Source organism: Sarcophilus harrisii, chromosome 4 (genome assembly GCF_902635505.1).
Source record: "Sarcophilus harrisii chromosome 4, mSarHar1.11, whole genome shotgun sequence".
In the NCBI taxonomy this organism is placed as follows: Eukaryota; Metazoa; Chordata; class Mammalia; order Dasyuromorphia; family Dasyuridae; genus Sarcophilus; species Sarcophilus harrisii.
Window position 1 is genome coordinate 98,105,941 of NC_045429.1, and position 260,220 is coordinate 98,366,160.

At 38.9% G+C, this 260,220-nt stretch overlaps 3 protein-coding genes, 1 long non-coding RNA gene, 2 other non-coding genes and 1 pseudogene across 11 annotated transcripts; 4 read left to right on the top strand and 3 right to left on the bottom strand.

Annotated features, from left to right (window-relative positions):
• Nucleotides 1–14,309: 14,309 nt before the first annotated feature.
• PPP1R15B (protein phosphatase 1 regulatory subunit 15B) lies at nucleotides 14,310–22,704 on the bottom strand. The gene is made up of 2 exons (XM_012547806.3): nucleotides 20,163–22,704; nucleotides 14,310–17,119 (listed from the first exon to the last, which is right to left on the bottom strand). The coding sequence occupies exons 1-2, from the start codon at nucleotides 22,620–22,622 to the stop codon at nucleotides 16,907–16,909; spliced, it is 2,673 nt and encodes an 890-aa protein (XP_012403260.3). The 5' UTR covers nucleotides 22,623–22,704; the 3' UTR covers nucleotides 14,310–16,906.
• A 4,265-nt stretch (nucleotides 22,705–26,969) lies between these two features.
• PIK3C2B (phosphatidylinositol-4-phosphate 3-kinase catalytic subunit type 2 beta) lies at nucleotides 26,970–103,334 on the bottom strand. 2 transcript variants are annotated; one of them, XM_023501915.2, is made up of 34 exons: nucleotides 102,754–103,334; nucleotides 99,387–99,499; nucleotides 77,259–78,281; nucleotides 73,343–73,443; nucleotides 72,040–72,194; nucleotides 69,941–70,061; nucleotides 65,358–65,469; nucleotides 65,132–65,211; nucleotides 64,496–64,559; nucleotides 61,182–61,328; nucleotides 60,760–60,793; nucleotides 59,928–60,123; nucleotides 57,956–58,078; nucleotides 54,866–55,033; nucleotides 54,301–54,412; nucleotides 52,971–53,113; nucleotides 51,243–51,431; nucleotides 49,136–49,229; nucleotides 48,468–48,562; nucleotides 47,096–47,276; nucleotides 45,259–45,366; nucleotides 43,804–43,896; nucleotides 42,383–42,512; nucleotides 41,847–41,983; nucleotides 38,967–39,136; nucleotides 36,696–36,852; nucleotides 36,164–36,273; nucleotides 35,126–35,327; nucleotides 34,580–34,704; nucleotides 32,422–32,539; nucleotides 31,704–31,785; nucleotides 31,058–31,164; nucleotides 29,269–29,397; nucleotides 26,970–29,104 (listed from the first exon to the last, which is right to left on the bottom strand). In XM_023501915.2, the coding sequence occupies exons 3-34, from the start codon at nucleotides 78,192–78,194 to the stop codon at nucleotides 28,916–28,918; spliced, it is 4,908 nt and encodes a 1,635-aa protein (XP_023357683.1). In that variant the 5' UTR covers nucleotides 78,195–78,281; nucleotides 99,387–99,499; nucleotides 102,754–103,334; the 3' UTR covers nucleotides 26,970–28,915. The 2 variants fall into 2 exon arrangements, with proteins under 2 accessions (XP_023357683.1, XP_023357684.1); XM_023501916.2 differs by lacking the exon at nucleotides 99,387–99,499 and having other exon boundaries at nucleotides 28,916–29,104.
• An 18,121-nt stretch (nucleotides 103,335–121,455) lies between these two features.
• On the top strand, nucleotides 121,456–121,528 carry TRNAK-UUU. The gene has a single exon. It is a non-coding gene; the product is annotated as a tRNA-Lys (tRNA).
• Nucleotides 121,529–121,796: 268 nt separating this feature from the next.
• Nucleotides 121,797–121,869, bottom strand: TRNAK-UUU. The gene has a single exon. It is a non-coding gene; the product is annotated as a tRNA-Lys (tRNA).
• Nucleotides 121,870–129,807: 7,938 nt separating this feature from the next.
• Nucleotides 129,808–130,650, top strand: LOC111720420 (annotated as a pseudogene).
• Nucleotides 130,651–144,938: 14,288 nt separating this feature from the next.
• On the top strand, nucleotides 144,939–191,226 carry MDM4 (MDM4 regulator of p53). 5 transcript variants are annotated; one of them, XM_023501936.2, is made up of 12 exons: nucleotides 144,939–145,103; nucleotides 150,030–150,219; nucleotides 155,803–155,907; nucleotides 157,531–157,605; nucleotides 164,380–164,513; nucleotides 164,950–164,999; nucleotides 168,863–168,930; nucleotides 169,665–169,764; nucleotides 173,507–173,667; nucleotides 174,579–174,725; nucleotides 180,307–180,387; nucleotides 182,955–191,226. In XM_023501936.2, the coding sequence occupies exons 3-12, from the start codon at nucleotides 155,830–155,832 to the stop codon at nucleotides 183,525–183,527; spliced, it is 1,467 nt and encodes a 488-aa protein (XP_023357704.1). In that variant the 5' UTR covers nucleotides 144,939–145,103; nucleotides 150,030–150,219; nucleotides 155,803–155,829; the 3' UTR covers nucleotides 183,528–191,226. The 5 variants fall into 5 exon arrangements, 4 of the variants coding, with proteins under 4 accessions (XP_023357704.1, XP_012403281.1, XP_003767658.2 ...); XM_012547827.3 differs by lacking the exon at nucleotides 150,030–150,219; XM_003767610.4 differs by lacking the exons at nucleotides 144,939–145,103; nucleotides 150,030–150,219 and adding an exon at nucleotides 145,305–145,755.
• Nucleotides 191,227–202,531: 11,305 nt separating this feature from the next.
• On the top strand, nucleotides 202,532–206,403 carry LOC116419092. Its single transcript, XR_004229349.1, has 2 exons — nucleotides 202,532–204,134; nucleotides 205,252–206,403. It is a non-coding gene; the product is annotated as an uncharacterized LOC116419092 (long non-coding RNA).
• The last annotated feature ends 53,817 nt before the right edge of the window (nucleotides 206,404–260,220 follow it).

Consider the following 260,220-nt stretch of genomic DNA (forward strand, 5'->3'; position numbering starts at 1 on the left):
CTCTTCTTTAAAATATAAGGTTTTCTCTGAGCAGGTTTCTTGGGTAGGTTTTCTGGAGGCAGCCTTAGTTTCAGTTCAGAGTAATAATTACTCCAAATACAGCCAGCTGATAAAATCCAAACATTTATTTTCTCCTTCCTCGATTCCAAGAGGTCTTGCAGCTTGTCTTTTGCTTCTGCCTCTGCCTCCACTCCAACTTATGGCTTTCAATCTTCCGAAGTGACTTCCTTAGTGGGTTTTTCTGAACTGACCCTGGCTGGTTCACTGAAGCTCTTTTTATGCTTGGTGTAAAAGGTTGACTCCTCCGACAGTGGGATTGTGGGCTTCTGTATCTCCCAGAATGCTCTGTGGCCCTAAGAGCTTCTTGCTCATATGAGCTCTCTAAAGGTGTGAACACAAGCATTGTTTCTATCAGTTTCACTTAGTACCTTGTTTCAAGTTCTGGCCCATAACATCTCCTTGTAAGATCAGATCAATCATACTGAACCATGCTAAATTAGATAATTATTGTCTCTATCAACTCTAATGAGTTAACACTTTGTAAGGATTCCAACAGTCCAACACACAAAAAAAGAGACTGAGGCGGAGTTCTGAGCCAATGGTACTCTTTATTAAAGAGTACATGGTCCTCTCTAATGAAGTGGATCTCCTTCCTCATGATCTAAGATGCTCCCATCTTTCAGGGCCTTATTTTTATATGATACCATATTAGATACTTGAACATCCTGAAGAAGCAATACAAAGTACAGAATTACATTGGTTAATAGATCTTGTTTCAAGGGCCAAAAAAATGATGCATCAGTTAGAAATGGTGCAGCAACAGAGGTGTCTCTAGTTGGGCTAATCACTGGAGATCTTCACTGACTAAGCAATCATAAGATGATCACCTCCTCATGCTGGATAAGAGAGAATGATCTGGAGGTACAAAAATAAGTTGGGGACTTTCCATGTAATTGAGTCTCCTCTGCCCACACTGAACTTGGTCACCAAACAAGGAAAAATAAGGGTGGAGGGCCTCTAGTTAGCTTCCTGTGATTAAGCAAGTGAATTTAGAATGTACAGCTCACTGCTCTGGGGCCTAATATATAGAACTTAAAATCACTATCCCTATGAAATCATATCAATTGATAAATACTGATTGAAATAGAGTAAGGTCCAATGAATTATTTCTTACAGGGGGTAAGAATTCTATAGCTGCCATGATTTGGATTGGGTAGAAAGTTTTAAGTCAACTTCAAAAAAGAAAAGGTTGATGAGTAATGGAGTTGATTAACTTCAAGGTAAGGACTCGTTGACTTACCTCCATCCCCCATCCCTACCCAAAACCGGTGAGAATAAAGGAAAAGAGAGAAGGTATAGACTTATTTACTATATGCAAAGCCCTGTATTAAGACCGAGGGAGTTACAAAGATGGTGAAAGAGAGAAGATTGTCTTTGCACTTTTAAAACCCACAGTCTAGTAGAAAATAAGAGGATTAGACTATAAGGTCCTTTCCCTCCTTTCACATGAAGAACTGAAAAATCAGTCGACTAAAATGAGAAAGATAGGAAACTTTCATACACTATTTGCTGCTAAGTAATTTGGAGAATGGAAGCAAAAGGGAGTAAATGAAGAAATCTGAGGCTATATGCATGTAGGCTACCCTCTAAGGAAAATCTACTTGAGGTAAAGGGATCCAGGAGGCTAATTTGTAGTAACGCCTCTTTAGGATTTCATTTGATGTCATTGTCAGCTTGTATAGTACAAAGGAGATTGAATTTGGAATCAGAGAATTCAAATTTTAACTTTATTACTTAACTTGTGTCCTTAGACGTATCACTTAACATTTCTGGAAAATAGTCTCCCCTTCTGTAAAATGAGAGGGATAGCTTTATGGTCTCTAAGGCCCCTCCCAGCTATCAAAAACCTATTGGAACCAGTTGGAACTAGGAATGGCTACTCTTAAGCCTGCTTCATAGGTTAGCCCCTGTAGGCCAATTCAACCTCACTACACTAAAATCTTCTTAACTTGGGAAATTAACTTCATAATCTGCACCTGCTTCCATTCTGATAGTTCTATAGAAGAGCCCTTCTTCATGTAATTCAATCTTTCTTTAGGGATAAAACTACCCTCCTCCCAGGCAATTTGAGCTATTAACTTTACTACCTCAGCTCCTGGATTATAAACTAGCCTGGGAACAGGGAGGGGTCCTGTTCTCACTTGGAGATTCAGAAAGCATAATCATAATTATGAATTATCCAACCCTGGAGAAACTAAAAGGAAGGATCACCATTTTCTACTCTGATCATCAAAGCAGGTCCAGGACCATTCAAATATCATGTAAATCATATACAAATGTACTATTTTGCTCACTAGACCCTTGGGAGACCCCTTACTCATAATTATTTATTTCATTTCATTTCACTTGAAGCCAATACTTCTATCTCTGAGGATTCGCCAAGAAATGTAAACACCCACTCTACGTGCCATCTCTATGTTTATGATGCAAGGAAGAGGCAAACATCAGATTAAAACTGCAATGCACAAGAATGCAATAAAAAGAAAAGGATGGAAAATCACAAAGTTAACCAACCAAGATAAGGATCTAATTGAAAAGACCATAGAGCAGAAACTAGGGCAGGGGAAAAAAAAACAAACATTGCTGGCAACTTTTAGATTTCACCCAGGGACCCTTATATCAAAATCCTTGGTCTCTAAGGTCCCTTCTGCTTTATCTCAAGAGAAATCTCTTCCTTTGTGCTCAAATAAAACCCTAGTTTTTCCATGGAGAACATGCTGCCCTAGGTGAGTGATATAAGAAGTAGTCATTAAGGGTGGGGCAGCTTCCTAAACTTGCTGATTCTCAGTGATAACCTCTGGGGAATTGATTGTACAGAATACCTTCAGAGTTGTAAACACCTGACTATTGTTACCAAGCATCCATTATAGTCCAAGGGCTGTAAATAGCACCACCCGGTGGAAACAAGCAAAATGATACTACTCAAAATAAGGCATCCATGGTGTAGGACTTGAAATCAGGAGACCTAAATTGGAATTCCACCTCTGATAATTTTCTGGCTTATAACTATGGGCCACAACATGGCAAATATGGAAATATATTTAAAGGGATTGCACATATTAAACCTATCTCAGATCGCTTGCTGTCTTGGGGAGAGGGCAGGTAAGGAAGACAAGGAGAAAAAAATTTGGAATTCAAAATCTTATAAAAATGAATATTGAAAACTATCTATAGACATATTAGGAAAAATAAAATACCATTGAAAAGAAAAGGGGAAAAAAGAATACTAAAACCTCTCAGTTTCTAATATGGTAAATACCAATAAGTATAACTCATATACAAAAATTCTTCAAAGCTTCTCAGTAATTCTTCAGATTGTATATAGGGTTCACTATGAAGTGAGAGGAAGCATTAAAGTTTAGGACTCTTCAACATCTCCTTGACAGAGTGTACCAGATTGAATTATGATTAGGAAAGCTAAGAAAACACAATGAATCATTTTTCTAATCTAGAGCAGCCAAGGGAGACAGAAGAATCTTCAGATTCTGGGGAGGGGAATTGGCGAAAAGTGCACAGCAGACTGTGGTTGGGAGAATTACAACTTCCAGGAATTGAGAGAAGGCACAGACAGGGCTCTAGAATGAAATCTAAAAAGATCCCTGAATAGATATCATCTGGCAGATTTGTCACCCACCTTCTCCCAGTGAGCCAGTGCTTAAAAAACCGCTGAAACGTTTAACTAGAAATAAGCCAATAGATTTAAACCTGCATGAGGAACTCGCAGAATTCAGGCCAGAAGAGCAGTGAATAGATTCCCTCCTCCCTCCCACTCAGATCACACCACTTTGGAAACACTGAAAGAGCTATGAAAGCATCAGGATTTAAAGGAACAGAAGATGAGGTGTGAGACACCTCAACCTACCCTCAAGAAGCACACAGAGTCCATCACTAACCCAAAGTCAAGAAAAAGACTAGAAAAATGAACAAAACCAAAAAAAAAACCCAAACATAAAGAGTTATTATGGTAATAGGGAAGCTCAAAGGAGAAAAACAACTTGAAAACATCTACCGGCAAAGCCTCAAAACATAAAAAAATACACACATACACACACACAACTAGATACAAGTCCAGCAAGACCTAGAAAAGCTAAAGCAAGAGTTAAAGAAAGAGTTAAAAAAATTTTTTTAAATTAAATAAAAGCAATAGTGGAAATAAATTATACAGTAGCGGCAGTGTTGTAAACGTCTAAAGACTTACTATAATCCTGAACAACACAGTAACCAAATCCATAGGACTCACAATGAAACATACTATCCCAGAAAGAAAAAATTATAGACTCAGAGTACAAATTGAAGTATATTTTCTTCTTTCTTGGTTTTTATTTTGGACATTGCTAATGTGGGAATTTGTTTTGCACAATCATATACATATGTAATAGATTTTGTTTTTCTAGCCTTCTTAATGGATGGGGGCATAGAAAGGGAAGGGAGAGAATTGGAAACAGAAAACAAAATAAAATTGAACTTAAAAAATAAAAGAATTTTAAAGAGGAAAAAAAAATAGCATAAAGAGACCCTGAGACCAAAAAAGTTTAAGAATCACTATTACGGGGAAAAAAAGTTGCTATCATCTCTCTCTTGCCAGAACTAGTCCAAGATTAACCTCTAGCCTAAAAATGAGGATTAGATTAAATTAGATTAAGCATTTATTAAATCCTTACTACAAGCCCGGCAAGGCAAGCTAAGTGCTGGGGATGAAGTAAATTCTAAAGAAGATGTTTCTTACTCTCAAGGACTTTATAAAGCAAGCCATACCACTCTTCAACAGTTCTAATCATTTGAAGGGTCTTTGATATAAAAATAAACCACAGTTCTCTGTAACTTCCATCTACTCTGTAACTTCACAGAATGTCAACTCCTTCAACATGACAATCCTTTTTTTTTTTTTTTTTTTTTTTTAATTTAATAGCCTTTTATTTACAGGATATATTTACATGGGTAACTTTACAGGATTAACAATTGCCAAACCTCTTGTTCCAATTTTTCACCTCTTACCCCCCCCCACCCCCTCCCCTAGATGGCAGGATGACCAGTAGATGTTAAATATATTAAAATATAACTTAGATACACAATAAGTATACATGACCAAAACATTATTTTGCTGTACAAAAAGAATCAGACTCTGAATTATTGTACAATTAGCTTGTGAAGGAAATCAAAAATCCATGTGTGCATAAATATAGGGATTGGGAATTCAATGTAATGGTTTTTAGTCATCTCCCAGAGTTCTTTTTCTGGGTATAGCTAGTTCAGTTCATTACTGCTCCATTAGAAATGATTTGGTTGATCTCGTTGCTGAGGATGGCCTGATCCATCAGAACTGGTCATCATCTAGTATTGTTGTTGAAGTATATAATGATCTCCTGGTCCTGCTCATTTCACTCAGCATCAGTTCGTGTAAGTCTCTTCAGACCTTTCTGAAATCATTCTGTTGGTCATTTCTTACAGAACAGTAATATTCCATAATTTTCATATACCACAATTTATTCAGCCATTCTCCAACTGATGGACATCCATTCAGTTTCCAGTTTCTAGCCACTACAAAAAGGGCTGCCACAAACATTTGTGCACATACAGGTCCCTTCCCCTTCTTTATAATCTCTTTGGGATATAATCCCAGTAGTAACACTGCTGGATCAAAGGGTATGCACAGTTTGATAACTTTTTGAGCATAGTTCCAAACTACTCTCCAAAATGGTTGGATTTGTTTACAACTCCACCAACAATGCATCAATGTCCCAGTTTTCCCGCATCCCCTCCAACAATCATCATTATTTTTTCCTGTCATCTTAGCCAATCTGACAGGTGTGTAGTGGTATCTTAGAGTTGTCTTAATTTGCATTTCTCTGATTAATAATGACTTGGAGCATCTTTTCATATGACTAGAAATAGTTTCAATTTCTTCATCTGAGAATTGTCAACATGACAATCCTTAAAATATTTGAGGACAATTATAGTGTTCCCTACACACACACACACACACACACACACACACACACACCCCTCCTTTAACTACTCCATCTATAAAATCTTAAGACTTTTTCACTGGATCTCTTGGGTATCATTCTCCATAGACTTTACAAACCTGGCTTCCCCTTCCCATCCCATGTGAGATTAAGAGTCAGTTGGTGGTAAAACAGTGATGTAACTCCAACAATTTAGTTGGTAATCCCTAATCCCCTCTGGGTACCTCCAATTTATTGTTATCAAAGGATTTTTTTTTTCAACTCAATATTTTTCAACTCACTTTCCTGCCATAGAAATTATAAAAATGACATCATTTGGTCTAACTAGAGGAATCTTCAAAGTATTTACATAAAAAAAAGAGCAGAGAGAAAAAATATTACTAGGTTCAATAGTATCAAGCTGCCCTTGTGTTTCAATCCCCTTGGATCAAATCCATGGAGAAAAATGTTGTCTGATCTCTGTTTTGTACTGACCACAAAGCAGTAAGCTAAATTCGTAATAGCAGAATTGTAATTACTAGGGATGATGTAGGAGGAAGAAAGATTCCAGACAGCTGATGAGGCAATGAAGCATTAGTAGGCAGAAGGGAAAAGAACATTATGACAATGTATTTAATTTTTCAAATACAGAAGAAAAAATAAATTCAGAATAGAATACATATGACTATTTTGTTAATACCTTTCCAAAATAAATATAAACATATCTACATAGCTCATTTTCATATATAATTCTCTTTTTGTTCTTTGTTTAGCAAAATGTTTGCTAGTTGATGAGAGTGAATAATTAAAGAAATGTTTAATTATTCACTGTATAAAGAAAAATATCTTTTAAAAAAAATAGTGGATAAAAAAAATAGTGTCTTAAGGTCACCCTTAATGCTAATAAGGACCTAATAAAGACCTGCTTCTTTATATTAGGAATGCATACAAAATTTTAGATCTATATGATTTGACTCAAATAAGTAAGACCCAAAGAATTAAGCAAAGAACTAGAAAGAATTTTAGAAGGCACTGAATGCAACTCCCATACCTAATCTACATCCACACAATTAACAGGGAGGAAATTGAGATCTAGAAAATATAACTTTCCTCCAAGGTCACAGAGTAGCCAGTGCTTTGGTTTATATTTAAGGCTTCAAGGATATTATTCCTGTTTGAAAGAATGTTAGCTTCTTGAGTATCATTTTTATCTGTGTCCCCAACTCCCAGCATAAGACACACAGTCCTTAAATAATACATGCATATTAATCAGTTTATGGATCTCACATATAAGAAAAGTGTGGCTCAGAAAACTTGCCCAAGATTATAAAGTAATAACAGTGTCCAGACTAGAACCCCCCAGGTGTTCTAACTGCACATCCAATTAACTTTCCACTACATGATATCAACTGAGTGGCTAATATGTCTGGAACTGTGGAAGATCCAAGAGATGAGAAGGTGTACAGAATAACTAAAAATCAGGAGAAACTAACCTAGAACTCAAATATGACATGATCCATGGGAACAAACACCTAGAAATGTCTAAATTGACCACCAGATAGAAATGAATATTGGAGTATTCCAGACATTCTAGAACTACTACATGAATGTCTATAGATTCACCATGTTGTTGTTCAGTCTTTCAGTCATGTCTGCTTTGTAACCCCAATTGGGGTTTTCTTGGCAGAGGTACTGTGGATTGGTTCTCCATTTCCTTTTCCAGCTTATTTTACAAATAAGAAGACTGAGAGTTAAGTGACTTGCCCAGAGTCACATAGCTAGTAAGTGTCTCAGGCCAGATTTGAAATCCAGACCTTCTGACTCAGACTCAGGAATCTACTCACTGCACCACCTTACTGCCCACTGCTTCACCATGACAATCCTTAAAAATATTTGAAGATGGGGCAATTAGTTGGTGTAGTGGATAGAGCACCAGCCCTGAAATCAGGAGGACCTGAGTTCAAATCCAGCCTCACACACTTAACACTTCCTGGCTGTGTGACCCTGGGCAAATCACTTAACCCCAATTGCCTCAGGAAAAAAAGAAAAAAATATTTGAAGATAATATCAGTGATATCTACACAAATATCCCTAGTTCCTTCAGCTATTCAACCAGGAACATCTAAATCTCTTCAGTGGCAGATTGCCCTCAATCCTTCAATTGTCAGCCTACCTCTTAAAATATGGTGCTCAAAGTCAGGTTGTTCACAGCTGGGAGATGTTGAGGTTTCCCATGTAGGGCCACCAAAATGAGGTTATTGAAGTACAGTCGGATTCTTCCTGTAGCAGGCCACCATAATGATGGGATTGACCACCAAATGATGTGGTAATAGTGTCTCCCAAAGGAATTTGTAGGCATAGACCTCCAAATCAAGAAGCAAAGATTTTATTACATTGCTAAGAGTGAGCTAAATTCCAAGAGAAGTTAGCAAGACAAGGGGTTTTAGCAATTAACCAGGAAGATGCTGGTAGAGAGAACACAGTACAAGGTGGGAGTATGCCATTGATTGGCAGGCTGAACTCAAAAGTTAGCAAAGATCTTGGTGGGAGGGAGGTTGACATCATAACCTGGTTTTCTGATTGGATACAGTAAGATAGAGTTACTCGAGGCTTCCACCTGAGATGGGACTATAATCCAAAATCCACTTGAACAAAAGGCCTAAACAAAAGGGTCCATTTATAATCCAGCTTTTCTCTGGGAGTAACAAGGCTTCCAGGTAGTTCACCGAGATTCAGAGATTCAGGCTTTCTCTGTCAAACCCATCTGAATACACAGGACACTTCGTCACTAGCATTATTTTGTAGCATTATTTTATCCTTCATAGAAGAGAAAAAACAAGGGTAAAAATTATTCTGGATCTGACTTTAATAAGAAGGAACTGCCTATTGGGGTAGAAACAGTGGGAACTTTGAAGGTGTTAATTCCCTCTAGAAGTCTGTGATAGAAGAGAAAAAAACCAGGCAGAACTTTAGGGTATGAAGGAATGATTGATAGGACCAAAATTCAATAGATAAAGTCAGCCCTGATAAGTTGGAAATTCTGAAGAATGAATTTCTGAAGACACAAAGGGAAATAATTTCAATAAAGAGAAATGGGACTTGTCTGGGACCCAATACATATGGGTATTCAGAGATTTCTTCAGCCATTTTAGATTTTTTTTTTAATGTTATTTACCAAAAAATGGAAATAAAGGCAAATAATATCTAACAAGCATGTCATTCTACTATAAACATAGAATCAAGAATCTTGAACCTTAAAATGAAGGGGAAAACTAAACCCTAAAGGGTGATATATAACCAGTGTGGTGCTGGTATAAAAGGCTAGAGCACAGTAATAGTTAACTATCATTCATATAAAACCTTATATATATATAATGTCAGTCATGGTGCTAAGAGCTTTTACAATTTTTATCTCATTTGATCCTCTCACAACAATCCTGAAAGGTAGGTATTCCCATTTTACAGATATGAAAACTGAGGCTCAACATCACAAAGCTAATAATTGTCTAAGACTGAATTTCATGACTAGCAGGATGAATACAGAGAGGCTTGGAGAGCCTGACATGAACTGATGCTGAGTGAAATGAGCAGAACCAAGAGATCATTATATACTTCAACAACAATACTGTATGAGGATGTATTCTGATGTAAGTGGATATCTTTGACAAAGAGAAGATCTAACTCAGTTCCAATTGATCAACGAGGGACAGAAGCAGCTACACTCAGAGAAGGAACACTGGGAAATGAATGTGGATTACTTGCATTTTTGTTTTTCTTCCCAGGTTATTTTTACCTTTTGAATCCAATTCTTCCTGTGCAACAAGAGAACTGTACACATCCGCACACATATATTGTATCTAGGATATACTATAACATGTTTAACATGTATGAGATTGTCTGCCATATAGGGGGAGGGAAGGGAAAAGCTGGAACAGAAGTGAGTGCAAGGGACAATATTGTAAAAATTACCCATGCATATGTTCTGTCGATAAAAAGCTATAATAAAAGAAAAAAAAAAAAAAAGATTATTTCAGATCTTCAGAACCACTATACCACCTCACCCAGGGAGAAAACTACAACTGGGGGGAAAAGGTATAGGAGGTATTCTTGGAGCTGGATCTTGAAGGGAGTAAGGGATTCCAAAAAGCAGAGATGGAATAAAACATTCTAGTCATGGGACGCAGCCTGTGCAAAGGCATAGAGATAAAGGATTTTAAAAATAATTCATTTTTACTTATAATCCATATTCTTTTTTTCTTTTAACTTCTCCAGTTTTTTTGTTAATTGAAGCTTTTTATTTTCAAAACATATGCAAGGATAATTTTTCACCATTGACCCTTGCAAAACCTTGTTTTCCAATTTCCCCGCTTCTTCCCCCCACCCCCTCCTCTCTCCTAGATGGTAAATAATCCAATATATGTTAAACATGGTAAAAATATATGTAAAACCAATATAGGCATACGGATTTATACAATTATCTTGCTGCACAAGAAGAATCAGATCAAAAAGGAAAAAAAATAAGAAAATAAAAAATTCAAACAAACAACAAAAGAAGTGAAAATGTTATGTTGTTATCCATACTTAGTCTCCACAGTCCTTTCTCTCTGGATGTAAATGGCTCTCACCATCACAAGATTATTGGAACTGGTCTGGACCATATCATTGCTGAGAAGAACCACGCCTATCAGAATTAATCATCATATAATCTTGCATTGTGTGTAAATGAAATCCTGGTTCTGTTTACTTCCCTTAGCATCAATTCATGTAACTCTCTCTAGGCCTCTCTGAAATCATCCTACCGATCATTTCTTATAGAACAATAATATTCCATAGCATTCATATACCATAATTTATTATCAATAATGATTTCTAGTTCTTCTTTGGTCATAAATTCCTTCCTCTTCCACAGGTCTGAGAGGTAAACTATCCTATGCTCTTCCAATTTATTTATAATCTCATTCTTTATGCCTAGGTCATGAACCCATTTTGACCTTATCTTGGTGTATGGTGTTGTGTGGGTCAATGCTTAGTTTCTGCCATACTAATTTCCAATTTTCCCTATTGCTTGCCTTTTCAATGGGTGAGGAAGAGACTGAGGAAAGGAAAAATTTGGAAATTTAAAAAAAAATAAATATTTTATTTAAAAGAATGTCATATACAAAAAACAGCAAGTTGGTGGATTTAACTGTCTAGAATACTCTTAAAAAGGTAAATTGTTCAGTCATGTCCAACTCTTCATGCTCCCATTTGGGGTTTTCTTGGCAAAGATAATGGAGTGTTTTACCATTTCCTTCTCCAGCTTATTTTGCAAATGAGGAAACTGAGGCAGACAGGTTTTAATGACTTGCCCAGGGTTACACAGCTCAGAAGTGTCTAAGGCTGGATTTTAATTCACATCCTCCTGATTCAAGATACAATACTCTTCTTCACCACCTAGCTATTTTTTAAAGGCATAAGTATGCACAGCTGATTTCGAACACAGGAATGCCAGATTAGCCTCATTTCTTTGTTCAGTAATTACTTAACTGGTATAGGGAATAACTATGAATAGAGCAAAGTATGTATGCCTAATAAATGCTCATTGTTTGCTTAGATTTTAGCAAAATACTCGTTTGGGGACATTCTGGAAAAGGTGGAGTAATAAGCTAGATAGACTAGATGTACTATTGTACAATTAGATGGACTAAGAACTGATTCTAGGGCCCAGTTCAAAGAGTAAGATTTAATGGTTTGGTGTCCATTTGGCAGTTCTCTAGGGAATAGTCCCACTGGGTTTAGCCTTGCTCTATTAAACATTTTTATCAATGAACTGGATAAAGCATTGATGGGAGGCTTATCAAATCTGTGCAAGTCAGATCTGAGAGGGATAGCACTGGACGACAGGATCCCAAAAGATCTTGACAGGATACAGCACTAAGTTGAATATAAGAAAATATAATAGGGACAAAAATGTAAAGAGTTATCCTTGAGTTTAAAACAATAACTTTGAGAGTAACCCAATTAAATGGCAGATTGTCTGAAAAAGATATGGGGGTTTTAGCAGATTTCAGGCTCAATGAGTGCTAACAGCAGAGACCAAAAAAGGAAAGATCTTGGGTTGTCATAAGAAAAGCTTAGTTTCCAGAGTAAGGAATAAATTGTTTGTCCTCCATTTTTGAAGAGGCCCATGAATTAAATTTGAAGCAAGGCAAAGTTGCACAAAGTCACCAGTCACCTTCATGGCCATTGGAACAAATTATTCCCATCCACCCATTCTGGGAAAGCCTTCACACATCCCCCTCATTCACCAACAGGTTTGAGACTTGCTGATTAATCTCATCCAGAGTTAGCCCATCTGCTGAGTTTATACCTTGGTGTAGCTGTTGTACATGATACAGCTTCCTGGAGCTAGAAACTGGATGACAGATGGACATCCAAGGTGGATGAGTAGCCCTGAAAAGGGTTGAGCAAGCCCTCACACCAGAGGTACTAGTCCTCCCTGAACACATCAGACAGCTGTCTACTATCAAACTACAACTTTTGCACTGGGTTCAATTCTGGTAAGAGTTGGGTGATCAGAATTGTTTGGGGCCTTTGAGTCCCTATCTTCCAAGGAGTACAAATGAACTTCACGTGTACCCCAAGAAGGCCCACTGATAAGAAGACACTCACCCCTTTGCAGAATGGGCGGTGCACATGTTTGCATGTTTTCAGACCTCTTCAATTTATTGACTAAGTATGCCAACATTTTTACTTTTAAAAATACTATTTTTTATATGGGATGCTCTTTGGGAGAGAGGGATACTGGGGAAAACCATGGTGATATAAAAACATCAAATATTTTAAAACATTGCAATGATTACCGCATTTGGTGAATATTTTTTTTTTTTTTTTTTTAACATCAGATACAACGTAGGTCCATTTCAACCCTTAGGTTCTGTGATGTGGTATTCTCTTTTTTATATAATATGATCGTTCTCTCTGGGAACAGGCTTCTTGGGGAGGTTTTCTGGAGGTAGCCTTAGTTTCCGTTAAAGGTAATAATCACCCCAAATGCAGCCAGATGTTAAAAGTTCAGATCTTTTATTGCTTCCTCCAAAATAGCCCGATTAGTTTTCTTGGTGGCCTATCTCTGTGCTTGGTTCCAAGAGCTCTTGTAGATTATGTCTTGCTTCTGCCTTTGCTTAGCCTCCAGCCAGCACAAAGATGGAAGATGGAATGAATCTGACTCCACCTTCCAGTGGGCTTATGGGCTTCCTCCCAGAGCGTTCTCTCACTCTTTGTCAACCTTCCAAAGTGACTTCTGGCTCTAGCTCAACTTCAAATCGTGGCTTCTTCTGAACTAACTGGGACTGATTCACTGAAGCTCTATTTATACTTGGTGTAAAAGGTTGACTCCTCTTCCAAGAGTGGGATTATGGGTTTCTGATTTGTGAACCTCCCAAAAGTGTGAACTCCAATGAGTACTTAAATACACTAGTGAGCTAGAGGATTTGCCAAGTACCATACTAAATTAAGCAACTGACTTGTCATTTTGTAAGTATTTGTTCTAAGGTGTGAACCAATAAGCATTGTATCAATTCCATTGAGTCAACATTAGGATTCTAACACGGTGATATACAACCTTGGAACTATTCACAAATTTCTAAGAGATTTCGATGGAAAAAAATAATGCTTGACATAGTATATACTTCCTTACTCCACCAATTCAAGTCTAAACAGAAGTTACTATTACCATTACTATGTCTTGACCCCAAACAGATTTTTTTAAAACTACATTCTATTTATTTAACAATTTGAATATGAAATCTCTTAAGTTGAATGCTTATGAAAGTATGGAAGACCTTTGTTGCTAAACTTATACAATAAAGAACAAATTCTGCCATGAAGATACCTGAGGTAGAGACGAAAAAGCATGAAATCGGAAGTTACCTGAGAATTCTCTGACTTCCAGGCAACATTTCTATTTTCTCTTCTCTCTTTCTCTTGGTCAGAAAAACTTTTGAGTTTGTAACATATATGCTAGAAAACATATTAAATAAAAGAATTCCAGATGACAGTTATCAAATTTAAAACAGCGTATGACCTTCAATATCTCCATGTTTAATTGTTCATTCCAAAAGGAGTAACAAATTTTATACAGACCAAAGAATCCACCTGCTAAGCAACTTCTTGGTAATTTGAGATTGACAGGAATTTGGACTCTATGGCAGAATCTTGGATAATTCAAACAAACTTCACGATACCATAAGAATATGAAAACATTAAGACTTAGTAAGTGGAGATGCAACAAGCTTAAGAAATTATTACAAAACATTTTATCGATGCAAATATTTTTATTACAATTTTTACAAGATTAGTTTTGAACAGTTTATACACTGAAATATAATTTTAGTTATAAAACCCCAACAAACAAGTTACATTTACATCAGCCTGGGTTTGTAAAAGCCAATCTAGAGGTTTGCCAAGTCTCCTAACTTTTACTTTGCAAAATTATATAAAAATAAAATCTGATAATTAGTTACAGTTTTGATTTAAAGATGAAAATGAAGAGGTGCTCTTTATATTTCAACACTCAGAAACAAGCACATTTCTGTACAAAGTCTCCCACATGCTACACTGCCATTTAAAGCACCATTACAATTATAAAAGTTTTTACAGCTAGAACAGTTACCACCAAGTTTACACTATGGCTAGAAAAAGTGACAGGTTTCTTATTTTCTTCAAACTAACTTGGGGTTCCCCTCTCCTCACAACCCTCAAGCCCAATACTCAAAAAATAGGTTTGGGGGAGGTTTGTTGGTTTTTTTGGGGGGAGGAGGGAGATAAGGAGGGAATCCTTAACAAAAAAGTTTATTCACAGTTGTAGTGGTCTATTTCCCTGCCTATCACCCCAACCCAAGGGCAGAGGGGTTGAATATAAAAAGGGCCCAAATGAATAGTGTTCTGAAGTCCAATCAAAATAGATGTTCCATAGCTTTTATATATGCAAGAATTATACAAGGATTTTATCTGCACCAACTAATCCTGTGAACAAAGACAATTCAAAAAGAATTTCTATAGATCAAAAAATTGCAAATGATGCATGCTTTTTTCTAAGTTGTAAAATGCTATTTAAATTTAAAATAGCTTAAGGTATTCTTTAGAAGATCATACAAAAAATGTTGGGTCAGTACCTTAGTAAAAGCAATCATCTCTGTGGTACACAAAATTTACTCTGGCACTTTCCAAATTTTAAGGGAGGTCTTTTTGGGAAAAAAAAAAAAAAAAAAATTAAGAACTTTGTCCAATATTAAAATTTGAAGTATCTTTATGGTAACATACTTGGTGTGGATTTTAGAGCAAACTAGACATAAATGGAATAGTGGCCAGATAGAGGATAAGTTGAGGTAGTAAACCTTCAAGGCCTTGTCTAATCCACTAGGTTCCTGATCTAAAACTTCTCTCCCACATGTAATCAAGTTAGACCTGGAGATCGTTTCTCCTACCCATGTCTTCCATTACCTATAAGAGAAGGATAAGCAAAAATATGAGACTGTCCTTTAAATATTCAGTTAATGTTCCTCAACAAAGCAAATGCACAGGCCCGAAGAACTAACAGAATAAGCTCAAACAATAAGTGCACAAGCATAGAAACATAGGTAACCTTTGGGCTAAGTCGTTGCTAACATTGTCTAGCTGTTAGTCTACAGTACTATCCTTTCCAAAAGGAATTGGGCTTTACCAATTTATTCGCCACTTCTTTGACACTAACTTGGAATGACTGAAGTCTATATTCCAATATTTCAAATTGGAAAATTCAAAACTGCCAGTTTCCAAGTTCACAGTGTTACCCTGACAATTTCAAAGTGACAGTGCTGAGGGGCATGATATTAATAACACTGTTTTTTTAGTTTTAGTTAGTTTGTTTGTTTTAAAGAAGATAAGCAATCAAATTTGCTCCATGAACTTTTACCCTCTGCCCAGCAAAATTCAGCCAGGCTTAAAATTTAAAAATAAAGTAAGCTTGTGCGATAGAAGTAATTTGGGATGTTAAAAGTTTTATGCCAATGAAGTTCTGCCTTTAAAAAAAAAAAAAAGTTATCGTGAGGAAACATGAAAAATGTAAAGAACCTTTCTCAAAAGAGACTAAGAGTTTGTATTACTGTGTATAATCTTAATGTGTAAAAAATTATAACTTTTGGGTAAAAGATAAAGGTTTCCAAAAATAGGTTAAAAGTATTTTTTACAATCACTCTTGGCCACTCTGATCACCGAGGCTTAAATTTTGTTTGAAATTAAAATTTACCACTAATATTTCCTTTAACAAAATTCAAAGTATAAGATAAATTTTAATTTAGTAGTAGTATAAGCAAGACTGATTTCATAGCCTTAAGGCAAGAGGGCAATTATTTAAGTAGGTGGGAAAAAAACACAACAGAAAATATAAGATTTTATCTTCTGTTTGTTGGAGTGAAAAAGAAAAGTATAAAGAGCACAAAGACTTTAAGTCAGGCATACATACTTTAAATTAGAATTCAAAGTGGGCTCTGAACCCTATAAATATTGTTTCCCTTCAAAGTTTAAAAAGTGCAAAATTAAAACTTAATAGGTCCCCATCTTCTTCACCAAAGCAAAAAACATACTCAAAACACATTCAACTTACACAACAGGATTAATTTCAAGAAAATAAGAATAAAAAAAAGCCACACAACCCCACACTCTTAGGCTTCATTAAGAGGTCTTATTTCAACAATAAAACCAGACACACACTTCAAAGTAGGTTTGTTGCACACAGGTAACATTAAGCTGGGGGCACTGCATCCAAATTTCATTCCCTCTCAGAAACTAAAGGGCAGCTGCCAACTTCAGCTCTTAAAGGATGACACCTCTTAAGAGGTAGTATGTATCAGTGGGGCAAGAGGGCTATCATCTTCCAATCACTAGAAAACATTAAATCTTTTGTAGTATGTTTCCTGGAGTTCGTTAAAAATTTTCTGTCTGTGCTCAAATGTCAAGCAGTATCCAATAGCATCTTCCGTTTCTTGAATTCGTTTCTGGAACCGACATCCATCCCTTGCTAATTCTTCCCAGGGTCCTTTGCGATCTTCATCACTGCTTATGTAATACTCGGTAACTTCTTCAAGAAAGGTTACCTACACAGACAAAATTTTAAAAATCAAACTAAATACATAAGCACTTTTTGATACTTTATACTCAATGAACAGTTATCAGAGCAATACTGCAAGTTATTCCTCCTTATCCATTCTATATTACTACCAATCATCATATTCAAATTGACTTTCATAAAAAGTGTATTAAGATATAAAGGAATAGGGGGTAAGGACTCAACTTAGTGGCATAAGATATTCTCTCTACTAATGCAGGCTGTAAAATTACTTTTTTAAAAATCTTGGCAACTTACTCAGGATCACAAAAGGCTTTATGTCACAAGTGGTACTTAAACATCTTGACATTGAGGCCCTGTACCACATGGGCTTCCTGGCTGAATATTTAGATGAGGACTGTATTTTTTTTTTTTAAATATTTTGTTTAGCTTTTATAGATAAAAGGATATTAGTCCAAGTGGGATATTTTCATTTTTAAATTTTCAAATTTAATGTCTTCTACCAACGGCAGGCAAGTATTGTCTCAAGCAAGTATTTATCTAGAACATTAGGGGTTTTAAGCTGACAAAGTTTATGTGTAATATTTTTTCATAATTTAATGATTAAAACTTTTTTTATTATAGCTTTTTTTGTTCCAATTTTTCCCCTCCTTCCCTCCACCCCTTCCCACAGATGCCAGGTAGACCAATACATGTTAAATGTTAAAACTTTTTTTTTTAAGCATATATATAAAAGAAAGCTCAGAATAAAGTTTGGGGCAGTATGTTTAAATAATCATTAAGTTTCGTTTTTCCCTATTAAGTTGCTTAAGTTCATAATTTAATTGACAGGTTTCTAAAATTATCCCATTAGTTCAAAATTCTACTCATAATATAGACAAATGAAGTTTTCAATAAAATCTTATTACTTAATGTGCTCAAAAATAGATTTATGGGAGAGTCTGCAATTGTAAACACATGCCATAAAATGTAATTTTTTTTTTTACATTTCCTTTAACTTGGTATATCCAAAATTACTTGTAATTTAAAAATTTTTATTAAAGGTAAAATATAACAGGGTAAGCAATGGAATCCTTAGTCCTCTTAAACTCTTGCTTAATTGATAAGCTAGCACTCTACACCTAAGAGACCAAACTCTAAATATGTAAATATCTGCCTTAAAGCATGTTCAATAGTTACATCAGCCAATCCCATTGTGGCTCACTGCTTTCATTCCTTTTACATCAGGCCAAGAAATGCCCCTGAGTATAATTACCAGAAATTGTAATATAATACTAGATATTGCATTCAGGTCATTAATCACTTCTTGGTTCACTAGGAAAAATGTCACAAAATGCTTCCAACTACTCAATCTCTACTTTTCTACCTGTGCAACTGTGGGCCAATCACTAAACACCTCTTGCTTCAATCCTTTCATCAGTAAAAAGTGGGAGACTTGAACTAATAGATATCATGAAGGTATCTTTCCAATCCTCCCCTATGTGGTAACCAACATAAGCTAGTTGAGCATACCAACTGAATATAACTTAACCACAACATAGTAAAATTGAAATCAGAATATAAATACAAAGAAAATCCAACTTATCAGCAAAAGTCAAAGTTCACTATTTTTTCTACATGACCAACAGGGAAAGGCCTCAAGATAACCCGTAGGTAACAACATCCCCAAGAGAAATGATTCAAACTTTTCTCACTCTACCATAACTCCCAAAGAGTTACAGTGACAAAAAGCAACATGGAATTCATTGACAAGTTTACAACTTTTTAAAACTAAAAAACTGTCTTTCTATCAAGGAATTCTAGAGTAGTAAGGAGCTTTCTTCCAATCACTTCAATTTAGGAAGAAACTTGACACCTATAATTTAATTTAAGAAATTGAACCAGAATTCTAATCTAATGAGTGAATCAGCTGGACAAAAGCAATTTCTTGGAGATTAAAGTAAATATTTAACTTTTTAGTATTAGCAATTACTTAAGTATCTTAAGGGAATGAAAGATCTGCCTGATGATAGAAGTTAAATGTCCTGAACCAAGAAATTACAGTACACTATTGAAACTCCATGGTGGAATAGAATGAGACAAAAAACCTTATATGGTCAAAAGGAAGTCTTTGAAGAGCCCCAGCCCCAGTTCTTTCTCTTCCTGGAAAAAGGGTGGAGAAATACTGGTTTTAGTCATTAAAGCCATAAGAAAACAAGCTCACAAAAAGAGCGTTAAATATCTTTAGAGATAACAATCAAAGAAGGAAATCCATAAAAAGACCCACCAGCTGGTGGGTTTTCCGATGAGGTGATAAAATATTTTCTAAGAACTACTAATTTGGCAGTTTCACCACAGATCCAGGAATTTTATCACAGGTTCACAAATAAAACAACTCAAGATATTAAAAAAAAACTAAAATTTGACTTATATGCTTTGGCTATTTTGGTACACCAAACGATTTTTAAAATTTCTTAAAGTAATTTAGCCATAGCCAAGCTTTTACAAATTAGCAATTGTGGGGGAAACGGAATTTTGCTTTTATATTGAAAAAAAAGCAAATATAAACATATAGGTCCTTCAGCCTTATACTTTACTCCCACCATCCTTGAACTATGAAATCTGAAAATGAAAGTTCCAACAGTCTCATACAGTGATAACGAAAATATCCGTCTCATTAAAACAGCATCTTTACAAATGTGTTGGCTGGATCCCATAATGAGAAAGAAACTCACAATGCCCGGAAAGATGAGACTTGTGTAAACAATGACTTATAACGCTCTTGTTATCCCAAAAGAAAACGTTCTCATGAATCAAGACACTTCCACTCTGTCGGCATTAACACGACCCTTTTGACACTGGACCGTGAATTCTGTGTGCAATTATGCTTTAGCTGTAATAATGGACACGCCACGCTAAAAATGCGGTTTGCTATCAACGTACCCGTCACGTGAGGATCTTTACTTTGGAATAAAAACCAACAAACCTGGGGAAAAATGCCAACGGACCTCTCCCCAGTTCTTAACCCAAACTTTGGAGGGGGCCTTGCCCAACGTTCACTCCTCCCCACCCCCACACTAAAGAGCCGCTACCTTTTTCCTGCGGGCGGGCGGGTGCCTCTCCCCGGAGAGAATCCCGTACGGGACCCCGTCGGAGACGCCGGTCTCCGGGCTCCCCCGCAGCTGCGGCCCCTTACAGCTCCGCGCGGCGTCGCTCCGAGGGGCGGCTGCCGCCGGCTCCGCGCGTTTGCCGGAGCCGCCCGGCTCTCCCCGGTTTTTCCCCGCGGTCTGAAAAGGTGCTTTAAAGTTCAAAGGGTTGTAGGGGTCATCGGAGTTGCTGAAGGAGTTCCAGAGCCGTAGGCTCTCTGCTTCATCTGCACTAGACTCCCACTCGTCCTCCCCGGAGCTGTGGTCAGGGGAAGCAGGAGGGCTTTCGGTCCAGGAAGAGCCGGACTTCTCCGAGGAGTCCTCGCCGGAGTCGCTCCGCTCCGCGGCCCTCGTGCTAGCAGCAGTTTGAATGGTGGCTGTGAAGTTCTGAGGGTTATACGGGTCTACGCTGTAGAAAGAGTTCCAAAGGGGAAGGCCTTCCGCACGCGGCGGGCCGGGCTCCGAGTCCCAGAGAGAGCCGTCGCTGTCAAAGCCGTCATCCTCCCCCTCCTCGTCCCAGGCCTCGCCCTCGGACTCGCTACAGCTGTCGGGGTCGCTGGATGCGCCTCCCAAAATGTAATCTATCAGTTTGTTACTACAGGCCGGCCTGGCACAAACGGCCAAGTCGCCGTCGGGGCCGTCGGCCGGGCCCGGGCTCGGGCCCGTCTCCGCGGCGGCCCCCTCCGCAGGCGGGGCGCAAGCCGACCGGCTGCCGCGGGAGCCCGGGCTTCCCGGGAGGGACGCCGGCCGCTCTCGGGTCGGCGGCCCCGGGGCGTCCCCGGGAGGGTCCCGCGGGGGGGACGCGGGCCGTGCGGCGCTCTCTCCGCAGCACCCAGGCTTCGGGGCTTGGCTCGGGTCGATGCGGAGCAGGCTGTGCTCCTCCTCCAGACTGTGATAGCCGTGGTCCTGGTCGGGGGTGGGGAGCGCCGGGCCTCGGCTAGCCTGCTGCAGGAACTCCAGGCGTTTCGTCCGCAGATGCTGGATCTCGGGCAGCCCCTCCCGAGAGAGCGGGGCCTTGTGCGGGCAGCCCCGCGCGGCGGCCGCGGGGTCCTCGGCGTCCCGGGGCTGGGGCCGCCGCGGCGGCTCCGCGGCCGCAAAGCCGCCCTCCTGGCAGCGCAGCTCCACGCGCGATACGCGGTCCAGCCCCGCGGGGTGCAGCACGTAGGAGACCACGTTGAAGTTGTCGAAGTGCTGAACGTTCAGGGCCCCGTGGGGGGAGGAGCCCAGCTCCCCGTCCGAGAAGAGATGGGCCCGGAGGCCGCCGCGCACCAGCTCGGCGCCCCACAGCTGCCGCTGCAGCAGCAGCGAGGGCGGGCTCGCCTCCAAGGGCCGGCCCTTGCCCTCCAGCTGCAGCCCCAGGTCCGGGGCGCCGCAGGGCCAGGGCAGGCCTTCCTCCAGCCATTGCAGCGGGGCGGCGGCAGCCTCGTCCGGGGGGCAATCGAAGCTCGCGGCCTTCGGGGCGGGGGCTCTCGGGGCCCGCTCCAGCCAGCGGCTGGGGATCACGGCCCCCAGAAGCTGGCCCCACAGCAGCAGCTTCTGCAGCAGGCTGGGCAGCGGCGCCAGGAGCTGCGCCAGCAGGGCCAGCCAGGCCCGGGCCCGAGCTTCAGGCGGAGGGTCTCGGGGGGGCCTGAGCCCCGGCTCCGCGTGTTTTTCGCTGGCGGGGGAGATGGGTGCCTGGCGGGGAAGCGGGAAGAAGGGCAGCCGGAGCCACGAGGCCCCTTCTCGGGGCGCGCCGACTCCGGACTCCATGGGCGTCTCGGGGAGGTCACTCGAGCTCGCGGGTCGGGGGCCGACGCTTAGACGCCCTCGGCCCGGCCGCACGGCGGGGCCGGGGCTCCAGGCCGGTGGTAATCCGCGGCACGGCAGGGGCGCCACCGGGGGAAGCGGCGGTGACGGTGGCGGTCGGAGAGCCAGAGTCCGGAAAGCAGAGCGCAGGCGGCGGCCGGGGAGGCGGCGTCCATGGCGAGGGAGCCGGGGAGCCCGGGAGGGGCCGGGAAGCAGCTGCCTCAGGCAGGCGGGAGCCCCGTCACCATAGAGAGGACCCCTCGGGCAGCGACTCGGAGCGGGTGAGCGGGGAGGCGGCCCCTCAGGAGCGGCAGGCGGGGGGCCCGGAAGCCGGCGGACGCCCAGGCGGAGGCAGACCCAAAATGGCCGCAGTGCCGGCGTCCGGACCGGATAGCCCGCACCGAGCAGGGGCGGAACTCGACAGGGCGCGCCGGCCGCACGACGTCGCCTCTTGGCCGCGCGCCGACCGACGTCAGCCGCAAGCACTAGGGGAGGAGGGGCTTTTCTCGCCCTCATCCGGGCCTCCTCGTGTCGGTCACGCCCTCCCCCTCCCCCACTCCTTCTCGTCTCTCTTTCTACCCGCCCCCCCGCGTCGTTCTGGCTGGTGCGCTGGAGTTGCATCAGCCGCTCTGGGAGCGTGCGCGCGTGCGCAGTAGGGTCGTTCTGGTCTCCTAGGACACCAGCCCTCTCCCCCGCCCCAGGCTGCTGATGACAGGCGGCAGGAGGGAGTGAAATTCCAAGAGTAGCCGGAGCTCTCGTTGCCCCGAGCTGCTGGGTCAGTGCACGGGCTGCACCTACCCGCCGGCCTGCAGGGCTTCAGCATGGGGGGCGGAGGGGGAGTCTCGCGGCCTTCGCCCGGGGGGGGTGAGGCATCCGCTAGGCATGCCAGCGCTTAGATGAGTAAGTCTCTTCTCGTGACAGAGGAAAAAATTCTGAACCCAAGCATGAATCACATGCTCTCTCAGCTTCGGGGATACCGAAATGATGCCCGCTGGCCCGGTTACCCCTCCCTAGTGGGCGCCCCTTTTCGCAAAGGGGGAAACTGAGGTCACAGAGGAGAGGAAGGTCACAGAGGGCGCGGGGCGCCGAGCCTCAGCCCCGGGGGTCCCCTGCGCCCTCCTCCTCCCGCTGCCAGCACCGATCAATTCCTGTTTGATCATCTTCCACGCCAGGTGTTCCAAGCGCCCAGACTGGTCCCCAGCCCTAAAATAGCCCCCAGGCGGGGGAAAGAAAGCCCTTGCTCTGGCCGGGCTGTGGGAGGGTTTCAGCGGCAGGAACTACAAAGGTAAATACCTTTGCCAACAGGTTTGTTTTTCCCCTGAAGAGGGAAGAAAAGGTGTTTATTGGAATACAGGGCAGCAAGGAGGAGGTGCCGGCTCCCTCTGGCAAATAAGAGTGATTGAAAAAGTCATGATTGGTTACTTGAGAAGACTAAAGGATGAGGGATTCTCCTAACTCGTAGCAGGACCGAAGCAGAGCAAAACATGCCCACGTGGTCAGGCACGACCCATGTGTTGATTTGTTTTGCTCGTTTCTGCTTGTCACAAGGAAGGGTTGTTAGGAGGGAGGAGTCATAGGGAAATGACGACTGATAGAAGAAGAATGCTAATTAAAATATTTTGAAGTAAGTAAACTTTAAAAAAAATGATTTGTTTCCGAGCTGGAAAGGCAATAGAATTAGAAGTGAATTCCTATTTTAATTCTCATTGCAAGGGAAGAAGGGGGAGCTAACAAAGGTAAGTGACTTGGTCAAGATCACACAAACAGGTAGGCAGGACTCCTTATGTAGGCGGAAATCTACTCACCATTGGCACTTCTGGAAGCATCTCACTTATCCCTTGATGCTGATGCCTCAGGACAGGGATATTATTAAATAGAACAAAATAATAATTTGTTGAGATCATAGCACCTCCTTTCCAGTGACTAGAAATCTTAGACTGTCGTTTATAACATAACCCTGAGCAAAGTCCTTTTCCATTCATATAATACTGTCACATGCCTCTGTCTCCCAAGCCATTCACTGGAGATAGTCCCCACCTCTCAGGATCATTCTGAGATATGATGAGATTATGAATTACTCAGAGACCAGAAGCCACCTACCTCGGGTATAACCAAAGACAAATCACTTAACTGCTGTGTGCCTATCTGTTAAACTGTAAATTGAGAGGGTTGGACTAGTGTGTCTCAAAATTCCTTTCCAAGTCTTTTAATTTTCTGATCCCACAATTTATGATCTAAATCAGAAAGGTGGAATTTAGTGATCTCTAAGGTCCCTTTCAATTTAAGAATCCTTTCATTCTATTAAGCAAGTACCTTTCTTACAACAAACATGAAAAATGAAATGTCAACACACTGATAACATGCCTCTTTAAACTTATCAATTGTAGGGTGGGAACAGAGGAGCTCTGTACACATTGATAAGAAGGTTACCATGGACCTGGAAGTATTTTCAGAAGAGAAGACCAGCTGCCCTTAGCTGATCTAAATGAGGCACTCAGTCAGAAAGTTGTTAAAAAACCTTGAATTATGACTATTATAGGGAGTAATTTTGCTGAGGTTCTGTGTAAGGTCTTGGAAGAAGGGATAAAGTAGGCAACAGATTCTTGCTGTCTAAAGATTCAATTGCCTTTTCTGTTTATATTCCCAGCATTTAGCATAGTTTGCATTTAGGATGTGCTAAATGCTTTATTCTTTTAACTAAGGTCACACTGTGGTAGAGCTGGACTTGTAATCCGCCCCTCTAATTTCAAATCTAGTGCTCTTTCTACTGAATCATCCTTCCTTTGTTTTTGTTGTTCAGCTCTTTGTATCAGACTCATCATGACTTCATTTGAGGGTTTTTGTGGTTTTTTTTTTTTTGGCAATGATTGGTTTTCCATTTCCTCCAATTTACAGATTAGGAAACTGAGGTTAACAAGGTAAAGTGACTTGCCCCAATTCCCACAGTTAGTGAGCATCTGAAACTGGATTTGAACTCAAGAAAATCCAGGTCTGGTACTCTGTGCACTATGACACCATCTGTCTTTCTTTGTCATACCTCTATCATACTCCTCCACACCTTCATCCTCTTCCAGTCCTAAAGATACTCATTTGTTGATCTATATTTGTAAAATTCTATAAGGAGAAATGTTCTACAAATTGACTTTACTTGGACTAACACATTCAAGTTCCCTGGTTCCAGAAACATTGGGTTGTTTTTGATTTTTTTTCCGCCCCCAACTCTCTTGAAGTTCCAAAATACAGAGCAGTGGCGACACCTTAAGGCCAATAACGCATCTTGCAACTAGTTAATTTTCATCATTCACTAAACAGAAAAACCCCAAGGAATCCCCTTCAAATACCCTCTTCCCTCAGTTTCTGTTTGACTCACTACTGGAAAATTTATAAAATGTCTGAGTAGATTCCCCCATCCTCTGTTTCCATTATCATTATCATCATTATCACCATCATCACCACCACAATCTGAGGAAAAAAGAATTCTCTTTTCCTCTGTACAGCTTTAGTAAAAGATCTACCACTACCTCCTGCCCTGTTTCACTCCTTATTACATATATTAACTTTGATTATACTATGTATTTCTTTACGTGTATGAGTGGTATCTCCCTCCAGCCAACCATTAAGATCCCTAAGATCAAATTCTGCTACAGTTTCATCACTCTTTTGTAGCTACATTTCGTATCATTCACACTAGGAACCATAATAAATGTTGCTGAGCTGAATTTAAAATAAACTCGATTTGGAATTTGAAGACCTAGGATTGAATTGCAGTTCTACTAACTACTACCTAAATGATTTTTGATAAGTAACTTATGGCATTCTTCCATTTTCTCCTTGGAGTCATTGTATGATCTTTTCCAGCTGTAAGTCATATCAAGTGCTCAGTTCCAGTGGGACAGGACAGCGTTCCCCTTCTCTACTAGCAGGGGAAGTTTAAGGCAGAAATATGCCAAATTGGGATCTATTGAAGGAAATGCGAATATTTATCCTGGAGAAGAGACATCTCAGAAACCTTAAATGGAAAAGAGGGCAGAATTAGGGAGAAAATGGGAATTGATACAGAGGAAAAGTTCAGTCTTTCCTAAAAAGATTTCCTAAGGATTAGATCCGCCAGTGAGGTGCCTTGGGTGCAAATTCCTTATCACTAAAGATCTTTAAGCAGAGGGTAGTTACCATTTGTGCAGGGTGTGATAATAGGAGATGCCAGAGGAAGTCCAGATTGGAATAGATGACCTTGGAGATTCTTTGTATGTATGTAAGACAAGGTTTGTATGTAAAGACAAGGTTTTATCACTGGAAATTAGCCCAACATTTCATATTACCTTTTACTTAATGCTTCAATATAGCAACTGCTATCTGGGAACCACCCAAGCTAAGAACAGGAGGGTTTAATCACCAGGTGGTTGACCTTATGATGGGGAATTCTTTGGCCATGATGACTCAAAAACATGATAAAAAGGGTTGTAAAAGATTCAATAAGAGTTTAGGGAAATTTGTGGATAATGGGGGGGAGGGGTGTTGAAAACTGACTATTCTGGGATTTGTAGTTCAGAAAGATAATCTCTCAGAACTACAAATCCCAGAATGCCAATTCTTTCTCAAAATGTATGAGTTGGATTCACAATGGATTATGGGAAACCAGTTGCCTCTCAAAACATCCTGACATTTTCCAGTTGCCTTCATAAAGGACAAATGTACCTTCCCACACATCCCATGGTACTAGTACCATGAATAGAATCCTGAGCTGAATATCCCATGGTTCTGATCCAGCAAAATAATTTCCATGTGTACAGTTGAAAGCACTTGAGCTATAGGCATTTCTTTTTATCAGGCTAGCCTTTACCTAAATAACAAATGGAAACATCCCAAGTGGAAGTGGATTTTCTTGGAAGTCTAATGAGATGTTTGATTTACAATAGATGTTTTGAACCCAAACCTCTCAGCCTTGAAAACTATCCAGTCTGTTCCTTGAATGTTATTTATTAAAAAATACAATTCCAGAGAAAGTGAGAAACACATGGGGCCATGGGGAAGTGGGTACAGTACGGAAGCCTCTTTTGACCAAGGCTGCTAGGGTATACAAAATAAAATAAGCTCTAAGCAATGGCCTTAAAACACTCGTGGTCCATTCATCTGGAAGGCCCCACATGCAAGTTTAATGGGGTAACAACAAGAGCCCAGCTTCCTTCTCTGCTCTTTTTAATATAAAAGAAAAATAGAGACTTTGGGACTAATGTTGTTTCATCCAACTGAAGCTATATTCTCCAATCCTTGAAAGAATACATACACAAAGCATTATGGATCAGGGGGTTTCTGATCCTAGAAGACAGAGTGGTGAATGTCCTGGTGAGGAAAACTGAAACAACTGGAGAAGTGGTTTCTGACCTCATTTCTTTCCACTTAATATTACAGGACTTAAGGAAGAAGCAGTTTAACTACTCTAATACACAGTTTTTAATATAATGTTCAAAGTCTCTTCTTTGCTCCAGAAGATCCTGAAAAATGAAACCCCAAAGGTAGCATTCAACATTCAGAGGTGGGAAGACTAAAGGTCTATAAGGGAGGTGATCATAACTTCCACTCCAATTCCTTGTCAGTCAAACCAAGAAAAGAAAAGTAAAAGACAAAAAGCAGCAGTTCAGGCTTTTTTCTAACAGTTCCATCTCATTTCACTCCAGTCACAGACATCCCTTGAGCTCCAGACTGGATAGATGAATAGGATTGTGGAAAGGAAGAAACCATAAAAAGAAGACAGTCAAATAAGAAAAGAAAATTAGTCCGAGAATAAGAAGGAAAAAGAGAAATGAAAAGTGGTGAGGAAGGAATGCTTATCAGAAATGACCTGAAAGGCAGACCAGATGATTTATTTTCTCTCTACCCCAGCCTCTGTCTGGCTCAAAATCCAGACCACCCAGGTGAGGGCTGCTTATTTTGAGATCCAATATGATATTTTGTCCCATCAGAGGAAATACAGAGGGAAAGATGAAAGCAAATCCCTGGTAATGTCCTGAAGAGGACCCAGTGGGTAGTAAGGGGAAGGAATGGAACACTGGGAAGGGGTGGAAGACAAGGGTGATCAGATCAGATCCTACTGAAGTGAGGGAGTGAGGTGAATCAGTCCCCCAGAAGAGCATGGTCCCCTGAGCATCAGTCACCCCTGGTAGGACCTCAGAAATGGAAGGCCCTTCCTTACACATGTACAAATTATACAGCTCTCCTTTGGAAGCAAAATCTCTTAATAGGCACAGAGGAGCAGACATTTCTCCTAGTATATGCTCCCCTACCTTTCCCTCTCTCTCCCAGCCTTCCCCCTAGAGAGGAGGAGGACTCTAGGAGGGATCATAATAATGGACTCCCCTCCTTGTCCTCCACACAAAAAAATAATTCCTATGGATAGAAGAAAAAAACCCTAGGGAAAAGTCCAATAAGAACCTTATCAATAGTACAAAAGAATAGCAAACATTCTTCCCACCCCTACCCCCCCACTAAGGCATATGCCAATTTTCATAATGCCTCCCTGTCCAGTTAGGACAAAATTACTATTTCATTTTTTAAAAATAAAAATTAAGATATCCACCCCTCCCATCTTAAAAAAAAAAAAAAAAAGTTTCCCCAATGTCCCCACCCTGTCCCCATCCCAATCCCAACCAGTCATTGCTCCCTTGACACAAGGTAAACTTAAAACTCTGTTGCACCCTTGCAGCCATGATGGAATTGCCCATCACAACTCGAGTTCAATCTGAGGATAGAGGGATAAGGAAAGATTGTTCTCTTCCCCCTCCCATCATTGGAGGCTAGATCCACCTGGATAGGTGATAAAATGCTCCTAGGGCCATGACTTTGCCCATTTTCAAGAAAAGGAAGTGACTCAGGTTCTGCCATCATCCTGATGGTCCTGGGCCATGGCTCTGCTGGGCTCACACAATCCCATGGCTTCGGGATCCTAGTTCAAACCAGCCCATCTTCTCCTGCGTCAAGTCCAGTTCCCGAAGACGTATGTGAACCTCCCCAAGGAGGACGTTTTCCCAGAATCCTTGCTCACTTAGTACACTCAATTGCAAGTCCCGTTGCTGGAGGTCTCCTTTAGGGATTCCATCATACACCAGCTGTAAAGGCAGGAAAATGAAGAGAAAAAAAGTGTGAAAGAGTGAAAGTCCCTAGGGAGAGGGGGAGAAGGAAGGAGGGGGGGAATTATAGCCTCACAGGTATACAGAGATACAAATTTACCACCTATTCCCTGCCTCTGATTCTACTAGATTTCTCCACGCACCATCTCATTGTAGGTTGGGTTGCAGGTTTTCCGGGCCACTTTAGTTTTCCTCTTGGTGGTTTTCTGAGGGTCAGGGAGGAGGTAAATCTTCACATAGGGATCAGGATCATTCCCATCCTGGAGCAGCTGCTGCAGATAAGATGCAAAATGTGACAAATAAACTCCTCCTTCTAAAACTTTTTCTTTCATATACTCACTATCTCTTTTAGCTAGACCACCAGTCCTAGGTTCTCATCAGGAATATATCTTCCTACAAATCTTCCCTTATTAAAATCCTATTTTGATGACTCAATGTAGTCCTGGAATTCAAAACTTAGATTCTGGCAGATTCTACCAAGCTGAAAGGGCTTGGTATATAGGTCTTCTCTGCTGTCTAAGAACCAACCTAGTAAAGCTTAGAGAAGACTGGCTACCAGGTGATTAATTTTTTGATGACCATGGACTAGATCAGTGATCTCCAAACATTTTGATATCACATCCCTTTCAGTAAAATTTTTGAGCATTTGTATTTTCAATATATGTAGATTTATTTAGTTGTAAAATTTGTGCATGTTCTATTGTACTAATATATAATTACACAGAAAATTTTAAAAGGATAATATAAAGATGAATAAAAATTTGATTATAATAGTCGATATGAAGCCAGTGGAATTTATTAAGGGAATGATATTGTCAAATCTGCAAAATCACTTTGGCAGCCATGTGGAGGGTAGATTGGAAAGAAGAAAAACAGGAGATAGGAAGACCAATTAAGAACCAATTTTAAGAATCTAGGTGAGAGATGATGAAAAGGGGAAAGATCTGAGAGAGATGGAAGCAAAACTGACAAGATTTATCAACTGATTAGATATAAGGGGTGTGGAAGAATGTGGAGCTGAAGACTGATACCAAGGCTTTGAAAACATAGGTGAATAGAAAGATGGGACTTTTGACAAGAGAAAGAAAGTTTGAAAGATGAGTAGCAATGGCTAATCAACAAGCCATTGTGAGTCCTGCTTCTCCTGCATGACACATCTCTCCCAAATTGAAAAAAGAAGTAGGGCTCTTACTGATCACTGGCCTTCAAGTACAAAGCTCACTTTCTGCAATAGTCACAGGTGATCTGCAGGATGGGTGGGACAGAATTTGTCCAATAGCACCAGCTCAGCCACAATGAGTAACGGCATTACAGACTGGGAGAGAGGGGTAAATAGGAGCTTTCATAGGAGAGGGAAGGGACTGAAGTGATAGGGGATAAAAGGAGATATGGCTGATTTGTAAATTTTTATTAATTGGGTAGCTTAAGCAAGCTATCTAATTCATGAAGGAGTATGTAATTAAATATTAAATTATGTAATAGGAACTCAAAGAAAGTAGAAATCAATGGGAACTTGCTGGAAAGATTTATATAGGAACCAGCACTTGCATTAGATCTTGAAGGATGGGTAAAATAAAATCAATCATGTCCAACATTCCTGATCCCATTTGGGATTTTCTTGACAGAAAAACTGTTATTTCGACATTTCCCTTCCTAACTCATTTTACAGATGAGAGAACGGGGTTAAGTGACTTGCCTAGGGTCACACAATTAGTGTTTAAGATCAGATTTAAACCCAGAAGATAAATCTTTCTGACTTTAGGCCTGGCATTCTGTCCACTAGGTCACCTGGATGCTTTACTGAGTCATACAGGATTTGATATGGAAGTCACTCAGGACAAGAGGAAGGAAAAGGAAAGGGTTAAGCCATTCAGTATAAATAGAGGGAAAACAAAGATAGTTGACCCAGATTTCCCTGGGCTTAGCACTTACCAGGCCCCGGATATGCATCACCATGATGAACAATTTATTGTTTTTGTAGGAGATGGATAACTTCACTTCTCCCCCTACCTTCCCCACTGGACGGGCCCATGTGCCATCTATAGAAATCAAAAGGAAAATTAAAAACAGAATGATTTTAATCATTTCCCTGCAATTTGGTTAATTAATTCTGCCTCCTGCTCTGCCTTCACCAGTTTTTCATTCACCCAATCAGGGAATGAGAATGTTCACCCTGACTACATTAGGAATCTCCTAGGTGATCTCAGTCTGAGTGGTGCTGTCGAAAGCAGCACAGTCTAATTAATGGGAAGTACACTGGATTGAAAGTTTTCAATCTTATTGTGTTACTTAGTGCTTACATCTCTGCACCTCAGTTTCATCCTCTGTTACTAGGTGATCTAGGAACAGAATGGATATAAAAATGAGGACAGAGAAGTATAATTGTATTAATCATCCCCTGGATAGGACCCTGAAGAAGGATCTATATAAAAAACATGCTGCAGCATAAGAAAATAGAGGGAGCAGGTCTAAGAATAGGAGATTAGGGGTAAGGTCAGCTGATCAGAGACAGAAAAGGCCCTCAAAGACCAGAAGGAAAGACTTTGGAGAAGGGGCTAGTCCTGGAGCAGACTCGTACCTGAGGATTTGGGAGCTGGGCTGATGCCAGCAGCCTTGTCATCCCTGGGCAAGGGGTGGAAGAAGGTGTACACCAAATCACACTAGAAGAAAAGCACAATCCATTAAAATTCAAGGACAGTTCTTCCCGGCTCTGATTTCCCTCCTAAAATCCTGAAGCCCTGGATCAGGTTCTTCCCACCAACTGCTACCTACCTAATTCTGGTTTTGTGCCCCAACCAGGGAAACCTCTCACCTTGCCCTGTTCTCTCTGCCCTGTCCATATACCCTAGCCCACTCATGTGCAGGTCATCCGCTCTGTAATTTGCTAAATCTTGCTCTCTCCTTCTTTAACAAACAGCCCCAAACTTCCCTCTTTTCCAGGAAACTTTCTATGACTAACTGCCTCTGACTCTGATCCCCCTAATTCTTCCATGATCCCTACCAATGCATGTTGATTCCCATAGTTAATATGACTTATGTTTCTCTCATTTGTATGGCCTCTATTGGACCAGGAGCTTCCCAAAGGGCAGTAAAGGCCAGGTTCTATACGGAGAGGGTACTGATTGCAGACTACTAATAATTACAAGGAAATGGCCAAAGAATTATCGAGACTTTCAGAATTTTTGACAGAGATCTCTCAGGGTCTCTCTGCACCTTCTTCCCCCTCCACCATATTCTAATTTCTTCTTTTCCAATCACTTCAACACTACTCCTAGCCTATGAATAAGGATGCCCACCTCTGCCACCTCTGGGGATGAGTGGATCAGGTGCCAGATATAACCATTCAGCAGTTCCTTCCTCCGTTCCGCCACAGCCTCACCTCTAGATCGACCAATCACAAATCTGCTGGGAAAGCTGGGGTGGGAATGAGGAATACCATAGGAGGAGTGGGAAGAGAGGATGACAAACAAAAGAGTTACTCTTCAACTTTTGAAAGCTGGCAATATTGCCATTGATCAGATCCAAATTTCTTCAGGGTTTCCCCTTAACCTGGGACCCTTTTCTTTTTCACAAAATCTAAGAACTAGAAGGGACCTAAGTCTAAGTCCTTCATCCCATAAAGTGTCCCATTTGTCTAAGTTCAGAGGACATAAGCATATCTTAGTCTAACTCCTTAATGCCCCAAGATATCATCAAACCAGATGCTGCCTTGGAATGAGCCTGGCAAAGAATGGAAAAACTCATCATCGACAGACTGAATTGCTCCTGGAAAAATGATCATAAAGGCATATTATTACCTCCTGAAGAGGTAATTTTAACAACTTAAATTAAGTAACTTTAATAACAAGTTTTTATAACTTAAACCTGCAATGACTTTTAGGATATCTTGTCTTTACTAGTACATTGGATAGTAGCAAAAAAAAAAGTGCAAACAAAACAGATGCCCCTTGAACGGGGAAATAGCTAAACAAATTTGGTGCATGACAGTAATCGACTCTCACAATACATAAAGAAATGATGACTAGGGGGCAGCTAGTGGATAGAGCCCTGAAATCAGAAGGACCTGACTTCAAATGTAGCCACAAACACTTAACACTGCCTAGCTGTGTAACCCTGAGCAAGGCATTTAATCCCAATTGCATCAGAAAAAAAAAAAAAAAAAAAGAAATGATGACTATGATGGATATAAGAACCTCAGGAAAGCATACAAACCACTGCAAGGTGATACAAACAGATACAGAAAAGCAATATATCCAATGACCACAAGAATATAAATAAAAAAGCATAATAATAAATTTAAATGATTAGAAGATAATGTTGGGAAATTATAATGATCAACTGAGATCAAAAGTATAATGATCAAATGAGATGAAGCATCTCTTTTTTTTTTTTTAAATGAATAGGATATTGGAAGACAGTTGGAAAAAGGCACATATTGTTAGGACAACTTTGAAAGCAACAGGTTGATCTTATTCTATATACTTAAAAACAAAAGCAGGTGATACATAATAGAAAATTTTAGTTTTGTGTATAATCCTCATTTTTTTTGTTCTACTATGTACATACAAAAAACCCCAGCCCATTTGGTGATTCAGAATAAAAAATTACAATGAATTTTTTAGGTTTTTTTTTTCTTTCTTTTGTGAGGCAATTGGTGTTAAGTGACTTGTCCAGGGTCATATAGCTAGGAAGTGTTAAGTGTCTAAGGCTGGATTTGAACTCCTCCTGGCTCCAGGGCTGGTGCTCTATCTACTGTGCTATGTAGTTATCCCTGAGTTTTTTAAAAGGTAAAAAAAGAAAAATTTGCCTAGGATAAATGCAAGACAGGGGTATTAGAAAGGAAAACTATAATGCCTAAGTGCAGCTCCAAAGAAGAAATATGAAGGGAGGAAATTATTATTAAGGTATTTATATAGTGCCTACTATATGAACAGGCACTAAGCTCTTTTAGAAATATTATCTAATCTGATCCTTACAACCCCCAGAAGGCAGGTGCTATTATGATTCTCCATATTATAGATAAAGAAAATGATACAGCTAGATTTGCTCAGGATGACACAGCTAGTATCTGGGGCCAGATTTGAATTCAGATTTTCTACCTAGATGCATGATATGTGGTTTAACTTTGCTAAATTGCTTCTCCTCCTTTATTCTCCTCCCCCTTCTTTATTCTGTTATGAGGACTGACTTATGGAAGGAGAAAGTCTGAGGGATGTAGGTGATATAAGACCAGGGCCTGTTTGCCTTTCTTTGTATCCCTAGGACTTAGCATAGCTCCCAGTACACAGTAACCACTTCTTAAATGTTTATTGACTGACAAAATTTAGATTAAAAAGAAATCTAAAGCCCTTCTTTCAAGAAGAGGTCTGCTTCTGCCCTGAGCCTCGCTCCGCCATCACCAAAGCATTGCCCCATTGTGCATTAACAAAGAGCTACCAGGCAGTGGCTAGATACCTGGGCAGATGGAAAGTAGGGAAGAGAAGGCGCAGCTTGTTGTGTAGTTCCTGGAACTCCTCAAAGGTCCGCTGGATGTAAACGGCTTCGTGGGCGTTCTCACGCATCACCTTCACCACGTAGATCTGCAAAGGACCAGAGTCTGTTCTGTGCCCTCCCTGCCCACTTTCCCCAGAGGATTTCTATTTGTTTGAGGAGGTAGGGCTAAGAACAGAAAGGAAGGTGAGAAAGGAACCTGAGTTTCTGAGAAAGTTTTAGTGATCCTCTTTAAACAGAGACCCAGAATCTACTGGACTCTCCAAATGGCGAGAAAATATCGGTGACAAATAATAAGCAATGCTTTCCTTGACCCACTTCACAAAATAGATATTCCAGCTGAAAGGAAAGGTCATCTGGCCCATTTCTCGTACCAGGCAACTAAGTCATGTGGCTATAAAAGGAAAGGATGCTGACATCCTTCTAACACATTTGGGTCCTTCTCAGATCAAGGGGAGGATTGTTCCCCTAAGCTGCAGTCCATGGGGAATGAAACAGGAGGACACGTACATAGCCTTTGTGGGGGTGGAAGACCTTCTCATGACGACAAAGGAAGACATCACTGATGCGTCCAGAGCTCTTAAGGGTGTAAGTACGAGGGGCAAAAGAGAGCGTCAGCCGGTCGTCAGAGCCCGTGAACTTCATCTGCGCCAAGTTGTGGATGAAGAAATTGAGCTTTGTGGCTACACTGCCCAGGCTGGACTCTATTAACCTATTGTAGGACAGTAAGGAAATAGAGGAGATAAAGCCATTGGATCCTTCTAGGTCTCCTCTGCATTAAGATAGCTTTCCTTCCCTGGACTTCACGGCAGACTACTTGTTGCCAATTCTCACATATTTACAAATAATTTTGATTTTTGGACCTGTGGTTTCATTTGTATGAGGAACTCTTGGTGAGGAAATCTATTCTACTAATTTAGATCATCAACTTCTTTGCAACTTAAGAGATGTTTGGGCCATTGAGAAGGGCCCAGGCTCATGTTTTCACTGTGTATAAGTCAAGGACTTAAACCCAGCCTTCAATCTACCATGCTACAATTATTTTGTATTGTAGTTATTAGTGAGTAGCTTCCCTAAATTTAAGAAAGTGTCTTCACCCACCCTAGCATCTCATTCTGGTAAGCCCTTGTGGAATTGAATCATCAAGATGAAAACATGGATTAGTGCAAAGTACAGAATCACTGACTTAGCACCAGAAGGGATCTTAGAAATCATCTGGTTCATTATTCCTTCCCCTCCCCTATTTTACATATAAAAGAAACTGAGGTCAACAGAGGTAAATCCATCCCTTCTGATCTCATTGGAAAAAATGCTTCACTGATGGTTCATATCTTCATATTTAAAGGGCAATGTCTCCCAAATTCAGACAGACAGAGACCCAGAAATGAAGTTGTTTGACCATCAAAATTCACAAACTACAACTCATAGTTGCATAGCTAAAAATAGCATCTCCCTCTACCTCAGCAACCCAACTGTGCCATCTCAAGTCCCCAACTCCAGCTCTGCCCTTTCTCAAAGGGAGCACAGCTGTAGCACTCGGGACATTACCGAGTGAAGTAGGTAGTAGCATTGGCTTCTGTGTCCTGCGGTCTCAAGGCATCATACACATACTTGAGGTCCTCAAGGTCTGAAAGCTCTGGGATTCCACAAGACAACATCTGGGGAAGAGGTAAAGAGAGGAAGCTGTAGATGTGACTTCTACATCAACCCGCACCATGGGGACTCCCTTTACCACCGCGGGAGTTAATAGTGGGGGGAATTAGCCAAGAGGGCCTGAGAGGCTGAACAAAAATGAGGCACCCAGAGAAATGATAACTCAATTCTAGAAGCATTTATGAGCAGCCTGCTGAGTGCCGAAGCACTGGGCTAAGGGCTTGCAATACAGACAAAAAGCAATGTCCCTGTCCTTAACTGAGGAATAGTAACAATAAAAACTGACATTTATATAGCAATTTAAGGCACATTATTAATTTGATCAGACACCCCACAGCAAGGCAAGGGTAATGGAAGTGGGGGTTAAAATATCAGGCTATATCAGGCTTCAGGGAGGAAGCAATTAGAGGAGGATGAGTTCTCTCACCAGGCCCAGAAGGTTGAGGAAGAGGTGGGTATGCTTTCTAATGAGATTGTAGGCCTGGCAGCAAAGGTCCACAAAGTCATGGAAGCGGCTGGATGGTTTATCACCCCCATTGATGACGTACGCCATGTCGGAGGTAAAAACAAAGGGGGCACGGTCCCTGAGCCAAGAGAAACATACAGGTAGAGGTGTGAGGTTAAAATGAAAGACAAATCCTATACATCAATACATATTAACTCATCTATCCATCTCCCTGCAGGAAGAACTGAATTTATCTCAACCAAGACAAGTAGAACTATCTAAATTGTTTTTTTGGGGTGTTTTTTGGTCCTGTGGTATTATCAGTATAGGGAACCAATAGGTAGAAACTTCCTCTACCAATTTATAGTCCCAGAAATTATTTGCCATACTGAAAGAACAAGTGAATCTCTAATTATCATCATCATTATTATTATTATTATTTTAAAGACTAGATTGTGCTCAGGCTAGACATATAATAATATATGACAACAGACCAGATCCCAGTACTTATTGACATAGGAGTTTTGACCTCCATTTCTGACTCCTCTCTAGTTGTCCTCTCCTGAAGTAATTGAATAACCTTCTTTTTATCTTTTACATGCTTTTTATTTATTTATTTTTCTCAATAATATTTTATTTTTCCAAATCCACATAAAGATAGTTTTCAACATTCATTTTTTTTTTAAGACTTGGTGTTCCACTATGCTCAAAAAGTTATCAAACTGTGCATACCCTTTGATCCAGCAGTGTTACTACTGGGCTTATATCCCAAAGAGATTATAAAGAAGGGAAAGGGACCTGTATGTGCACGAATGTTTGTGGCAGCCCTTTTTGTAGTGGCCAGAAACTGGAAACTGAATGGATGTCCATCAGTTGGAGAATGGCTGAATAAATTGTGGTATATGAATATTATGGAATATTACTGTTCTGTAAGAAATGACCAACAGGATGATTTCAGAAAGGCCTGGAGAGACTTACACGAACTGATGCTGAGTGAAATGAGCAGGACCAGGAGATCATTATATACTTCAACAACAATACTATATGATGACCAGTTCTGATGGACCTGGCATCCTCAGCAACGAGATCAACCAAATCATTTCTAATGGAGCAGTAATGAACTGAACTAGCTATACCCAGAAAAAGAACTCTGGGAGATGACTAAAAACCATTACATTGAATTCCCAATCCCTATATTTATGCACACCTGCATTTTTGATTTCCTTCACAAGCTAATTGTACAATATTTCAGAATCTGATTCTTTTTGTACAGCAAAATAATGTTTTGGTCATGTATACTTATTGTGTATCTAATTTATATTTTAATGTATTTAACATCTACCGGTCATCCTGCCATCTGGGGGAGGGGGTGGGGGGGTAAGAGGTGAAAAATTGGAACAAGAGGTTTGGCAATTGTTAATGCTGTAAAGTTACCCATGCATATATCCTGTAAATAAAAGGCTATTAAATAAATTTAAAAAAAAATACTTGGTGTTCCAAATTTTTCTCTCTTATCTCCCTCCCCAAGACAGCAAGCAATCTGATATAAGTTAAATATGTACAATCCTTTTAAATATATGTCTATGTTTGTCATATTGTGCAAAACAAAAAATCAGTGGGTAACCTTCTTGCTGAGGGATCACCATACTGGTGCGGGACTTGATGAGGACATTATATTGACTTTAGCCCACTGCAGCTCAGCACTCCTAAGCTAAGGTAATTTACCAATCTCAGCTTCCTCAATAACAAATATAGGTGTGTATTGTCACACCTGGTTAATTAAAATTCTTTTTTTTTTCTTTTGACTGAGGAAATGGGGTTAAGTAACTCATCCAGGGTCTAGTCTGAGATCAGATTTGAACTCGGATCCTCCTGACTTCAGGGCTGATGCTCTATCCACTGCCACCTAGCTGCCCAAATACAAATTCTCAAGAGATCTCAAAGGGAAAAGACTCCATGACCTTCCCAAATCAAAAACATCCATACAGTCAGTTTTCATATAATTAGACTCAGTCCTTCTAGCTGGAATCTAAGGTCAATTCTTAATATGTGTTGAAAATAGCTTATTTTTTAAAATAGCTTATTTTCACTTTCCTTCATTAACTTTTTATGTTACAAGGAACATTATTAAACTGATCCCGAGTCTTCTCTTCCCTAGGCTAACAAACTCTACAGTCCTGTCACCCATTTCCCAGCAATGAAACATTTCAATTGACCTCACACATACATCATTTTCTCTAGAGTCCCTCTCACCTCTTGATGTTGCCAAACATCTGAGCATGGCCCAAGAAGCGACCAAAATCAATGTGGAACATGTGGCCCGTGGTCTTGAGCATGATGTTGTCATTGTGCCGGTCACAGATGCCCAGGACGTAGGTGGCCACGCAGCAGCCAGCACAGGAGTAGATGAAATTCTCCACAGCCTAGAGGAAAGAGAGCATGGTACTGGCCAAGGGACAACGGGGCCCTAGGTCTGTCTTGCCTGAATGGATTTACATGAGAGCCCACTGGAGAGGGACAAGCATTAAAGCCTTCTGTTTTGATGCTTGATCATCTACTATCCTGCCCTCCATTTCCGTATCATATTTGTCTGCATGACAAATCCTCAGTATTAAGAGAATGGTTCATTTCTTGGCCTTTTATAGTTAGTAATGAAATGAATATATTGGATATATTTGAGTTTATTCAGGATTTTACATAGTTTGCATTTTAATTCTTTGGTTCTTTGCTATTAATCCATAACATTGTTTTAATAAATGTAATAATGCCTTTTTTTTTTTTTTTTTTTTTTTTTTTTTTTGCTGAGGCAATTGGGGTTAAGTGACTTGCCCAGGGTCACAGAGGCAGTGTTAAGTGTCTGAAGCCAGACTTGTACTCAAATCCTCCTGACTTCAGGGCTCTATTCACTACACCAACTAGTTGCCTCCTACAATGCCTATTTTTTTTAAAAAGAGAGAAAATGGCTCATGAATACTCTAGGCAAATGAAAATACATTCATAATAGATTTATGGTCTAAATGACAAAAGTCAGAGATCTTGTTTATTGGGGTCCTGGAAATATCTATGGCCATATAAGAATGTGAGTAACCCAAAAAGTTATCAAACTGTGCATACCCTTTGATCCAGCAGTGTTACTACTGGGATTATATCCCAAAGAGATTATAAAGAAGGGAAAGGGACCTGTATGTGCACGAATGTTTGTGGCAGCCCTTTTCGTGGTGGCTAAAAACTGGAAACTGAATGGATGTCCATCAGTTGGAGAATGGCTGAATAAATTGTGGTATATGAAAATTATGGAATATTACTGTTCTGTAAGAAATGACCAACAGGATGATTTCAGAAAGGCCTGGAGAGACTTACACGAACTGATGCTGAGTGAAATGAGCAGGACCAGGAGATCATTATATACTTCAACAACAATACTATATGATGACCAGTTCTGATGGACCAGGCCATCCTCAGCAACGAGATCAACCAAATCATTTCTAATGGAGCAGTAATGAACTGAACTAGCTATACCCAGAAAAAGAACTCTGGGAGATGACTAAAAACCATTACATTGAATTCCCAATCCCTATATTTATGCACACCTGCATTTTTGATTTCCTTCACAAGCTAATTGTACAATATTTCAGAGTCTGATTCTTTTTGTACAGCAAAATAACGTTTTGGTCATGTATACTTATTGTGTATCTAATTTATATTTTAATACATTTAACATCTACTGGTCATCCTGCCATCTAGGGGAGGGGGTGGGGGGGTAAGAGGTGAAAAATTGGAACAAGAGGTTTGGCAATTGTCAATGCTGTAAAGTTACCCATGTATATATCCTGTAAATAAAAGGCTATTAAATAAAAAAAAAAAAAAATCAAGCTAAGTTCCAAAAGAAGTTAGCAAAGAACCGAGGGCAAGAAGATAAAAAAAATGAAGTGAAAAATAAAAAAAATTATACTGTTAAAAAAAAAAAAAAAAAGAATGTGAGTAACCAGAAATCAGGAAGGTCAAAACATCCTTAAATACCTCCCAGTGCTTAAAAGGATGGCTCGCACATCAGTACATACTTGTTGAATTAAAATGAACAGAATTAAATGCTCATTTGGCATTTAGCTAAATCCTGAGCTGATTAAAATAATTTAACTAAGGTATGAACTTGTGGAGTTAACACAAATCTCTGATGAAATTTTCTCCAACTGGAACATGGAAGGGGGAAATATTTTGAGCAGGAAGCTTTTAAATAATTTTGTCTATTCTGATTAACCCCCTTGACCTCTTTTGTCCAAACCCTTTTTTCCCAAGGAATAAAATATATGTAACTAGCCCTGCAGCTACTACACCCCCACTATTCCCTCCCATCCTCATTTTTGTAAGTTCTGTACCCTGTGTGGCTTGGGTACAAGCTGTTTGGTTTTGTGTCATTTTTTCTTGGATCAGCAGTTGTCACAATAAACCAGGAATGTGAAAAAAACCATTTTTCTAGTTCTCTAAGCACAGCCTTCAACAACGCGTTTCCTCATGCTTTGGTCTCAGTTCCTTCATCAATAAAATGAGTAGATTGAGGCAAATGTTTGATATCATTGGGTCTTTTCCAACTAGACAATACATATGGTGGGAAAGGAATGAGAATTGGGTTTACTTCCCGAGTCTGCGATCAATTACTATGTGACTCTGGACAAATCACTTCTCCAAAACTGATCATTTGTTTCCTTATTTGTCAAACAAAGCCATAGAACTAAATGACTAAAAGAACCCTTTCCATTGGAAAATCCTATGACAAAGAATAAAACCATGAACTCAAACCATTGCTACTCCTTATCTGATAAAGGACAGGTTACCCCACAGGGAGTCATGGAAACATAATTCCAACCAGGGCTCAATCAAAATATTAATTATACAAGTTAACCACACCCCCAAATGAGGAGGGAAATCCCTCCCAGAAGAAAGAAGTCATTAGATAGAGCTTCTTCACTTATAAAATGAGGAAGCTTAAACCACAAAGAGTTAAGGTGAGTCACCTTAACTCTCCAAAAGGTCACACAGGTAACTAATGGTGGAAGTGGGATTTGATCCCAGGCCTTTGGACTTTACATGCAGTGCTCTTTCCACTGTACCACACTTCCTCTCCCAAGTTCCTACCTTCTCATATTCATCTTCCCCGGGGTTGTGCTTCTGCAGCCAGTCAGCCAAGGGTCGGTCCTTGAAGGAGCCTGTCACTCCATGTTCCACTTGGATCTTGCGCAGAGTTTCAGCATTGGGGATCATCTCCACCATCCCTGGGAGAGAAGGGATCTAGGTCATTCAAAGGGACAGGGCTCCATGGCTAGTAAGCAAAGACCCAGCCTGACACCCTTTGTGGCTTGTCCATCAAAATCCTTTCCTAACTCAAGGAATAAATAAGGAGAGGGCCAAATAAGGAGAGGGCCAGTTAGGATATTTCAGGGAACTAGAGCCAACAATAATCTTGGAAAGGCAGCTTGATCTCCACGCTTCCACCATATGCTATCTTTCTGTGTAGCTCTGAAGGCTCTCCCGAGTAGATAAATAGCCTTAAAATGGGATGCAATCACCCTCCTGATACTCTGGTTGTTGGAGAGGAGCAGAAGAAGGTGAATAGAGGGGAGGGGTCCTCACTTCTAGCTCTGGGCCCACCTGTGCCAAGGAACCAGACTGACCTCGGCCCCGACCAGTGGAGAAACAGCGAAAGATGACCATACGCATATCCAATCCCTCTTGGATCCAGATCTTGTTCATGATTCGAATCATTTGCAAGGTTAGCATGTCCTGGCGCAGATCATCCCCACACTGTGAGAAAGGGAGGAGCAGGGGCCCCATATAGTCAGAGCAGGACACTGTGATTCCTTCATGATCAACCCTGGTATCCTCCCTCCACCCGCTATACAAATCTTCAAGATGTGTTCCCCTGCCTCTCATCTGACACCTCTTACTTTGCGTCATTCATCAGACACCATCTCAGGGAGCTAAACATCATTTTTTTCTCTGTTAGAAACAAGATGAGATTCCTTTTCCACCCTCATTTTCTGAATCTTACCCCCTAATTTTTTTCTTTGGAGGGGGTAGAACTGAACCTGTGATTTCTTTAAAAGAAAGGGAACTCACAGTGAGGAAATCACCCTCTGGCAACATGGATCAGTCTCTGTTTTACAACCTAAGTGGTTTTCAGATTTTACAATCTAAGAACTCAGGTCTTCCTAATTCAGGGCCAGCTCTCCAAACATTATACCCCACTGCTCCTCAATCCTATTCATTCATAAATTCACTTCCTGCCCCAGGTCAATCTATAGTGAATGCCTTTTCTTCTGAAATCCTATAACTGGAGGCAACTAAGTGACTCAGTGAATAGATCCCTGGACTTAAATTCAGGACAAACTGAGTTCAATTCCAGCTTGAGACTGGATTCTTGATGTTGTGATGCTGGGTGAGTCCTTCAGTCTCTGAATGCCTCAACTTCCATAACTATAATATGGGGATAATAATAACATCCACCTCACAGAGTTGGGAGGCTAGCTGAGTAAAGTGCTTAGCATACTAGCTTGTTCCCTTTCCTCCTCTCCCCAGGATGCTTGTTGGTCTCACTCATTTGACATTTAGGATACTTGCTCTTGCTTAAATTGTTAATTATGTTTTCATGTACTTGTATTCTGTCTCTCCAACTGGACTATAAGTTTCTTGAAGACAAAAGCTGTTTCTCATATTCCTCCTCAGAAATAAGGTGATCAGGAAGTATCTTAATACATCCTGGTGTCCCCCCTTTTCCCTAATGATCCTCTTATATTCAGGGGAAATTAGATGTAAAGAAAAGGAAGTGGATTGAGGCTGACAGGTGTATACCTTAGTTAGGGGAGCAAGGGGATTGTGGATTTATAAGAGGAAGTTTCCCAGTATCCCCATTCCATAAAATCAGGTATAGGTCTGGATTCTTGAAAAGCCCCTAGGACTTAAGACTGGTTTCTGGGACTGCTTATCAGAGACTTTGGTGTGTCTTACCAAGGTTAGTGCTTGTAAGCACTAATCTTGTCTCCTTAGCCCCAGTGGTCTCTTTTTACCTGAGCCAACTGTAGGATGCTACTCTCACCTTGAAAATGACACGGATGTTCTCACCCAATGGATCCACATTCTGGAAAGAGAGCTTGAGGGGAACTGCATTAGAGTTGAAATAGGAACAATCCTGCCACAGGGAAGAAGATAAGCCAGATTTAGGATTATTTTACAAGAGAGAATAATTACCTCTTTCTTACTCTAACTCTCCTTCCTGAACTCCTACACCAGCCAAGTCCTCCTAATCACTTTTGCTTTCAAACTCTCTCTCAAATTTATCCTTTCTTTCCATCCAACTGTCACCTTCCTGATTTGAGCTTCACATTTGGGCTATTGCCTTAGCTTCCTTATGGGCCTCCTTGACTCCAATATCCATCTCTAACCAATCCCACAAGCCATCATCTGATTCATTTTTCTAATATACAATTTTGACCTTCTTAGCTTTTTGCTCAAAACCTTTCAATGGCACCCCATATTTCTTCCAAATAAAATTCAAACTCCTTAGCTTGTTATTTAAGGCCAACAACAATCTGCCCTATGATATCTGCTTTTCTGGCTTTATCTAACACTAGTCCCCTGAATTAATCCTTTTAATCTGCTGACTTTGAGGCAAGCGAGGTGATACAATGAATAAAGTCATAACTGGACTTCCAGAACAGGACCACAAGTTAGGAAAATGTGGGTTCAAATAATCCTGACTCTGATTTTAGTAGCTATATAGCCACAACCAAAGTCATAACCTCTTGGAGCCTCAATTTCCTCATCTGTTAAAATAAGGATAAGAATAACACTGACTTTCACAGGGTTGTTGTGAGGTTAAAATGAGATTACAAAAATAAAGTACTTTGCAAACCTTAAAGAGGTATATAACTGCAATTATCATCATTATTATTCCTCATTCATACCAAAACATCTTCTACTTTCCCAGTTCCATAACTTTGATCATCCCATTCCCTTCTCCAAGGATATATTTTCCCTTTACTGAAATTTTATGCCATCTTTCAAAAGTCACCTCTTTGATAAAGTCTTCCTTGCTTTCTCTAGACTCCTATATCCTTTTGTTTTATTCCTATGGCAATGAATTCTAATAACCAATGCAGTATGCCTTCCATCTCCCCTCTAGTATATAAGCTACTTAAGGGCAGGTACCACAAATATATATATTTGTAACAGAAACAGCACCCTGGACATAGTTAGCACTCACCATTTGTCACTGGCCCAACCCTCACCCCTAACACCTGCCTACTTGCTTTGACTCTGATCTATCCTAAGCTCTGGCTTAGGATTCTAAGTTCTTAGATATTCTGGGATGCTCACAGAACTAGGTTCCCAGTCTGAGACATTTTTCAGGCAGAGACCAGAACATGTGTCTGAGGTTGTAAAAGTATAGGAAAAACCATCATTATCAGTTTCTTCTCATTTCTTCTAAGAACTAAGTAAATGAGAAGCCCCACACTCCTGAAATCCACTAGTCCCATGTAGCCCCACTCACCCGTGGCACGATGCCCTTAACCAGAAGGCTGGGACTCAGGGGCAGCCGACAAGAACCATTGAGCTTAAAAAACTTCTTTACTTCCTCCAGCCCCGTTCGAAGGATCCCCTGTTAGAAAGAAAAGGAGTGTGAAAGGGTAGAGGGGAAAATCCATCAATTTCCACAAGGTAGGGTCCAGTTTAGGATGATTAGGGTGCTAGACATCCAGAAGTGCCAGAGAAAACTGGGCTGGATAGAATGCCAATCCAGGGTTCAAATCATAACTCTGAAAGTCAACTATGTGGTATGAATAACCACAGACAAGTAGTCTCAATTTTCTCATCTGTAAAATGGAGAAGCAATAGTTGTCTATCTCACAGGGTGATTGAAAGGCTCAAGTGAAATAATGTGTATAAAGTCCATGCAAACCTTAAAATGTTTTATCTGTCAGTTATTGTTATTACTGTTTTCTTCTAAGGAACCTTTAAGAACAACGGAAGGGCTGGGTATCATGGTACATGCTTGTAATCCCTGCTACCAAGGAGGGGGTAGTGGAGGCTCTTTTGGACTTGGGGTGCTAAGCTGAAGGACAGCCAAAGCCTCACTAAGTCTAATACTAATATGGTGAGCCTTTAAGAATTCTGTGTGCCAGTGGAGGAGAAGGAGGAGGAAAAAGGAAAAGGAGAAGGAGGTATAAGAGGAAAGGGCTGAGGAAGAAGAGAAGATTTTCCCCAGTTCTCCAGGGATAGTTTATTAGACAGAGCACTGGACAATAAGATCCTAGGGAAAATTCAAATGGAACATCCCCCTGAGAAAATCTATAAATAGAAAATACCTCCTCCGGAAAGATTTATAAGAACTGATTTTGAGCTAAACAAATAGAATCAAGAATACATTGTACACAATAACAGCAAGAATGTGCAATGATCTCAGAGATTCAGTGATCTAAAGCAATCCCAATTGATTTTGGACAGAAATTACCATCTGCATTAAAAAAAAAAAAAAATGAAAAACTAAGGAGAGACTGAATATAAATCAACACATGCTATGTTCACTTTTTTTGTTTTGTTTTGTTCTTTTAATCTCTCCCATGGTTTTTCTTTTTTGCTCTGATTTTTTTCTCCCAAGATGATTCATAAAATAATGTATATTAAAAATAAATAAATTTACTAGGAAAAAAGGGGGGGGAAGGGAAATAAGTTCAGCCTATTACTTTAAAAAAAAAAAAAAAGAAAAGAAAGAAAATACTTTCCTTCTCACCCCATCCACCAAATCTGAAAGCCCTAATATATAGTGACTAGTCAAAAGAACTGGAGATGTTTAGCCCAGAGAACAGAAGACTGAAGGCAGGAGTAGGGGTGGGAAGTGGGGCAGTGACAAAAAGCATTATCTTTCAGTAATTAAAAGGTTTTTGAGAGATTTGAGAGAGAAATGAGACCTATTTTGTTTGGAGGGACAAAGAGGGACTAGGAGTAGTGGGAAGAATTTGTAAATTTGGGTTTAATAAAAGGAAATAATTACAATTGTCCAAAAGTGGAATGAATTGTCTTCTAAGAGAGAATATTCTTCAACTATGGAGGACTTCAGTAAAAGCCAAGAAATCACCCGCTGGGGTTAGAGATGGTAAGAATGGACTCCCAATCTGATATAGGCTGGACCACATAGTCTCTGAGATTCTTGTCAATCCTTCCATAAGATTCTATGAGACTAGGAAATGTGGTCCTGTCCTGAAGTAAGGGTCTAGAGAGACCTAAAGAATTCTATGATGAAAACTGGCATTCCGGGCCTTGGACACCAGTCTTGGTGGCTGAGTTGTGACAAGGGTGGAAGACTAGAGAGGAAGCCTTTATCCACATACCTGCCGTGCTGATGGAGCTGCTTCTCGGACCTGCTGGGCCAGTTTAGCCAGGGTGTTGACAAGCCAGCACTGCCTATTGAATTCCTCCCGAAGCCCCTTCCCACAGCAGCACAACAGAGCTGCCAGCAGGTACTGGTATCGGATGCTGAATTGGGAATCCTTCAAGCCATCTTTCAGCAACCTGTAGGAAAAAATAGTAGCATGTGGGGAATTCATCCCCAGAGCCCAGAAGCACCCGCCCTTCTCCTTCCCCTCACCCTGTCATTCATAACCTAACTCAATCCAATAAACACTTATCAAGTACCCACTATATATTAGGCACTGTGCTAAATGCTGGGAAGACAACTAATAAAAAGAAAGATAGTGCCTGCCCTAGAGGAGCTCACAGTCTAAAAGAAAAGATATATTATACCTTTAAAGGGAAAGATAAGTTACCTCTACCCTCAATGTATACATACCTTATTTTCAGGATATTTGAAGAGGGTAGGGCAGACCCTGGTTTCAGGGAATTCTGACAGGGAAAATCCTTCTATTGATATAGATTATCATATCACCTGTAACTTATCATCTTAGAATGGCTTAGAATGGCCATGCTGACCATGGCACCAAGAACTTAAATGACCTGTCCCTGCTGACACAGCTAGTATGGGTCAGAGAGAGGACTTGAATTTGACTCTAAGGTTGGCCCTCCCTCCAGGCCATTTCTCAATACTCTACCTAGAGGTAGATACCCAAGGAAGCCCAAGCCCAAGCTAAGCTTCATGCTTGCCTCATATTTATACAGAACTCAAAACACTCTCACATTCATTCTCTCTTCTCTCACCCCACCATCTCTGGATAATTTTTTTCTTGTATTACTAGAAGGGAAAATTGATGGCAAGTGTCAAGACTGCTAGTCCAGTCAAAAACAAAACTGGGGACCAGGAAGTAGTTCTTCTGATTCTCAGATTATGTGAGTTTGGAACTACAAATAGAATGAGAATCATAAAATTTTTTTTAATATTATAACTTTTTATTGACAGTACATATGCCTGGGTAATTTTCTTTTACAACATTATCCTTTGCACTCACTTCTGTTGCAACTTTTCCCTTCCCTTCCTCCACCCCCTCCCCTAGATGGCAAGCAGTCCTATACATGTTAAATATGTTACAGTATATCCTAGATACAATATATGTGTGGAGAACCAAACAGTTCTCTTGTTGCACAGGGAGAATTGGAATCATAAATTCTTAACACTGGAAGGGATCCTGGAGATTATATATGCCCGATCCCCCTCAGTTTCCTAGGAGAAAATTGAGACCTAACGAGGTCCTATGTGAGCCCATCCAGAGAGACACATCTGCTTTCCACCCATCTGCATTGTGCTTTTACCAGAAGAAATAGTGAGTGACTCTCAGATCACAGACGGCTCGTTTCAGGAGGAAGCGCACCAGAGGGCTATCAAGATAACACTCATACTTAAGGGCCTGTTCCAAGGAAAGAAAAAGAGTAAGAAAGGGAGCATTTGAATGAGGTTTTGTTAGCTTCCCACCACTGTCTATACCAAATACCCTACTCCCAATTTCTCCCTTACTCAAGGAGGATCTAAACCACAAGGAAAATATATCATTATGTCTAGCATATGGAGAAACACAATTTGGTTTGTCTTGATTGCACTTCATGAAGCACCTCCTTTACATTGGGATCAATAATTCAGATCTACAAGGGACCTCACAGGTCCAATCTCCTCATTTTACAGTTGAAGAAACTGAGACCCCAGCTGGTTATGTATTTGCTCAAGTTTACACAATAAGGGGAAGAGCTAGAATCCAACCCCAGGTTTTCTCACTCTAAATCTAAAATACCATTGTGCTTTACAATAAGTGGGGCTTACAATAAGTGGAGTACAGGTGCTAGTCAGCATCACTTTACCTATTTTTGGGGTCTCAGAAGAGACACCATGTATCCAACATGAGTAGGGATTAGGGTTGAGTCTGATTAAAAAAGGAGAAAGGGCAGAGAGACCCACTTCAGCCACCCAAACACTTTCTTCTACTCACTTGCACCAGCTGAGGCAGGTAATCCAGGAGTTCTGCATCAGAGATTGAATCAATCCATTGCACAGCCATACGGCGCACTTCTTGGTCTGGGAAGCTACAAAACAGAGCCCCAATATTTACCTAAGATCGCTCAGTCCTCTGCAGACCAGCCATGCCCCTGCCCATGCCCATCCCTGGTTGTACTGTGATAGGGGAGATCTCAGGTATCTACTTGGGATAAACCATTGGCAGAGGAATTTGAATAACTCCTCCAAGACACTGAAAGTGGGAAAATGATGCAGACACCTGCAACCTGTCATCTTACTTTAGAATTAGAGCTGGGAGAACCCTTAGAGGTCACCTCGTCCTTTATAGAGAAAGAAACTGAGGGCTAGAAAAATAAAGTGACTTGCCTAATGTCACATGGTAGTTAAGTAAACTGGGACTAGAAATCAGGTTTTTTGACTCTTTACCCAGCCTTCATTCTTATTATACCATGCTACCCCATAATTAAAGAATATTTGGGGTATAGGAGGAACAGGCAGTCACATTCTTGGAAAAGTTTGCTAAATATGGAAAGGCTCTCTTTCCTTACTTTGTCTGAAAATACTGTGCATGAAAAGTACTGTGCACTACTTAGGTAGTCATTAATCTCAGATATTCTTTTCTTTAAGTCAGAATTATAACTAGGTTAGGACCACTAGAGATCAGGTTCTCTCTCCAGTAGACAGTTGTCTCCATGATTTCAGATTCTCCATCAGCCTGCATACCACCCAACTCCCTTGCTGGGTTTGGTTTTATCACTATAATATTTTTTCCAATTCTTTTGCCCCTCATGGGACTTAAGCATGTGTCTCTGAGGGACAAGACACCCTCCCTCAACCTTCTGCCCTCACCAATGCACCCCTAATGAGACTGTCCTCTGCAGCCTATGGGATTATCTTCTATTTCCAACCTCCAAATCCCATTCCCTCTGTATACCCTCCCCAGATAGGGATAACTAGGAATTCTATGACTAATTTGAATTGTCATTGCTGTTTCCTAGAATTATCTTTGAAAATATAAATAACAATGTAAAAAGCAATGGATATGAATAATTAAGAGAAACATGCGAATTTGTACTAAGAAACAATCTACACAATGATTACAACAATGTAAATGAAAGAACAAAATAAAAACAAAACTGAACACTGAGTAAGTATTGTTACACCAAGCTCAACCCTAAAGATGAGATGAGAAAGTACACCTTGCCTTCCTCCTTCTTTATAGAATGGAGGAACATTTATGTCAAATATTGAATATATTCTCAGACTCAGTTAATGTGATGGTTAATTTTGCTTAAATGTCATTTTTCCCCTTTTTTTATTCTTTATTATTTTTAAAAAATGGTTTGATAGAGAAAGGAGTAGAGATACATCTGGAAATGACAGGGATATCAAAACATTTTATCAATAAAAACATTTCCAGATATAAATATCCCTGGGGGGAACCCTAATTATACAAATCATTTCATCTGTCTGGAGCAAGTTTCTTATCATGAGATTCCAAGGATTCTGTGACCTCTAAGGTCCCTTTCAGATAAATAACCAGCTTATCCCGCATCTTAGTCTTATGGAGATGAAGAAATACAAGAGAATATAAGCTCTTTGAGGACAGAGACTGGTTCATTTACGCAGTTCCTGGTACCTCATAGATATTTAATAAATGCTTGTTGTATGAATGAATAAGGGCACAGATGGCATGCTCATCAAAACTGCAGCTGACACACAGCTGAGAGGGATAGCTAACATCCAGGATTGCAGGCAGATTGCAACCAGATCTGAACAGGCTAGAACACTGAGCTAAACAATGAAATTTAATAAGGATAGACATAATATCTCCCCCTTGGGTTCAAAAAGTTAACTTCAAGATGGGGGAAGGCAAGGTGAGGAAGCAGCCGGGCTCACAAAGATGAGGGTTTTGATAAACTTAGGACTGATAGGAGCTGAGAGTCCTGGAATAAGGAAAATGCAAACTTCAGAATCGTTCCCAGAACTAGCCCTGTCCCCGGTTACCCCAGGAGTCAGCATCAGGGGCCTGGGATCTGGAAGGAGATCCAGATGGAGAGAGCCGCACGAGTCAGACTCACGTGGCATGCAGGAGTCCCAGGGCATCCTGGTGGTTCATGTGCGTCCATTGCTTCAGAAGGGCATAGATGTCGGGCAGGCAGGCCCACTCCCAGCTGGGGGCACTGGCGAGCACCAGGGGCAGGGCGCTCACCTCCGAGTGGCAATAGTAGCGCTTCTCCCACACCCTCTTCCGGTCAGCATCTGTGAGCCTGTGGGAGGTAGGGAAGGGCCACAAGAGGACTGAGTCCCACACAGGAATGAAGATTTAGACAAGAAGTTTTGCTTCTTTTTTTTTTCTTAATATGATTTCAAGACAAAATGACTTTAGTCTTATTCTCATTCAAGTCAGGGAAATTTAAGATTTAGCCAAAGGAACCAAGAGCCACGTTCCTGGTTGGGGGGAGGGGAGGGAAGGAGGGAGGTGAGGAGGGGGAGAACGCCTTCCCTGGAAAACATCCCTTCTCATTAAGGGATATTTAAGGAGTATACAGCCACCAGAGGGCAGCAGTCACCCCCAGGCTGTGTATATGTCTCTGGCTGTATGAAGCTTTTTAATAGGATGGACACTTCCTGAACCATCTCTCCCTCTCCCTCTGAATGGGTTGACATCAGGTGTCTAATGGGGGAAGTGAAAACTGCCTGAGGTAATGGAGTAAGAAGTCAGCTGCTTCAGAGCTGAAGGAGAGGGGCATCCAGTCTGTCAGGCTGAACTGAGAAGCCAGGGAGACCGGGCTAGAACAAACATCCCCCAGTGCTGCTGGAAAGAAGCATCTTTCTGGGAGAGAAATAAAAGATCAGCGGAGTTTAAATTCTATTAGTTCCCACAGCTCAGTCTCTTCCCCTCTTCTCCAAGCCCCATCCCTCCCTATGGTGAGAAAACATACCCCATGACTGAAACTAGCCCCAATTCTTAGGTTCTAGCACCAGATCCTTTACAGTGATATAATCCACAAAATGCAAGAATGGTAACGTCTCTGTGTTTGGAGGAGAAGGAAGGAGAGTGGAGAGTAACTGAGGATAACCCAGTTTGTAAAGCAGGTGGATATAGTAATGTGATTCCTGGGATGGGAGCCCACCTTGCATAGTCTCCTAATTTACTAGGTTCCCTGGGGTAAGTAAACCTATTCTGAAAACTCTGGGCCAATGACTAAGGTTGGGAATGGAGAATCTTTCCCTCTAACTTTCTATCCCAGTCTTCTCTGCTCTTTATAGAGTTGTGTTGTTATTATTTAGTTTCTCAGTCATGTCCAACTCTTCATGAACCCATTTGGGATTTTCTGAGCAAACATACTGGAGTGGTTTGCCATTTCCTTTCAAGCTCATTTTACACATGAGAAAACTGAGGTAAACAAGATAATGTGACTTGCCCAGAGTCACACAGCTGATAAGTATCTGGGGACAGATTTGAACTCAGGAAAAATAGTTCCAGGTCCAGTGCTCCATCCATAGCACCACTCAGCTGTCCTCAAAGATAAAGTACTGGGAAGCCTGTTTTCTAGTTGAAACCCTCTCCCACTCAAAGTAATCCTGCCTAGCCCCCAATCACTAAATTCAGTTCAAAAGATGTTTAAGGTTTAAGGTCCGAGGAGGTCCTCAGTCCTCTTGGTCATACATAAGCAGGAACCTTCCTGCTTTAGGACCTATGTAGCTGGCTTGCCATATGGGAGGAGACTAAGGTTACTAATGTAGACAGGGCTCAGTGCCTGGCTGGGCAGTGGCAGATGGGGTCAGATGTCATGGGCCCTCACCAGAATAAGGACTCCTTCTGCATGATGTCCTTCAGCCTTTGCTGGTCTTCCCCTCCAAGGCTTCTAAACTCGTACTGAGGGCTGAACTCTGCTCCAGGAGGGCTGGTGAATTTAATGTCGAAGGCTGAGGTGGGGAAGTCAATCTGAAGGATGGGTGCGAGGGAGGGCAGGAAGGGAACAGAGAGATAATAATCAAGATGAGTGTGAACTAGGAGACAGTGATTCATCTAGACTCCTCCCCACTATCTTACCTGGCTTCCTCCAAGTCCCAGCTAAGATTCCACCTCCTATATGAAGCCTTTCCTGATCCCCCTTAAGTCTAGTGCCTTTTCTCTATTGAATATCTCCAGTTCAGCCTGTATAGAGCTTGTCTCTACATAATTAACTGCATGTTGTTTCCCTATTAGATTGTGAGTTCCACAAGAACAGGGACTGTCTTTTATCTTTCTTTGTAACAGTAATAATTAGCAGTGTCTGGTACATAGGAGGTACTTAACCAATATTTACTATCACAAGGCCAGTAGATAATATTTAATAAATGAATAACTGAATCATTTTAGGCTTCAGGGTATAAAGATATTTTAGCCAACCAGGTCTTCGTGATATGTACAATCCTCCTTCCCCCAAAGAATATCTCAATCCAACTAAATCACTTGAGTGAATAGAGAACAGAAAACTGGAGATGCTCCCCAGGTGTAGAATTTAGTTTTAGAAGCTCTTGAGGTCAGTCAGCCAGGCAGCCAGTAAGCATTTATTTATTATGGGCTTACTCTGTGTCAGAGACTGCATTAAGTACTGGGAATACAAGAAAGGCAAAAACATTTTTCCTGCTCTCCAGAAGCATACATTGTCATGGGAGAAACAACTGTAAATAACTACAGATAGACAAAATATATACAGTGTAAATGCAAGGAAATTTATAAGGAAAGGCCCTGGGGAGAGTAGGGAGGGAGATGATAGGAAAGACTCAATACAAAGAACCTTAAGAGACTTAGAAGGAATCAGATTGTTTCTAAAGAGTCTCAGACCCCAGCTTCTGAAGGCCTTGGAATCAAAACTGACCTTCAAGAGGACAGGACTGACCCTAACTATCTACTTCTGTCCCCAATAACATTTTCCTAACTACTTTCATCACAATGCTACCTACTGCCCCACCCTGCCCCCACATCCATCCCTGCTGTTCTGCTTTTCCCACAACCTCCATCTCCACTGTTTTGCTTTTCCCACAGTATAAAGTCCAGAGGAATCCCCATATAGGAATCCCAATGAGAACTGCCTCTGGAAGGTCCAGGATGAATGGAGAGGGTAAGAATTGGGGACCAAGGCGCACCTGAAGGATGACACTGTCAGGTTGGTGGAAGTTAGGTGCACTCCAGCGAGCACTGGGATTGTCTTGAGTAGCTGGCCACAAACCCAGAAGCTTTCGGCCACAGGTCAGCACCCTAAGTAAAAGCAATAGTAATGGGGTGAGCCCATGGAAAACACTGGACCAAGCAAATCTAGGTGTCATAGAGATCCTATCCATCATTTGTTTTCTACCTATCAACTTTGAACCACTATTGCCCCATGGGAGACACCTCTCTCTCTGCTCTCCAACAAATCATGGACTTGTCTTTCAACTTTCTAAAGAATATCTCCCCTATAAGTCTCGTATTTGTATCCTAGGAATGTGAATGAATGTGTGTGTTTTGATCCTTGATCTCTGGCTTCTACGTTTTGTCTTGTTTCTCCTCTCTTTGATCTCCCCCAAAAGTCTTGGGCTGTGCTCTGTACAGAGCCAGGAGGGAAGAGGTGGGGAGACCGTAAAAAGTTGGATAATTCCATCAATAGCTCCCAAAATCCCAAAGCTTGAAAGCCTCCATTCGGCTGCCTCTGGCCCAGGGGGGTACACCTACTGTCTAAAGTTGAAGAGGGGCGTGGTGACCCAGCCCAGGGCTTCAGGGACCCGTCGTTGCTTATTGGCCTCCGAAGAACTGCCCGGTGGTGGGATGGGCACGGCATAAAGAGTGGCACTCAGCAGTGTCTCCCGGGGCAGCCGATTGATCTGAACAGGGAAGCAGATCCTAAAGGGAAGGAAAATCCAGCTCAGGGAATAATGCCATGCACAGAATTTATTTTTCTCCATAAAACATTCCAAGAAATATTTTAGAAACTTTCAATTTGTTCCCATTCTTTTAGGGTGAAGGTAAGAGCTTGGAGAAATCATCCTCTAGAACTGGCAGAATCCCCAAAGCATTAGACAAAATGCAAGATTTTCCCAGAACCAAAGAGTATTCTTTCTCTCTGTGAACTCCAAAACAATGGTGGAGTGGAGGCAGAATCCCAACAGCTTTGAGAATGCCAGCTATGAGCCAACGGATCTGGTCCACATCAGGTCTTAGGGTAGACACACATCCCACTTGGTAGGATTCCCAACCTCTCTCAGGATTCCTCAGTCACGTCACCGAGAACCCCAATCAGCCACGTTCTCCTTTTTCCATCTTGCATCCCTTCCTGATTCACCACCACCACAAGGTGGGGAACATTATATTGTCTGTCTGCAATCATTCACAGCTCAGAAGAACTTTTCCTTGTGTGCCCAAAAGCCTCCTTTGTAGCCACATCTCCCCATACACTAAATTCTGAAAGCCAGAGTCCCCTTAAGGTCCTAGGATGCCTCCCAAGCCCCACCCCAGGGCATGGAAACAAGACAGACATCCAGACTTCCATGTATCCCATCCCTCGGACCTAGATCATGGGCCATCAGTGGTACCTCTCCCTCAGCCCCCACTCCCAGCTCAGCATGAGGAACGGGGTAGGGAGGACCTACTTTACCTTCCAAGTCGTTTCTGGGCCAAAGTCCACACTGTCACACCCTCCCGGCCTCGGGCCAGGGTGATTCATAGCCAAAAGGCACTGGCAGAAACTACCCCTTAGCTAACAGTCCCTTAATAAATGGCCTTTCCCCAAAGCAAGCAGCCCAGGGAAGCCCCACTCCCCTCTCTCCTCCAGAGACATCTCCATGTGGATCTGCTCCCTCCAGGGACTACGACAACACCACTCTGTCCCAGCTTCCTTTACCTTAGGGGGCCTATATGACTATAATTAGTCCCCTCTCCACCAGCCAGGGAACATGCCAGCCTGGGGCTTGGCTGGGAGCAGCGAGGCTGGAACTATTTTGAGAGTTGGTTGATCCCCCTTTTTGGCAACAGATGGCAGGGTCAGGTGACCCAACATCAAAGGAAATCAAAGATGGGATGACTCTTCTCCCCCAAGTGTTTCTCTATCCAGGGGCCGGTTCCTATGCCTTCTTCCGGCATAATAAAGAAGGGAGAAGGGAGAAAGGAGAGACATCTCAAGCCCAGGTCCTGCACTGTGACTGGCCATTTCTTTTGTTCAATCCTTACAAACTTATAAAAGCATTGCTCTCTTTTTCACCCACCAGGTGCACCTGCAGCCTCTCCCTGGAGGAGTAGGGAAAAGTGCGGTAAGAATGACCACTAGAGTTGACAACCTGCCCCCAAGCCTAGAATAACCTCTGTTTAGTCCTGCCTCCTATATCCTATTCCTTCCAGGAAATCTTCTCTGATAATAACCCACTAGTATCATTCTGGAAATACCTGAAAATATCTCTGTAATTAGTTCTATTTATGTGTTCTCTGAAAGGTAAGCTTGGGTTCTTTAATCTAAATCCCCAAACACCTAACCCAGGATTCCAACCCATGGAGCACATATTAGTTTGATTAAACTTTAATTGAACTTATTTTAGTTTAATTAAGTTTTTAAATACATTAATTAGTTTAGGCAGTCAGCAAACTAGAGAAAAAATTTTTTTAACCATGGTTCTCTTGGAATTGGGTAGAGAAGAGAATATATATTTCACCAAAAAAGAAAAGCCACTGATTCAGGGAGTAAGTCCTCTCTGCTAATTTGCCTACCTCACAGTGTTATTGTAAGAAATGCACTTTGTTGTTGTTTTTGCTGAGGCAATTGGGGTTAAGTGACTTGCCCAGGCTCATACAACTAGGAGGAATGCACTTTGTAAACCTTACAGAACTTACACAAATAGGCATTATTACCACTGCTAAGGATAATGAAATAAAAGTCTACTACCAGCTAGACAATAATAATAAATCTACTTTCTATTTGTACAATTCTATTTCAAAATTATGTCATAGAAAAAAAAATTTTTTTTTTGATTCTCACAATCACTGGTAGGCAGGCAATGTCTTATATTACAGATCAGGAAATTAACTGAAGTTTGGTGGGTTTTAAAAGTCACAGCTAGTCAAGTAGAACAGCATGAACTCAAACCCAGACAAGACCTGAAATCAAGCTCGCTCTCTGTGACACTGCTTATAAAACCATGGGCAAGGCTTTTACCTCTCTCAACCTCAATTTCCTCTTTTAAAAAATGAAAATAATAACACACAGGGCACTGGCTTAGTTATGAGGATCAAAAGAGATAATCTATACAAAGTACTTTGCAAGGCTTCAAGAGCTAGATAAATGTCAGTTGCTATTATTGTTATTATCCTACTACATCAATCTCTTAAGTTGAGATCTTTGAATATATTTTTAATATTTTGATAACAGATTTAAATATAATTGGTTTCCTTGTAAATCTTATGGACTTTAAGCATAAAAAAAAACTACTAAAGGAGTCCATATATTTGGGCAAAACTCACATTTCTCAATAATATTCCCCTCACCAGCTCTTTGATCTGTCCTATAAACCCCACTGACTTTGCCACCAGCAAGTTGTGTTCAGAGGGATGGTCATCCATAGCCCCTCCTTTAGGGCTATGGACAAGTCAAAAGGGCAAGGTTCCAGCAGTGGACAATCCCAGGAACTCAATAGTCCAGATACCTTAGTTTTTAAGGGGGTGTCTAAACTGCGACCCAAACACACTAACCCTAGTTGATTGATACAATGGACATTGCCTATCTCAAACTCTGAGGAAGCCATATGAGCCTGGGGGTTGGGGAGGTAGAGGGGGGCTTACTGTTGATCCCAAACGATGAGGTGGAAGAGATACTTATAGAAGTGAGCCTTGCGGGTCTGCAAGGGACTGCAGAGCTCCTTGCCACCATGGCTGAGGGAACAGGAGAGGTAGAAGTCTTCATAGCTACAAAAGGACACAGAAAAACAGATGAGAATACTAGGCTTCCCTACCCAGACCACCAATCTTACCTACTTCCCTATCATCGCCTTCTTTCACTGTGATTCTAGTCTGCAAGCTTCATGTGGGAATGAATAAACGGACAAAGGCCTGCCTGGTAGTCCAGCATGCACTTTCTCTAGCTAAAGTCCTTTCCAACTCTACAGGGGAAAGCACGGACACCCCAAAAAGGGCTGGAGGAGGGCAAGGGAGCAGGGAGAGCAGATCAGAAAGCCTCTGTAGAAGGCAGGTCTGGGAGAAGCAGCCTCCAACCTTTTACTTTTCCTCAGCTCAGGGGTGGAGTTGGGGCCCCCAGAATTGTCTTCTTTAATTCAGACTCGGCCAACAAGGACTCTCTTCTGTCTTACCTCCTAGTCCTTAATTTCTGAGTCGGCTCTTTCTCATTCCCCCAAACTAACCCGGCATGCCCTGTCTGTGTATGGGGGAGGGGGAGAGGAAGAGCGACATATGCCGCCATGAATGCCAACACATGGGGGTCCCTGTGGCTCATGACAGGTGCCTAGTGACAGGAGAGGTCAGAGAAGGCCCCGATTTCCCAGGCTGCCTCCTTTGTTCCCAGCCAATCGCCCAGAGGAATACATTAAGTATGGAACAAAGGGAAGGGCTAGGGGTGGGGATGAAGGGGAGGGAAGGGGTGGGATGGAGTCCTCGGGACTATCACACAGCCTAGTACACTGACTACTACACAGCCTGGTACAACTCCCCCGCGTCTCCTGGGGTCCCCCACTCACCCACCTCGGCTCCAGAAGAGGAACCGAGGATTACCAAGTGCATATCCCCCTCCTCCCAGCCCTATGGGCCTAGAGACCCCAGACAAAGGGTCATCTCCCCCTCCCCTTCCCCTTCCCCATTGTGTCTCTGCTGGGAAGTATAGCCATTGGCCATGGGGCATGCACTCTATCTGGGAACCGGCCATCTGTCACAGTCTCTCCCTCAGGTCCAGAAATGGGAGGGGGCTGGGATGCCTGCACAGACTAGAGAGAAGGGAGAAGACAGAGCCGGACTCGGAGGTTCTCATCCGGGTTCCACTGAACCATCTTTTCCCTTTTCCTTGGGAGCTCCCAGCCCTCTCCAGGTTCTAAGGTTTCTCAGCCACCAACAACTTACTGTGTTTAGCACTGAGTGACTTAGAGAACCCTCTGCCCGGCACCGAACCTGGAGTCAGGGGGCCTCAGTTGGAATGCCACCTGTGCCACTGTGTGCCAGGGAGCAAGCTGCATAAGGCAGGGTGCTGGGGAATGAGGTGGTCGGCCCGGATGATCCCTAAAGTCCTTCCAGTGCCAGAGATAACGCCTTATATTTTAGCCTCATTTTACAGAAGAGGAACTAGGAAGGCAGAAAGACTTATGGGATTTGCCCATGGCTGAGTGGCAGGCTTCAGACCCAGATACCCGAGCCAGGTCCCTGGCTCTCCTTCCACTATCCCATGAAGCCAAGGGGAGAAGATCTTTCAGCCCAGCAGTAATGTGGGCACCTTTAGGCAGGGGAAGCTGAGAAGAGAGGCGGAAGTGGCTCTGGCAACTCCTTTTCTACTTGAAACGGATCCAACCAACGTTCACAGGACCTCAGAACTAAAGCTAGAAGGGAGCTCAGAGCCTGGCAGTTTATTCCAATGCTCTTGTAAAAACAAATTGGGGGGGGGGGGAGACAACTGAAGATTAGGATGGGTAAGCTCATACAGATAGGGAGCAATGGGGTATGGATTTAATGGAGGTCCTTTGACTCCGGGGACCCATGGTTCTTTTCACCATATTCCACTGCCACCTCCTTGAGGGGACCCAGCCCTGAGGCTCACCTGGTAGCCCAGGTGATAGGAATTCTGTGAGTAGCATAAACTGTGAAGGCCAGGGGCCCAGAAAGGAGGCAGGCCTCCTGGACCAGCTCATGCTTCTGGTTCCCAGACACTACTGTCTGAAAGTCAGCATTGAATGTATTGCAATAGAGTTCCACCAGGTCCAAGATGGCAGCCGTCAATGCCTCCACTACCTTCTCTGTGAAAGAGGGAGAAAAGAAATGAGTCTCGACCCACAGCCCTGCACACATACCCCGGGGGTCTTCCTAGCAGGACATCAGTCAGGATGGGATGATCTAAGGAAACCTACCGAGGAATAGGGTCTTGGTTGGTTTTGTGCACTGTATAAGTTGACCTAATTCTCTCCAGGAGGGAGGGAAGAGCTAGTAACTTTTTCCTGAATCCTGCCTAAAGCACAATTGTAGAATCCTGGAGAGAGATGCTAAAATGGAAACTTGGGGGGAGTGGGAGAGAAGATGCCATTATAAGCTGAGCCAAGCTGCCCAGGAAGCAACTATCATCTCCCAAGGGTGAGTTTTCCATCTGGAATCCAGGCAATAACTATTCAGCTTCATTACCCTCTACCCCACCCTATCAATACCTCCCAGAACACAATAATGAGTAAAAATTATGAGGAGTTTATAGAAAAAAAATGTGCTGACCAGCTGTGCTCAGACTTTGTACTGGAAAATATGTATATACCAGTATGGCTACACACACACACACACACACACACACACACACACACACAAACACACACACACAAAATATTGAAATAAACTGGGGTGCTTTTCCCTAAGAAGCAGACGGAAGAAATTGCAGCCACTTATATTACCTCGGTTTTCCCTCACAGCCAGGACATTTGGATCCTGTTGGGGAAGAAAGAAGGCTCATTTCAGTGCCTTTACTGCCACAGTTTAGAGGCAACCCCTTTCCAGGTACCCCTAGCTGCCACCCGATGAGCAATGGATGAACGCCCTACCAGAAAGCTGCCCAACTCTAGCAAATGAAGAATTTGGTCACATCAGACTCAGTGACCCACCTTAGGATGGGCAAATAATGGAGCGGTGAATAGTCCTGTTCTCACCCTCCAACAAGAACATCAATTTGCTACCCCCTCAAGAATTCCTGAGACAAGGGAATGAAGCATTTGAGTGAGAAGAGCTACTTTTAAAGTAGACATCTAGTCATCCTGGCTATGAAGGAAGCGTTTCCCCAGTTCCAAATAGCCCCTGTGTCTCCCTTCCTCGCCTTTACCTTCTGAATTTTGGGTTGCATTCGAGAGGGACAAGGGGGCAGCTGGTTGAGGGCACTGGTGATCTCTGGAGACTCCACATCGGCCAGGGCATTGCAGATAGCTTTGACAGACTGGACCACCCTGTCAGCCTTCAGCGGGAAATCCCCCTGCAAGAAGCAATATAGGGAAGCTGGCAGACATGAAGGCCAGAGAGCTCCCCCTTCTTCCCTATTCTGCCTCATTCCCTTAGTTTCAAGAGAAAAGCTGACCTGAGAAGGTCAGAAACTTTTAGGTTATCAGGCCATGCTAGTAAAACCTAGAAATTATTTTCAAACATCATTCAGCTAAGTAAATCCTCACCAGACCACTTCTTGGGAATTGCCCATGCCTACTTCTCCCAAACCCACTTCAGGGTGACCCCACCCAATATTCCTCAGCTGAGAAAACAGCTGTCAGTTTATAGCAAGCAAATGCATTTAGGGTCTCCCCCTATCCCTCTTTGAGCTGACAAATTTCCAGGAAAATCAGTTAGATGGGGAACATGAATTAGACTACCTATTAAGATCACTCAGAGTCTTTTAATAATGCTCCATTTATATAAAGCTTAAAGGGTTATATAAATGGAGCATTATTAAAAGACTTTTGAGTCTTTTAAGCTTTATATAGCGTCTTCAATCATTCAAGCCAGAAACATCTACTCCTAAGGGTAAGGCATTACACTGAGCCCTAAGAATACAGAGACAAAAATGAAACAGTTCCTGTCCTCAAGGAGCTTACATTCAAAAGGGAAAGATAATATTTATACATGTATCTATATGGATATCTGCAATATGTGTGTCTGTATGTATTCTATTGTAGAAGTACACAATAAAGTAAGGGAAGAAGGGAGGGGTATTTTACATACACACACACATATATATAGTACTACTGATATGTGTATATTTTATGTACATGTTACAAATTTCATAAAATGTATATACGATGTTTTGGAAGGGAGAGCACTAGTAGCTATGGGGCTCAGAAAAAGCCTTAAGTAGAAGATGGCTCACTTTAGGAAAGTTAGGAGGCACAGTAGATAAAGCACTAGTCCTGTAGTCAAGAGGACCTGAGTTCAAATCCAACCTCAGACACTTGCTAGCTTTGTGAGTCTGAACAGGATACTTGGCCCTGTTTGCCTCAGTTTACTCATCTGTAAAATGGAATTGCAGAAGGAAATAACAAATCGCTCTAGTATCTTTTCTAACAAAACCCCAAATGAGGACCTGAAGATCAGACATGACTCAACAATAAAATCTTTCATTTTATAGATGAATAAATTGAAGCACAGAGAAAATAAGTAATTCACCTGTGTTCATATATCTAACTAGGTATCAGAACTGGCACTGGAACCCAGATCTCCTGCCTGAAAATCTAGAACCTATTCCATAAAATAACTTTGCCTCTCCAAATTCATTCAACTACTTCACCCACAAAATACCCCTAACATTCACTGGACAAGCTAGTTGATTGCCTAAGTCACTAGCCTAACGAGCAAGGCAAACATTCCTTCATCTTTAGTTCACACATTTTCTTCACCTTTAGTTCACACATTTTCTTAGGATGATAAGCCTTAAGATGACAGGAAAAAATAAAAATAATGATGATTGTTGGAGGGGATGCGGGAAAACTGGGACATCGATGCATTGTTGGTGGAGTTGTGAACGAATCCAACCATTTTGGAGAGTAGTTTAGAACTATGCTCAAAAAGTTATCAAACTGTGCATACCCTTTGATCCAGCAGTGTTACTACTGGGATTATATCCCAAAAAGATTATAAAGAAGGGAAAGGGACCTGTATGTGCACGAATGTTTGTGGCAGCCCTTTTTGTAGTGGCTAAAAACTGGAAACTGAATGGACGCCCATCAGTTGGAGAATGGCTGAATAAATTGTGGTATATGAATATTATGGAATATTATTGTTCTGTAAGAAATGACCAACAGGATGATTTCAGAAAGGCCTGGAGAGACTTACACGAACTGATGCTGAGTGAAATGAGCAGGACCAGGAGATCATTATATACTTCAACAACAATGACCAGTTCTGATGGACCTGGCCATCCTCAACAATGAGATCAACCAAATCATTTCCAATGGAGCAGTAATGAACTGAACCAGCTACGCCCAGAGAAAGAACTCTGGGAGATGACTAAAAACCATTATATTGAATTCCCAATCCCTATATTTATGCCCACCTGCGTCTTTGATTTCCTTCACAAGCTAATTGTACAATATTTCAGAGTCTGATTCTTTTTGTACAACAAAATAACGTTTTGGTCATGTATACTTATTGTGTATCTAATTTATATTTTAATATATTTAACATCTACTGGTCATCCTGCCATCTGGGGGAGGTGGGGGGGGGGAAGAGGTGAAAAATTGGAACAAGAGGTTTGGCAATTGTTAATGCTGTAAAGTTACCCATGCATATATCCTGTAAATAAAAGGCTATTAAATAAAAAAAAATAAATAAATAAAATTTTAAAAAGGATGATAAGCCTTAAAATGTTTTCCCCATAACGATGCCCTAAGATCAATAGTACAATATTATTATTCCTATTTTAGAGGAGAAAAATGAGAATTAGACATATGCATTGACTGGCATAAAATATGAAGTCAAACTAAATTATGCTTGATGTTATACCTGGGGCAGCTATTATTGGGCAGTGAATATAGTGCTGTTTGGAATAAGAAAGACCTAGCTTTAAGACCTCCCTTAGTTTCTTCCTCCATAAAATGGGTATAATAATGGAACCTACTTCATAGGATTTCTAGGAGGATCACATGAGATAGTGTATGGAAGTTACTTTACAAACCTAAAAGTACTATATAAATGTTGTTGTTGTTATCATTGTTATCATATATCTAAATGTAAAGTAAATTTATAAATCTTAAAGCACTAAATGAATTCTAGGTCTTGTTATTATGTATCTAAGTAACCTCATTTTAAAGATGAAGAATGAAAGGGATAAACATTCAGTAATTGCATAATGACTTAAAAATAGTGAAGTCATTTCCTTAAGGCCACTTTCTTACTGCCCTGGAAGATTACCAATGAGAACCAAAATTCTATTACAGCAGAATAATTCTGGTTATATCTGTACCAGCTCAAAATTCTAGCTACTCTACTGTAAAGAAGGCCCCCGACTCTGAACTGAGGGGGTCTCCATCCTATTCTGGTCCCCACAGAAGGATAACTCCCATTCCTGTGGAATCTAGAATGCTAGCACATCCAAATGACCCAGGACACAGACTGGGAGGGGAGACTATCCCCTAGCCCCATCCAGCACAGACTCACCTCAGCCAGCAGGAAAGCATCCACTTCATTATGAAAGGTGTCAAAGAGAAGACTCAGAGCCTGCCTGAGGATGTGGGGGGAAGGGGATGAAGAGAAATAGCAAAGATCAGGGCAGACATGGTAAATAGAAAGATCTATTCCTCCCTTTTCCCAGGACCAGGAGAGTTGGGAAGAGTTTGTATCACATAGTCCCCAAATTCTTCTGGCTTAGACATTTTCCCCCATGTCCCCTGAGTCCCACAAAGACAGAAGGAAAACATGCTACCTCCCCATCCTTCAATTCCATTAATGAACTAGAGAAGGGAATAAGAAAGCAAGAAGAGCCAGGGGGGTAAGAAACTGGAAAGGAAGTAGTGGGAGGAGCCCAAGACACAGGAAATGAGTGCCAGAAAGAATAAATCTTGGAGCGGGGCTATTTCCCTCACAATCCAATTCAGCGCTAATACCAGAGCTTCCCCTAGTTTGGAGACAGTTGACTGTAAAATCCAGAAGGATAGGGACCAGGTCTTATCTATTTGCTCTAGTGCCTACCACAGTGCTTTGCACATAGTACATAACGAATGGGGAAGCACAAGTGTCTTAAGCTGCTCCATCTTCTCCCCTATCAGCTCTTCCCAGGAGTCCACCCTCTCTCACCTGCTGATGGTCTGTTTGACAGGTCTCTCTTGAAGATGGATATAGTGGTTTAAGGTGGAGGGGCTCTGGTCATCATTCATCTGAGTGGAATAGGCAAGATCCCCATCTTTAGGCAATAATCCTACTCCACTCTCCCTAGACATGCTCCCTCATCACCACTGCACCCCTTACCCAACTCTCATCATCCACTGCCCCCACCTTATTCCCCTCCCAACTGCACACTCACAGTCCGGGCCAAATCAGTTCGAACATCCTTGCGTTTCATCAGCTGTAGCCGAATGTCAGTGTCAAACTTTCGACATTGCTGAATGTATTCGTGGCTGCCCAGAGCATGTTTGCTAGTAACATAGAAAAAAAGAAAGAGAAGGGAACAAAATAATTGCCTTACAAATATTATTTCATTTGATTCTCACAATAAACCTGAGCAGGGAAGTGCTGTCATGACTGCCATTTTACAATTGGGGAAGCAGTTAAGTGACCTGCCCAAGATCATACAGCTAATAAATGTCTGAGGCCAGATTTGAACTCAGAACTTCTAAAGCCCAAGCCCAGCACCATCTACAATACCACCTGTCTCAAAACCATCAAAAAAAACCATGGGGCAAGTTTCCTCACTCAAGGGACCTCAGAGGCAGAGAAAGCTATATAACCTAGCCTTGGAGGGAGAAAAAAGAGATCTTCTGTTTACCCTCATCTTGGTGCCTGGAGAAAAGTCATAGTTCCAAGCTTGGAAAAAAGAGAGATAAAGGTCTTTCTTTTAATTTAACTGAACAGGCAATTATTAAGTACCTACTAAATTTGACCCACCATGATGGGCACTAAGAAAACAAACATAAAAACAGTTTTCTTTCAGGGAGCTTACATTCTGAGGAGTGGAGAGATGGGGAAATAACAGAGAAATGAATTTTTAAAAATATATAAAAGTAAATACAAAATTTTTGAGTAAGGGAGAGGGCCACCCACAGAGAGCCACGGTTTTCTGTCTAAACACAAACATAAACAATCATTTGATTCTCACAATCCTGCTAAAATCCACCGAAGCCTTAGTTTGTACAGCCCTGCTACCTCATTTCCTAGGTGTTTGTTATCTGCATATTTAGCCTTTGCTCGTTCATTCAGCAGAATAGAAATAGGTGGCTAAGAAGAGCCAAGTGCACAGTGACTTATAGAGGGAAGGTCTGGTTGCTCCCTGAGCTCTGTGGTAACTGGAAGGGCAGAGAGGGGAAAACAGAGAGATGGATGGGGGCCTAAATGTTCAACACTGCAATGTCCCAAACCCTCATGATTAGGTCACACACAGGCTTCACAGGCTAACAACTATAAACACAGCACAGGAGCTATGGGACAAAATAAAGCAATATCACCAAGTTACCAGCTTGTCCTCCCTGCCTTGAGCCACATGCCAATCAAAAAGCATGTTACTCTCTGGGGGATCCTGCCCAATTCATGACTAATGCAGCAAACAGAGCAGACTTCCTCCAAAACTCCCACCTTCATCTTTTTCCTGCTATACATACTCCCTCTCCTCCTCCTCCTTTTCCTAACTCTTTCCTCCAGTGAGGTGATCCTCGGGTTTGCAGCAGCAGCTGTAACTATGATGGGTACCCAAGAAATCAGGCTTTGATATCGCCCTTCTCACCACACCCCACTCTAGCCACCCTCCCTCTGGGGGAAGGAGGTAACAGGTCAATAGAGAAAAAAAGTCAGGGGGAAAAGGAGGTACCAAAAAAATAACTCCATTTCAGCCTCCAGCTCAGCTGATCTCAACAGCTGGATAACAAGGTAGAAGGGAATTTCCTTCCTCAACACAACTGGAAACTTTGACTTAGAGGTTGTGGTGGGAAAGGCCTGAGATTTCCTTCCTTAACACATCTGGAAACCTTGACTAGAGGTCAGGGTGAAGAAGGAACTTCCTTGGAAGAGGAGGTAGAAAAATAACATGGCTAGGGCCAAGATCAGAGGCCAACATAGATCGAGGTAGGACCTTGAAATTCACTCTGTCCAAAAAATGGCTGTGATCTTGGAAAACCCTGAGTTTCAGAGGCAGTTACTCCAGAATCCTCCATGATTACTTTCAATACAGAACAAAGTAGGGAGGCAGGCTGTGACCAGAGGGAGGGAGTGTCCTGGGAGGAAGGAAGGAAGGAAGGTAGGTGGGGAGAAGAGGGAGGTGGGGAGCAGGAAACCCAGCCTCCTCCCCCACGGCCTGACTCCAAATTCTTATCTTGGAGTTCCGTGCATCCTGGAAGCAGCTGCTAAAGGGGGGTGGGGTTAGGACTAAGGCTACTTCAGGACTGGTTCTTCAGTCTGCTCCCCATTTTCCCTGCATGTTCCCTGTAGGCCAGATAAATACCCACAATCCCTAAAGTAAGTTCTTCTGAGGAAGAAGGATCTGAAGGAACCAGAAGCAGCTCCTGGGGTACCATTCTGTCCACTGGCCTGGCCTGCATCTGAATATTTGTTCAGAGCTAGCATCTCAGCAGGGAAGGCAGAAAAATGGTGGTGGCAGAGGCTACCATGGGAAGAGATCTAGGAGTAGTCCAGAGATTGATTCTATCCAATCCAAATCTCCCTGGCTAAAGGTGAAGAACCTGATTACCTTCCCTCCTAGCCATTCCTCTTTTCTGGGTGGATTCCATGCTTCTGGCTCCCAGGAGTTGAAGGAGAAGCAGTAGCTTCCCAGGAAAGGAAGAGCCTATGGAAGTGGCAACCAGTCAGGAATCTTCCCAGGGGAGAATGCTTCTCCAATTTAAAAACACCTGATACTTCTGATGCCCTTAAATAACCAACCACTACACTTTGAGGATGGGAACAAGAAGCCCAGGGAAGGCAAAGTAATTGATGGATGCACTAACAACCAACAGTCATAGGTTCTAGATCCATCCTACATGCCAGTCACAAGAATAATTTTTGCTATTACTAGCTCTTTTAGTGAAAGAGAAAAATGCAAGTGGAAATGACTTGAGGCCTGAATGCTGCTGCTTCCACATCTTGCTCTCTCCCAGTCTACCCATCTTGAATGACAGAATACAAAAATGAAACTGCTCACAGGAGAAAGTAGTTTGGGGAGGAGGGGTAGATTTGCATACACACTGATTATAAACTCCCCAACCTTCCTCTTTCCCTTCACCCCCCTACTTTCTCAGCCCTCCTTCCTCAGTACTTTTCTCCTAAGACTACCCCACTGATCCTATAAATGTGTAGTTTGTATCTAGCTGTTTGCATATTGTTCTCCCCCCTTTAGATTAGGATACCCTTGTTTTATGCCTTTTTTTAGTAATCCCCAACACCTACCACAGTATTTGGCACACAGTAGATGCTTAATAAATGTTAGCAGACAGAATTAAGTCCCTTCTCATCCTCAATCTGCCTTCCAGATCAGTGCCTGGCACAAGGTAAGCATTTAATTAATTGCTGCTGAGTGACTGATTGCCCTCCATGGTTTCCTTGCTCCCTGGCCAAAGAAAACCAAAGCCCTGAGAGAAACAGGGAAAGGAATTGTTTTATTAGCTCCAAATCAGATTCTCTAGGCCAGGAAGGCTGCTTTTGAAAATATATAATATTGTACAATTGGTATCATATTTCTGGCCTTCTTAAGGGTGGGGGAAAGAATTTGGAAGTAAAAATTTTTTAAAAAACTAAATTTTTCGCATGAAATTGGAAAATATTTAATGAAATAAAAATATTTTAAAATTTTTTTTCAAGAAAACAAATGATAAAATGTAGCTAGTGATAGATCCCAATAGAGGATATCCCTTCTACATGAGAATGACAATAATAATAATAATAATCATGTTGAGTAATTTTTCAGTTGTATCTGACTCTTTATGACTCCATGTAGGGTTTTCTTGGCAAAAATACTAGAGTGATTTGCCATTTCCTTCTCCAGCTAATTTTACAGATGAGTAAACTGAGGCAGACAGGGTTAAGTCACTTGCCCAGAGTCACACAGCTAAATAAGTGTCTGAGACCAGATTTAAACTCAGGAATATGAATCTTGCTGACTCCAGGTCCTGTACTCTAGCCATTCCTCCCAGAATAATAGTATTTATGTAGAGATTTACAGTTGCAAAGTCCTTTACATGTCATTTCATTTGATACTTAAGCAACCCTGAGAGGTAGGTCCTGTTATTATCTCTATTTTGCAGATGAAGAAATGGAGATTGAGCAAGATTATACTATTTGTTCAGGGTCACATAGCCAATAAGTGTCTGAAACAAGAACTGAATTCAAATTTTTCTGTTTCCGAGTCCAACACTTTTTTTGTTGTCACCCTGCTCTATATGGGAAGAAATTTTGTGGGGCTGGAAAGAGAGGTATTATAATATAGGAAAAAATTCTTCTCTTGTTCCATATGGACATTTACATCCAATCCCTCAGAAGTCCTTGGCCTTAATCCTGGCTGCAAAGATTCCACAGCCAATTCAGGGCAGGGAGTCACTTATCCCCAAATAAGAGATGTTGCCACGCCCGTTGCTTCTCTATTTCCATGGGTTTGGGAACACAAAAGCTTAATCTTTGCCCAGCCCAGGTTTCCAGTTCCTTCAGATTTAGCCAACACATCCAGCCAGCTCTGCCTGAGGCCAGAAATCCTACAGTAAGTGAGACGTGGCTCAAAGAAAGAATGGGAAAGTCCTTACCATAGAGCTCAGAACATAGTAAACACTTAATAAATGTTTATCAACTGAAGCTAACTGTCACTCCTCAATTGCCCCAACTGTTTTCTGCCACCCAAGTCTCCCCACGCACCCATACCCACACTCCCTGACCCCTTCTTCAACTAAGCAGGACACCGGAGAGATCACTCACTTCTGAAGGAATTCTTCCAGCCCACACAGCTTGAGCACAAAGTCACCCACATCCACATCCCTTAATTCATCATGTGTGTAACACAGCGTCTGGTAAATGAGTAAGTCCACTGTGGAGGAACCTAAAGAGAATGGAGCAGGAAAGAAAGGGTCATGGCAGATCTTCAGTTTTCTAATGAATCTCATCTCCTTCCACCTTCTCAATCCAAACATCCTTCCCTGGCCACCTTTCCCTTAATGCTGCCTTCCATTATTAGAATGGAAGCTTCTTGAGGACAGGAATATCTTTCTTTGGTGTACCAAGCGCTATAATAAAGACTGGCATTTACATTTACATAGTAAATTACATAATAAATTTTATCTACATAGTTTATATGCCTTTTCATTCACTCCTTCATTCTAACCTAGCTTCTTCTAGGTGACTGTTTCTAATCAGTAAAAGAGGCAGCCACAATTTGGTTCTGTAGCTTATAAATTTTCATATCTGGAAGGGATCTTAGAGATCACCTACTCCAGCCTCCTGGTTGGTAGTGAAATGCTTTGCCTAAGGTTGTAAAGAGAAAGTGTCCATCAACTGGGGACCAGCTGAGCAAATTGTCGTATGTGATTATAATGGAACACTATTGCACTATTAAAAAAAAAAAAAGATAAGCAGGATATGAACTGATACAAAGTAAAATGAGCAGAACCAGGAGCACACTGGATACAGTGACGGTGATATTGTCACAGTGATCAATAGTGAAAGACTATTCTGATTATGACAGTGATCCAAGACAGTTTTAAAGGACACAAGAAGAAAAATTCTAACTCCAGAGAAAGAACTGATGAACTCAGTGCAGACTAAAGCATCATATTTTTACTTTATTTTTCTCACTTTTTTTTTTGCAACATGGTTAATATGGTAATATGCTTTACATATATAATTGATATAATCCCCATACATTGTTGCCTTCTCAATGGGTAGAGTAGAAACTGGAGAGGAGGAAAGGCATTGAAACTTGAAATATTTTAAAAATCATCACTAAAAATATTTTTTTAAATTGCACTCCATGAATGGAAATGCTAATAAGTTGCATTTATAAAAAAATTTATACAGTAACATAGCAGTAAAGTTAGGACTAGAACTTAATTGTTCTGACTTTGAGGTCAATGTTCTTTCCACTGTACCTCTGCTACCTTACCTGATCCTTTCAATTCAGATAATCACATAATTCAGAGCTAGAAGGAATCAATTGTCTAGGCCAGCCTAATTATTTTACAGAAGAGGAAACTGAGGGTTTGAACAACCAACGTGCACAAAATCACCCAGCTAGTTGAGAGGCAAGACCAGAATGCATAGCTTAATGCTCTAGCTAGCTCTCCACTGAGGGACCAGGCTGTACAGTCATGTTGGGGAACTCAAACCTGACATATACTTAACTACCTTTTTGATGTTGGATAAGTACCTTAACTTTCCTGGGCCTCAGGAAAATGGGAGTCTGTAAAATGAGGGGGTTGGACTAGATGGCCTCTGAGGTAAGATCCCTTGTTCTAGAGCTAGTCACCTGGAGTTCTTTGGACCCTCTTTTTTTTTTTTTGATTATTATAACTATTTTTTGCAAATCAATGAAAATCTGTTTTTTCTTCCTCTGACTCTACTCAATTCAGAAAACACACACACACGCACACATCCCCCAATCCAAAACCACTCTTACAAACATGCATAGTCAATCAAAACAAATTTCTGCATTAGGAAGTTTCAGTCTGCACCGAGTCCATGACCTTCCTGTCAGGAGGTGGGTAGCACGTTTCATCATGAGTCCTTTTGAATTGAGGCTGGTCTTTAAGCCCTCTTTTTCCATGGCCTTTGGGTGAGAGGGAAGAGGAACTCTAGCAATCTAACTTGAGATTCCAATTTCTCTTGTGCTCCTTTTCTTATCTCTTCCCTTCCCCAACTCTTTCCATCAGCCATCTCATTCTAAGCAATTTCTGGTCCTTGTCTCTATGCTTCCCACCTCAAAGCTCCTCTTCAGATCATCAGTATCACATAAAATCACAAGGACCTACTAAAACCATCTGATGTCCTAGCTGGAGGTTACAGCTATCAAATAATTGACTTACAATCACAGGTAAAGGTGAGTGGCTCCCGTAAGCCTTCACATACCACGGTCACCTTCAGGCTCACCCCAGCACCAAGGTGCTCTGGACTAGGGTTGACTGCGCTCCAGACATAGCCAGTGAGGGAATAGTCCTGGATATCAGAGCCAGACCGAAGACTAGAGACAAGAGGGAAGAGGAAGTATTTTTCTTTATAACAACATTTCAGAATATAAAGAGGTAACCTGTGGGGAGCCCCTCAATCCCCATCTCACAGAAAACAATACCCACCACTCCCCAGCATAATTATCAGGACCTGAAAAAACCTAATAGGCACTCACATTCTCAAGTTACCTAAGCCAGGGTTTTTCAAACTTCCTTGCATGAACTTCCAAGGATTAGTGGGAAGAAGAAAAAAAAAATACATATATATATGTAATATATATATAGAGAGATAGATAGATAGATAGATAGATGTATAGATACAACAGGAAAAAGGATAGGGACTATATCTGTGATTTCACTGATACAGGGTGGGGAAACTCCCTCACACAATATAGTAAATCTTCTTTGACTTTTATAATCTTAGAAAATTGCTTAGAACATCTGCCCATTTGTATCAGAGGCAGGATTTGAAATCATGTCTTATTCCCTCAGAGTTTTGCACTCAATCTGCCGCAATATTCTGCTTTTCACAGAAGAGGAGAAAGTCTATAAATATGAGCTGCTGCTCTTTGTGATTGTTATTGGTTTCCTTTAAGATCTCCCTAGCTGCTAATGCCTCCTTTGTAAAACTACCTTCCATCTAGCCATTGTAGGATTCTGGGTGCCAATTTATGGATGTATAGGTTGTTACCCTCATTACAATGTAAAATCTTTGAGGACAGAGACTGATTTTTGTCTTTGTCTCCCTAGTACCTAACACAAATGCCTGGCCCACAGAAAGACCATTATTTGAAGTTTGTTGATTGCTAAATTGTTAGAGATTTTGTCTGAGCATATATTACTTGAAGATTCAGTCCCTTACTGGCTAGCTCTAACAATACTTTCACCTCCATAGTTGTGCTTTGGTCCCCAGGTGTCATCAGGGATAATGCCAGAAATCAAACCCATGATTATAGGGCCTTGATTTGAGGTTCTACTCATGTATGACTACTATCTTTTAGCATAAGAAAGTTTCTTCAACTTTACAGTTTGAAATGCTCATTCAAGAAAAGATTCTGCCTCAATGAACTAGGGTTTCAGGGGAGATATAAAGGTGGTCCACCCTTTCCATAATACCTCCCCCAACCAAGCCCCATCCCTGGCTCCATCTTTGTGCTCTTACACATCCAGCATGTGGCAAAATGCAGCGACTTCCTCATCCCTCTCCTCTGAGACTTCAAACAGCTCGTAACCATTGGCAGTAGACCGGGGCCGGGAGCTCACCTTGGGGAAAGATTGCCTAGATTTAATGGCCCTTCATCCTTGTAATCCCCCTTTCCCTTCCTTTCCCACACCATTTTCACTCTGGGATTTTTTTTTTCTTGAGGCAATTGGAGTTAAGTGACTTACCCAGGATCACATAACTAGGAAGTGTTAAGTCTGAGGCTAGATTTGAACTCAAGCCCTCCTGACTTCGGGGCTGGTGCTCTATCTATTGCACCAACTAGCTGCCCCTGGGATCTTTTCTTTTTGATAATGGGCCCCCCAAAATCAAATAGACTTAAGGTTGGCCCAGACCCTACTAGAGAATGAACTGAACAGAAAGGAGGTGAAATGGAAAAGATACACACCTAATTTTGGTTCAGAAGCGGCAAGCTTAGATAATTATAACAGCATTTATACAGCCTCATCAGGATTGCAAGGCATTTTACATATGTTTTCTCAATTTGATTCCCACAACAACTCTGTAAGGTAGGTGCTATTATTATCCCCTATTATTATGCCCTTTCTACAGATGAGGAAACAGGTGGAGAGAAGACAAATAACTTATAGTGAAACTCTGAGGCAGAATTTGAGCTTTGATCTCGCCAATTCCTAGACCAGTACTTTATCCAGTGTTACTGGGCTGACCTCAGCCTAGTAGGAAGGGCCTATGCCCAAGACCCCAAGCTGCCACGCTGTGCTTCCTGAGTGCTGTCACTAGGAAGCACTGCTGGGGATGGGGTAGAAGTGAGACATTGAATCCATTTGACCATTCAATGATTCCTGGATTAATGAACTCCCATCCCTCACCTCAACAATGGGATATCCACCTAAACCTACTTTGGAGTTGTCTAACCCTAGATTAAGTCAATGGTGGGCAGGATAGTCCCTTCTAAATACAATACCGAGACCTAGAGTTCATGGATCACTGACTCAGACACACATTTTTTTTTTTTTTTGGTAGATACTATTTGGGGAAGAAAGCAAAAAACAGCTGTTCAGGGCTGAAGTGAACCAAGTGGAAACCTCTGGCTCTTCTCCAAGTCCTGTGTCTTCTGGTTACAAGTCTCTCTCACCTCAGCTGATCCTCTTTCTCCTTCCTGCTTCCACCTCAGAAATTGTGAGGAGGGTAGGGTAGGATGAAAGGAGGAAGTTGGAGGACCAGAGCCCATGCTCCCACCACTGAGCTGTCATCAGACTTAGGAGGAGAGAGAATGCACATTGTTAATAAGCTCAAAATATACCCTGCGGCACAGTCCTAGGACAGAAAATAGAGCAGGGTGGGGGTGGGAGTGCCAATGGAGAGTGATGTGTAAGAGGGCACCTAATCAGGAAGCTGTGCCTTGGGCCAAAGCCTGTGGGTCACACTGCCCAAGAATGAGCCACCAGCTTCTGGTCAAGGGGAATATTCTCAATGCCTCATTTTTTGTCATTTCCCCAACACAAGATATTCTCACTGCCTTTTCTTTCTACTTCCCCTCACAGAGAGATGAGTGGTTATAGAACCAGCAGGAGTTCCTGATTCTAATTCCCAGGTCACTTCCTCCAGGAGATCTCCTCTCTCTTGTTACCCATACTCCCCGGGCAGAAGGAGATGGGGGAGGCAACAGCAGGAGCCCGTGGTGTGCCAGGCCCCAGCCCTGCCAAGTTTGTGCATGTGTCCTAGTCAAAACAATAGCCCCACTGTCAGCAATTAGCCCACAGAATAGCACCAGAGAGAAAGGAAGGGAGGGAGGGAGGGAGAGAGGGAGAGAAAGCAGGAAAACAGAGCGGCTGCTGAAGGCCATTTTCATGCCCTTTCAGAACCACTCACTGGCACCAAAGGAAAACAACAACAAAAAAACCCACTTACGTTAGCTAGGCTGGCAGGCCTTGATGGCATCACCCACTGCTGACTGTGGGAGTCTATGAGCCGGAGGCTGGTAGCAGGGGCACCCAGCTGACATTTGGAGCCAGCCATTCCTATCACGGGCTCTACTGGGCTGGGACAGGGACAGGGCCCCTGGCTGGAAGCCCGGTGGAACCGGGGAGGTGGAACTGGAGGGTCTTTGGCAGCCCCTCTTCCATCAGGCTTGGTCCCTGAACTGACTGGAGGCAGGGAAGATGGAGGCTGCATGCCAACCTGCCCCAGTCAAGAGCTGGCGGCTCTGCTTCTAGGTTCTTCAAGGAGACTCTGGAGCTCTCTCCTTCAGCTCCGGTGACACACTGGAGCCAGGGGCGGAGGGAAGGGAGGGTGGCAGGAGGTAACACCCCTTGCCAGGATAGCCTGAGCCGGCAAGTAGGCCCAGTTCACCCAGCTGAGGGAGCAGGATCCAGGAGCAGAAATCACCCAGCCCCTAAAAATAGCGGGAACAGCCACACCTCTCTGATCAGGGGGCTTTAAAAAACTCTCAGCTCGAGTGTGCAGCAGAGTCTGCTTTACTTTTATGGGGGCGTCCCCTGAGGAGAGTAAGTGACCTCATGATAAGGTTTTGGGTGGCTCCTGACTGCCAGATACAAAGGGATAGGCAGATCAGTGTCTCTAACCCAGGAGTACATTCTCTTCTTGATCAAGATAAAAATGGAAGGAAAGAGCACGGCAGAAATCTAGGCTACTGACAAGTCTATCATCCATGGGGGTCTCCTGGATTCCCAATGGGGACATCAACTGACAAGTGGGGTAAGGGGAATTATGGAAAACATCAAGTCATGACATATTCGATGGCCTGTGTCCTTCAGGCGGACAGATAGGAAGTCCCCAGACTTGAGAACCTAGACCTGGGAACCAGAATCCTACCTACACATAGAAATGTTCCCAGTCAATTTTGTCTGGAATCAAGGACCAACTTGCTCTGGATACAACCAAAAGTTGATTATTTGTCCCCACCCCCAATACCTCCTATTATCTGCACAAGGGATCATGGGGGTAAGAATACCTTCTTAGGGACTCATCTTCAGAACCACAGCTAAGATTTACATAAAATTTTAACACCATATGCATACATTCTCTGATTTGAAACCCCACTCCCATCCCCTCAAAAAACCTGTGAAACAAGTGCTATTATTATCCAGATAGATGAAAAAACAGTCTCAAAGTAGGTAAGTGACTTGCCTGGGGTCACCTAGCTAATAAATGTCTAAGCCAGGATTTGAACCAAGGACCTCTCAATTTCAAACAAAGAACTCTATTATCCCTGTCTCTTGGTCTGGGGGGAATGTAAGAGTCCCTTCCCAATGATAACAATGATGGCAAATCATTTTGTCTTATGCTCATATCAAATATTTCACTTCTTCCAAATTCAGACACATCACCTCATTAGAACTTTACAACAAATCTGTACAACTGACAAGGGAAATGTTATTTCCCTTACAGAATTATGTGAAAAATGCTTCATATTTAGGAAAGTGTGCTATAAATCCTAGTTATTACTTTTTATTATAATTATGCTTATTAACTGTGTTTAATAAATGAGAAAACTGAGGTGAAATGATTTACTAAGTCACACAGCTAGTTTGGGAAAGAATTTGGGGCTAAAACCCATGGGAGTCTCATTTTTAAATCTATGGTCAAGATGGCCCTAGCTCTGCCCTAGGGAGGAGCTGTGGTATATTCTATTCTTCTCTATCTTCCTCTTCCAGTCATGTCAACATGTTCAACTCCATGTCATCCCACCCATATTTAGTCCTTCTACAATTCATGCTTGCAGACCAGAATTTTGACACCAGAATCTATAGGCTTGAGATTCAGGGTCCTGAAGATAGAGATATCTTAAGCCTATGGAAGAGAGTAGGGGAATGGAGAAAGAGAGCTGGAGGAAAGAAAAAGGAAGAAGGAAAGGTATAGGGGAGATCCTCACCGGATCAGCAGAAATCCGACGGTTTTTATTGGGCGCCGTGTTCTTGCGGTTGGCGTAACGTAAGGCATAAGTGCGTGGAGGAACTTGAGGGGGCATGGTCTTGCTCCGTGCTACCGGCTTCCCGGGGGTGTCCTTGCCAAATCCCAGGAGTCCCCGGCCCTCTTTCCAGCCCCTCTTGGGGTCCTGAAGCAACTCAGTGTCATAGGTAGACTTTAGGTTGAGGCGAGTTATTGCATCATTGATGCCATCATAGTCCACAGACCCCAGGAGGTTTCCCTGGCCCCCACTCCCAGATTCTTCTTCTTCCTCTAGGATTCGGCGATCCAGTAGCTTGCTTGGGGATTGCTGGTTTGAGGAAAAAGTGTTTATGTCATTGGGCTCGGAAGGCTTAGGAGAAAGGGAATAGGTTTTGCTGGGAGGCTGGGGGGGAGTATCCCAAATAGAGACCCGAGGAGGTATTGGGGGTGGGGACAGCTTCTTGGGGGAGCTATTCCTGTCCTCTGGTCCTGGAGGCAAAGAGAGCCCTCCATCTGAACCATCAAAAATATAGAGATAGTCTCCAGAAAGGGGGCCCTTCAGCCAAGGATCTGGTGCTGGCTGGAGGCCCTCGGAGGTAGAGTGATTAGGGGCTCCATCATGTTGGGAGAAGGAGTTGTAGTTGAGGGTGGGATCAGAGCCCGAGAGCCCTCGAAGAAGCTTAAGGTCGTTCCTCCCACCCACTGGCTTGCCATAGAAGTCTAGGACAGGCCCGTCCCAGCTGATAAGAGAGGGGTCCGTATTCTGCTTGGCCCGCTGGTTTTCCTCTTTATCGTGCCGTAGCCGGGACAGGGCATCATACTCCATCTGAAGAGCCTCAGCCATTGCCAGCTCTTTTCGGCTAATACCCACAGACTCCAGGGACTTCCAGTGTTCCCCATTTCCCTGGGTTGAAGACATGATGAAGCTAGATGGAGAACAGGTAAGTGGATCTGTTACTTCCTGCCAATGTCAGGGCTTAAGGACCGTGGCATGGTGCCCAGGCACCTGTGGGGAAAAACACAAAGACTGCAATCAATCATCAGGAAGCTTTTTATGAAGACTTAACTACATATTAATCACTATATAAAGAGAACTTTACAGCTCCAATCCATTTCTTCAGTGGTCTAGACTAAGCCAGTCAGGAATAGAGACCTCCGGTTCTCCATCCCCATCACATTAATACACACATCCATCATCCCATAGATACATGGCAGCCAGGAGGCACAAGGAGAGGGCGCTGGACCTGGTCAGGATTACTTCAGTTCAAATCCTGCTTTAGATACTTCCTAGCCGTGTAAGTCCCGAACTTCTTCCCTTAACCATAAAATGAGACAATAATAATGCCAGCCTCCCAGAGCTAATATGAGAATCAAATGAAATGTTTATAAAGCACTTTGCAAACTTTAAAGGGGTACATAACTGTTAGTTCTTGCTAGTATTATGACACCCTAAAAAGAAATAGTTCCCACATCAACTAAAAGAATATAAAGATTAGGACTCTTCCTTCCAGAAAGGTAAAAGATGAGGGGGAATATGATTGAGGTAGGGATATAGAGAAAGTTAACCTGGATTTACTCATCAAATCTCGGAACACTAGATCTTGGGGAAACCCTTGGTGTTGGAAAGAGGTGGTTAATGTAAATCAAACTAAGTTATCTTACTGTAAGAGGGCTAATTATTATTTCAATATAAAATGGCTCTACTCTCCTGACAATGACAATAAAAATAATTCTTATTTTAAAAATATAGTAGGGATATATGTATATGTCTGGGGGAAAAAATGTTAGTCCTGTCTTCTAGCCCTTGTCATGGAAAGGTTGAAAGGACTCAAAGATTATTTAGCCACATACTGGAGTTCAAGAAAATGCAAGCTCCAGCTTGCTACTCATTAGTATTCAGGAGTATGCAGGCTCCAACCTGCCACCCACTATCTTCAGAAGAATGCAGGTTCCAACTTGTCATTCATCAGAGTTCAGGAGAATGTAAATTCCCTGAGAGCAGGGACAGTTCCAACTTCATCTTCTTATCCCTGTGGCCTAATACAGTGCCTTGCATACAATAGGAGTTTAATGAGTGCTTGTTGCATTTCATTGTAATGCTTTACCCAACAGGTAATAAACATATGAAATGTGTTACTCCTCTCATTTTCCACCCCTTGGTGGAACTTGGTGGTGGGACTTGGTACATGTCTGAAACATAGAGTGGGTTAATCCTAGTTTACAGATCCATTGCGTTCATAATGAGTTATTAGATGGAATTTAACACTTTGCAGGACACTCTCAACCTAGAATAATCCTGACCTAATGTAGAGAAAGAAGCAATAGATTTAAAATTAGGAGATTTGGATCTGTGTGCCTGTTCTGACACATAACTAAAAAACAACTTGAGCATTCTCAGTTTCAGTTCTTACTGAGCAAAATGAGGATAATAATACTCACACTACCTATACCTCCTGGAGTTGTGAGAGGTGTTTTGCAAACTTTCAAGTCCTATGTACAAGGTATATTAAGGTTCCTCTCACAAGTTATGTTCTGATACCTCAGTGAGACAAAGATACTGCTCATAATGAGGAGCATTTATTGGGTGCTTGCTATATAAAGGTATCAGGGGATAGTGATTGACTCAGAACACTTGGGTTTCAATGTCTGCGTCAGATATTATGTGCTTGACAGGTCACTTACTTTAGATCTCAAAATGAGAGTCTTAAACTAGGTGACTTCTAAGGTCACATTTGAATTAGGCCCTCCTGCTGGTATTCTATCCACTGAGCCATCTCACTGTCCCAGGAAGTTTTGAATATTCTATCTTACCTCTAAGATCTTGAACTCTGATATTTTCTTCTGATTTCAATCTTCTGTCCTTCCTGCTAACCTTCAATCCTGAGCTGCCTCCACCATCTCTCCCATCTAGCAAATTGCTGGAAGGATTCACAAAACTCTGCAGCCCAGGTCTAATAAAATTTCTGTTACTTGACTCATCTGGGATGTCACCATTGCCCAGTAATTATTTAATTCATTTTTTTTTTATTAACTCCCTATGACATTCCCCACCAAAGCTGTCACAAACCTTCTCCTCCCTCAAGCTCTATATTTCCTATGTTACTGAGGAGATTGATGCTGTCCATTATCAGCTCGCTCAATTCCTCATTGTTTCTTCATTTCATGCAGTCTTAAAGGATGAGGAGACCTTCACAAAAAGAAGATCTAATCCTATTCATACCCTGAACCCCTTTTAGCTCCTTTGGAACTTCCCCTAATAATAATTTCTTCTCCCTGGCTTGTACGAGAGAGAGAGAGAGAGAGAGAGAGAGAGAGAGAGAGAGAGAGAGAGAGATATGAAGTTTAGAGGCTGAACTCCTGGGTGTTTTTCATTTCTTCACAGGTATCATAGACAATAATTACCCACTGATTCCTTTTTTGTTGTTATTTTGGTTTTCTTTTTTTTTTTCCTTCTCTAGTAAATTTATTTATTATTAAAAATACATTGCTTTATGAATCATATTAGAAGAGAAAAAATCAGAACAAAAGGAAAAAACCAAGGAAGAGATTAAAAAAAAAACAGAAAAAAGAAGTGAACATAGCATGTGTTGATTTACATTTTGTCTCCTTAGTTCTTTTTCTACATGCAGATGGCATTTTCTGTCCAAAATCTATTAGGATTGCTTTGGATTAATAATTGTTTTTTGAACTGAATTGTTAATAAGCTGCAAAGTTGGGACTCAAATCTAGTGTTTTAATTCCAAATTCTTCATTCTTCCCAGTATTACACAAAACTCCCTCGTGGACCATGAAATTGGCCCAATGTGCTGACAGCCTTCAATAGAGAAGCCCTATACTGTATCAGTCCCATCAACATAAACCTAAATTTGGCTACTTGGGAATGAATGCCAGTGACCTACAGAGAGCCAGGGGTCAATAAATATTCAATTAATAAACTTATTAATCTTTGACCTTGGAGAGTCGACCTAGGCCTTCAGGCAAGGCAGACTGCTTTCCTTTATTCCCTAGTCTGGGAGTGGGATCACTCAAGTGTTTAGAACTTTTAGGTAAACTTAGTCAAACATCAATGTGAGAATCTTCAGGGTAGGAAGTGCAGCCAGGAAGACGATCTAAATCCCAATGTTCATTTCCACTGAGGAAATAGACTCTTGCTAAAGCACGAAAGGATTTCAGTTAGCACTTTGACACCTGACAGGAATAATTGTTAGTTATTAAGGTGGGTCATTCAGTGTATAAACATTTATATAGCACGTATTCTGTGCCAGGCACTATGCTAAATAAATACGGGCTCTCTACAAAGTTCATTCTCTTAAAAATAGCTAAGCAAAGGCATTCAGTCGTATGATAGCAGTACAAGTTATTTCACATATTTGTGCTTTACCAAGAGTTAACAGAAAGGAAGGATGTGGGTTCAACCTCAGTAGAATGGTATCAGCAAAATCCATTGTATTTAATCTTATTACTGTGCATTTAAAGTACTGTAAGGATGTCAAAATTTCAAGGTGGTCGGAACCAGATATAAGAAACCAAAGGGAACACAGTATTGATACTTGGAAAATAATATGGAGGATGGAGTCCAGGATCCTAAATTGGCCCAACCATTTAAAACCAAGTGCCATTAGCTAAGATTAGGCTGAGACCGTAAAGACATTTTTGCTTCACCTGCTTAATGAACCATACCAAAGGCTCCTAGCCCAGGACAATTTCTTGAAATCTTTCTCATTTCTTAAAATTGGTTTGTTTTTACCTTGTATGTGCTTTTACTTACATGGGCAAATTCTGCTTCCCTGGGTAGAATTTAAACTCTTTGAAGGAAGAGGCCATTGTTATTTTTTGACTTGTCTGTCTCCCCATTGCCTAGCAACAATAGTGCCTGGCACACAGAAGGCTCTTCAATAAATACCGGCTGATAAATTGACACAGAGAGGATCGGATGTCATCCAGTAAAAGAATTCTCTTTCTCCTATGCTTTGGTAACTAGAGAGTTTTATGCTTCTCTTAGTTAGCAAAAGAAAACCCAGGCAAGAGACTTTGCCTTTCTCAACGCTGGTCTCTTTATCTGAAGAACAGGACAATAATACTTGTGCTACACCAACACTGAATTGGGCATAAGTTAAGTGTTTTGTCAACTTTGAAGAACCACATACACATTACTTAAATAAACAATTCGTTAGGAAAGCTCTCTAACCTTGATTAGATTTCACTTGAATTAAGGAACAGAGAAACTGCTGACACTTAAATAGATTCAGTGATTCATTTGATCCTCACAATAACTCTGGGAGATCAGTGCTATAATTATTCCCATTTTACATATGAGGAAATTGAGACTGGTGATGACTTGCCCAAGGTGACACAGCTAGTAAGTATCTGAGGCCAAATTTGAATTCTGGTCTTCCTGCATCACCTAGCTGCCTAAGAACTTTCAAATTTTTCCTCCAAGGTCAAATATAGTCTGGTGGCAATAAGAGAAAAATTTGTTAATTAAAGGGTAGCTAAGTTCATTTGCAGAAACTGTTCCCAATTTCTGTCGAAGTGGTCTCTTTATAGTCACCCTTTTTTTCTGTGTGGAAAGAAATCCCACATAGAATACAGGTCAGGATTTCACTCGATTGGGATAGTTTTTGGTAGACTATTAGGGTTAAGTGACTTGCCTAGGGTTACTATCTAAGGCAGGATTTGAATTCAGGTATTCCTTACTCTATCCACTGTGCTATATTGATTTAGATAGTTCTGATTAAATACAAAGGGATGAAGAAGATTATCTCTTAAGTTTCTTCCTACATAACTTAGATATAAAAAAGATCAAATCATAAACAAATTAGAGGAGCAAAGAAGGAACTACCTCTTAAAACTGTGGATAGAGTTGTCATAATCTACAAGGACTAGAGAAGGTCACAAGAAATAACACAGACATATTTTTGTGTTTTTGCACAAACAAAATCAATGCCATTAAAGTTGAAAAGGGAAACAGTTGACTAGGGGGGAAACCTCCACAGCAAATTTTTCTGACAAAGGTCTGATATTCACAATATCTAAGGAATTGTTTCAAATACATGAGAATATGAGACATCTCTGTTGCCATGATCTGGGAGTATTGGTACCACCACTTCATTTGGCTGTGTCGGGACAGCTCCTCCTCCCCACACTGCATCCCCCTCAAGCCCCAGGAGCATTATAAGGGAGTCTCCAAATGCTGCCCTCTTCTATATCCCTACCCTCCAGTTCTCCATTCTTCCTACAATACAAACAGGAAAAAGCTCCAGGCTGACTGTGACCCTGTGCAAGTCACTTAGCCCCAATTGCCTCAGCTAAAAAATAGATTAAAAAATAAGATAAAAAAATCAAAAAGTGAAAAAGCTCCAGGGTTCCAGTGACCCTATCCTACTTGCCTTTCCCCAACTCCCCAACTAGGGTGGGGTTGAGGGGGTACGAGGAGAATACACAGAAAAGCAAGCAAGCAAGCAGATGAGCCAGAAGGCTCTCTTCCCCAAGCTTCCTCCCAGCCTGGAATCCAGACGGAGAAGAGACAAGACTATCCCACTCTAACCAATATCCCCCTGACTCTAGGCCAGGCCAACAGAACCACAGCAGCCACAAGGCTCTAAGCCCAACCAAATGACAGATCTCCTGCCCTTAGGCCACACGAATAGCTGCTTTTCTGCCAAGCCTTCTCTGCAGTTAAAAGAGGGGTGTGGAAAAAAGGTAAGTGGAGTGGTTAGACTGTGGGGAGAGCAGGACAGACAGTAAAGTGGAAATGTCAAGAAATCTAAGCTGGGCTACTTGAAGAAAGGGGGGCGGGAAATGAAGCTCGCTGCTCCTCTCGAAGAACCAGACCCCCAAGCACTCTCTTTCTAAAGGAAGAGTTGCCCGAATGCAAGAAGAATTAGTCTCTTGTGTTCCTCAGGATAGCTCAGGCCAGTCTATGGCCCTTACCATCCAGGGGCCTCTCCTTCTGGCTTCCTTAGATTAACAGACAATAGACACTTTGCCTTACCTGAGAGCCAAGGGTCACGCTTGTAGATCCTACAAGTAGGTGCCCGGTGGTACAGGGTTTGGGGACCAAGATAGAGTTGCTGCTTCCCCTTCAGCCAGACCAGAGATGACTGATTCTCTGTTATATTAACTATTACCCAGATCTCAAGTAGCAAATCTCTGTGATAATGGCAGAAAAGGGAGGAGTAGGGGGAGGCGAGAAAGCAGCACTGGGGACAGGGATCTTGAAGCCATTTTAAACTATCTCCTTCAAGGTCAGGAAGGCTATGGAGCTAGGCAGAGAATGGAGAGCTCAACTGTGGTTTAAAGCAGTCAGAGATCCCAGGAGGGCTATTAGATTTATCAGACTGATGTCAGCTCAATAAAAGGTGGAGAGAAGGGCCCCAGAAACCAGGTCCCCTCGTTACAATACAGCCAGCTGGTATAAGCTGAGGGCAGGTTCATGGTTAAGTGGATTGCTGCCAAGATCTGAGCATAATCAGACACCAATCTCAGCCTATGTGGCAGTTATCACGAGAACCAAGGGGGAAGGGGAGGAAATAGAGTAGAGGTACCTTAAGGTACTGAGTGAAAAGTGGGTACACCCTTAGGGGGCTATCTGCTCTGTAGGGCTGATATCAATGCTGGCGTCCCTGTGCCAGGGGAAGAAGCAGTCCTCAAGTAACCTTCCCAGGACTAGGGGATCCTAACAGAGAGACATCACAATGGAATGGAAAGAGAGGCGAGCTTGAGAACAAAGTGATTTGGGTTCAAGTTCTAGCTGTGGGACATTGGGTAAGTCCCTGACCCTCTCAGGATCGTCTCTAAAAACTGACAAAATAATACTTGTACCACCAGTTAGCAAAATGCTTTGTAAACCTTAACAGGTGCACAGGATGGTTATTACCATCATCAGGACTGGAAGAGAGTGAGTTACTGCTAAACAGATTGTGATATTAGAATCATCCTCTTCATGACTGCAATATCAAGAATTCATCTGTCTCTTCTTTTCCACCAACCAGCTGAAGATACAGAATGGTAATTCTCTCTCCTTCCCCCAGGGTAGAATGTAGGGAGGATCACATATGCAGAGTACAGTAAGACCCCTTCAGCTTCAGATTTTTGTCCCTTAGTGATTTTCCTAATGAATTTTTAAAATCATTGTTGTAGAATGAGCTTGTTTTTTAGATTAGGCTAGGACATAATGCCCTTCAAATTTCTTAAAAACGATATTCTTTCTGTCAATAAAAAGTTATTTAAAAAAAAAACAACTATATTCTTGAGATAGCTAAGTGGTGCAATGGATAGAACACCAGCCCTGATGTCAGGAGGACCTGAGTTCAAATCTGATCTCAGACACTTAACACTTCCTAGCTGGGCAAGTCACCCCCCCAAATACCTCAGGGGGAAAAAAAAAACCCACTACATTCTTCCCTGATCCTATGCAATTCAAGGTTCATGTCAAGCTGTTAGAGACCATATGACCTCTAACTCTGGGAGGGCATTTCTGAGATTTTCCTCTCCCAGCCTCAACATAACCTGTTGGACCCTCTAGGTCTGCAGGCAAGGGACCACTCTATCCCTCCACTATAAGCTGCAGAATCCCCAGCCTCTACCTTCCTTCTGGTCACAATAAACCAACATATCCAGGTACAGGAGTAGAAAATAAAACACCTCTCTCTGGCTATAGATTGTTACAACTGGTATAGAACTTCAAAGATAAACTAGCAAAGGCCCTGACTAATAAATAGTAGCTCACAAAAAGCACTTTACTTATATTATCTCATTGGTCTTCACAATAACTGGGAGTGCTATAATTATTCCCATTTACAGATGAGGAAACTGAGGCTGATGATGACTTGCCCAGAATCACAGTTATTAAGTAATCTAAGGCCAAATCTGAATTTAGGGCTTTTATTTCCATTCTATTCTATTGCCAATACTCTAATCTCTGTATCACCTAGCTACTTAAAAGAAACCCGATCCACCAAAGATCTATAGTAACTCATCCTAAATTAGAGGGCCATAGAGTTGGAGGTTCTATAAGCCACTGGAGCTTAAATCTCAGAATTGCTGTGAAGAAGCAATGAGATATTTGTAAAGTGTCTTCATTTCCTTAATGGTAAAATAAGAACACCACCTATCTCTTAAATCTGTTGTGAGGATCCAATGAGATATTTGTAAAGTACTTCCAATGCCTGGAACATAACAGGCAGTATATAAATATTTATTCTCTTTCCCCCCTCCTTAGGTTTCAGCAAAGCTCTATATCTCCTCTCTCTGTACTCCCCCTTCCCCCCGCCCGCCTTCTTCTATCTCTGTCTCTCCCTCCTCCCTGTTTTTTCCCTCTTACTCGCATCTTTCTCTTTCTCTCTTCTTTCCTCTCTCTCACTTTACCCTCGGAGAGGGGACAAGAATAACCTCTGAAAAATAATTAGTCTTTGTGTTATCCTCACACATAATTATTCAGAAATTAGTTACTCCCTCCCTTCCCCCTGACTTCTCTTTCCCATTCTAAAAGAGTCCCAGTCTTTCCTCATAGGAATTATTCTCCATCCTTTTATTTATGTTTTCTTCTTCGAACCCTCTCTAACTCTCCATATCTTAAAATTACTCTAGTTATCAGAACTAAAAAAATTAAATGGAATGATCAATTTTGGCTGCGAAGGACAAATGATGAAATACAGAAGTAGGGGACTATCGATGCAGAATATCACATATATAAATAATTATGATCACAGTGTGTGCTGGTTTTACTTAATTATATTTCTTTGTTACAAGGGATAGTTTTAGTGCATGGCATATTGGAAAGTGACTGATATAAAGGAAAAAATTATTAATAAAATAAGATGTGCCCTATTTTAGTTTTCACAATAGAATGGAGGTCCTTCCCAGCATCTAGCAAAAAATAAATGCTTCTAGGATCTTGAAATATTATTCATATCTACTTCCTCAGGTCATTCCTAGATTCACTTTGTGATCCAATAGAACCCAGAGATCTTTTCGTCTTACCCTGTTACTATTTATCAACCTATATAGTTAGTTTTGTTATCTGTATACACTACCTTAACTAGTAAAATTGTCAGACTGTGCAGGGAAAGGACTAGTTAGCTATTAGGAGCAGGAGGCAAGATGAGAGAGGGTGGGTGGAAATGGAAAGCCCCTCTTCCAGCCAATACTTTAGATCCAAGGCCAGGACCAGATTGCTGAATGGAACCATTGGCAAAGATGAGAAGTCTTGGCAGGAAATAGAAAGCTATAAACTTGGGCTGTCTCCCAGGACCCAATGCAGCTACGTCAGGTTTCTGTCTGACCCACAACTCCTGGTGTTCAGAACCCAACCCCTGCTTTGCACTCTCTGGTGTCAAGCCTGCAGTTCCTTCCAGAAGCACTAGCCTGGTAACTCAAGACCTGATCCTTCCCCCTCACCCCATCTGCTTGGGCCTTCAGAGGGCAGAAAAAAAGCAGTTAGGGGAGAAAAGAACTGCCAGTAAGGAGGGTGATAACCCCTCATAATCTGCCAATCTTCTGGTCTGGTGACTTAATAAGTATCATCTCCTTTTGAAACACAGTCCTTTCCCCCTTCCAAACGCCACCAAAAATGTAGAAATTCTAGTTTCCCAGAGACACTATGAATTATAGGAGGGATGAGACCTTCAAGTGAAGCCTTTCAAGGAGGTCGAAGGAATTAGTGGTAAAATGAGCATGGGGAGGGAGAAGGGTATTTTCAGTAGAAGCCTTTCTCCCCATCTCCATTCATCCTCTTTCCCTCTAACCTTCATCATTGGACTCAACCTTCTCCACTATAATGCCAAACCTCCAGATTTCCTGTCTCCTTGTCCCCATACCACTCTTAATATCACTTCAAATCAAGCTTTCCTAACTCCTGTCCACACATTTCTCAGCAACCCAGCTCCCCAGGGCCAGAAGTAAAAGGGCCTGTCCTTCATGAGCTGGACAAGAGTGATGGTCCTGAAAGCCACCATGGCTCTATTCTGCCCAAGAACATATCAGATGGAAAAATTAGGAGAAGACACCAAAATCAGTGTATCAGGCCAAGTCTTATACTTCTGGGTTCCTCACAGAGCCAATATTTTAAGTGAATTCATCTCTTTTTTTCAGGGAGGAAGATGCTGATGAAGTAAAACATAAACTCAACATAGTTACTATCCCATCCTTTGGTGAATTTGGAGGGGAAGAAAAAGAAAGAAAGAGAGGAAAAAAAGACGCAAGGAAAGGAATAAAGCAAGCATACTATGGGCTGCCCTTCAAGATAGGTGACTTTATTATCCCCATTTTATAGTTGAGGAAACTGAAGCAGACAGAAAAAAAAATGACTTGGCCAGAATTATATAACTGATAGATGCCTAAAGTTTGAACTCAAGACTTGCCAACTCTAGGTCTGGTGTTCTATTCACTGCATCACCTAACTACCTCTAATGAGGAAGAAAAGATGTGATAGAAAAGGGGAGACAAAGAAAGAGAAAGGAAGGAAGGACAAGAGGAGAGAAAGACAGGAAAGAGAAGAAAGATGATGAGAGAGGAGAAAAGACAGAGAGAGGGAGGGAAAGAAAATGAGAGAAAGAAATCTCAGACAGAAAGAAAGAAGATAAAAGATACAAGGTAGGGGGGAAGGAAAAAGAGAAGTTAAAAAGAGAGGACATAGAGAGGAAACAAAGAGGTAGGAGGGGAAACAGAGACAGAAAGGCGGAGAGGAGAAGGATGGAGAGACAGAGACAAAAAGTAGACAGACAGAGACAGAGAAACAGAGAATGACAAAGACAGAGAGACGGAAACAGAGAAAGAAAGGCAGAGACAGAGAGAGACAGAGACAAAGATAAAGAAGCAGGGAACCAGAGATAGAAATGGAAAAAGGAGACAGAAACAAAGAAACAGAGAAAGAGAAAGATGAAGAAAGCATGAGACAAAAGTCTCTTCCAGGTTGAGTCCAGTGATGAAGGTTAGAGGGAAAGAGGATGAATGGAGATGGGGAGAAAGGCTTCTACTGAAAATGCCCTTCTCCCTCCCCATGCTCATTTTACTACCAATTCCTTTGACCTCCTTGAAAGGCTTCACTTGGAGGTCTCATCCCTCCTATAATTCATAGTGTCTCTGGGAAACTAGAATTTCTACATTTTTGGTGGAGTTTGGAAGGGGGAAAGGACTGTGTTTCAAAAGGAGATGATACTTATTAAGTCACCAGACCAGAAGATTTGCAGATTATGAGGGGTTATCACCCTCCTTACTGGCAGTGTAAGCTCTCCACTAGGCAAAGAATAAAGAAAAGTGTCAATGAAAATATCCACGGAAATAAGCAAGAATTTTGTCTGGGGTCAGATTCTGACTTCCCACCTCTAATTAAACTCTACTAACCCATTAAACTCTAATAATCTATTGGGTAATCCCAGAGAAGATTTCTTCCTCACCCCACTCCCCACCTACCACCTTGGATCATGGACAGGCAAACCCAAGGACCAAGGCAGTGAAGGGAGGCAGGGCTACTGTGACAGGCTCCAAGCCCACCTGGTCACCAGAGCTCTCAATGCTGAGCTCCAACATGGTGACAGGACCGGCAGGATTCAGCAGCCTGGAAGAAGGGCTGAGGGAACTGGAAAGGAGCACAGCACCTCCCCCCAACTCTCTCTTCTTTCTTCCCCATCTCTCCCCCATGCACAGATGGATTAGAGCCCTGGGGTGAGAAGGGCTTGGGGAATTGGTCCCCAAATGATCCTCTCAAAGCAGCCGGGGCAGCAAGTGAGAGGGAGGGGCCAGCAGTCACCCCATATGGTGGTAATAAAGTAGTGGGAAGGGGGAGGGGAGCTGGGTGCTCAGGGGGATGGAGCCAGTAGGCCGGAGACAGGCTATGTGGAAGCCGGGCCACCTGCTCGACAGTAAGGAGGGGCCAAGGAACCCAAGCAGAAAATGGCTGAACTATCCATCCGTGGGAACACTCTGCTGGCTACAGCCCTGCCCCCACTCCCCGCCCGGGGCCAGAAGCCCCCTGGAATTCATTCCCTCAGCCTCTCTCTTCCCAAGGCCAGAGTTCTTCGAGAAACACATACACACACTCACACATACATACACACATATATACTTTCACACATGCACAATATACACACATGCATATACAGTCACACATATACATACAAACACATAGGCACACACACACACACACACACATGCACACACACATTCTGATTCTTCCTTCACTCTTCCAAGCAAGGAGCAGATAACCTGGGCAATACCAGCGCCACATTCCTGGGACCACAGGCATTAGGACTAACAGAACAAGGAGCCCAGGAAGGTCACCAGCATCTGTGAGGAAAGATAAGAAAATGGGGCTTGAGGACCAAGGACCCCTGGGCCCCCCAGCTCTCAGGTGCCAGTTCCAGGCAGTCCCCAGACCCTTCTCCTTACAGGCATCCGAATCCCCAGGAAGAACTGGGTCCTCAAAGACAGAGCCAGAAAGCCGGGAGGCTGGCCATCTGCACATGGCTCGGCACTTGAGAACAGCTCAGGCCATAGGGCTGGCTGCAGGCAAAACTGCTGAGTGTCCAGAAGTGACTTTTCAAAGCCCCACCTGTCCTCTTTGACCTTTCCCTCCCATAAAAGATCCTAGACTGTCAAAGCTAGAAGGCACTTCAGAGATCACCATCTCATCCACTTACTACTTTTACAGAGAAGGAAACAAAACCCAACATCTAGTCAATCTAGTAAGTCAGTCAATAAGACATTTATTGAGCACCTACTATGTGTTAAGGGGATACAAAAAGCACAGTGCTTGGTACATAAGAGGTGTTTTAAGAAACGTCTGTTTTATTGAAATAATTTACCCATTAAGATCACAAGCATTTAAAGTTTACAAAGAGCTTTTCTTATAGCAACCTTGTGAAATAGGGTACATTTTATATTCTCTTTTTACAGATGAGAAAGTGGAGGCCTAGAAAGCAGGGACTTAAGCTCACAAAGCAATTTTAAAAAGTAAGATTAGTAGTACAGACAACATATTACAGACAACACCTTCTTCCAGAGGTGTTTACAATTTAATAGAAGAGATAGGCAAGAGAATATTTGATCCAAAGGAATAAATCACTAATGGTGAGAATTTCAGGTGTCATCAAGGGAGACACTGAGAGGACACATTTCTGAGACTCCAAAAGTCACACCCACATACCTTTAAGAGCAGTGAATGCTACTGGATAGCGATCTATCACCCTGCCCTCTATTACAGCTACAGGAGGCAACAGAGGACCTAGTAGCCTCCCCCGAACGCTTTTTCCTTCCTAAGCCACTCCCCATGGTAGTCACAGGCCAGATCTTCAGGGAGCTCAGTAGGAATGCCTGGAGAGGGTGGGGAAGGGAGGGTTCATGTCTCAGGGGCTCACACACCCCAGAGACCGCAGGTCTCTTTAAGTTTGGATGTTTCTGCTGTGACTTAGGGTCATGGCCTTTGTACAATTATCAGCCCAGACTGGCTCTCATCTGCACCCCTGAACAAGATCACATAGTTCCCCCACGAGGAAGCCTCCACTTTTCCTGCTGCCCTGGCTGAAAGGATATCCTGCCCTAGGGTCAGTTCAGGACAAGCTGAAAAAGTCAGGGATGAGCAAAGAATCTGCTCTCATTCCTGGCCCAAGGGATCTCACATAACTCTGACCCCTCCACCCGATCTCCAAGGACAGACAATCAGAGCCCTTCCTAAGCTCTTCATGGAATCACAGCAAACTCCACTGAATGCCTCAGAGGCACCAGAAGGAAAACCTAGACATGGTGGAAAGGTCAGTAGGAAGTAGGCTGGGCAGGATCAGATCAGACTGGACCAAAGGATCTCAGTGGAGGTCACTGCCAGGAGAAAAGGGCACTGGGTTTGGAGGTAAGATATTTGGGGTTGCTTTCTGATCCTGTCATAAACTAATCAGGCAAGCTCAGATCAATCACTTCCCCTAGTTTCTCACTGAACTAAATAACCCCTTTCCAGCTCTGCCATTTGGAAAGCCTCCTATCATGGGGCTCCAGTTATCTCATCCATGCTATCTCCCATTTAATTGCCAACATCTCCCCTTACAGTAACTGCCTCATTCTCTTTGCTCCAAATCCAGCAAACCCATTCACTGCCCCCTACACATAACTTGCCTTTTTCCTAACCTCCACAGAGAACACTGACCACACTGGCAACACCCTGACCCTTTCCTCTGCTCCTGGTCTCAGACTAAACTTCACCTTCTTAAGTAGCACCACCTTCATTTTTATTATTTGTGTCTCCTCAATATTTCTGTACTAAGTTCATGCTGCAAAAGGATCCTGTGCTGATACTGATCCCTGGGAATATGGATCACAGATAAAGGGACTTGAATTGATTCAATTCAGGTTGACTAAATGTTTTTACAAAGCATCTGTTTATAGAATACTGGATTATAGATTTCAAGCTGAAAGGACCCCGAGAAGACATTTACTCTAACTTCCCTCATTTTAAATGCAAGGAAATTGAGGTTCAGAGTGATTAAATGACCAGTCCAGCATAGCATAGATAGTAAATGTCACATTTGAACCCAAATCTTTGGAGTTCCAAGTCTAGCACTGTATTGATTACTTTAAACCTGCCTTTAACTGGTCTTCAGTATAATGATTTTCCTTTCTCTGTGTCTGTATTTTCAAATGGAAGTTTCCTGAGAGCAGAGACTAAGCCTCCCCCCACTTATTTCCTTGTCCTTCCAATATAATGAAATACACACCCAGGGAATATTCACTCTAGCAGTTGCATCCAGAGAGCAAGAGCATCAACCTTTCTATTGTGGGTAACTCAGGGTCTTCTTGACTGAGTTCATAATGCTCTCTCCCCTTTGGGATTGGTAGCCAGCGGGGTGTGGACTGAAAACACCAGTTAGCACTTGTTGGGGAGAAGGTTTATGAGTGTGGAGGTGTGACCATGTTTGTAGTCACCAACAAGATCATTGGCAGAACCACATAGAAAAAAAATTAAAGCTCCATTAAAGTAGTATCTTCCAGGGGGTATGTCAAAACAAGATATCTCCCTGTGAGGTTATCAATCCTCTTCAAAAGCAAAGAATAAACAATAACAACAACCTTGATCACAATTTCAGGTAGAGGGCCATGGGCAATTTACCTTCTCTTTGGGGAAGAACCCACAGAAATGGAAAATTACTGTTCATTTCATGGTCACTCTTGGTCAGATTCATGTAGTGTTCTGTCCAGAATTTACAAAGTGTTTTCCTCATAACCCTGAGAGGTGGGTCAGTCAGTCAGTCAATAATAAACATTTATCCAGCACCTATTATGTGTCAGCACTAAAGAAAAAAAAATCTCTCCTGATCCACCCCACCATTACCCTCCGGTCCTTGTTGGTCATCTTCCTAAAGTTCAACATGAAATGGGTCACTTCTCTAACATCAGGTTAAGGCTCAGAATTACACACAGTTACCAAGTACTGGACCCAGGATTGTGACCTGGTTCTTTAAGCTTCAGTTCTATTATTTCTTCCACAATACCTCAATGTCTCTAAAAATAAAAAGGAATTCTAGAAAGGTTCTTGCTTCACAGAGTATTAAAAACTGGAAGGATTCTAGATTGAGAGGTGAAAAGTCCCTTAGAAATCATCTAGGCCAATCTTTTATTTGAGAGCTACAGTGCTGCCTGGGTTCACACAGCTACTAAAGCACAGAACCACAATAGAACCCACAGCAACCAACTTCCACTTCTTCACCTAGCCAGGCAGGACTAAAACTAACCTATTTTTTTCCTTCTATTTTTAAAGACCATGCTTCAACCACCTTAGTAGCAACTGTGTAATGGAAAGAAATATTGGATCAGTAATCAGAAAACCCTTGTTCTTGTTGACAAACTAATGTTGCTTCCAAAACTTAGGAGCTGAGTAACCTTGAGCCAATCACTCTGTTTCTCTCAGCTTTAGCTTTCTCATCCAATAAATAGGAATAATATTACACAGATCTAAAGGAGGAAAATATTCATACATATACACACACTCCTAATATATCACATAATGTTTTCTATATTGTATATGCTATGCATAATGTATATATTTTACACATATTTATGTGTATTGCATGTAATGCATATATTCCGCACACATTTATAACATGTGTGCCTTGTATATAATGTACATTTTCAATGCATATTTCTAACAATATGCACAATGTATATAATTTATAAACACACACATATTTATAACATTATGTATGTTATCTATAATGTATACGTTCTATACATATTTATAACACTTGTGTATGTTATCTATGATATAATGTGTATATGCTGTATGTAATGCATGTATTCTACACACATTTATAATATACACACAAAACATATCTAATGTATATATTCCACATTTATGATACATGTGTATGTTGTACATGATGTATATATTCTCACACATTGCTATAACATGTCTTATGTTATCTGTAATGTATATATTCACACACGTTTTTCATGCACATATCCATAACCCATTTTTTATATAAGGTATATATTTCTGTACACATGCTTATTAACATATGCACATTGTATATGAAGTACATTTCATTCACATACTTATGACACATGTGTACAATGTATATAATGTATCCATTCCACAAACCTACATGTATGTAATGTGTGATGCATATGGTCACACATATTTATAACATGTATGCATGCTTATAATATATATCTTCTGTACACATATTTATAACATGTATATGTTGTCTATAATGTATATATCTCCACAAACATTTATAATGTGTGTTGTATACAATGAATATATTTCACATATTTATAACATTTCACAATGTATATAATATACATGTTCCACATATTTGTGACACATGTATATGTTGTAAATAATGTACCTGTTCCCACATATTATAACATGTGCGTTATCTATGGTGTATGTATTCCACACATGTAAAATGTATGAATGATCTACAATGTATATATTTCACATATATTTATAAAACATACATATTATATAATGTATATCTTTCATGCACCTATTTATAACATTATAAATGGTATAAATTTCTGTAAAACCTATTTGTAACGTGTGCATTGTATACAATGTACATATTTACATATATATTTGTGAAATATGTGTATGTTATATACAATGTATTTCACACTCATTTTTGTGAACTGCAAAGCACCATATAAATGTCATTTATTATTATTCTGGTCTTAATAGCTCTTCAATTAGTCACCTGCTTAACACACCCACTGCCACTAACCTAATTTAGGTGCTCACTGACTCTTGGTTAAGCTATGGTAATGACTTCTACCAGGTTTCCCTGCCCATCCTACACACCACTATGCCAGAATAGTCTTTCTAAAGCATGGCTTCAAACATGTCATTCCCTCCCTTGCTCTATAACTTTTAATAGTTCTTCAATTTGTTCAGAATTTAGTCCAGATGTCATAGCCTGGAATTCAAGGTCCTCTACCATCTGACTGCAATCTATATTTCCAACTTCCATCTCATACTGCTCCCCTTATATTCAAGCCAAATTGAATTATCCCCCTGAAAAATGCCCTGTGTTTTCCTACCTCCATGCTTTTGTTCATGCTGTCCCTTCTGCCTGAAACACCTTCCACCAATCATCCTCATAGGATAAAAACCTATCCATCCTCACAGAACTAAGAACAGAAAGTGATCTTAGTGACCCAATGGTCCAGTCCCTTGTTTCACATATGAAAAAATGAAACCCAGAAAGCTTAGGTTAGCTGGCTAATCCAACATCCCCTTGGTAGCACAGTCTGAGTCTAAAGTCAGTATTCTTTCTATTTTACCACCCTTGAGCTTGAGCTCAATGTCACCTTCTCTATTGAGCCCTCCCTAATCCCCCCACTTAAATCTGAGCTCCCTTATTTACGTAGCTAGGTAGTGCAATAGTTAGAGCACCAGGCTGGGTCTGACATCAGGAAGGTCTGAATTCAACTGTGATCTCAGACACTTATAATTGTGTGACTCTGGGCAAACTACTTCTGTAAAATGGACATGCTACTAATATCTACTTTCCAGGCTTCTTGTAAGAAGCAAATAAGATAATGATTGTAAACACTTAGTATCTTAGCAAATGATGTTTAAATATTAACTGTTTTCAACTGTTATCATCATCACTGTTATTATTTCTGAATTGATAGATATTTTGGTTTGTTCCTTTTCTATAGCAGAATTTCTTAAACTTTTTCCACTCATAGCCCTTTTTCATCAAGAAATTTTTACATGATAAGTATGTACACATATATTGTATTTAAGATATACTTTAACATGTTTAACATGTATGAGAATGCCTGCCATCTAGGGGAGGAGGTACAGGGAAGGAAGGGAAAAGTGGGAACAAAAGTGTTTGCAAGAGTCAATGTTGAAAAATTACCCATGCATATATTCTGTCAAGAAAAAGCTATAATATCCTTCAACAACAATACTATATGATGATCAATTCTGATGGACGTGGCCCTCTTCAACAATGAGATGAACCAAATCAATTCCAATAGAGCAGTAACTGAACTGAACCAACTACACCCAGCAAAGAACTCTGGGAGATGACTATGAACCACTACATCGAATTCCTAATCCCTCTATTTTGGTCCATCTGCATTTTTAATTTCCTTCACAGGTTAATTGTACAACATTTCAAAGTCCGACTCTTTTTATACAGCAAAATAATTGTTTGGACATGTATACATATATTGTATTTAACATATAACTTAACATATTTAACATGTATTGTTCAACCTGCCACCCCATGAAGGGGTGGGAGGAAGGAGGAAAAAAGTTGCAACTGTCAATGCTGAAAAATTACCCATGCATATATCTTGTAAATAAAAAGCTATTAAAAAAGAAACAAATAAACTGTATTCAGCAATAATAATATAATAAAGATAATAATTAACATCTAAAAATATACAACAAAAAAAGAAAGAAAAAGCTATAATAAAAAAAGGAATTTTTACATGACCCCGAGTATATAGTTATATAAAATAGATAAACAAATCAAACACTTACTGATAGTAAATTATAATTTCATAACCCCCACATTCAGTTACAAGACTCAATATAGGATCACAAACCACAGTTTAAGAAGCTAGGTCCTACAGCAATGGACCTTACAATAGTGACTAGCTCCTATCTCCTTTCCTACATTATAAGCATCCTGAGGGCAGAACTTAACTCCCACCATACCTGGTACAAAGAAAGTATTGAACAAATATTTAATGGATCAGTGTACAATAACCCTCACTAGTAGTAATTTCTTCCTCACATCTTTAGTTACTTATTAAGTAATTTAAGGGATAGTATTATGAAATTTAGGCTAGATATGAATATGATGGAAAGAACAGTAGCTCTTACAATCTATGTTGTAGGAGAGGAAAGAAAAAATCTTAATGGGAAATGACTCCACAACCAAAGCTCTCCATCCTCCAATCCTGATGTTGCTAGCTCAGCTGGACATAGTGAAATACAAAGTAGCTGCATGTGCTGAGCAGTTGCCATGTAGTGAGGGTCATGGGAATAATCCAGGTGTGAGAAGACTTGTGGGTGATTAACAACCTATCCAACCAGTGAGTCACAGAAGTCAAAGATTCAAGAATAAGTATAAAACAACATATCAATAAATGCTATGGAATAAAAGGCCAACCACAACCCTGTCTATAATTATCAGAGAGGAAAAGGGCAATGCAATGAATACAAAAATTGACTTTGTAAAGGTGAATGTTGAGCCACATTGTAAGGAAGTAAAGGAACATGGATTCATGAAGAACCAAGGACATGGAAAAGTGACAAAATTAAAGAGATCTCCCTTTAAACTAAGTAGAAAACAGGTAGCTGAGTCACTTTGGCCCCAAATCTGATGCCCTTTTCTGTAGATAGAGAACTCTTGGAGAGTATAGACATCTAGAGGTTCCAAACTGTGTCTTGCTTCTTCTCTAATATGGCTATTGAGTGTGTCTTCTCTTCTTTCTGCTTTGCTAGTCTCCTATTGTTATAACCCAATAGATTTAATTGTTTTCTCAGAGGCAGCTAGGTGATGCAGTGGACAGAGTACTGGTCCTGAAGTCAGGAGAACCTGAGTTCAAATACAACTCAGACACTCAAAACTTACTAGCTATGAGATCCTGGACAAGTCACTTAATCCCAATTGCCTTGCCAAAAAAAAAAAAAAAAAAAAGAAAAGAAATCAAAATAATTGCTTTCTCAGTCACCTGAGTGCCCTAGAAGTGGTCAGGAAGACCACTTTAAATTGAAATGAGAAAGTCATTTCACTTCTCTTGTCAGTTTTCCCAGTACAAAATAGAATAATAATAGAGCCTCAACCTTCAAAGGGTTGTTGTGGGGAACAATATAAAGTAATACACTATATAAATGTCAGCTATTATATTATTATTATTATTTTGAGAAAGTGGATCACCATTTCTAGTTAATAAATGGGAGAAAAGATTACCCAGGGAGATAATCTCAGGTACTGAGAGATTCGAGTCACCAGCTCCCAGTCTTTGACCTTGTCAACAGACAAATCTCAAGGATTTGTACCTTTCATTAGCCAACACAATTTATAACCCACTCTCAGTTATTCAGGCTTCCTAGTAATAGGGGATGCTTAAATAATCCCCAAACCTCATTTTAGAGTTACAGTCTAACTACAGCAACAAGATTATGTGATGATCAACTATGATGGACTTGGCTCTTTTCAACAATGAGGTGATTCAAGGCAATTGCAATAGATTTGTGATGGAAAGTGCCATCCACATTCAGAGATAGAACTATGGAGGCTGAATGTGAATCAACATAGTATTTTCATCTTTTTGTTGTTGTTGTTTGCTTTTTTCCCTCATTTTTTTTTATTTTGGCCTGATTTTTCTTTCCATGATAAATGTGGAAATGTATTTAGAAGAACTGCCCATATTTAATCTATATTGGATTACTTGCTGTCTAGAGGACGGGGGAGAGAGGGAGGGAGGGAAAAAAATTTGTAACACAAAGTTTTAAAAGGGTAACTGTTGAAAACTATATTTGTATGTATTTTTGAAAAATAAAAAGTTATTATTTTTTTAAAATAAAGTGAGAAATTCATACTTAAAAAAAAATAAACAGAATTCCATTCTACCATTCCCCAACTAAATCTCTTACCAGAGCTGCTCAGAAGGGATAAAATGCTTTGGTTTTAATTTCTCTTCCTCTCCTTGAACTTCAGGGCAGAGAAGCCAAGGACTTCATTGATTCATCTGCAGGCTCATCTATTCCTGAATCATAGAAAATTAGTCATTTTAGGATGTCTACCCAGAACTATGATGCTGGGTATAGTTTAAATCAGATTTCTAGGTTTGTTTCTGATTCTCAGCTTTGCCATCCTTAGTCCATTTCATTGAATACAAATGATTTCAGAATCCTTGGCCTTCCTTCAATGCTTCTCACTGTGATCTCCTCCATAAGGCCTTCCCTGATAACAGTAGTTAACATTCTCCTCTTCCTCTGATTACTTTATGGTTATTGACCTGGATATATGATGTAACCTTTAATTGACTATAAGCGCCTTGAGAGCAGAAAATATTTTAATCTTATTTCCCCAGAATTTAGCAAAGATACTGGCATGCAGCGGGCATTCAATCATTCAACAAACATTTATTAAACATTTACTAAGTACTATGTACTTTTTTTTTAAGCGGACATGCTTAGTAAACATTTGATTGAAATGACTGAAGTACTGAATCTAAGTGGGTGACAGCAGCCTATACCCTGTGCGGCATAGTGGTTCCAACAATGGACTTCATATCAGGAAGATTTGAGTTCAGATCCTGCCTCAGACACTTACTAGCTGTGAGATCTGGGTTAAGTTACTTAACATTTTGCCTCAGTTTCCTGTTCTATAAAATGAGGGTGATAATTAGAGCACCTAGTTCACAGGGTATGAGATAATAATCATTAAGTGCTTTGCAAACCCTAAAGTACCATATAAAATTTACAAATATAAATTACTCTCACCCTATTCTCCCTTTTTCTCTCCTGGGCTTGGTCTTCTTTCTCTCCCCAATTCATCTGTCAACCCAATACTATCCCATCAGTAGGTTCCTTCTGATGCTTCTCAAGCACCAAACCTTTGCCCCCAGCTCCCTTAGGAAGCCCATTTTCTCCCCAGGCTTCCATTCTGTCACTCCTAGACCATTAGAAAGAGATACAGTCTGAGTGTCCCTCCAAGTTTAGGGTCTCCTCTTTTCATTTGCCCACTCAACTAACAGAGGAATTGCACCAGGTTTTTCTACAACATCATTTCTATTTCTGTCGCATATTCAATATCCCGCCAGCTCTGAGAACCAGTCCCTTCTCCTTTCCCTCTAGGATTCAGAGATGGAAGGAATTTTTGGGAGTCATCAGGAATACACTGTGAGATTCAGGATGGCCCATGCCTCTTGTAAACCCTAGGCTGGGAAAAATCAAAGGGGCTTATTGAGGGAGGGAAGGAGATTAGACAAGATTCTAATAAGTTCTCTCTTGCTCCTTGCTCTCCCACTATAGTATCTCTTTTCTTGATGACCCTGCACAGGACTGATGCACTGCAGGTTTCTCCTGGGGAGTCCTTGTCTGCATCAGAGATCTGCAAAGCACTATGTCAAAGTTACTGAATGGACCAAAGGCATGTACATGTGGGTGTGTGCCCACATACACGCAGTTCTCAGTTTCTCTTCCATCAAGACAAATGGAAGAATCCATCTAGGCAATGGCAAAGACCAGTCACAGCCAAGAAGGATGAGCTCCCATTCAAAGGAGTACGCCAGAGGTATAGCCTTGTCCTGAAGAAACCCTTCTAGACCCTCGGCAAATCACAATTACCTTTAAAGGTAATTCCCAGCTGAGGTACAATTTGGGCAAACATCCCTCTGGATATGAGTAGAGGATTTGGGCAAAGGCTCAGTCAGACAGCCACACTCAGCAGCATACATAGTCATGAAAATCAATCTCAGGCTCACCTAAAGGCCAAAGGAAAACCAATGGCAGCTCCAGAATTAGACTCCAGACCAGAAAGAATCCAGAGCTGCAGTCTCTTCAGACTTTGGCTGCTCAGCATAGCTATAAAATTTGCCTTCATTTAATTTTTCCATGAATATTACCAAGAATGGAAAGGCCAGGTTCCAGGAGGGCTAAATATTTGGAAGGTTTGGTACCTCTTCATCTCTACTTTGTAATCATTGGCTAGAGGTATGTGTTGGGGATGGGAGACAATATTTTGGGCCCAGTTACCACTTTCCAAGCCTATTTCTCCTGCTATCACTCTCTCGGAGCAACAAGGCAATACCCTGCTAAAGAGCTGGTCCAGAGTGAAAATTCAGAGCTGATTCCCAGAGCTAGCTTAGTCCCCTAAGCTGGTCTGGGAGTTTAACGTGGATAGGAAACAAGATGGTATCAGGACCTTAATTCTGGGGCTCCCCTTTGAAAAAAATTTCCTATTATAAGGAGAACAGCCCAAAGTGCAGAACTCCCAGGAAGAGTTGGGGGGAAAGAAAACAGTCCAGCTAGGGACAATAGAGATTCCATCCCGGGCAGGGCTGGTGGGGATGAGGAGGGGAATGCAATGAAAGCCCCAAAGTGGGAGGAGGGGGAAGGAGGGGGAAAGCGAAGGAATGAAAGGAGGAAGCCTTCCTCGCAGCAAGGAAGCTCCCTGACCTGGCACCCCGACTGTGTTTGAACAAACTAACCGTGATGCTTTTGGTAACCAACTCTTCCTAAACCCAGGGATCCTGCCAAGCCCCCAGTCTCCCCACCCCACCCCAGCCACGCTTTTCCACTGCTGGCTTTCCACTGCGGTTCCTCCCAAGCACCCAAACCTCCCAAGCTCCCGAGCTGGAAAGAGGCGCCCAGGCCTGGGAGGGAGCCAAGGGGGCCACTTTCCCAGCCAGCCTAGCAACTCCAGCTTATTAGGGCTCTCCCGGCTCTCTGCCTTCCACTTGCGCTCTTCCTCCTCTCACTGCAAGGGTGCTGCTGCAGCGCCCTTATAAGGCAGAAGCTAGTCTTCAACCTCCCTGCCCCCCCAAAAAAAAAAGTAATAAAAATTCTTGTCCTTCCCGGGACCGGACACTGACTTTTCCCCCATTGGGAGAGAAAACAGCCATCCCTCCGGGCAGGTTTTACTATTTGTTTCTCTTCTTAAACACAAACAAAACCTAAAGGTTTGGGGGAGTTCAGGTCTTCCTCGCAGTTTGGAGTCCAGGGGTGGGTAGTCTGGGGCCAGAGGAGTTCCCCTTCCCCACCCCCACCCCCGTACCCTCCACCTCCCCCAGCAGGGCTGGGAGCACGCTCGCCCTACAACCTGCTCAGCCCCACAGCTCTCCTCTCCTTTCTCCTCCCCGCAGCATCCAGGGCTGAGGCTGCAGTCCAGGAACCTTCCCCATTCCTCCCATTGTTACACCTCCATGTTGGGAAGAGCCCCTGACCGGGTCAGTGCTCTCCACGTCCGTCATTCTCAGACGTGGGGTGGGAGCCCCCGCGGCTGACTGAGGCTTACCTGGGTTGGCTCGGCTGCAAGATCGAACTGGTTCCCGATTGCCCGGTGCGTGTGGCTGGCGGTGCTCACTGGGGCTTCGCCGACGTCTCCTCGCTCTGCGAGCTGTTTCGTGCACCAGCCTCAAGGTGTTTCCAGCCCCAAGGCTCCCTCTCCTCTTCCCTTCTCCAGCCCACGGGGTCCATAAACCAACATCCAAAGCCGACGAGTCCCTGAAGAAGGGTCCCCGATGCAGTGGGAGAGGCTGCCAAGGGCGAAGTCGCTGGGCTTGCATGCAGAGAGAGAGAGAGAGAGAGGGAGAGAGAGAGAGAGGGAGAGATCCAAAGCGGAGCTCAAGCTTGCTAGCAGAGTACAGCAACCATGAGTAGGACAATAGCAAAAGGAGGAAAAAGGGAATGAGCCATCTCCCGGAAACGAGGGGCACTGCACCAGCAAGTCCGGCCTCAATCTCTGAGACCCTTGACAGGCTCCCAGTCGGCTGGCTAGAGCCAAGTCACTGAGCCGGAGGAGAGCGGGAGGGTGGAGCCCAGATCCCACCGCTCTGACCTCCCTCCACCCTCTCCTCCCGGGCCTTCCCATCCAGCTAAGGGGAGGAGGAGGGGGAGGAAGAGGAGGAGGAGAAGGAGGAGGAGGAAGGGAGGAACGGGGGAGAAGTGGACGAGGAGAAGATCCTGCTACTGATACCCGGGCAGATAGCCCAAAATTTCCACTAACTTTTCCCTCCCGGAACTCCATTTATTTGGGATCATATGAAAGCAAAAATAAAAACAAATCTTTAGACATCGGGGGAAAAAAAAAAAAAGGAAGCATCTTTGGGGTGCCCAGATTAAGGAGTGTGGTATGGCCGGAGCGCCTCCCTTTCAGGACTCCCAAGCATTTTTTCACGTTCGTTTCTTTTATCTACCCAACCACCCTTGCATATGAAAGGATTTGAGGTGTGCTCCGGAAGTCGGAGAGGTCCAGGGATCAGAAGGGAACCTCTAACACCTGGAGAGAGGGAAATCCCCAACCAAATGGAGAAAGAAAGGGGAGATGCCCAAGGTGAAGAAAGGCCAAGGAATCATTTTCATACACTATATTTTCATATAATATATTCCAAAATATTTCATCTTAACGCTATATTTTTTGAGAAAAATGGGGCATTAATGAGTCTTTTCTTTCTTTTTTTTTTTTTAGGATCCCTTTTCTATACTGGACTGGAATGTACACGGCAAAACAAAATTGCTGGGTTTTTGTGTACTATTCTCAGATTTAAAAAAACATTTTTATTTCCTCAAAGATCCCAATTTCTCAGTTTCCCCATTTTCATTATGCTTCCTCCCATGGCCCCATGCCTCTGATCTCTTGATCAATTAGTCTATTTACTACAGACATACCATGACTAAGAAATAAGGGCTTTCCTCTCCCTCTTGATTAATTTGCCTATTTACTGAGTACTTACTATGGGTAAGAAATAAGTGCTGGTGACAGGAGTCATACCCTAGTCCCTGCTCTCAAGGAGCTTGTGCTCAATGTGGAGGAGGAACATAAACATCATTAATTATATGTTGGAATGGTCTCTGTATATGGGATCATATAGACTAGGATCAGCATGAGAGATTGGAGAGGGAAATAGGGAGAAGGAAAACTGCTAGCAGAGAAGAATGGTTTCATGAAACACAAGTCAATTAGGTCTAATTCTTCATGACCCACTTTGGGATTTTCTTGGCAAAAATACTGGTGTGGCTTTCCATTTCCTTCTCCAGCTCATTTTACAGACGGGAAACTGAGGCAAACAGGATTATGTGACTTGCCCAGGGTCATACGTTTCTGAAGCCATAACTGAACTCAGAAGATGAGTTTTACTGACTCCAGACCTGGCACTCTGTGCATTGTGGCGCCACCTAGCTGCCCCAAACCAAACCAAGGAAAGAAAGGAAAATTTCCAGTGAACAGAGGTAGGGAGGAAATCCATTTCTGACATGACTAAATAATGTACAATGCCCAGTGCTGGGCAAGGTGCACGAGGTGCAGTCTAGTCTAGGTGGAATGCAGAGTGAATTTAAGGAAAGTAGTTCTAGATAGTGCAATCTACATAGAATTACAGTGGGAGGTGATGGAGAGATCCAAAGTAAGCTTCAATACAGCATCAACCAGAGATCACACAAGGAAATTAGTGTAAGGGATGTCACTGGAGAGATGTCTGACCCGAAACAAAAGTGAGCCTGTCATGGGGCAAAAGGGAAAGACAGCTCACCATGCTCTTAAAAAGGAAGATTGATAGTATAGAAGACAAAACTGAAATCAGAAAGACCAGTTCAGATCCAGAAGCTTGATGGTCTAGAAGATAAAACTGAAATCAGAAAGATCAGTTCCAATCCAACCTTGAAAACAAAATGCTTACATTCTAATGGCAAAGACTACCTGTGGGATTCAAGACAAGTCACTTAAACTGTTGTCTGCCTCCCTCATCTGTAATATGGGAACCTGTTGTTCCTGAGTTGTTGTAAGAAACAAATGTAAATAGTGAAATAATATGTGTAAAGTTTACAAATTTAAAATGTTATGTAAAGATTAGCTGTCACACTGTCTATTGTGTAGCTAGGTCTATAGTCAGGAAAATTCACCTTCCTGAGTTTAAATCTGGCCTCAGGTACTTCTCACCTGTGTGACCTGGTCAAGTCACTTTAACCCTGTTTAGGTTAGTTTGCTTATTTGTAAAACGCCCTGGAGAAGGAAATGGCAAACCCCTCCAGTATCTTTGTCAAGAAAATCCCATATTAATAAGTACTTTTTTCCCTTTCTTTCTTTCCTTCCCCATTGAGAATTCACACACTGTCAACAGAATTTTAGAAAAGCCCCATTACATGTTGATTGCCATGTGAAGAATTTCCAGAGAGACTTGAACACATGTTGCAGTTTGAAAGAGTTGTGATCTGCATCTGTTGGAACGAATGCCAACATCAATGAGATCAAGAATATTTAAGAAGTGTGAAATAAGGTAACATGAGAATCAGACCATGAGAAGCCTTAAATGCCAGCAGAAGGAATCAGGACTTTATACTGTGGACTATGAGGAACCTTATAAGTTTTTTTGATTGGGAGAAGACCTATTCAGATTCCTAGGAGATTCAGAATCTCCTAACTATACTGTTAGGAGATTATTTTGGCCAGGAGGAATTGGAAAGGGGAGGGAATGGAGGAAAAGAGACTAATTAAAAGAAAAGACTATTATAGTGGTGCAGGAAAGGGGTAAGAAGGGTCTGAACTAAAGTGGTGACAGAGGGATTAAAAAAGGTGTTGATGTGAAACATATTTCCTTGGTATTATTGACAAGAACTTGGCAGTTATATGATGAGGAATGAGAAGGATTTTGTAAGGAAAAGTGATGATGAGTCCAAGATGACTGGCAAAACTTGAGGCTAGGAAAATGGTGGTACTATAAACAGAAATGGTAAGGGGAGAAGTGATACTGAAAAGAGAAGCTCTAGGAAAGAAGTGATGAATCCAGCATTGGATATGTTATTTCTGAGCTGTCACTGGAAACACAGGAAAAGGTTATCAATGGAAAAATAATGGAAGTCACCTGCAAAGAAGTAATAGCTGGAGACATAGGAATGGGTGAGATTTCTTTGGTAAAGAATATAGAAAGAGAAGAAAAGACGGCTGGAGACAAAGACTCACACTTAGGGGATAGAAGGGGAAAAAAAGGAAGGAACACTCAGAGAGACTAGCCAATCAGTCAGTAAGCATTTAAAGTGTCTACTATGTGCCAGACGCTATTAAATTCTGGTGATACAAAGGAAAGCAAAAACAAGATGCTTATGTGCTAATCACAGAGGCAACATGTAATTAACTACATACATACAAGCTATACATAGACTAGATGAATCAGAACAAGGAAGGAGTTAGCAGGAACTGGGAAAGACATCATATTAAAGGTAAGATTTGAGTTGAGTCTTGAAGAAGCCAGGAAACTAAGAGGTAGAGGTGAAGAGGAACAACATTCCAAGTCTGGAGAATATCCAGTACAAAGACATGGAGGTGGGAGATGAAAATTAGAAGTCATGTTCAAGGAACTGCAAGTAGAACTAGGTAGAGTCAAAACCAACCGCTGCCCAACCTCTTACAGGGATGAAAGAGATGGCCTCCTAAGCCCTAGAAGTAAAGAATTTGCCTGATTCAGAGGACAATATCCTGCTCACTTTCTATGACGGTATAAATAGAGCTGACATGTTGGAATCAGAAAAACCTGCTTAAATCCTGCCTCAGACATTTATTAATTTTCTCATATGTAAAATAGGGATAATAGCCTACCTCCCAATGTCATTGTGAGGATTAAATCAATCAACTTATATGAGTGCTTTGCAAACCTATGTCTATGTAGAAATGCTGGTTATAAATAATGAATAGGGTAGTTGGCCCTAGAATCAATAACTACTTCCCTTAATGTGCATAGAAATCCTTTCACTTTGGATGCTCACTTTACTCCTGGACTTGTTATTCTGGAAGTACCCCCATCCCTGAGGCCTCTCTGGCTGGTTCCTCCAGAATCTCCATTTTAAGGAGAATGTCTACATTAATCTTGTCTTCTTTCCTCTCCAAGCTTTACTCCTGAGTCTCTGGGCTTTTTCTACTATGCCCTTGCCTTCATCTATTCTCTACTTCTCTTTTTCAGTTTCAATTGAATTTCCTAGTTATTTATGTCTTATTTGGAGGGAAGAGACTGTCTTTTTGCTTCTATCTGTATTCTCAGATCTTAGCACAAAGCTTGGCACATAGTAAGGGCTTAGTAAATTCTTGTTGACTTGACTATGAAAGACTAGATAGAATTAGGATAATAGCTTAAAGTGGTTACAGAAAGAAAGAGAATTTTGGGGTTTTTTAAGGACAAAAAAATGTACATTTGTGGGAAGAAGGGAAAGAACCAAGAAGAAGAGATTGACAATAGAGAAATTGGGATTGACCAATGTGTAAGATGCCAGAGGAACCAATGACATAAGCCTTGGTAAGAGGAGACTAGAGGGAAAGAAAGATAAACACTCAAAGACAGAGGAGTTTGGGGGTATAAAGACAGAAACTCACAACTAATGGCTTTAATCATCTGTGTAAAATAAGAAAGATTATTTGCTAAGAGAAGTGAATGGAAGAAGAGTTGGAAGGACTTGAGAACAAAGGAGGTTTAAAACAACTCCCAAGAGAAATATCTTAGGGAACCAATAGGAAATTAATAAAAGGAGTGACTGGAAATTGGAAGAACCCAATTAAAACCTAAGAAGTATGAATTTCCAGTGGGCCTAGTTAGCATGATTCTGTGACTTCCTTCAAAAACACTAGGTGGTTTGGGAATAGATAATAGTAAAATAATACTCAAAACTAGCGTCTACAAAATGATTTAAAGTTTGAAAAGCTCTTTACAAATATCAGCTCTTTTTGTCCTCACAACAACCCTGGGAGGCAAGTATGATTATTATTCTCATTTTACAGATATGGAAACTGAAGCAAACAAAGTGATTTGCCTGAGTCACACAACTAGTAAGTATCTGAGACAGTATTTGAACTATCTTCAAGACTCTTAAATCCAGACCTCTATCCAATAAAAGCAGAAAATACAATTGGGGGCTGACCCAGGGACTGAGGATTATTAGTAGGTCAGGGAAGCAAGGAAGTAAAGGAAATCAAAGGTGAAACTATGAGTGTTTGAGGTGCTTTGCCCTATAAAGAAAGGTAAGAAAGATCAGATCACAGAATGGGAGAGGTGGACAGATAGGATGTTAACCCCTTTCAGAGTCCTAACTAATGGTGGGAATCTCAGGCAGCCATTTGAGGAGGTATTATTGGCTAGGTGTCCTTTTTTTTCCTGGTGTTTCTCCAATCAGAACCTACTCTACCTGTTTCTCATGATGACTTCCCCCGCCCCTATTCAGAAAGAGACATCTAGTCCAGAGAGAAGCATTGTGGTTGAGTGGCAAAAGCCTGAGACCATGAAGTCCAAACCCTCGCTTGTACAAAGGAAAAAACTATGGTCTAGAGCAGTGGTTCTCAAACTTTGGTTTTCAGTATCTTGATCCTATTAAAAATTATTGAGGATCTCTCCAAAGCGTTTTTGTTTATCTGGGTTATATTTATAGACATTTACCATATTGGAAATGAAAACCATTTTTGAATTTGTAGACCCTCTAAAAGGATTTCAGAGATCCAGGATTCTAGACTGTCTGAGAACCATGGTCTCAGAAAAAATGATCATGCCAACTTACACAAATAGTTTTTTTTTTTTTTTTTTAATAGCCTTTATTACAGGATATATACATGGGTAATCTTTACGCATTAACAATTGCCAAACCTCTTGTTCCAATTTTTCACCTTTCTTCCCCCATCCTCCCTAAATGGAGGATGACCAGTAGATGTTAAATTATATTTAAATATATAACTCTAGATACACAATAAGTATACATGACAAAATTATTTTGCTGTACAAAAGAATTGACTGAATTATTGTACAATTAGCTTGGAATGGAAATCAAAATGATGCAGCGTGTAAATATAGGGACTGGGAATTCAAAAATGAAGAAAAATCAAATGATGGTGGCTTACTAAACAGAATCTAAAATTATATATATAGAAGCAGTTACCAAACTTTGGTATTGGCTAAGAATGATTAGTTTGATCTAGTGGAATAGATTAGGTTCAAGGGATAAAACAGTCACAAATATAAACCTAGTCTTTGATTAAACCAAAGATCCCAGCTTGGATAGAACTTACTGCTTTGATAAAAATTCTGGGAAAATTGAAAACTATATGTAGAAACTATGTTGATCCATACTTAAGCCAGCAACCAAGATAAGGTCAAAATGGGTTCATGACCTAGTGCTAAAGAATGAAATTATTAATAAATTAGAGGAACATAGGATAGTTTACCTCTCAGACCTGTGGAAGGGGAAGGTTTTTATGACCAAAGCAGAACTAGAGATCATTACTGATCACAAAATAGAAAATTTCGATTTTACACAAATAGTAATCAGCAAAGCCAGGATCCAAATCCAAGTCTTCTGATTCTAAATCTACTCTTTTTTCCCAATCCCTCTTAAGTCTAGGGCTTTCTCTTTCTGTCGATTATTCCTATTTATCTTGTATATAACTCGTGTATAACCTATTTGTTTGCACACAGTCTCCCCCATTCGATTGTAAGATTTTGAAGGGATTTTCTTGTTTTTCTTCACATCCTCAGCGCTTAGCATGGCATCAGGCACATAGTAGTTGCTTAATAAAGGCTGATTGACTGAAGTGAATTTCTGGTTCTGGTACTTGGGGTATGACACTGAGTAAATCACCAAACCCTCTTTATCCTGTTCTTTCTTCACCTGTAAAATGGGAATTTGGAGGGGGGAAAAATCCTTGTGAAGGAAATACTGCACTAAACAGAATGATTGTCTTATATATATATATATATATATATAAAACCCCTTCCAGGAAGAAGAATCTAGCTCTCAGTTTCCTCATTTGTGAAATGAAAGGGTTCCTCTAAGGATGATCCTAGAAATCTACATTTTACAGGATCTGGAATCTTTTTAGTTCAACGTGCCCCCTAGTGGTAAACTGCAGCTCAAACACCTTTGGGAAGTGAAACCCCAAGAAAACACCATTTAGAATTCATTTTTGTTGAGCTCCTCATTTAGCAAGTACCCAAGGCATAGCTCAAGCAGAAGTCAGTTACTGTATGTATCGATGCCTTTGTAGAGAATGTGACACAAATAAAGATAACTATAATATGAAATAATATAGGATGAACATTTCAGAGAGAGACAAGGCAAAATGAGAGCTTCAGAGGGAGATGAAGGCTTTCCAGAGGGGAAGCCATCCCCGGATAAGGGAATATTTGAATTGAATTTTGAGAAGAGGGAGGCTTTGAGTTGGGTATAAATTCTAAATGTCAGAAGGAGGCAGAAGAACTCTCTAAGTATAGAGGAAAGGAAGAGAGGGCAGGGAAATACAGAGCTTTTTCGGAAAATAGAGAACAATCTAGTGAATTCATAAGCTACATGGAAAGAAATAATCGTGAAATAAAAGGAGTAAAAAAACTGTGAAATAACCATTGAGTGAGCAAGGTACTGCCACATAGTGGAGATCTTTGAGGGCCAGACAAAGAATATGAACTTGATCTACAAGAGCTGGACCTGGTTTGTTTTTGTTTTTTTTTATTGGCCCGCCCCTATGTGGCAAAGTTCCTAATATCTAACTGGCCTAGTGGATGTTGCTGGATCAAAGGGTATGTACAATTTTATAACCCTTTGGGCATAGTTGCAAATTGCTCTCCAGAATGGTTCACAACTCCACCAACAATGTATATGCTTCCTCCTGTCTCTCCTTGAAGTTTGGAAAGATGTGTTGTACCATTTGTTCTTAAATATCCATTTCTAAATGTTAATTAGGTTCGGGTAGCTAATTGATATAAATGAATAATCAATGCGGGAAGCACACAGATGGAGGCTCATGAGATCTAATACTGAAAATGCACTCCCAATAGAGATATGTCTGAAATCCTAAAGTAAGTAATAGCCTTGCTCTGGGGACCTAACTTACTGGTAGTTTGGGTGGAAATTGGGAGCATTAGAGATTTATGCAAATAACAATTTTCCATAAATGTTTGATTAATTGACTAAGTTCTCTAATTCTATTGATGCTGATTAGCTCTGGAGTCAGAGTCCTATTATCAAGTCCCCCTGCCTCAAGGTAGAACTGCAAATAAATCTCTTTTCCTTCCTTAAAAATCTACAAGGAGACATTACCTGTTAATAATTTCACACGCAGACCATCAAGAAGTTTTTCGTCATTTCTAACTTAAATCCCATCTTTTGCAACGTTCCTCCAGATTTTGCCCTATGTGGAAAACATCTCTATTCCAAAAGTTTAAAGAAAGGATAAAATAATTTTAAGGAAAAACAATTTTCCAGTCGAGTACGATTATTTCATCATTCATTTGTGAACAAGGGCTTCATTTCTGTAGCTGCTCCTTTCACAAATCAGAATCCCAGCTTTCTTCAGGACTAAGCATAAGCATCTTCTTCCTCTGAAGCCTTTCCTGACCCCTGTAATGCTATCCTCCCTGCTCCAACTGTTTTGCATTTGCTTTGCATTTATTCTGTATATATTTATATTCTGCATATATACCATACAATACATATATATGTATACACATATATATGCATAAATAATTTATATTCATATTTCATAAATCCAAGAGCAGAGAATACTTGGAGAAGAATTCCCAATTTGACAAGAACTGCTAGAAAAAACAAAAAGCTGTTCAATAGGAATTTGGTTAGTTCAACATCTTAAGCCATATAATACAATAAGCTCAAGATCAAAACATAATCTGAATATTAAAGGTCATGTTGCAAAAAAAGAAAAGAAAAAAAATTAGAAGAGAACCAGTTCAAGTACCTTTTATACCTATAGCCTGAGGAAGAGTTCTTAACCAATGGTGAAAGAAATAATCACAATAAAGAAAATGAATAATTTTGATTACATGAAATTGAAAAACTTTTGCATTAACACAATGCAATTAAGAAAAGACTGGAAGCTGTTTATTGTGAAAAAATATTTTCAACAACTATCTATGATCAGAGTTGAGAATCAAGATATAAAGAATTCTGACACAAATATATTCTTCAATGAATAATCAACAGATCTACTTCTAACCCATCCTCCCCACAGTCATAGCTGAGGGGAGAAATAAATCTTTGCAGAGGACTGGTTCTCAAAATGTGATCCAGAGAATTCTGAGGGTCTTTGAACCCTTTCAGAAAATCTCCAAATTCAAAATTAGCTTTTATTTTTAATATGGTAAATGTCTATAAATAAAACCCACATAAGAACATTTTTTGTTTTTTAATTTTTTATTTAATTTAATTTATATAAATATATATTGTTTATACATTATATATAAATCATATAAAATATAATTTAATATTTTTAATAGTATAAAGATACTGAGAACAAAAGTTTTTAAGAACTATTGTTGTAGGGAAGGAGTCCACTTCCCTTGCCATCACCAGTAAAAACTGCTGACCAATTGCCTCCAACTAACAAATAAGCACAAGAGCCCTGGGACTAGCAATTTCCTTCCCCAGAGCACTGATCCTACTTCAAGCCCAGCTCTCACATCTATCTTTTGGTGAAGAAGCCCTTCTGTGAAGGGACCAGCTATCCCCACCAATTGCCAGTCACAGTCACCAGGGCAGCCCAGCTGAAAGAACAGGGAGCATTTCAGGAAAAAGGCAAGTCAATTATCACCGCCTTCATGACCACCTTTTCCCTTCAGATCTTGATGGAACTGACCCAGAACCTAGAATTTAAGAACCTTTGGATTAGTTATACATCCATCCTAGTGCCTTCAATCATGCTTCTGGGAAAAACCCCTGGGGACAAACAACCTGCAATTGCTTACGTAGGTGATATAGCCACATTAACGAGTTGAAGACCCATGGAAAGAAAGCTCTTATCACCAATACCATTTTACTGTCACGTGGATAAATAAATTCTAGTTGATATGATTTTAGCAGTGGAAATGATGTTAGAGGAAAGATTTAAAATTTATTTTGCCATGGGACCTTTCCATCTGTCTTTCATCTGAAACTTTCCACGAGTATTGTCTTCTCCATTTGAATGTGTCTCTTGAAAGTAGGAACCATCTTCCTTTTCTACTTTTATCACTAATTCTTAACACAGTGTTTTGCACACAGTATATACTTCAGTATTTCTTTTATTCATTCATAAATAATCAAAAGATTTGACAAAGTTAGTAAAAGAGTTGCAAATATTAACATTCATATGAAAAATATTCCAAATCACTAATAACAAGAAAAATGCAAATTAAAAAAGAAAAAAGAACTCTGAGGCTTTATCCCACAAAACAAACTACCATAGATGAGAAAAATGGGAATAATCAGTGTTGGAAGGACTATGGAGAAAGACAAGTACACTAATATACCATTGTTGTAATTCTAGATTAATCCAACTGCTCTAGAAAGCAATTTGGAATTATGCTGAGAAAGTTATTGAACTATCTTTATTTTTTGATTCAGAGATCACACTGTTGTGTACCAAGAAGGGTAAAGACAGACAGAAAGATCTGATAAACCACAAAGTATTCATCACAGTTCTTTTTGTGGTAGAAAAAAAGTTGAAATAAAATACATGTCCATTGACTAGGGAATAGCTAAACAAATTGTGGTTATGAATATAATGAAATAGTATTGCTCCATAAGAAATTGCAAAATAAACAGAACTAGAAAAACATGCACATTGATTTTTAAATATTAAACATAAATATAACAGCATTTTAAATACGCATTATATTTAACAATAAAAATATAAATATATTTTTATAAGTAGCTACACACATAGATTTTCTCAGCTTATCTTTCTTGTTTTGTGAGGTTATGTTATTTGTGGCATTTTGTTTTACTTCTACATAACGGTTTTCTGAAGGTAGTCTGTGGTCCTTAAAAAATTCATTATTAAATTTGTTATCAGTCAGCCAATCAACAAACATTTAAGTGCATACTGTGTTCTAGTGCTAAAATCTAGGATTACAAAGAAAGAAAAAAAAAACACATTTCCTACCCTCATGGAACTGACATTCTAATGGGAGACATAACATGCAAACAACTATGTGTATTCAAGATCTATAGAGTGTGGGGCTTTTTTACTTAGCATTCTCCCTACCTCCAAATGTTTTACTTCCTTATTTCTTTGATGATATTGCAGCTCTCTTTGTTGATATGACTCCAGAATGTGGCCCTGACTTTATGGGTCAGAAAGATAGCTATGTGGAGGGATAAGGTCCAGAGCAAAAGAGGTGTTCTAACCCTGAAGTACTCCATAGAGCCTAGTGTTGTTGCCAGTTGGGATGATATGGAAAAGATCCAGCACCATACTTTCAAAAAGACTTTAACACTTGAAAAATACCTTGCATTGCTCATAGAAGCTACCCTGTGCCCCAAAGCCAAAAGAGAAAAGATAATTGATCTGAATTATTCAGAATTATCTGAATTGATAATTCAGATCAAGTTTAAAACCTTCCACATCCAAGAGCCTGATGAGCTTCTGGTTGTGCTGTTGGTATTGTAAATGGATTCTGGTGTGAAAATCTTGCCCTTCCTTATGCCAATCTCTATCTTGTTCTGTCTAGCCATGATCTGATGGATTACCTCATGAAGATACTGAGATCTTACAGCCTTATTGCTACAGCTGAGAGGGAAGTTGCATGTGACATCAAGAAGCTTGGTTATATTATTCTAGATGTTGAACAGAAAAAAAGTTATTACTGCATCTAGTTCTCTGGAAAAGATTTAGGAGCTCGCTCATGGTCCAGTTTTCACCAGTGGGAGCAAGATGTTCAAACTGTCTTTCAGCTTTCTTTATATTTGGTTTCAACTCTGCAGACACAAATACTCCCCCTACTCCTGTAGAATAAGATGTCCTCCCTTCACCCACCCACCCAAGCTGATGCTCCTTCCCCCTTTCCAGTCTTCCCTTATCAGACTGCAAGCTCCTTGAGGGCAGGAGCTGTTCCTGACAGTAGGCCCTCAATAAATGTTTTTTGGATTGAATTGAATTGAATCTTAGGTATAGAATTCTATTGTTTCCTTTAAATTTACTTTCAACTCAGTGATGGAGTGAGATGTTGATATCTATAGGAAACTGCACATTAATGTTATTTTTGTCTAGTGGTACTGCCATGAACATAAACATTACTATCAGTATGCAAAAAATGAAAATAATAATCATTGTCCAGTTAAGCAAGTGTTCTGGTTGAAATGGAGGCTCTTTTCTAGACCTCCCATCTATCTTTTCTTTTTTATACAAAGAGATCAGCAAGCAAAAGTATGACGAATCTGGGTCCACAATAGTCTATCGCAAGTGCTTCTCAGTGGATTGTTGTTGGTTTTTCCCTTTTTTGTAAAAGATCTTTTGTGATAATTACCCCCTCAAAAGAGATAAAATTAGCATGTTTTGTTTGGTTGTTTATTCTTTGTTTCTTTTTTTTTTGGGGGGGGGGGCGTCCTTGACTCATAATTTAAAAGCTGGAATGTTGGTGATTAGCAGTTTAATTAGAGGCAAACACCCCCAAAGTTCTACAGTTCATCTGATTGAACATTTTTAAAAGAGAAGAGTCATTCCGAATGTTGCATAATGTATTTTTACAGGAAGTTTCTTGCTTCTATGAAGACTTCTCTCTTCTATAAAAAGAGTTAATTACATCAATCCAGACAATGGGAGGGAGAGGGACAGGTAGAATATTGCTTATAGGTAAATTATGCAACCCAAAGAAATCATTTTTCAAAATACATTCTGCTTTTATACTTGTTGCTTTCTTTAAAAAAAAAAAAAAAAAAGTCAGAGCCATACTAGCCCTCTACTTCCTTTCACTGCCTTTAACATAATTGTAAAAAAAGGAATGAATCTTAATAATCTCCCCAAGAATGTAATGAGATTGGTGTTGGTATTTGTGGGAGCTTTACCTATATACTGACTTAAAACTTAAAAATACAAGTGTTTATATTAAAGAAAAAAGACATATACTTATGGAAGGAGGGAGAAAGAAAGGAAAAGAGAGACAGAAAGAGAAAGAGAAAGAGACAGAAAGGGGGGAGGGAGAAAAGAGGGGGAGGAAGAAGAGAATTTAGCAGTAGGAGTGCAGTGGAATGGAACAAAGTCTTCCTGCAGAAGATCTGATATGAATATGCAGAGAATCCAGTAATTTTCTCTTTTTTTATCTTTGTTTTTACTTTTTAGTGATATATTTTTAAGTCTGATGTTTAAGACTTTTATTACCATTCTGGTTCAATTTCATATTACACCCCCCTTTACTCACTCTCTGTTCTAGGCAAACTGGTCCTCTTGTTAGTCACAATACAGCACCTTTCACCTCTTCCTTCTGTTCAATCCCTTTATAAAGACGATCCAACATATCTAGAAGCCATTTCCATTTCACCCTTTCCTCTTGGAATGACTATTTTCATTTAAGGAAGTCTTTCCTGCCTGCATTGTATCCCTTCTCAAATCAGGGACTGGCCGATGAGAGCTCATTCCTTAGGAGCATGTACATCACCCTCTGCCTGCTGCAGTCTCCTATATAGGTTTTGGAGCATATACAGAAATTAAGATTATTTCCAGGCCATTTACCGTGTGATGAAGAAAAAGGCTCTAATTGAGCATGCATACAAAAGACTCCAATTGGATCAATCACTGATGTAAGGGGAGATACTGAATATAACTGGTGAAAGATATTGGGGAGAACATGCCTGAACGAGGACTCAGTCCAATAGTATTAGAAAAAAAAACCTGACTGTTCCTTGGGAAAACCCCTAGAAACCTGAAAGGGAAGATATAGTCAGTCTTGCTCTAAGGGTTATGATTCATCAATATGAGTGAGAATTGGGTTAAGGTCAGACTCTACAAAGACTACATGTAAGGTCTTGTCTTGGATAAATATCAGGTCCTTCATATCTGCACAAATCCCTGGAGTGATTTTCCATCTTCCATTATTGGATTCCCTAATTTTCTAAATCCACTAAAAAGATTTGGCAAATTTTCCTTTTTTTTTTTTTTTTTTTTTTTTTTTCATTTTAGATTGTAATTTTAAAGCTGTTTTTTCCAAATGTGTTTTCTTTACATATCAGACTGATTCCTTTTGAGATGACCTTTGCATAATTAAATGTTTAAAGGAAGGGAGAGAGGGAATAAGAATTTATATAACACCTATTCTGTGCCAGGAGCAATACTAAGTGATTTATGAATATTATCTCATTTGATACTTAAGCACTGCTATCTGCTATATGACTGAATCCTTTACAAATATTGAAATTGAAGCTAATATAAGAAATATATCCTCTTTGGAATACTTTCTTTAAGAATAAAATCAAATATACAGAAGAAAATGAATTCAGAAGAGGGAAACAATTAGATTGCTCTTGTTACTACCTTGTTAAATTTAACATGCAATTTAAAAAACTATAGCTGTAGGAGTTCACAATTTTTCATATACCATCCTATTGTGTTATTGTTCCTCTTTGTATAATTAAATGTTTGTGTTTATTGATGATCGTTAAGTTACAATAAAAAGTAATAGGTTTAGAAAATACTAGATGTAGTGAGCTCTAAGCAATATTATAAAAATGAAATTAGTCATATCTTAACTGATGGGTAGCAGCTATAGTGACCTGAGAGTTTCAGTCATTTTATTATTAGTTGTCTTGGGGCAGTCAGATTATTTCCTGCATAAGACCAAAGGGACAGAGACAGAGAAGCAGAGACACAGAGAGGGAGGGAAGTAGGAAAAAAAGAGGGAGGGGCGACAGAGAGAGAGAGACAGAGACAGAGACAGAAAGAGAGGGAGGAAGGGGGAGAGAGAGGGGGAGAGAGAGAGAGGAGGAAAGAGAGAGAGAGAGACAGAGAGAGACAGAGACAGAGAGAGAGACAGAGAGAGACAGAGAGAGAGACAGAGAGACAGAGAGAGGAGGAGGAGGAGGAGGAGGAGGAGGAGGAGGAGGAGGAGGAGGAGGAATGATAAAACATTATGCTTTGTTATAGCATCCACCTGTCCTCTTTAAATAAGTTATTGAGGACAAAATGGACAAAAGTAAAGACTCTGCTTCTTGTTATTGCTTCACAAAGTTCAGTAAATGTTAAGGAAGTTTGCCCAAAGGCTAAAAAAGCCCAGTAGTCACTTTAACTAGTAAGCATTTCTTGCTAATCAGAGACTTGGTAGCTGAAAAACTCTTTTGCAAAACATTATGGAAGAAACTTTGTCTGAAAAAAAAAGAATAATAATTTGGAGTTAGGCTATGAAATGTTTGTATTTTATCCTAGAGACAATAGGAGTCATTGCAGATGGGGGTGGGAATAGAGGGTTGAACTGAATTTATAAATAACAGTTTGCCATCTGTAAGGAGGAAAAATTAGAGAGGAAAGATCCCCAGTTTGGAGACCAATTAGAACATTATTGCCATAGTCCACACTAGAGATAATATGAATACAGAGAAGAGATAGAAGAGGTGTATCTGAGGGCTTGGAAAGTAGGTGTGGGTGGGATGGTGAGAAGTGATAAAAATGAATTGGCAACTTATATGTGGGAGGTGGGAAGAGGGAAAGGGAGGACACAACTCCAAAGAGAGTCAGTCAATTCCAGGGCTGCAAACTTGGATACCCTGAAAGACAGGGAACACTCAATAAAAATTGAGAAATTTGGAGGAAACGTGTTCCGTTTTAAATGAGTTTCAGATATCTACGGGATACCCAGGTTATTATTGTTCAGTTGTGTTTGAGTCTTTTCAATGGATAGCATAGTTGAGAAGAGTCCACCCGGTTTTCTTGGCAGAGAAACTCCTGTGTCCGTATTTTACAGATAGGGAAACTGAGGGAGAGTTCAGCGACTTGCCCAGGATCTCATAGCTAGTAAGTGTGTCTGAAGCCAGATTTTTCTAATCCTGGTCCAGTGATGAGATTCATGAGGAAATGTGCAAAAGCAATTGGTCATTAAATTTATGTTTCTGTATTGTCTAAAGATTTTGTGATTCTTAGCCCTCTTTTCTACTACTTTGCTATAATCACTTTTGGAAGTAGAAAGGGATGGAGAGTGGAGGAAGATGTACAACTAAAAAACATTTGATTTAAAAAAAAAAAAAAAACAAACCCATACCTGATGGTCATCCTTTAGTAATTAATTAAATTGTTGCCACATCAGATACTTAGGTATTTATGCACATACTCTACCTTCTAAGGACCTGGAAAGGCTCTGACCTTCTAAGGCCTCGAAGAATCAGGGCTTGCCATCATGCTAACATGAATCATTCAAATAGGATTTTTCTACTTATACCAACAATTAAGATATAATTAGTTTCCTTGTTGAGTCTTCCTCATGGAGACTTTTTTTTTTAATGGATAGAAAAGAACAGAAATAAAGCCAGACAAATAGGACAATTTTAAAAACCAAAGGTTGAAAGAAGCAAGTTATCTGCAGTAGCATGTACAATTCTGTCTCTCTCTCTCTCTCTCTGTCTCTCTCTCTCTGTGTCTCTCTCTCTGTCTCTCTGTCTCTCTCTCTTGTCTCTCTCTCTCTCTCTCTCTCTCTCTTTCTCTCTGTGTCTCTCTCTCTCTGTCTCTGTCTCTCCTTTTCTATTTATATTCAAACGCTCAATAAATTTGATTTCCTTAACACTCATCTTCATGAATCGCACGTATTTAACATATATTGGATTACTTGTTATCTAGGGGAAGGGATGGGGGGAACACAAGATTTTGCAAGAGTGAATGTTGAAAATTATCAGTGCATATGTTTTGAAAACAAAAAGCTTTAATAAAAAAAAATCTCATCTTCATGAATTCTTACACTGCTCAGGCAGGCACTTACTAGCTGTGCCTTTCTGAGAGTTTTCCCGTTAGCCTTATTTGCCTGTTTCCTCTTTCGTAAAATGATCTGGAGAAGGAAATGACAAACTACTCCAATATCTTTGCCAAGAAAACCTCAAATGGGATCATGAAGAATTAGACATGATTGAAAAACGACTAAACAATAAAGTCAGAATAAAAATAAAAATGAGTTTCCTTTTTTAACCTTCCAATTACTTTTAAAGTCGTAAGGTCAGTCAGTCGATAAGCATTTATTTTATAAGGTTTTACTAAGTCCCAGATACTGCACTAAGCTTTGGGGACAAAAGAAAGGCAAAATAGGCCCCTGCCGTTAGGGAGTTTGCAGATCAAAGAGAAAGAACATGCAGACAATTACGTACATTGGAGGTGATGATGCATTAAGACAATAATTGCACTAACCTCAGGTTTATCCTCTAAAAGTTTTGTATTTTCATTTTTGTCGTTTCTGATAACCATCAGCCTTTGAGGAAGCCATCTGTAGAGCGTCTGGCCAATAACAACTTGCTTTGGGGGAAAAAAATGACAGTAATCCCTGATGGATTATTTATAATAATTAATAATAACAACAATAATAGTCTTTTGCATTAAGCCTGCGATTTAAGATTTGCAAAGTACTTTGCCCAAGTTAGCTCACTTAAAAATTTACGTAAAGTTAATTTGCCTATAGTTTTAGTCCCCATCGTCCTAAAACCAAGTGCATCTCCTCTTTCCTCACTGCTCGGGGAGGTTTATCTGGATGTCAAAATGATATGCTGAAAAATAAAAGTTTCTTGAATAAATTGGCATATTGTACATTCTTTACCAAAAAATATAGTGTGCGTCCACCTCAGTGGATCACCTTTTATTTTATTTTTTGATCATCTTTTATTTTAAATGTAGAAGGATTTGCCTTAGAAAGAGTAGTAAGAAGGTAGAGGAATTGGGGTGAGAGGAAAATGCAAATCTGTGTCTAAATTCAGCTCTGAGAATGTTCATCTTTGTGTGTATTTTTCTTTCATTTTGTGCCATCCCTTTGATTTCATGGAGTTTGGTTTCAAATGCCTTCATTGGCTCCTGACCAAACAGGATATGTGAATGGGGCTGAAGAATCCAGGTCTAATTTTAAAAAGAAGCTTAGCGTTCTATTAATTCTTTTCTGTAGAAGAACAAAAAGAAAGGAGTCCTGTTTAGTTCTTGCTCTTTGCTCTGCTGTAGAATTCTATTTTACAAGTGAAATTTAGGGACAAATCATGAACTATTTGTCCATTAAGAATATAACAAGTAAGCTACGGAAGATCACGCTCACAGAGCGCCCGGATAGCTCAGTCGGTAGAGCATCAGACTTTTAATCTGAGGGTCCAGGGTTCAAGTCCCTGTTCGGGCGGAAGCTCAATTTTGGTTTACAAAATTTTCGGAAAACGTTTCATTACATACCACGTATCCAACTAATAGAAAAGACTTGCCACGTTTTCCGCTGGCCCTGAAGAAATCCTCTTAGAACCCTGCAGAATAGAAGATGCGTCATTCCGGTCACAGCAATCACAGAAAAACCTGAATTTTGCAGGAAGCGCAGTAAACATTTCCTCAAACGAGAGTTTCGTTTCTCAAATTGGTTATTTTAAAAAGAGGAAGCTTTTAAAAATAAAAAGTTCCGCCCGAACAGGGACTTGAACCCTGGACCCTCAGATTAAAAGTCTGATGCTCTACCGACTGAGCTATCCGGGCTCCTTCCGGAGTGAGCCGGCGCTGCCCCTTCTATAGGAAGTGTGAAGGTCGTCCATGCGTATGCGTGTGTCTCTCCACCCCTTCTGATTTTGCAGCCTTTCCGCAATACCAGAAAAGGAAACAAAGCTTGCACGCAGGAGCCCAGGTGGAAGACGCTCGCGTCTCTCCCTGTCCCAGCTTTGTGGCTCATGCACAGTCCCAGAGTACTTAGTTCCTCATTTGTCTACTGGGTTCCAGCATCTGTCTGGGAGACCACGTGTCCTGACTTTTGCCTAGAAAAAACAAGGCCCAAGAGAGCAGAACCAGGGCCCACCGCTCGAGCTGCGCAGAGCGGTTACCGCGGCGCGTGGCGGAGCTGCGGAGGCTGACCAGCTGCGGGGAGGAGGGGACAGGAGAGAGGAGGGGAGAAGGAGAGGGAAAGAGAGGAAGGGAGAGGAGAAAGAAGGGAGAGGGGGAAAGGAAGAGGCTGGAAGAGAGTGAGGAAGAAAAGAGGCGGAAGGAGAAGAGGGAGGAAGGGGGAATGGGAGAAGGAGAAAAGGAGGGGCGGGGGGGAAGGAGGGAAAGAGGACGGAAGATGGGGGAATGGAGGAAGAAAAAAAGGAAGGGCGGGGGAGAAGGAAGGAGGGAAGGAGGGAGGAGGAAGAGAAAGAGAGGGGAAGCATAGCAAGGAAAGAGAAGGAAGTAGAAGGAATGGGGGAAGGGAAGAGGAGGGGGGAGTAGGAGAATCAAAAGAAGAGCCTGGCTGTAGAGGTGAAGGGAGCATACAACTGAAGGAACTAAAAAGTTTGGGGTATGAGAGCCATTCCAAATCGGGAGAAGAGATCAGCTTGTCAGTCAACAAGCATTTATTTGGCACCTACTATATGCCAGGTATTAAAAAGCTGAGGATACAAAGTAAGGTAAAAAATAATCCCTGTTCTCAGTCTAATTTGACTAATGGGGGGGAGGGAGGAACACAACTGCGAGCAAGTATGCTCAAATAAGATTTGATTGTAGATCATCCACTAGGGAAGGCGCTAGTTTAAAGGTTATCAGGCAAGGTCTCCTGCTGAAAATGGGAGTGATGTGTTCAATCTTCACTGTGCTAGCTGATCATCTAATCAGAGTTGTCCTGTAAGCAGCTGGAAGGGCAGGCAGGTCGTGGATCACTTCTGTAAAGATCAGCTCAGGTGCCATCTCCTAAAATAAGCTTTTCCTGTTCTCCCCAGCTATTAGTATCTTTCTCCTAACTCAAAATGTGTTGTGTTTATATGTCAGTCAACAATTATTGTGTCTATGTCTCCCGCGCCTGCTGGGCACAGAAAGGGGAAACAGCAACCACAAAGGTCCCTACTTCCAAAGAGCTCGAAACTAACAAGATCAATATCTCTACCCACCTGGTTGTGTGACTTGCGGTTGACTTTAATGAAGGATCATGCTACCGCAGTAACTAGCTCATCCGGCTGTGGTGAAGATCAGATGAGATGGTTTAATTTTGGGAACCTCATTCTAAGGGGACCCCATCCACACCAGACCCATGGACAGGAGCAGAAGTGAGCCTGGTCCTAGGGGATCCTAACCTAGGTGAGGTGAGCATGAGTTACTGTGTTCTTCATTCGTCGGCTTTGTAAAACCTCATCCCATTCCTGTGGGGATAAATTATTATATAAGATCACATATTCACATGTTATTTCTCTCCACATTACATATAAAGCTTTCTCAAGTAGATGTCTAAACAACAAACTTAAAGCTGAGGGAAGCTATTTTTTAAATAACCACTAAGTCATCAGCTCTTCTTTATTTAATAAAATCCCTATCTTTTCGAAGAACCAAGCCCAGTACTGAGTCAGGGCCATGTGGTCAGCATGAATCAGAAAAAGTCATTTTAGGACATGGTCTTTTTTATATGTGTAAAGAACTTAACATTTTTAAATTTATGTAATAAATAATGTAATTTTTAACAGATGATTTTGATTGAAACTGCAAACTATGCACAACTTGGCTATTCCTACACTTTCCCCCATTTTATTTTATTTTGCAACTAACAATCATTTATTTTTTTCTCCCTCCAACCATCCTCCCATTTAAAAGAAAACAAAAATTAAACTTTTATAATTAATATAAAACATAAAAATCTTTATAATTAATAATAATAATAATAATAGAATTAAGAAAATTCTCTGTCCAAAAAATGTGTCTCAACTTGAATCTATCACATCTCTGTCAGGAGAGAGGCAACATGTTTTTTCATGAGTCTTTTGGAACTGCATGTAGTTGTATGTACTCTATGTACTATATGTACTCTATCCAGAACATTTTTCACAAAGCTTTCTAAAATAAACTTGTCTGATCATGTCACAGCTCAAAAATGTGGCTATTGCCCATATTATAAAATATAAACTTTAATGTATTACTATTTCAGGCCCTCCAATATCATATCTTCTCAGACTTAATCCTTTTCATGCCTTCTACATTCAAAACTAGACTATCAGATATTTCTCAGACCAATTTGTGCTGAGTTCAGTTTATTCAGCTAGATCATTCATCCTGTATACCTGACATATATTTCCTCCATCTTGGTTCTCCAAAACTCCACTCCTGTGCCACTTTCTTCCATGAAGCTTCCCTAATACCCACAGTTTAAAATTTTTCTTTCCCTATTCATACTTCCCTCATACTTTGTCTGGATTTTGCATCTGCCCCCATCACACATTATCTTGTGTCATATTTACCTGTGCACATGTTGTATTTCCTATGCCCCCAGTAGAACGTGGGTCCCTTAAAGGCTTGTCCCTGAGAGAGACAGCATGTAATAGTGAAAAGAATTCTAGTTTTGGATGAGTTGTCTTGCATTCCAAATGAGTCACTCATATTGATTGGCTGTGTGACAAAAATCAAGTCACTTAGCCCCAAAAGTAAGAGATGGAAAATAACTGGTTCTTCTGAGACTCAAAAAGTGATAAATGATTGTCAGCTCTCTCATATTTAAAATGCTTGTTGCATTAAGTTGATTATATAAATACTAGTAAAGAGAATACAAAATCAAGCATGGCCTATTCATTTTTGCAAGTAAAAGATTACATTTTGTAGAAACAAGAAAACAAGTTGGGGCAAAGGGAATAATCAGGATAGGTTCATGGAAGAGGTATGATTTGCTCTTGGAGGATGGTCGAATTTCAGTAGATGATAAAGAAACAAACTAGAGGTCATCCAGAAGGTGAAGAAGTGAGGGATAGAGGGAAGGTATTCCAAGAGTAGGGAAGTATTAGGTGGGATATGATCAAATCTGGGCACAGAGAAGATAAATCTGCAATCTTTGTAAAGGGTGGCAATGAGAGCATTAAGACTAGGTTGGGAGAAGAGTAGGGAGAATAAAATCAAAGTGCTTTTAAAATAAATAGTCTTGTTTGAAATAGCTTCATAACAAAATAGTAGGGTCTGAGGTCAGGAAGTTGGGAGTTGAAATCTGATTTCAGATACTTATAGCTGTATGATTCTGGGCAAGTCACTTAACATCTCCCTGCCCCAGTATTTTTATCTGTAAAATGGGGATAATAGCACCTACCTCCCAGGAATATTGTGAGAATTAAATGAGATAATATTTGTAAAGCATTTAGCACAGTGCCTGCCACATAGTTGTTGTTTGCCCATCATTCTCAAATATCAAAATCACATCAGGGAGGTGATCTCATGACATGGAAGTGAATTGGATTGAAGTGAGGGGAGGCTTTGCAAGATCACCTGCCTCACTTTCCCCTCCAGAGCCATCTGGGTCCAATGGCCAGATATAGATCAGGATGTTTGGAGATGGTCCTGGATGCAGGAGGGAGGTCAAGGTCTTTAACAGGTCTCATTTTAACTGAGACAATGTTCATTCAGTGCTTAAAATTGAGGCAAAGAATGGCCTCTTTTATCTAATCAAAAAAAAAAAAAAATCAATTCTGAAAAGGTAGACCCTCAGGGTTTTTAGCCAAAACAAAAACAATTGCTATTTACCTTTACTCTGAGCCAATCAGAGCCCAAACAAAGACCAACTGGACTTGGCCCAGGATCAATTATTAGCCAATCAGTGAGAAGCAGAATGATTTGGGTTTAAGGAATGGTGTTTAACAAAGAAGTGTTGAAAAATTACCCAAGCATATGTTTTGTAAATAAAAAGTTATAATTAAGGAAAAGGCTTGCAAAAAAAAAAAAAAGAAAGAAAAGAAGTTTAGCAGTAGTATAGTAGATGCTACATAAAAACTTATTTCTTTTTCCTCAGCATTGCTAAAATAAGAATAAATGTAAATTAGATTAGGTTAAAAATAGATTATACAAGTACTTGAAGTTGACCAAGCATATAGTTCTTTGATGCAACTTAAGCTGAATCAAAAGGAATTGCTTGTACCTGTGCTAGGAGCTAAATGCCATGTTGGTTTGATCATATCTGCTGTTCTGCTTCAGCACACTGAACTTGAGGAGGGACACTGACTAGCTAGAGCTGCATGAGGAGCAGTCAGAGAAACCAGAAATGTTTATTCTAAGGGGTTCTCCTTTATCTGATGGCTGTCCTCAGATCTTGAAGGTCTTATGTGTGAAAGAGAAGACTCATTCCCTTTGAAAAGTCAAAGATAGGGCCAAACCTGGCCCAGTGAAAAGAATTTACAGGGAGGTATATCACTAAGAATTATCTAGAAACCCAACATGTCCCCAAAACGGAACAGGTTGTTTTAAGAGCTTAATGAACTCTGAGTTACTGGAAATATTCAAGAAGAGGCTTCCTGAGTATCTGTCAAACTCATAGGCTCATAAAATTTATAGCTAGAAGGACCCTTAGAGATTAATGCTGGAGAAAGCATTCCTGTGAACGCTTGAACTAAATGGTTCTTAAATTCTTTTCCATTTCTAAGATTTCTGAAACCCAGAGTTTAAGGCTATTTGCATAGGATTCTCCTCCTTGGTAGAAAATGATTACTCCAAGGCCACCAGAGGGGCTGAATTGATTAACCAATTTCCATTAATGAGGAATATTTTATACAAATGAACTGGAGCCCTAGTTTTGTTTTCATTATTCAAATCCCTTGTGATCTCAATCTTCCCTGCATTTCTTTCTTGTTTGTTTGTTGACGTTTTGCTTTATTTTATCTTTTCTTTTCCTATTCTCTTTTTATTTTGATTAACAAGTATTTAACTTCTCTCTCTCCCACTTCCTGGGGTTTTTGTCCTTTCTGGAAAAGCACCAAAATGACATTTTGTTAGAGTCCAGTTACAAAGTATCCAACTGTGGCTCAGAGCAATATGAGCTAGTAACTGTACTACAGATCAGACACAAATAGTCTCTGTGAACATTTGGGGTGGACCATCTTGACTTTGCACATGTTGTGTTTCTTCTGAGCTAATTCAATTCTGCTTTGTTCATATAGCACTCCGTGAATGCTGGGTGGTCCTGTGCCAGTGTCTCCCATCATACGATCAATTCTAAAGTTCTTAAGAGAGACCTTGAGAGTGAATTTGTATTGCTTTTTCTGACCACCTTGTGAGCACTTGTCCTGTGTGAGTTCTCCATAATTTTTTTTTGGGGGGGCAAACATACATGGCATTCAAACAATATGCCCAGCTCTTTGCAGTAGAGTTGGAATGCTTGGCAATTTAGTTTGAAAAAGAACGTTGGTCTCTGATATCGTCTCCTTCCAGATGACCTTCAGAATCTTCCTAAAATAATTCAAATGGAAGTGATTTAACTGGGGGGAAAAAAATTCAAATCTAAATCCTCTAGTAAATTTGCATAACGCAAGAACCAAAAATAGAATTCTTAAGTTGGACATATCCCTGCATCTTCGATACATCAGCTGTCCTCAGGAATTGTAATTGGTCATTGAATTTATCAGCACATAAGTGCTTAATAAATGCTTGTTGATTTGACTTAATTTTTTTTCATTTTTTTTTTAATTTAATAGCCTTTTATTTACAGGTTATATGCATGGGTAACTTTACAGCATTAACAATTGCCAAACCTCTTGTTCCAATTTTTCACCTCTTACCCCCCACCCCCTCCCCTAGATGGCAGGATGACCAGTAGATGTTAAATATATTAAAATATAAATTAGATACACAATAAGTATACCTGACCAAAACGTTATTTTGCTGTACAAAAAGAATCAGACTCTGAAATATTGTACAATTAGCTTGTGAAGGAAATCAAAAATGCAGGTGGGCATAAATATAGGGATTGGGAATTTAATGTAATGGTTTTTAGTCATCTCCCAGAGTTCTTTCTCTGGGCGTAGCTGGTTCAGTTCATTACTGCTCCATTAGAAATGATTTGGTTGATCTCATTGCTGAGGATGGCCTGGTCCATCAGAACTGGTCATCATATAGTATTGTTGTTGAAGTATATAATGATCTCCTGGTCCTGCTCGTTTCACTCAGCATCAATTCGTGTATTGACTTAAATTTTTGAAAGCTGCTTGTCTTTACTATGTTGTTTATAGAAGTGAAGTAATAGGAAGCAAAGTAGTGGACTCCACAGCCTTCTCCTAACCCATCTAAAAATGCACTAGCTGAATCCTGAAGGGAAATCCAGAAAAAGTCCAACCTAGCTTGACATATGAAGACACACTGAGAGATCTGGAACAGCACTGGGAATTGGGATCAATCTGGGAGCACAGTGAGCAGGAGAATACGTTAGTGCCCAGGAAGAAGCTTTAACCACAGGGCAAGAAGAGACCCATTTCTGAGCATCTGCAGAACCAAACTACTGAGACAGCCACAAGAGCTTTGGTACCCACTACCCAGTTCCATGTGGAGGATCCAGGATAGAATGAGAAAGGAACCCCACAAACTGTAGTGGATTCAGCGGAAGAAGATCCCAGGTGAAGTACTGAGAAAGAAGGAAGTTCTCAAACCAGCAGTGATTGTGGCCAAGACTTCAAATGCAAAACAGGGTCTCACTTCCAACATCTAGCCTAGCTTACAGAAGGATAACCAGGCTGAGAATCCTGGGCCGAGGGGGAGCTTCCAATGCTAATGCTGTGAGTCACAACAACTTTCCAGGAAAAATCCAGCAGCAGTTTACTTTTGCTCAGACCCCAAACCAGGTCTGGGTCTGTATCTGAGATCTGAAGTAACATTATTCTGAGGCAGCTGCATGATTTAGCCAACAGAAGATAAGAAAAATGCGAGTTGAAATGTAACCTCAGACACTCACTAGCTGTGTAAACCTGGGCAAATCACTTGCCTTAATTTATTCAACTGTATAATGAAGATAATAATGGCACTTACCTCACAGGATTGTTGTAAGGATCAGATGAGATTTTATTTATAAAGCTCAAAGCACAGTGATTGGCAGATAGTAGGCACTATATAAATACTTGTCTGCCCCACTCTCTCTGCCAACTTAAAATCCCAAGAACCAGCTTTAGTCCAGACCTTCTTTCCAGAAATGCCTTAGAGACCCACTCTTAAGGTCTGAAGTCAAGAAGTAGGCTCAAAGAATGGACAACCAAAAGAAAAGAGTCCTTCCATAATGATCTACTGTGGTATCAGGGACACTCAAGACACATGCAGAAGAGAATAACTCCAAAACATCTACAAGCATTGCCTCAGGAAAAAAAAACACACACACACACACACACACACACACACACACACACACACACACAGCTCAAGCACAAACCCAGCTAGAATTCCTAGGAAAGTTAAAGCAAGATTTTTTTTTTTAAGTAGTCAAACGTTTTTATAAATGGGATGAGAACATTTGAAAAATTAGAAAAGAAATGAGAATGATGGAAGAAAGAAATGGAAAGAGAATTAATAGATTGGTTAAGGAGTATAAAATTGTGCAACAAACTCCCTGAAAATCTGAATAAACCAAAAAGAAGTCATGGGACAGTTTTCTCTCCAGTTGTCTGTAAGGTGCTTTGTAATGTTCTCTGTTGAGGTTTTCTTGGGATCTCTGGAGGCAGCCTTCATTTCAATTCAGTAATCACCACACGAGTAGCCAGGGGTAAAAGTCCAAATCCTTTATATTTCCTTCAAAGTCTTGTGTCCTTTCCTAGGTCCCGATTAGCTTTTTTAGAGGCCTCTCTCTCTCCTGGTTCCTAGAGCTTGAGCTCCTGCCGCCAGTCCTTTGCCTCTGCCAGCTTCTGCCTCTGCTCTCTCCAAATGTCAATCCTGACTAAGGCTTCTAGCTTATGTGCCCCATACTAAGTATACATCAATCATTATGTCACTAGGAAACCATTATTTATTATAGGATCAAATCAATGCTAAACTAGATTTAACCATTGTCTCCTCAATTTCATTTAGTACCTTGTTTCCAGTTTTGGCTCATAACAGTGCTTGTTCTTTGGAAGCTAAGGCCTCATTAGGGTGAACCCTCACTTCCAACGGCTTCACTACAAACAAGTTTCTCCTCATTCATCTCCTGAAATGTCCATCTCTGAGTTCCCTTGCATTTTCTCTGTCCTCATCCTTCACAACCATGAGGTTATGGTCATGGAGGTTAAAATTAATGTCTTCATTAAAGCGGCAGGTGTAAATGTTGAACCATACTGGTCTGAATTGTTCCAAAGGTCCTGAACAAAGTTAATATTGAAAGTGTTATTTGCAACTTAATTGGTGGACCTGTCCCAACAGCTGGTGGTACTGCTCCTGCTACCACAGCTGCTCCAGCTGAGGAAAAGGAACGAAGCAAAAATAAGAATCTAAGCAGTCAGATGATAACATGGGCTTGGATCTGTTTGACTAAATATTTTTGTAACACTAAATAAAAAGTTTGTCAACTAAAAAAAAAAAAGAAAAAGCCATGAGACAATAAGAAATTTCAAACAGTAAGGTAGATCTCATAACAAAAACAATTGGCCTGGAAAACAGAAGAGAGAAAACTTTTGGATCATTAAACTATGTGAAAAAGTCATAATCCAAAAAAAAAAAAAAAGATCCCATATATTAATGATATTTCAAGAATCTTAGAAAAGTAGAAATAGACAGAATCCACTGTTGACTTCCTAAAAGAAAAACTCCCAGGAACAACAAAGCCAAAATCTAGAAATTCCAAGTAAAAGAAAAAATACTGTAAGCAGTCAAAATAAAAAATTCAAGTACTAAGGAGCCAAAGTCAAGACCATACATCATTTAGCAATCATTACTATAAAGGAATGGGGAATGTGTTATTCCAAAAGGCAAAGGATATGCAAAAGGCTTACAGACAAAAAAATTTTGCATAGCAAAACTAAGTTTAATGCTGCAGAGGAGAAAAATGAACTTTAGTGAAATCAAGGATCTTAGACATTACTGATAAAAATACCACAGCTTCAGAGAAACTTTGAAACCCTATCCGCCCCCCCCCCAAAAAAAAGAAAGAAATTTTGAAATCCAAGCACAAAAGTGAAGAGAAACATAAAAGGTCAACATGAATGGATAATGATAAAGGATTGAACAAGGATAAACTGCTCATATTCAAATATGGTAAGATGATATATGTATTTACTCTTTTATTTATCTCAATAGTGTTTTGTTTTCCCAATTAAATATAAAAATAGCTTTCAACATTCATGGTTGATTAAAACAAAAAAGGGTGAAATATATAAATAATTGTAACACCCAAAGAAAGAACACTAGGAAATGAATGTAAACTGCTTGCATTTTTGTTCTTCTTCCCAGGTTATTTATACCTTCTAAATCCAATTCTCCCTGAGCAACAAGAAAACTGTTTGGTTCTGCACACATATATTGTATCCAAGATCTACTGTAATCTATTTAACATGTATAGGACTGCTTGCCATCTTTGGGGAGAGGGTGGAGGGAGGGAGGGGAAAAATCGGAACAGAAGTGAGTGCAAGGGATAATGTTGTAAAAAATTACCCTGGAATGGGTTCTGTCAATAAAAAGTTATTTAATTAAAAAAAAAAAACTTCAACTTTGTTTAAAAAGAGAAAAGAAAAATAAGAAAAAAAACAAAATAAAAATTTTTTTAAAAATAAATAAATAAATAATTGTAAAATATACCTGTGTGTGTATGTATGCATATATAGTGTTATAAGAAATACTGAAGGAATTACTTGTCATCTAAAGTACGGGTAGGGGAAAGGGAAGAAGAAAAAAAATTTTGGAACACAAGTTTTGCAAAGGTGAATATTGAAAACTATGCATATGTTTTGAAAATATGCTTTAAAAAAAGAAATGTTGAAGGAAATAGATTCAGAGAAGTCTGATTTGCATTTATAAAATGTGTGTTAATATAAATAATGTATATGTGTATATATAAAACTTGAAAATTGATTAAAATATGCTGTCTATCTCCTGACAAAAGAGGCAATGGACTGAGAGCACAGACTGAGACATATTTCTTTTTAAATGTGGCAAATAAGAAATTTTGTTTTGTTTGAATGCACATTCTTATAATGGGTTCTTTCTTTCTCAGTGAAGGTTAAGGGAGGGTAAATGAAAGGGAAGTGAGAGAGAAGGCTAATTTTTTTTAAAAAAGTGAAATTTAATTTTACAAAAATTTAAAAATATTGTTACTATTATATAAACTGTTCTGGTTCTGCTCCCTTCACTCCACATCAGTTCTTGCAAGTTTTCCCAGTCATTTCTGGATCTATTCCTTTCAATATTTCTTACAGCACAACAGTTTCTGTTACATTTATATGCCGTAACTTGTTAAGCCATTCCCTAAGTGATGGGCATCCCCTTAGTTTCCAGTTCTTTGCAACTATAAAAATAGCTGCTGTGAATATTTTTGTATATAGCCTCTCTCCTTTTTGTTTGACCTATGAGGTAAAGACCTAGTAGAGATATAGTTGAATTAAAGATTGTGTTCAGCTTTGTGAACAGCTTTTTATCTCTACACTAATATAGCATAAAATTTATATCTTTCTTGGAACATTTATCTATCTCATCCAATTTTATATTATAGATTTATGTCCATACTTCTGTCATACTTCTATCATGGACATACTTATGTCCATGATACTGTTGTAATACTGGAGAACCTGAAGCAGACAATGATTGGTTTTTAATCTTTAATGTGGAGACTTTGGTCTAGTCGACTGAATGGGACTCACGTCCAAAGCATTTGGTGCAGATAAACCGAGGCAGGGAACTTATATAGGGTTTTAGCTAACTAGGGTTTGCAAACAGAATACATAATCTGAGTATACAATCTTATAGGGGAATCAAAGGCAGATAAGGGGGGTGAGGACACTGGGTGAACAGACAAGCCCTAATTCCAGGAAAGGATCATAACTTAATCCTGACAGGATAGGGGCCAAGAAGGTTGAGGGCAGGAGACAGAGAGGTAAGAGGCATTTCTTAAAAAGAGGGGGAATTATCCCAGCAAGGATTGAGATAAGGCACCTGGAGTTTATGATACAATGGTATGTAAAAGTGATCAGAGCTACAAGATTTTTCCTGACTCAATTGTCCCAGTCCTAATGGCAGGGAAGGAGAGTGGCTGTGACCCCAGTGCCCAACATTGAATAAGCTCTCTGATGGCAGCAAGCATATTTTATATTTTTATATTAAGTCTAGATTAATCAATATTCATCAAATGAATGATTAAATGTATGAAATATTTATTTTTGGAAAGCTTTTTATTGACAGAACATATGCATGGATAATTTTTCAACATTGACCCTTGCAAAACCTTGGGTTCCAAATTTTCCCCTCCTTCCCCCTACCCCCTTCCTTAGATGACAAGCAATCTAATATATGTTATATATGTTAAAATATGTTAAATCCAATACATATGTAAACACATTTATACAATTATTTTACTGCATAAGAAAAATTCAGATCAAAAAGGAAAGAAAATGAGTACAAAAACACAATGCAAGCAAACAATAACAAAATGAGTAAGAATGCTATGTTGTTCCCATTATCCTCTCTCTGGGTGTAGATAACTCTTCATCACAAGATCATTGGAACTAGCCTCAATCATCTCATTACTAGAAAGAGCCCCATCCATCAGAGTTGATCATCAACTCTTGTTGCCTCGTACAATGATCTCCTGATTCTGCTTATTTCACTTAGCATCAGTTCATATAAGTCTCTCCAGGCCTTTCTGAAATCATCCTGCTGGTTATTTATTATAGATTGATAGTATTTCATAACATTCATATACCACAATTTACTCAGCCATTCTCCAACTGATGGGCATCCACTCAGTTTCCAGCTTCTAGCCACTACAAAGAGGGCTGCCACAAACATTTTGGCACATACAGGTCCCTTTCCCTTCTTTATGATTTATTTGGGATATAAGCCCAGTAGTAGCACCACTGGATCAAAGGGTATGCACAGTTTGATAACTTTTTGAGCATCATTCTGAACTGCTCTCCAGAATGGTTGGATGTATTCACAGTTCCAGTGATTTGGAGCACCTTTTCATATGACTAGAAATGATTTTAATTTCTTCATTTGAAAATTGTTCATATCCTTTGACCATTTATCAATTGGAGAATAGCTTGAATTCTTATAAATTTGAATAAATTCTTTGGATATTTTAGAAATGAGGCCTTTATCAGAACCCTTAAATGTAAAAATGTTTTCCCAATTTGTTGCTTTTGTTTGTACAGAAACTTTTTAACTTAATATAATCAAAATTATCTATTTAGTGTTCAGTAATGAGTTCCAGTTCTCCTTTGGTCACAAATTCCTTCCTTCTCTATAGATCTGAGAGGTAAACTATCCTATGTTCTTCTAATTTGCTTATAATATCACTCTTTATATCCAAATCATGAAGCTATTTCGACCTTATCTTGGTGTATGGTGTTAGGTGTGGGTCAATGCCTAGTTTCTGCCAATGTATGAAATATTTCAAATGCCTTTCAAAAACTTTGCCCTAGACTTATGTTTTTGGAACTTGCATCTGTCCCTGAGTTCCCACATCTGTCCAATGATTAGTAGGATAATATTTACAAAACAAACAAAAAAAATTGAAAAGAAATAGAAAGAGGGGCAGGAACATAGCAGGGGAAGTTGGGTAGTATAAAACCAAAACTTGTTAGTAAAATTTTATTTAAAAAAGAAAAGAAACAAAAACAATCCATTAGTTGGGGAAGAAGGTTTAAGGAGGAATTAGGGAGACATAAACAAGAATTACATTGCAAGAAAGCCTGAAGGGGTTAAAATGTGCATTGGTGAGATCACAATCAAGAATTTATGGAAGAATCTAAAAAATGGATGCTCTTTTTTTTAATGTATAAGCAATTTTTATTTGAATAAGAAATGATTTACATGAACAATTCAAAGAAGCATGAAAAATTTACATTTTTTTACATTTTTACATTTCATTTTACATTAACGTTTGCAAGGTTAAATACACAGACCTTTTTTTTTCCTCAATAGTATTTTATTTTTCCAACTATACATAGTTTCCAGAGTTCATTTTTGCAAGACTTTGTATTCTAAATTGTTCCCTGTCCTTCCCTTACCTCCCCCCTCCCCAACACAGCAAGCAATCTGATAGAGGTTAAACATGTACAGTCTTTTTCATATTTCTGTCATTTGTCATGTGGTACAAGAAAAATAAGATCAAAAGAGAAAAAAAACACAAAAAAGAAAAAGCAAGCAAATAAACAAACAAACAAAAAGGTGAAAATACTATGCTTTCATCCATATTCAGTCTTCATAGTTTTTTATCTGGATGTGGATGGAATTTTCCATCCCAATTCTTTTGGAATTGTCTTGAATCACTGCATTGCTAAGAAGAGCCAAGTAATGGATGCTATTTGTGAGAAATGAGTTTTTTCCTCAAGAGACTAGAAGCAGGGTAGGGTATAGTCAAACCCTAGTTTGTTGAAATTCAATAAATTCAATTTTTAAGAGTTTTGATTCACTTTATGTTTTACAAGATCCTATAATTTTGCAAGCTTTTCCTCAACAATTGAATTGCTATGGATGAAAAACAGGGCCAGTGCTCTAAGGATGAGTCAGAATTTTTGAACTTAACTGGATTTTTGGGCAGGGCTACACTATTTTTGGAAACTGGGAGTCAGTCAATTTTATGCCATAGAGGGAAATCAGAAGATAGTCCCAGAATACTAGAATTAGAGGAAGGAGACCTTAGGGTCCACCTAGTTCAACTACCTCACTATGCAGACAAGGAAATTGAAGTTAAATACCTTGTCAGGATCACACAGCTCATAAGAAACAAGATTTCAACTCATATGGTCCTGATTCCAAATCTAAGCAAATGTTCAGATCCCCTAAGGAGGAGGTACCTTTATGGGAGATACAGAGACCTTCTTCTGGGAGAAGACATTTTACATTTCCTTACCACATAAGTAGAAGCAGACTTTCCTTTTGACTTTCCTTCTACTTTAAAACCACCAGATTGGGGCAGTCTCTGTTTCCGGCTGTGTCTAGGGGATGAAGGTTCTGTTCCTCCATTGTGCAAGATCTGAGCCAGTGGCAGAGACCCATTTCCCACTAAGAGAACTGAAAACCCTAGGAGGTTTGAAATGTAACAACCTATTAATGGATTTTGGTTCCTTCTCTCTTAGTTAGATTTCACTAATTTTGGGGGGTATACTTCCAACTTAACCAACTCTCTTAGATATTTAACAAATACTAAACACATAATAGAAATCCTTTGCCATACGAACATGTTACACTATTGAGTTTATCTGGAAAGGCTAAGATTAGATAGTCAATACTCAATCCTTCTTCCTCCTCTGAGAGTCATTTTTAAAAAAGCATGTTGCTAACTACATATTAGCAATACACTGTCCTTCACTTTACCTTCCTTTTCTCTATTACTTTATTAAGTTTCTATAAGATAAAATTATTAAAAATTCACAATAGCTCCGAACCCACCAATTCCTAAATTCAGAAATTACACACCAGAAGTGGTAAATATGAGATGGTTTTGGGAGAGTAATTGGGAAGATGCCATGAGGTAGCAGTATGCCATTGACTGGCAGGCTAAATTCAGAGTTTAGCAAAGGAAGGGGATTACACTATTAAATGGTATTAATTGAGTTAGGTATAACAAAGTTAGGGATTGTTTGAGAGCTTTTATAGGGAAAATATAACCTGGGGGAGGAGAATTATATTCATCATAACTTGGCTTTCTGATTGGATTAGTAAAAATGGTGTTTCTAGAGACCCCCACCTGGGGTGGGATTGTAATTAATGTAATTAATGAAAGTCCACTTGAACAAAAGGCCTACTTAAATTTGAGGGAACCCCATTCCTTCCTGCTTGCCCTGGGGAGTATTATAACCCTACCTGTGCTTCTGGTTTTCTCTGCTAACATTCACCTAGCTACACAGTTCCTCATCAGTATTTCCATCTAACTCCTGACACACATAATATTATAATAACAGATAACATTATTATCATAGTAATGTAATATTATATTTTTATAACTTGAATAAAAATTGAAATGTAGGAGATGCTTAGGTAAAAGAGGTAAGCAGAGTTTATTACAGTGTCGATTACTGGACAAGCATAAAGAAGGGAAACTGGGGGAAAGAAGACCTTTTGGAAATTCTCCCAGTGTTTGAAAAGGTGAGAACAACCAGTAGTTTCAGTCTAAGTGCCCTGTCTAGAGATATTTGCACAGACCCAATGTCCACCTCAACCCTTCCCTACAACTTATGTGGTTTTTCAGTTTCTCCTTTTGTGCCCTATAGGTCATGGCAAATTAAATCCCAGTCCCACAAGGGATGTAGATTCCCCCATGGTTGCCCTCTAGAAGACTACATTTATCCCTTTAAAAGGTTCCTATGTGTGACTCTAACACTTTTGAATTAAGAGATTTTGATATTCCAGATTTCTTTCAGAGGTGAAAAAAGAATATTTATCTCTCCGAATTACAAATCCCAGGATGTCAATCAGTTCTTAAACAAAGAATAAATTAAATGAGGGTAGGGTTTGCAGAATGGGGTCCTCAAACTTTTTAAATAGAGGGCCAGTTCACTGTCCCTCAGGCTGTTGGAGAGCCTGACTACAGTAAAAACAAAAACTTTGTTTTGTGGGCCTTTAAATAAAGAAACTTAATAGCCCTGGGTGAGGGGAATAATCGTTCTCAGCTGCTGCATCTGGCCCGCGGGCCATAGTTTGAGGACCCCTGTAATCTAGGAGATATACAGAATGGTTACTCTCCTGGTAGAATTCACACAGTCCAGTAAGATTATAAGACCAAAATAATAATAATAATAATAATAATAATGTTTGAAACAAAAATTATGTAGTAATTGAATTAGAGAACTGCTAAACAAAATGCTGTGTGAGATCTAGGGGGGGGGGAATATTAGTGGATTTTTTGAAGGTAGAGTGATATAATGGCAAAAATGATCGATTTGGGTGTGAAACCTAACTTTGACATTTTTTATATTATTTATATTACTTTAGCTAAATTAGTTCTCTCTGGGTCTCAATTTCTTTCTTATAAGATGAGGAAGAATTGGTTCAAATTATTTCCAAATTTCCTTCTCTTAACAAGCCATTTTTTCTTTCTTTTTAAAAAACAAGGTTGTATTGGAAATGTTCCTGTCTGAAAATATCTGTCTTATTCTATACATACATCCTCCCTACTAAAAGATGAGAAAAATGCTCCATCATTAGACTTCACTGTAAGAATTCTTAGATCAAAATTGTTTTTAATTTACTGTATTGTACTCAATGTGCTCAGAAATGTATGTGGATAGACATTTAATATATAGAATGATTGGCTTGTGTGTGGCAGGGATTTGACCCCCCCATTTCTCCAATGGAAAGTGATTTTTATCTTTGTTAGGAAAAAGATGAGGGCCTATTTCAAGAGGAGATAATTGAGAAATAATTGCCACCCATAGGACAAACATAACTTAAGCATTAAGGTAACTCGTGGAAGATAAAGGAAATGACTTGTGTCATGGGGAATTCTTTGAAAGCATAGACATTAGGTGGGGTGGGAAGGAGTTAAACTGGGTGGAAGAATTTAATGACTTTTAATTCAAAGATAGCAGGCCAAATGGAAACAAGACATTTGTTAGCATTCTAAGGAATTTACTCTCTATGATTACAAATTCTGATTCCTGAGATATAGATTTGGTTTTTGTAAACTTTTCAGGCCTATTTAGAAAACATATTCACTCGCATTCTTCAGCTATTTAGGATTCACAGGAGAGAAAGGGGTAATCTGTCAAAGGAGAAAAGATTATTTGGAATGAAAGCAATAGACTTTATTATCAGAATAGGAAAATACGGGGAAATTCAAGGACAGGTGTTACGAAGAGAGCAAATAGTTTTAAAATTGTATAAAAGCAATCCTTTTAGACAAAACAACATCACTTATCCAAGGCAGAAAGTCATTATGGATGATAATTCTTTTTATATTATTATTAAAGCTTTTTTATTTTTTAAAATATACATGTGGACTATTTTTCAACATTACCCATTGCAAAACCCTGTGTTCCAGTTTTACCCTTTCCCCCACGCCCTCGCCTACATGGCAAGTAGTCCAATATATATTAAACATGGTAGAAATATATGTTAAATCCAATATAAGCATATATATATTTATTTATATGCTTTATATATATTTATATAATATATATATATGCACAAGAGAAAAAGTGAAGCAAAACAAAATGCAAGCAAACAATGTAATGTCAAAAGAAACTGAGCAGGACAGAGATTAGAGACCAATTCAATAGTTTATTAAATGGAGAGAAATACTGGGACCAATGGATCCCAGGGCTAGACGAGAGTATCAACTCAAAGGGTCTAGGCCCGAGTATCTGGACAGCAAGTCTTTTATGGAATAACAAGAACATTGACATAATGCAGAGAGACATTTACATAATGCAGAGACCTTGGTGGGGATAGCCTCATAGATGGAGATTACTGATATTCTAATGACATTAAGGAATGTCTATAACATCTTTATCTCAACCATTAAGAGGGGAGGGTCATAACCTTAAGGCAGAATACAAAATAGGACAAATGGAGGAACTGGTCACCCCATCAAAAGTGACCTTTGTCATTACAACAACAACAAAAAGAATGAAAATGCTATGTTGTGAACCACACTCAGTTCCCTTGGTCCTCTCTCTGCATGTAGATGACTCTCTTCATCATTGAATAATTGGAACTGGTCTGAATCATCTCATTGTTGAAGAGAGCTAAGTCCAGTGGATGATTCTCTTTATGCATTTATGCATAGGGTTTGGGGACTTTCTAATAGTAGATTCCCTTGGAAAGTTGGGGGATTTCCATATTGTTAGTCCACTGAGATTAGTGAAATGATTGTAGCTCTTTTCCTTCCCTTCTATCAAGTCAAACTACAATAACCTCCTGACTACCACCATTCCTCAGGCCCTGATGGCAAGCCCCCAGAGTTTGGGAATAGCAGACCATTTCAGAACACTGGACTACTTCCACTTGGGTCCAATGACTATCATGGGGAGAAACAATCACTCTGGCTAAAAAGGCTACTTTTTTTGTTACAATAAACATTAGTTGCCAGGAATGGTAAAATCTCTCAGACCACTGGTTCTGTTTTTCGTCCTCTCCCCAAAGCCATTATTTTAAGCAGCCACCCTTCTGGAGAGACAGCCTGCCCAATGCCAGTGGCTGCTCCCCTCAGTTACCATAGTACCTAAATACAGTCGTAGTAATAACAATTGTAGCTAACATTTATATAGCACAGGAAGTTTTACAATTCTTATCTCATTTGGTCTTCACAACAAGAAGGGAGGGGCTATCATGATGCTTATTTTACAGATGAGAAAAATAAGGCATGTCAAGGTTAAATATCTAAGATCAAAATCCAACCTAAAGACCAGGAAAAGAAAATTTTAATTACCAAAGTCCTTGTGACTGTCTAATGTTTAACATTAGAAACAGATATGATTTTATTATTGGAAATTGCATTAAAGAAGAGGATATCATACCAAGGATTATCTTGCTTTACTATTTGTATACCCACCTCATTGCCCATTGTTAGATGTTTAACAAATGCTTTTTCATTTATTCATTCATGTCTAGCACAACTCAAATATTTGTAGGAGTCCAATGGTATCTTTTTTTTTTTTTTTTTTTAATTTAATAGCCTTTTATTTACAGGTTATATGCATGGGTAACTTTACAGTGTTAACAATTGCCAAACCTCTTGTTCCAATTTTTCACCTCTTACCCCCCACCCCCTCCCCCAGATGGCAGGATGACCAGTAGATGTTAAATACATTAAAATATAAATTAGATACACAATAAGTATACATGACCAAACCGTTATTTTGCTGTATAAAAAGAATCAGACTCTGAAATATTGTACAATTAGCTTGTGAAGGAAATCAAAAATGCAGGTGGGCATAAATATAGGGATTGGGAATTCAATGTAATGGTTTTTAGTCATCTCCCAGAGTTCTTTCTCTGGGCGTAGCTGGTTCAGTTCATTACTGCTCCATTGGAAATGATTTGGTTGATCTCATTGCTGAGGATGGCCAGGTCCATCAGAACTGGTCATCATATAGTATTGTTGTTGAAGTATATAATGATCTCCTGACCCTGCTTGTTTCACTCAGCATCAGTTCGTGTCTCTCCAGGCCTTTCTGAAATCATCCTGTTGGTCATTTCTTACAGAACAGTAATATTCCATAATATTCATATACCACAATTTATTCAGCCATTTTCCAACTGATGGACATCCATTCAGTTTCCAATGGTATCTTTTGGAGAGCAGAATTAAAGTCACTTCCCCAGGTTGCTCCAAAGGAATTGGTGACACTTTACTTTTATCATTGTTCTCTACCACAAAATCCCTGGAATGGAAAAAAAAAATTTGGAAAAGTGAGCAAACCTATTTAAGCAAATAGTACAAAGAAAATGAGGAAGTTATACAAAATGGGGTCGATGAAAGACTATATAAAAGTAAAGGGGCAGCTAATTAGTGTGGTAGATAGAGCACCAGCCCTGGAGTTAGGAGGACCTGAGTTCAAATTTGATTTCAGACACTTCCTATTGTGTGACCCTGGGGGCAATTCACTTATCCCCAATTGCCTCAGGAAAAGAAAAGAGTAAATGAGTTTGATTCAACCATTCTGGGGAGCAATTTGTAGCTATCAAACTGTGCATACCCTTTGATCCAGTAGTTTTCTACTGGGCTTATATTGCAGAGAGATCTTAAGGGAGGGAAAGGAACCTGTATGTGCCAAAATGTTTGTGGCAGCCCTCTTTGTAGTGGCTAGAAATTGGAAAATGAATGGATGCCCATCAATTGGAGAATGGCTGAATAAATTATGGTATATGAATATTATGGAATATTATTGTTCTGTAAGAAACTATCAGGAGGATGATTTCAGAGAGGCCTGGAGAGATTTACATGAACTGATGCTGAGTGAAATGTGCAGAATCAGGAGATCATTGTACATGGCAACAACAAGATTATGGGATAATCAATTCTGATGGATGATGTGACTCTCATCAACAATGAGATGATTCAGGCCAGTTCCAATGATCTTATGATGAAGAGAGCCATCTACACCCAGAGAGAGGATTGTGGGAACTGAGTGTGGATCACAACATAGCATTCTCACTCTTTTTGTTATTGTTTACTTGAATTGTGTTTTCTTTCTTGTTTTTTCCCCCTTTTGATCTAATTTTTCTTGTGCAACATGCTATTTGTGGAAATATATATATAGAAGAATTGTACATGTTTAACATATATTGGATCATTTGCATAGAAGAATTGTACATGTTTAACATATATTGGATTATTTGCTGTCTAGAGGAGGGAATAGATGGGAGGGAGGGAAAAAAATTAGAACACAAGATTTTGTAAGGGTGAATGTTGAAAATTATCCATGTATATATTTTGAAAATAAAAAGCTTTAATTTAAAAAAAAAAAAAAAAAAGAGTAAATGAGTTTCCAGAAGGAAAATATAATTTCAGCTCGACCAAGGAAAGAACAATCTCCCAGGGAAGTCTGTTTTCAGCAGTCATTGGAGGTGTAGTGGGACCAGGGATCAAAGGACTTGTTGAAGAAATCCAGGTTCCCCACATGTCTATCTCTGGATAGGTTTCCTATAAACCATTACAAAGTTTCCATCTTACCCTTTCACCTGTTTCTTTCAAACTCTGCTTTTGAAGTTTCTGTGCTTTATTCAGTGTCCTAGATCAGAGGACTCCCAGCCCTGATCAGAAATTATCTCCCATTCCACATGTCATACCACACCCAGCATCACAGGGCCATCTCTCTGAAACAGACCTAGGCTTGGGGCAGGAATGGGTTATTATAAAGAGAATGCTTCTGATTCTCTTCACTTCAATCTGCATAAATTCATACAAGTCTTTCCAGACTTCTCTGAATGTCTCTTTTATAATTTCCTATGGAAGCAAGGAAAGAAGCATTTATTAAACCCCTCCTATGTACTAGGCACTGTGCTAAGTGCTTTACAAATATTGTGACATGAATTCTCATAACAATTCTGGGAGATGGTTGTTATTATTATCCCCATTTTATAGTTGATGAAACAGATAGTCACAGAGCCTGTAAGTGTCTAAAGTTAAACTTGAATTCAGGTTTTCCCAAGTCTATCTATTATCTACTATGTGATCTAGCTGACTACTGTGTAGTAATAATATTCCATTACTCATATACCTTAATTTGTTCAGCCATTCACCATTTAATGATCACCCATTTGCTTGCTGTAGCAAAAAGTAATTTTTTTTTCACAAGTGAGTACTCTATAATCATGTTTAGTTCTAAAAATCACTTTTATCAATAATGCATTAATGGGCCTCTTTTCATTTTGGGGGGGTACATCTACTTTTTAAAAATAAATCAATTTTGTTGTATTTTAGTATCAAATTCTCTCCTCTTACCCCTCCCCAATCAAGACAAGAAATATAAAATCCATTACAAAGTTGTGCAAAACAAATTTTCAAATCAGTCACGCTCTGAAAACACAGCACTTCTAACAACTATCATTTTCTATTTTTGTCAGCCTTGACATTTAATAGGTTAAAAGGGAATCTCAGAATTGTTATTATTATTCCCTTATTGGTTATGTGGTCTATCTTTTCATGTTGTTGGCAGCTTAGACTTTACTTGAAAACTGACTGTTGGTATTCCTTGGTCACTTGCTTCTTGCTCTTGTTCTTACATTTATACACGTATGCATTCCCTTTGTATTGTGGGCACCAAACCTTTATCAGAAATTTTTTGCAAAGTTCTAATTACTTTCGTTGTAAGCTCAGTGGTTTTGTTTGTGCAAAAACGTATTGAAGATCATCTCTCTGAAATCGATCAAGAACTCTTCTCCATCCTTAGCTCTGAAAGGCGTTTTTATCTCTACACCTCTTTTAATGTTATGTTACATTTAGAGTATTACATTCTGTTTTCCTAAGCAGGTTTCGCTGAATGTTGGCTCCTTACTCCGGTAGCTTGTGGTTTGGAATGTCTATGTTTAATTGCTTCCGGATATTGTGTAATTAATCAATTCCACTGATAGCTTTTTTTTTTTTTTTTATAAACCAGTACCGAATGATTTTAACGACTCGTGCTTTGTAAGGTAGGGAGTGACCTGGACCTGTTAGCCTCCCACCACATCTCCTTCCCACTTTTTTCATTATTTCCCTTGACCTTCTTGTCCTTTTTGTTCCTTCAAAAAGTGTTAAAATTTCTATTTATATAAAATTCTTTTGCATTCACTCTTCCGCCTCCGTGTTATTTTCTGGCCCACAGAATGTGAGGAACTATCATTTTGTATCCCTATTTTCTTTCTTTTTTTTAAAAAATTATTATTTAATAGCCTTTTATTTACAGGTTATATGTATGGGTAACTTTACAGCATTGACAATTACCAAACCTCTTGTTCCAATTTTTCCCCTCTTACCTCCCACCCCCTTCCCCAGATGGCAGGATGACCAGTAGATGTTAAATATATTAAAATATAAATTAGTGTATCCCTAGTTTCAAGCCGGGAAACCAATAAATGGTAAATGTCCGAGCTATTGAATAGAAATGACTTTTTTCGTCAGCCAGGTTGAGGAACTGAAGAGCTCGGAGGACTTTGGCTCCACTCTATGGTACGGACAGACAGTAAGGCTACAGGACGGAGACCGTTCTAGCAGCTTCCACAGAGCTACTCTATGGCTCCCGGCTTCCTCCCCGAGAGGAAGCCTCGCGGAAGCCATTTTTGGAAGGGCAAGAGAGGAAGTGGCGTCCTCTTCCCTCGCCCGGGCAAGATGGCGTGGAGGCCGCGGGACCTCTAACCGAACCCCAGAGCCCGGGAGGGGCAGGGGCCTGGCCGGTTAGGACAACTGCCCATGGAGCGGCCATAGGGTGAGTGACGCCTTAGGGTGGGTCCTCCCGGGTCCCCGGGCGCGTAAACGAGAGGAGGGTGACCCGGTGGCTTTGCGGGAGGGGGAGCGAGAGCGCGGCGGAGGGGGAAGGGAGCGGTTACGCGTTGGAACCCGGGGGCCGACGGCGCAGGCGCGTTGAGGCCAGAGGGAGGGGATCGGGTCGGAGACGCAGGCGCGCGGAGGGACTGTGAGAAGGGAGTTTGGGCTGACTGGGGTAGAGGAGAGCCGCGAGAGGCCGGGCGCCTTGGGACAGAGGAGGGGGTGCCTGGGGAAGGAAGGACAGAAACGAGCCCATGGACTCCGGCTGTGCGCCCGCACTGTGCTCTCCAAACCCGGGGAGGTCGGTGCTAATGACCGTAATGACAACAATCGTGTAACAGCCCTGCTTTCTAGTTCGGGAAGTTGGAGTGGGCAGCGTGTCATGGGCTGCATCTGAACTCACGCCTTAGTGGCGTCGGTGCCTTACCCGCTGCACAGTGTATGTTGGGGAGAGATGCCATGCCCTGTAGTGGGAGGCGGTCCCGGAGGAAAGGCGGGGAGGACAGACCTCCGGGGGTTTGAGCGGAGCCGCCCAAGGCATGAGCGAGAGAAGGAGGCCGGACTTGGGTCCGCGCCGCCGCAAAAGCACAACGGTGAGCAGTGAGACTGTAGGGAAAACTAGAGGCGGCCGTGGGGCAGAGAGAGCGCTGGATGTGGAGTCAGTTCTGCGTTCTCCAAGCTCATTCATACTTCCGCTAGGTGTACATGAAATGTAGATAGGGACCCTAGCAGCTCAGAGGCATCAGCGAGTCTCTTACTAAAAGGAGCCGCTTGAAGTGACGATGGAAAGAAATCAGAAATTCTAAGATTTGGAAGTTGAGGAGGGAAATGGGCATGTGGGATCATCAGTGGAAAGAATTAGAGATGGGAGATATGTGGCCAAACCCCAATTTAAGATTACTCCAGTTCCCTTCTAAATCTTCTGCTGCTGAAGTTAGCCGGAGGAAAGCGTGCAAGTGAGCCCATTGGGAACGCTGGTTTGTTTTCTGATCTCATGGGCCCACACAGCAGCCAGGCAATCCTTATAATTTGTTAAAAACCTTTCTGGCTTCAAATCTCCTAGACCTTTCAGTTCTAACTAACTAGCTGTTCAGAAAATTCAGGCCAATCACGGTGAACTTCCTAAACTTCTCTTTAAAACATCTTGACATCATCTCCAACTGTCTTTATTCCTTCAATCTCCCATAATGAAATGGCTTGTTTCCTTGCTAGACCATTCCCTCTTGATTCTCTTTTCTCCTGTCTTCTCCAGGATATTGCTTTCTCTACTATACTTTCTCTCAATTTCATTATATGTGACTGGCTTTTATCTCCATCTTCCTTTCCTTAAAGCAGAACTTTACTAGACCCTATCACTTCACGCTAGTGCATCCACAACTGATGTGTGTGTGTGTATACACTTTGTATACTTACACATGCAGGTATACACATCTCTATACACACACATACACACATGTGTATTCACATATCTACACACAAACATACTCCTTCCTTTTTTTAGCCAGAGTCCTAGGAAAAACTGCCAACTTTCATTCCTTCTACTCTTCAACCCTTTTCAGTTTTATTTCCACTCTTATCATTTAACAGAAATTTCTAATAATATCCCAGTTGCCAAATCTGATACTCTTATCTCTATTCCTTTATTATTCTCCACTGCTATATTTGACACTGTTGATCCATTCTTCTGATATATATATATATATTTTTTTTTTTTAAATTAAAGCTTTTTATTTACAAAACATGCATGGGTAATTTTTCAGCATTGACCCTTGCAAAGCCTTCTGTTCCAAATTATCTCCTCCTTCCCCCCACCCCCTCCCCTAGATGGAAGATAGTCCAATACATGTTAAATATATTAAAATATATGTTAAATCCAATATATGTATACATATTTATACAGTTATCTTGCTGTATGAGAAAAATCTGATCAAGAAAGAAAAAAACTGAGAAAGAAAACAATGCAAGCAAACGTTAACAGAAAAAGTGAGAATGCTATATTGTGATCCACACTCAGTTCCCATGATCCTCTCTCTGGGTGTTGATGGCTCTCTTCATCACTGAACAATTGGAACTGGTTTGAACCAACTCATTGTTAAAGAGAGTCACATCCATCAGAATTGATTGTCCTGTAATATTATTATTGCCATGTACAATGATCTCCTGGTTCTGCTCATTTCACTCTGCATCAGTTTATGTAAGTCTCTCCAGGTCCAGGTAAATCAATCTGCTGGTCATTTCTTATATAACAGTAATATTCCATAGCATTCATATATCATAACTTATTAAGCCATTCTCCAAAAGACGGGCATCCACTCAGTTTCCAGTTTCTTGCCACTACAAAGAGGGCTGCACATGTTGGGTCCCTTTCCCTCTTTGGGATATAAGCCCAGTAGAAATACTATCGAGTCAAAGAGTATGCACAGTTTGATAACTTTGAGCATAGTTCCAAATTGCTCTCCCTTCTGGATAGTCTTGCCTCTCTGGGTTTTCTTGACACTATTTTTTTTTCTTTCTAACTGAATGCCAGTCAATTTCCTTTTGCTAAATCAACTATATAGGACCTGTCATGGACTCTTTCCTCTTTTCTTTGGTGACCTCATTAGCTTTCATGGATTAAATTGTCATCTCTGTGCAGAAGTCCCAGGCCCTATGTAGCTAGCCCTGTTTTCTCTCCTGAGTTCCATTTTCACATCACCAACTGCCTATTGAGCATCTCATACTCAGCGTGCCAAAAAGCATTCTCTTCTCACCTCCTTTCCATCTCTTCTCAAGAGACTTTTAGTCTCCCAGGTTTATAACTTTGTTAATATCTTTTTTTAAAATAAATTTTAGATACATGTCTACATATGTGTAAATTTAAACATTGTCTTATTTAAAATTTAATTTTTTTTTAACATTAACAAGCATTTATTTCTCTCAATCCGACCTTTACTCCTTCAGTTGAACTGAAAGAAAGGAAAAAAACCCCTCATAACTAGTAATATATAAAGTGAAATTCCTGCATTGACTGTGTCTAAAAATATCTCTCATTTTTTATCTTGACTCCATTGTCCCCTTCCAGAAGGTAGGAAGTATGATTCATTTTCATTTGTCTTTAGATGGGATTGGTGTTTCATTGCATTATTCAAAATTCTCAAACTTTTTAGAATTTTTAAAAATAATGTTGTTTGTCTTAAGAGTTTTCTTCCAGAGATGTCCTGCTCATTTCACTGAATTAGATTTTTTTATTTTGATAATTGATATTTTATTTTTCCCAGTTACATGTGAAACAATTTTTTACATTTGTTTTTGAACTTTGAATTCCAGATTTTCTCCCTCCTCTCATTAAAAACACCACATATGAAGTTATGCAAAACTTTTCCATAAAAGTCATGTTGTGAGAGAAAATATAGATCTTTTCCTCAAACCCCCCCCCCCCAAAAAAAAAAAAAAAGCCAAAACCAAAACCAACAACCCTTAAGAAAAATGAAATCAGAAAGAGTATTTTGCTATCTGAATTCAGACACAATCAGTTCTTTCTCTGGTTATGGACAGCAGTTTTCATTATAAGTCTTTCAGAATAGTCATGAATCATTATATTGCTAAGAATTGCAAAATCATTCACAGCTGAAAATCCTACAACATTGCTATTACTTTATACACAGTACATTTCACTTTGGTTGAATTCATGGAGGACTTTCCAAGTTTTTCTGAGAGTATCCTCCTCATTTCCCATAGAATTATATTTCATCATATTCACATACCACAGTTTATTCAATCATTCCCCAATTGATGGGTATCACCTCAGTTTCCAACTCTGCCCTGAGAAAGAGAACTGCTATAAATATTTTTGTACAAATAGGTCCTTTTCCTTTTTTTTTTTTTAACATGCCTGTTATTGGTATTATTAGATCAAAGAATATCTACATTAGATTATACAAAGCTTCCCAATTTTTTTGAAGCTATCCATTTTCTTATGGTACAATAGTATTCTGTTACATTTATATACCATAATGTATTTAGACAGTCTTTAAAAAATGGGTGCTATCCCCTTAATTTTCAGTTTTTTGTTACAAGAACTGCTGTTAATATTTTTTTATGAGTTCTTTTCCTTTTTCTTTCATGTCTTTAAAGTACAGATCTACTAAGGTATCAGTGGTTCAAAGTGAAACAAATAATTCCAAATAGTTTTTTTAAAATTTCTGGACCAATTTATGGCTTCACCAGCAGTGTATGTGCCTGTTTTCTTGAAGTCTCTTCAACAATTGATTTTTTTGTCATCTTTGACAGCCTAATAAATAGGAAGTGAAATTTCAAAATTGTTTTAATTTGTCTAATAGTGATTTGGAACATTTTTCTTTATCTACATTTTGTTTTATAAATACGTATACCTTGAAGATTGCCTGTTGCTATACATGATCATTTATATTTAGGAATGATATTCTTTTAAATTTGGATTTGTTTATCTCGAATGTAAGGTCTATCAGATAAACTTGTTGCAAAATTATTTTTTTCTGTGTTATCTTCTCATTTAGTTTTAACTTCATTGATTTTGCTTGTGGGAAAAAAACCTTAATTTTACATAATCAAATTCACTAATCTCTGATTTTTTTTCTATCTCTTGTTTGCTCAAAAATGCCTTCTTTTCCATAAATGTCAGAGGTTGCTTAGTGACTATTTTAGCTAACATATATCTTTCTATTATACCTTTTCTTATATTTATTATCAATGAGTCATCTATGGTCTAAAATGTAGTGATTCTTTGTGGTGGTAAAGAACTAGAAATTGAGAGATCTCCATTAATGGGAAAAAGGTTGAATAAGTTGTGGTATAATTGTGATGGAATACAATTGTGCTGTTAAGAATTGACTGATACGTTGCTTTTTAGAAAAACACGGAAAGACTTATATGAATAATGAAGAGTGAAATGAGCAGAACCGAGAGAACATTGTATACAGTAACATCCATATTGTTTGAGAATAACTGTGAATAACTAAGCGATTCTGAGTTACACTAATATTCAAGTCAACTGCAATCTTATAAAAAGAAGGTGCTATCCGTCTCCAGAGAAAGAACTGGTAAATAGAAGCTTGTATATATGCTTTTGTGTGGGTGTGGGTGTAAATAAGTAAGTGAAATGTTGGTCTTCTGAGGGTGAGAGGAAGCTTATCAAGATGAGCCAACAAGATTTCAAAACAAAAAAGAAACCTAAAAAAAAAAAAAGTTATTCAAGAGGAATGAAGATCTAACAGTAAAAGTAACCATATTCAGTTACTCACTGATAGTAAATATCAGGGAAAGCATAAAATAGAAAGATATATATTAAATAAAATATCCACATTGTGATGCAAGAGAACCAGTTCAGAGTCCAGATTGTGGAATTTCTTTTAGATTATAAGGACTTCCAAATATTACTGTTTGTGAATAACATTGTTGAGTTTTCTGGATCTGTGATTGATCAGAGAAGTTTGACCTGTCCAGCCACACCGCAAAAACCAAATCGGTGAAGAATGTCTGTTGTCCTGATTTCAGTTTCTAGGTAGACACTATGGAACTTGTCCAGTAATTTGTATATCTGGAGCAGAAGACAGATGGATGCTGAGCTGGGCCCAGAATTGAAAAGAAAAAAAAAAAAGAGCAGAAGGGATTGCTTTCCAAACACCACAGAGCACTTTACAGAATCTCAAACTTCCAACAACAGCAGGGGCCTATATTTTCAATATAAACGTTTTTTTACCAATGTTGCAACAATCTGGAACATCATTACCTTTGAATTGCCTGTATCATACAGGCAGTGGAAAGGCACTAGGGAGGTGTGACCTAAAACCAACAAGGAAGAATAGGGATAAAAGATGTCAATTAACAATTAGCAAAGTGTGATAGAAAGAAGATAGTCTGGTCATATGGGAGAGTGCACACACAACATTTGGGATAGCATAAATATGAGTTGCCCAGGTTAGACAGACATAGGTGTTTTACGATCTGCCTTGTTGGAGAGAACTCCTTAAATTATGAGGTCACAGATCCAGTTGAGCACATCTGACCTGATTCTCAGTAAACTTTTGTTTCTCTGTTTCCTTTAGGATAAAACTTGACATTTAAAGCTCTTGACAGCTTTCTCCTAACTTATCTCCAACCTTATTATATATTTCTTCCTTTCCTGTACCGAACAAGTCAGCCAAAATCTTTTTTCTATTTCTAACATATCTATTGTCTTTGTACTTTTGCACTCTTTCTTCAATGCCTGAAATATATTTCCTTTTCCTTTACTTCATAGAATTTCTCAGTTTCTTCGAGATGCCTTTGAAATATGTCACTTTGTATACAAAGCCTCTCCTCATATCTCTAAACTACTAGTGTGGTCCTTCCCGACTACCTTGTTTTCTATATATTTATTCCATGTATACACAGTAATGTGTTTCTTATTTCTCCCAATAGAAGGTCAACTCCCTGAGAGCAGAGATTGTTTCAAAACTTTTTTATCCTTGTATCCCTAGTACTTAACAATCCTGGCACACAGAGTGCTTAATGAAAACTTCTTCACTCATTTATAATAAAGAGATCAGATCTAGTTTATTTTTAAAAATCTGAAAATGAAAATCCACAGAATTTAAAAACTGATATCTCCTCCTATAGTTGCTGATGGGTATGTGGAAAGGCCAATATTAGGTGTCAAATTGAATGGATTGTAATGGTAATTGAGAGAGATTAGAAAAGTGCCATGCAGTCCAAGTTATGAAGAAATGATAGGGAGCTCTAAAGTTTATTGATGAGAGGGACGACTTGGTCAGAGTTGACAACAGTAATACCTATACCACTCATCACCTCAGCCAATAACTGGAGGGAAAACGTGAGGGCATGGTGGTTTTGATTTACAAGTCAGAGGTGGTGCTGCCCCTAGTAAGTGTTGATATTTATGCTAAGGAATATGATGTGGATAAATATATTGATTCTCCTTAGTGATTTTGTCAATAAGATGATTGCTGGCACCATTACATCATCTACCATTCAGCCTTTGGGCTTAGCTGATTAAAACCTCAACTCTTTTTTTTTTTTTGTTTTCCTTCTGTGTCTTGCTCCTTGAAAATAGCACATGGCACAATTTTCACATTTTTGTGTTTTTCTTTTTTTTGTTTCTCATTTTTTATTGTTTTGATCTGATTTTTCTTGTGCAGCATAATTGTGGAAATATGTATAGTAGAATTGCACATGTTTAATAACATTAGATTATTTGCTGTTTAGGGGAGGGGAGTGAGGGGAAGAGAAGAAGAAAATTGGAACACGAGGTTTTTCAAGGGTGAATATTGAACACTATTTTTGCATATATTTTGACAACAAAAAGTTATTTTAAAAATAGAAAATTCTGAAAATTTGAAAAAAGTCTTCACAATCTTGCTGTTTCTGTGTAAATGTTCTCTTTGTTCTGCTCACTTGACTCTGGTTAGTTCATGTAAGACTTCCAGGTTTTTCTGAAATCTACCAGTTCATCATTTTTTATAGCACAATAGTATTCCATTACATTCATATACCACAATTTGTCCAGCCATTTTCCAATTGATGGACATCCCCTTAATTTCCAACTCCTTGCTGCCACAAAAAGAGATGCTGCAAACATTTTTATACGTGTTGATCCTTTTTCCTTTTTCATGATCTCTTTGTGATACAGACCTAGTAATGGTATTGTTGGATCAAAGGGTATGCACAGTGGGCATAGTTCCAAATTGCTCTCCAGAATGGTTAGATCAGTTCACAAGTCCACCAAATTCTACCAGTAATGTATTAGTATTCCAAATTTCCCACATCCTCACTAACATTTATAATTTTCCTTTTCTGACATATTGGCCAATTTGATAGGTGTGAGATGGTATCTCAAAGTTGTTTTAATTTGCATTTCTCTAATCAGTATTGATTTAGAGCATTTTTTCATATTATAGATGACTTTAATTTCTTTATCTGAAAATTTCCTTTTCATATCCTTTGACCATTTATCATTTGGGGAATAATCAGAAACACTGGCTATAAAAATTGCTTCCCATCTTTCTGTTTCCCTTCTTATCTTCCATTGGCTTTGCGCAAAAAAGTTTTTAATTTATTTAAAATGTCCATTTTGCATTTCATAATGTTCTCTATCTCCATAAATAGGTCAACTATTCCTTGCGCTCCTAATTTACTTCTGATATCAGCCTCTATTTAACCTGGATACATAGTGTGAGATGTTGGTCTATGCCTAGTTTTTGCCATAGGATTTTCCAGTTTTCCTAGCAGTTTTTGTCAAGTAGTGATTTCTTATCCCAGAATCTAGAGTCTTTGATTACTGTGTCTTGTATACTTAAACCTATTTCATTGATCCACCACTCTTATTTTTTTAGCCAGTATCAAATAGTTTTGATGATTAATTTATAATATAGGTTTGGATATGGTATGTATGGTTAGGCTACCTTTGCATTTTTTTCATTATTCCCTTGATATTCTTGGCCTTTGAAGTTCTTCTAGATTAGTTAATTTTGTTATTGTTGTTTTTCTAGCTAAGAGAGTAGTATCTCAGGGAGAGAAAGCGAACAGAAAGTCAGAAGAGGGTGATCAGCAGTGTCAGAGGCTACAGAAATGTTCAGAAGAATGAGGATGAAAGGCCATTGCATTAGACAATTAAGACATTTTGGAGAGAGCCTGTTTTGTTGAATGATAAAATCAGGAAACATTGTAGAGAATAAGAAAGGAGAGGAAAGAACAGTGGAGGCACTTATTGTAGAACAACTTTCTCTTGAAGTTTAGCCACAAAAGATAGGAGAGTTGGAAAGATACAAAGGATGGAAAGATCAATTGAGGACTTTTTTGAGGCAGGGGAGACTTTGGGCATGTTTGTAGACAGGAACCAGTAGACAGAGAGAAATTGAAGATAACTGAGAGAGTGAAGATATGTGTGTAGATTATTTTCACAAAGATTTTATAGAAATGGAAAGTAGCTATATTGATTGCTTTGAGTAGTAATGTATCACTTTTTTCAAGCATCTGGTGTATCCTTCTCTATTTAAGATGTCTTTGGCCTAGATCCAACAATGTCTTCAGAATAAATCTCCTTATCTTAAGTATCATGTCTAGACTGTCTAGACTGATTCTGCCGTTTATGATTTGTGATTAAGTTGCTTCCTGGTCCACCAAGGCTGGTACCATTTTGGACTCTGCATTCCACTACATTATTGAACTTCAGTCAAGTGCCAAATTTTGACCTTTCTCTTGACCTGTTGTATTTTCTTTACCCATATTATCTATCATCTCCTTAACTCAGACTCTTGTCACTTCTTGCCCCTACTTCTTTTCTTCACTGTCTTTATCCCCCATACTTGATTGCCCAAGAAAAGTGTCTTCAGTGGTTCTCAATTGCCTTTAGTAGAAAATATTTGCTCCCCTCATAGTCTGCTTCTAACCTTTTGTTCTAGGTTGTTCTGCAACAACCTTTTGTTGATATATTTCACAATAATTGCCCTTATTAGTCTGTTGAAATATTTCATTATAAGCTACTTATACTCACATTTTATGCTTTACGTCCCTTTGTATTGGTCATCTACCTGCAATATTTTCAGGTACAACCTTCTATGCAAAGCTTTTCCATATTCCCCCTAATCACTTAATTTATATTTATTTTCTTGTATTGTGTGACAGTTGCATGACAGTGAATTTGGGTTTTTATTATCTGAAGAAATAAATGGGCTTTTTGCTTAACAAATTATTTTTGTTTTCATCTCAGAATCATTTTAAAGATCATTTCTATTTTGTGCATAGTTGGTGCTAAGTATAGTTCATTAAAACAGCTATTGTCTTGATTTTTGTGTGAGATTTTCTAACCTTTTAATATATTTTCCCTGCTGATTCTTAAAATATATCCTTGATGGATTAATACCTTTGTCAGACATGAACCTAAGGCAAACTCATTAAGGTAAACTACCTACTTGTCAGGTAGAGCTATTTTTCTATTAAAATAAAAATTTGGGAGCAGTAGAAATGGGGCAAAAACAAATCATCTCTGGATTTGTTCCTGTCATTTTTTCTTTATGAAAAATCAAGAGTTGACAGCACTTCAATCTTGGTTGACTCATTTATGTTGTAACCTTTGCTGTCACTGGATTTCACGTTGTTCTTTAAGTTTGACTAAGCTATTACTAACTATCTTGACTCACATTTCCCAGGATCTAGTTCAAGGACTTGTCCTAACTTGTCTCTGGAGATTTCTCTTTTAAGTACTACTGAAATACTTTTAGCATCCTTATCTCAGTAATTCTCAGTGAAGGGTGTTCTGGAGCTTAGAGAGGAAGAGAAAAGAAGGGAGACAAATTCAGGGAAGGAGGAATAATTTGAAAATTGGACCTGAAGGTAAAACCATTTAGTTTTAATATTGTGTGGAGGTTGGACTATATGTGAACCTGTTTTTTGCTTCAGGCAAAATCATCTGAGGGAGAGTTATCATTGATTTACTTGTTGGCTTGTGCCTCAAAGTCATTCAGATAGTATAAGATACACATAAGTTGAAATTGTCTTTATTTTGAAATGATAGTGAGTGTTTGTCTTTTGTTATATCTTGAAAAATTGATGCAATTAAACTTTTTTTGAATTTAGAAAATCTAAAATGCTTTGAGTAACTTTTTCTTTTATTTTTTTAAATTAAGCCTACAGATTGCAACTTCACTGCCAAAATGTCATTATCTTCAATTACTGCACATTGTTCAGCATCTGAAAATGCTTGCAGAATTTCACCAGGACAGGTCAATCAGGTAACCTGCCTTTATGTTTTTTCTGTTTCTCTCTCTTTAAAGAAAACATCCAATGCAGATATGGGAATTGAACTAACTGCTGATTTAATTTTTAGACAATAATGCTCTCTATAGAACTATTTTAGAAACGCATCTAAAATTGGTCACGGAGCCATGACTAAATTTTTGGGGCTCTCATAATCTTGAATTGACTACTGAATAAAAATATATTGAATGCAAAAGAAAGAATTTGAAAATTAATGTTTTTCTGAGTGTAAAGATTATGCTAATATGATAAGATAGTCTTATGTGGATTATTCAGTAATTGGTTGTCCACCATTTTTACTTTTATCCATCTGCAGCATTGCATTTTGTTTATTAGTACTTCTGTGAAGACTCAGCTCTTGGTAGTGTTATAAAGACATCAATCATTCATTCTTATTTATTTGGTAATTAAAGTTTAATTGAAGACCCTAAATGGGATTTATTTTGATGGCTATGTCTTTATATTCAGAAATCAGTGGCAAAATTAGGATTGTACTGCTCACCAGACTTGTTTGCCAAAGATTTGTAGTGTGTCATAACATCCTTCTACCATCACTGTCTCATTTTCCTGATACTGTGTTTTACCTTTTCTGTAGCTTAGTGTAGTAAATGTATTGTTGGTTATAATTTAATATTGAAAAGAAATTCAGAGGAAAAAAAATTTTTTCCCCCAAGGCAGTTAGGTTCAGGTGACTTGATTAGAGTAACAAAGCTAGGAAATGTTAATTGCCCTTCCTTCCATCCTTTCTTCCTCCCTTCTCCCTTCTTCTCCCTCCTTTCCTTTTTTCCCTTCCTCCTTCCCTCCCTTCTTCCCTCTCTTCCTCTTTCCCTCTCTCCCTCTATCAATTTCACAGGGTTGTTGTAAAGATTAAGTGAGGTCATGGATATAAAATACTATATAATGTTACTAAACCAATATTATATTCAGTGGATCAACCAAATATAATCCTTTCCCTCCAAAAAAAAAACCTCACTGATACTTTTAATACTTAGCTCATTTTGAAAAATGTTTTGTGACAATTTTTTAAAAATTGTTTTATTTTTTGGGCCATATCTGTGATTTCATTGATCTTTGAAACTTCTTCAATTAATTTAGATTGGTATCTGCTTTGCAATTTCATTTTAGAAATGTGTCTGGGTGGATTGGAAAGTTAAAGGCCTTGCCATGCTTATTCAGTCAATATGTATCTAAGACAAGACTTGAACCTTCTCCCCCGCCCCCTCCCCCCCAAGTCTATGGTTGACCCTCTCTTGTATTTCACTACTCTCCTATCTTATTTTTAAGTTTACGATTGATTGGCAGTCCTTTTCTTCATATAAAAGTTATACAAAGAGACCAGTTTCTCAGAAGTATTGAATGTATAAAATGCACTGAAATGGCAAAAGTTATTTTTAAAGGTATGGTTAAATGCCTTAATAGAAGGTGTTGAAGGCATTAAATAAATATTATTGGTTGTTAATATAATGGCCTAGGTGAAGAAATAACCACCAGTGTTTCTTAGGCATTTAAAGAGACTTACAAATTTGTGTATGTCTTTTAGGGTATACCTGAAGTTTTAATTAAAATATAAATAGCAGATTATATTTGTGTCCATTTAGGTACGACCAAAACTGCCATTGCTAAAGATTTTGCAGGCAGCAGGTGCACAAGGTGAAATGTTCACTATGAAAGAGGTAAGCATCTGGATCTTTTGTACATTTACTTTCAGAGAAAAATAGAAGTCAACTAATTCTCTAACATTTCAAGAATACTTCAACAATGGAAGCCAGAAAAGAATAAGTTATCTAATTTGCTTAGCAGCTCACTGTACAAACTTTTATACAATTTAGTTTTCTTTGTAGCAGATATTTTGAGGATATATCGTGGGAAAGGAAGAAGTTAAATCAGGTACTACTTATGAGGCATTGGAGTAGCAACTTCTGCTGTCTTTTAAATACTTAAGTTCAAGTTTTATTTGATTATAAATTTTTTTCTCAAGTTCTTTTTGAAGTGGATTGTCAGCTAAATGTAAGATTCACTGTGTATTCATTTATTTTAGGATTAAAATGCAGAGTGTGTACAAGATTAAAAAAATGACACTGTCACTGATTTACAGGGTATCCTGCCAGCCAGGAATTAAATGCAGTAGTTTTTCATTATAAATATGTCAGATATTCCTGCAGAACTCTGTGACTTATTTTAAACACTTATGCATTTAAATAACTTATTTAGCTTCTAAAATTTTTTTGCAAAAGCAAATTGAATACTTTTAAGTGGTTGAGGGCTTACTGTTGAAATGTTAATCAGTGTTAGCAGCCCACACATAGCACAGTAAAGATCTTCCATTGAATGGAAAAAAATTGTCTCTCTAATTTACTGAAATATTTTGTTTTGATACAGCAAAGAGTTCTAAAATTTGTTTTACAGAGCACATTCTTGGAGAAAGTTAATTTACCTATTGTTAGTCCAGGGGACGGATGTGTCATTAAACTTTGACAGGATGCTTTTTAATACTGAATTTTGTGTTTGTCCAAGTTTGTTGCTTCCTCATTGGACTCATTGTGTATACCGTTCTTTTGGTTCTATTAACTTCATTTAATATATCCTATCATATTCTTCCCAGGTTTCTTTGAATTCATCATTCCTTATGTTGCAGTAATATTCCATTTCATCCACATACCTTAATTTGTAAAACATTTCTCAGTTTTGGGGGCTTTTTGTGATCATGAATAATGCTATTATGATCATGTATGTACTTAGGGATCACATTTCTTAACTAATTTGTGATTGTCTCAGTGGAAAAATCTTTGAAGAAGAGAGTGAACAAATCAGTATTTCCAGATTGTTTTTAAGGAGGATTGAATCAATCCAGAGATAACTATAATACCAATAAGTTAGCAAGTGTATTTTTCAACAATGCATTTTCCGTTCTTGTAGTATCTTTGCTAGATTGATATTTGAGGGTTAGGGTAGAGATTAATGCTTCAGGATCTGTTTCTCTTAATAAGAATTGTGAAATTTTTTTCAAATTTTTTTTTTTCAAATGAAGAAATATAAATTGTTAGTATCCATCTGATCACTAAGGAATGACTCCTAGTCATACATTTATGTTAGTTCCTAAAGTTTTTACTTATTAGACTCTTATTAGAGTTTTTTAATGCAATTTTCCCCAAGTTAGCAATTTTTTTCCTTCTCATGTTAGATGGATTGGTTTTATTTGTGTGGAAGTGTTTTAATTTTATATTTTTTATTACATGATATTTTCTGTCTTGTGTTTGATAGTGATTTTTTTTCTTCCTAGTAGAAGAAATATAATGGAATAGAAAATAGTGGAGAATTTCCTTTTCTTTTTAATTTTATCTTTATTATTTTTTTTCCTGAGGTAATTGGAGTTAAGTGACTTGCCCAGGGTCACATAGCTAGGAAGTGTTAAGTGTCTGAGATTAGATTGGAACTCAGGTCCTCCTGACTTCAAGGCTGGTGCTCTATCCACCATGCCACCTAGTTGCCCCAAGACTTTACTTTTTTAGTGGAGGATAGAAATGAGTCGAGAATAGATTTTGTCTCTAATGATTATAGATTAGTTGTTATGATTTTATATGTATGTATATGTGTGTGTGTGTGTGTGTGTGTATATATATATATATATAATATATATATATATATGAGAGAGCAAGCGCTTTCTATTCTTTTCAGTAGTTGAAAAAAATTATATAACTTTGCATTTTTATACATTTGGAATTTGTTGTTGCAGAAGGTATAAAATATGGAACTAAAACTTTTTGGTTAGGTTTTTTAATTGAAAAAAAATTTTTCAATCACCAGTACTTTATTTTCTTTCCTATCCCCATGTTGTTCACCACACCATTGGAAAAAAAGGGGAAAAAAAACATTGTAGCAAATACAGTCAAATAATACATGTTTTTGCTTTGGCTGCATCTAAAAATATGTCTCATTCTGTATTCTGAGTCCATCATCTAATTTTCTGTCAGGAGGTAGTAGCATGCTTCATATTAAATCCTCTGGAATCACGTTGATCAAGAGTTCTTTTTAAAAAAAAAATTTTTTTTATTAAGACTATTATTGTTTTCCTTGATCTGTACATTTTATTCTGTATACAAATCTTCCCAGGTGTCATGGAAACATCCCTTTTGGTAATTTCTTATGGCACAATCATAATAGTATGTTGCTCTTTAAGATACAATTTTTAACCATTTCCCCAATTGATGGGTATCTTCTTAGTTCCCAGTTCTTTTCTACGACAAAAAAGAGCAGCTATAAATATTTTTGTGCATACATATTTTGTACAGAATGTTTTCTTTGCTATATTTGAGGTAAAGACCTAGCAGTGTTATTGTTAGGTCTAGGAATATGCAGTTGTAATAATTTTTCTTATATAGTTCCAAATTGCTTTTCAAAATGACTGAACCAGTTCACAATTCTGTGATCAGTGCATTCATGTACTATGTTCTAATCTCTTTATTATCAGTAGTTACTTAGGCACCAGATGGCATAGAAAGACCTGAATTTTAATCTTCCCGAAGACAGTAGCTCTATGATCCTGGACAAGTAATTTAACTTTACTCTGTCTCAAGTTTTCTCATCTGTAAAATGGAAATATTAATCACCTAGAAGCACTTTGTAAACCTTAAAGCACAATATATGTGCTAGCTATTGTCATTATTAATCTTATCTAATAAAGAACCTTTTCTCCAATAGTTTGTGCTCTTGAATTCATCAAAGTTTAGTTGCATTTGTTTGCAGGTCTTGTTTATTTAGCCTGATCCACTGATTTTAATCCAGTGGTAGATAATTTTGTCATTTGATTGCTTTATAATCTAAGATTAAATCTGGTAGTATTAAGCCTCTTCTTTCTACTTTTTTTTTTAATCATATCCTTGGAATAATAAAAATTTTTATCTAATTTCTTCAGTAATTTGATTAGTAAAGTACCAAATCTACAGAGTAATTTGGATAGTGTTGCAGTTTTTACTGTATTTATATCTAATGTTTTTGCATTTCGAAGATTTCTAGTTTTAGGTTCTTGGAAATCAATTCTGTGAAAATGTCCTCCTTCTTCATCCCAAACTTAGCATTTCAGTATACATTTTTATTATGTGGGAAATGAAAATTTCCCATTTTCATTTCAATCTTCCAATCTTGTTGTTAATAGGTAGTTTTGCATGAGTTCTTTAATGTAGGGGTTTTTTTTTTTTTTTAAACATTTGGAAAAATCTTTTCCCTTTCAGCTCTTTATATATAATAAGTAAACTTTTTTTAATGATGTCTTATATGTTAGTTGATTTTCTCCTTTGCTAGTCCCACCATTATTCACTTCCTCTTCCTGTCCCCTCACCCGCTGGTATTTCCAATTTGATGTAATTGACTCCCAGAAGGATTAGATTTTCAATAAACTTTTATCCCTATTTATTCCTAAATTCTAACTTGATTGTGACTTCAAGAATGGTTGGTCTGTCAGAATTTTATGATTATGTTGAACGCTTTTCCCCCCTGAGGCAATTGGGGTTAAGTGATTTGTCCTGGGTCACACAGCCAGGAAGTATTAAGTGTCTGAGGTCAAATATTAAGTGTCTGAGGCCAAATTTGAACTCAGGTCCTCCTGACTTCAGGGCTGGTGCTCTATCCACTGCACCACTTAGCTGCCCCACTTTAACATTTCTTTACCAGAAATTATAGTAAAGAGAAACCAAATTCTTAATAATTTATAATGATGAAGCTTTGACTCAGAGAAGAGTTGAGAAAACTCTCATTGCAGTGAAGTGTGTATGTATTGTCAGATGAGGCCTATATATTAGTTTTGCTGAACTTATTTTTTTTTTTACAAGATAGGATTTGGTTGGAAGAGAATTCAAGAGGAATGTAATCAAAAGAAGGCATCAGATAAAAAAGAGAAAATAAGAAAACATTGTCATAGCATGGTTCCTAAATCTTCAGTTTTTACACCAGTTTTGTTTTAGAGCTATGGCATTCAAACTTTCAAATATAAGTACTCCTTTTGGTTAAACAGTTTTGTGAACCTTGCTCCACCTCCACATAATAGTTACATGCATGAATGAATACTGTGTTGGAGTTAAAAAGAAATCAAAATAACAATGCTAGGTCTAAAGGAATTGTGCAGATTTCTGTTAAATCTGTGTCCACAGCCTCTGAGTTGGGATCCACTATCCTAAATTTTACTGTTTGCTGTCTTGAATTTTAATGGGAAGATGAGAGGGGCAAAATTGGTTGAAGGTTGCTGAGATCCTGCTATTTTTATTCAATCAGTTCATCAACCGGCATCAGTTAAGCTCCAGTTATGTGCCTGTCATTGTGCTAGGCACAGGGCATATGAAAAACACCTATTTCAAGAAGGTTACGTTGTAGAAATTTGATGAGAAAACACTTCTTGGGCATTCAGATCAACCGGAAACTAATCCAGAAGTACTGAGGGCCATACTGTACATATTAGTACTAGTGCATCAATACTTTTTTAAAAGCACATCAACATTTAATGATTTTCTAGAATCTTCTTTCAGTGGACACACATTGAGGCAGCAGTAGAGCCAGGAGTCCTGGGTTATGTCAATACATTTGTGTTCTAGTTCCTGTTCTGTCATTAGCTTATTGTATTAAAATAATAACTAGTATTTTAATGTCACTTTAAAATTTTCTTTTTAGTATAATCTCTGGGGTTCTCTGAGTATATACCGTCATATCATCAGCAAAGAGGGATAATTTGGTTTCCTCATTGCCTACTCTAATTCCGTTAATCTTTCTCAGCTCTTGTTGCCAAAGCTAGCATTTCTAATACAATATTGAATAGAAACGGTGATAGTGGGCAACCTTGTCACTTTACAATTTTCAAAATGCTTTAGGCATGTGATCCAATTTGAGCCTCATGACAAAATACTGAAAGGTTCTACAGGGAGACTTATGACCATTTTCTGAATGAGGAGCATACTTAGATGGAGGCTTGTTTATAGTCACATAGCTGTTCTTTTGAAGGAGATGAATTAAGGTCTTTCTGACACAAAATCACCTCTAGAAAAACATAATTATTGCTTTTTCTCAGACTTATTAGTAAGTACATATTTTTGGATTTCAGTTCCTATTGTTTGCAGTCAGGTTAATATGGCTCGTCCTACCTAATTTGAAGGATTGTTGTCAGAATCAAATAGAGTAATCAAGGAGAAAGTATTTTGAAAATTATACATTTTAATAACTATTATTAGAAAACCTTGCTCTGCATTCTGGACAGGTTCTCTTCCTGACAGTTGACACAGGTGGTTGGGCTTTGTTGCTGGATATCTTCCTTTAGTCATTTTATTTTCCCTTCTCTCCTTGCTCAGGCTACTTAGTGGGGCATGTGTCTTAGAAAAAGGCTCATAGTAGCATCACTTATCCAATATAATGAGAGTAGCTTTAGGGAATTGTCTGTGCAGATGTCCAACATGATAAGGTAGTTTTTGACAGTTCCTTAGGCTCAGATAAATAAGTTGGAGGGATGTGTGGGTATAAATGATTTATAATATAGATTTCATTCTCCTTATGATTGAATTGTGATAGGAGGAAAGTTCTAACCAGCTGGGAATGTAAATGGGCTCAATTAACAAAGCATAATAACAATGCTTAACCCAATAACAGGGTTTTTGTTTTTGATACTGGGCAAGTCACTTAATTTTTAGTTGCTTTAATTTTGTGTTACTGATTTATAGACTTAAATAAGTAGTGAGATTAATAGGATATATTGCACTTTTAATTTTAAAGTATTTTGCTAATGTTCTTTTTTGAAAAATTGCTTTCACTAACCAAGTCTATCAGAAAATCTTCCCAAGTACCAAACAAGTTCAGTTAAGCAAAATGAATAAATATACTGACTGTATCAGACAATGTATAAAAGGTATTTGTCATTTCTCTCAAGTCAAGATTTAAAAAATATATTTTTTTGGTGGTAACTTTTTGATAATAGTCAATGTACTTATCTTACTTTCCTTCCATTTTATTACTCAGGTGAAATGGAGCAAAATAGATTGAACTTTTAAGTAATCCAATATTGAAGTCAAGTATACTCATTTGCTAAAGATTATTTTTTTGATTGAAGTGATTGCTGTTATATAAAGGAAGATAGTTCCATTAAAATATTCTCCATGTGTTTGAAATATAGGCAAACCTATACATGAAGTTCCATTTCATAAGGATGGATATGAATAGGAATAAATACCAAGTCATGACTGAATGCAAAGTACTATTGTAGATTCAGAATACACAAAGCTCTCATGGAGCTCATTTTGTTGCAATTGGTATCAACCATGTCCTTATACCCTGAAGTTTTACTCTTATCATTGAGGTCCTCAGAAATACTGAAACTGACATTTCTCAATAGATATCATTTATCATTTTTTAAGATAAAAGTTGAATTGAAGGTAGTAGCTGGATAGATGTTGCTTTACTATTTTATACCCATGCAGGTCATGCATTATCTAGGCCAGTATATAATGGTGAAGCAGCTTTATGATCAGCAAGAGCAACACATGGTATATTGTGGTGGAGATCTTCTAGGAGAGCTACTAGGACTTCAGAGCTTTTCTGTGAAAGATCCAAGGTAAGAAGAGTAAAGGTTTGCTTATTGTGGTTTGCACACAGCCATGTGTGATTTGTGTTTCTGTATTCACAAGTCAGTAGTAGCTGAGAAGTCCACATTCTTTTTTCTGTAGTATCTACCTATTCTGAATCCATCTTACCTTAGAATTGCAATGGGAATTTGCTTAATTAAAATTTAAAACTACAAAGCAAGAACTAATTCTTCCATGAAATTAATTTTTATTTAAGTTGGCTACCTACAGGAATAAGACCTATTACTTTCTCTCATAGATCTGTTTCTCCATCAGTTAGATAGAAATAATATTGCGGCACCTCCTTGCCACATTTGGAGACAAATAAGAGCATTTATTAAAAAACACTTCGAGTTCTTAGAAGAACTGTAGATATGAGTGACCGCATTTATTTTTCCTTTAATGTTTTCCTTCATCTCTTAACAGTCCGCTATATGACATGCTGAGAAAGAATCTGGTTACTGCAACTGTTACAGGTATGTCCATCCTCTTTTGTCAGAACATATATATTTATTTATTTATATATATATATATTTATACACACACATATGTATATATACATAGTACAGGAGTGATTTGATTAGAGCAAGTATTAGAAAAGGAAGACTATGAATGAGATTATTTGGGAATAATTAGAAAGGACATATCACTTTTTTTTTAAGTTTTAATAGCCTTTTATTTACAGGATATATACATGGGTAACTTTACAGCATTAACAATTGCCAAACCTCTTGTTCCAATTTTTCACCTCTTACCCCCCACCCCCTCCCCTAGATGGCAGGATGACCAGTAGATGTTAAATACATTAAAATATAAATGAGATACACAATAAGTAGGACATATCACTTTTAAAAATGTTACTACCATATATTCAAGCGCCAGTTTTTTTTTTTTTTATGGTGTTTTTAAAGTATTTGTAGGAACGTGTGTGTGTGTGTGTGTGTGTGTGTGTGTGTGTGTGTGTGTGTGAGAGAGAGAGAGAGAGAGAGAGAGAGAGAGAGAGAGAGAGAGAGAGAGAGAGAGAGAGAGAGAGAGAGAGAGAGAGAGAAAGGGAGAGATTGAAATTCACAACATTTCAACTATATTTGTTTAAAAAAAAATGGTGAGGTCCTACGGTTGAATGAGTGAATCAGGCATACTAAGAACAGGGGCTGTGTATTTTTATCATTTTTATCAATGTAAAATTTACAAACATTTTATTAATCCTGTACCCCCAGATTTTCACCTATATGAGCTGGTCTCAAATTAAGAAACTCTGAAGATTTTTGAAACCTTGTCTTCTTAAGAAATCTAGCCCAGTTGTGTTAATCCTTGAAGTTTTGTCTTGCCTTGATAGTTTATAGCAATAATTGGTGGTCATCCATCCCCAATAATTGTGCTTACTTAGAAATAAGGGAAAACACTTAGAACTCTTTCAGATCTAAATATGTGAATTTTAATTCTTGACTTATTGGACTCACTGGGACATTTCTCAAGTCAAAATTCAGGAAGACCTTGTAAATGAAATGTTCACATTATTGAAATTTACTTATTTGTGCCATAGCTCAGCTTTTCTAGCTGTAGGATCTATATTTCTTTGAGCACTAATGGAGGAAAATATAGCAATAAATTGCTTGTACTTCAGCAGATATCCTAGAAATCAATAAACTTAGTGTCTAATAATTGAATTATAATAGTACAGAATTAATGTTTCTATCTCTTGATCTGTCTCCCTTCCCTCCCCCCCTCCCCCGTATGTGTTTAAAGTCCCCTTGTTTCTTCATTTGTTACACTGATTTTGCAGGAATTAACTTGCCATAAATGCTGTCAATAATCATTTCTTCTGATGACAGAATTTGCCCCAAAATGTTTTTGTAAATGCCCTTTTAATTGCAATTGCACTTCTGCAATATTTCTTTGGCTATTTCTGTTACCTTAAATGAATTGGATATTGTATTTTCCATTAGTAAATTAGTAAAGGAAATGAAAGGAAATCTTTGTTCCTTCCTTTACCTCCACAGCTCTAATGAAGCACATTTCACTTCCTGGGATATATTTTTTGTTTTGATTGAAGGGAATGCTATTATTTTAAAGAAATTGTTCCATTTTTCTGTGTGTTTGAGTAGGATAATAAAAGGAAATAGGTGTGGCAGATGTGGGCATTTATTTGATACCTCCAGTCTTTGCATTAGTTTCCACAGGTGATTTCTACTTTTTGTTCTTCCAATTGTTTTAACATGAATAAGTATCTATTTTGGAGCTATATGTTATAGAATTAATTGCCTTATGAGCTTGGTACCCTAACTTGAACTTTTTGTTAAAAGATAAGAGTACATGTATTAGCAAAACTTTTCTCCAAAAAAACCACATTTGTGTTTTGACCCTTTTATCTCTCTTTAAACATGTTTTAACCTATAAAGCATGTTTTCTTTGGAGTTTTCTGCTTTTACCAACAGCTGTATTGTCAGCTGAGTTAAGATTAAAAGCTCTTTTTACTTTCTTTGGCTGCCCTTAAGTAAGTAAAGATGTCAGTGATTGTGTGAGTGGAATTAAGGAGGATCTATGTCTGGGCTAATTCAGGTCTATCTACATATGTCTGCTTAGCAAGTACTCCTGGGTAGTATCTTCATAGTGTCCTAACTTTAGAGCTGGTGGTGGCCAGAGAGGCCCCCCTTATTTTATAGGTGAGGAAATGAAATGATTTGCTTAAGATAATAGTAAGCAGGCATTAGAGGTGGGATCTGAATCTAGAATCTCTGACTTCAGAACCAATGTTATTTGGTGGTCCCTTTCTTGCTGCTTGTTTTGCCCAGACTTTATTTCCATCTTCTTTTTTGCTTGTAAAATTTCCAGTTATTGGAATCTTTGAAATACATTTCTCCTTTGAAATAATTTAGTCAAAAAACTATTGAACTAATAAACAAAACTAAGAATTGGTTTTATGAACAAACCAATAAAATTGAAATCTGATTAGAAAAAGGAGAGAGGAAAATCAAATTAGTAGTCTTAAAAATGAAAAGGGAGAACTTTACACCAATGAAGAGGAAATTAAAGAAATAAGGGGTTACTTTCCCCAACTTTACACCAATAAATTTGATAGCCTAAGTGAAATGGATGACTACCTCCAAAAATATAGGCTTCCCAGATTATCAGAGGAGGAAGTAAATTGCTTAAATAGTCCCATTTCAGAAAAAGAAATAGAACAAGCTATTAATCAACTCCCTAAAAAAAAATCCCCAGGACCAAATGTATTTACATGTGAATTCTACCAAACATTCAAAGAACAATTAGTCCCAATGCTTTATAAACTATTTGAAAAAATAGGGAATGAAGGAGTCCTACCAAATTCCTTTTATGACATAGACATGGTACTGATACCTAAACCAGGAAGGTTGAAAACAGAGAAAGAAAATTATAGACCAATCTCCCTAATGAATATTGATGCTAAAATCTTAAGATATTAGCAAAAAGAATACAGAAAATCATCCCCAGGATAATTCACCATGATCAAGTAGGATTTATACCAGGAATGCAGGGCTGGTTCAATATTAGAAAAATTATCAGCATAATTGGCCATATTAATAACCAAATTAACAAAAACCATATGATCCCATCTCAATAGATGCAGAAAAAGCATTTGATAAATGAAATATTTTAGTCCCCAAACAGTAATTTCACTAAGGTTATAATTTATTCACTTTGATAGTCTTTCATTTGTTTACTCTGCCCTTTTTTGGAGTGTACATAGTGACCAAGATAATTAATACTTGTCTTAAGCATATAATCTTACATCAAGTCAAGACCTTGTCAAATAACCCCCTGATACTCATAGATGGGATAAGTGTGCTTATTTGTTATAAAGGAAGTGGGGAGATTTTTTTTTTTAATTTCTCGTAGACCTTTACAGATTTGACAGTTAGATTAAAAAAAAATGAGACCACATGTGAAGAAGCTCTTAAAGAGTTTTCCATTACATCTTAAAGAGTTCTATTTATGATTGTAACCATGTTTTCAAAATTTCTTACAGAAATTTGGAAACTTATTGCAGAAGAACACTTGTAGTCAACTTGATTAAATAAAGGGATTTTTTTTCCACCTCTTCTTTCTCTGTCCCCTCCTCTCCCCCTCCTGCCCAATTATAATTTATCACTTCATTTTTAACCAGGCCTATCTGGACCTAGCTTCTTTGTCTTTGATTCTTTTCTCTTTGCTAATGAGAGCATTATGCAGTCATCTTGGAGGCCTATTACTTGTAGGGGCCAAGTCTGACTACAGGATTGCTTGTTGAGGTCCTTTTTGTGTGGAAAGAATGGTTATTACCAGGGAAGGTTTTTTTCCTTTTGTTTTACTTACTATCTAGATGCTGCACAGACTCTCGCTCTCGCACAGGATCAGAGTATGGATATTCCAAGCCGAGATCAACTGAAGGTAAAATCACCAACTGGTGACTTCTTTTGTTGTACAGAGTGGCCCCTTCTCTGTACCTCTGGATCTTGGGCTCCCAAAACCTTTCTTCCTTGTGGTCAAACTTGACAGGAGAAGTTCTTGGGAGTCTATAGACCAAGGACAGAGTGAACCTTCTCTGTTCTGCCCATAACAGAGTTCCAGTCTCTGAGTTTTTCTTGGGATGTAGCACTTCTTATCTTTATTCCTTCCAGTTTACACTTTCTTTTGAGTTTGTGTATGTGTGTATGCGCATGTGTTCTGAGCAAACTGTTTTACTGGAATTGAAACCTTTTCTATGCAAATAAGTACCAGTCAGGCAGTTTCTTGTGGTTTGCCCAAACCTACAGAAGTTGTCACCCTAATCTTGCTTTTGTATTCATTGAACCAGTCTGCTAGGAGATGCTTCCTTTATTTTAGCAATAGGCTAGAAGGAGGCCAAGTGCTGACAGGTTGTTCAAAATGACAGATTTTGGCCTCTTCTTAAGCTGAGGTTTTCCTCAGGTTTGTGACCTCCCTGCTCCACTCAGGATGGAGTTAGGGAATATAACTGACTTTCTGAAAGTAGGTGAGTGTTGTTTTACTTCAGTGTTCACTTTCTTGTGCATAACCCATTGTGTTGCACTTTCACTGGTTACTCAGAATGGAACTGCTACATCCCCTTGGCCCAAACTAGTCTACCATACTCATTGGATGGGTTTCTCCTTCTTTTCATTTAGCAAGGTACGGAGGGAATTTCAAACCCCAGGAATGGACCTGAAGAAGGTGATGTTCCTGCTTTGTCTACCTCACAGCATAAATGCAGAAATCCAAGATCAGGTGAGCATTGAATTAAAGCAATGGAGATTCTTTTTGTGGACTACAAAAATGATCCTCTGATAAAATTCTCCTTCAGTGCCATGGTGTGCCTCTGGGTTCTAGAAGACTGTTAGCGGATCACAAGTTTTGGCAGGTACTGCCAAACTGGGAAGACTTGATAGACTAGGTCTAGGTCTCTTGGACAAAGATTGATTTAGATAAGTCTTGAAAAATGTATAATAAGTTGAGGAATTTTTCAACCATAGCAATTCTTGAAGATCAACTGCTAAGTCACAGAATGGTTATAATTTGCTTCATTGAAGGATGTACTCTTATTGATGACATTCTGGGTCCTTGCATCATTTAAGTAGAAGAACTAATAATTCTCTTCCATATTATAGACATTTACTGTCTATATTGTATATTCTCTCTATGTCTATATTCTAGAAGCTCTCATTGAATAATTTGTAAGTGCTTTATTAATTTAGTTTTCCCAGAATGCTCAAATCTTAAGGTATGTCATTGTCTCCTTGTGAGTCTTTGAAACAGCATTCTTTTTAAACTTCTCTTATAGTTTAGAGCCATTTATATTAAAAGGGGCTAGGGTGTTCTGTATTCTGCTTTTAAATGGATTTTTATTAGGATTTTGGGATGATGGGAGAAGAAATGTTAACCTGCAGATAGTAGTTTCTCACTCACTTATTCATGAGTCACCAAATGAATTTTCTTTCTCTATGTGACCTAAGACTGCAGCCATTTTTTGGCTTCAGAATCAGCCTTCTGTTTGCATTTTGTCCCTATATTTGATCAGGTTAGAATTTTGACTTGCCTAATGGAGGGGAATGCTAGTTGTCAGGGAGATTAAAATTTATGGAGCTAAAACAAGGGTTGAGACTAAGATTTCTGTTTCTCTGATCTTTGATTATAATCAAATAACATTGCTGTAACATAGTGTGTATAGTTAGAAAAACCCAGATTAAGTAAACTAGGATATGGGAAACCAAATAAAAATCTCCATTATGTTAAATAGTCTTTCAGAGTCATAATTTTGTGTGCAAAGATTTACAGAATTATAAATTACATGGAAAGTATTTTATAGCATACATGGTTCCTGGTCTCATATTTGGTCTCATAAATACACACTTGGAGGAAATGGCAATTTAAACTCGAATAATGCATCTGTCATTAAATTACATCACCAAAATATTAAAAATCTTCCTGGAGGAAATTTTGAATGTTCAAATTAAAAAAATTTTGTACAGATTACATGTGAATATAAGCTGAATTGTGTGTGATCCTTGAAATGTTATCCTATAAGTCCTAGTAGGAATTTTTGGAATGGAGTTTTAAATGTATCATCTGAAAGCAGTTTATTTTTTATGTACATCTTTTGTGATGCAAACACTCTGATGAGGATGTTTGAAGTCTAAAGAAACTTAATGTGGTCATGCTGCATATCTGGGAATATTTGTTTTGCCATCCCTCAGTTTACACCGTCTGAGAGTAGGGGCAAGTGGTCTGATAATTGAGACAAATATGAGGTTTAAGAGAAAAGGATAATTTATTTTGCATCTCTCAGAACAGAGGAGCCCTTAGAATGGATTGTGAAATCTGTGTATATGGGGAAGATAATATAGCATAATTTTAGCAGCTATCTTTGACTTGATACTTATCTTTGACTGCTATTAGAAGTCTCTAAGGAGCAACCAAACTTCATAAAGTCATTTTTAAGCTCAGTGATGCCTCTTAACAAAGTGACCAACATAATTTTTGTGTACACAGTTCTTACTTTATATAAATTCATGCTACAAAAATTTGAAAGAAAACGGCATTCCAAAAAAACCTCAAAACCCACCTATGTTAATTTTACTGTCCAATATTGTACTTTCTCTCTCTCTACTCATGCCCCTCAGTTCTATGTTCCGTGACTCCACTCTACTTTCTCCCTCCCTTAAAAACAAAAACCAAAAAACTCAAGGAAAATATTTCCATGGGGGCCTAATAGGGATCTACCTACCTTGAGACCCTTATGTTTTTAGGGGTTGGGGTACTATGTGTCTCTCCATTTACTTTGTATTACCTGTCCCCTCTACTATGTCCTTGTCCAACTTCTGTGTGTCTGCCTCCCCATGTGTTTTTCCTCTTGATTTCCCTATATGTCTGTCCCCGGCCCCTGCTTGTTATCCTCTTGCTTCTTTGTCCCTCACATGGTCTTGAGCTATGTGCCTGTTTCCCTCCATCCAAGAGCATCTGGCCCTCTTCCTGCTTTCCTCCTTTTCCCACATCCATTCACATTATATAAAAAATGCTTTACTAGAGGTCTACGTTGTTTCATCAGTTACCTATTAGAGTGTCAGTTTGTTTTTAGCAATAACTTATATTTATGTAGTTTTTCAGAATTGCAATGTTCTTTCTTTCTTTTTTTTTTTTAATTTTTTTTTACTTAATAGCCTTTTATTTACAGGTTATATGTATGTATAACCTTTACAGGGTAACTTTACAGCATTGACAATTGCCAAACCTCTTGTTCCAATTTTTCACCTCTTACCCCCCCACCCCCTCCCCTAGATGGCAGGATGACCAGTAGATGTTAAATATATTAAAATATAAATTAGATACACAATAAGTATACATGACCAAACCGTTATTTTGCTGTACAAAAAGAATCAGACTCTGAAATATTGTATAATTAGCTTGTGAAGGAAATCAAAAATGCAGGTGTGCATAAATATAGGGATTGGGAATTCAATGTAATGGTTTTTAGTCATCTCCCAAGAGTTCTTTCTCTGGGCGTAGCTAGTTCAGTTCATTACTGCTCCATTGGAAATGATTTGGTTGATCTCATTGCTGAGGATGGCCAGGTCCATCAGAACTGGTCATCATATAGTGTTGTTGTTGAAGTATATAATGATCTCCTGGTCCTGCTCATTTCTCTCAGCATCAGTTCGTGTAAGTCTCTCCAGGCCTTTCTGAAATTATCCTGTTGGTCATTTCTCACAGAACAGTAATATTCCATAATATTCATATACCACAATTTATTCAGCCATTCTCCAACGGATGGACATCCATTCAGTTTCCAGTTTCTGGCCACTACAAAGAGGGCTGCCACAAACATGCAATGTTCTTTCACATATTATAGCAATACACAGTCTCTTTTAATTTCATAATAATTGAATTTTTAACTTATTTTACCTCAAAAAACAAAAGGTCAGAAAATTTTAATTTAACCAAGGTCCATGGCTACTACATAGTGGAGACAGGATTTGAATACAAGTGTTCTAACACTGGAATAAGTCATATGCTCTCTCCCTTGTGCCAAAGAGGGAGGGCTAGTGAAGACTTGGGAGTCACTTGTAGGCGCTATAAGCAGCTTAGGGCATTAGCAAAGGCAAAGGGGATATGGGAAAGGAGAAAATTTGTTTGTTTGTTTGTTTTTTTAAGTAGGGTAAAAAAATTGGGGGAATGTAGAGAAACAAAAAGATTAGAAATGTTAGTATTATAAATTGCCTACCTCTGACTTAAAAGGTAAGAGCTTTGAATAGGGAGTTGAAAGCAACTAATATGAAATTGCTGCTCTATCATTAAATTGCTAATGACCAGGAGCAGATCATTTAATAAGTATTTTATCTAAACAGTAGGAAGAATAATTCCTTTTCCTTACCCACGTTGTACAGAAGTTGGGGGGATTATTAAACAATGTTGGTTCTTCACTTCCATATACATAGATGGCATATTCATTGTCATTCTCATCCTGCTTCTATAGATGAAGACTTGATAGAAAATTTAACCCCGAACAAGTCACCTAGGTTAGACCTTGTGTTCGAGGAATGGGATGTAGCTGGCCTGCCTTGGTGGTTCTTGGGCAACTTGAGAAACAACTACACACCTAGAAGTAATGGCTCAACTGACTTACAGACAAATCAGGTAAATGGCTGTCAAATTTGTAGGGGTTGTGCTTTTTCAGGGTGGTTTGTTGTTCAAGTGAGAGAATAAAATTTGTTTCTATTTTGCTTTTGACAGTAGCATGTATTTGTTGTTTTCTGTTAGAGAATACGATAGCCCAAAGGCATAGATACATTAAACTCTTTAGCAAAGTGCTCCTCAAAGGTATAGGGGAAAGAATAAGACACCAAACATCTATCAGTAGATACAGAAGTAAAATACTCCATGGAGAAAGCTAAACATTTGACTTGGTTTGGGTAATTAGATTATTTGTGCTCTTCAATCTTCTAGGAGTTCAGAAAATGTGTCAAGGGCTCAGGGCTTTGGGAGCCCTCATTATTTACTCCCAATGTTTCATCAGTAAACTTAATTTATCATTAAAGGAATAAAAGTACCAAAGTCACTTGAATGGTTTCCATCTTTTTGCAGTGCTGTTTGTGAGAGGAAGTTTTTTTGTTAAGCAGATCTTTGTGAGCTGCAGTCTTTAAAAGTCTTTGAAATTGTTTCTCTAGTTTTAATGGCAGCAGTCTCAGTGGAACAAACTCAGTTTGGGATCAACTCCATAGGACAATACCAACACTAAATTTATCAAATGCTTGTCAGTGTGAGAATTTATTCTGTTAATGGAAAATTCTGTTCTGTGGAGAATTTATTCTGTTACTGTTACTGTGAAGAATTCATTGCTTTCATCCTTTGAATACTTCCTTTGGCTAATATAAGGATCCTTAGTAGGTAGTCAGTTCATTTGTTGAATTATTGGTCAGTGAGCAAAACCAGGTCTTTCTTAAGCAGAAGAAGTTGTATTGTAATTTGAGTTAGGTAACCTCACTGATGGACTTCTGACTTAATACTCAACACTTATTTTCATCCACTTTCACCTTCTTATTCTTTAGGACATAGACACTGCCATTGTTTCAGACACTACAGATGACTTGTGGTTTTTGAACGAGTCAGGATCGGAGCAGCTAAATGTTGCAGTAAAAGTTGAAGCTCCTGATAATGAACAAGCAAGTGAAGGAGGGAAAGAGGGTGACAAAAAGGTTTGTCCTAGAAAATTATCTTTTTAATCATATGATGCACATTTTGAAAATAAATTTTCTGAAGTCATGAGCCATGTCTTATACTACTTTGTCTCTCCAGGGCCTAGTAAGTGTGTTTACACATAGTAGGTCCTCACCTCGTTTGTTGATGATTTACTTACACAATGTCCTCTCATTACTCATTTTTCCTTTTTCTCATCTCTCAGAAGATACTTTTAAAAAATTTTATAATTTACCTATCTTTATGTTATTGTACAATCTTCTACAAGCTCAAATTGGATCTAGAAAGCAGCCATTCACCTGTCTCTGCTTACCTATTCTCTTATGGAAATCTAGTCAAATCATTGTACAGAGTATAATAAGGCAGCAGAATAACTTGTAAGTAGTAATAGGTTTTTTTTTGTATTAGAGTATAAACATCCTTGAAAAATAAACATCCTCCAGCTATATTAAAAGAAAAGCTCCAGTTACAATCATGCCCCATATATATGTAACATTTTGTTTATTAGTTTTTTAAATGGTTTTCACAGGAATTCAGATTTGTGGAAGATAGTCCTTTGTATAGATGCTTGTGTTTTTAGCCTGTTGAAATGGAAATATGCAAAAGGACATAGATTTGTTTATGATAAAGAGAGAGAATTTTCATTGGATTAAATGCAGGCTTTGACAGTTGTATGTCTTTTTGGAAAAGTATTCCTAATACTGACATTCTGATCTTTGTGAACTCTGAATTGGAGCTGTTTTATAGTATTATAAACTATTTTTTAATTTGATAGAAACTTTTTTAGGTGGGATCAGGAATTAGGGAGAAAAATAAAATTTTGTCAGCGCATTTTTTTTTTAATGATTGTAAACAAGAATAATCAAAACCATAAAAAGTAAAAAAAAATATTCATGTGTGTGTGTGTGGGTCACACATATTACCCCCACACATAGGTATAAACATCTGTGCCCCCTTCTGAATTTGACTGCAGGTTCTTTACCTTTTGACTCTTGTCCATTGAGTTGAAGACTGTGTAAATGCTGTATAGGTTTTGGAGTAAAGTAAACAAATTCCGGATTTAGAGTCTAGTGGATCTGGCTTTTTTATAATTTTGAATTCTTCTATCTTTATAAGTTACCATTCCATCTCTTCAGGTACCTTTTCCTCCTTAAACCTGTTCTTTATCCTCATGCTTACCCCTGCTACGGCTTTGCTTTCCTTCTTCCCAGTTTTCTCTTAGGAGAGCTGACCTAGTTCATCTAGTGAACTTTCTTGAGTTCTGTATGTTTGTGTTCTATCTAGTGTTCCTTCTGCTTGGCCAGATCCAGTCCTGGATTATTCTTCATCTTCTACCTTTGTTCATTCTAAAGTGCTATTGAATGGAACCTAGGGGAAGGCTAACAGTGCTGCCTGGTACATTACAAATTGGTTGTTTAGTCTCAGCTGGACTTTCAGTGCAGTAGGATGGTATGTTTACTTCTTCCTAATTGATTGTCTATCCTACTTTTCATAGTAACTTGTTGGAATCTTTGCAAAGTGTTAAGCCATTAGAGTTGATAGAGACAATAATTATCTAATTTGGCATGGTTCAATATGATTGATTTGATCTTAGAAGTAGATATTTTGGGCCAGAACTTGAAACAAGGTACTAAGTACAACTGATAGAAATGATGCTTGTGTTCACACCTTTAGAGAGCTCATAGAAGCAAGAAATATTTAAGTACTCATTGGAGTTCACATATTTGGGAGATTTCAGGGTTTAGAAAGAGATATCCGAATTCACACCTCCCATTGAAGCTCTTAGGGCCAGAGAGCATGCTGGGAGATATCCTACAATACCACTCTCGGAGAAGTAGCATAAATACAGGTCCAGTGAGCCACTCAAAAGGAATTACTTCGGAACATTGACTGGGATTGGAGAGGAGCACTCTGGGAGGAAGCCCATCTTTGAGGCAGGAGAGATTCATTGCATCTTCTACTTTGGTGCCGGCTGGAGGCTGAAGAAAGCAGAGGCAGAAGCCAAGGTAGAAGATGCAATGAATCTCTTGCTTCGAAGATAGGGCTTGTGGGTTCCAAGAGCTCTCTCCGACTCTCCTCAAGTAACTAACTCCAGTCATTCCCACAAGAAGAACTAAGCTCAAGCTTCAAAAGCTCCCTATGTATGTGATCTCCCAAAGGTTAACTCCGCCTTCTGGAGGGAGAGGGATTCTGGATTATCTCCCAGAGTGCTCTCTGGCCCTAAGGGAGGTGTGAATTTGGACTAAGCCCTACTAAGCCCTGCATCCTCCCACACCTGTGAACTCCATTGAGTACTTAGATACTTATGAGCTCTCTAAAGGTGTGAACATAAGCATTGTTTCTATCAGTTCCACCTAGTACCTTGTTTCAAGTTCTGGCCCAAAATATCTCTTTCTAAGATCAAATCAACTCCAATGGCTTAACACTTTGTAAAGATGCCAACAGTAACTATGTCTTCCCTTCTCCTCAAGCCTCATGTCATCCCTTCCCACCACTCTTTTCGTTGAGAGTCTGCCATTCATTTTGAACTCTTTTCCTCTTTTTTTTTTTTTTTAATCTTTAAAATCCTTGACATAATTTCCATTCTTTTTTTTTATATGCCAGTCTCTGTTGAAGAGACTTTTCTTTTCATTCACCAAGGCAAATAAATTCTCTTTCTGCATTCTTGATTCTCTTTCATCTTCAGTACTCAAAAATACTCTTATCTCTTCTGTAGTTGTCACTCTTTCTTTATCTCTTCTCTGCTACCTGAAAGCATAGCTAAGTCTTCCATTCTTTTTTTTTTAGTTAAGTTTATTTTTATTACATTTCAAGTTCCAGTTCCTTTTCCTTCCCTTCCCACCCCTGAAAAAGAAAAAGTCACCATTGAATGTATATACACACACACACACACAAAACATGAGTGTAAAAACACCATGAAATTTCTATTTATTAGTTCTTTCTCTGGGATGATTAGCATCTTCCTTCATAGGTCCTTTGTACATTTGAATATGGTTTTATTCACAGTTACTCTTCTAACAATGTTGTCTACAACATGCTTGGTTCTGCTCATTTTACTCTTTATTATTGTTTCATGTAAGCCTTTCCATATTTTTCTAACATAATTCTGATCATGGTTCTATAGCAATCATATTACAACTTTTTTAGCCATTCCCCAATTTGATGGGTCCCCCCTCAATTTCCGGTTCTTTGTCACCACAAAAAGAACTGCTGTGAATATTTTAGAACATTTAACTTCTTTTCCTTTTTTCCCCTCATCATCTTGGGTCCATATTACCTATGGAAAATGTTACTCCTGGGTCAAAGGATATATACAGTTTTATAGCTTTTGGACATAATTATAAATTGTTCTCAAATGATTAGATTAGTTGATTCAAACAACAGTGTTTTAGCGTCTCAATTTTTCTACATCTCTCCAATACTTGTTTTTGTCTTCTATCATTTTTAACCAACCTGAGAGGTATGAGATGGTATCTCAAAGTTATTTTAATTTGCATTTCTCTAATCAGTAAGGATTTAGAGTTTTTATATGACTATATATAACTTTGATTTCATATTCCAAAAACTGCCTGTTTATATCCTTTGACCATTTATCAATTGGGGAAATGACTCATATTTGTATAATTAGAGTTCTCTATGTAAGAGATACAGATACAGATAAATGTCTGAGAAACTGTCTATAAACCTTTTTTTCAAATTTTTTGCTTTCCTTTTAAACTTGACTATATTGGTTTTATTTGTACAAACCCTTTTTAACATTATAAAAATTATCCATTTTACCTCTAGACATAGTCTTCCACATTCTTAAATAACTAAAAAAAAATCTCATTAGATACAGCCATTCCTCTGGTTATCTCCTAGAAAAAATTGTCTTCAAGTGTCACATCTACCACTTAAATTGCTCATTTCATTTCTCAACATTTATCATTGTGGCTTTTTTAGCTCATCACTTCCCTGAAACGGTTTTTTCCAAAGTCACCACCACATGGATGTGGCAGAGGAAGACCTGTTATGTGGTGGTCCGTCCTTGGTCCTCATCCCACTCTTTGCAACATTCAGCGCTTTTGGCATCTCCCAGAAACTCCTTTCTAGGCTTTGTAATACTCCCTTCCCTGGCTTCTCTTCCACCTTTCCTCATTTTCTTGACCAGGTTATCATCCTCTTAGCTGAATTTTCTTGAAGACTCCTCCCAAGGCCCCTTCTGCTGCCTCTGTCCTCTCATTAAGGGAACTCATCACATCACCCCCCATACAGGTAACAAATAGGTCTCGAAAGGCAGCATGTGTTTCTCTCTTGAGCTCTAGGCCCACATTAGCAAACGCCAGAGAACTTTTCATACTGGATTTAAATCGTCATCTCCAGGTCAGGTTGTTTCTCTTCTTTCTCTCCACCCCAACCCCAGTCCCAACCTTCTATCTTCTACATAGCCACAACTTATGTATCTGAGCCTATCACTCCCCTGCTCAGTTATCTCTAGTGGCTCCCCTGTATCTCAAAAATGTAGGCTCTTTCCTTTGGCATTGATGGTTTTTTAATCTTTTCAACTTAGTTGCACATTATTTTATCCTCTTTTATTTATCCTCTGGTACAAGCTGTTTTTTATTCCTCATCTATGATGTTCCCAAATTCATTTTCATATCTTTGCATGGATTGTCCTCTGTACATGAAATGTCTTCTCTGACCCTGACCTATTAGAATCTCTAGTTTCATTCAATATTCTCCTCAATTCTTCTGCTTGATCTTAGCTACTAGCTAATTCTTCCAGATTACTGGAACATTTTAAATGTTTATATGTGTGCCCTCTGTCTCCTCTTCCCTCTCACCTTCCCCCCCAACCTACTCCTTGAGGTCAGGGACTACTTGACTTTTGTTTCCACACAGTTCCTGGAACAGAGATGCTTATTTGGTACAACCAGTTTTGTCATTTAGTAACACATCCATCATTCTTAGTTTCAATTTCCTCTTCTGTAAAATAGGTGACTCCAGATTCCATCTGGTTCTAAATCTAGGTTTGAATGATAACATGATAATGATAATATTAGTTTTCATAAGATAAAAGTTTTTGAAGTAGAACAAATCATGGGGTGGTTGCTTTTGTGACTTTTTGCTATTGCCAGGTTGCTATAAGCCTCTTTTCATAAGAAAGCTAGTATACTGAAGATTTGTCAGACTTTTCTATTTGAAAAATGAGTTAAAGAAAACAGCTACTTCTCTTTAGATTCTTCTCACTTCTTGTAAATATTTCTCCAAAAGTTCAGAATATTAAGGTGGTGATGTTCCTTGCCTTTGAAATTACAGGTCATGTGTTAGTGAACATTAAGATGCTTCTTTTCTGTTTTCTGTAAAGGGACAAACTTTTGCTGCCATCCATCTTGGATGCTGGGGGAATATCTGGGTCCTGTTAAGCTGTTGAGAAACCAACAGGGAATGTTCAGAGCCTCATCTTAGAATGCTATCCAAGCTGTTCCCTTGGTAGTGCTAGTGATGAAAACAGTATGTGCAATTTAGATGTCATTCTGTTCTGTGCTGCAAGCTAATATCTGTGCAAATCTTGCTAATAGTTTTATTTTTAATTCCCAGTTGATTGAAGTTAGGATTTTTGATGACCTTGAGGACTCTCAATGCTTAAGTGATGATACAGATACAGAAGTTACCTCTGAGGTAGGATATTCTTTATTAAAATATCTACTTGTGCAGTTTGTGTTTTCAAAATTATGTTTCCAGCATTTGGTTTATGATGAAGTATATATATTGGTACTGTCTCTTTTATTCATTATTTCTGCTTGACTACTTATTGGAAGCGTCAAGAGCTACTGATGCATCTTTAAATACTGTTGGAGATTTGTATTGATCTTTGTGAAAATAAAGGAATGAATTTGATTGCATCATCTTCTTACCTAGTTGTATATATGGAGACACTATGTCATTAAAAGGCTGGTCTGTACCTTTGTTGCTTGTATTTCTTTTTTTCCTAAGGCTCTTTTAGTAGGAAAATACTTCATAGAGAGCCATTCAACCTATATACTATGTTTATATAAAACTCTATAAAGAGAGAGACTTCTTTATCATATTGTTACTGGGAATCCTTAGTACATTTAAAATATTAAATATTCTTTTAATTAGTAGGAGTAGAAGTAAGTAGAATGAACAAGAGGAAAGTTAAATATTTTTTAAAATGCACAAATATATAGATTCATGAGGAGAATCATTAATGAAATTTGGTTTCCATCACCTTTTCATAACCCAGGATCATACTTAAACCTTACTTCTCCCTTATTTGGATATTGTTTAGACAGTTTCTCTCAGTACCCTGACTTTTAACATGGGAGGGAGAGAGCAGAACTGAGGAAGAGGAGCTATGGAAAAGTAGTTTTCACAGTACTCCAGTTTACTGCTCTATTTACAGTTTATATGGGACAATGGAAAAGAGTTAGGAAGGAAACAATAAATAAAAAGGATATTTGAGATTAACTGGGAATTTTAATTATCTGATTGGCCCATTGACTACAAACACATAACATTAGCAGTTGATCATATACAAGGAGTAATGGGAAACCTTTCAGCCCAAGTTCTTAACCATTTTAAATAAGTTTATCATGGCCATTTATTAGATTTCTGCTGGAAACTAGGGTTAAATCACTTATTAAGTTAATGATTTTGAGAAAAAAAGCCTGCAAAATATTTTCTTGGTTTGAGTTTTGGCAGATTCTCTCCTTTCTGAGGAATTTATAATATTTTTATTTGGGATTTGTACCTCACTCTAATTTCAGCGTGAAACTTTTAAAATTTCTACATAATTTCTCTGATGATATCTACAACATATAGAATGTTCCAGAAGTTACAGTGTAATCTTAAATTATTAATGTTTAACTTTTGGGGAGACTCTCAGAAAAGCTTTCATACTTGTAGATACAAATGTTTTGTACCTTATTGTTTAAAGAATTTTATTTTTGGGATTGCTTCAGTCTTAATTAAAATAACTGAATTGTAGTTCTTTAGTAGCTATTGGTCTTAGCCAGGGAATAATCAAGGTGTAGTATGTTAAATAATTAACTATGTCAACTCAAATAAATTGCTTATATTAAGTACTTTTGACTTGCTCTGGCTACTCTTAATGGAAGGCATCTCAAATTCAGTCACTCAGTATTTTCTGATTGTGGTGTGAAGGAAAAAGAGGGATTATAAAACCAGCATACAAAGATCCAGGTCCCTTTAAGTTTAAGAATCCTTTTATATAAAGCCTACCCATCAATGCTATTGAAGGAAACAGACAAATAAATGGATTTTATTGTACTAAGAATAGGTAAGATTTATATAGTGTTTACTGTAGTATGAGTACCAAGCATTGTGCTGAGCATTGGGGATACAGAAAAAGCAAAAGACACGCTGCCTTCGAGGAACTTACAATCTAATGGATAATAGTAACTTAGGATTTATAGAGCACTTAACTATATGCCAAGCACTCAAAGCAAATACTTTATTATTACTATCTTATTCAGGTCTTGCAACAACCCTGTAAGACAGGCACTTTTATCCCCATTTTACAGATGGGGAAACAGAAGCAAACAATGGCTTTCCTAGGGTCACACAGATAGTGTCTAAAGCTGGAATAGAACTTCAAATCTTCTGTCTCCTAGCTGGGAACTTACCTCTTGCCCCACTGGCCAGGATTTCCAAAATTGAGGGTTAGGGTCAGCTTATTTTCTCACTGATTTTAAGAGATATTAACTAGATAAGAAGTTTGAGTTGTCTTGTGCCTTTACCTTAGGTAGTGTTGATTGGATAAGACATAATATAAAAGGAGATAAAGTGAATGGTTCAGGACTAATCTCTGACATGATTAATTCTAAATTATGAAGGTAGTTTTCATGTATTAAGACTTTCAGGTAGTATCCCTCATTCAAATTCTACTTTGATATGCTCACCTGGTAGAAAAGTGATCTTGGGTTCTTGAAGGTTATGCTGAGTGGAAGCTCTAATGATCCTTCCAAACTCAAACATCTTCATGTGTAGGCTGGAGACTGAATAGGTATTTGTCTCCTTAGGACAGGCCACCTTGTTTCAGGAGGCTCAGTATATTATGAAAAGATAAATATCTATGAGATGATGGATTTATCTGTTTATAGAACCTTCTGACTAACTTAAGGACATTTTATATTTTCTCCTTGTTTGCTATTTTATGCAGAATTATACTCGGGTGATTAACTTGAAATCTGTTGATTCTATAGGGTGAATGGCAGTGCACCAAGTGCAAGAAGTTTAATTCTCCAAGCAAAAGGTACTGTTTTCGATGTTGGGCATTGAGAAAAGATTGGTATTCAGATTGCCCTAAGCTATCCCATTCCCTTTCTGTGTCCAATATCCCTGCCATGCCAGTGAAGAAAGATGACCCAGGAATTGATGTTCCCGATTGCCGAAGAACCATCTCCGATCCCCTTGTCCGACCCAAAGAACCGTTTAAAATGGAAGAAAAACCCAAACTGCTGGACCCTTGCAGCTCAGTGGAATTCTTGGATTTGGCTCAGAGTTCTGAAAGCCAGGAGACTATTTCTAGCATAGAGGAGCAGCCAGACAACCTTTATGAACAGAATACAGATACAGAAGCTATGGAAAATTGCAAAAATCTCTGTAAGCCGTGCAAATTGTGTGAGAAGAGGCCACGAGATGGGAACATTATTCATGGGAGGACTGCCCATTTAGTGGTTTGTTTTCGCTGTGCCAAAAGATTGAAGAAGACCAGGGCTCCATGTCCCATTTGTAAGAAATCCATTCAGATGGTCATCAAAATCTTTGTGGCATAGCTGTTTAGCTCCCTGTCATGTCAGGGCTCCACATGTCGGTTGGTGAGCATCTGCACTTAGAGTGTGGTCTTAGCATGGCCTTCCCTCTTGGTTGTGTGTCATTTCTGGTGAAACTACATGGAGTTTGAGCAGGAGCTCTTTAGAAATAGGGCACTCTTCCTGAAGATTCTCTTTTGAGGACCTCTTAAAATAGACAACAGGTTTTCAAAATAATTTCATCTGACTGAAAAGTACCCAGAATAGCTGCCCTCCTTTTCTTCACAGGTTGGGGTAAATACAGAGGGATTGAAGAGGGAGAAGGAGCATGATACGAATATGAACCTTTTCTAAGCTTTCAAGTTCCTGGAAAACTTTTATTATTGGCAACAGAATCTCAAATACCCAAGATAATTAGGATAAAATCAAAGCTATCAATTTGGGAACAAGATGTTATTCCTAAAAGCATGCAGCTTATGGCAGAGCGGTGGATCTCTTCACTTTGCAGTCACATTGTTCAGTTCTAACACGGGACAAGGGTCTTGAGCAAAGCAAAGTAGCCAGTGATGCTTCTCTTTAGAAGGAGACTGAGTTATGTTTATTGAACTAGCCCTCATAAAAGTGCTAGGCCACACAAGAATCCTTGTACTTGGTGCACAAAACTGCATTTCTGAAAGACCAGTAATGCTCTCTGAGATCTAGCAGTACCATTCTTATTTTTCAAATGAAAAAAGTAAAGTTCAGGGAGATTGTCATATACCCAAAGTCATATGCTTGTGACAGCAAGGACCAGGATCCTTAGAAGTATTTGAATTGTACATTTGATTGAAACATGGATTATTCAAAAACATTTTGAAGAATGTCACCATTCTGATGGTGCAATAAGACCCTTAACAGTAAGTGATAAATTTTGGTCTTGAATACTTAAACATTATTAGAATTTGTTGTGACTATTCTTGAAGGACTCTCTAGCCTATTTATTCTGTTTTCTGCATGAAAATGTGCCTCCGGATTTCAAGTGACCTCTATTCCCCCCCCTCTCCCCCCCCTCCTATTTTGCCATATCAAAAGGTTGCTTTTGAGAGTAGTTATTAAGGTATACACTATTTGTACCTAGACCAAGTATAAAGCCAATTGAGTTCTGCAGACATTTATTAACCACCTCTTAAACATGCAAGGCACTGTTAGGTCCTGGGGCTATGTATAAGGACTCAAATCCTAGCCCTCAAAATAGTAATTTTGTAAAGTTTTAGTTTTTTATAGAGTGCAAATTAATAGAATTTAGGGAGGAAAAATGTATTCATATAATAAAGGGAAAGCTTATCCATTTAGGAAGGCATGTGAATTTAGACAGCAGTCAGAGCAAATATATGGATATATGAAAGTTTACAAGTTCAATTTAGTATTTCATTTCTGTACAACTTTCATCTCCTGAATACTCAACTATTCTTTCTTTAGCTTTTGTTTTTTATTTGTCCCATGTGTGAAAAATTTTGTTTTTGAAAGATCCTAAGATGTGCATTAGAACCCAGACTTATATGATTGCTCTTGGATCCCATCCCTCTTCAAAATTTCTATTTATTTTTAATTTTCTTTCCCTCACTGCTAGAGAAACAAATCATACTGTAGCCTAAGTATCATGGAACTTAAGTAGTAACCAGACTCTTCATGGAGTCTAGAGGGGAGAAGGGAAGTCTGTATTTACGCAAACCACCCAGACTCTCCAGCTTCTTGTGAGCCTCATAGATCTGATGCTGGAATAAACAGCAGGCTGTCTCTTCCAAATAGTCTATGGTTTTATAAACTTTATTTGACTCTAATTTTGATTTTGAAATGATTTTAACGATGTATCTCGAAGTAACCTATTTGTCTCTCTCCTTTTTATTGACCTTTCATCTGACTGTTGTAAACACCATTAGTCATCAGATAACTAGCTGTATTTATATATACACCCACATATATATATGTGTGTGTGTTTTATAAAAACAAGTAGGTTAAAAGGACTTAGAAAGTTAGTGAATTTCTAAATTTTGTCTGAAGAGGCTTTCTAATTGTATTAACTTCATACTCGCTATACTTAAAAATTTTGTACAGGTATTTAGGTCTTATTCAAGTCTTTAAAATACTTTAATAATAAGTCTCAGAAGGTCAAATATAGCTGTTTGTATTACCATATCTTAGTTAAGTATTTAAAGATCTTTATATTTCTATAAGTTACAAGGATTTTAGACATTTCCTCCTCCCTCACCTCAAACCCAGTGTCTTTCTCCTGTCACATGAAATCAACTTTGACCCCTAGTCACCTGGCAACAGCAGACTGATAACAGATTTTATTTTGGATATTTTTTTTTCTCTGCGTGCGTGTGTTCTTGTGTATTTCTGTGCATTTGTACATAAGAGTTGTGGTTTGTTTTTTTTTTTTTTTTTGAGGGAAATATTTTGCTTTTATAATTGTGTGGGTTTTGTTTTTTGTTTTTGTTTTACACTTTTGTTTGCATCATTATTTTGGTCACCCCTGATCTCTCTTAGCCTCTCATTGGAGAGTCATTTGTATGAAGCTAGTGCACCTTAGGTTCACAAATTTTAAAAGCATTTTTGGGTGTTATTCACTGTTGTCTCTATGCTTTGTAGTTCATAGAACCTTAACTAGCTGGTTTTTCTTCTAGTGAGCTCTGTGTACTCATGGAAGAAACACATGGTTTAGATACTGTGAATCTTTCTCCCTCTCCTCCCCATTCAGTTTATCTTTTCAAATTGTTCAGATCCACTTATAATAAGAGTTATTCATAGAACTGATAACACAGATATTTAAATTTTATCAAGAGAATAATAATTTTAAACTGTCTATGAAGAACAGTAGAACAGGCGCGAGTGATATGGACTCTTTGCACCTTATACTTAGGAATATCTGAGGAACTTATAATCCTTTTTGCCAGAGGGGAAACCCAAATGTCTTTTCATTTCACTGCTACTAGAAATACTACCAAATATGTTACTATAGTGGTCCAGAAGCGTCTTTGGTTGGAGGTATGCATAATGCAGGTCAGAGAATGAAGGGAATACAAGATGGTTCGTATGGAGGTTGATCGGTGAGGGAAGTCCCAGGATGGGGAGGTAGCCATGTTAGTGTGGCTTCATTTTTCATGAGTGCTGGTATACTCTTATATGCTGAACCTACTTGTTTTTTATAATCATTGCTCTGATTCTTGTATTAGAGTTTCCAGAATTAATAATGTGTTCTTATGCTCTGAGAAAAGCATTAATGAGAATAACCAACTCCTCTCCCTTTCCCCTTCTCTCCTTATAATCAGGTCTTGTTAAAGAAACCAGCCTGTTAAGTCTTATTGAGTATTTAAATGTAGAGGTAGGTTTCCTCTACCCTCTATCTAGTAAGAGGCTTTTTAAGGGATTGTAAAATGTTAGCTAAATAGTTTTTGAAAGACATATTGATGTATATTTCAGTATTATCTGAAGTACAGAATGTTCTCTCTGTTGCTGCTTATGTATTGACCGGTAATTAATTTATTGCTTCTTGGGTTTCTAGCTAGGTGTCTAATGCCATCCTTTTCCTATTCTGGATTGGTTGTACAAAAGACCGCGCAGCACATGTGTACAACATTTCCTCTAAGAGCAGCTATTTTAATTCTGTGTGTTAACTCCTTCGGGGAAATGAGCACTACTGGTATTAAGATTTGTTTTTTCATGTTCAATTTCTGCCTAATCTGAGGCCATTGGATTTTAGGACAATGCTTCTACACTTAAAACCAATTTGCATAAGTCCTTTCCACGCCCACAACTAGTTTATGTCTGTTTAGAACTCAACAATTAATTTTTGGCAAAATTGTTGATCTGTGCAGATAATAATATGGGCTTATGTAAGAATGGAAAAGATGGGACAGCAAATCTCAATTTGAGGAACCAGAGGCTGTCTGAGCTTCTTGGCTTGAAGAAGCCTTCCTGCCAGCCCCATGTGACTGAGCACTCTGAAACAAAGCTTATCTTGCTAGTGCAGTGTTCATTCTTGTCCTATCATTAGCCACTTAGGTTAGCTTATTTTGTAATAAGAACCAAAATTTATCCTTTGCTTGATTCCTTTAGTAAGCCACTAAAAATTTGGGGGGGTTTGAAAAATATCTTCAGATGAAGTGCCTAAACACTAGCATGCCTTCTGACTAGAAGCTTGGGCTTGGGGGAGACAACATGGCAGAGGGAAAATCAGGTACGAGTGGAGAGAGCCGGCAGCCAGCCAAGGGTGGGTCTGAATAGGGATGAAAACCCTTGGAGTGCAGGCTTTGACTTCAGTGTATGAAGTCCTGAGCTCTGCCAGAGAAGTTGGGGTAGAGTAAGTATAAAGAGCACCTTTGAGCAGCCAAAAGGATCTTTGAAAAATCCCTATTATTTAATGCTCTTTTTTTTTTTTTTTTTTTAATGAACTTAACACAGACATTTCAATATATAAAGTAGTAGTTAATGGACGCTGCATGTGAACTTGTGTTAGGTGGAGTTTAAGTGTAGACTACATTTTCAAGTAGCAAAACTGTGTCCTCTTTGGAACTTTTCTTGATTTTTCTAATATGTATTTTTAAATATTGGTGCTCTTTATATCTTTTTTGATATTAAGCCTTGGAACAAATAAGTATGGTCAAAGTTACTTTAAACATGTTGGTCATATCTGAAAATGTCTTTTTCATTCTGCCCCCCTTGGCTCACTGTCAGGAGAAATGCCTCTCACCATTAAGTTGTTTGACTTTGGGCAAGTCAATCTCTGAACTGTACTTCCCTCATCTGTAAATAAGGATAATAATATCTGCCCTGTCTACCTCAAGGGTTGTTTGAGGATTACGTGCTTTAAAAAGTGCTAAAGCTTTTCAATGATTCAGTTCCTGCAAACATTCTATCTACTACATAAAATAGCAGTAATGGGTAGTATTACCCTGTTGGCAGACAGCTCTTGGGCAGATATATCAGGTACTCATATCCAGAACATGGGGCACATAAACTCACAGGCCTCCTTGTCTGGCAGTGAGCTTGATTAGGGTGGTGTTAAACTCCTGTCCAAGCAACGTTTCACCAACTTTTGCTATGTAGCTGCTGCAGAGGACCAAGTTAGGATAATGGCTTTATGGATGTTTATGTAGTTTCAGGTAATAAGTTTCCAGCATGTAACTGCCATACCATTTTAGGGGGAACACAAAAGTTCTCTTGTTCTTTGCACTTGTGTAGTTGGTACAGAAGTCACTGCCAGTGGGCCAATAAGCATGCAGCTCATATTAGATTTTTGTACAAGTGCTGAAGCAAGTATTTTTATTTTAAGTGTCAGAAGAAAGCGTTATTAGCAATTTCTTGAATGGTTCTATAACATGTTCTGATGTGAAAAAAAATGTATTTTTGTTCTTAATCTAGTTTTCTTAAGACTAATTCTGCAGCACCTATGTATATTTTGGCATTTGCAATATTTAATGCTTTTGAATAAGTACTGAAGCTGTATTTTGCCCGTTACTATTAAATAGATCTTTAATTTTGTCATTGTGATGCCATTATTGGAAAAATATGTGATTTTACTTGTATGAGTAAAATTTCCATTTCAGGTAATGACAATCTGTGCATGATTTTGGGGGAAGGAGAAGAGAGCTGTACTGCAATAGAGTCATCGTCAATTTTAGTAGAAACATCCATAAATACTTGGTAGTTGAAGTGATGTGCAGTATCTCCTTCATTTTCCTAAACTTTTGGAAAGCAAATTCTCAAGAGTTCAAAGTGGGGTTCTTTACCTTTTTTCCTTTTATTTCTTCCCATTGCCCACAATCTTACAATTCAGGAGTGCAGGAGTAATATCACCACAGTGTGATAACACAGGTCCTTGCTGGGGAGATCATAAATTTAGAGCTGTAAGGGACCATTGAGTAGTGCAGCCCTTCCTACAACCTCATTTTGCAAATGATAAAGCTGAGGCATAGTTATGTCTCATGGGTTGCTCAGGATCATTGCAGTTAAGAAGTATGAGGTGGGATTTGATCTCACATAACTCCAATTTCCTGGTCTAGTGCCTTATCCACTGCTTAAGTTTTGCTCATCAAGCCTGTTTTTCCAAAGAGTCATCCACCCATTCAAGTGCATTTAGTATATTAATGGTGGGGAGGGGACTTCTCAACTAGTAATTCTTTCAGCAAACATTTATTAAAACATCTCCTTTGTGTAACATACCACACTTTTCCATTGTAACTTTTTAGCTTCAGTTTCTTAGATGTTTATTTTAACTTGATTTTTCCCCTTTTGAGCATGGAGGTAATCAACTATGGATACAATCTCCTTGCAAACAGACAACTCTAGAATCCTTTTTAGTGACTTCATGTTAGTGTTCTCCAAATAAAGAGTTCATTCACCCTAGAAATGGCACTAGAGGCAAGGGATAGTCAATGATGGAGTTTTAAATTGAGGGAAGCTGCAAAGCCAGGCTGACAGGGTTGAAGAAACTAGAACTTGTCCAGGCTACTGCTGCCTCCCCAAGTAAAAGATAATTGGCGCTGGCAAATCACAATCCCAGCTCTTGTAATCAAATGTGTATAAGGGTAATGCAGATGGATGGAGTAGTTCTCCCACCAGGGGGCACCAGTGGCACAGTTCTTTGAAAAGCAGCTGGAGAAGAGATAGTTAACCCAACTCCAAATAGATAGTCCCATTTAACCAACTCAGCTATTTAGTGTAACACTTCCCATGTTCCCGGCGGTATTTAAATGTTCTTGTTCCTTGTACTTTGAAGAATCTCTTTTGTGTTTGTAAGGATTCCAAACTACTCAAGTCCGTTTATTCATTTCTCCATCTCTAGACAACTTTGCAATAACTTTTTTAAAATGAAAAATCTGCATATCTCAGTTCCTTTTCCCCTGGTTTATGCAGATGAGTAATAGTGCTCTACAGTTTCCTTTGCTTCCTCTCATCTATTCTCTCTCCCTCTTGCCAGAAGGGTAGGTGGAAGAAAGAACCTATTTTCAGTCAGAGCTTGCAGTCATTGCAAACTCTTAAGCCATGTCGCATATGAAATTGTCATTTTTGGGGGGAATCTGTCATGCTGATTGGTAGCTGTCTTATAAAAAGGTTATTCTTTAGCATGGAATCCTTTTTTCTTTTTTTTCTCCCCAAATGAAGGTGGGCAGGTGCTCTTAACCTGGTGTTAGTGAATCCCTTGAGGATGGATTTCCAGGGGCTATGAACTTACATTTTTTTTTTAACTTATATTTTTAAAAAAAGTATATTTTAGTTATTTAACAGCATTGATTTTCTTTATAATCTCATGTATTTTATGCATTTAAAAACATTAAGAAATTTCATCAGCCTGCCAAGAGTTCATGATAGAAAAGATTTAGCCCCACTATAAGCACTTATAAAAGGTTATTTTATTTATATATATGTATATATATATGCACATATATGTACATATGCAAATATCTTTGTATCCTTTACTTTCAATAAACTTTTTCTGGATGAAAATGTTGAATGTATGGAATGTGTCTATATAGTTAGTACCTTCTTAGTCATTTCCTCTTAACAGTGGGGAGGGAAAAGTGGCTTACCTTTCAACATGTTTCACCATTTCAGAATTCATTTAATTTTTATTCGAAGTGTGATATTTTATAACTGGAAACAGTAGCCAATCAAGAAAAAAAGTGAAAGGGTGCTTAGTTAATCTACAAATGTACATAACTCTACTCAACATTTTGCAGAACTTGGTTCAGAAAAAAGTGCTATCCATTGAATTGATACCAGGCCAGTTAACCTTAACCAAAATCTTAGTTGTCTACATCTTTCTTTTTGCCTAAAGCCCTGCAGTAGCTTTCTAAGTGGTCTTCCTCCCTCCAGTCTATCATCTTTACGATTTTCAAGTATTTCTAAAGCACAAGCTTCATCCCCCCTCAGTTTAAAAAGTTTTGATGGTTTCCAGTGACATCTAGGATAAGATACAAACCTTTCCCTCTTTCCTCCTGACCCATCACGTATTGAACATTCTGGCTGACTTGTTGCTTTCGGAATGGAAGGTTCCACTTTCTGTTCCTATTTCTTTACCTGGGCTTGCCACCCCCTGCTTCCCTAGCTATATTTAAAGCTGTGTGTCAGTGCCACTTCTAAAAGGCCTGTGATTTCACCAGTCATCAATTCTCCCACTCCCCCAATTAACATTTAGTTTGATCTTATGCTTTATATTGGCTTATTTCTGCATGTGGTGTTTCCCTCAGTAGTATATAGCTTCTTATGAGTAGCAACAACTGTGTTCATTTTTGTCTTTGTGATCCCAGCACCAATCGCTACTTGGTGTGACTTTTATAAGCAAAGAATAAGAGACAATTGGCTGGGGACCGGCCCTGTGATTTCATTAGTGTAGAGAATTCCTCTCTCTGCTAATGTAAATTAGTCACCTCTGCAAGTCACGTTTTTCCCATAGCACTGAGAGGAGAAGTTAGGTGACTTGCCCAACGTCAATATAGCTATTACATGTCCGAGATGGGGCTTAGACCCAGTTTTCCTGGCTTTCAAGCCAATTCTTTGTCCATCGGGATCCACTGCTGCTCAGAAATAAATGTCCCTTAGTGGGAACTGAATGTAGACCACAACATGACATCTTTTTTACTCTTTGTGTGTGTGTTGCATTTTGTTTCCTAATTTTTTTTCCTTTGTGATCTGATTTTTCTTGTGCAGCATGATATTTGTGGACATGTGTATAGAGGAACTGCACATGTTTAACAAATATTGGATCACTTGCCTACTGGGGAGGGGAAGGGGGAGAAAATTAGAACACGGGTTTTGTAGGGGTAAATGTTGAAAATTATTGGTGTATATATTTTGAAAATAAAAAGCTTAATTTTTTTTTTTTTAAATGAATGTCCCTTGGGTAAATGGGAAAAGGGAGAAACAGCCTTCAAATACCTTTGCTAGTTTGGTAATTTTTCTATTCGTGGAGAATGAAAGATAGGCAGGAGAAGGGGGATCCACAAGTATTGGGGAAGAAAATATGTAAGACAAAATGGCATCAAACCTCCCCCTTCTCTAATCTCGTCTGTTCCTGTCTATTGGCTTCTTCCCCAATGCCTACAAAGCTGAGCAGATCTCTCTCCTTTAACCATCACTAAATCCTTCCATCCTCACTAAGTATCCTGTATCTTTCCATCCCTTATTGGCTGAACTTTGAAAAAGTTCACTTAACTTTTGCTCTTTTCTAGCAATCTAGCTTTCAACCTTGTCATTCGACAAAGTGTATTTTCAGATGAGGAAACTCCTGTCAGTGTAGGTGGGCATCTGTGCCTCGGACAGCCTGGCCTTGGGAGGGTAAGGATGGCCAGGACCCCATGGCCAGTGCAGTCAGAATGCTTACATTCAGCTTCTGGGGCCAGCCCTGCCCATCATCCCGGGCTTCACTTCACATGGGGAGCAGTGAGCTTTCTGTCCCTGAGAGTTTAAGTAGCTGCTTTTGTAAAGATGGGAGTTTGGATCGCCTCTAAGATCTTTTTCATGCTTGAGAAGATGAAGGCAGAATTGGAGAAGAGACCCCTGAGCTTTAGATCCTTCTGTATGACAGCCAAAGCAGATCTCCTCGTACTCCTTTCCTAACTTAAGTCTCATGTAAGACTCGTCATCTGCCTGTTCCCTGGAGGCCCCTTGCCTTGTTCTGGCTTCTGGCAGTTGACAAAATCTAGCTGAGTTTAGTATCCTAACAGCCAGTGGGGACCCTGCCTCTAACTCTAGTGCTAAAACAACTAATTTTCTAACCCAGCTGTTCAACTGCACTGATTTTCGTTTAAATGCATTCTTTCAGGAAGCTCCCAGGCAACCTCCTCCCAGGCTCCACCCCTTAAAAAATCCCAGCTGAAGCCGGGGTCACTGAACCGGCAGGTTAAGGGATAGACTGCCAGAGCACACCCGTCAGGTGGCCAGACCCCTCACCCTGGGGTCTCAGTGGAGCCTCCTACTTGTGGAGGAGAAGTTGGAATGTATTTACATCTAATCTACCTGCCCCCCTTGGGACTTCCCATTTGCAGATCCTTTGAGTTCTCTGGACTGGTAAAGTTCTGCAACTTTAAAAATAGTGTCTTTGATCTCCTGCTTATGGCAGTGAAATTGTCAAATGTGGGGGAGGTGAACAGGGCTTTGCAAACCAAACCTTTGATGTTGAGGAGCTAAAAAATCTGAGCTGAAAAATTTGCTGCAAATGTTAAACATTAACATGCCTGGAAAGAGGCAAAAGAAAGCAGGTCTTTTCACCCTCCTATGCTCCGAGGCTGCACATTCAGCCTTTAGCTTCCGTTTTTGTGATCCTGTTGTGAATGCCAACTTTAGGAGCTGGGGGAGAGAGCTGTGTGGGCTTGGGAAATGGCCCCTCAAAAAGTCCCGTCTCCCATTTATCAGCAGTCTGGTCAGCAATACAATCAGGCCAACTTTCTTGAGTCTGCCAGGGAGGTTGTAGCCTGAAAATCAGCAGACTTGGAGCTGGGGTCAATGTAACTTGGGCAAGTTTGGCTTACCTCCCTGAGAGTTCCTAAATGAGATTCCTAAATGAGATAATATGAGTGAATGGGGAGTAAGGAATGGCCGATGTGGCCCTTGGAGCTTGCACAATGTGCTCAAGCACATGAAGAAGGCTTTTTGAAATTCATGAAGGGCTCTGCTCTTCCTACCTGACTGTTATTGACTGTTAGTGAAAAGTCTTAATTGACCTTTATTATTTTTATAAAAATAAATTCTATTATATTATTATGTATGATAATGTATTCATTATTTTATTGACTGCTGAGTCAGAACTGTGAGTGTATGCAAAAGGATCGAATGGAAGAGATTTGTTCCCTGTGTTAAAGCAACGACTGCTGTGGGCCTGAGTGAGGGAAGACCTTTGGGCCCTCTCTCTCATCTAGTTGGTTGCCTTGTGGCTATGCCCATGGTAGCTTTGTTCCTTATTTGTTTTGTTCACTCCTGAGCTCAAATGAATGAGTATCAGATCTGGAACAAGCTAAGACCCTGTGACATTCAGAAGGTCTAGCAGTTACATTAGAGTTGGCTGGCAGACCTAGTAGCTAAGTCTACTGAGGAGCTAGCCCTGAAGAGGAACCCACTTGATCCCACGTGGGGTGAATTGACTCAGCAGCTGAAACATCCCGTCTTTCAAGCAACGGAATGGCTTGTCTGTCGACGAGGCCATACTCAGAAGTTGGTGGGGAGGAATGTTGGGTAATTGATAACAAGGAAAGAAAACCTGGTCAAGTTACAATGGGAGACAGAATAATTGGCAACCTGATATAGAAGGAAACCTATTAAGCTTAGAATTTGTGAAAAACACCGCCCCCCCCAAAAAAAAAAAAAAAAAAAAAGAAAAAGAAAAAACTCAGTTCCTACAAGAATCCCGATGGGGAGAAGATAGCCACATACCGGGGAACCAACCTGACATTGTACGCTGGGATTGAGAGACTAAACCTCCAGCCTATGTCCTCCAAAGGCACACAGATTAAATCTTTGTAAAACCATAGAGAAAAGTGGGATTTCTGTCCTGATCTAATCGTGAACTAAATTGGAAGACTCCCTTGAATAAATGGAAGAGTAAATGAAAAAGCAATTATTAAAAGCTTACAGTCTTCTGGGTGCTGTGCTAAGGAGTTGGGAAAACAAATGTGAGAGATTCTTACCCTTAAACAGCTTGTATTCTAATAGGGGAAGGCAACATTTTTTAGCCAGGGAAGGGTGTTTTGGTCTGAGAAACCACAGAGTTGGTCAATATAGCAAAATGAGATGTCCCAGTGATCAAAGAGGAAGGAAGTATCAGAGCCTGGATTCAAAATCTAACTCCCAAGAGCCTGCACAAGTTAGTCATTCAGAATTTCTTAAGGACTTACTATGTCTGCTGCCATGTTAATCACTGGGATACAAAGACAAAAAATAGACCCCAAATAGTACCTGCCTTCAGGGAGTTCCCATTCTAATGAAAACGGCATGCTGTACCCTTTGATCCAGCAGTGTTACTACTGGGATTATATCCCAAAGAGATTATAAAGAAGGGAAAGGGACCTGTATGTGCACGAATGTTTGTGGCAGCCCTTTTTGTAGTGGCTAGAAACTGGAAACTGAATGGATGTCCATCAGTAGGAGAATGGCTGAATAAATTGTGGTATATGAAAATTATGGAATATTACTGTTCTGTAAGAAATGACCAACAGGATGATTTCAGAAAGGCCTGGAGAGACTTACACGAACTGATGCTGAGTGAAATGAGCAGGACCAGGAGATCATTATATACTTCAACAACAATACTAGATGATGACCAGTTCTGATGGATCAGGCCATCCTCAGCAACGAGATCAACCAAATCATTTCTAATGGAGCAGTAATGAACTGAACTAGCTATACCCAGAAAAAGAACTCTGGGAGATGACTAAAAACCATTACATTGAATTCCCAATCCCTATATTTATGCACACCTGCATTTTTGATTTCCTTCACAAGCTAATTGTACAATAATTCAGAGTCTGATTCTTTTTGTACAGCAAAATAATGTTTTGGTCATGTATACTTATTGTGTATCTAAGTTATATTTTAATATATTTAACATCTACTGGTCATCCTGCCATTTAGGGGAGGGGGTGGGGGGGGTAAGAGGTGAAAAATTGGAACAAGAGGTTTGGCAATTGTTAATGCTGTAAAGTTACCCATGTATATATCCTGTAAATAAAAGGCTATTAAATAAAAAAAAAAAAAGAAAACGGCATGCTGAAAATTGTACATACAAGATATAGCCAGTGCTAATGGGGGAGCAGTTTAGAGGAAAGGCACTATAGTGCAAAGGGGAAAGGACTATGGGAGAGAACCTGGAATTTCTTCTGCAGAAGGTGAGATTTGAAGAATATCCTGAAGGAAGTAAAAAAAAAAAAAACAAAACAAAAAACCCAGAAAGCAAAGAGGAGGAGGGGGAACATTCCCGGTATAAATGTGTGTGTGTCTAGAAATGGAAGAAGTTCCTGTAACTAAAACTAGATCAGAAAGAAAGGGAGAATATGCCATTCTCTGCTACAGGGAGTTTTCAAAATTGGGTCGACAGTTGCACAGAGACAGGGGCCTGGATAAAATCGCCCCTGGAGTCAGAGCACAAAGGGTCTGCTCTGAACACTAGCATCTTCTTCACTGCTATAGATGAGGTAACTCGTTTTTTCCTGACCTTTTTGATTGTTTTTGTTTAATTGACTTTATATAAAGAAAAGCAAACCTAACAAATGCAGATGGTCTCATGCTAAATATCTTTCCTGGCTTCTGGCTCCCCGGGTCCCTGTTTACGTGAGTACTCCATGGGGGCTGCTTTGATCTGCCTCAGCTGCTCCCAAAGGAATAGTCACTGGCATAGATTAAATATTTACCATCAAGCTGGTCCCCACACACCCCTGTAGGCTCATTTCTTTAATTAAAGATTCAGTGTGAAGGTGGGTGGTGTTTCCATTGGGCAGGGAGGGAGAGGCAATGTAGTGAGTTTGGTCCCTTCAGGGGAATTTAGCTTTGATTTCTCGCTCTTTTCCTCCTTCTCAAGAGTTTTGAAATCCCTCTTCCAGAATCAACACTGAAAACTGATTTAAAAGAAAAATTCAAAGCTTTGTGATCTTAGGCAAGTCACTTCCTCTTACTGTTTTCATCTGCAAAATGAGGTTCTCTACAGGGTTCATGAAATCACAATATTTTTAGTATTTAAAAAAATTTTATTTTATTCTGAACTTAAGAAATAAAACAAGTATTTCGTAACAAAGCAGGATTGAAAAACAGGATTACACCTGAAATTGCCGATCCATTATATACAACTTGCTATTCTTTTCAAATATACAACAGAATATATATGTCAATTCTTTTTCTAGATCCAAACAGTATCTTCATAGGATCTTTGCTGTTAATTTGGGTATTTATAATAGAATGACTTGGTTGCTCAAAATTGTTCTTAAAACAATACTGCTGTTACTGTATATAATTTTCTCTTGATTCTGCTCATTTTGGTCTTCATTATTTCATGGAGGTCTCTTCATGTTTTCCTAAAATCATTGAACTTATCATTTCTTATTGCAGAGTAATATTTCATCATAAATGTATACCACAATTTGTTGAGTTTTTCCCTAATTGATGCGAAACCCTCACAATTTCCAGTTCTTTGCCATCACAAAGAAAATTGCTATAAATATTTTAGAACATGAGGTTTCTTTTCGATTTTCTTTAATCATCTTGGGAAACAGACTGGGTGAAAGGGTATAAGCAGTTTAATAACTCTTTGAGCATAATTCCAAATCTCTCTAAAATGGTTGGATCAGCTCATAGATCTACCAGCAATTAATTAGCGTTCCAATTTTTCCATACCCCTTCCCACATTTGTGACTTTCCCTTCTATCATTTTAGCCAATCTGATATATAATGATATTTCAAGGTTTTTTAAATTTGAATTTCTCTATTCAGTTATGATTCAGATCATTTTTTCTTGTGAGTATAAATTGTTTTTTTTTTTTCATCAGAAAACTTCCTGTTAATGTCCTTTGACCATTTAATGGAGAATGACTTGCATTCTTACAAATTTGACAAAGCTATTTATATATTTGAGATATAAAACCTTCATTTGAGGAACTGTACAAATCTTTTGTTTCTCCCAGTTTTCTGCTTTCCTTCTGAACTTGACTATGTTTGTTTTATGTGTAAAAAACCTGTTTAATGCAACCAAAAAAATCAATTTCACATCTCAAAACACTATACCTTATTTTTAAATTTTTTTTTAAAGGGCTATTCATAAGTCTGACAGGGATTATATTCTATCTTCACATTTTCTTGTTATATCACCCTTTATATTTGGGTCTTGTATCTATCTTGACCTTATCTTAGTAAATGGTGTAAGATATTGGTCTATGCCCAATTTCTGGCCTACTCCTTTCCAGCTTTTCCAACAATTTTTACCAAGTAATGAAATTTTATCCCCAAAACTTAAGTCTTTACACTTCTCAGACATGATTTACTATTTTTGCCGCTGTGGATTGTATGTGTATTCTGTTGCATTGATCTATCTTTCTATTTCTTAGCTAGCACTGAATAGTTTTGATAATTTCTGCCACAGTTTAAGATCTTGTACTGCTCAACTTCCTTCCTTTACATTTTTTCCATTAGTTCCTTTGATATTCTTGACTTTTTGTTCTTCCAAATAGATGTTTTTTGTTTTTTTTTTTGCTTTGTAAAATAACTTTTTGGTAATTTAATTGGGATGGCATTCAATGTATAGATTAATTTGTATTTTTATTATGTTGTTTCTACTTTTTCATAATTAATATTTTTCCATTTATTTAAATCTTTTTTTATTTATGTACAAACTTTTCCATTATGGTTTTGTTCACATAAATCATAGCTTTGTTTTGGTTGGCATATTCCCAGATATTTTAAGCTGTCTGGAGTTCTTTTAAATGTGATATCTCTAGGTATCTCTTCCTGCAGAGTTCTCTTGGTAATGTATAAGAATGTTGATGATATATGTGGGTTTAGATTATATTTGGCTACTTTACTGAAATTATTATTTCAATTAATTTTTTTAGTTGAATTGTTGTAATTTTCCAAATATATCATTATATAGTTTATAAAAAGAGATAGTTTTATTACCTCATTCCCTAGTCAGATTCCTTCTATTTCTTTTTCTTCTCTTACTGTTATTACTAGACTTTCCAGTACAATATTCAGTAATATTGGTGACATCAAGCATCCTTATTTCACACCTGACCATACTGGGAAGACTTCTAGCTTATCCCCATTACAAATAATGCTTACAAAAGGTTTTAGGTAAATGCTTCTTATCAAGTTAAGGAAAAGTCCACTTATGCCTATACTTTTAATAGAAAGGTATGTTATACTTTATCAAATTTTTTTGGTATCTCTTGATATTATCATATGATTTTTATTACTCTGATTATTGATTTAATCAGTTATGTTAATAATCATTCCTTTGTTAAACCAACCCAACATTCCTGTATGAATCCCATATGGTCATAATGTATTATCTTTGTAATATACTGTTGTAATCTTTTAGCTAGGATTTTATTTAGAGTTTTTGCATTCATATTCATTAATGAAATTGTTCTATAATTTTATTTCTTTTTCTTTTTCCTGGTTAAAGTATCAATATATAATTTTTATTTCATAAAAGGAATTTTGTAGGACTCATTCTTTGCTTATTATTCCAAATAGTTAATATTGAAATAAGTTGATTTAAATTTTGATAGAATTAACTTGTAAATCTGCCTGGTCCTGATGCTTTTTTTCTAAGGAGCTCATTTGTGCCCTGTTCAATTTCTTTTTCTAAAATAGGTCTGTTTAGATATTCTATTTTCTCTTCTGCTAATTTAGGCAGTTTGTATTTTTGTAAATATTCTTCCATTTCATTTAAGTTATTAAATTTATTGGTGTTTAATTGGGCAAAATAACTCCTTATCATTGCTTTGATTTTATCTACTTCAGTGGAATATTCATCCTTTTCATTTTTGATTCTAGTAATTTGGTTTTCCTCTCTTTTTAAATCATATTAACCAATGGTTTATCTATTTTATAATTTTTTCCATAAAACCAACTCATAGTTTAATTTATTAATTCAATGGTTTTCTTAAACTAAATTTTATTAATTTCTATAATTTATGATTCAGTATTTGGGTATTTTTAATTTGTTCTTTTTCTAGTTTTTTTAATTGCATACCTAGTTATTGGTCTACTCTTTCTTTTTTATTAATATAATCACTTAGAGAGAGAAATTTTCCTCTTATTACTGCTTTTGCTATATCCCATAGGTTCTAATATGTTATTTCTTTATTGTCATTTTCATGAATGAAATTACTGATTGTTTCTATTAATTATTTTTTTAACCCATACATTCTCTAAGATTATTTAGTTTCTAATTAGTTTTTATTCTATGTTTTCATGGTCTATTACTAAATATAATTTTTATTGCATTGTGGTTTGTAATGGAAATATTTAACATTTCTGCTTTTTTGCTTTTAGGTATGAAATTTTTGTGCCCCAAGATATGGTCAGTTTTTATAAAGGTACTGTTTGCCTTTATAAAGAAAGGTTTATTCCTTTCTATTTCCATTCAGTTCTCTCCAAATATTTCTAACTTGTTTAAAATTCTATTCACTTCCTTAATATCTTATTTATTTTTTGCTTAGATTTGTCTAGCTCTGAGAAGGGAAGATTAAGTACTCTACTATTATAGTGCTACTATTTCTATTTGTAATTCATTTTTCTTTTAAAAATTTAGGTGCTATGTTATTTTGTGCATATGTTTAATAATGATATTGCTTCATTACCTATGGTTCCTTTTATCATAATGTAATTTCCCTGTTTATCTGTTTTATTTAAAACATTTAATTTAATGGATTTAATTAAATCCATTTTAGCTTTGATTTTGTCTTATATCATGATTGATACTTGCATTTTCTTTTATCAGCTGAGGCATAATACATTCTACTCCAGTCCTTTATTTTAATTTTTTTTAATTTTGTGTATCTCTCACTTTTAAATGCATTTCTTTTAAGCAGGATATTATCAGATTCTAATTTTTAATTCATTTTGCTATCCATTTCTGTTTTATGAGTGAATTCATCCCATTCAAATTCAAAGTTATAATTAATATTTGTGTATTTACCTCCATCCAATTTTTCTTCACCACTGTCTTTGTCAGCCTCTTTTTACCCTATACCTCCACACTCCCTTATCCTCTCTCCTAATCCTTTTCCTTGTTTTATCCACTCGTCTAAATGTCCATCCTTTTTCTTCTCTTGTTGCCTTCCTAAATCTTAACCTACATATACTTCTAAACCTACCCCTTCTTATCCTGTACCCTCACTTTCTTATTTCCGAATTGCTCTTTTAACTTTTCCTATGCAATTTTGCTTTTTAGAACTACCACATCATACTCAACTCATCATCAATCTTTCTTTTGAACTATCCAATTACTAATGACGATCCTAAGAATATGATTTACATTGCATTACATACATAAAAAGTAAACAATTTGATCTTATTGAATCCCTTGTAATTCGTATTTGATGTTTACTTTTTATTTCTCCTGGACCTTATATGTCAAAATTTCTATCAAGTTCTGGTCTTTTTGTGACAAAAATCCAAAAGTCAATTCCCTGAATGTTTTTTTTTCTCCCATTCAGGATTATACATAACTTTGCTCGGTAAGATATTTTTGGCTGCAACCCCAGTTCTTTTGCTCTTCAATTTATAGTGTTCCAAAACCTCAGTCTTTTAGTGTAGCAGCTGCTGCGTCTTGTGTAATTTTAATTGTGGCTCTGCTGCATTTGAATTTTTTTTTAAATTTTCCTTGTTGTTCATAATTTTTTCTCCTTAACCTGAGGGTTTTGAAATTTGGCTATGATATTCCTGTAGGTTTTCTTCCTGGGAACTCTTTCAGGTAGTAATCAGTGGATTTTTCTATTTCTACTTTCCTCTCTTGTTCTAAAACTTCAGGGCAGTTTTCTTTAATTATTTCTTATAATAGTGTCTCAAGATTTTTTTTTTTTTTTTGATTATTGCTATCAGGTAATCTGATAATTCTTAAGTTTTCTCCTCTTGATCTATTGTCCAGATCAGTTGTTGTTGTTGGGCTTTTTTTTTTTTTTTTTAATGAGGTATTTCTTTCTCTTCTATTTTTTTTCTTTTAAAAAATTTTTAAAAATTATTTCTTGGTGTCTTACAATGCTATTTGTTTACCCTTGCCAAAATTCTAGTTTTCAAGGAGTTGTTTTCTTCCTTAAGATTCTGGATCTCTTTTTTTCCCCATTGGAAAACTTTCTTTTCATAGTTTTCTTGATTCTCTTGGATTGTTATTTTTTCTCTAATTTTTTCTCAATCTCCCTTATTTGATTTTTAAAATTCTTTTTAAGTTTTTCCAAGAACTCTTTTTAGGAACATGACCATTTGACATTACTCTTTGGGGTAGAAGAGGCTTTTTTTTCCCCCTAAGTATTCTGCTCTGAAAATGAATCCAGGTCTTCTCCATCCCCCCAGCAGCTATCTATGGTTGGGTTCTTTCTCCTTTGCTTATTCACTTTTTATTTTATTTTTATTTTTAGTGACTTGTTTTTATAATCACCTCTAGTCCCAGGTAGTCAGGGAGAGTGCCTGTTATTTTTTGAGCTTTGTCCAGGGCCCAGTCTCACTATTCCATGCTGGGAGTACTTTTGCTTCCTGAAGGCTCTTCAGTGTCTGCTCTGGAACCGAAACCAAGAACTCAGCAGTTCTATAAGAGCCCTCACCAGGTGTGTACTGGTTTCTTCTCTTGGTATCCAGAGCCCAAGATGGGGCGTCAGCAGCACAGCTGGGCCTGGCATCTGTCTTTGACAGAAGAGTCCTCAATCTCCCCCTGCAAGTGTCTGACCCCCCACTGTCTGAGGTGGAACTTCCTGTGGTTGAGGCTGCCCCCCACCCCAGCTGTCGCAGCTGAGATAATCTAAAGATTTCTTTGCTATAAGTTAAAAGCAGATCCCAGAAGTACACCAGGAGGGAGGAACCCTAAAGATGGCAAGATTGTAAACTGCTCAAAAGTCTTGTTCCAGAGACCAAGTCTTTACAATATCTAACTGGACAAGCAGATAAGCTCATGACTTAAATGTCCATTCATTAGAACACTGATGAGAAAGACATGGACAGAAAATTGGGGCAGACTTTTAGTTCAGAAACCAGTGGGAAGAGGTGTAATAGCCTCAAATCAAGGCAATTTACTGGAGCCATACTGAAGGTGGGGGTGAACTGAACATCACACATAGCTTCAACTTCACTGCTTTAGTGAACTAGAATGAGAATTCTCACAATTGGGAAGTGTTTGCACTTAGGGGGTGTTTGCATTTCACTCAGGCCAAACCTTTGTCCTGGGTCTAGCCGCAGTTCCCGTTGTCCCAGGAGGACTGCTTCTGGGCCCCAACTCTTGTTTGTTTTTGCTATTCTACATTTCCTGTGAGATGCTATTTTGTCTTTTTTATGGAGGAAATGTGGAGAGTTTGAAATTTTCAGACCTATTCTCCCATCTTCCCAGAATCCCCCCTAAATCATAGTTTAAAAGTCATTGATTCTAACCTCTCCTTTCACAGATGAGAAACTGAAACCCCAAGAAGTCACCTTGTCTCAGGTCACAATGTCTAAGAGTTGAACCCAGGTCTTCCTGACTATGCCCAGTGCTCTGCCAACCGCACCATGCCCTTTTGTTATGAGAAATTGCTTCACAAAGCACTCTATAAATACAAGCTATTTTAATTATCCTTTTTCAAGTGAGGAATGATTCACAGTTGCAGTTTGGAGGGGCAATCTAGTATGAGCTATGCTTGAATAGAAGTCTCCCCTACAATGCACCCTCCAAGTGATCATCTGTCTTTTGCCTAAGAACTGCCATCTTTTGTCTGAAACCTCCACGAAAGGGAACTTGCAGCCTCTTAAGGCAATCCTTTCTCCTTTCTGAGTACTGCAGCTCTAATAAAATTCCTCAGAAACTGTTCCTTCCAGCCCTTCTCTGAAGCTTCGAGGATCAAAGATTTAGAATCAGAAAGCACTTCACTTCACAGATGAAGAACTTGGCTGCAGAAAGATTAGATTCCCAAGATCATACAGGTGAGCAGTGTGTAGGTCCACAGAGATTTGAACCTGGATCCACTGATCTAAATGATGCCTCCTGGGATTTCTGAGTTGATTTATTTGGGCTTCTCCAGTGCTTGAGTCCCTGTGCCTTATAGAGTCACAATTAATCAGTCAACAGTTATTAAATACCTATTATCTGACACTGTTCTAGACACTGAAGAAGCTGAGTTTGAGGTTATGTTGACTTATGGCTTGTGACTTGAATTTTTAGCGTTTTCTTGGTCGAGTCATTTGCTTTTCTGGGCCTCCATTCTTAGCACAATGCCTGGCACATGGTAGGGGCCTAAGAAATGCTTATTGATTTATTGACTTGACTCAGACTGAGATAGGAGGCACTTAACAATCGCTTGTTGATTTGACTCCAACCTCCATTTTAATGCCTTCTGTAAAATGATGATAATAACACCTGCTCTCCCTACCTGCCAGGGCTGGTGTGAGAACAAATGGAGACTGTAAATGAGAAAGTATATTGAAAATGTTAAATGTGCCCTGCAAAGGGAGAAGACTGTTTCATCAATAAATGTGTCGGCATTGACATAGGCCTAGAGTTAACAGTAATTATAGCTGACATTTCTATCTTGCTTCATGTTTTACAAAGTTCTTTTCATCTATTACTGCTTTTCCTCCTTACAACAGTCCCATGAAGTAGGTAATGGGAGTTTTATTAATCCATTTTATAGATGAGAAAACTGACACTAAAAGAGATTAGGAAGCCTGCCTCAGGTACCTTGAGAACCAAGATTTGAATTTAGGTCTTCTGACCCCTAAATCCTGTGATCTTTTGTCATAGTTACCCCATGATCCCTAAAGTTGAATCAGAGTAAAGGTTCTTCACCTTTTTGTGTGTCATAGACTTCTCTGGTAATCCAATGAAGCCATATGGACACTTTGGAATAATGTTTTTAAATTCATACAATACTCGGGATTACCAAGGAAATCAAAGTTTAGTGACATGCAACTAATTAAAATATTAATAACAACTAGGGTCTACACAAGTCTTTAGTTTCTTAATTCACTTTAAAGCTATCATTGTAAGTTTTAAGTTTGAAAATATCATGAACTTTTGGGACATCCTGTCTTGTGTTTTAAGGTCTGCAAAGCACATTTGATTACCATAATGACCCTATGAGCTTAAAAGAGAAATGAATCAACAAATTCACTGACCTCGGTTAAGAAGCCCTGCATGAGAGGAAAGATCTGATGAGAGAATATAATGGAACAGGGGATTCAGTGAAGCCTTCTGGTCAAAATCTCCAGGTCTGTTCTGGACCCAAGCTTATTTGATGCTGCCTCCATCTGGGAGCTCAAGAAGCACATCTCCAAACAGGATTTCCTTGGAGCCACAGATATCACCCCTTTAATATCTATTGAAATGAGCTGTCCAGAAATGCAGTTTGCGGTTGGCTGTTGAAGGTGTACAAACAGCGGTGCTAGGTTTGAGGGACCTGTAGAAACTCTGTTCAGGTAAGACAAGTTACAAGTTCAAAACCAGTGTTGCCACATTTAAGTAGATTAACTTGGACTTAAAACATTGATCTATCTCTTCTGGGTCTGCCTTTTCTAGCCCTGATCCTTCTGCTTCTGGTCCAAGGTTCTCTTACCCCCTGGCTCCCTGGTAAATCTCCCTCTCAGATCAAACCCCTTAGTCTCATGTTGAAACTGTCCTCACAACAACAACTTTGGCCAGGGAAGGGACTCTGTTCTCCCTTCCACTCCTTATCACTTACTGATCCATATCTGTGGGCTTAGGGTTGCTCACATTTAAAGTATTTAAATATTTAAGAATCCTCTGGCCAATGCTGAACCGTTGCTTCAATGTCAAGCCCTCCCACTTCAGAGTCTTCTGATTGCTAGTACCTTGTATTGATTGTTAGTCCTGGATAACGTTCCTTACCTGCCTTCCTCCTGTTCTGGATAACTGCTGCCCGTTCAGCTACCTGATTTCTCATGTAACCATATCCACGCTGCTCTGCTACTGTCCGTGGTCCTGGACCTTACAGATTCTTCTCAGTACCTAATCCTCTTGTCACTCGGTTCCAAGGGAACATGTCTAATAGCCACTTTCTCATTACATTTGTTCAGAAGTCAGCCAGAAAGAGTTACACTTAGAAGTCTGAGTACAAGAATGCACTATTTCCATGCTATTATTGCATAATTTGAAACTATGCAAAGAAAATGATTAAATGTTTATTCCTTCTGATCCAGTCATTCCACTTCAAAGTATTTGTTCTAAGGATGTAAATGACAAAAAAAAAAAAAAAAAAGACCATATATATCTACATATGTGCGTATGTATGTATATGTGTATATGAATATGTGTTATGTATATGTATGTGTATATATGTAAATAAAAATCTTATTGTATCAGCCAGTGTTCTTAAGCACATAGGTAGAAGGGATCATATTCAGATCTAGCCTCATTTAATATATAGTGGTACCTGGATACTTGTCATTAATTAGTTTCAGAAGGTATAACCACAGAAAGTATGTTTCTATCTAACCATCCCTCCCTCCCCAGTTCTTCAAATAGTCAAGTGGGGCTTCCAGTTGCAGAGGAACAAGCCAGCCTAGACGGGCTCCACCTTTCTTGACTCGGCTCACTTTCGACCCTTGTCTCACACTGTTCAAGCTTCCTTTGTTGGGGAAGGCCTGGACATGGGGGTGGAAGCTCTGCTCCCTCACCCTCTGCCCCCACCTGAGTTTCTGCTGCCACCACCACTGCTCCTGCTACCTTACTGGCTGCTCACTGCTCCTTCAAGGGGCCTATTTTGGGAGCTGGGAGACTATGCTGTAGCCATTCTGCAGGAACTGCACAACCTCAGCATTGGGCTGCAGCCTGCAGTTCCACATACACCAGCACCTTCAATGGGGAGGAGCTGTCCGAGGTGTGGCAGGGGCTGGGGAGGACGCCCACCTCCCATCCTTCCTGCTCAACCGAGAGTGGTGAGAGCTGAGCAAGTGTCAAGTGCTGAAGCATTATTTTTTTCCTTGAAATACCTCAAATCCTACTTTTGACGAGTTTCAAAGCAGATGAGTGCTGAGGTACCACTGTATAAGCCCAGAAAATCAAAGTGGTTTTCTTGACCGCGATCAGCTGTAATAACAAAACCCAAGCCATTTCACTCCCAGTTCAGTGCTTTAAAACTTTTTCTCATTTGTTTTTTTATATCATGCTACTATTGGGTGACACCTTTCAGTGAAAATATGGAGGTATTCCTGTTTAGGACAAAGATTTGTCCTGGGGTGATCTCTGAGATCCCCTCCTATTATAAGAGTCTGTAATTCCCTATTCAGAGGAGGGCAGGATGAAAGAGACATTCTCTGTATTTAAATGACATAGTCCCAAGCATGTGTGTCAAATTGAGTGAGTGGACTTTAGAGAGTCTGGCCTTTGCAAGTCCATAAAGACTTTTTATGATAGAAATAACTACTTCTCCTCTATCATAAAGCATGCATCAGAGAATCCAGCCACCTAGGTAAGGAAGCTTTTGTTCCTTCCCGTTGTGTCAGGCTCTGGAAGAGGTGATCTCTTTCCTAATGAGAACAAGATTATTGAAATCAGTGTGGTTTCCATGGAGCAAATGAGAGAATAATTGTAAAGTACAGTCACATAGTAGGCACTTAATAAATGCTTTTCCCATTCTTCTCCTTTCAGTTGGTAGAGTGTCTGAGTCCAGACAAAAAACTGTCAGAGAATGTTAGAACTGAAAGAAACTTTAATCCCTTACTCCAAGAGTTAGTAACCTTTTAAAGAGAAGAGCCTTTTTTGGGTAATATTCTTGAACATTTTGAAAAGTTTCAAAATACTCCCTCTCTTTAGTGTAAGCCTTCCTCCCTCAGCATAGATGCTTGCAATGGGAAGATTTGAATCCACTTCTTTCCCTACCCTGTCTTCCTTACTTGAAAAGAAAATGGAAAAAAAAATTGAAGTGTCTTTACAAACCCAAAAAGACTCAGTGAGAGGTAATGGCTTAGAGGAAGGTACATTATTCAGGGGTATATGAAAGTAGACAAATTGAACAGAATAATCATAAACTGAACTAGAGAGGAAAATAGAGGCTTGTTGGAGTGATTCCAAAAAAGAAATATTCACATAATCAGCAACTTGAAAGAATGAAAAGGACATCCAATGCTTACTCTATGCCAAGTACTATGCTAAATACTGGAGCAAGAAATAGAAAATCAAGAAAATTCCTACTCTGAAGGAGCTCATTTTCTATTTAGGAGATAAAATATATATGGGAAGGTCCAGTGGTAGGTCATATGGTAATGTCTGATGATCCTCAGTATCACTGATGATTATAGTTGATGATTCTCCGAGTACCCCAGCCCTATGAGAGTCCATTTCCTGTCTCATAGGGTAGAGCTTGAGAGGCCCATGTCCCTACCCTTGGGAATGGGGAGATAGGACACCCATGGGTTGTGACTCTGGTAAGGAGTGGGGGAATATCCAGCTATAAGGGGGCAAAGGAAAGGAGACATGGCTCCCTGCTTTATTTAATATTCTGGACCAAAGCATGGTGGGATCTCACTTGACAGAGTACTTTTGTGTGAAGAATGATGTTATAAGATATGGATTTTAAACAATAGAAAGTGCAAATAGTCAAGAAGCTGTTTGGCCACTATTTCACAAAAATTTCTGGGAAAACTGGAAGATAACATGTCAGAAACTATATCACATACCAAAATAAGGTCAAAATGGGTACATGATTTGGGCATAAGGAATGATGCAATAAATAGAAGAGCAAGGAATAATTTATCTATCAGATCTCTGGAGAAGGGGGGAATTTATAACCAAAGAAGAGTTAGAGAACATTGTGAAATGCAAAATGGACAACTTTGATTACATTAAATTAAAAAGTTTTTGCACAAACAAAACCAACAGAAACAAGATTAAAAGGGAAGGACAAAGCTGGGACAAATTTTCATGACCACTGTTTCTGATAATCTCATTTCTAAAATATATAAAGAACCTGTCAAATTTATAAGAATATGAGTCATTCCTTAATTGATAAATGGTCAATGGATATGAACAGATAATTTCCAGGTGTGGAAATTAAAACCATCTATAATTATGTGAATTACTATATCTAAATTACTATTGATTACTATTACAATTACTATTGAGAAATGCAAATTAAAACAACTCTGAGGTGCCACTGAATACCTCTCAGATTGGCTAAGATGACAGGAAAATATAATGATAAATGTTGGAGGGGATGTGGGAAAACGGACACTAATGCATTGTTGGTGGAATTGTAAACTGATCCAACCATGCTGGAGCTCATTTTGGAACTGCCCAAAGGGCTATAAAACTGTGCATGTCCTTTGATTTAGCAGTGCCATTGCTGGGTCTGTGTCCCAAGGAAATCATAAAGGAGGAAAGAGGCTCTACAGGTGCAGAAGTGTTTGTAGCAGCTCTTTTTGTGGTAGCAAAGACTTGGAAAATGAGTAGAAGCCTCAGTTGAGGAATGGCTGAATAAGTAGTGGTATATGAAGGTAATGGATTATTATTGTTCTATGAAAAATGATGAATAAGTTGATTATAGAAAAGCCTGGAAAGATTTACTTGAACTGATGCTGAGTGAAACAAGCAGAACCAGGAATACATTGTACACAATAACAGCAAGAAAGTATGATGATTAATTATGAAAAGTTTGGTTCTTCTCAGTGGTTCACTGATCTAAAACAATCCTAATAAGCTTTGGATAGAAAACACCATCTGCATCCAGAAAAAGAACTAAGGAGACTAAATGTAAATCCACACATGCTTCTTTTTTTCTGTTTTTTCCCCTCTCCCATGCTTTTTCCCTCTTGTTCTGATTTTTCTCTCCCAACATGATTCATAAAACAGTGTGTATTAAAAAATAAATACATTAAAAATTAACAACAACAACAAGAAAAAGAAGCTATTTGGCAATGGAGGTGTGAAAGAACCATAATAATCTTGGAAGCTGAGGCACGGATAAAGTGGTTCCAAGGGACCACTATTTAAAATAATACTGAAGATATTCAGCATCAGTTACTAAGAAGCAGAAACTGGAAGAGATCCAGCAAAATATCAGCTCAGAGATGCAGCAGAGGAGCACTGACCAGAAGCTTTTCCCAAGGCCACAAAACTAGTAAGCCACATCTAGTTCCAAATCTGATGTTCTTTCCTATATACATACTGTCTAGCAACCTCCTCAGGGGCTCCCATTTGTGCCTTATAACAAGGGCCACTGAAGGCAAATTTGTACTCATTGTCTGATTCCAAATTTTCTTTCTTTTCCTTCTTTCCCTCCCTCCCTTCCTTCCTTTCCTCCCTCCCTTCCTTCCCTCCCTCCCTCTCTCCTTCACTCCCTCCCTCCTCCCTCCTTTCCTTCCTTCCTTCCCCCTCCCTTCCTTCCTTCCTTTCCTTCCTTCCTTCCCTCCCTCCCTTCCTTCCTTCCTTTCCTTCCTTTCTTCCTTCCCTCCTTTCCTTCCTTCCCTCTCTCCCTCCCTTCCTTCCTTCCTCCCTTTCTTCCCTCCTTTTTTTTGTGAAGCAATGGGGTTAAGTGATCTGCTCAGGATCACACTGCTAGTAAGTGTTAGATTTCTGAAAAGGGATCATCAGCTCTTCTGGTCTTCAGGGCCAATTCTCTCTCTCTCTCTCTCTCTTTTTTTTTTTTTTTTTTTTTTTTTTTTTACAATAATACTAGTTACTTTTATTTTTTATTTATTTATTTTTTTAAATAACTTTTTATTGACAGAATCTATGCCAGGGTAGTTTTTTACAACATTATCCCTTGCACTCACTTCTGTTCTGATTTTTCCCCTCCCTCCCTCCGCCCTCTCCCCAAAGATGGCAAGCAGTCCTATACATGTTAAATAGATTGCAGTGGATCTTGATATAATATATGTGCAGAACTCGAACAGTTTTCTTGTTGCTCAAGGAGAATTGGATTTAGAAGGTATAAATAACCTGGGAAGAAGAACAAAAATGCAAGCAGTTTACATTCATTTCCTAGTGTTCTTTCTTTGGGTGTAGCTGCTTCTGTCCATCCTTGATCAATTGAAACTCAGTTGGATCTTGTCTTTGTTGAAGAAATCCACTTCCATCAGAATACATCCTCATATAGTATCGCTGTTGAGGTATATAATGATTTCCTGGTTCTGCTCATTTCACTTAGCATCAGTTCATGTAAGTCTTGCCAATCCTCTCTGTATTCGTCCTGTTGGTCATTTCTTACAGAACAATAATATTCCATAACATTCATATACCACAATTTACTCAACCATTCTCCAATTGATGGGCATCCATTCATTTTCCAGCTTCTGGTTCAGGGCCAATTCTCTATCCACTGTACTGTCTGGCTGCTCTGAAGGAAATCCTTTTTTAAAAATTTTGTTTTTCTTTCATTTTTTCAAGCAGGGAACTGGATGGTAGTATTAGCTGAAAAGAACCAGAGACCAAGACTCCTGCTTTAAAAAAACCTCACTATATTAAAATGAGGTTTAGTGACAGGAGGGACCATTCCAACCTCCAGGTCTTTTCCTCCAGTTTTTTTTTTTTTTTTTTTTTTTTGAAGCTATAGGGGTTAAGTGACTAAGACACAGGTACTTGCCCCAGCTTTGACACTGACTAATCAATTTGTATAGGCAAATGGTTTCTGTCCCTGAGTTTTCTCCTCTGTAAATTGGGGAGATTGATTCCTGATGTGAGCATCTAAGTTGATTAGATAGAGACATAAATACTTCATTTTGTGAACAGATCACTGAAAAACCCCAACATACTCAGAATTAAACCTCAAGCGATGTATTATCTCCCAAATAGTTAAAGCCTAAACACTCCTTTAATCAAGGACTCTCTAAAAGCTCCCAGGTATTGTGAGCATCTACTTAAAAACCTGTATAGCTCACACCTATTTTCTAACTAGGGGACATTTATTTGAAATAAATAAGGGTCAAATCAAGCAGGAAAATTCCTGGCACCCATTTCCCAAATGACTGACTCCTCCCTATCCCATTTTCCTGTAGGGAAGTGCTGGTTTCCAGTGCTGTCTGACATCCCAGCAGGAGCAGAGCACTGACAAGTCACTCAAAGCAGGGTGTTGCATCAGTGTGCTGCATTAGTATCTGCAGCAGCAGCATTATTATCATCCCTGGCTCTCTGGGTTAACCATCCAGGCATTTTTATATGCATAGCGAGAATTAGCTTATGGATAGGAATAGAGCCTGGACCCCGGGCTGCTCTGCTTAGTCTAGTCTCTCTAACGTATGGCTGGACGAGGAAATAAAATTGGTCACCATAGACTAAGCATCCCGAGTCACTGGCTTCCCCCTGGCTCCATGGCTCCCAACAGTGCTCTGTTATATCTCTCCACCTCGGCCACTCAGGTTCAGTTTGCATCTGCTCCATACAGCATTGCATGCAAGTGGAGTGCTGGACACAGAAACAGAGAGAGACAGACAGAGACAGACATAGAGAGAAAGAGACAGAAAACAGACAGACACAGAGAGAAAGAGACAGAAACAGCAAAAAAAGAAACAGAGTGACACAGAGACAGAGACACAGAAAGAGACAGACAGAGAGAAAGACAAAAACAGCAAAAAAAAGAGACACAGAGAGATACAGACAGAGACAGAAAGAGACAGAAGCAGAGAGAAAGACAGAAACACAGCAAAAAAGAGACAGAAACAGAGAGACAGAGACAGAGACACAGAAAGAGACAGAAGCAGAGAGACAGAGACAGAGACACAGAAAGAGACAGAAGTAGAGAGACAGACAGAGACAGACACAGAGAGAAAGAGACAGAAACAGCAAAAAAAGAGACAGAGAGAAACAGAGACACAGAAAGAGACTGAAGCACAGAGACAGAGACAGACACAGAGAGAAAGAGACAGAAGCAGACAGCAAAAAAGAGAGACAGAGACAGAAACAGAGAGACACAGAGACAGAGACACAGAAAGAGGCAGAAGCAGAGAGAAAGAGACAGAAACAGACAGCAAAAAAAGAGACAGAAACAGACACAGAAAGAGACAGACACAGAGAGAAAGAGACAGAAACAGACAGCAAAAACAAGAGACAGAGACAGACACAGAGACAGAGCAGAGAGACTGACAGAGACAGAGACAGACACAGAGAGAAAGACAGAAGCAGACAGCAAAAATCAGAGACAGAGACAGAAACAGAGAGACACAGAGACAGAGACACAGAAAGAGACAGAAGCAGAGAGACAGAGACAGACACAGAGAGAAAGAGACAGAAACAGACAGCAAAAAAAAGAGACAGACAGAGAGACACAGAGACAGAGACAGACACAGAGAGAAAGAGACAGAAATAGATAGCAAAAAAGAGAGACAGAGAGAAACAGTGACACAGAGACAGAGACACAAAAAGAGACACAAGCAGAGAGACAGAGACAGACAGACACAGAGAGAAAGAGACAGAAACAGACAGCAAAAAAGAGACAGACAGAGACAGAGAGAAACAGAGACAGAGACACAGAAAGAGACAGAAGCAGAGAGACAGAGACAGACAGACACAGAGAGAAAGAAGTAGACAGCAAAAAAGAGAGACAGAGACAGAGAGAAACAGAGAGACACAGAGACAGAGACACAGAAAGAGACAGAAGCGGAGAGACAGAGACAGACACAGAGAGAAAGAGACACAAACAGACAGCAAAAAAGAGAGACAAAGACAGAAGCAGAGAGACAGATACAGACAGAAAAAGACACAGAGAGAAAGAGACAGAAGCAGACAGCAAAAAAGAGAGAGAGACAGAGACAGAGAGAAACAGATAGAGAGACACAGAGAGAAAGAGACAGAAAGCAAAAAAGAGAGAGAGAACTGACCAGTTTCAGTTAGGTCCCCAATGGAGCAGCTCTACACGCAGAAGTTATTTGTCCTTTATTCCAAAAGAGGACTCTGTCATTTGGGAGGTGATGGCTTGACATGAAAATAAATAATCTCATGGGAATGTTTCCCAAAGAAACATATCCATTCTCATTACACTGTTCAGACAAAAAACCTAACAGTGATTACCACTGTTAGAACCAGCAATCATGTTTTAGCAGTTTTATGTTTTGTTTTGTTTTTAAAGAAAAGAGATGTGGTGATTTTGTTTTTAAATAAGTTTGTCTTGTTGTTGTCCAATATTTTTGATCTTAGGATTGTTCCTATTTAAAGTTGCTTTCCTTTATCAAGTTGTAGTTATTGTGTTCATTACTGCTTTGATTCTGCTTTGTTCTCTTCAGGAGTCAGTGACCCAAAATCTGGAAAAGGAAGTCTTTGACATTGTCAAACCATTAAACGGCTGAAAAATAGGATATCAGACACACTTTATTAGGAAATAGCATTAAAGGAGATTCATTAGCATTTGCTTTGCTGCTACATTCCAAGTGAATAGGACTGATTGGATGAAGTTTTCTCAGTTTAGGAGACTAGTTTATGAGACTGGGCCTAAGTCCCATGATTCCTGTTCCCAGAGCCAGAAAATCAGGCCTTGAACAAATGGGATGCAGGAAGTCACCTGAAGTTAGTGAAGTTACAGGAAGTGATGTGACCCACAGGAAGCAGATACTCTCCAAGGAAAAGGCTTGGTTTTTTCCTATTTAATGGGGTGTCCTGCTTCCTGCTGTCCAAATTGAGCACATGACAGGAGCTGGGATGCCTCCTGGGTGTGCTGGGCCTCTCCCTGCAGGGACTAAATAAATGCTTTCTCTTTGTGCCTGAAGATGTCTCTGATTAGTTAATTTGGGAAAGGGGGTCTAGTATCCGTCCCCCACACAAGGCCCTGGGGTCCTTCCATCCAATGTGATCCTAAAACCTTTTCTGTGTGTCCTGTTAATCTGGTTAAGGTAAAACCAACCTGTCTTGTTGGAATTTATTTACGTCCATTGCTTAGCATTGTGCTTTAAGTATATTAAGTGCTGAATAAATCTTTTCTTTCTTTTCTTTTCTTTTTCTTTCTTTCCTTTCCTTTCCTTTCCTTTCCTTTCCTTTCCTTTCCTTTCCTTTCCTTTTCTTTTCTTTTCTTTTCTTTTCTTTTCTTTTCTTTTCTTTTCTTTTCTTTTCTTTTCTTTTCTTTTCTTTTCTTTTCTTTTCTTTTTCTTTTCTTTTCTTTTCTTTTCTTTTCTTTCTTTCTTTTTCTCTCTCCCTCCCTTTCTTCTTCCCTGCCTCCTTTCCTTCCTTCCTCCCTACCTCCTCCCTCCCTTTTCCCCTTCCTTCCTTCCTCCCTTCCTTTCATCTTTCCTCCCTCCCTCCCTTCTTTCTCCCTCCTTCCTTCTACTCCTTTCTTCTTCTTCCATGATATTATTTAATGCTGTTCTCTTATTCTCAGAATGCCTTCTTCACTATATTTCCAATCCCATTTGTCTTCCACAACACATTTCAAACACCACTTCCTCCATGAAGTCTTTCAAAGACCTCCCAGTCAGAAGTAATCTAACCTCTGAACTTTTATAGTCCTTTGTTATATGCCTAATACATTTTATTTTGTATTAATAGTTATGTGTGTTTGTTTCTTCTCCTCTCCTGGACTGTTTGCTTCTCAGGAAGGGGCAGGGATGGAGTCTAATTCATCTTCGTATCTCCCAACACTGCTGTGCAACATAGTAGACGCTCAATAAATGTTTATTGAATTGAATTGAATTATTCTCTGTCTTATTTCCTGGGCCCTAAAAAGCTCACATCAATAAATCAGGCAGGTTTAGCACTTAAATGCTCAAGGAATACAGAGGACTTGGCCATGTTTTCTCTTCCCATCTGGAGCTAGGGTATACAAGGGAACAATTTTAAAGTATTTTTTTAAAAGGAAGCTTCCTACTCCTGTGGCAGTAACATTTTTTAAAAATTAATTTCATTTTCACAACCAACAGACCTTTTTTCTCCCTCGCCTACTTCGCCTCAACTGAAAAACAAGTAAACAAAAACCTTGTAAGAAATGTTCGTAGGCAAGCAAAGCAAGTTGGCCATTTTCCAAAACATATTTCTCTTCCTGTCTTCTGTGCTTATCACATCTCTGTCAGCATGCTTCATCTTCAATTCTCTGTTTTCATTGCAATGAGTTCTCAAGTCTTTCCAAGTTGTTTTTCTTTATAATATTATTATATAAATTATTTTCCTGATTCCGCTTACTGCACTCTGTATCAGTTCATATGACTTTTCCCAGTTTTCTTTAAAACTGTCTATTTTTAAATTTCATATGGTGTAATAAATATTCCTTTTATGGACCAGTCATGATTTTGGGACATTGGATACAAGGATGAATAATAGCCTGGCAGAGACTAGAAAGCACCTAAAGGTTTAGTTTTGGGTTCTCTCTCTCTTCTCTATAGGAATACTAGTTATCTGCCAATGAGCACAGGCAAGTATGGGGAGGATGAAGCTCCAAAATCAGATACAGTCTGGCACTGCCTGCTGAACAGTTGGGATTACTGAGATTACTCTCAGTCTCTGTCCCGAGAGCAGGGGCTAGAAGCCAGGATAGAGCTGCAGTTTTTCTCACTCAGGAAACCTAACAGTCTTCAATCTGGACGAAGGCCTGCCTGTCCAAATAGCACGTTTCATGCAGGCTAGACATGAACATTCTTTCCATCTGTCTCACAGCTCAGCCCTTCTGGGGCAGCGATCCTGGTGACCCTCAGGGCTTGATCAAGAGTCAGTGATGTTGGGACAGCTGGGTGGTGCAGTGGGTAGAGCACCAGCCCTGAAGTCAGGAGGACCTGAGTTCAAATCTGACCTCAGACACTTAACACTTCCTATCTGTGGGATCCTGGGCAAGTCACTTAGCTCCAGCGGAGAAAAAAAAAAAGGAAAGAAGAGTCAATGATGTCAACTCACAACCCTGTATGGTATAGTGGAAGGAGACCTCCTTAGCATTATAAAGACTGTGTAACTTTAGGAAAAATCATGTTATCTTCAAGGACCTTAATTTCCTCTTCTATAAAACAAGGAGATTAGACTAGATTATCTTCCAGCTCTATGAACTATACATGATATTCAAAACGTGATGGAGGTAATAGTAGAAAGCTCTTAGGTGGTGTTGAGTCATTTCAATTGTGTCTGACTCTTTGTGACACCATTTGGGGTTTTCTTGTCAAAGATACTGCAATGGTTTGCTATATCCTTCTCCAACTCATTTTGCAGATGAGGAAACTGAGGCAAACAGGATGAAATGACTTGCTAGGAAGTGTCTAGGGCTGGATTTGAACTCAGGTCTTCCTGACTCTAGTCCATGCCTCTGTCCACTATACTACCTAGCTGCCCTAAGCACCTAGGTATAATCAATGAATGAAAAATGACATTTGATATTTACAGACTGCTTAAAATTTGCCAAGTTTTTTTACAGAACTTATTTTACTTATGTTTCACAATCAATCTATTAGGTAGATAGTAGAGCTACTTTTAGGCAGATTGCTGTGGAGAAACTGAGCCTTAAAGAAGTTCAAAGACTTTCTTATGCTCATACAGCTAGCCAGTATCGTCATGGTTTGAATCCACGTTTTCCAAAAGCCAAGTTTAATACTCTCTACTCTATCTCAGTGATGATGTTATTAGAGGATACTACAGACCATGGAGATAAAAGAAAGAAATATGAGGAGTGGGAGAGAGATTACAAGTCTTGTGGAAGCATGTGATGGAGTAGTGATTAGTGGTTCTATTATTTGGACATGTTAGATCTCTTTCCCTCTCTTTCTCCTTCTCCTTTTCCTTCTCCTTCCCTCTGTCTGTCTCTGTTTCCTTTTCTCTCTCTTTTCTCTTTCTCCATCTTTCTTTCTCTGACACCTCTCCTTTTTTCTCTTTTCTTTTTCTCTCTCCCTCCCTCTCTATATCTTTCTCTTTCCCTCCTTCCTTCTCTTTTCTCTCTCTTCTCTATTCTCCTTCTCTCTCTTCCACACTCCCTCCTTCTCTCCTCTCTTTCCCTCCCTTTCTCTATTTCTCCTTCTTCCCCCCTCTCTCTCTCTTTATCTCTTCAAAAAGCAAAGCAACTAATAATTTCTTGACTGCTTTTCTGCATATAATTCTAACCAGTAAGGGAGGAGCTGACAGCAGAAATAAAAATGATGGAAACCTTGGGGAAAAGGGACCACATCATTTTATAATTTGTGGTAGGAAAAGAGGAAAGCGAAACATAATCTGACATGTACTGTGATTTTTTTGGGAGCAGGATGCTAAAAGGTTAAGAGAAAGGTCAGGTAAAATCCCCTGAGCTAAAATTCTACATAGAAAGTCAGCTGAGAAAAGATATTCTCAAGAATGAAATTCTAAAGCTACAAAGAGAAAAAAAAGTTGGTAACGAGGAAAAGGGGAGTTCTCTAAAGAAAACAATGTAGAAACACAGAGAGCCCTTTGATCAACTTGAATTTTTGAAAGAGTTATGCAGAATATAGATGTAAGGGCCTAGCCTACAAGAATAGCGTAATGAACATTAAAGCTCAGAAATGAGCTGATGCTGAAATGAATGTTAATGACAACAAAAAAGGTGTGCTTTATAGATATGTTAGGGAAAAGTATATCAACGCCATGCCAGGGAACTGAATTGCTTACACTTGAATTGTCTTAGGAAGATTCTGAAGATCACCTGGCAGAATAAAATACCAGAAAAAGGTCCTTTCTCAAACTAAACTGCCAAGCATTCCAGCTCTACTGCAGAGAGTACAACTCCGTTGGGCTGGACACATTGTTCAAATGCCAAATGTAGTCTTGCCAGCAAGCATTCCCAACGTGCTCAGAAAAGGCAATACAAGGATATTCTCAAAAGCTCCCTTAAGAACTTTAGAATTGATTGCATATTACGGGAGACACTGGCACAGGACCGCCCAGCATGGCACTCCCTCATCAGAGAAGGTGCTGTGCTTTATGAGCAAAGCAGAATTGAAGTGGCTCAAAAGAAAGATAAGATGGACAAATTTAGAGACCCCCCCAAAAAAAATTGTTCATATGAACTATTAGTGTTTGACCCCCATGGCAGAGCACTCCAAGCTCATATTGGTCTGATCAGCCACATTCAGACACGATAATTTGATTCTAACATGTTATTTTAGTCCTCTTTCAGACCAAAGGATAACAAACAACCAACTAACCAAGAGAAAAAAGAAGAACCAAAGAAGAGACAGAACTATTACTGGTGTTGAATGGGAAAATAATAACAAATAGTACAGAAGACAGTTCTATTTAATACTTATTTTGCTTTCTCAGTCAAAGAGAATACTTTTTGGACTGGAAAGAATAGAACAAAGATGACTAAAAGGAAATAGATTTCCAAGATGAGTTGAGAGAAAATAAGAAAGTATCTACTTTTGTTTTTTTTCTTTTTATAAAAAGTTTTTTTTATTTTTCACAATACTGCAAAGATAATTTTCAGCATTCAATTTTGCAAAACCTTGTGTTCCAAATATTTCTCCCTCCCTTCCCACCTCCCACCTTCCCTAGAAAGCAAGTAATCTGATATGTTAAACATGTGCAATTCTTCTAAACATATTTCCACATTTATCATGCTATACAAAAAAAATCAGATCAAAAAGGAAAAAATGAGAAAAAAATTAAGCCAACTATAACAGATGAAAATACTGTGTTGTGATCCACATTCAGTCCCCATAGTCCTCTCTCCATCACAAGTTATTGTAATTGACCTAAATCACCTCATTGTTGAAAAGAGCCACGTCTAGCATAGTTGATCATCCCATAGTCTTATTGTTGCTGTGTACAATGTTCTCTTGGTTCTACTCACTTCACTCAGCATTAGTTCATGTAACTCTCTCTAGGTCTCTCTGAAATAATCCTGTTGGTCATTTCTTACAGAACAATAATATTCCATAACATTCATATACCATAACTTATTCAGCCATTCTCCAACTGATGAATATCATCAGTTTCCAGTCCCTCACCATTCCAAAAAGCACTTGCTCTCTCTCACCATGGAGGTGAAATTGTCATAAACATTTTTGCACATTTATATTCTTTTCCCTTTTTTATGATCTCTCTGGAATACAGACCCCATAGAGACACTGTTGCATCAAAGGGGATGCTTTTTTTTTTTTTTTTTTTTTAATTTAATAGCCTTTTATTTACAGGATATATACATGGGTAACTTTACAGCATTAACAATGGCCAAACCTCTTGTTCCAATTTTTCACCTCTTACCCCCCCCACCCCCTCCCCTAAATGGCAGGATGACCAGTAGATGTTAATCAAAGGGGATGCTACCCCTTTATGGGTAGCATATGATAAATTCTTATGATAAATTCAAATCATGAAGCCTATATATTGTACTCCAGAATTCTGAAAGAATGGATACATGTGATTACTGGTCCTTATTAATTTGTGGAAAATTTTGCAGAATTTAAGATGCACCTTAGGGCTGAAGAAGAACAACCACATTGAGGAAACCAGAATATGATTTTTCCAGTTGAGAGAATAATAATGTTTGGTATAATGGTTTCTGACTGTATCTGAAGAGATGTATGTTTTCCGATGGTGTCCTCATGGACTTAATGTCTAGTTCTTAAATTTATGATTTAGGAAAAATCTGTCAGTTTTCTCTGGGTTAACCAGTCTTTATTGGGGGGAGGATGTAGATTCATGCTAACAAAGCTCAGAGGAGAATAAATGATAAAATAGCTTTCAATGTATTGATTTATGTAAAGGTAGGGGGTCTGTTGAATAAATCAATCCCACCCCACCTACAGTAAGTGATAAATGGCTATTCCTTAGAACCTTAACCAGGTGGGAATGCATCTCAGTTGAATCAAATCAATCAAAACCTTTCCAATTAAGTGTGAGGAGCCCTTGTTAAATAAAGATTTCTCTCATGAGCCATTGGATCAAGTAGAAGTGACAGCTGTAGAGGAAAAGTGTTTCCTAAACTAATCCATTGTTTTATTTTTACAAAGAGTGGTATAATTAATATTTGATATATCTTGCAGCTTTGAGTCTATCTTTGATATTTTGGAAATATATGTCCAATAGCCAGATTGCTGGATCATAGATATTAATGGTTTATGCACTTTTCTTATCTTCCTAAAACAACAAATATTTCCACTTTTTAATCATCTTTTTCCAATTTGTGTGTTGTGATTAAAAAACCCTTAGAGTTGTTTTAATTTGCATTACTCTTATTATTAGGGATTTAGAATAAATTTTCATGTGCTCATCTACAGTTTTAAATTATTCTACCGAAAATGCTCATATGTCTTGATAATTTATTAGGGAATGACTCTTAGTGTAACTAATTTAGGTAAATTTCCTATATATTTTGGATATATTTTCAAGGGTTATATTCAATACACTTCTCTGGTCCTTATTTTACTTTATTTGTCTTCATTGATTAGATTTATGTGAAATCTATCAATAAAATAATAAACTGTTTTAGTTTTGAACAAGCTTTATATTTATTTATATATACTTATTTACAAACATATAAGTATATGTGCATGTAAATATATTTACAAATAAATAAATTTAGCTTTTAATAAGCAAACTGTTGAAACCCAAGATAAATGGTCTACAAATTCAATCAAGTCAACAGTACAACATAGCAACTGATGTTAAGTTCTGAGTACCACATTTTTTGAAAGAACATTGATAAGCTAAAGAGCATTTAGAGCATCTAGACAAAGGTGACCAGTCTGGTGAACACATGCCTTGAAATTATGCCATGCTGAAATTGGTTGAAGGATTCTGAGATGTTTTGTTTGGGGGAATCATAATGGTTGTTTTCAAATATCCAAAGGGGTGTCAGAGGGAAGAGTTATTATTATTAGACTTGTTTTGTTTGACCACGGACAGAAGTAGGAAGGAAAGTTCATGATGGAAAGATATGTTTTTAAGTCAGGAAAAACTTCCTGACACCAAGAGTGGTTCAAAAGTGGGAATGACTGCTGTGGGAAGTAGAGATCAAATGATAACTATCATGGTCCTCTCTAATTGTCTATCAAATGATAAGGACACTCAAGGAATTCATCTCATCATTTCCTGTCCTGATGACCTTTTGGACTTCATAATCTCATCATTCAGCAAAATGAAATCAATTTTGACACTCCCCAATCTTCAGGTAAATTTCCCATCTCAGCACGCATTTTGATTCCCCACAGGTTATTCTACTTCACATACTTTCAGCTTCTTTTTATATTTTGTTGTTTCTTCCATTAGATTGAGAACTTGAGGGCAAGGGCTGTCATAATTTTCTTTATATCCCCAGAGCTTAGCATAGTGCCTGACAAATGTTTAGTGACTACACAGTTAAATAAATAAAGTAACTTAATCAAATCACATATGGAAAGCAAGCTTTAAAGGGCCATAGTAGCAGCAGCAGCAACAGTAGTAGTAGTAGTAGTGGTAGTGGCAGTAACAGTAGCAGTAGCAGTAACAGTAGCAGTAGTAATTTCCTTCTCTGTAGAGGTCCTCAAATACAGTTTGGTCAGGTTGTATTGGTCAGGTACAGATTGGTTTAGAGGTCCTTCAAGGTTCTTAATTCTTTGATTCCTTGATTTTGTGGTGTTTGCCCAATTTAACTAGGCTGATACTTAGGCAATAGACATAATAACTCATTGCTGCTATGAAGCCTTTTCATCATGATAGGACATGATACACCTTATTATACTTTACTAGCACAACCTTTGAGACTTCTGTGCTAAGATAAAGCATCAGAGGAGGATGTTAACATAGGATAGAATACCAAAGCTTCATTAGAAGTTTAAATAAATGAATTTTCCTCTATAATGCCTGACACAACTCCTATTCTTCTTTCTAATTTCCCCGATCTAATTGAGGAAATCCCAATCCTACTAATTGTCCTGGTTCTCATCCTAGATCTTATCTCAACATTTCTCTCTTCCCCAACCTCCAAATTCAATCAGCTTCCAAGTCTTACAAATTCTACCTACTTAGTTTCTTGCACGTAATATTTGATGTCCTTCCTTTGTGTCTTTGTCTAGATGATCTCCTATGTCTGGAAAGCATTTCCTCCTCATTGCTGCCACTTAAGTGATTCTAGCTTCCTTGAAAGCTTAGCTTGAGTGCCATGGTCTACATCTGGCCTTTCTCTGATATCCCAGCTGTTAGAGCCCCTCTCTATTTTGTTCTTACTTATAAAGGGTGTCCCAAAAGTATTGGGTGCAGTTGTAGGTTTTAATAGCTGTAGGTGTGATCCTGGGCAAACCATTTATTTTTTAGGAAATTTACAGAGTATGAACAGCAGAGTTGGGACCAATTTGAATTAATAGGTAAAGTTTCCTCATCTTGAAGTTTCTATATCCATTAGTGTGCTGACAAACATTTAACAGCCAGCTTTCCAGAAAAGACAACATACATATGATATACTTTTAAGTTTTAATTTATATTATTAAAATTTTCTTCACCATTTCCTAAATCTAGGAACAATAGATCATTTCTCAGCGGCCAAGGGAATCTGGGGACATCTGTTGCTTAATGTTCTTAGAACAGCAAAGATGGTATTGTAAAAATTGATCTAATTTCCAAGGTATAAAGACTCCCAATGAAAATTTAACAACTGACTCTTGTGAACCAATGTGAGCTGGTTCCAGCATACCCTTGCCTATATCAGTGCAATCATAGGTCCATTTTCCTATCCCTACTTAAATTATGGGTCCTGATCCCATATGGGATTGTGGGGCTCTGTGGGACTCTGAAATTATGATTTATTATTAGTAAATGTTAGATTTGTAGGACTCTGAAATTATGATTTATTATTAGTAAATGTTAGATTTGTATATTTGTATATTTTACACGCATATTTTTATACATGCATATATATATATACATATATATTTTATACATTCATATATATATATATATATATTAAATACACACACACACATACATAGGTTCCTGAGAATTTCTCAAGAGAAAAGGGATCACAAACGTAAAAAGTTTAAGAAGCTCTGCATCTATCCTATGTTTGGGACAGTTAGGTAGTTTAGTGGACAGAATGCCAGGCCTAAAGTTCTGAAGATCTTAGTTCAAATCCAAGCTAAAAAACTTTCTAGCTGTGTGACTCTGGGCAAGTTACTTAATCCTGTTTACCTGCAAAATGAACTGGAGAAGGGAATAGCAAATCACTCTTGTATCTTTACCAAGAAAACCCCAAATGAGGTCACAAAAGATTGACACAACTGAAACAAATGAACAAAACCCCAATATTTATGTATTATTTTATCTTGTTTGTGCTGTAAACTTCCTTGAGGGCAGGGATTGTTTTGGATTTGGCTTTGTGCCCCTAGCACCTCCCACATCATAGATACTTAATAAATGTTTGTTGATTGGCAGCACAGGATGAATTGTGAGCAACAGGAGGCCTGCAGTAGAGAGCCAAGGTAAGAGCTCACATCAGAGGGGATCCATCTCTGCCCCCTGATAGATTAGCCTTGTTAAAGAAAGATATGTACATCCCACTCACCGTTTCCCTAATCCCAGCAAGCAAAAGGAAGCAGCTAATTGGTGGAAAGGGCTCCAAACTCCTAGGAAGAAAAGGTTCAGAAAAAGATTGTTAGGGAAGTGCCAAGGGGAATATTAGTAATCAGGGGCCTGGGGTAAAGGCAGACTAAGCCTTAGATAATTGCTAGGACATCCGTAAAAAGATAGCATCCTTTATCCTTCGCTGCTCTGGCTCAGCTTCATCCTCCTGTAGGGGGAAAGGGAACAGTCTTCAGAGACAATTCTTCAAAGTCCTTTGGAGGTCATCTTGTTTCTCCCCTAACTCGAGAATGGGAAGTGGCTGTTTCACAAACTAGGCCAGCATCTCTGCTGTTTTAAAAATGCCCCCTTGGGAATGAACAGCACCCAACACCTCCATGGTTTTTATGTGAAAGGGACGGGGCTAGTGAGTGCTCTCATTCTTCTTGAGAATTTTGTGCTAGATATGGCTTTTCTATCTAGTCTGGTTATATCACCGATGGAATTAAAGGATTCGGGGAAGAGCTTCATCAGTCCCTTGGAAATACTTGAGTAAACATGGGTAAAAGGAAAATAAGGGCAGTTAGGTGGTATAGTAGATATGGGCTTGGAATCAGCAAAGTTCCTCTTCGTGAGTTCAAATGGGGACTCCAATACTTAGTAAATGACCCCAAGCTAGTCACTTAACCCTTTTTGCCTCAGTTTCCTTATCTGTAAAATGAACTGGAGAGAGAAATGGCAAATCACTCCAGTGTCTTTACTAAGAAAACCCCGATGGGGTCACCAAGAGCTGGACATGGCTGAACAGCAAATCTGTTATGGGCAGCTAAGTGGTGCTTTGGGTAGAGGATTGAACTGGAATCAGGAAGATTCATCTTCATGAGTTCAAATCCAGTCTCAGATACTTACTAATTTGTGTGATCCTGGGCATGGATTAACTCTGTTTGCCTCAGTTTCCTCATTGGTAAAATGACAAACCACTGCAGTGTCTTTGTGTAGAAAACTCCAAATGGGATCATGAAGAGTTGAAAATAATTAGTAATTATTCTAACTTAATTTTGAGTCATAGCTTTTCTATTTATGACCTATGTTCATAGAAATATAGGTTTAAGGGATCCCAAAAGTCAACTTGTCTAACACTCTGCTGTTACAAAGAAACTAGGTCCAGAGAGATTAAGTGACAATCCCAAAATCACACATGAAAGTAAGTGGCAGAGCTGGACTTGAATTCATAATCCTTGACTCCATATTCAGTGTATCATGCAATCCCAGTAACTTCATCTTTTAGCCTATCGGTCCATGCACTTTGTGCATCAATGCACATCATTGCCTTTATCTATAAATTAAGAATCTAGACCAAATGATTTCTGAGGTCCTCTGAGGTCTAATACTAATATTCTTTGATATCATAGAGGGATCGATCAAAGGAGTTTTCTGATTAATTTGATGAGCTTCTTGGGAAGGGAAGGAACCTTTATGTACGACATTCAATAATGGAAAAGGTATAGACATAGCAATTGATACTTTGATGAGAAGACTGAAAACATAGGATTATGTTTCTATGCCTAGAACTGTCTCCAAATGAATTGTTCAGTTTGGAATGACCCCTCCAGCCCTTCTGAAAGATGACTTTCGTGGATGGAGGCTCCTTGCCCTCACAATGAATTGGTTGGATGGACTCTTAGGGGAGGAACCCTACCTTTGTGCTGGCCTCTTAAAGACCTTTCTACCTTTCCCCCCTTCTAGATTTTTTACAGAAGGATCCCAAGAGTACTATAATTCAGGGGAACCTTTAATGGAAGCTTTAAGGAGCACACAACAAAGTCAGAAGTACTCACCCATATGATATGATAAGATATTCCTGGACTATGTTATTCCTAATCCAAATCCTCATTCTAAGAGAAAGGAAATTTTATGGACAGAACTAACCCCAGGAGTAACCTTAAAAGTAACTCCACATTTGAGAGCTTGGAAATTCTTTGGATTTTGTACTCATTTCCATGAGTTATTTGGATAGTGTGAGTCTCATGGAAAGGGGATGTTGACAATCTATTATCCCAAGTGTTTTCTTCCTGGAAAGAGTCCAAGCCCTTAGTGGGTCTCAGTAGGATAAAAGAGGGATTCACCAGATTGTTAAGATTTTCTCTGTTGACAGTCCCAGAGGAGTGCCTTTCAAAGGGGAGTTTAAACTATGTGGGTATCCATGAGTATGGGAGAAGTTTAGAATCTTGTAAGAAAGACTTACTGGAGAGGGAGAATTGTATTGATTATTTGTGGGCTAGTAAGGCTTCTTTATTTGTTTTATGAATTTTAAGGAAACTGAGGTAAACAGAGCTTAAGTGAATTGCGTAGGGTCACACAACTAGTAAATATCAGGCTGGATTTCAACTTATATTTTCCTAACTCATGGCCCAGTGCTTTATTTGCTGTGCTACCTAGCACCCTCTCTGGGGATAATAATTGCAGTACTTACCTTACAGTTTTGTTGTGAGGATCAATTGTAAAATGCTTTCCAAACCTTAATGTTAGATATAAATGTCAGGTATTATTATTGTGGTCATTTGAGAGATGAAGTTTAGATGCTAGCTCAGAGCAATAGTTGAAAGCTCTGAGTTCACTAACATCTTAATAGCTCTTGGTTCAGAAAGAAACACACTGGGATAAGGGCAGAGCTTTCTGGAGCCTGGAGCCATAGAAATATCAAGGACAGAAACAAAAGAATTTTCGAGATTATGGCAGAATGGCATGAAAACACAGGGAAGATGGATAAGCAACAATGAATAAGGGCAAAGAAGTAGCTGGGTGGTACAGTGGATAGAGTGCTGGGCTTGGAGGCAGGAAGACCTGACTTCAAATCTAGCCTCAGACACTCACCAGCTGTGTCCCCCTGGGCAAGTCACTTAACTCTGTTTGCCTCAGTTTCCTTATTTGTAAAATAAGAAAAAAACACTCCAATATCCTTCCCAACACCCCCCCCCTCCTCCAAATTCAGAATCAGGAGTAGAAGTCCAAGAGGACTGAGGAGTGAGCATGATTTCCTCAAAATGGAAGTTGGGGAAGGAACTCATCAGTTAAAGGAGGGGGCCACAGGGTTCAAGGACTCTTCCAGGGTAAGAAGGTCCCAGAAGCCAGATCCACCAAATAATCCAACAGGCATTGGGCGAGGGGTGCCTGTTTCCTTGGGTTATATGTATTTTATTTTACTTTGTTGGTGAGTCTAGTTAAATACTGGTGGTCTTTTATTTTCTTTTTTGTTTCTTGGGGAAAAATTCCTTTTGGAAAAGCTCCAATCATGTGTTGGCTAAGCTCAGGAAAGAAAGAGTTGTTTTATTTTTTTTCTCCACTTCACAGTCAATAGAGAAAAGAGGTCTTGTTATGCTTAGGGACCAGGTATAGTGGTATCAAGTACTAAAGCCCAGAAAGAAGCTAGGACAGATTTGGAGTGGGACAGCAGTAGAGAGAAGCTTCATCAGAACTACTTGTAAATGCTGGAGGATCAAAAGTTCAGTTCAATTCAGTAAACTGCTCTTTGGCGCCTGTTGTATAAAATGAATTGTGCTCTGTGTTAGAGATACAAAAATGAGAGAAGACTAATTTCCTGCCTTTAAGGAACTTAGTTAAAGCAGAGGGATACAGTAGAAAATGTTGAGTTTTGGGTTAGAGGACTTGAATTAAAATCCTACTTCTCACACATATTCCTTTTGTGACATTAAACAAGCCACTTAGTTTCCCTGAACTTCAGTTTCCTTACCTGTAAAAAGGGGATGGGTTGGATTAAATGACCCATAATGTCTTTTCTATGTATGTTTTCATACAGATATACACATTAGTTCTGAATCTATGACTCCATGATCTCAGAGGAGGATGAAAGGGGAAATATACAAATGTAAATACATTATAAGGGGAAGGGAAGGGAATAAACATCTATATAGCACCTACTATGTGTCAGCACTGTCCTAAAAACTTTACAACGATTATCTCATTTGATAGTCATACAATCCTGGGAGGTGGGTGCCATTATTATCCCCATTTTACAGATGAGAGAATTAAGACAAACAGATCTTAAATGACTTGTTTAAGGGCATACAACTAGAAAGTATCTGAGGTTGGATTTGAACTCAGTTCTTCTTGACTGCAGGCTCAGTGATCTATCTATTGTACTCCAGCAGCCCATGAGTAGAACTACAAAGTATAAATGCAGAGACGTTCTATTAAAGTGATAAAACACAATTGAGAAAGGAAATATCACTTGTCACTTCAAAGAGCTTGGGATACTGCCAAAGGAAGTGATACCTAATATGAACCTTGAGAAAAGAAAAGCATGTCTATATTCAGAAGTGTCAGAGACCATTACAGACAAGGGGGGCAGGATGTGGTTGCAAAGGACAGGTTGGGATTGACAAGTTGGGGTAGAAGAGAGACCTTGCTAAAAGGGGAGCAGAAATCAGGATAAATGTGGAAATAAATTTAGAAGAATTGCACATGTTCAACCTATATTGGATTACTTGCTGTCTAGGGGAGGAGGTGGGGGAAAAGGAGGGAGAAAAAAGTGGAACACAAGGTTTTGCAAGGGTGAATGTTGAAAACTATCTTTGCATATATTTTGAAAATAAAAAGCTATTATTAAAAAAAGAGGGGAGCAGAAGACTATGATCTAGGATGGAAGCATGACTTGGGGGCAGAGTGTGAAGGACCTCGAATACCAGGTATTTGCATTTTATTGTAGGGACCTTCTGAATATTTTTGAACTGAGACCAATATAATCAGAGCTCGGATTAGACTTTCGTTTCATATCCTTGTTCCAGCATCTATCTCACACACCTCTAGGCCATCTGGGGGGGGAGGGAGAGAATCATCAGATGAGCATCAGAGCAACTATAAATATTTTCATCTGGGACACAAACAGTTGTGAGGGGAAGAGGAAATGTAGTGATGCAGAAGATAGTCTAACCTGAAATGCACTCAACCTAGGAGAGAGGGCAGTCTAAACTTCATTTCTATGGAATTTTTTTTTGGAGGGGGATGCTTAGAACAACCTTTTGTTGATGGGACCCCAGAGAAAATGATCTGGAGGTAGCTGTGAAATGTGTCTCAAGATGGTGCTAGTGGGGGACAGCAACAAGAAAGCGTACAATATCCTGGTGTGTTGACCCCTCCCCCTCAGTAAAGTCCGAATCATTCTGTGATGTATCCATGACATCTAGGGAACCCCACTGCTGAGGGAGCAAGAGCCAGGAGACTTTCTGTCTCTGTGGACATGTCTGTGATGTTCTAACCTCATCTAAGCTCTTGGAATTCTCATTTTCCTTCAGAACTCACCTTCTGCATGAGGCTTCCCCCCTCTTCACCCCCCAATGTTGTTAGGGCCTCCCCCATCCAATCACTTTGTATCTATTCTGGATATGTGAGTGCAACACATGGGTGCATGTGTATATATGTAAACATGCACACATATGTAGGTATGAGAGACAAGGAAAAAGAGAAAAGGAGACAGAGAGACAGAGAAGGAGAGGAAGAGAGAGACAGAGACAGAGAGACAGGGAGGATAGAAAGAGGGAGGGAGGGAGAAGGAGAAGGAGAGGAGAGGGGGAGGAAGAGGGAGACAGAGACTTAAGAGAGAGACAGAGAGAAAAAGAGAGAGAGAGGGAAGGAGGGAAGCAAGGAGGAGGGAGGGAAAGAGAGAGAGAGGGAAGGAGGGAGGGAGGAAAGGGGGGAGGGAGAGAATTCTCATCCTGTCTCCTCTTCCCTCTCCTCCCCCCCCCCCCCCCCCCCCCCCCATAGGCTGGCTCCTTGAGTGCAGGGACCACTTAGTTCACTTGTCTTTGCATCCCCGGCACCTAGCAGAGTGCCTGGTATACAGTAGGTGATTAATGAATGTCCGTTTGCTTGACTGACTGGAAAGCGCCGCGGCTCCCCGGGCTGGCTTGAGCTCCGGAGGCGCTCTTTGCTCCGGCATTTCGGGTCGAGCGCTGCCTCTTCCAGGGAGCCGCTCCCTCCCCCACCCATTCCCCTGTCCCTGAGCAGCTGTCTCTCCTGTCTTGTCAGTTCCAGAGCGACTGTCAGGTCGTTGCATTATTTATCTGCTCTGTAACATTTACTGGGATTTACTGTTTAATAACTGTCACTCTAATATATCTTTTCTTAATCCCTTCAGATCTGTCGCTGTAGCGATTTTAAATATTTATCAGCGCTGTTTGTGTGTTCGTTGGTTAGGTTGCAATTTTCTTGTAATTAAAGATTTACAAGACACTGCTCAAGATTTACGGGGGATTGGCAGAGATCAAAGGCGGGGGAGGGGGAGAAGGAGGAGAGATCTGGTCTCAGAATGAATCAGCGCCTTCCAGTCCGGAGGGGAAGGGGGGTCCTGTTTCCCCAGGGACGGTGGGCAGCTTTCTTACCAGAGTTCAAAGTTTCTGTTTTTAGCTCTCGTCCTTTCTATTTTTCTTCTCCCGGTGGGAAGGAGCAGACAACAACAGCAACAACAGTCTACATTTATATAGTGCTCTGAGATGGGCAAAGTTGTAATGATTCCCAAGGGACATAGGTCCAGGCCAACCAGGGTCACTGCGCCCTGAAGCGCCAGCCCTTAATAAACGTTTGCCTATGTCTAGCCCTCACACTGTTTACATTTCCACTAAGACAAGACCCAACCCGAAGCTGCTGGGGAAATAAATACTGAGGTCTCAAGAAACATGAAGAGTAGATTGTAAACTCCAGAAGGGCAGAGTCCAATATCTTTTTTTTTTTTTTTTTTTTTTTATTTAATAGCCTTTAATTTACAGGATATATACATGGGTAACTTTACAGCATTAACAATTGCCAAACCTCTTGTTCCAATTTTTCACCTCTTACCCCCCCCCCCACCCCCTCCCCTAAATGGCAGGATGACCAGTAGATGTTAAATATATTAAAATATAACTTAGATACACAATAAGTATACATGACCAAAACATTATTTTGCTGTACAAAAAGAGAGTCCAATATCTTAACTAAATTTTATATCTCCCTCAGAACGGAAAGTGTTTTGCAAACAGTAAGAACTTAGTAATTTTTTAAAAATAAAAATTTAAAATTCTAAATTTAAATACCAAATAAAATGAGAATTTCCGTGTACAAAGTATAACAGAAGACAAGGATTGTATATAAAACTCTCCAAAATACAGGTTTCTTTTCCTTCTAAGCATGTAATGACTTTAACATGCAACTTTTTTTTTTTTTTTTTTTTTTTTTTTTTTTTTTTTTTTTTTTGCTGAGGCATTTGGGGTAAGTGACTTGCACAGGGTCACACAGCGAAGACATCTTATAGGTCTGAGATCAGATTTGAACTCAGATCCTCCTGACTTCAGGGCTGGTGCTAGCTGCCCCAACATGCAACTTTCAAAAGCTATCCCATTTGTCTATGTTTCCTTCTGTTTTTGTTTGTTTGTTTGTTTGTTTGGCACTAAAAATACTTCAATATTTAAAATGCTTTTCTTTCTTTTCTTTTGGAAACTTATTGTTAACCCCGTTCTCTTCCCTCCTTCCTCCACTTTCCAGCTGAGAAAAGGAAAATAAAATATTTGTCACTATAAAGTAGCTATTCATTTTCTCTCAATGTTTGAAAGCCAGGTTACATTTCACTTTTCTTACAGGGTTCCTTAAAGGAGGACTCTTGTCTATCATTACTTCAAATCATTACCAATTATTTTCCTCCAGTTTTAGGTGTCCAAGCACCCCTGTTCTACTTAGCCACTAAAAAGTTACATTGGCTTTTTACAAAGGAACTTTTACTTTAAAGGTATACCAAAACAAACATGAAAATGTTTCTTCCCAATATGTTAAGGATATAATCTCCTCTATACTATCCCAGTTTCTGGAGAGGGAAGGGAGATTAGATTGAGAGACTGTACTATATATCTTGGATACCAAATAATTTGCTCTTACCAGAGAAATTTGGTACCAAGATTTTTTCCCCCCTATTTAAACACTTCTCTTATTATCTTAGGTGTATTAATGTTGTTTGTGCAGAACTTTTTCAGTTCTGAGTAATCAAATTTATCTATTATACCTTTTGTAATTGCTTCTATCTCTTGTTTGATTAAAAATCCATCTCTTACTTGTACCCATTTAGTAATCGTGAAAAGTATATGATCTATTTCTCTTCTACTTTTTTATAGTAAGAGCTTTAATATTAAGGTCACATATCCATTTAGAATGTATTGTAGTATATGATATAAGGTATTTGTTTCATTTCTGTCAGACTGCTTTTCAGTTTCCCTGAAAGTTTTTCTTTTAATTAAATAGGGAGGTTTTTTTTTTTCTAGGTAAATTATATTTTCCACTTTATCAAACACTGAGTAATTGAGTTCTATTATTCCTGAACTTCCCTTGTCTAGTATGTTCCATTGATCACTCTCTATTTTTAAACTAATACCAGATTGTTCTGATGACTGCGACCTTATAATATAGTTTGAAATTTGGAAGTGCTATTTCTCTTTTGTCTGTATTTTTTTCATTATTTCCCTTCATATTTTTTCCAAATGAATGTTGTTATTTTATCAAGCTCTGTAAAGTATCCCTTTGGTAATTTTACTGGTATAGCATTAAAAGCATAATTTATTTTTGGTAATATTGCCATTTTTTATTGTATTGGCGTAGCCCAGCCTTGAGCACTGAATGTTCCTCCAACTATTCAGGTTGGTTTTATTTGTTTTTGGTTTTGTTTTGTTTTGCTTTTTGCTGAAGCAATTGGGGTTAAGTGACTTGCCCAGGGTCACACAGCTAGGAAGTGTTAAATGTCTGAGACCAGAGTTGAACTCAGGTCATCCTGACTTCAGGGCTGGTGCTCTATCCACTGTGCCAACTAACTATCCCCAGGTTATTCTTTAAAAAATTTTTTTAATTTAAAAATTTTAATTTTCATTATGAATTTAATAACCAATTTGAAAAGAAGAACAAAAATACAATTATATATAAAACATTTGACTTCTATTCCATTTTTTAAAATAAACATGCATATGTATATCTACACACATTTATACACTTAAAATTGCAACAAAATTATTCAATTTGGCTTTGTCTCTTTTTCTACTTTGGTTTTTTTTTTTTTTGTAAAAAATACATTTTATAATTATTACATCCCATTCCTTAGTATTTATTATTTCATTTTAATCACATTATAACTAGAAAATTATAAAAATAACATATTCCATAAAATAAAACAAAAAAGGAGGAGAAATACAGTTTAATCAAACTACAGATGGTTTATTATTATTATTTTTAGGAGCATTTTGTAATTGAAAGTATGCAAGTTTTTTGTGTGTTTGGGGAGACTTTTTTACCCAGATATTTTATGCATCTTATATTGTGTGGAATTAGGTTTCCTTTTCTACTATTATTTCTGGTGTTTTGTTATTAGGCATAGAAATGCTGTTGATTTTTGAGGATTTATTTTGTAGCCTGCAACTTTGCAAAAAACTGTTGATTGTTTCAATTGATATCTTTACTGATTCCCCTAAGCTTTCCAAGTTTAATAATAATATAATAATAAGCTTTCCATGTATAATAAACATTATACTATCAGGCAAACAGATATTTTTGTCTTTTCTTTACTGATCATCATTCTTTTAATTCTTTTCTCTATTTAAATTGCTATTGCTAACATTTCCAGAACTATTTCAAATAATAGTGGGGAGAGTGGGTATTCCTGTTTCACTCCTGTTTTTACTGGAAAAGATTCTAGTTTATCCCTATTACATAATGAGGCAAAAAGAGTATCATAACTTGTGAAAGTTCTTTTTCTTCATTTATTGAGATTATAAGATAGTTTTGGAGGTTTGGGTTTTCAATATAATCACAATATATTGATTATATTCCAAATATTGAGCCATTCTTGCATACCTGGCATAAATTCCACTTGATCATAATGGGTGATGTCTTAGATAAATTGCTGCACCCTATTTGATGGGATTTTGTTTAAAAATTTTTGAATCAATGTCCTTTCATAACATTGGCTGTACTTTTCTTATGTTTTTTGTCTTTCCTTGGTTTAGGAATTAGGACTACATTTATACAAAAGGATTCTGATAGGGTGCTTTCTTTCTGAATTTTTGAGAATAATTGTAGAAGTATGGGGACTAATTTTTTTAAAGTTTTGATGAAATTCTCCTGTAAATCCATCAGGTCCTGGAGTTCTTTTTTCTTTGTTATTTCTTTTATAGCTAGATCTATTTCCTTTTCTGATATCAGATTATATAAGATCTCTATCTAGACTTTGATTATTTGAGTATTTTATATTTTTGAAGGTATATTTCTTGTTCTTAGTTTTATTAGCATATAATTATGCATAATATATTCTGATTATTCTCATTGCTTCTGGTTTTGTGATTTCATCTTATTCATTTGCTATTTTATTGATTTGATTTCTATGCTTTTTTGTTTCTAATTTACCTATTTCGCCTCTAAGTTTTAATATCCTGTTTTTTGTACTTATTTTAGCTTTGTTTATTGTTGATTTTTGAGTTTTTAAAATTATATTTGGTTCATAATTTTTTCTTTCAGTCATGTAGATTTCCCTTTTCCATCCTCCCCTATTTATTAGTTTTTAAATTTCATTTTTCATACCTCTTTCCAAAAAGGATTTCTCTTACTCTTTTGATTATCCATATTCTTTCTTTTAATTTTTTAAAATAAATTTTCCAATTATATATATAAAAACAATTTTTTTCATATTCAAGCTCCTTTGCCTTTTGGAAAGTAACATTCTAAACCCTATGATCCAATAATGCAGGAGCTGATAGATTTTGTGTTATCTGACTGTGGCTCCATGATATTTGAATTGTTTCTGCCTGTTAGCAGTACTTTTTCCTTGAGCTGGGAACTCTAGTGTTTGGTTATAATATTCTTCGAAGTTTCCATTTTGGTATCTCTTTCTTTTAATTTCTATATTACCCTCTGTTTTTAGGGAATTATTTTCTTCAGTGAGCCTTTATAATTTCTCTTTAGCTAATTCTACTTTTAAAGGCGTTCTTTTCTTCAGTATATTTTTGTACCTCTTTTTCCATCTGTGCAATTCTACTTTTTTTTTTAAGTTCTTCTCTTCAGTGGACTTTTGTGCTTCTTTAACCATTTGGCCATTTTTTATATGCCTTCTTTACCAAACTGTTGACTCTTTTTCCCATTATTTTCTTTCATCTCTCTCATTTCTTTGCCTAATTATTCCTATTATTATTCCTAATTAATGTATTTTATTTTAAACAAATATTATATTGTATTTTAAAAATCCTTTTTGACCACTCCTGAAAGGAATTTTTTTGGGACCTGAGGTCAATTACATTTTTATTTGAGGCTTTGGTTGTAGCTGTTTTGACTTTTATTATGTTCTTCTGAGTCTTTATCACCATAGTAATATTCTATGGTCAGTTTCTTTTTTGTTGTCATTTGCTCCTTTTCCAGCCTGTTTCTTAACCTTTAACTTTATGTTAAAGTTGTGCTCTGCTTCCTGGGTGAAGGGGACACTATCCCAAACTTCAGATTTTTCAGACTGCTGTTTTTAGAGCTAGTTCTGGGGGGATCTTTAAGTTTTTCAGTCCTTCTAAGGTGGTATGATCCAAGGAGAGGTATGGTCACTGCTCTTCTGATCTGTGATTTGGTCTGTGAGCAACTATGAGTACTCTTTTCTACCTTGGAACTGTGACCAAGGTCCTCATTCCCCGCTGAAGAAAGAGGCTCTAATGTGCCCACATTTCTCCTACCCCTGGGACTGGGTCTTTAACCACCGATGGGCAATGCAACAGAGTGCTTCATCCAGTGTCAGCAAAGGGACCCAGTTGTCTGACTCCTTTACTATCTGTGGCTGGGGAGCTTTGGAAGCCACCACTGTTAATTCAGTGGTGCAATGCCAGGATTTGCTATCCAGCTATACTGGGCTGTGCTCCATTTTTATCCCAGTGAGACAGACCTTTCCTGCTAACTTTTTAAGTTGTCCTGGGCAGAAAATTCTTTCACCTCATCCTTTTCTTTTTCTTCTTTGGTTCTGCTGCACCACAATTAATTTTGAGGTATTATTTAAAGTTGTTTGGAGGGGAATTTGGGAAAGATTAAATGAGTTCCTGCTTTTATTCCACATACCCCCTTTTTCTTCTTTTTCTGTAATCTCTATAATCTCTATAATCATCTTTATCCTTCTTTCCTTTGTTCTTTATATTATCAAAACTTCCAAGACATCCACTCTAGGCTCTGCCCTTTAGATTCTTTTTTCCACTGCCTTGTAGAGCTTATTTACATCATGCATTCCCTTTTTCCATTATGACTCATTTTCAGAACAATGTAAATTATTGCAGATGTCAGAGAGAACACTGCCTGATGGTATCCCCTCCCTACTTACCCCACTGATAAATATCCTTTCTTGTTGACTTTTTTTTTACATTTATCTGGAAATCTCTTCCCTATGCTCATGTTCTCCCATTCTAGTAGATACCAATTGCCCTAAAGAATCCCTCTCCCCTCTTCCCCATCTGAAAACAGGTAGTCTTTTCAGTTACCCAATTCCCCTAGGCCTCATGTGGTCCTTGCACCATAGAAGCATTCAACAGAGGAACTCCCTCCCATCTCCAATGTAAGGCCTCCTTCTTTTGCTCCCCTTTTCAATCTTCCTCCCTTCTTCTTCATTCACTCCCTCTAGGCTCTTCTTTTTCTGAGATCACAGAGGTCAATTCCCTCTCATTGTCATTCAGTTGTCAATTTGTCATTGATTGGACTCTGGCACATCACTCTCTTGTCTCTATCCTACTTTTTTTGCCTCCTCACTTTTCACATACCCTCCCATGTTGTAATGTTGCTGGTTTTTGTTGTTTGTCCATTTTTGAGGAGGACCAGTAATGGCATCTTTTCAGGTCTGCATCAAGTTCTAGGTGCTCCACAGAATCTACATTAGCCACTGTTGGAACAAATTGTTCTCATTCACCTATTCCACTGGGGGAAGTTTTCATGTACTTGTGGTAAGATATCTCCCTAACTTACAGGTCTGAGGCCTGTTGGTTGTCTTAACCTGGTTTAACCCATCAGCCAAAACAATTTACTACAGGATTGGAAATGTCCAGCTTGTGGACTGTATGAGTTCTGCGAAATTATTAGGTCTGGCCATACCAAGACAACTGCAGGCGATGATGAGCTGAAATCTCCCACTGCTTGAGTTCTATAAGTTGGTAATTTGTATGGCCCTCACTTGATGCTATAAATATCCAAATAACTCTTGGCAGAAAAAAAACTTTCCCCATCCCTGCTTTACTGGGATGGGGCTGCTGCATATGCTACAGTTTCTTGGAGCCACAGGTGAGAGTTGAGTGAATGATGGAGAGGCTTGGCAAGCAAGCTCTCACATCAGTGTTGCCAAATTTTGTACATAATGCCCCTACCTACCTCTTCACTATTATAACTACTAGATTTTCACCTTTACCCTATCTCTTTGTGTACCTCTTAATGGTCTTTCTATTGTCACTCTGTTGCTGTCTGAATTTACTCACCCTTCTTGCAATTCTTGGAAGTTTGAAAAGAAATTAATCTTTTCCATTGTGATTTTCTTTCTAAAAATGTTTCAAACTCTTCTTTATTATTGAATATCCATCTACTGTCCTGCATGCAATTTGTAAGATGGGTCACCATGGCTACATGCTGAGCTCTAATGCTTTTCAGAACACATTATTCCACTCCCTCCTCCCCTTTCTAGTAGATGTCGAATAGTCTTGTATTATTCAAATGTCCTTTCCTTTTTATTTGATGATATTTCTCCTGATGACTTGCAGAACTTATTGTTTTTGAATTGAATTGATGTAATTAATCATTATAATGTGTCTTTGAGTGTGTACCCTTTTTTGTTTGTTTGTTTTTCTGGAGGTAATCTGTGAATTCTCCTAATTGGGATTTTATTTTCTACATTTAAAAATTCTGGAAAGTTCTTTTCTATTAATTTTTTCATTATGGTTATAAGATTTTTGTTGTCTTGTGTTCTTCTGGAAGACCAAAGATCCTTAGGTTATCTCTACACATTTAGTCTTCCATTTATATATTTTGCTTGTGTGGCAAGCATATCTTCTTTTAATTTTTTTTTTTTGCTTCTTTTCTTCTAGGTTGTCCTTGACTTCCGTATATTTGCATTTCCAAACAATTGTTCTCCCTTTTGTTTCTTTGGTGAAGTTTATCATTGCAGATTGAAGTTTTTCTATTCTGCTCATCATTTCTGCTGTGCGGGACTAAAATTTTGCTCTTACAAGTCTCATTTCCCTTTTAAACTACTCAGGAAGAGCATGTTGTAATTCCAGGTTCTCTTAAAATTTTACCCAATCCTCTATCTCATCAAGCGCTGAATTATTTTCATTTACTTTACAATATTTATTCATAGATGCCTGCACTCATTTACTAGATCTGGAGGTCATATTTCCTTCTTTTACCATTTTTTTTCCCTTGTTGATTTATTTATTTATGTCAAGGCCTTTGAAAGTTTTCACCTGAAATCTTTGGTACCAGCTTTCCCCTCACCCCTCTTTATTACTCTTATAGTACATTTCCTGATTCCCTTCTCCTCTGAGCTTATTTTCCTTGAGGCTGCATCTTCAGAATCCTCCCATTCTGGGCAATTCATGGTTCACCAGCCCAGGTCTCTGCCCCAATTGACTTTAGGTAATCAGAAATGGCATCAACTGGATGTTCTTCTTTAGGCTTGTGGAGTGCTACACAACTCCCCCCACACAAGGTATCCTAGGAAAAAATAGGACACCTTCTGTTCCTTGGTTCTTTGGCTTATTCAGAGTCTGTTTTCCCCAGAAACTGAAAGTTCAGAACTTTGCAGGGCTGGTGTTTCTGGGTTGTCCCATCCCTCTCCTTGCAAACTTTTGTTCCTGAAGGGCAATGGGCAAGCTGATTGTCAAAGCCCGAACAAATTCCACAGCTTGAGATCCCTATAGCATTAAAAGAGGGTAGGGGGAAAGGGCTGCAGGAGTGGGGTTTGATGTAAGCTTGCATTGTGTCCTTAAGTCTGCTAGGGCAGACTCACTGCTGATAGCATGGGAGGTTGAGGAGGGGTTGAAAATGAGCATCAGTTCCTGCATATTTTTTGAAACTTCTTTTGGACTCTGAGTGTTCTAGATTATGGGAACAGCTGAAATTGCTTTACTTTTGTCACATAATTTCCTCTCTGCCTCTGTCTCTCTCTTTCCTTCTTCTTCTCCCTTTTTCTTTCCCTCCCTCCCTCCTCTCTGTCTGTCTCTCTTCTCTCTCTGTCTCTCCGTGATTTTTGAGGGTTCATCATGATATTCCTTAACTGTGGGTGTTCTCCAAGGCTTCTGTCCTAGCCCTCCTACTCTTCTTTCTTTAAGTACTCTTTGCTGATGATCTCATTAGTTCCCAAGTCAATGAATCTCAGATCCGTACATCCAACCCCAGTCTTTGTCCTGAGCTTCAGCCCTAAATCACTCCTTGCATATTGGACATTTCACAATGAATATCCTGGAGACATCTCAAACTCAGCAAAGTTATTGTCTTTCTCCCTAAATCTATCCTTCTTCTAAATTTCCTTATTTCTGTTGAAATTAGTGCCATTTGTCAATCTCCACGGTTTGTAACCTTGGCATTTATCCTCAATTCCTCATTGTCATGCCTGATACATATCCAATTAGATGCCAAATCTTGCCAATTTTTCCCTCTAAAATTTCTCACATCTGACCCCCTTTTTTCCTATCCATATATATCTACCTCCTTAGTCCTGGCTCTCATTACTCTCCCTCTAGATTATTGTAACAGTCTCCCAATTGTTCCCCTTGCCTCAATTATCTCCCTGCATTAGTCATCCTCCACAATGATGCCAAAGTGATTTTCCTTAAGTGCAGACCTGACCACATAATTCCTCTTCTTGATTAAATGCCACTGGCTCCCTATTTTCTCGAGGATAAAATATAAAGTCCTCTGTTTAGCTTTTAAAGCCCTTTATAACCCGGCCCCAATCAATCTTTCTATCCTCACTGTCCATTAGTTTCACTCCAGCACTTGGTGACCCAAACAAACTGACCTTCTTTCTCACACATGATATTGTTTCCTGTTTCTTCACCTTTGCACTGGTCATTCTTCATGATTAGAATGCACTTCCTCTTAGCTTTAGTTTCATAATGTTCATCTTTTCCTTCAAGATGAAATTCAACCATCATTTGGTTGAATCTATCTGGAGCTTTTCCTGATTTCTTGTTTCCAAACTACCTTATATTTATTTCTTTTTTAATTTTAAAAACTACATTTAAATTTAAAATTTTGTTTATTCTTTTTATTTTCTTCTGCATGTGTGTTTTTTTTTAGGTATTTGTAGTTTGTAGAATATAAGCTTCTTGCAAGGAAGGCATATCTCATTCATTATACTTGTATTCATAGCAATCAGCACAGTATCTAGCTTATAGTAGGAGCTTAAAATATGCTTGTTGATTAATCTAGAACTTTGGAATTCCAGTTTCCGATAATAATCTTCTATCCATCTATCTATGTCACTCACAGCAAAGGGAGGATTAGCTCCTCTGGTAGCCCCTTTCAGGGCTGCATATCTACCTTTGGTGTCCATCTTCATCCAGTTCTCACATGTGGCTCCAGGAACCTCCAGCAGCACACCCTGGTAAACCATCTTGGCAGATGGGCTGCACCAGGTTGAGGGTAACTGACAGGTCTCAAACCTGTCAGTGAGTTAGAGGGCTGCCCACCTCAAGCATGTGAAGACTTTCCAGTGGAGGGAGGATAAGAATAATTTGTTCCAATGACCATGAAGGCAGCTGAAGGCAGCTCTGTGGAGTGCTTAGAGCCTGGTCAGGCATCCAGGATGTCAAGGTTATTCCCTGCATCCCAGGCCATTGCCAGTTGTTTTGACTTTTGTCTTGCCACTAAACTTGGATGAGAGGGAGAGGCTGAAAATTTTGTGCAATTCTACCTCTCTTAAATCCAATTCAGCTATGAGTCAAGATGCCATCCCTGATATGGTCCTTTTCAAAAAAATGAAAGATGAACAACTCTTAGTCAAAGGACCTTTGGCCAATTGACTCATTCCCATTCTCCAAGTCCATTTCCTTCTTTCTAGTTTCACTTATTTCTGCATTCAGCTATGATCATAGGATTTTCCACTTTAATGTTTTAGACATAACAAATGCTTCATTGGTTACTCACCTAGAATCCATTATTCTGATGACCTTGAGTTCAGACCTGTGAATCCTCATCCCTGGATATACTCAACATCTGACTTTTCTGTTCCACTACCAAAGCTACTGAATGCCAATGGTGAAAGTCATGAAATAAAGCTGAATCCACTTACATACCAGTTCATGGTACATACATTCTCAGAAGGGTTTTTGCTGTTGCTTGACAGTTCTACTCTCACTTAATTGCTTTCCTGTTTCATTTCTTACAGAAAGCCTCTTCTTTTCTCCTCTTACCCCAAACAGCCCTCCTATAAGCTTACAGCCTATTACCCAGCTTCCTGCCTCTCAGAGAAGTCTGAGTCCATCATATGTGTATTGTCTTAATCCTTCCCTCTTCCATTTCTCAAAACTCTTCAACACCATCATTCTCAAGCTCCTCTTGTTTTTCAGTCAGAGAAGAAGTATCCCTGTTACTCAACAAGGCTCATTTTGGTTTCATTCCCTCCTGACTCTTCCAGTTATCATCTTTTCTTTCTCATGCATCAGTCAGTCCACAAGCATTTATTAAGCATTCACTATATGCCAGACACTGTGCTAAAAAGCAAGAGATACAATGATAAACAAAAATAGTCCCTGTCCTCAAGTGTATGTTCTAATGCATCTTTAATTTCTTATTATCTACTGGTCTTTTCCCATCTCTCTATGGGAGCTCTTAAGACTAAAAAAAATCGTTACCTTGATATTCTATCCTATACAACTAAGGACATTTCTCCTATATATCAAAGTTTTCACTATCAAGTTTATCAGGATTATTCCTTTAAAAATATATAAAAACAGAAAAAGGGCTTTAGTGTGAAAATCAAAGAAGAAAAAGAACCTGAAAAAATAGAAGGGAATTCTGATCTTTATTGGAGGGTCAGAAAATGTCATATAGAGGAGAAGGGGATTGAAGCATTGAACATTTGGAACTACAAAATGCTTTTCCTGAAGGAGGGAGCCCTTTCCTCTGAAGGAGAAACACTAACATGACCTCCAAAGAATAAAATAAGTTCTTTCAGGCGAAATATTATTTGGGAAATGTCAGAAAAAGAACTGTATTAGTAGTTGGTGATTCTTCAGAGGGAGTTACTGAAGCAGTTCTTTATTGGACATGACCTACTAGCTTCCCCGCGGGGTTGGGGGGGGGGATGTATCCAAGACATGACAGAGAACCTTCCTAATCTTGTCAATTCCAATAATTATTTCATCTTCTCATGATTCCCATGAGCACAAATGATCCTGACAGACGTACTTTAGATGAATGAGCCAACTAATATAGACTGAATGGCCCTGGGGAGGGGGCACATGAATAGACATATCTCCTCTAGGATCTAGCCCACCCCATCTCCAAGGGAGACAAGTTTCTGCCTTTGTGGAAAGGAGGACCATGGGCATGGGAGAAGGCTGGGTGTTCATTCACTCCTTTCCTCTTTTGTCTTCAAGAGGGATACTAGGTCAGAATTTTATCTATCCATTTCCCTCCAAATGTTTATAATCTAGGGGTAGAATGTTCTCTTTTGGACATTCAGAATAAAAGCTACTTTCCCTGGTCATTATAAAAGGGACAGTAACATCTTATTCTTAGCCATGTTAGCTCCCCGCCCATCAAGTGCTAGTTATATAAATGGAAATCACAAATAGCAACATGTTTATCAAGGCAAATAGAAAAACAGAAATTGAGGGAGTTATACAGATTAGAGTAGGTGATAGGATACAGGAGAATAAATGAGTTCTTTGGCTCAGGAGTGAGATAAAATCTCAGTTCAGACCAAGAAGAAAATGAGCTCACTAAGGAAGTTCACTCTTAATAGTCAGATTTGACACAAGACTCAAGACTGGAGTGGTTGCCATCCCCTGCCCTGCTCAACGGATGCCTTTCCACATGGAAATGAAGTGGGGCCTTTACCTATCCAAATAAATGATGACTTGTCTTTGTTGAATAGAAAGTTCTGTGTTAAGGCTAAATTACTCTCCTTTTGGTAACTATAGAACAACATATACAAGTCTATTTCATCCCAATGTTAGACCTGAACTAATAGAGTATTAGGCTGGTTAAGCCAGCCCCCCAAATTTTGTGGACACTCAAAGTCAAGGGACATAAAAACTGGCTTTCCCCATCTATTTGGATCCCTGGGAATTCTTATTAGCCATTCAAAAAGTTGTGTTTTCTCTCTTAAACTCGATTTTTCTTTCTCCAAAATCTTTCCATTGTGGACCAGAGATCTCTCCTGTCAGGAATCTCTTTACTCTCTCCCTTCCCATGGAGGATAAAGCATCGCAGGGCTGTCATTCAGGGAACAATGACCCCACCTTCCTGGCTGGGAGTATTTCACAGAAAAAAATCTGGAATATATTGCTAATGTAATTACCAATTGAAGACCTTTGGGATACAGTAAGTTGTTTTCATCACTCTAGACCATTGTAAAGAAGGAATACAGAAAAGATACATCTCCGCATTTGAAAAATAATCAATAGTAAAATGATTTTGTTTAAGAATGAGATTTTAATTTCTAGAGCACTGTTTGAAATATAAAAATGGCAGGCCAGAGTCATCAAAATAAGTCTGGAAGAGGAGGATTCTGGAAGATGGTGGGGTAGGTTGGTAAATTTCAAACTCTCCTAAGTTCCCCCATAAATAAAACAAATCTTCGCTTCAGGGCGAACATAACTGGGTGAAAAAAAATCAAGAAAACTTGGAGCAGAACAGGGGCCCTCCTGATATAACTTGACAAGATCTGAAGAAAGACCCTGGGCAGGGATTAACTTGTCTAAAGTGCAAACACCTCAAGACTAGCTCTGCAGAAACATCTAGTGGGGATTCTCCCCCTCTCTCCCCCCACTAGCTGGTTGTGGCTGGGACCTCAGCAGGAATCAAGACACTTTCACCTCTTGGACTATCTGTTAACTGAGGGTCTGAGTCCGGAAAGACAAAATGAACTTGAGCTGATTGGGAATGCCAGGCCCAGCTGTGCAGCTGAGAGGCAGCCCTAGGCAGGAAGGAACTAGCACATGATGAGGGCAAAGGCAGTGGGCCAGGGGCACTGTTGGCTGTGGGCACCTGCAGGAGCCGGGAGCTCTTGGTTTGAGATTTCAGAGTGAAGGACTTAAGGGAAGCTTGAGGCACCTAGATTAGAAGTGTTTACCTCTTATTAAAAAAAATGAACCAGCAAAGAAGAAAGAACCCCAGTACTGAAACATATTATGGGGACAGGAAAGACTGGGATTCATCTTCAGAGGAGGAAACTTTATAAAAAAAAAAGTTTCTACCCCAAAGAGTAACGTGAAATGATTCCCTGCCCAGAAGAACTCAAAAAAGAATCCAAAAATCAAATGAGAGACATTGAGTTAAAACTAAAGAAAAAAAATCCAAGAAAAACAAGATTATGAAAAAAAAAGTTACCGATTAGAAAAGGAGGTACAAAGTCCCAAAGATGAAAATAACTCTTGCAAAATTAAAATCAAGCAAGGGGAATTCAGTGAAGCTGTGAGAGACCAAGAAATAACAAAACAGATTTTAAGAATAAGAAAGTAGAACAGAATGTGAAACAGCTCATAAGAAAAACAACAGATTTGGAGAACAAATCTTGAAGAGAAAGTATAAGAATAATTGGACTGCTGGAAAGTTGTGACCAAAAAAAGAACCTTGACACAATAATGCAAGAAATAATCCTAGAAAATTGTCCTGGAGTGATAGAATATGAGGGAAAAGTGGAAATAGAAAAATTACACTGATCACCACCTCAAAGAGCTCCTTTGTGGAAAACACATAGGATTATTATCACCAAATTAAAAAAAAACCCAGATTCAAGAGAAAATTTTGCGAGAAACAAGAAAAAAAACCAATTCAAATATTCTCAAGCTACAATTAGAATTATACAAGATTTAACCGCTACAATAAAAGATCACAGGTTTTGGAATCATATCTACAACAAGCAAAAGAACTAGACCTGTGGCCAAAAATATCATATCCATCTAAATTTTCTTCTTTTCCCCTGAGGCAATTAGGGTTTAGTGACTTGTCTGAGGACAGATTTGAACTCAGGTCCTTCTGACTTCAGGGCTGATGCTCTATCCACTGCACCAACTAAATGCTCTTTATAATTTTCAATGAGAAAAAAGCAGGCATTCAATGAACTTGCAGATTTTCAGGACTTTCTATCAACCAAACCCGAACTCAAAAGAAAATTTAACGTATAAGAGCCAATATCAAAGAGCAATTTTAAGGAATTCAACATGGACAAACTGTTTAAACATGAACAAATTGTTTATTTTATTTTTTACCATGGGAAATGTATACTTTATGTTTAAGATTCACATCCACAATAGGGAAAGCTCAAAAGAAAGATTGGCAGAGTAAAGGTACAAATAGTAATCATGTTAGACAAATGAGGGGCAGAAGAAGAATAGATACAGAGACATTAGAGGAGGGGAGGAGGGTTTGTAGTTCTGGAAACCTACTCACATCGGGAATGGGTTTATTAGGCAACACTACATATATTTCATGAAGGGTATAACACTCTCCAAAATCTATAAAGAAATAAGGGGAAGGGGAATAAGTGGATGGGGAAGCAAAGGGTAATGGAAGAAGACAAGGAAGAAATCCCTGGATGGGGGGAGGTTAAGTAATAGTAAGTCAAATAATGGAGCAGAATTTAATTAAAGAGTCAGCAGGGATAGGAAAGACATTTGTGTATCTGGGGTATGTGTCTACATATGGATACATAAATATATCTTTTCTTAACTGTAGCTTGCTTGGGGTGATGGGGGATTGAAAGAGGGGAAAAGGATAAAGTAAATAAGGTGAGCAGCAGAGAACAAAAGAACAATTTAAAGGAAGTAAAGAAAAGATGGACAATCATATATTCTTCTACTAATATATACATATATATGTGTATATATATGTATTGGTATTTGTTATCATATTTTGAATACTCCCTGATGTTCTCCTGGGCACATGATAATGTTCTTTTGTTTTGTTTCACTTTATTTTATATTGCTTTTCTCTTTCTCTTTTTACTTCTTCTGTTTCTTCAAATAAAATAGATTTATTTTAAAAAATTAAGTCTGGTAAGGATGTCTTTGTTTGGAATTTTCCACCACTAATCAAAAAAACATCAGAGTGAAAAGAAAGTGGGAGGGAAAAAAATGCCAAAGTACACCTGAAGGAGGAGAAGAACAAATAATAACAACAGAGAAAAATGCAGAAGTTTAGAGAAGATAAAGTCCAAGAAAGGAGCTCATAGGAGGAGAGCCGGAGGCCCCAGATGTCTATACGTATGTGGAAGACCAGAGACAGTTTGTGAAGATTAAAATAAAACACCATCAGTTTTACTGCTGGTTGTACTGTATAATGAGAGGAATGTAGATCTTGCTTGCTTCACCTAATTTCATTTGCATCACAATCTAAAAGGAAGTTATAACTCAGATGAGATTTACCTCTCTGAACCAGCTTCCACATAGTCCCTGTGGAGTTAGTTTTGTAGAGACAGAGCCCTTGAAAATAGATTTTAGGAATATAGCCTCATAATCAGGAATATTACAAGGAACTTTCTAGTCCAAATCATCTGCGATTAAGGATCAGAATCAGTATGAAAAATAGGCTCAACCCTAGCATATTCAACTGATTTTTGGTATCTCCCAGGATGAGTAGGGGTGGCTCATAGTCTTGGCTATGCACTAAAAGGATTATCAGATGGACCTCATGAAAGAGAGAGAGAAAAAAAACCCAACAGGTGCCTCCAAAGAGATTTCAGCAGAGGGAACAGAAAGCAGCTTGTCAGCCCCAAGGCCAGTAAAGACACCTAATAGAACCAATGTATAAAGAAGAAATGACACTAGACCACTTTGAAAGCTATGGAGTTGAGATGGCTTAGCTGCACAGGTAATGTGATCTATGCTAGACTCAGGTAGCTGGCAACTCTTAATGGGAGGAGTTAAGGGTATTCAAGAAAGGCTATAACACCCTAAGGAGAATACTCAATGCCCTTTCCCTTTCAGATTCTTTTAGGTCTTGTTTTTCTTAGAAAACTTTGAAAGAGAATACCAGTCACTCATAAAAACTATAAGGAAGCTTAAAAAGGGATCTTAAATGGGAGGGGAAGACTAATGACGTCTCATACCCAAAACAGCTCTTACATCTATTTGTAATATTGAGAGGCACCTTATTTCCATTGATTATAGGTCATAAACCCCTACTAATGAGCTTATCCTTAATAGTCAAGGAGCAAACACGTTTAGCTCAAAGCAAAGGCATTTACAAATATGTTATAGTAAGGATAGTAGCTATATAATATTCCCCCGCCCCATAAGTCTGAGGTGTATTTTTCCATAAAAAACAATCACTGGGAAGAATGAATACAACTTAGAGTATACTGGTGATGAGGTACACATATAGGAGGTATAGATAATCAAAGGAACCCAATTTTTGTACTGTAGGGTCTCTTTCTCCTTTCTCATGGTGGTGTTCTACATTCTCCTTCCCTCATCCCTTATTAGTGAAGTCTTTGCTGGGGGAGTGACTTTCTGGGTCAGCACTTCACTCAATCTTGACTCTTGACTGTCAGGACTTAATTTTCTCTTAAATCCATAGTTGGCTCTTTTCTCCACTGCCAGAGGTAGTGCTACTCAAAACTGCTTCCTGCTCCCCATTCTCTGTTTTGTTTCTGGAAAGCATTCCTATTTTAAAAAAAACCATCAGGTCATGGCTTATCTTTGTTCAGTCAATAATTATCTATTCTCTAATTCCATCAGAGAGAATTCATATTTAGTAAAGGGGTAATGTGATCCCAAGGACTATATCCCCACATCTGTCCAAGTTTATGCTCCCTGTTTCCATGACACTGTCTATTCGTCTTATCCTTTGCTGTCTGCTTTTCCTATTGCCTTAAATCTTTCCAATGCTTCTGCATACATAATTATTGTTCTCTATTAATATGCACCTAGTGTGTAACTCCATGCTAATTGACTCAGATTTCCTTCTAATTAAGATTTAATGTGCCCCTTGATGGACAGCAGAGGAATGAGGGGGAAAGTAGGTCTCAGATATTTTGCCTGACCCTCTTCCTAGAGCTGCAGATGGGACTGGAAGACAAGGGAGAGAATGACCCATAGGTTAGAGAAGGGCAGCAATTTAAAACCTAGGAAGAAGGAAGAGGCTTTCCTTCTTGTCCTTCTCCCTCCAGCTCTTAAAGGCTCTCTTACAGCATTTAGCCTGAGGGTCAACAAATACTTCTTGAATAGAAACAGGCAGAGATTGAGAATGTTTGGGGCTGTAGACACACCCCAGGGGAGTAGGAGACGAGTTAGGGCAGAAGAATCTCCTTTCTTGGAGATCTATGTAGGAGAAATCCCTGAAGTACTGGTCACATAGCCACCTTCTAACAGGGCAGTGGAAAGAGATTGTAAAAGCTTGCCCTTCCTCTCCCCTTAATAGAGCTATTTGTGTTCCAATATATATATACTGAGTAATTGCATACCCGTGACTGGAAATGCAGCTGCTTCTGTGTCAACAGAGAAATTAAAAAAAAAAAAAAATTTCCCTTGGAGAGGTAACTTAATTCAGTAGGGAAAAAATGATGGCCCAGGAGTCCAGAGACTTGAATTTAAGTCCTGATTTTGTCATTAACCATATGCCATTGAAATCATCTTACCTCAGTTTCCTTATTTGTAAGATGGATTGGATGGTCTCTCTGTGTGTCTGAGTGCTAGTAAGGGTCAAAGCTCCTGACTTCAGGTCTTGAACTTCTCCCACTAGACTTTATTGCACTTTTAGCTGAAAACAGTCAATATAGAATCAAAGCCCCTCCATTCAAACCCCAATACTGCCCCTTCTGAGATGTGTGGTTTTTAGATAAAATTACTTTATCCCTCTAGGCTTCATTCAGTTCCTTTTATAAAATGAGAGGGGTTGTTTAAGTAGATGACCTCTATTTTCTACCTTTAAATCTATAAGCATATAATCTATTTTAGTGAGTGGGGACTCTAGATTGAAACCTCCTCCTGTTTAATTTAATTGAGTTGAGATTAATTTAATTAATTTAATTGAATTGAGAACAGGTGACCAAAAAAAGTAGGATGATGGGACAGATAAAGTCTATAAACCTACAATAAAGCTATGACTAATGTAGAGGCTCCAGGATTAAGGGCAGAGGGCTGGCTGATAGATACCATGGACAAGAGCCTGGGAGAGCAGGTCTCAGGACTCTTGACTCCAGATAATTCCCAGGAAAGGTGACTTAATTTTATTTAGGCTACATGATCTGGCTAAAATAGATACCCAGTTAGGGTACTCTAGGTTTCCTTGTATCAATACATAAGACCATCTTTATGACCAAAGCAGAACTAGAGATCATTACTGATCACAAAATAGAAAATTTCGATTATACCAAACTGAAAAGTTTTTGTACAAACAAAACTAATGCAGACAAGATTAGAAGGGAAGCAATAAACTGGGAAAATATTTTTTACAGTCAAAGGTTCTGATAAAGGCCTCATTTCCAAAATATATAGAGAATTAACTCTAATTTATAAAAAATCAAGCCATTCTCCAATTGAAAAATGGTCAAAGGATATGAACAGACAATTCTCAGATGAAGAAATTGAAACAATTTCTAGTCATATGAAAAGATGCTCCAAGTCATTATTAATCAGAGAAATGCAAATTAAGACAACTCTAAGATACCACTACACACCTGTCAGATTGGCTAAAATGACAGGAAAAAATAATGATGATTGTTGGAGGGGATGCGGGAAAACTGGGACATTGATGCATTGTTGGTGGAGTTGTGAACGAATCCAACCATTTTGGAGAGTAGCTTGGAACTATGCTCAAAAAGTTATCAAGCTGTGCATACCCTTTGATCCAGCAGTGTTACTACTGGGATTATATCCCAAAGAGATTATAAAGAAGGGAAAGGGACCTGTATGTGCATGAATGTTTGTGGCAGCCCTTTTTGTAGGGGCTAAAAACTGGAAACTGAATGGATGTCCATCAGTTGGAGAATGGCTGAATAAATTGTGGTATATGAATATTATGGAATATTACTGTTCTGTAAGAAATGACCAACAGGATAATTTCACAAAGGCCTGGAGAGACTTACATGAACTGATGCTGAGTGAAATGAGCAGGACCAGGAGATCATTATATACTTCAACAACAATACTATATGATGACCAGTTCTGATGGATCAGGCCATCCTCAGCAACGAGATCAACCAAATCATTTCTAATGGAGCAGTAATGAACTGAACCAACTATGCCCAGAGAAAGAACTCTGGGAGATGACTAAAAACCATTACATTGAATTCCCAATCCCTATATTTATGTACACCTGCATTTTTGATTTCCTTCACAAGCTAATTGTACAATATTTCAGAGTCTGATTCTTTTTCTACAGCAAAATAACGTTTTGGTCAGGTATACTTATTGTATATCTAATTTATATTTTAATATATTTAACATCTACTGGTCATCCTGCCATCTAGGGGAGGGGGTGGGGGGGGGTAAGAGGTGAAAAATTGGAACAAGAGGTTTGGCAATTGCTAATGCTGTAAAGTTACCCATGTATATATCCTGTAAATAAAAGGCTATTAAAAAAAAAAAAGAGTGAATGCCAAATATTAAAAAAAAATACATAAGACCATATGTTTAAAGTTACAAAGAGTCTTAAAAGTTAAGTTCCACCTGCCCTACTTTCTTCATTTTGTAGATAAAGATTCTGAGGTTCTATAAGGTTATAAGACTTGTTAGAGATCACACAGCTCCTCAGGTCCTCAATTTTTAAATTATTGCTTATGCTACTACACCAAATACTATTCAAAGTAGTGTTTAGGGCACCTTCTATGAGCCATATGTGTAGGATATAGCACAAACATCTATAAGTACCTACTGTATGGAATGTATGTATTCATAGATTAGAAGCTGGGGTGAATCTTAGAGATAATCCAGACCAACCTCCTAATTTTCAAATTTATTTATTTATTTAATATTTCCTCTAACAATTTTTTTTACATTTGTTTTTAAAACTTTTAAGTTCCAGATTCTCTCTCTTATCACTACTTCTAGCAGTGATTAAGAATTAATTACTTATTCTTAAGTGAATAATTAATTATTAAGAATAGTATTAAGAAATCACATATGAAGTTATGCAAAACAAACCTCCTAATTTTCAGATACAGAAACTGAAGCTCAGAGAAGTTCACCCAAAGTCCACACAAATGAATATTTTCTATAGCATATTTGGGAATTACTCTGCAAGTCCTCACTTATATTAACCCATTAAGTTCCCAGGGCATGGCTACTATGTCCCCAAGGCTCCAGGGTATCCCTGAGGAGTTGGGAGCTATCTTTTCAATGCTATAGCCCATGAACCCCCTGATACTTTACTAGGGAACCTCATAAGCAGAACTGAGCTGGAATCCTCACAGAGATGCTCCTTTGGAGGGAACCCACTTCTGGGTGTTCTCACTCTCTGTTATTGGGCTCTATCATACCACAAGTAGTTTTGATTCAGGGCTTTGGAATGCCTTTTTTTCCTTAAAGGAGGAAAAGTACTTCTAAGTTTCCCACCTTGGGGCAAGTTCCCCAATTTGCTGTGATGTTTTCATCACCTTGCCCTAAGTCTGCTCTTATTTACTAACTACTATGCTAGAATTCCAGGTTTTCTGACATTCCTAACCCATGAGCTCTCATTCCTGGCTAAATCCCACCATCTAATTTGTCTGCTGCTATTTCAGAGCTGCTGAATATCAAAGGAAAAAGTCAAGAAATGTCAGCTATGAAATTGAGCTCACTACAGATTCATAGAACGTAACCTCAACTGGACTCTTGATGTTATCTGACAATCCTTCTTTTCTGGCTTTTTTCAGCTCCCTGTCTCAGTGCTCACACTGACAGTGAGTCATTCTTTCATTCATTCTTTCCCCACCAGCCTATCTCCTTATTCTTAATACTTAGAGCTGAAGTCCTGGGCTCCTAGCTCACAGAAAGGACTGAGACCATCCTATGGGAGTTCCCTCTCCCACACCATACCATACAGTCACAAAGGGCCATCCCTCATCCCCACTGTGCCCTCACCCCTATCCTCTGCCCTCTATACTTTCCCCCTTATTGTATTGAGACCAGCTCCCTACTTGCAAGTTCACAATTTTATAGTGGGAAATTCAATTAAATGGAGGAAAACTTAATATTGAATCAGAGAATGAGCAACCAAAGTTGTATGTAAATGGCTGGAATCACTTATAATCCCAGGCTCAGGGCTGGAAGAACATCTCTAATCTAAACCTAATTTTAAACTTAATTCATTTAGATCCTAAAGCCAACTCTAATCCTAATTCCAAACCTAACTATAATTCTGACTATCTCTCCAAGCTTTACCTCATTTTCTGCTGAACTTCATGGATCTGAAGTATACAGTACATAAGTTTCTATCTGCCAGAATTTTCATGAGGAATCTCAAGAAGTCTCTTAATCCCTCAGTGCCAAAAAGCCCAAACAAATAAACAACTTACTCTCTCAACTCCTTTCAACCCTACTATTTTAACCTGCATTTTCTCCTCAGGCATTGCCTTATCTCATCTCGGCAATTTCTTCTCCTTGTTCATTCAGCTTCACTTCCACTGGCCAGCCCCATTCATTAACATGCATATGCATTGGGGGGTGGGGGGTGGGAAGAGACATTTTATTTTCCTCAGTTAATCAAATAGCAAAGGGTGGGGGAAGAGGATAGGGTCATAATATTCAGTTATCTTTGTTTGTGTCATATTCCTTACTAAACCAGAAGCTTCATGGGGTACGGGGATCCTGTTTTATTTAAATTTTAAATCTTCCCAGGTATCTGTTAGAAGGATCTGCTCATGATTAATGCTTAAAAATGTTTTTGAATGAATGAAAAAACAGATATTGCCAGGATCACTGGATGAGAAAATGTGGATGGGGAGAACTAATAGGACGTGGACAAGAAGCCTTGAATTCATAGCTCAGAGCCTGGAATTCTGTTGCTGGCTGAGCCCCTGATTTGGTATGTGAAGGGAAGCAGGTCACTTTGTTGTGGACTTGGATCTTAGTGCCTCCATCTCTAACTTGAGGAGGTCACTGAATATCTATCTCATCTCACAGTGCCTGGACAGTGTGGGGAGAAAGGAAATAAAAGGGCTACAGAAAAACATTCTCTTATTAGTCATAATAGAGAAAGGATGACAATAACATTTCTTTCCTGCTTCCAAATATCCCAAATTGGCGTGCAGGTGTCTCTGTGAGTGGGCTAGTCCTTTCTGAATAGATCCTTCTCTCCCTTCCTCTTCATCCCAGAATAATCACTCTTCCTTTCAGAAAGTCCCCAGACCAGGGAGCTGCTGTTTATCAGCTGCAGGAAAAAAGATGCTGTTGGGGAGATTTTTGTCTTGCTCAGTCATTCCATGGGGAATGGCCAATTAGAGTCCAACCCGGTGCCATGCATCATTGTCAGACTTTCTAGGCCCTACCTGGCTCTCCATCAAACCAGCTTCCCTGCCTGTCTCACAGGGCCGTCTTTCATTTCTGAATTAGAATAGTCTTCAGGAGAAGGGAAATAGGAGGAGGTGGTGAAAAGAAAAGATGAGAAATAACCATCAGGAAACACACTCATGTTGAGGTGTTTGGATGGGAAAGGAGAATGGGCAGTTCTGTGTAGAACCTAGTAACTCTTTATGATCTGGGGCTGTGGGAACTGGGTAACTGGGAGCTGGATAATAATTGAAATCTGCAAAACAAACATAAGCAAGCTTTTCCTGTTAGCTTAAAAGAAGCAATTTAAGATTTGCACTTTATTTTCTTTTCAAGTTGATATTTGGATTCTACCACTTACTATTTGGATAGTAATAAGGGTTGGACAAGTCACTTAATCTTTGACCCTCACTCTGCTCATATGTAAAATGGAGATAAGGCTCAAATCCTCATATGTGTAATTCTGGACAAGTCACTTAACCTTAACAGGTAACCTGTCTTACGTATAAAATGAAAATAATAATTGCATCTTACTCATGGAGTTAGTATGTATAAAGCACTTTGTAAAGCTTTAAATATTACACAGACATTAGCTATTATTATTATTACATATACCTGTGATCCATCCCATCAGATGAATGTGGAGATTCCCTTCAATAACAAAGCTAACAGTCCATCTGTCTTTTATCCATGTCTCCCTACAAGGTGTCTATCCATTGTGCTACATCCTTTTGACATAGGAAAGATACCTCTCATTCCTATCCCAAACCTGCTTGTTTTTCTTTCTCCATGAAACATTTCCTTGATAATTACCTTTACCTTAGTTCTTCTTTGTAATTCCCAATTTGCAACGAGGGATGTATTAAATGGGGATGATAATTTCCATAATGTCCATAATACCCAGGGAGACATGCACTTAATGGCACAGAACATCGACCCGGGAGTTGTGGACATGGGTTAAAAACCCCACCTGTCCTTGTCCATAGCATTTGGTTGGCCAAGGCTTGGATTATAAGAGATGGCATCTGAGCTTCTTTTAGCTCTTTATTTAGGATATTTCACCAGGTTATTGTGAAGAGATAAATTTGTAAATATTATACAAATGTCATAATAATAATAATAATTACTATTAGTATCATCATTTCTCAATAATAATTATTATTATTATTATTTTCCTCCGGGAGATGCTTTGGAACCAACAATATCTTACCTTGCTTTAAGATTCACAAAAGCTGTTTCCTCACAACAGCTCTATAAAGTAGGTCAGTATTAAATTCTTGTTTTATAGATGAAGAAGTAGAAGATCAGAGAGGTTGTTACTTGTCCAGTGGCACATAGCTGACAAGTATCTGAAACTGATCTTTCTTCTTCCTCCAAGCCCAGAGCTCATTCCACTATACCATGCTGTTACAGGACAGGAAAATAACCAGAAGGTTAATTAAAACCAAGAGGCTTTGAATAACTCCACCTGGTGTCCACCAGCTGCAGGAGAGCAGAGAACTGTGACTTTGGGGGAGGTGGCCAGTGCATCCGACAGACTGACTTGCTGGTTCAAAGAGCTGGAAAGACAAGGCTTTTTGATTGTGAATGCCAGCAAAGCCCAAATCTCCCAGGGAGGTGGGCCTGCCTTCTCTATGTGTTGGTGGGGTATTTTCCTCCCACACTCCTTCATCTTTCATCAGGGTTGCTTAGTCAAGATTACTGGTGACCTCCCTCCTCCTTGCAGGTGGAGGGTCTTTTTTTCTTCCTCCTCTCCTTCTGTGCACCCCCTCCCCCTTTCTGCAAGCTGCTCATGACATCGATTTTGCCAGCAGCAGAAGCTATAATTTGGGGGGCGGCCCTCCCCTGGCGTTTGTTTTACTCACTTCCTTGAAAACCCTAATTTTCACTGTTACCACCCAGGCCAGCTGGAGGGCATGACTCATCCGGAGGTTGAATAAGTTCAAATTAGAAATGGAGACCTTATGAAGGAAGCATCTGGGAAGAGAGAGACCTGGGATCTATTCAGCTGGGTTGGAAGTCCTAAGTTTCAGGTTGATCTTTCCCTCTGATGTAGTGCTGGAAGATCTTGGAGAGGTCCTTTATCCAAAAGGGCAGCATCCTTCACCTTTACTTTCTGGGGAGAATTGGGGGATGAAAGGAAACCAATGAGGTGGGCTTCCCCACCTAGAATATAGGAGCAGGAGCCCTCTTTTATGGATTGCTTCTCCACTATCTTCCTGTTCCCATATCTTTGCTGGTGGCTAGACAGGTATCCCACTTACTTCTCAGGTAGGCAATGCATGGGGGTCCCTGAAGGCAGTAGATGGTATCCAGCTACAGCCCTTAAGCTCATCTATGTGTGAGGTGATGTCTAAATTCTCATTATCACAGGATAAAATATATAGGTCTGATTCTCTCTCCCAGCCTTGGCTATATGTCTTGTGACTTTTTCCTTTCAAGGCTTCATCTTAACTTAGTTTCATCTGAATTAAAACATTGAAGAATACAGTAAAATTTGCCCCAGCCTCATGATCTGCCCTGTTTCTCCTCATTCTAACATCACTGTTTTCCTCTCTCCCACTATCCCCTCCATCCAGAATACATTCTGTTCATGGGAATTGTGGGTGTCCACACTTCCCATTCCCCCAAGTAACTGTGCATTTATTTTGTATAGATCTCTCATAGTCATGTGAATTCATTTCCCTGGAGAACAACATAAGCTTCTTTAGAGCAGGGGCTGTCTCACCTTTATACTTGTATTTTTGTTTGGAATAATGTTTGGCACAAAGTAGCCACCTGATAAATGATTGTTGTTGAATGATCTTCTAATAGGAGATCTAATTGAAAAGATGACCCTTGCAGAACACTCTCTACTTCCACTTCTTCCTTTGTCCCTCATAATAACAACAACTGATATTTGCATAGACCTTTCAAGATTGCTTTATAAGCATTATGGAATTTGATCCTTACCATGATGCTTAGGAAGAAAAAAAATTATAGGTATTATTAGCTGCACATGAGGAAATAGAATCTCAGAGAAGTTAAGTGACGTGGTCCATGGTCACTCAGTGAATATTGGAGACAGGATTAATTATAACAGTCTATATTTTAGGTCAACCAGCTTCCTAATAAAGGGGGGAATCAGTGCAAAAAGGCTCATTTTCCCAAGAAGTTAAGGAAAAAAAGGTTCTTGCACTTTTTATTGACCATGTACAATTTATCTCTATCCAAATAGATTCATGTTCTCTAACCACTCACCTTCTGTCTCCAGTCTAGGAAGTCTAGGAAGCTCTCTGGAGCTGGAGGCCCAGAGCTTATGGAAAAGGGAGTCTTTCAGCTCTCCTTAAACCTTCCATAGCCTTTTGTTTTATATAATTCTGATATACTTATCATAAGATCCTAGTTATAGAGCAATGCTATACACTACCTGATCCAACCTTCTCATTTTATAGATGAGGAAACAAGGTCCAGGAAGGTTAAGAGCTTTTTTCTGGCCACTAATAAATAACAGACTTGTGATTCAAAACTGGGTCCTCTGACTCCAAACTCAATGTTCTTTCTACTATGCCATGCTTATAGTTATCTATATAGGTGACATATATTCCTCATAGCCTATAAATAACATGAGAACAGGATCTAGGTTGTTTCTATTCTCCCTCATGAAGGAAAAAAAAATTCCCAACATTAAAACTAACTAATGATAGTTTAAGGATTAACCAGTTAACAATGGAATGAGAGCTTCTTAAGGGCAGAGATTTTTATGTGGCGTTTTTGTATCCTCAGTGTTTTGCAGAAAGTAGCCACTGAAAAACTGTCATTTAAATTGAACTGACTTGTTCTCCCTGGTTTCTTCTTGTCCATGGTGCTGAAGGAAATAAGTTTTCAGCAGAAGTATTAAAGCTGAGGCTGGAGGACCCATGACTTGCCAGGGATTATGAAGAGGGAAATCTTGTGCTGGCAGCAATTTGGACTAAGGGCCCTCTGAGATCCTTTCTTACCCTTTCCCCTGAAAGCTCCCTGAAGTCAAGGACAATGTCTTAGTCATTTTTCTATTCTCTATAGCACTTAGTCCAGTACTTTGTACATAGTAGAAACCTAATATTTATTGGATGAAGGGGTAAAAGTGAATAAGCATTTGTTAAGCATCTATTATCTGTATATTATATACAATATTACAGAGTGTGTAATTATCTATATCAGGCACTGTGCTAAATACTTTACAATATTATTTCATTTGATCTTCACAACAACCTTGGGAGGTCAGTGCTATTATTATTCTCACTTTACAAATGAGGAAACCAGGGTAAACATGGGTTAAGTGACTTGTCCAAGGTCATACAGCTAGCATCTAAGATTGGATTAGAACTCAGGTTTTCCTGACTCCAGGCAGTGTTCCACTGTCATAGCTCTTATAGCACATTGTAGGAAATCAATAAATGTTTTCTGATTATGATTCTGTTCAATTACTCAATAAGCATTTATTAGGCACTGGAAAATGTCCCAGGCATTAGAAAAACAGAGGAAAATGGAATAGTTCCTGGGTTAAGGAATTTATGTTCTATTGATTAGTATTATAATGTAGGTGGGGAATTTTGATGGCTAGATGACTATTGGAGATGGAATACCTCTTTCTCTAGTTGTGACCTGATATCCATATCTCGATGAGTCCACACAAGTTCATAGAAATCATACATTTTGATCAATCTTGCAAACTTCCATTAACGTCCTATACCAGTGTTTCTGACATCATTACCTGGAAATGATTTGGGTTTTTTGTAAAGTAATTTTACTGTATCCTGGCTCTGATAAGCCCTACAAGGAATGAAAAGTTTTGAACATGGCTCAAGGATGGATGATGGGTCTGTAACCTAAGAATTAAATGGAAAAACATTATCTGGAGCCATCTCTAGGTGTGCACAAAGCTGTTCTTTTTACTTCTGGCTAACTTCATGTATGTAACTGTACACTGAGGGCACTTAGCACTCTGACATGACAAGGTAGTCACTTTATTAACCAATGATACAGGATAGAGATGATGGATATTTAAAAGGAAGGGACCTTATACTCCCCCACCCCCAATGTTCTCTCCTCTTGTGACTTCATACCATGTCAGTATTATTTCACAAACTTTTCCACAGAGGTACAGAAGGATGGCTTGCCCTATTCCTTCACTTCAGCTACCATGTGCTTGTGAACATAGGGCATCTAAAGCAAATGTCTGATTTAGGCAAGCCTGAGACTGGTTAATAGGCTGCCTCTTTTGTATTTGTTCTTTACCGATCTTAGATAAACAAATATCTGTCTTAAGATGGATTTATCTAGTGTTGGGAATGACCTTGTAAGCTCAAGATATCTGGATGTCCTCGATCTTTGAAGATGACTGGTGGCAAAGGGAGGAATTCCAAGAAAATAGTCCAATGCTTTTGGAGGAGACAACCACCACCAAGAGGATTGGTTCATGACTGGCCTATTTTGCCAGATGACACAGTTCAGCTTTATGGACAGTGAAGAGCCATGGTGAAATGTGAAATACCAAATCAGTAGGTCCATAAGCCATTTTATGTTTTAATAAGGTTTTTATGAAGACCAGCTAATTATGTTATTACTGAATAGTTTTAAATCATTCTTTCTGTATCTCTCTTCAATCTTAGTTCTTTTAGCATTTCTTTTGTGTGTGTGAAATAAATATCTGATTCATCCCTGATTCATAATGCAAATTGAGCACCTCTCTACTCCTCATTTTGAGGAGATCATAGACATGAGCTGCAAAGCCAGAAGTTTAGATAATTTGTCTCTGGGGAGCTAGGTCAAGTCAAATAGAATGATAAGAAGGAGTTCTTCTCATTAGAATTCACACTCCTCTAAGACTGAACTTGTTTCACTGAATGCTTGAGTCTAGAAAGCAGAGGAGTCCATTAATGGAGAAGGAAATGAGTGCAGTGCACAAGCAAGGTCCATATTCTTAAATACGTATGAATACGTTAATCACTAGGTTAATTAACAGCTGATTTTTTAAAATTCAAAATTATTCTACTAAAGT

Excerpts from the sequence above, each read along its gene's own strand:
- PIK3C2B (XM_023501915.2), bottom strand. The coding sequence starts at position 78,194 with ATGTCTTCAACCCAGGGAAATGGGGAACACTGGAAGTCCCTGGAGTCT. Across the intron at positions 53,114-54,300 it reads CTGACAGTGTCATCCTTCAG|ATTGACTTCCCCACCTCAGC; the intron begins GTGCGCCTTGGT and ends CCCATCCTTCAG. Across the intron at positions 51,432-52,970 it reads CAGAAGGAGTCCTTATTCTG|GCTCACAGATGCTGACCGGA; the intron begins GTGAGGGCCCAT and ends TACCTCCCACAG.
- PPP1R15B (XM_012547806.3), bottom strand. The coding sequence starts at position 22,622 with ATGCAACTCCAGCGCACCAGCCAGAACGACGCGGGGGGGCGGGTAGAA. Across the intron at positions 17,120-20,162 it reads CGCCCGCCCGCAGGAAAAAG|GTAACCTTTCTTGAAGAAGT; the intron begins GTAGCGGCTCTT and ends TTGTCTGTGTAG.
- MDM4 (XM_003767610.4), top strand. The coding sequence starts at position 145,702 with ATGAGCGAGAGAAGGAGGCCGGACTTGGGTCCGCGCCGCCGCAAAAGC. Across the intron at positions 155,908-157,530 it reads CACCAGGACAGGTCAATCAG|GTACGACCAAAACTGCCATT; the intron begins GTAACCTGCCTT and ends GTGTCCATTTAG. Across the intron at positions 174,726-180,306 it reads GGAAAGAGGGTGACAAAAAG|TTGATTGAAGTTAGGATTTT; the intron begins GTTTGTCCTAGA and ends TTTAATTCCCAG.